The sequence below is a fragment of the Panthera pardus genome, unplaced genomic scaffold (assembly GCF_024362965.1).
Source record: "Panthera pardus isolate Hobbes unplaced genomic scaffold, ASM2436296v1 HiC_scaffold_11, whole genome shotgun sequence".
In the NCBI taxonomy this organism is placed as follows: Eukaryota; Metazoa; Chordata; class Mammalia; order Carnivora; family Felidae; genus Panthera; species Panthera pardus.
In genome coordinates this window covers 94,960,570-95,209,020 of record NW_026526666.1, presented here as the reverse complement: position 1 = coordinate 95,209,020, position 248,451 = coordinate 94,960,570, and the positions used below count along the sequence as shown (strand labels likewise).

General features: G+C 48.9%; 6 protein-coding genes and 1 non-coding gene across 11 annotated transcripts; 3 read left to right on the top strand and 4 right to left on the bottom strand.

The window, feature by feature from the left end:
- Positions 1-25,148: 25,148 nt before the first annotated feature.
- LOC128776001 (small nucleolar RNA SNORA70) lies at positions 25,149-25,280 on the bottom strand. The gene has a single exon (XR_008420977.1). It is a non-coding gene; the product is annotated as a small nucleolar RNA SNORA70 (small nucleolar RNA).
- Positions 25,281-44,248: 18,968 nt separating this feature from the next.
- Positions 44,249-134,523, top strand: SPEN (spen family transcriptional repressor). Of its 2 annotated transcripts, XM_019461495.2 has the most exons (15): positions 44,249-44,614; positions 72,438-72,758; positions 75,851-76,327; positions 106,311-106,471; positions 107,124-107,324; positions 111,186-111,337; positions 114,488-114,613; positions 114,936-115,049; positions 116,093-116,206; positions 117,511-117,611; positions 122,953-131,143; positions 131,538-132,047; positions 132,212-132,406; positions 132,736-132,894; positions 133,347-134,523. In XM_019461495.2, the coding sequence occupies exons 1-15, from the start codon at positions 44,532-44,534 to the stop codon at positions 133,476-133,478; spliced, it is 11,037 nt and encodes a 3,678-aa protein (XP_019317040.2). In that variant the 5' UTR covers positions 44,249-44,531; the 3' UTR covers positions 133,479-134,523. The 2 variants fall into 2 exon arrangements, with proteins under 2 accessions (XP_019317040.2, XP_019317041.2); XM_019461496.2 differs by lacking the exon at positions 75,851-76,327.
- A 1,177-nt stretch (positions 134,524-135,700) lies between these two features.
- ZBTB17 (zinc finger and BTB domain containing 17) lies at positions 135,701-168,585 on the bottom strand. 3 transcript variants are annotated; one of them, XM_053898922.1, is made up of 16 exons: positions 168,455-168,585; positions 166,291-166,373; positions 141,902-142,108; positions 140,700-140,888; positions 139,946-140,086; positions 139,521-139,646; positions 138,778-139,016; positions 138,536-138,678; positions 138,132-138,432; positions 137,725-137,812; positions 137,488-137,604; positions 137,263-137,383; positions 136,888-137,018; positions 136,363-136,572; positions 136,169-136,258; positions 135,701-136,085 (listed from the first exon to the last, which is right to left on the bottom strand). In XM_053898922.1, the coding sequence occupies exons 3-16, from the start codon at positions 142,104-142,106 to the stop codon at positions 135,802-135,804; spliced, it is 2,385 nt and encodes a 794-aa protein (XP_053754897.1). In that variant the 5' UTR covers positions 142,107-142,108; positions 166,291-166,373; positions 168,455-168,585; the 3' UTR covers positions 135,701-135,801. The 3 variants fall into 3 exon arrangements, with proteins under 3 accessions (XP_053754897.1, XP_053754896.1, XP_053754898.1); XM_053898921.1 differs by lacking the exons at positions 166,291-166,373; positions 168,455-168,585 and adding an exon at positions 142,558-143,185; XM_053898923.1 differs by lacking the exons at positions 166,291-166,373; positions 168,455-168,585 and having other exon boundaries at positions 141,906-142,016.
- A 9,820-nt stretch (positions 168,586-178,405) lies between these two features.
- SRARP (steroid receptor associated and regulated protein) lies at positions 178,406-181,517 on the top strand. The gene is made up of 2 exons (XM_053898920.1): positions 178,406-178,925; positions 180,673-181,517. The coding sequence occupies exons 1-2, from the start codon at positions 178,844-178,846 to the stop codon at positions 181,098-181,100; spliced, it is 510 nt and encodes a 169-aa protein (XP_053754895.1). The 5' UTR covers positions 178,406-178,843; the 3' UTR covers positions 181,101-181,517.
- A 7,721-nt stretch (positions 181,518-189,238) lies between these two features.
- HSPB7 (heat shock protein family B (small) member 7) lies at positions 189,239-192,725 on the bottom strand. The gene is made up of 3 exons (XM_019461499.2): positions 192,444-192,725; positions 191,741-191,874; positions 189,239-190,473 (listed from the first exon to the last, which is right to left on the bottom strand). Exons 1-3 carry the CDS (start codon positions 192,637-192,639, stop codon positions 190,294-190,296), a joined length of 510 nt encoding a protein of 169 aa, XP_019317044.1. The 5' UTR covers positions 192,640-192,725; the 3' UTR covers positions 189,239-190,293.
- A 4,480-nt stretch (positions 192,726-197,205) lies between these two features.
- On the top strand, positions 197,206-209,273 carry CLCNKA (chloride voltage-gated channel Ka). The gene is made up of 20 exons (XM_053898919.1): positions 197,206-197,276; positions 197,875-197,981; positions 198,698-198,826; positions 199,613-199,741; positions 200,342-200,481; positions 200,814-200,891; positions 200,992-201,070; positions 201,601-201,726; positions 202,044-202,128; positions 202,229-202,330; positions 202,909-202,993; positions 203,251-203,424; positions 203,875-203,944; positions 204,114-204,224; positions 204,567-204,780; positions 205,445-205,578; positions 207,326-207,414; positions 207,547-207,630; positions 208,398-208,484; positions 208,837-209,273. Exons 2-20 carry the CDS (start codon positions 197,882-197,884, stop codon positions 208,882-208,884), a joined length of 2,064 nt encoding a protein of 687 aa, XP_053754894.1. The 5' UTR covers positions 197,206-197,276; positions 197,875-197,881; the 3' UTR covers positions 208,885-209,273.
- Positions 209,274-209,790: 517 nt separating this feature from the next.
- FAM131C (family with sequence similarity 131 member C) lies at positions 209,791-228,728 on the bottom strand. 2 transcript variants are annotated; one of them, XM_019461504.2, is made up of 7 exons: positions 228,621-228,728; positions 215,552-215,667; positions 214,481-214,516; positions 214,128-214,221; positions 211,845-212,027; positions 211,461-211,571; positions 209,791-210,664 (listed from the first exon to the last, which is right to left on the bottom strand). In XM_019461504.2, the coding sequence occupies exons 2-7, from the start codon at positions 215,633-215,635 to the stop codon at positions 210,381-210,383; spliced, it is 792 nt and encodes a 263-aa protein (XP_019317049.1). In that variant the 5' UTR covers positions 215,636-215,667; positions 228,621-228,728; the 3' UTR covers positions 209,791-210,380. The 2 variants fall into 2 exon arrangements, with proteins under 2 accessions (XP_019317049.1, XP_019317047.1); XM_019461502.2 differs by lacking the exon at positions 228,621-228,728 and adding an exon at positions 228,023-228,347.
- Between the last annotated feature and the right edge of the window lie 19,723 nt (positions 228,729-248,451).

The following is a 248,451-nucleotide window of genomic DNA, read 5'->3' as shown; positions in this document are numbered from 1 at the left end:
TTGATTCATTTACATCCAGGAGGTGGCGCGACAGTCAGGGCTGGTAGGCAGGCGGCAGAGGCTCACAGCGGAGGGCGCTGGCCAGTTTTGCAGCGGGAGCCGCTGTGCTCAGGACATGACTACAGTGAGCAGGGGGACCGGAGGAGCGCAGCTCGGGCCAGCTGTGAGGGCCAGGCCGGCTCCCGTGTGCCAGGGGCCCCCTTGCTTTTTCAGTCACCAGGTTTGGTTCCGTTCAGGTTTTCCTATCATTAATATGTCACCTTGTGCTGTGATTCCTCGTGCTCCAGCTTATTTCTGGTTGGGTGTGTTTCCAGCAATGATATGTGGATGGAATTCTGGGGATGCTTTAGGCTTCCGGGCTGTACATCACTCCAGGAGGGGACACTTCTAGGGAGCTCTCTGCGGTGTGAAATTAGCCGGTCACAAAAAGGCAAATACTGTCTGATTCCACTTCTGTGAGGTACTTAGTGTAGCCCAATTCACAGAGACAGAAAGAAGGGTGGTCAGTTAGGGGCTGGAGGGAGGGGGAAGAGGGAGTTATTTAACGAATACAGACTTTCAGTTTGCAAGACAAAAAGTTCTGGAAATGATTGGAGGCCGTGCTTGGACAACAGTGTGAAGGTGCTTTAAAAAAGCCACTGAACTGTCTGTACATGCTTACAAATGGTTTTGATGATTCACGTAATGTTATATATATTTTGCAATTAAATATATGCGTGAATATATTTAATGCTCGGAGACGGGGAGAGGGGCTGATAAAATGATGTAGGAGTCTTGAGGGGCACCTGGGTGGCTCAGTCAGTTAAGCTTTGGACTCCTGGCTTCAGCTCAGGTCGTGATCTCCCGGTTCGTGAGTTTGAACCCCGCATCAGGCTCTGCTCTGACGATGTGGAGGCTGCTTGGGATTCTCTCTCTCCCTCTCTCTCTGCCCTTCCCCGTTCTCGCTCTCTCTCAAAATAAATAAACTTTTAAAAAATTGAAAAAAATAAAATAAGGTGACGTAGGGGTCCTGAGAGGTCATCCTCCCTATCGGGGTGCTCAGGAAGGCTGGCCATTGCTCTTTGCAAACCCAGGGAAATGCTAGGTGACCAAGACTTCTTGAAGGCAGGTGCTGGGCCCGGCCACCAGGGGGCAGCATGGGCTAGCAAACTGGGCATGGAGCACAGGGGCGCCGAGGTTCTCACGCCCCTGATGGGGTCCTCAGTTTCTCCAGAAGCAATAATCCCTGTCTGCCTCCTGCACGTGGCTGTAGTGAGGAGGAGAGAAGAAAATGACTTGGACAAGTAGAGAGTGAGCCATGTGGCTGTGAAATTACCACAACTGGAACACACCCTCTAGGAGGGAGACCCACGTCGGGAGACAATTCCTCATCTGCCCAAACTCCCACCTGCTAGGAGGGTCCCATCTGGGAACTCCCACGCTGCCAGCTCTCCACGTTGATGCCTGGGAGCCCGGACTCGGGAAGCACATAGGCGGGACAAAGGACAGCATGAGGTTGCTGGTAACACTGAGCCTTTCTGCTCGTCACCTCCTCTGCAGGGTTCTCCTTACTCAAAAGCCATACCTATGTGTCAAGAGGCACCAGCATGTGCCAGCCCCTCCACAGCAACCAAATGCTGTCCCCTACTCTGCTAGGGACACGAATGGTGGAAATAAGAGATTCATGGAGAGAAGGGGATCAGGATGAAGGGGGAGAGAAGGCTGGGCTGATAGGGAAGAACCCCAGTGTAACCACAGGATAGTTTCAAAGTAATGGTTTTATCCATTTAAAATACAGTTCCGGGGGTGCCTGGGTGGCTCAGTCAGTTAAGTGTCTGACTTAGGCTCAGGTCATGATCTCACGATTTGTGAGTTCGAGCCCCACATCGGGCTCTGTGCTGACAGCTCAGAGCCTGGAGCCTGCTTGGGATTCTGTGTCTCCCCCCCACCCCCACTCTGCCCCTCCTCTGCTCACACACTCTCTCTCTCTCTCTCTCTCATAAAAAAATAAACATTAAAAAAAATTTTAATACAGTTCTTCGGGCGCCTGGGTGGCACAGTCGGTTAAGCATCCGACTCTTGATCTCAGCTCATGTCATGATCTCACAGTTTGTGAGTTCGAGCCCCACATCGGACTCTGTGCTGATGACACAGAGCCTGCTTGGGATTCTGTCTCTCCTCTCTGCCCCTCTGCTTGTTCATACTCTCTCTCTTTCTCAAAATAAATAAATTAAAAAATTAAAAAGTAAATAAAATAAAATACAGTTCTCATAAGGTGAATGGCTACTCATTAAAAAAAATAATCTATGAAGTAGGCACTATTAATATCCCAGTTCAAAGACAAGGAAGCTGAACATCAGAGAGTTGGTGTAATTACCCAGGGCTGCACGGCAGAGTCAGTACCAAACCAGGTCGAGTGAAAACTACACATCACAAACACATTCTAGAATGTTCCAGAACCCATTGTGTAACACAGATGCCTAAATCCAGCTGAAAAAATGTGTGTCAACTATACTTAAAAAAAAAAAAAATATATCCAGGGGCACCTGGCTGGCTCAGTCAGTAGAGCACATCACTCTTGATCTCAGGGTCATGAGTTTGAGCCTCATGTTGAGCATGGAGCCTATTTAAAAAAAAACAAAAACAAAAACAAAAACAAAAAACCCAAAAAACTCCTGCTGAGAAAAACCCTTAAATGTCTTGGGCCCCTCATCTTTTAGGCTGTAGGCCTCTCACTTGCAAGTGAGAAGTAATTTCCCCAACTCTCTCAGAAAGGACCTTGCATCATTCATAGTGTGTGAATCATACTCATCTCGTGAACGATCACCAGATTAGAGACCACGGAGTGTACCTATTCATGGCCCTCCTTCTGCAGAAAACGTGTACTTCAGTGGAAAACTATGTCTGCACCCAGCACACCCTTCCGGGGTAAGATTCTAGCCTTTCATTACTGTTTTTTTTTATTTTTTTAAATAGGCTCCACGCCTGGTGTGGGGCTTGAACTCACGACCCTGACATTAAGGGTGGCATACGCTCCACCTACTGAGCCAGCCAGGCACCCCTAGCCTTTCATTATTATTTCACAACTGTAAATTGTGGGCGACAGATCAATTAATTGTCTTGTCTGGCATAGACCCCTTTGCCCCCTTGTGAATAACTAGTTTTGCCTCCATTTGCACATTTATTTCAATATTCCCGGCCTGTACATGTGAATGCTCTGTTGCCTCTTTGAGCCAGTTACATTATCTGATACATGTTCATTTTATATCTGCATAGGAGTCATGATTTTACCTTTTTTTGAAAATTGTCTGTAGCACTTCCTTCATCGGGTGTTTACAGATGGCACATTTAGGTGGGGGAGGGGGTGAGGTCGCTGGCAGGGCATCTCTGTTCCTCTGAGTTTAGATGCAGCAGGCATGGGGCCCCTGGGTGGCTCAGTCGGTTAAGCGGCTGACTTCAGCTCAGGTCATGCTCTCTCGGTCTGTGAGTTCGAGCCCCGCGTCGGGCTCTGTGCTGACAGCTCAGAGTCTGGAGCCTGCTTCGGATCCTATGTCTCCCTCTCCTTCTGCCCCACCCCTGCTCATGCTCTGTCTCTCTTCATCTTTCAAAATTGAATAAATGTTTAAAAAAAAAAAAAAAAAACAGATGCAGTAGGCATCTGCCCCCAGAGGAGTCTCCGAGTGAGTCAGGGAGCGGGAGGGTCATGCTCAGGTGGATGGGATAGGGTCTTAGCAAGGCCAACCAGTTACTTGACCTTGAGACACAACCTCTTTAGGCCTGAGGGTAAAGAGGGGCAGTGGAAGCTGACTTACATCCTGAGTGCTTGTTTGGGGTGAGGCTGGGGAGGTTAGGATGATTGATTATCCCTGACAGGAAGCTGGGTCTCAGCAGGGTTATGTAGCCTGCCTGGGAGGGCCGCACCTAGACAGAAGCCGACCTGAATGAGAACCAGGCCTGCCTGGCTGGGAGACCCAGCCTGTGACCTCCCTGCCCCTCACCCTTAGGGGCCAGAGGTCTACTCGAACTACCAGCTGCTGGGCACTGACCCACGGAGTCTCCCCAACATCTCTGCAATCCCCATCTTACAGATGAGGAAACTGAGGCTGAGGGGGGATGCCGTGAATTGCCCAAGGACCCGCAGCCAGTGGCCACAGTGGGACTACACCCTAGGATTTCTGTTCATCTTTAGCGCCGAGTCAAAGCAAAGTCTGTGAGGCCCGACTTATTCCCCAGTAAAGGTGCCCATAGGGTGAGTGGCAGGGGCTGGTCTAAACCTAATCCTTAACAAGGGGCGCCTGACTGGCTCCGTCAGGAAGAGCATGCGACTTGCTCTTGGGGTTGTACATTTGAGCCCCTTGTTGGGGGTAGAGATTACTTTAAAAAAGAAATCTTAAACATAATCCTTAGCAAAGAGCCTGGAGTCTTGAGGAGATCTGGGCCCCTTCATAATGATGGTGCTGAGGGTCATAATAACAGCAGCTCCCAACTTGTGGGCAGGAAGATGCCTGCAGACATGATCTCATTCTGTCCTCACTCCTGCCTTGAAGTTAACTACCTGTGATCCCATCCTCCAGATAAGTGGCCTACGGGGCCTGAGGCCGCACTACTGGTGACTTCTAGCTCTAAATGTCACATCCCAGGGCACCTGGATGGCTCAGTCACTTAAGCCTCTGACTCTTGATTTCAGTTCGGGTCATGATCTTGTGGTCTGTGAGTTCAAGCCCTGAGTCGGGCTCTGCACTGACGGCACAGAGCCTGCCTGGGATTCTCTCTCCCTCTCTCCCTGCCCCTCCCCTGCTGGCGCTCTCTGTCTCTCAAAATAAATAAATAAACATTTAAGTGCCGAGTCCTAATCCCTCTCTGCACTGCACTGGCCTCTGAGCGATGTCTATACCTTTGTCATCACCTTTAAGGGGGATTAAATAGCAGGTAACTAAAGGCAGTGTGTTTCCCTGGATGGGATCCCGGGATGGAAAAAGGACCTTTGTGGAAAAACTGGTGAGATATAATGAGGTCTGGAGTTGGGTGAATAGCACCAGGCCGGCATTGGTTTCCTCCTTTTAACAAATGCGCTGTGGTTTTGTAAGATGTTAACAAAAGGGTGAAGAGTGTAAGGAAACTCTGTGATCTTTGCAACATTTCTGCAAATCTGAACCTATTCCCAAATGAAAAGTTTCTTCCTGAAAAGGTAAGCGAACAAAGAGGGAAAGCCTGTGAGTTCTGGCGGGGTGGGGGGTGGGGGGCACTGCCTGTCATGGACAAGAGGACGCACAAAGGCCATCAGATACTTTTGCAAATGGGCATGTGCTGAGCTGGGGGAGGAAGGAGGTTCACTGATGGAGGCCCAGAAGGGGAAGTGGATTCACAATTGTTCTCAGGACTGGAGCAAGCCCCTCCCCTTCCCCCACCCCACCTCGTGGCCCCAGATGGCTTTGGCCGGGCAGACAATGTAAACAAGTGCTTTGGAGATGGCTTTCCCTAACCCGGATGGCCTGTGGAGCCTGGGGGTGCTGGGGTGGGGTGGGGAAAGTGCTGGGGCTCCCCTCCACCCCAGAAACCAGGAGACAGATGTCAAATGAGGGGTGGGGGGTGGTGAGGGGGTCACAGAAATTCACGGTGACCTTTAGCCAGCGTGTGTGACAGATATTGTCCTTTCTGTAAACAAAGCAAGGATTCCTCAGAAAACAATACAGCCAACGACTCTCCAGCTGGTCCTTTAAAGCCGGTGGGGATCAGAAGTTCATGGGGAGACACTGGGGAGAGCAGGAGAGAAGCCGAGAGATATTAGCCCTGAAGGCCTGATCAAAGGCCGGATCAGAAGGCAGATTCGAGAAGGGAAGGGTTGATGAGGGAGGGCTGAGAAAACTCTGGGGGCCGTGAGTCATGGGCCAGGCAGCTGGGGCTGTGGCGTGGCCAGAACCCAGATGGAGCCTCCCTTGAAAATCTGCCCCCCTCCGACCAGCACCCCATCCTGGGCTGGGCAGAGCTCTGGGGTGGCCGCACAGAGGCCCCATGTGGAGGGAGGAAACCACTTGGCCGGAGCTCCCGTTTCATTCATTTGTTCCTTCCTTCATTCATAAAACTTTCTTTGACCCTTCCGTATGCAGGTGCCTGCCCTCAGTTGAGAGCTCAGTTTAATGGGGAAGAGAGATAAGAGAACAGCCCCGCAGGAGGACACGCACGGCTGGCAGGCCTGGAGAGGAAGGCCGAAGAGTGTTCACCAAGCTGGGGCCCAATGGAGGAGTGGGCGTCAGCCAGTGAAGGTGCTGTACCGAGAGCATTCCAGGAGCTTGCTCTCTTAGCTAGGCCCAGCTGAATGTTGCTGGGGGTGTGTGGGAAGAGGGAGGATGAGATTCCCAGAGGCAGGACCAAATCAGCAAGGGCCTCTTGGGCTGGGCGGAGAGGGTGGGACTTTTTCCCTAAGGGCAGTGGCCAGCCGGAGAATTCCCAAGCCCTGGTAGAATTCCAGAGCCAAGGGACGGGTAGGACATGGAATCCAGCTTCCCGTTCTTGAAGAAGTGGAGACTAGAGCCCAGAGAGGCTGTGAGACCTGGTAGGCCCACCCAGCTGGTTAGTGGCACAGCCCCAGGTGTCCTAACTTGTAGAACAGGGTTTTCCCACCCCTCTGGCTGCCACTATTATCTGCTAAGACCTACTTTTAGACCCAGGCAGGCACCTGCAAACATCTCAACACCTCCACAGAGAGGTGGAGGACAAAGAAGACCGTGGGCGGATCGGGGTCAGTGTTATGAGTAGGCTGACCCAGCGGGATGATTCCCGGGGCGGGAGGCAAGCGGGCTTCCGGCAGGGGTGAGAGTTGACTCGCCCCAGATGGGTGAAGTGAGTCACTGAGGAGCCATGTTCACACTTCCTCCTTCCTCTGGGCCTTGATCCAGCTCCCTGGAGGGAGGCACAGCCCAGATTCCTGGGGCAGCCATCCTCCCCCTCTCTCCAGACTGGGGTGCCGGCTGTCTGCACCCCCAACTCCTCCACACACCCTTTCTGAGGCCCTGGTAAGTTTCCATTTTGGCCCTGGCCATCTGACTCAGGCTTGACCCACCCTGTGGGAGGTCGGCGGCAGGAAGTTGTAACCTTCCCTCTCCTACTGCTGAGCCCGGTCATGCATTTCACTGCCCTGAGCCACGTCCGCCCCTCTCACCGGGAGGATGATCAGACATGGCAAAGAACCCATGGCTTCCCAGCCAGTGGAACAAAACAAATGACCGCAGCGGGGGGGTCTCCCCAGAGACCAGGTTCCCAGGGAGCCCTGGACTGCAGGCCACAGATCCTAACCCCAGTGGCTGTCCCCGGTTGAGGGCCTACTATGTGCCAGGATCTAATGCAGCCAATAGCCCCGAGCAGAACTCTTACTGTCCCCATTTTACAGACAGGGTGTGCAACAGTCAGGGGGAGAAAATGACCATGGCGTCTGGCAACGCTAAGGGCCCAGTGGGGACGCATATCATGAATTCAGAGTGGGTTTTTTTCTCCTGCCCAGTACTGGACTTTTGTCAGGTGAGGCTGGTGTAAGGATGGAGAGGTGGAAGAGGTGGCTGGTGACCTGGTTGGGGGCGGGGGTGGCCAGTGAGCGGGGCTGGACTTCCTGGATGGGTAGAGCTTGGGTTACCAGAGGGAAAGGAAGGAGGTGAGGGTTCAGCGTCAGTGGTGGAAAGTCTGCAGCCGTGTAGGCACTGGTCATGGGGCTCTGGATATTGGGGTGACCATTGCTTATCGGAGGTGAGATTTGCTTCACATGGAGTCCTCAACCCACAGACTGCTCGGAACCGGCCCTCAGTGAGTATTTATGGTGTGAATGAGTAGCTACTTGGGGCAGGGTGACTTAAAGAGTATTTTATTTTCTTCTACCATTTTTTTTGTTTGTTTGTTTGTTTTAGAACAGCTTGATTGAGGTGTCAGTCACATACCATAAAATTCACCCTTTTAAGGGTTTCTTTCACATGTAGTTTTTGGTATATTCACAGAGTTGTACAGCCATGACCACTGCCTAATTTCAGAACATCTTGATCACCCCAAAAGGAAACCCTACACCCCCCGAAAAGGAAACCTCTACCCATGAGTAGTCAGTTAACCATTTCCCCACCCACCAGCCCCTGGCAACCACTAATCTACTTTCTGTTTCGTTGGGTTTGCCTAATCTGGATGTTTCTATAAACGGAATCATATGTGGTCTTTCAGGGCCGGCTTCTCTCCTAGCGTGTTTGCAAGGTATGCACCCATGTTGTAGCACGCATCGGTACATTGTCCTTTTGAATTATCAGATATTTCATTGCATGAATACCCCGTGTTGTTTGTCCATTTACCAGCTGATGGACACTTGGGTTATTCCCATTTTCGGCTATTGCAAATAGTGCTGCTGTCGACATTCGTGTACAGGTGTTGCATGTGACTTATGTTTTCCTTTCTCTTGAGTAGATAGATACCGAAGAGTGGAGGTGTCGGGGCAATTTTTACGTTGTTTGAATTCTTTCCAATAGGCACTTCATTCTTTTATAACAAACCAGTATTTTAAAAAATCACGTTTTCGAAAAAGAGGGGCCGAATCCATAGAAAAAAAGAGTGGACTAAACTTTGAGACCAGAAGGAAGGACTGGCTGGGAGCCGGGACTGAGGCCACCACTAGGTGGGTGTGTAACTGGGCAAATTACAGCCCTTCTCAGGGCCTCACCTGTGACGTGGGGGTGGGGCAGGGGTGGGCAGGGCAGCCGCTGAGCTGGAATGAAGACATCTCAGGCCCTTCCCAGCCCGGACAGCTCAAGATCTTAAGGCAGCCTAGATTCCCACACCTGGTTCGAGAAACAGATCAGGGAAGTGATCTGGTCTTGTAAAGTTCTCTCCCCAGGAGGATGAGTCCCCTGGTAGACCAGATTTAACCCGGAAGAATGTCTTAGGTCACAGCCTCTTCAATCTCTAATTGAGATGTGAAGAGATAGTTAACTCTATCTGCATTTAACCTTCTACTTTAAACCAGTGCCTCTCAGACTAACATGTGCGTGTGAAATCCTGGGCATCTTGTCAATATGCAAGTATTGAACCAATGGGTCTGAAGTGGGATGGCAATTCTGTCCTTCTGACAAGCTCCCAGGTGAAGTCAGGGCTGCTGGTCCCCAGATCACAATTTAAATAGCAAGGCTCTACCCCTCCTACGCACGGAAAGGAAATGGCACTTTACAAAATCTGCTCATTTGCTCACTAGGGAACTCCGTCCCTCTTGAATGTATTTTGACGGCTGTCTCAAAGCTGTTTGAGGAGTGGATGGATGTAAGAACAAAATGCTATGTCTGTTCCAGGAAGCACATGGGGAAAATTGATGTGTGATCCTTGCGATAACCCTGCGAGATTAGAGGGTTCCCCGTCTTGCAAATGGGGAGGTTCAGGGAGGGGAGGCAAATGGCAGAGCGGTGGTTTGTTCTCCAGTGTGACTCCGAACCCAGTGCTCGCTCCCTGCACTGCAGCTCCCCCTTCCCTCTGCCCCCCACGTCCTGATGTTCCCCAGAGCCCCCTTTCAGCTGTGGCTATGGCAACAGATGCCAGCCCTAGAAAGAAAAAGATCTGCTCCTCTAGACATGCAAATTTATGTCGCAAAGATGTTCCTTGCAGCATCACTGGTGACAGAAAGGCTGGAAACTCCACTGCACGCTGCAGAATCACCAAAAGATGACATAAAACCATACAAACTGCCTGCCTGTTGGCTTCTCTCACTCCTCATTTCTTTCTTGGGTTTCACCCCTCCTTGTTGTGTTTTTGTTTCTCATCCATGACTATCCCCTCCACTAGAATGCAAATTCTTTGAAGGCAAGGACATTGCTGGATCTCTAACTTCTGAGCACACAGTAGGGGCTCAATAAACATTTGTTGTCTGAATGAACCAAAACATTTTGAGAGCAGGTAAAACAAATTGCAGAACGGCATGCATGGAACAACTCCATTTTTGTTTACAATTTTTTTTTTGTTTTATTTTTTATTTTTGAGACAGAGAGAGACAGAGCATGAGTGGGGGAGGGGAAGAGAGAGAAAGAGACACAGAATCCGAAGCAGGCTCCAGGCTCTGAGCTGTCAACAGAGAGCCTGATGCGGGGCTCGAACTCACGGACGGTGAGATCATGACCTGGGCCAAAGTCGGACACCCAACTGACTGAGACACCCAGGCACTCCTGTTGCTTTGTAACTTTTTTTTTTAAACGTTTATTCATTTTTTGATAGAGACAGAGCGTGAGTGGGGGAGGGACAGAGAGAGAAGGAAACACAGAATCTGAAGCAGGCTCCAGGCTCTGAGCTGTCAGCACAGAGCCCGATGCGGGGCTCGAACCCACGAACCATGAGATCATGACCTGAGCCGAAGTTGGACACTTAACTGACTGAGCCACCCAGGCACTCCTGAACAACTCCATTTTTGTTTAAAAAATGTTTGAACGCAGGAACAGAAAAATCTGTAAGACCACATATTAATTATCTTGAGGATTGGGACTGGGACTTAAATGTACGTCATTTTCACTTTCCATTGTTTCCTTTTTGTTTTTGATAGGAGTATGGATTTCTTTAGTAATAATAAAAAAGTAAATATTTTTAAAAAGAATAATCGGGGCACCTGGGTGGCTCAGTCGGTTGGGCGGCCGACTTCAGCTCGGGTCATGATCTCGCAGTCCGTGGGTTCGAGCCCCGCGTCGGGCTCTGTGCTGACAGCTAAGAGCCTGGAGCCTGCTTCGGATTCTGTGTCTCCTTCTCTCTGACCCTCCCCCGTTCATGCTCTGTCTCTCTCTGTCTCAAAAGTGAATAAACGTTAAAAAAAAATTAAAAAAAATAAAAAATAAATAAATAAAAATAAATAAAAAGAATAATCATCCAAGGGGTACCTGGCTGGATCAATCTGTGGAATTTGTGACTCTTGATCTTGGGGTTGTGGGTTCAAGCCCCACATTGGAGGTAGAGATCGCTTAAAAATAAGATCTTTAAGGGGCGCCTGGGTGACTTAGCTCAGCGTCCAACTCTTGATTTCAGCTCAGGTCATGATCTCATGGTTTGTGGGATTGAGTTCTGTGTCAGGCTCTTTGCTGACAATGTGGAGACAGCTTGGGATTCTCCCTCTCTCTCTCCCCCGCCCACACTTTGCTCTCCCTCTTTCTCTCTCAGTCTCTCTCTTAAAATAAATAAATAAAGGGGCACCTGGGTGGCTCAGTCGGTTAAGCATCTGACTTTGGCTCAGGTCATGATCTCACAGTTCGTGAGTTCGAGCCCTGTGTCAGGCTCTGTACTGACAGATCGTAGTCTGGAGCCTGCTTCAGATTCTATGTCTCCCTCTCTCCCTGCCCTTCCCCTGGCCTTGCTCTGTCTCTCTTTCTCTCAAAAATAAATAAACATTTAAAATTTTAAATACATAAATAAAAAGGAAGAGGAAGAGTCCCCATAGAGATCCCTCACCCCTTCCTCCATGTGAAGATATAACAAAAAATTACGTGTCTGTGAACTAGAAAGCAAGTCCTCACCAGACTCTGAATCCGCTGGTCCCTTGGTCTTAGACTTCCCAGTGTCCAGACGGTGAGAAAATAAATTTCTTTTTTTGAATGTTTCTTTATTTATTTTGAGAGAGAGTGAGAGATCGAGCATGAGCGGGGCAAGGGCAGAGAGCGGGGGAGACAGAGGATCTGAAGCGGGCTCTGCGCCGACAGCAGAAAGCCTGATGAGGGGCTCGAACTCAAGAACAGCGAGATCGTGACCTGAACCGAAGCTCCCCAGGCGGCCCAGAAAATAAATTTCTGTTGCTTATAAGCTGTCCAGTCTATGGTATTTTGTTACAGCAACCCAGATGGACTAAGATAAACATGTATTTGTATAACTGAAAACAAAAAACAAATAAGGGCGATGTGTAGGCTAGCTGGCTTGTAACACCGAGCAGCCCGCCGCAGGCTCCCCTCTGGCCCACAAGGCAGGTGCCACTGCACCTGGCCAAGCCTATTTTTGTATTTTCCTCTCCCACACGCCACGTGAACAGTGGAAACAGCGTCTGACCGCTGGGACCGGCAGTGGAAAAGAGACAATCTGCTTCAGAGACCAGATGCCTCCAACTCTATGCTGTCTCCTTAGGGACAAGTGAGAAGCCCCTGCTGATCCCAGGGACTTGTCCCTGAGATCAGCCCGTCACCTCCCAACTTATGGACTTGTCCCTGGAGGCTGGGGTCTCTTCCCCTGGCTCAAACTTCCCGGGCTCCCCGTTCATTCTGACTGCACACTCAGGACAGAGTAAACAAAATCCCTGGAGGAGGACAGCTAGGTATGTTCTCTGAGCATTCTAGGGAGATAAGTCCCAGGTCGGGCTGTCTGTTGGGTGATTTATCTGCCTTATTTTCCCATGCAGGCTAGAGGGCACAGTGGTGAACTTCTCTTTGATAATGATCTCCCCAACAAATATAAATACAGCTGTGGGCAGAACCTTAGGACTTCTTCCTGCCTTCGAGGAGTTGACACGTACCTCGAAATTAGGGTCCCGTAGAGACTCAGAGGACTCTGGAACGCTTCCGTGGTTGGGGGCCGGGGGGACCGTGCTCCCAGTGCATTACCAAATGAAGAAATGCTAAAATAGCTTTACAAGAATTATAGTACATTTCATAATTTTTTTTAATGTTTTATTTATATTTGAGAAAGAGTGCAAGCAGGAGAGGGGCAAAGAGAGAGGGGTAGAGGATCCAAAGCAGGCTCTGTACTGACAGCAATGAGCCTAATGGGGGGCTCAAACTCATGAACCTTGAGATCATGACCTAAGCCGAAGTCAGACGTTCAACCAGCTGAGCCACCCAGTGCCCCCCCAAATTATAGTACATTTTAAATGTTTACATTAAACAAATTAACCCTTTTAAAGACACACAAATCACAATGTGGTTCTGCTAATCAGAAGATGATGGGAATTGTATAGGGTGCCTGGGTGGCTCAGTTGGTTGGGCGACAGACTTCAGCTCAGGTCATGATCTCACAGTTTGTGAGTTCGAGCCCTGCATTGGTCTCTGTGCTGACAGCTCAGAGCCTGGAGCCTACTTCAGATTCTGGGTCTCCCCCTCTCTCTACCCCCTCCCCTGCTCACGCTCTGTGTCTCTCTGTCTCTCAATAATAAATAAACGTTAAAAAAAATTAAAAAGAAAAAAAAGAAGATGATGGGGATTCTTTTTTAAAAAAAATTTTTTTTTAACGTTTATTTTTGAGACAGAGAGAGAGACAGAGCATGAACGGGGGAGGGTCACAGAGAGAGATAGACACAGAATCTGAAACAGGCTCCAGGCTCTGAGCGGTCAGCACAGAGCCCGACGCGGGGCTCGAACCCATGGACCGTGAGATCATGACCTGAGCCGAAGTCGGACGCTTAACCGACCGAGCCACCCAGGCGCCCCAAGATGATGGGGATTCTAAAAATACTCACGCGGGGCGCCTGGGTGTCTCAGTCGGTTAAGCGTCCGACTTCGGCTCAGGTCATGATCTCACGGTCCATGGGTTCGAGCCCCGCGTCGGGCTCTGTGCTGACCGCTCAGAGCCTGGAGCCTGTTTCTGATTCTGTGTCTCCCTCTCTCTGACCCTCCCCTGTTCATGCTCTGTCTCTCCCTGTCTCAAAAATAAATAAATAAAAAACAAAACAAAACAAAAAAAAACGTTAAAAAAAAATACGCACAACAGATCACAGGCTGCGTGGCCTGGTAAGGGGACACAAGTTTAAAGTTGTCTGCTGGGTGTCTTCTCTCACTCCTGTCTGGGGCGACAAGCCACAGCACATGATGGTTGGGTGCCTACCATTCTCTGTCCCATCACACACCTACTTTGTTTTCATCTCCACACTTCTGTGCTGTAAGACCGGAACCTTCTCTGTCCAGTTCACTGCTGTCTGACACGTGGTAGGCCCTCCATAAATTTTGGTTCAGTGAGTGGACATATGATACCCTCGTTTAGGTGAGATCAGGTGCATGTACCTACACAATGGGATTTCGTGATAAGAAACAGCGCGCGATGGGTCCCAGGGAAGCAACTTCTACGATGGATGCACAGAGCTCGGCACCAGGGCTCTACTCCCGGCTCAGCGGCTGTTTGGTAAACTTGGGCCAAATGCCAGTCTTTCCCAAGGCTCAGTTCCCCTGTTGGTAACATGGGGGAGGGGCAGACTGGCAGATCTCTGGGGTCTCCCTGACCCTGGCATCCTATGGATTCATGGAGGTGATACCTGGGCTGGATTTTCAGAGATGAGTGTGTCAGGCAGAAAGGGAAGGTGTTTTCCATTTCCACCTGCTCTTGTCTCTGAGAGGTGGCCTCGTGGAGGGAAAATCTGTTCAAGAGACCGTTGCTAGATGGAAAAGCAAGGTTCGGAAGGGTCTATCTAGAATAATCTCATTTCTGCGAAAATCAATAGTCCTGTTACTACGTTTAGAAAAGGTTGAGGAATACATACGTCGCTGTTGACAATGTTGACTTTAGGACAGAGCGTTTGGGGGAAGTTTTATTTCTTGTGCTGTGGATTTATATAGTGCTCACATTTTATGTGTTATGCATTTTATTTGTAACCGTTTTTTAAAAAAAAGATTAAAACATAACGTCGTTGCATTGGATTGTTTTAAAATTTATGACACGTGCTTCCTTTTCCCTTTCTTCATAGAAAGTTCTGTTTTGTTTTTTGGAGGAGCCAAGATAATCAGTTGCAGTAATTCTGCCGGGAGTATTTGAAATATCCAGGATTAAGTTGTCTTTAAGCTGAATGCCCCTAGATGACAGGACCCTGAGTGGATTTGAGGATGTCCAAAAGAATGTGTGTGACATATGTAAGTTAGAAGGCATAATAAACTGTGTGCTTTTGATGCCCACTTTAGGAATTATTGATTATGTGTCTTTCTCTGTCCCATCCCCTGGTCCACACCAGAGGAAACCACTACCCCAAATTTTGTGTTTAACAGTCCTTTCTTTTTGTTGCTATTTCTCTTTAAAAAATTTTTTTATGAGGGGCACCTGGCTGGCTCAGTCAGTAGAGCATGTGACTCTTTTTTTTTTTTAAGTTGATTTGTTTGAGACACACACACACAGAGAGAGAGAGAGAGAGAGAGAGCGAGCGCACAAGAGGGGGAGGGGCAGAGAGTGAGGGGAAAGGAAAGAATCCCAAGCAGGCTCCACACTGCCAGCACAGAGCCTGATGTGGGGCTTGAACTCACAAACCATGAGATCGTGACCTGAGCCGAAACCAACAGTCAGTTGCTTAACTGACTGAGCCGCTGAGGTACCCTGCATGTGACTCTTGATCTCAGGGTTGTGAGTTCGAGCCTCACGTTGAATATAGAGAGTACTTAAAAAAAATTCTCTGATATATTTATATATCCTTAATGGATATATTTATGAACATTCATCAAGCCATATGCCTATATAATTTGTGTACTTTTCTATGCATGTATCTATATGTATGAACATCGATGAAAGGTTGACAACAAAAAAGTACAGGTGTTCAGGCAGTTCTACCCTAAGACCAAGGTAGGAGGGACCCCTGCCCTGGGCTCTGCTTTATAAAACCCTGCTCAGTATCGAGTCCACACAGCCCGAGGGATGTGCCCGCCCCCCTCAACACCCTGCAAAACCCATGACCCCCTTCTACCTTGGTCCGGGCACCCAAATTGTTATGAAGGTTTATTTGTCAAGATGGGAAGATAGGAAAATATTTTATTTAGCAATTTGTTAGCTTGATTTGTAGCTGTTACATGTTTAGACCTCGTTATGTGAATCTCCACTGGTACTCTTTCTTTTTTTGTTTTTTTTTTAAGTAAATGCTACCCCCAACATGGGGATCGAACTGACAACCCCAAGATCAAGAGTCACATGCTCCACCGACTGAGCCAGCCAGGCGCCCCTCCACTGCTACTCTGGTTCTAGGCCCTGCAAGGGTTAGGGGTGAGGCTGTACCTAAGGCCTACCCCTGGAGGAGACGGGGTACTAGGATTTTTCAAAAGCTCCTCAGGTGATTCTCATGTGCAGCCAGAGTTGACAATCTCTGTCTTAAGATATCTTTTGCATCGATTCTTTCCTTTGTGGTCTGTGTTGCTTTTGTTTGTTGTTTTTTGTTTTGTTTTGTTTTAATTTTTTTAATACTTATTTATTTTTAAGAGAGAGAGAGAGAGAGAGAGAGAGAGCATGAGCTAGGAAGGGGCAGCAAGAGAGGGGGGGACAGAGGATCTGAAGCAGTCTCTCCCCTGACAGCACAGAGCCCGACGCGGGGCTCGAACTCATGAATGGTGAGATCGTGACATGAGCTGAAGTCAGATGCTTAATGAACTGAGCCACCCAGGCGTCCCTGTTGTTGTTTCTGCTTTTGCGTTTAATTTTAAGAAAGTCTTCCTTACCTTGAGCTCGTAACAATCATCCTATCTTTTTCTGTAAGTTGTAGGGTTTGGTTTTCACACTTAACATCTGGATTGATTTGTGTAGCACGTAGTGAGATTAGTTCCATTGCACGTCTCTCCAAATGGGCTGCAGATGATCCCAGGACCACTCACTCCCCAGCTCACCCTTTGCGCAGGTTGGCAGTGCTGTTCACATCGTGCTGCGGGTCTGCTCTGGGAGTCTTTCCTGCTGTGTCTAGTAGGCTTCCTTTTCCGTAATTAATATTCATGACTCGTGTGGTTTGTTTCATTTTCTCCGTGAAAGAAACCCCACTACTCTTAAGAAAGACTCTGAAACCCGTTCACCCAGATCTGTGATTGCTAATGGTGTTAAAATGACACCGCTCCCAAGGTGTCTCTGAATTTTACAGGGATCACACTTCAAGCAAAGGAGAGAAGTTCTAGCAGTGACATTTCAGCTGAGCTAGCCACTGAGTGGGGCGGGATGGGGGAGGAGGCCAGCAGCAGCGGCCAGGAGGCCCTGAAATCATGCCGCCTGGGAAGCAACCCCCGTTGGACATATAGGTCGATCCTGGCACACAGGTAAACATTTCACAGAACTGGGCAGGGGGAATCTGAGGAATTTGCTTACATCTCTAGTGGACAGAAGGGGAGACTGGAGGTGGGGGAAAGGCTAGAGAGGTATTTGGCCGGCCCCTGCCACTTATCCGGGATTCCTGGCATCGGAGGAATCTGTATCCATATGTAGTCATTGACCCTGAACCTTTCTCCAGGGCCAAATGCAGCCTTTGCAAGACAGAGTGAACTCTACTTAGAATGTCAGGGGTTTTTTTAGATGAATGACTGTCTCCCTTAGGGAAACAGAGCACTAGACTTTTTGGACATTGAACACCAGGGTTTAAGGAGCCTCTGTCACCCTCGGAACCAAATTCAAGTTTTAAAACATTTTTTTTTAATGTTTATTTATGTTTGGGAGACCGAGAGAGAGCATGAGCATGGGAGGGGCAGAGAGAGAGGGAGACACAGAATCCGAAGCAGGTTCCAGGCTCTGAGCTGTCAGCACAGAGCCCGACGCCGGGCTCAAACTCATGGACTGCCAGATCATGACCTGAGCTGAAGTCGGCCACTTAACCGACTGAGCCACCCAGGTGCCCCCAAATTCAAGTTTTAGTTTCTTCCTTTATAGATTTATGGTAATTCTGCTTCCATCAAAAAGTTCTAATGAGCTGAAGTCTTGGAAAGGGCTTTAGAAAGCGGCACAGCTCCTACCAAGTGTTAGCTGCATGGATGAAATGCCTGTCCAGCCCCTAGTTGAATGTCATCCCGAATGATTATGCTCCAAGCCTCTCCTAAGGGAGAAAAAAAGAGGTAATTGAGTTGATATTTTGTAATTCACTTACCCTAAATAACACTGGGCAAGAGCTGAATCACAACACGTGAATTATATAGCCTGGACATAAGATTGTTGGAAACATTCCCCAACACGTTTAGCCAAAATGTTGTTCGTTCCTCAATGTTCTCCTTCTTGTGTATCCCACTCCCAGCCAAGGACAGACTCAGCCTTAAGGGAGAAGTAGCTTGAATTCAACAACATTGTATTTAGCATCTTTATTTTTAAGCGGACTTATTTATTTTAAGTAGGCCCCACACCCAATGTGGGGCTTGAACTCATGACCCCGAGATCAAGAGTCCCACGCTCTTCTGACTGACACAGCCAGTCGCCCCATGTTTAGCGTCTTCTTATATTCCTACATTGAGCCAGACCTCTTCAGGTAAGGAGGGCCCCAGAACCAGAGGCCCGCAAGAGACCAAAGCAACAGTGGTCAGAGACGTCATAAAGTGGTTCGGGCATTAGACGAGAGGATGTAGTAAGGGAATAAACATCAAGATTCCTTCCAGCTCTAAAGTTGGCGTGGATGAGTTCCTGCCCTCTAGAAGCAGACAATCTGGTGAGGGCGATCAGGCATGAAACCACATGAGTATGTGTAGAAAAAAGGCCAAAATGAACGACAATAAAGAAACTGCTCTAAGACCTCGGAGTCCAGAGGGGACTGGAGAGGGATACATTCTTGGGGGTGACTCTTGAAGTGTGTGGGGTGGGGGTGGGCCTGAGAAGCGGAAAGGGAGGGGAGAAGACAGCTGTGGGAAGAGGCTGGAATCCAATCCATCACTGAGCACATCTCTGGGGCAGATGCAAACGTAAATCAGAATTTCAGTCCTGAAGAAATTCTGAAATACCACGTTGGTGTCGGTCATGTGACATCTTCTTCAAGCTGAAACTGGTTGGTTCTGTGGGCAACGGGGCAGGCTGTTCTTCGTTTCAGGGCAGCGATCCACCGGAGTCGGGTGGAAACCCCACCCAAGGATGGCCCATTAGCGTGGGTTTCTGGGGGGCACCTGGTTGGCTCAGCAGATGGAATGTGCAACTCTTGGTCTTGAGGTTATGAGTTCGAGCCCCATGTTGGTGTGGAACTTACTTAAAAAAAAAAAAAAAGTGGGCTTCTCGGGGGCACCTGGCTGGCTCAATGAATGGAGTGTGCAAGTCTTGGTCTTGAGGTTATGAGTTCGAGCCCCATGTTGGTGTGGAGCTTACTTAAAAAAAAAAAAAAAAGATAGTGGGCAGCAACATTACAGTTGAAGGGAAGGACTATAGCTTGCTAGTCAGTGGGAGGTGGCTAATCCAACGGGACAAATGCTCCTTACATTCTGGACATTGTTGGGGCATTGTAGAGCTCACAGGCACTCATACATATGCTCAGCTTTGCACGGTGCACAGCAGGGTCGTCATCCTCATACTGTAGATGAGGAAGCTGAAGGCAAATGATTTCCCTCTTACCTAGCAAGCCACAAGCTAGGCTGAGACCCAGTTTTCCTGACCCCTGATCAAGCGCTCATTCCTTAAAGAAGACTGGCACATGGACCCCGAGTGGGGGGTCAGAACTCTGCAAAGCTGAGGAGTGGGGAAAAGCCTGCTTCTTCCTTCTCTCAGCCCACCTTTGCATATATAGTTATAAATACACCATTTTACGTTTCCAGACACAATGTCTGGGCCTCCGCTCCTCTCCCAATCCACATTCAACTTTCTGTCACATCCTCGTTAAGATGTACTGACGATAAAGTTAAATGTATTTTTTCGGATGTAAGGATATCGCATTTGCATGAGGGATGAATCTTAAATCAATGCGGGGTGCCTGGCTCAAACTCAGTCGGTTGGGCCTCTGACATCTGAGTTTAGTTCAGGTCATGATCTTGAAATTCGTGGGACCAAGCCCCACGCTGGGCTCTGTGCTGACAGCGTGGAACCCGCTTGAGGTTCTCTGTCTCCCTCTCTCTCTCTGCCCCTCCACTGCTCAAGTGTACTCTCTTTCTCAAGATAAATAAGTATCTTTAAAAAAAGAAACAAGAAACAAGAACTGCTAGTGTGTAAAGCTGACCAGTGTGAAGTTGGCAGACATCTTTTTTGGGGGGGTCAATGTGTCTTCTAATGTCCTTTCTATCACACTGGAATGGCATGTGTCTTCCAAGAAAAAGAAACAAACAGGAACTATAGTTAAGTCGACTTTTAAACGTGTAGAAGATTCAACCGGAAGGGCTCTCTGAGATTATCTAGTCCAGAAGTTGGCAAACTTTAGCCCTGGGCCAGATCTGGCTCACTGCCTGTTTTTTCCTACAGCCTGAGCACTAAACATGTCTTTTGTGTTTTTTGTTTTGGTTTGTTTTTTACATTTTTAAATGGTTCAAAAATAATTGAAAGAAGAATAATGCGTCATGACATGGCAATATTACATGAAATTCAAAATTTCGTTTCCATAATGAAGTTTTATTGGAACATCTCCACACTCATTTGCTTACAGTTTGTGGATGCTTTTGAGCGATGGTGCCAGAGCTGAGTAGTTGCCATAGAGACAATATGGCTCATCAAGCCCCACATGGTATGATCTGGCCTTTTGCAGAACTTGGCTGACCCCTGGGCTAGACCAGCAGCTCCCATTCTGTTGGGGAATTGAGACACAGAGAGAAAAAAATGACCGGCCTGAGATCACACAGTCTGCCAATGGTCAATTGGGAACTCTTGGCTCCCTGTCAGGGCTCTTTTCACTACACTACCACATCAAAGCAGATAAGAAGCTTCTGGGTTTATCATGACAATGACCGCTTGGTCCTTAGCCCTTTTGTATGGCTTCTCTCTGCTCCTCACACACACAGGCCTGATCTAAGCTTTAGAATGAGTGAGAAGGTGCAGGGAGGGGCACCTAGGTGGCTCAATCGGTAAGCAACTGACTTCGGCTCAGGTCATGATCTCGCGGTCTGTGGGTTCGAGCCCCGCGTCGGGCTCTGGGCTGACGGCTTGGAGCCTGGAGCCTGCTTCAGATTCTGTGTCTCCCTCTCTCTCTGCCCCTCCCCCACCCACGCTCTGTCTCTTTCTCTCTCTCAAAAATAAATAAACATTAAAAAAAAAAAAAAAACTTAAGGGTGCCTGGGTGGCTCAGTCGGTTAAGTGTCTGACTTCAGCTCAGGTCATGATCTCATGGTTAGTGAGTTCAAGCCCCGCATTGGGCTCTGCACTGACAGCTCAGAGCCACTGACAGCTCAGAGCCTGGAGCCTGCTTCCAATCCTGTGTCCCCCTCCCCTGCTCACACTCTGTCTCTCTCTAAAAAAAAAAAAAATAATAATAATAAAAATAAATAAATATTAAAATATATGTATATATATTATTTAAAAAAAATACATTAAAAGAATGAGTGGCTGCATATGTAAACCTCAAGAGGGCAGCCCTGGCTAAGGTGACTCCAGAGTGCAACCTCTTATCCAAGAGAACCAAAATTGAATCACCATATGGTCCTGTCCCTAAAAAAAAAAGAAAGAAAAGAAAGGAAGGAAGGAAGGAAGGAAGGAAGGAAGGAAGGAAGAAAGAAAGGGAAAAAAGAAAATGGGCCAGAAGGGCCTGAATTGGTTTTGGTGATGATATACATACATGTGAGCGCAAATGTAAGACACCTTCATTTCCTTGTAAACAAATTGCCAAAGGTGAATTCAGCACACACAAAAAATCCCCACATCTAGCTTAGAAAAGCAGTCACAGGCTCCAAATCAGCTGCAAAAGAAAGATAGGCATTTCAGAGAGAAACACTCATACATTAAAACAAACCAAAACAGGGGCGCCTGGGTGGCTCAGTTGGTTAAGCTTCCGACTTCGGCTCAGGTCATGATCTCACGGTTCATGGCTTCAAGCCCCGCGTCGGGCTCTGTGCTGACAGCTCAGAGCCTGGAGCCTGCTTCAGGTTCTGTGTCTCCCTCTCTCCCTGCCCCTCCCTCATGTTCTGTCTCTCTCTGTCTCTCAAAAATGAATAAATGAATAAAAAAATTAAAACATAAAACAAAATAAAAACACTACTTTCTGGGTATTGGGGGAGCATGGGGAGAAAATTAGTTCTCCTACAGCCCTAGGGGCAGTTTTAAGTAGGCGAGGGGAGCTGTGCTCATGACCCAGATTTGTCCCTGTTCTGAGCGGGCTGAAGCAAAGGTTCCATCTCATTTGGGGAACCCTAATCATAAAACGGGGCTACTGGGGCTTGCAGCCTAGTATCAGTGAGGTATTTATGAAGCGTAATTAATGTTTGCAGCGGGTCTGGGGATCCTCCCGATTAAAAGGTGGCCGGTGCAAGGTGCAAGGTGGACGGGTGTCACTGTGAGGGCAGATCCATTCTGTGGATGTCAACACTGTTGTTCTTCACCGAGGCAGCGGGAGACAGAAGTAGGTTAAGACCAGGTGGCACAATCCTTCAACGTGACCCAGAACAGGAAACCTGTAGAGGGAGACTATCACATCAGATGGTGTAGGGAAATTTCACCGAGAATGCGTAAATCTCCAGAGGCAGAATGGTTGGCTCGAGGACACCCAATCATGCCTAGAAGAAATCTGGTGGGGCTGATTGGAAAAAACACATATGGCAGTTCCGGCTTTACAAGGAAGGGGACTGAGCTGCATTACTCAGCAAATATCTTTCCTCAGCCTGAGCGTGACTTCTGAGATTTTCTGAGAACTGAGTATTTTTTTTCCTAGGTAATCCTAAAAGGCCCGGTGCTGGGTAACAGCAGGAACTAGGCTGGAGGTCTAATTAAGCATCCCGTATTACAACACTTAAAAACACTTATGGGATCCTGGTGAGTTCCTAATGTCTGATTCCTAAATTTAATCCTAAACTGCTCTGCTGAATCCTCTTGTATGACCGTAGCTAATTATGTAATATCTAATCGCCAGTGATAATGACGAAAAATTGAAAATGATGGCATTGAGTTGATTTACTTCTCCTCGCAGATATTCTGTCAGAATCACAGATAAGAGCTTCTCCTAGGGAATAAAACCTTACTTAGCGTGGGGTGCCTGGCTGGCTCAAGTCGATAGAGAATGAGGCTCTTCATCTTGGGGTCATGAGTTCAAGCCCCATGTTGGGGGCAGAGTTTACTTAAAAATACATATATTAAAAACAAACAAACAAATCATAGCATATAGGAAATTGCTTTCAAACTCCAGGGCTCAAGTATATTACCTCCTGTAATCCTGGTAAGAAAATACACATGCACTGAATGGGATTTTTTTTTTCTTAGTTATTCTTATCAGCTAGAGCTTTGGTCCACATCAGTCCTACAATATGTGTGAAGATCATATAGATTTATCATGAAAATAGACTGGTGTACTTGGGTACCTTAAGAAATTCTCAGTAGTGGGGCGCCTGGGTGGCTCAGTCAGTTGAGCGTCTGACTTCAGCTCAGGTCATGATCTCACAGCTTGTGAGTTCGAGCCCTGCGTCGGGCTCTGTGCTGACAGCTCGGAGCCTGGAGCCTGCTTTGAATTCTGTGTCTTCCTCTCTCTGCCCCTAACCCACTCATGTTCTGTTTCTCTCTCAAAAATAAACATTAAAAAAAATCTTTTTAATAAAAAAAAAGAAATTCTCAGCAGAAACATCAACAAATTTGAAACTTTATTGTTACCTGGAAAAGTAAATCCACATCCCCAATTTGTATTTATTTTGGAAATTATAATCTACCAAAAAACAAGGCAAAACGAAGGAAGAAAAGGAAAGGTAATACAATACTTATGTGCTCAGTATTATAAATGTAACTTTGAACTTTATGACACTCGTATACAGCTGGCTGACTTAGATGGTTTTAGGTTTTTTGGCCTTTTTATACTTTGTCAATTCTGTGACATTACACGGGTTAAAAGGCCAAAGTTGACAAGCTAGTTCACAGACACTTTAGGTTTTGCTCTATTCCTCTAAGGGAAAGAAAAAGTCTATGGGGCGCCTGGATGGCTCAGTTGGTTAAGCGTCTGGCTCTTTTTTTCTTTTTTTCAATTTTTTAATGTTTATTTATTTTCAAGAGAGAGAGACAGAGAGCAACCAGGGGAGGGGCAGAGAGAGAGGGAGACACAAAACCCAAAGCAGGCTCCAGGCTCTGAACTGTCAGCACAGGGCCTGACACAAGGCTTGAACTCAAGAACCATGAGATCATGACCTGAGCCAAAGTTAGATGCTTAACCGACTGAGCCACCTAGGCTCCCTGAGCGTCCAGCTCTTGATCTTGGCTCAGATCATGATCTCACAGGTTTGTGAATTTGAGTCCCGCATCGGGCCACGCATTGTCAGTGCAGAGCCTGCTTGGGATTCTCTCTCGCTGTCTCCTGGCCCTCCCCTGCTCACGTGCCCTCTCTCTGAGAATAAATAAATAAACTTAAAAAATTGTTTTAAAACGAAAAAAAAAAAGTCTCAGTAACAATGACCATGTTTCCACATTTACATAATGTTTCTCATTTAAGGAGTCAAAAAAAACCCAGTGAACTTTATCCTGACTCTCCTGAACATAAACACCTTGGATTTGAATCGCATTTCTCAGACTACAAAGCACTTTTTTTTACATCCATTCTTTGTTTTACTGGATCTTCAAAACAACTCTGTTTTTGAAACTAACTCGGCGAATGTTTATTGAACAACTACTGTTTGCCAGACATTAGGTTAGTTTAGTGGCAAAGCCACACAAAGATCTTGCCAAAAACGTTTAAGAGACATGACCAAGAATATAGGAAGTAAATCGAAACCTTTTGACTGGTGTGCTGTATCATTATTCTCATATTCAGTCGGGGAAAATGAAGTGTAGATAACTTCCTGGTCCTGACTGTCTCTTAGTGTATCGTGGCATTTCTTGTATAGACTTGTTCAACCACATCTGTTTACCAGCACTTTATACCAATGTATTACAGCTTCTGGTCTCTCACTAGATGAACTATTTCTTTTTTAGATGAACTATTTTTTTTTTTGATGAACTATTTCTATCTATCTATCAATTTATTATTTTTTTTAGATGAACTATTTCTATCTATCTACCAATTTATTATTTTTGGACAGGAAGGGACTAAGATTTATTGATGGGGCTGCCTGAAGAGGGGGCATTGCCAAGGTTCTCCAGGGGGCAGGGCACACCATTTGTTGAGAGGGCCGCCACTGCGTCTGTATTTGACCCCACAGCCACCTGGGGGGCGGGGGGCTTTTCAGCCACGGTGTCTTTAAATCCGTCCACATTAAACTCAGTAAAACCCCACTCCTTGAAGATGTGGATCTGCCAGCCGCCAGGGAACTTGAACTTGGCCCTGCTTAGAGCTTGAATCATATGCTCCTTGTTCTGCAGCTTGGACATGATGACTGGGCCAGTGTGGACCCTGGTCACTGTGCCCTGAGGCTTTCCAAAGGTACCTGCATACGTCTGGAGTCTAGATTGGAGATAGCCTGAGATCAGACATGAATGTCCACTGTCTCCAAGGTCCCTTGAGGCAAATCATACAAGCAACACTCTGCCCACACTACCAAAGAGGCGACTGTTTGCAGCCTTGCACACTGGCCCCCATGGGGAAAGTGCATGTTCCGTTTAATTGGCTGAGACAGATGAACCATTTTATATTCCTATCCGAAGCCAGTTCCTTCCTGTATGCAGTCCTTCTCCCCTACTTAAGAATCTGCATCCGGTCAAACTCTCCTGCCCACATCAGTTATCTACCGTATAAGCAGTGGTATAAAAGAGTCTTGTAATTTCTTCCATCTTAAAAACAAGCAAACTTCCCTAGATCCCATTTTCCCCAGCCACTCATCCCTCACCAGCTACGTCTCCATTTTTCTGTTCTCCTTTTACAGCCAACTCCTCCCATTCTCTAATTTAAATGTCAATCAAGTATTTATTGAACAAATGTAAGCATGGTTCACACAAAGATAAGGAAATTCAAATATTCAGAAGACTTGTCACAAAAAACCCCAAAACTGGTTCTGTTTTTCTTCAAAAAAAAAATTTTTTTTTAACGTTTATTTATTTTTGAAACAGAGAGAGACACAGCATGAACAGGGGAGGGGCAGAGAGAGAGGGAAACACAGAATCGGAAGCAGGATCCAGGCTCTGAGCCATCAGCTTAGAGCCCGACGCGGGGCTTGAACTCGCGGACTGCGAGATCGTGACCTGAGCTGAAGTCGGGGTTCTGTTTTTCTTCAAAAGGCAGAACTATAATCAATGGTTAGAAACATCCAGCATGGGGCACCTGAGTGGCTTACTCCGATTAGCGTCTGACTCTTGATTTCGGCTCGGGTCCTGATCTCATGGTCCCTGAGTTTGAGCCCCACATCGGGCTCTGTGCTGACAGTGCGGATCCTGTCTGGGATTCTCTCCCTCTCTATTCCTCTCCAGCTTGTGCTCTCTTTCTCTCTCTCTCTCAAAATAAATAAATAAAGTTAAAAAAAAAATCCAGCATGATATTTGTACAAATAATTTCATTTTCTCCAATATAATAGATGCTATACTTTTTAAATTTATTTTTAGTTAAATTATTTTTTAATATGAAATTTATTGTCAAATTGGTTTCCATACAACACCCAGTGCTCATCCCAAAAGGTCCCCTCCTCAATACCCATCACCCACCCTCCCCTCCCTCCCACTCCCCATCAACCCTCAGTTTGTTCTCAGGTTTTTTTTTTTTTTATTTTTTTTTTTTTAAATTTTTTTTTTCAACGTTTTTTATTTATTTTTGGGACAGAGAGAGACAGAGCATGAACGGGGGAGGGGCAGAGAGAGAGGGAGACACAGAATCGGAAACAGGCTCCAGGCTCCGAGCCATCAGCCCAGAGCCTGACGCGGGGCTCGAACTCACGGACCGCGAGATCGTGACCTGGCTGAAGTCGGACGCTTAACCGACTGCGCCATCCAGGCGCCCCAATTTGTTCTCAGTTTTTAAGAGTCTCTTGTGCTTTGGCTCTTTCCCTCTCTAACCTCTTTTTTTGTTTTTCTTCCCCTCCCCCCATGGACTTCTGTTAAGTTTCTCAGGATCCACATAAGAGTGAAAACATATGGTATCTGTCTTTCTCTGTAGGACTTATTTCACTTAGGATAACACTCTCCAGTTCCATCCACATTGCTACAAAAGGCCATATTTCATTCTTTCTCATTGCCACATAGTATTCCACTGTGTATATGAACCACAATTTCTTTATCCATTCGTCAGTTGATGGACATTTAGGCTCTTTCCATAATTTGGCTATTGGTATACGTTTGTTAAAGTAAGAAAGTATATATGGGGCGCCTGGCTGCCTCAGTTAGTAGAGCATGCAACTCTTGATCTTGGGGTTGTGAGTTCAAGTCCCACATTGGGGCATAGAGCTTACTAAAATATAAATAAGTGAATAAATGAATAAATAAATAAATAAATAAATAAGAAGAAAGGAGATAGGTCTTTTGAAAAATGTAGTAGTCTTGGACCTCTCAAGGAAGTCAATTATTTATGACATATCCTCTGTGCCAGCAACTGATGCACTCATACCATTAGAAATAAATCTCAAGTCAACTAACTGGTTTGTAAAGGAAAAGACCATTTGTGCCTCAGCTATATTTAAGTTCTACATCAGTGATTTTCAGGAGGTGTGAAAAAGTCCCACAAGGCAGATGTATCAGACTGGCCTAGGATTCTGATATTCTGATATTCTGATATTCTGATATTCTATTGTAGGGAGACGGTCTTCCTTGGCCCCCAAATGGATCACTACAGGGCAAATCAGGGCAACTGATGCAAGCGTTGTGTGGGCCAGGACAAGGGAAAAATGGTTTAAGACTGCATAAGCTAGCCAGTGCAATGTTTCATGAGTATTAGAAAATATAAATTCAGGGGCGCCTGGGTGGCTCAGTCGGTTAAGCGGCCGACTTCGGCTCAGGTCATGATCTCATGGTCCGTGAGTTCGAGCCTCGTGTCGGGCTCTGTGCTGACAGCTCAGAGCCTGGAGCCTGTTTCAGATTCTGTCTCCCTCTCTCTGACCCTCCTCCATTCATGCTCTGTCTCCCTCTGTCTCAAAAATAAATAAACGTTAAAAGAAATTAAAAAAAAAAGAAAATATAAATTCAATCATATAATATTCTAGGCTTCATCCAAATTGATAAATGCTTCCAAATAAAGATGGTTTCAAAGGTGACTATTCAGCATAAATGTTTTAGGCTAATATATACATAATATTTTAGGGGCGCCTGGGTGGCTCAGTCGGTTAAGCGGCCGACTTCAGCTCAGGTCATGATCTCGCGGTCCGTGAGTTCAAGCCCCGCGTCGGGCTCTGTGCTGACAGCTCAGAGCGTGGAGCCTGTTTCAGATTCTGTGTCTCCCTCTCTCTGACCCTCCCCTGTTCATGCTCTGTCTCTCCTGTCTCAAAAATAAATAAAACGTTTAAAAAAAATTTTTTTTAATATTTTATATCTGTATTTTATCACATGCTCCTATAAGAAATGACCAGGTAATATAATTGAAAATAAAAATTTTAACTTAACTATATTAATCAGTATGCAGGATTCTAACGGTGGAGCTCAAGCCCAGGATGATAAATACGTTTTCATATAAAGCACACGGCCAATCTAGTTAACTGTCATCCACTGGCAATTGCTGTTAGTCAAGCAGTCTCCAATATGACAGGTACAGGAAACCTGTTGAAAGGGGCACTTAACTCTTAGGGCATTCCCATTCTTGTGATAGAGTCAGTTTGCCATCATTGGTCTAAGGCTTTTTTTTTTTTATTTTTTTTTATTTTTTTTTTTAAATTTTTTTTTTTTCAACGTTTTTTATTTATTTTTGGGACAGAGAGAGACAGAGCATGAACGGGGGAGGGGCAGAGAGAGAGGGAGACACAGAATCGGAAACAGGCTCCAGGCTCCGAGCCATCAGCCCAGAGCCCGACGCGGGGCTCGAACTCACGGACCGCGAGATCGTGACCTGGCTGAAGTCGGACGCTTAACCGACTGCGCCACCCAGGCGCCCCTGGTCTAAGGCTTTTTACAGGAAGTCCAACAAAAGCTGCAGAGTCCTCAGGGATTATTGAGGTACACGCTTGAGAAACCAGGGCAAAGTCTGCTTGGCTGTATCTCTAAGCACTCCAGACTGCTGGTGAGCATTGACGGTTATATAAATTCCAGGAAAAGCTCTCTGCTCGATTCCTTGTCCTACTGACCAAATTCTTCCAAGTGTTGACCAAACTCCAGGTTGAGAATTTGCAGGTTTTATAGGAAGTAGTTGTCTTTTCCAAAGAAAGTGTATACCGATCATGTCATTATGGGACAGAGGCACAGCTAAAAGATCCAGGAACTTTCTGCAACTGAAGGTATGTTCAACCATCACCACCCCTGGCATCTTCCCCTCCAAATCCACCGTAGGACTTTTCCCCAAGTGATTCCAGACTCGCTCATTTTTTTTTTCAATCTAGTCCAGGCAGGCTCTTGCCCCACTGCTCCACCAAAACTTCTCTTGTCAAGGTCGCCAAAGACCTCCACGGTGCTCCCAACAGTCAATCCTGCCTCACCTTCACCTCACCACAGCATCCCACAACAGCTCACTCTCTCCTCCTTCAGTTTCTTCCTCTGACTTCCTGGACACTACCCTCTCTTGGTTTTTCTCCTCCCTAACTGGTTTGCTCCTTCTCAGTTGCTTTGCAAGTTACTGACTTCTGAGATCTCTTTCTTAAGCGTCAAAATGCCCCAGGGCTTTTCTGGTTCTCTTCCATAACTACACTTACTCCCTTGGTGATCTCATCCAGTTTCAGACTTTAAATTCCATTCATATGTTGACAACTCCCAACTCTCTCTCTCCCTCTCCCCTCCCCTCCCCTCTTTCCCACTCTCTCTCTCACTCCGTCCCACGGACACAATATAGGTATGTATAATAGATCTCCTGAATAATATATAAATATATAGATCTTCAGAACTTCTTCCTGAACTCGAGACTCATATCCAGCCACCTACCTAATGTCTCCATCTAATAAATATCTCGAACTGAACAGATCTAAAACTGAGCTCTTCGTATTCCTCTATAAAACGGTTCTAGCCAGTGTTCCCTATTTCAGTTGATTGCAACTCAATCTTCCTAGTTGCTCGGGTCAAAAACCTCAGGCTCCTCTTGTTATCAACTCTATGTTCAATCCATCGGCAAGGCCTTCTGGGTTTACTTTCAAAATATATCCAGGATCCCTTCGCCACCGAAGCCACCCCCGTCTCTTAGATTACTGAAATAGCCCCCCGCATGGGGTCCTGCTTCTATCGTTAGCCTCTTCTTCTCAATAGCTCTCGGCAACACCTCCATGTGGATTCAAAGCTAAAGTCCTCCCCCGTGGCCTTCCAGGTTCTATGGACCTGCCCCTATTCCCCTAACCTCTGACCTCATCATCTCTTACGCTCTCTCCATTGTTCATTCTGTTCCAGCCACAGTGATTTCCTTGCTAGATTTATTTTTTAATTTTTTTTTTTAACGTTTTATTTTTGAGACAGGGAGAGACAGAGCATGAACAGGGGAGGGTCAGAGAGAGAGGGAGACACAGAATCGGAAACAGGCTCCAGGCTCTGAGCGGTCAGCACAGAGCCCGACGCGGGGCTCGAACTCACGGACCGCGCGATCATGACCTGAGCCCAAGTCGGCCGCTTAACCGACTGAGCCACCCAGGCGCCCCATCCTTGCTAGATTTAGATGTGCCAGTCATGCTCCTACCTGAGGACCTTTGCACTTCCTGGTCCATCTCTGTGGAATCACCTCCCTAAATAGCCAGTTTGGTCCCTTAGTTTCTTCCAGTCTTTACTCGAGTATCTTCTTTTGTTTTTTAAAATTTTATTTGAGAGAAAGAGAGAGCACGTGTGAGATGGGGAGGGGCCAGAAGGGGAGAGGGAGAGAGAGAGAGAGAATGAGAGAGAGATCTTAAGCAGGCTCTATACTCAGTGTGGAGCCGGACATGGAGCTCGATCCCACGACCCTGGTGTCACGACCTGAGCTGAAGTCAAGAGTCAGACACTCAGCCGAGCCACCCAGGCACCCTTCAAGTCCCTTCTTAATGAGGCCCACTCTGACCACCCCATCTCAATTGCAACACACACTTCATTTATTATGTGTCTCTATAGTTTCACCCTAGCACTTACTGTTCCTATTATTTTCCTGTAGATTAAATTTTTTTTTTAAGGTTTATTTATTTTTGAGGAAGAGAGAGAGACAGAGTGTGAGCAGGGAAGGGGCAGAGAGAGAGGGAGACACAGAATCTGAAGCAGGCTCCCGGCTCCAAACTGTCAGCACACAGCCCGATGCGAGGCTTGAACTCACGCACCGTGAGATCAGGACCTGAGCCAAAGTCGGAGGCCTAACCAACTGAGCAACCCAGGCGCCCCATTTTCCTGTGGATTATATTCATTGCCTCTTCTCCCCCTCCCGCCATCCCCCCTGCACCCCCTTCCCAAACCAGCTAAGCTTCATGAGAATAGCAATCTGATTGCTGTCTTCAGCAATATATCCTAAGTACTTGGAATAGGATGTGGCACAAGGTTGATGCTCAAAACTTGTTACATAAAGTAATAAAGAGCTTGACTTTCAGAAGACTTTTTTTTTTTTTTTTTTTTTTTTTTTTTTTTAGTGTTTATTTTTGAAAGAGACAGAGCATGAGCGGGGGAAGGGCAGAGAGAGAGGCAGACACAGAATCCCAAGCAGGCTTCTGTGCTGACAGCCCGGAGGCTGACGAGGGGCTCAAAGCCACAAACTGTGAGATCATGACCTGAGCTAAAGTCAGCCGTTTAACCGACTGAGCCACCCAGGCGCCCCCAGAAGTCTTTTTGATGTATTGTCTGTACAGGCCATCTAAACCATGATGCCAAAATGTTAAATCTACAGGTTTCATATAAACTGCACAATTACCAGGAATCTTGTACTCTGGCAAGACAAATGTGGGGTTGTTCCAGGGTCTTTTTTATTTTCATAGACGTGTTTCTATTTTCCTAAGAAACACTGTTGGCCGCAAAGATTTGTTCTTTGAACTCCAGTACTTCTGAAGTGCTGAATTTCTGAGTTTTGCCTCAAAGGGGAAGACTATTCCAGCACGTGGGAGTGCTTCACTGCTGCCAAAATATTTTGAAGAACTTCCCATATTACTAAAGTCTCTAGAAGAGCTTATTTATCCTTACCAGGAAAAGGTTATTACTGTTATTGTTTTAAATTCCCTCCGATGCTAGAATTTGGCATGAAAACTGCCCTTTCCTGTAACAATGGCTAGAGATCTTCAGTGTTTCTACGTTGTTTAGAAAAGCTGCAATCTTCACCAAACGTCAAAAAAAATAAGCCCAAGGGCCTAGCACATACCACTTTGATTCTGCCCTGGCTGTCTATAAATAAGAATCTTGGTTTAATTAAAGGTTCTGGTGAACATCCAATCTTTCTTCAGGGAACACAAAACAGTACAAATTAAGAAGCTCAGTTTAAAAAGAAAGAACTCTAGGGGCACCTGGGTGGCTCAGTCGGTTAAGCGGCCGACTTTGGCTCAGGTCACGATCTTGCGGTCTGTGAGTTCGAGCCCCGCGTCGGGCTCTGTGCTGACAGCTCAGAGCCTGGAGCCTGTTTCCGATTCTGTGTCTCCCTCTCTCTGACCCTCCCCTGTTCATGCTCTGTCTCTCCCTATCTCAAAAATAAATAAAACGTTAAAAAAAATTTTTTTTAAAAGAAAGAACTCTATAGGAACAATGGATTGGTGATCGTGGAATTCTCTAGTCCTGTGTGGTTTGACTAAATGAAACCAGTCCTAGGACTACATACAAAGCACTTTAACTCCAAGGGCAGGCAGATCATGAGATTGTTGTAATTCAGAATCTGCTTACTTGAACTTGGCTCTGCACATTTAAAGCCCACCTGTTTAATACTGTTTAGCTTTTTGGCATAGGAAGTTGGAACATGTTTTTGAGACCAACATTAGGATGGGAGAGAAGCTTCCTGAATTTCTGTTCAACTGTTTTGCAAATGTATGGCACTGGTCATAAGGGACAGGTGAACAGTGCTAAATAGCACCCACTCTAAAGAAAATACAAACTGCAAATATTTTGTGCAGAAAGGCGGTGTGCTTTTCGTGTTAAGTGTAAGAGTTAAAGGTGGGAAATAACATGTTTTATAAATAAAAACAAATTGTAGGAATCAGAATTGTTAAAACAGATCCTTCTACAGCTCTACAAAGTGAAAGGACTGTGTAATCACTCCATAAATTTCAACTGCCTAGCTCTTAAAGGCATGTTTTGTCTGCCTTATTTTGTCCTAATTCCCAATAAAGCTAATAGTTTCATACTACTTAATTTTGGTGGTACAAACAAAAAGTGACAGTGTTTTAAAAACAATATATTTCATAAGTTCTGAATACACAAAAAACACATTGTGCTTTGCAGAATATTGAGATAGAGTATACGAAATTAAAATTCCAGGCAGTGCTTTTAGTCATACTGAAATGGAGACAAAATTTGGGATCTAACAGCTACTCCTAAAATGTTTTTCATCTGGAAGCCATCAAATCCTGATCTGTTCCCTCAACGATAATATATTTTTTTAACTTTCCATCCTATCATTATGGGTTTAACTCCCCTGTTACTGAAACAGATAACCAGCCCCCTCCCCCCACCCCGTAATTATACATAGTAAGGGGAGGGGGAATCAATCCTACTGTGGCTGTTAACACCAAAAGACATGGGGACCTGAGCCAGAAAAGGCTGGCTCGCTTACGAATTCATGTTGCTGTGAAGAAAAACAAAACTGAAAAAACACAACAAAACAGCCAAACCCACTAAACAAAAATACCTTGCACAAAAAGCAAAGACGGGAAGACAAATATAGAAGCATTACTCTTGAATTTCCTGGCTTTGTTGATTCCAGCCGCAAAGTGAACATTAAAATGCCAAGATTCACATTTTAATATTCCCTTGAAATCAGAAAAACAATAGCTCTTTCAGGATTTCAAAGGACCCCGGAAGGCTCGTAATATTTTATTGAGTCAATTTGCTATTTACATACTCGTAAGGGGCTTAAAAAAGAAGCGAAACGGAAGATGTTCTCAACAGACAGAAATAAAATATTCCAATCTATTGTTCCAGTTTATGGCTCAGATCGAAATAATGGGCCACAAAACCTATCAGAAACTAGTTGCGCAGTGCGTGCCTCGCGGCCGGCCAATGAACAGCAACGTCTCGGCTCTCCTCCCGCCGACAGCACTTCAAAGACACTTTTCTTTCTTTAAAGAGCCCGACCCCTCGGTTACGCTAGCGCTCGGCACCTTTGTCAGGTCTCCCAGCTCGCGTAGCCCGGCCCTCTTCTATTTGCGGAGCGCCACTACGGTTCCAGGCAGTGGCATCCAAACCGATCGGCCACCCCCACCGCACGAGGCTCCCAAAGCGCCTCCATTCTCAGGGTGAACTACGGCTTCCCACGGTGGTGTTCGGGGCGCGGCCCAATAAAACGCACTCCCTTCACCGAGCGAGGGTAGGGGTGACGGGCCTCCCTGTGGAAGGGCTCAGAGGGCAGAGGGGACTTGGGACTGCGCGCACGCCCCTCCGCGGCTAGGCGGGGGGAGCGCACACGCCCTGCGCCCGCAGCGCTGCGGCACGGCGGCGGAGCCCCAGCCCAGAGGCGAAGAACAAAGGGGACGCGCTCGCCTTCGCTGCTGGGGGCTGCCCGGGCGCCGTCGCCAGCCCCGCCCCCCGCCGGCCGCGGCGGCGCGCGCCCCTCCCCCGTCCCGCTGCCCCCTCGGCCCCGCGAAATGGCGGCCGCGCCACAAAATGGCAGCCGCGCCGAGTCCCGAGCCGGCGCTGACGGAGAAATAAAAGGCGCCGCGGGCCTCTCCCCGCTCCCCCCCCCCCCTCCGCCTCCCCAAGCGCGACAATGCCCGCCCGGGCTTCCTTGTGGTGGCGGTCGGGGGCGATCCTCCCTGGGCACGGGTACGCCTTCGCGCCCCACACTCCGGCGAGCGCTTCTCGACTCCGCAAACCAGGCGGCGCCTTTGTGCGTGCGCCGCCTTTGCGCTTCCAAACTTGCCCCGCTGCCGGAGGCTCTCACTTAAGGGGCCAAAACCTGGAGAGAACCGAACGTCGCACAACAGCCAGGCGACCCCTGCCCGCCCAAGACGTTCCTCGGGCTGGCGCGGGCAGGGAGCACCCCTTTCTAGTGTCTGCACGCCCGCAGCTTTAGCTCTTGGCCATCAAAGTGAAGACAGGAAGAGGGACCAAATGACACCCCCCCCCCCCCCAAATGAGGGGGAGATTGAGGAAACAGGGGTTAAGGAGTTCCCGAACCAGCACTTCGGCCGCCGCGTAGAATCTCAATGCGGAGCCCACGCTCGAGACCCAGAGGAGAGCCACGGGCGGCCCACGAGTGCACGGGCAGCTCCAGAGGGCGGATGTCGGCTTGCGCTCCACGCAAACCTCCAGTGAGCGTCTTAGATTTTTCATCGCTCCCCCCCTTGCCCTCTCCCTTCTCCCCGTGGTCAGGAGTCTCGGGGCTGGGCACAGGCAGAGGAAGGAGCGGCTGCTGCAGTCCCCAAGCTTTCTCCCCCCCCCCCCCCCCCCCCCCCGCCCCGTGGCGTGAGGGTCTTGGTGGCCTTGGGCTTTGCCTCGGCCATGACGTGGTGGATGGAAGCTGGGCGGTGTCGGTGTGTTTTGGATGTTTCGCTTTCTTTCTCTCAAACGGTCGCTTCTCTGTGCTCCCCATCCCCCAGCTTCCCTTGGGCTCCGTCTTTCCAGAAACTTCTCAGGGAAACACCAAAAAGCCGCAGGCTCAGCCGCCGCCTCCCTCCCGGAGCATGCGCGCCGGATTGGGCGGCAAGTTCGGCGCGCGCGTGTGCAAGTGTGAGAGTGGGGCGTGCGCGCGCGCGTGCGGGGCGGGGCCGTTCGCTCTCACAATGAAGGGAACAGGTTTTCCTCCCCTCCCCCCCCCACGTTCCGTCGTTGCGCCAGCGCGTTGGGGCAACTCCCCTGGCCTTTGAGAGAAGACGGGGGGGAGGGGCAGGGCCCAAGCGCTCGCGTCGTTGCTCCGCGCGCCTGCGCAGCAGGTCGTCTCCGCCGAGCTGTGTTCTCCGCGCCGGTTGCGGTAGCGTCTTCGCTATGAAGTGCGTCTGAGCCACTCGGTTGCGTCCTACTCACTGTTTCCTCAGCTCCCACTCGGGGAAACTGTAGCGTCTTGAGGGGTTAAGCATTCTGTTCGCGGGTTTCCCGGAGCTGAGCCTTCCCTTTGTGCCGAAGGGATGAGCTCGGACTGTGTCTGGTTGGTTCCCTTCCACGCCTGCCTGCGCCATGTTTGGTCCGGCTCCTGACCGGATTCGGTGTCTGCAAGTGTGGTGGAGCCTTTTCCAAACGGGGAGGGGGCGGGGACAGCCCTGGCCCAGGGACAAGGCGGTGGCCGCGCCGGCTTCCCTCAGGCGCTGCCTGCAGTTCTTGCTCACTAAACCAAAATAAAGGTGTCCTTTATTTGGAACGCCTCCCTCGGTCGCAGACGTAAGCCTTTGGTGGGGCTGGCCGCTGGGTTTGTGCTTGGTGCGTGGATGCGGACAAAGGGCCCGGGCGTACTGCTCGGTCTCTCTGGGCAGAATTGAGCTCGCCGCGTGGTAACCATAGTAACAGCTTTTAGTGTTTCTCAAGGTGCCTTTGGTTTTAGTTTTCTTTTCCTCTCCCCTTAGAAGTGTGGTGGAAATTACTGCCAGGGTTGTGGGTTCTTAAAATCCGCCCCCCCCCCCCCCCAAGCTCTTTTATCTTGCCTTGTAATCCGCTCCCCATGCCAGCCCTGTTCTGAAATCCAGCAGGCTAAGTGAGGTTCCCTTGGCAGGGCATGGAGGTCTGCTGTCTCCAGTCCTGAGCTTTGTTTCCTTGCCCCCTGTTGGAGGACATTCGTTTCACTGGTGGAGTAATTGCCTTCCTATATTCGTTTAGCGTGTAACGTACCTTCAGATCCTGGTAGATGTAAGGTTTAAAAGAGGGAGCTTGTTCGCGAGGAAGGCACCTTGGGGGCTCCTAAAGACAGACATTTTATGGTCGAGAGCCGCATTTTGGCTCTGAAGTTGTTGGGAAGTGCTAACTTGCCCGCAGGTGCGGGTGCACCATTGACCACGCAAAGTCCGAGGTCAGGTCAGGTCAAGGCTCTGGGCGGAGCCACGCAGTGGGTCCTAAGGAAGGAAGATCTTTCTTCCCGGTGGGAATTTTGAGTTGGTGCCAGATTCCTAACAGAACTCTTAGTATCTGAAAAGCTATCCAGAGGCTGCGTTGAGGCACTAGCAAACAATAGAATTCTCCCCCTGCTAGCAAGGCTGTAATTTGAAGCTTGGAAATGACCAGATTAAGTGTCCTTTGAATTCGCAGAATTTCGGTTAGAGAGTCTATCCTAACAAATTATGGTTAGTGAGAGTCTTTGAAGTCAAAGTCCCTGAAGTAAGGGCAACACCTCTAAATAAGGGGAAGATTTTGTTTGTACGTTTTGTAATTAAACGATGTTTTTATTTTTTTTAAAGTAAACTCTATACCAACTTGGGCCTTGAACTCAAGACTCCAAGATCAAGGGTCGCATGCTCATGCTCTATCCACCGAACCAGCCAGGCACCCCCGATTTTTTTTAAAGCTTTTTTACATTTATTTATTTGTACCTTTTATAATTTTAAATAGGCATAAAAACAAAGTTCTTATTGGGGTCTAATTAGGATCTCTGGAAACTGATCCTGAGGGGAACGATATATATACATAAGTTGAAAATTGTGAAACACAAGAGTACCCCGTTTTGAAGCCACTTTCGAGTGAATTTAAGTGAAAGGTTTATGCTTGGGTGTGTGTTTATATCATCTTGTGTGGTGGGGAAAACCTAGACCCGTTTTAGTAGTTCATCCCACCCTGCCCCTTCTGCCAGCTAACTACAGTATACAGTGAAGTCTTTAGTTCTGACTCTTAATGATTCTGTTTTCTTAGAGAAACCATTTTAATGACCATTTTAATCAAGCATCCTTTAAGAGAGTTATCCTGAGGCATTCTCTTTTCAGCCAAAGTATTTACCAAAAGGAAGTGTAAGAAGTGGCTTCCATGACTCTCGTAGTATATGACGTGAAAAAAATTCAATGAGTGCCTCCATCAAAATACTGAAATTTAATTTTTTAAAGCCTGAAAAATAATTCCAGTATTTAATTCAGAAAGGCATCATGTCCTACCTCGTCTTTAAATAGTGTGGTTTTATCTTAAGCCAAAAGGTTTCTAATGTCGAATTATATAAAATTAGCAATCATTACCCTCCTGAAGAGTAATGCAAAATATTCCAGGCAGTGATGTGATTTAAAGAGGCATTATTATCAAACAATAATAATTGAATTGAAATGGAAACAGTTTTCAAAACATTTTGAATGAGTACATAAATAATTTTTTGTCTAAATTTTCTACTTCAAACTAGAGCAGGAAATCCCCTGAGTCTGCTGAAAATTTCAAAACCTATATAACAAGTTACTAAACACATTTTATTTGGTATTACTGTTTTTGAGATTCCATCAACTATACTTTGATAGTAGTCTTTGAATTAATCAGTAGCCTTGATTTGCATGATTTGTATTCTGCTGACTTCCTGATGTTTAAAAGTTACAATCTTCAATACATGAGGTGTTTTGGTTAAAGTATAGCACTTCTAGTGAAGAGGGTTAGTCTTTTCTCCCATGAGGATTAGCAGCAGGGGTTTAAAAGGTTGAATGAAATCTCAGAATTAACATAGTGAATAACATTTTGTTCACATGGGATCTGTTAAATATGTTAATTTAGTAGAGTCCAGCATCAACATTTCAGAGAAACCCTTAACTGAAGTAACCCAGATGCTGACTTCGAAAAGTCATTTTATTACAGCTTTTTCTAATTATAAAAGCAGTATATGTTAACTGAAGAAGGTGTAGAAGAAAATTTTAAGAAAATATAGATGAATAAAAACTTCTTAAAAATTTAAATTTCAGGTGAGGTGGGTGAGGGGATGGGTGAAATAGGTGAAGGGGATTAAGGGTACGCTTGTCATCACGAGCACTCCCTATAGAATTGCTGAATCACTATGTTATACACCTGAAACTAACACTGGCCGTTAACTTTAGTAGAATTAAAATTAAAAAAAAAATTCTACCACATAGGCACAGCTGTGATTAATATATTTGAAAATATCCTTCCAGTCCATTTTTTCCAATGCCATAAATGTTAATAAATCGTGTTCGTAATTGTAAATATTAGGTACATTAGCAGTATTTCCTCATAGAAGGAAAAAAGTTACTTTTAGCAACTTTCCTGGGAAATGGTAGAAACATAAGAATTGATTTTTTATAAGAAAATATCAGCCATTACATTCGTTTCTGGAAAACTAAAAACAACGTGGGATAAATTATTTAGCTTTCTTGGAGGGTTGAACAGGGAAATAGATGATGAAATGTTAGCCTGCTGAAAGAATGATTTAGAGAGCTAGCTGGCTAATGTTCAATTGATGGAAGTTCTGATAATTTATGTATATATAATTCCACCAGAGTGAGCCTGCTATATCAAAATAAGTTAATGGACAAGTCTGCCTTTCACCAGTTGACTCTCAGAACTAGCAATATGTCAAACACTCTTTGAGAATAATATAGCAGTGTTGTCTGTTTCATTTCTACTGTTTGGAAAACTGTTTCTAATAATAGAAGGAATTTGTATTGTCAAATAGGCTTTGATCATTTTAGGGCCCGTTAATGTATTTTTACATGATGCCTTTAGAAACAAGCGCTTGTATCTTAAGTATATGTGTTGTCATGAAATAGTTTAGTTTTAATTGCTTGGGACTAGATTTGTAACCAAAATCTTGTTAAATATCTGGTAACGATTCTGTCCTCCTGCTCAAATGTTGATTTTAATTTATCTGTTCTATTGGCTGGGGTAGCATTCAAAGCCCGAGTTTGAGGCTCAGATGCTTTCTCCAACTGGGCTTCCATTATGCATGACTGAACTCTTTGAGCACATCTAGCATGTTAAATGCGGGAGCTCCTCACAGTGTGAAAGTAAGACCTGATTAAAAACATCTATTTTAATTTCCCTTTGCAAATGGCTCTGCTTTAATGTTACCTTTCTGAATTATCTGTAATACTTAAATGAGGATATTCACTTCACTATCCACTTATCATAGATGAAAGGAGAGATCACAACCTCCTTTTGATCTTTTTCAGTGAGCATCAATTATTGTTAAAATAATTTAAAAACTAGAATAACAGAGTGGGTTGCCTTGCTATTGAAAACATACAAAGATAAATGCTTATGAAGAAATTCTGCTTTTGTAAATATTTTGTAACAAGGACAGAAACAGAGAAAAGCTTTCCCAGTGTTTCCTGATACATTGCCAATAAAAATGAAAGGCACTGAAAAAAAATCAAATACTTGATTTGGGGCTGTGCAAAGGGCATGCACTTACCAGTTTTGTTGTTATTAAGAGATTTGCAATAGAAAAAGTCAGCAAAAACCCACAAAACCCAGAAACTGCGCACTTAATATGCAATTAGTGCATTTTGATTTGACTATAGGACTTGGCTATAACTGTGAAAATTGGTAATAGTATGTTCTTTCAACTGATGCTTATTTTTTTTTATTAAAAATTTTTTTTCTTAATGTTTATTTATTTTTGAGAGAGACAGAGACAGAATGTGAGTGGGTTAGGAGCAGAGAGAGAGGGAGACACAGAAGCAGAAGCAGGCTCCAGGCTCTTGAGCTGTCAGCACAGAGCCTGACACGGGGCTCGAACTCACCAGCCGTGAGATCGTGACCTGAGCCGAAGTCGGACGCTCAACCGACTGAGCCACCCAGGCGCCCCAACTGATGCTTATTTTTGATGTAAATATGAAATTAGTGGTCAACTTATTAGTATTTGATATTTTGATGGTGTGTTTCTTCCAAATTCTTTTACATATGTTATCTTCTTTGATACTTCTAGCAACCATTTTTTTTTTTTAACTTTTTTTTTTAACGTTTATTTATTTTGGAGACAGAGAGAGACAGAGCATGAACGGGGGAGGGTCAGAGAGAGGGAGACACAATCTGAAACAGTCTCCAGGCTCTGAGCTGTCAGCACAGAGCCCGACGCGGGGCTTGAACTCACGGACCGCGAGATCAGGACCTGAGCTGAAGTCGGCCGCTTAACCGACTGAGCCACCCAGGTGCCCCTCTAACAACCATTTTTGGTAGAGAAAGCATATTTTTTATTTTCATTTTGCAGATACGGATATTGAGACTTTTGAGGATTTAATTGAATTGCCTAGGTCATATAGCCAGTGACAAAATTGGAACTGGAATTTTTAACTCTTAATCCAAGGGTTATTCCATTATACATTAAGGTCTCTCATTCATACCATCAATGTTTTTTTCTTCAGTGTTTTTCAATTCATGGTCAAGCAGTGTTATGCTGAAAGAATCAGTAAGGAATATGGGCAATATTTTTAACCTGCAACTATTAACTTTAACAAAGATGGACAGACTTCCTACCTAAATTGCTATATGTATGTATATACACTATATATGTAGTATATATATATATATATATACACATACATACACTATATGCATATATACTATATATATACTATGTATATATCCAATATATATAAATACTACATATATATACTATATATACACATATATGGTGTGTATATATATATATACATATATATATATATATAGGCATCAAAGGAGCACATTAAGAATTTGAACAGATAAGAATTGAAATTTGTTTTATTCATTAATCTATATATCTATTGATGTATGTTCACGTTTTATAAACTGAATTCTCTTTTTAGAAATACACATCAGATTTTTAAAAGCCCAGGAAACTCACATGAATACTTGGGTTGCTATTTTTGGTGCCCAACAGGTATTCTGACTAACACCTCAAGAGATCCTGAGTATAAGGTGGTATCAAATGACATTTGATGGGATTTTGCTATAGCCTTAATCTTGTTAGAGAGAGACTGTTTCTCAGTTTGGTAAATCTCTGGCAAAACGAGAACTGATACTCTCTTAATTTGACATTTGTTCCTAATCTTTTTGACACTCTGTGATCTGTAAAGGTCTTTGGGAGAATTTAATTCAATTTTGCTTAACAATTTGCGTTATGTTAAAAAAAATATTAGTTGGTAAACATGTTGCTTTAATTTTCACTTAATGTCCCCTAATTCTTGTGCCGTGCAGAAAGTAGTATAAAACATCTTAACTGGTTCTTATTTTGTTCTAGTTTATCCTTTTATTTTGTGGGAGTCCTAGATGGATACCGTATTTAATAATTACTCTAATTAGTCTCTCCTGATTTTGCATCTAAAAGCCCCCTTTTTTTTTTCAGCCCTTGAATTTTTCTTCAGCATGATTTTAACTGAAGTCTGCATTCAAGGTGAGATATCCCCTTCTCTAAGTGCAAGACCCTATTTTCTGAATCCTTGTCTTTGTTAGTTGCCCCTCTTAATGCAGTTGAGCTGAATCTCTTCTGTTCTTCATGATGACACTTTGGTCTTTCCCAAGAAGTTTCAGCTAATTCATAGCCTATCAGGATTTAAATAAATCATTTACATCATATTTTTAAAATGTGTTTCAAATTGTGGTTGCTTATATTGAAATTCATGCTTCATGGAAACATGCATTTTAGTTCAACGCTAACTGCATCTGTATATACAGGGCTATATAGTTCAGGGGTTTAGGTTAATAGTGTGCTGGCCTGACACTCCTTATGTGATAGTTGATGTGACAGAGAAATGGCCAAATGTAAATGACTTATCCTACATCTGAATGTGGTTTGATTTGCTTTTACTGAGAAATCAATTCCAGAATATTTTCAAGAACACACATTTCCATTTCATTTAATGACTGATTTGCATGAATACAAGATGAACTTCTGGGGTGGCACTAATACCTTAACTAAATTATGAATGAGTGCCACTATTAGGGTAGGGCTTTTCTGTTTCTAACTCTTTGCCACCACCTCTTTCTGTTTCTGACTTACTGAAGTTCCCAAACAGTAAAAAAAAAAAAAAAAAAGTTGAAATAGAAAACGTGTAAACATAAGCTAGGAAAATAGCATAAAAACCAGTTAAATTACCTTAGAATCTAGAAGTTTGAGAAGTAACTTGCCAAAATTCCAAAAATCATTTCAAATGGATGGTAAAGTTAGCTCCTGAGCTAGCACATCTTGTACTGTAATTGTTGCAACTGTTTAAAGTGGGGGCTTGCTTAGACTTTTGAATGTCCTAAAAAGAGGAGAGATTATCTCAATTCATCAGACCTGCTGAGATCAAGTTTATTTATTTAGTATAGACCATTATTAAACCAAATACAAGACAGTTGATGTGACTCTAAGTCTGACAATCATTAAGAAACTTACGTTAGACTATGTGGCAAACAACAACAAAACTACTTGGGAGCATTACTGTCTGTGGGAACGAAAGAAACTATGCACAGCTGATCCGGGTATTAGTGCCATTGATTATGGTGACCATATTTTTCGATTCAAAACAGCATAGTTTGGTGGTAAGTTGGCTCCTATTTAAGGAGACAGTGAATGAGACCAAATATTTACAATCTGGTATGTACTTGAAGCTCCACGCCTCTGATAACGTTATTTTTGTAGATAAAAAATGGAAAAGAAAATTTAAACAATTCCATTTTTCTGGACTCAGTACAATTGCCTTAATTTTGTGGGTTTTCTCCAGGGTTGCAAACTGGTCTTGATATAAAAGTTCTACTGTGGTCTTTAAAGGCCTTTAGGCCTGGAAAGGCCAGAGGTCTGATCCATTTCTATGCTTAAATGTTAAATTACAGTAAATCTCTATATGAATCCTTTATACAATATTAGATACGTAGCCTTCTCATTTCAGTTCTATTCCTGGTATCCTGTAACGACCAGCTAGGAGAGCTTGCAAAAGGTTTCGCAATCTTATATAAAATAAAGTTGCTTAACGTTACAAGCTAATGATTCTTGAGAGGAATGGGTTTTTGAAGCTGTCACTGCTTCGCTGGGCAGAGAGAAGGGCGGCCCTGTTCTGACACTTTCCCAAGCAGGCGGGGATCCAACTGCCCGGAAACCGCCAGCTCCTGGCCGAAGGGTGAGCAGGGGAAGAAGTCTTGGCTTCTCCTAGGAGGGGCACTGGCAGCCGCTTTGACACGCAGCCCTATCAAAACCAACCCCCTTTCTCTCTCTTCTTCCTCCAGACCGGCGCCTGGAACCCCTGCTCGAGGGGCCGGAGGCCGTCTCTGCCCCCGCACGCGCAGAGCCCCAAGCCTGACTGAGCGCCCGCCCCGCGGCCGGCTCCTCGCGCGACTGCGCGCCTGCGCACCGGGACCCGGCGCGCGAGCGTTCCTTCCCGACCCCGTGTCCCTCCCTCCCCCGCGCGCCTGCGCGCCGGCTGGGAGGAACTCGGCGCCTCGGCCTCGGCGGGAGGGCGGACGCGCGCGCGCCCGCGGCGAGGGAGGCGGGCCGCGCGCGCCGGTGGGAAGCGTCCGGCTGCCACAGCGCCAGCTTCGTCGTAGTCGCTGCCGCCCGGGTCCCGCTCGCCCCTCCTCCCCGCTCCCCCGCCCGCCGCCGCCGCCGCCGCCGCCGCCCGGGCGCATGCGCCGCCGGAGCGCGAGGGTCGGCTTCGGGTGTGTGGTGGCGGCAGAGCGGAGCTGCGAGGCCCGAGAGTCAGAACCTGGGGGAGAGGGATGGTCTCTGCACGGGGGGGAGCCGGAGGAGCCGCCGCCGCTGCCGACGCCACCGCCGCAGCCGCCGCCGCCGCCGCCCCGGCGCCCGCCTCCCGGCGCTGACGGGCTCGTACGAAGCCGGCGAGGGAGAACCCGCACCAGCGGTCGCCGGCACACCGCCCAGCATGGTCCGGGAAACCAGGCACCTCTGGGTGGGCAACTTACCGGAGAATGTGCGGGAAGAGAAGATCATCGAGCATTTCAAACGGTGAGTGACACGCGGCCCGGGGCCGCGCTTTCTCCTCAGGCGCCGCTTGCCCGTCCGGCCCGTTGCCGGCCCCTCCCCGTGCGCGGAACTGCTGAGGGGACCCGGGCCAGACCCACGGACGGGTGCGAGGAGCGCGCGGCTGTCTGGTCGCCGCTCGGCCCGCGTCGCGGCGTTGGGCCTGGGCCTCGGCGGCGCGGCCCCATTGCCGCCCTCTCCTTACCTAGCCGGGACGAGGCTGTCGCCCGGCCTCCCCGGAGCCGGCGCCGGGCGGCGGTGCGGTCGCATCCTTGCGCGCCGCCGCCCCGGACCCCTGCCTACTAGGGACCCCCACCCCGGCGCGGCCAACGCCGGAGTCCCGCAGCAGCTCCCGCTCCTCGCCTTGCGGGCTGACGGAGATGTCTGACCTACAGAGGGGTTGGTGTGAGAGCAGAGGTTCGACCCAGGCAGAAGTCTTGGTAGGTGGTGTAGGTGCATCTCAGAACTGGGGAGACACTACGAGGTTCCAGGCGCCTCTCACCACGGACTTCCAGATCTAGAAACTAAAGGGAAATAGCAAGCGCGCATTTTTTTCTTTTCTGTGGTTCCCCCCCCCCCCCCCCTTTTTTTTTTCTTTTTGCGGGGTTGGCTAGAGAGGATGGTGTCTGAAAATAAGTTGGTGCGCCTGTTTTGGCTCCTTCGCCTTCCTGGCCGCTCTCAGCCGTCTGGGGTCCCTGGGCGAGGAGGACGGTGGGGACCGAGGGCTTGCCGGGGAAGGCCCACCTCAGGTAGGACGGTACCCAGTTCGCGTCGGAGCCCGACAGCCTCAGGCTCTCTGCCTCCGGGGCCGCGCCGGGTTAGCGCGTAGGGGCCGCCTGTAAAAGAGACTCCCTCCCACCCAGAGTTCTTTCCTCGGTGCTTAGGAAAAAGCGAGTCTTTTAAGATTAGAACACGTAGCTGCTTTTTTAAACTTCCCAGAATACGTTTTGTGTGTGAAGTATAGGAATCCGTGTTGTTTTTTGATCCGTCTTTCTTCTACGGTAGTATTTAGGCGCTTGCTTTCTTTGTGAAATATACGTGTACCGTAACGGATAGAGTCCTCGGCATCAAATGCTGAAAGTGACGGTTTACTTAGGCTCGGTGCAAAATGAGAAGGACTGTAGCAAATCTGTGACTGCCTTTGAAAATTACTGTATTTTCCGATATTCACAATCCTCAAAGATTTTAAGTTTGGTTTCCTCTTAATTCCCCTTACTATCTAGTGAGTGAAGGAAATTGTGGAGCGCCCTTATTAGTGAGTCACCATGGGAAAAATAGATTGCGTCGCTTGCTCTTGAGCTGCTTGGATAAGGAAATGGAAGCAGAGGCAGCCGCGCTCCACTCTGTCTTTTAAATGGAGGATCATTGATTCTGTTGGTGGTTGCTGTTACTGGGGTATTAAATCTTCACCGCTGGAGCGCGCGTCTGCGCGTGTCCGCGTGTGAAAAGGAGCCGGCAATAGTGAGGCCATTCATAACCTGCTAGCGCTGTCCTAGGCAGGGCTGGGGGAGGCGCGCTTCCAGGGACTCTCCCGGTGTTTACTACGTTGTGCTGAGAAACCAGGCAGGGCGAGGCAGGGAGCAGAAACTCACCTCTGTCCATTGTGATAAAGGGGATCGAGACCTTGGGCTCAGTTGGGAGGCAGATGGGAACTTTCTCTGCCTGGCGCTGCTCCACCCATCACCCCCACCCGCAGCCCCAGTATCTTCGCTGCTTTAGTGGGAAAATCTTGGAGGTGCAGATTATTGGAGTGGAAGAACCACTTAGATGTGGTCACTTTTAACCCCTGGTGGACTTTGTCTGTGGGTCTCTGCCTGGGAAATTCGTCTGTGCCGACGTGCAGACACGTGCATTGCAGCATTCGCTTTGCTCCTCAGTGTTCTGTGGCCAGACGTGTCATTTCGCGTTATGCACATTCCAGAGACATTGCATGCCTCTTGCAGGGAGTTTGACCCCTCTCAAGATGAGGGGTTAGGGAAAGGAAAGAGGAAATCGTGCAGGGGAGTTTGGGGAGGTTTTTAAGTGGTTGGTGCTGCGGTCCGGCTTGTGTGAATGACTTTCTAAAATGGCGGCCAGGACCCACTTTATGTGGGAATCAGCCGAGCAGATCTCAGAATGCGCCGAGGGAGGAGGGGGCGGAGGATGCGAGCTGCCTTCGAAAGCCGAGGTCTGGAGGAACGTTACTGTATTCAAGAGGGCTTAGCCGGCACAGTGCTCGCGACTGCGTTTAAAGGAGTATCTCACCTATTGCAGAGCAAAAGCAGATGCTGCTGATAAAAGCAGATTATTTTAAAACTAAGCAGACCGTGTGTCCACCAAACTCCATTATTTTAAAAGCGATATTTAAAAACTTTAAACAAACGTTCTTCTTTAAATAGGCATTGCATTCTTATGGGTTTAAAGACTAAAAGATTTATAGAGAAAAATTTTCCCTTCACCCCTGACCTCGGGATTCCCAGTTCCCATTCTCCCACTTCCTACTGACAGGTAATCTCCATTTTTGGTTTCTTGTTTATTCTTAAACATGTGCAAGAAATGTTTTTGCTTCTCCAGCTGTGGAGCTAAATGGACCCTGTTTGGAGGAATTCAAAGCGTTTTATCCCTGTTGTAAAACATGTTTTGTAAAATATGTGATTGCTACCGGGAGGAAAATGAAATTTGAGTAATTTAAGTAAAAGGGATAAAAAGGTAGTTGTACCAGAATGACAGCTCTGCAAGGAAATTTAAGGATACTCACTTCTGGTGTTTTCTAGAAATCAAAATGCGAGAAACCCTACAATGCCTTTTACCAGCTTTTTCCCTTTCCCCAGCTAATTACATTAACTGATAAGTGTTTTACAGGATTAAGAGGTGTATACTGGGAATACATTATATAAAACGTTTTCAAAATGATTATTCTTGTAACACTGATTAGGCTTTTGTAGTAATTTTTTTTTTTTTTTTTTTTTTTTTTAAGATTAAGCCAGTTAGTTTAGGGAGCTGGCAGTTTAGAGGTACTTGGCGGGGGGGGGGGGGGGGGGGGGGGGGGGAGTGGGGGAAGGGTCAGAACCAAAAATTTTTTTTTATTATTTACATTTTGATCAGTGTTTTTGGTGAAAAATAGATTGAGAGAAGGATGCTGATCTGGCTTTTTTTCTTCCATACTAAAGAATGACTAAATCTTTAAAGTGTAATCAGGGCATTTTCAAAATTTGGCTTTACCCTCTTGCAATAAGAACACATTTGTTGTGTTCATTATCTTTACAGCTTTTAATATGCTGGTTGAAAAAAATTAAATGAGGACTATTTCTGAATCAGATTTTAGTTAACAAAGATCTATTGCAGGGACTGAATTTGCACAATAGAGAAAGTCCTTTCCTTTGTATGTTAGCTGGGTGGAAGGGGGGAAGGGAGGAGTTACACAACAATTGGTTGCTGTCTTTTAGTTGTAAGAGAGGTGTATGCAAAGATGATTCCCTGAATTAGAATGAACAAACGAATAGAGCCTTTTAAAGAATCTAAAATTCTTTATATCTTATTTGTAGATAATAAGTAAATTGCATATTCAGGTTCTTCCCATGTCCAGTTACTGAGAATACGTTAAAGATTGTGCAGATATAGAGCAGGGTAGCAGCTTATGTAAAAAATTTGTCCAAGAATGAGACCTATTTAAAAATGTATTTTGGTTTTGCTAATTTCAAAGGTCTTCTTTCAGTGGTTTTCTGAGCTTAAATCTCTGGAATGTATGTTATGTGTTACGTGTATCTGGATATCTTTACTTTTGGGACACAATAAAAATATAGTGGAAGAGTTTCCATTTCTTTAGTATTCTATAACTAGATATATTTTTAGACTTAAAACAGATTTGACTCACCCTAGCCTTACATCATTGCTACGTCGTTTCTTTTTTAGAGCCTAGCCAGTTTCTATGTAGAAACATCTCTGATTTTGAATGTTATAATTTTGATAATCTGTTTTCATGATGGGCTTTTGTACGTTTTAAAAATAAAAAAATCAGTTATCTTGAGAAATAGCATTAAAAAATCACATAGAATGCTTGAAATGTTGTTTTTTTACTTCCTGAGTAGAATGTCTCTGGCAGATTAGAGGAAAACAGGGCTCAGTGCCCGGAAGAATGGTGGTGTTTGACTTGTGTAGAGGGCACCTTTTTCCAACTACCTTTCTTGTAGACTGGTGATTGCTCAGGCATTGTACTGTTTGGTATGCTCATGAAGCGAATTCAGGCTTGATTTATGAGACACTTTTAATCCTGTGAGCACTCATGCTTTGGGAAAATTTATATACAAGTTATAAAGATAGTGGTAATGTGAAAGTTTTTCCAAATAGTCTTCTAAGTCTCACCTTCTCGTTTGAAATTTTGCTAAAATTTAAAAGTTTGCAGTAGTTCTTGAAAACTAGTATATCCAATTGGAGATGGTGTATTTCTCTGTTACTTTAAAAAAATCTAGTGTTTGAGCTGTAGTTAACTAGTCCACAGCATTTAGAGTAAGCATTGTAGTCTGCACATTCCTTCAGTGTATATATTTATTGAAATTGGGCTCCTGAATTTCCTTATTGGATGATTTGAAATAAATGTGCAAGCCCTTGAAACTGACATATATATTAGTCTGCTGAACAAGGAGACAAAACAAAGTAGTATTTTTCTGTAAATTTCTTACCTTCCTTACTTACTTTATTTTTACTTATTATTATTTGCCTTAGAGCTACTCATATTGTGAGTGAAAATAGCATACTCTGTTGTGGAAACCAGTTAGAATGTTTAAGTATTTTATTAGAAACCATATAATTTTTGTGTACTATCTAATTGGTTTTCAGTGTGTGGAAATACGCTTTGCCATAAAAAAATGATCTCGGTATAATTCTAGAGTATTATAATATTCAGGTTTTTCCCCCCTACATTATGTCTGTGTCTGCTAAATTGAAAATGGTAAACATCTAAAAAACCCACAAAGGAATATCTCTTTCCTGACTTAAATTTAGTGAATTTTTGTGTTTAAGGAGTTCATCTTGAGTATAGAGATGAATTGAAATTTAGCACAGTTAAAGATTTTTATTATAGGGGCACCTGGGTGGCTCAATCAGTTAAGCATCTGACTTCAGCTCAGGTCATGGTCTTATGCTCCATCAGTTCGAGCCCCACTTCATGTTCTGTGTTGACAACTCAGAGCCTGGAGCCTGTTTCAGATTCTGTGTCTCCCTCTGTGTTTCTGCCCCACCCCGGCTTGTGCTTGCTCGCTCGCTCTCTCTCTCTCTCTCTCTCAAAAATAAACATTAAAAAAAAAAAAAGATTTTTTATTATATAAAGAATTGCTCCGGTTCTTAGAGTTAAGGAATATTTGTGGGAACATTCAATGGGAAATACTTACATTGCTTATCACTTTCTTCAAGAAAATAGTATCATGGTATTATCAACATGGTAGTATGAATAGTACCTGTGGTTTCACCAACACAAATCAAGTGTTTTCATATTTCACCTTACATTTGTTGCACACATTCCTTTTCACTTCCCCATTTCTGTGTGAATCATTTATGCTTATCACGATTTGGAAACTAAAGTAGCAATTAGACCTGCTGCTAGGTACTTTAATGCATTAATAAAGATGCATATACATTACTAATTTATGTGTAAAAGTTATACTTTGGAGAAATTTGAACATATACAAAAATAGAAAAATAGTAAATGAATCCCACGTACTCCTCATTCAGCCCCAACAACCGTCAATCGTGGCTTGTCCTGCCTTATGAAGAAAAATAAAGCAAAGGAGGGGATGGAGGGCCATGTTGGTGGGGGGAGTAAGTAAGGTCTCTTTGAAAAGATGGCATTTGATACATCAGAATGAAGGCCTGTCCACACTTAGATCCAATTCTTTCCTACCAGTGTTATTTTTTTCCATTTATAATTTATTTTGAAATAGTTCATGAATGGTGCAAGGAATTCCCACACCCCTTTCACCCAAATTCCCCAATTGTTAGCATTTTGATACATTTACTCCATTAACTTCTCTTTCTTTTTTTTTAATGTTTGTTTATTTTTGAGACCAGACATGAGCAGGGGAGGGGCAGAGAGGGGGACAGAGGATCAGAGCCCCATGCCACTGAAATCATGACCTGAGCAGAAGTCAGATGCTTATCTGACTAAGCCACCTATGGACCCCAGTCTTACCCTAGTTTTCATGTGCCTGGTAGTCTTACGTAGCATGGATCTTTCATTCTGCAGAATGACCCTCCGCCTGAGTCTAGCCAGTATATCCTCCTGACCAGATCATGTCATGCATTTTTGGCAAGAATACCACAAATGATTCTGTGCCCTTCTCACAGTAACCTATAAGGAGACAGACGATATGGATCCATCCCACCACTGGTGATAGTTTAACTTTGCTCACCTAGTCAAGTTTTAGTTTTTACTATTTCCCCCTTTGTATTTGATTAGCATTTTATGGGGAGATATTGCACTATTATGCAGATAGTCTTTGTTCCATTATCAAGCCTATAGCCACTAGCCTTAGTATCTAATGATAAGTCTTGCCTTTATTATATACTGCTGTGATTGCTTCTATATTTAGTCTTCTGTAGACACAAACTTTACATGTGTATATAATACTCACGATTTGTTTCTTTCTTTTTTTTTTTTTTTTTCAGTTGAATTTTAGTCCAGGGTTTATTTGATACCCAAATTGTTCTAGATTTGGCCAGTGCAAGCTCCTTCAAACAGGCTACTGTGTCCTTTTGATATCTTCCCATTACTCTTTTGAGCATTTATTGTAGGTACAACAAAGACTTACCATGTACTTTCCTTGCCCCAATCCTGTAATCAACCATTTCCTCAAGAAGTCCTGGGTATTTTTTAGTGTAGGATGGTATTGAGAAACCAAGATCTGGATGCTCAGTTTACCCTTGGCTACAAAGCTAAGATGTGTGTTGTGTGTATATACCTCTGTGTGTGTGTGTACACACATTTTCATGTATGTGCCATATCTGTATCTCAGGGTCACATTGTTAAAAATATTCACGTGCTCCAATACACAAGGATTCTTTCTAACCTCCCATTTCCAAGTTTGTAAATTTTTAAACAATGTTTATTTATTTTTGAGAGAGACAGAGCATGAGCGGGGGAAGGGCAGAGAGAGAGGGAGACACAGAATCCAAAGCAGGCTCCGAGCTGTCAGCACAGAGCCCAACATGGGGGTCAAATTCACAAACCGCAAGATCATGACCTGAGCAGAAGTCGGATGGTTAACCCACTGAGCCACCCAGGCACTCCGTAAATTTTTTCTTAGACAGAAACCTGTCTCCAATTCCTCTCAGTATATTTACTTATTTGCCCAGTTATATTCTCAGTGTAGCACATATCCAGATGCCACCTCTAGGCACATTTCTTTGGAAAACCAACATTTGGGGATGAGGGACAAGGAAACAAAAGGAAGGTAGGACTGGAAATGACTTGAATGTTTTTGCCCTCAATTTTTTCTCTCATAGGAGACAACTTGTGGATGAGTAAATTTACCTGCCTCTCTGGTTAAAACCCATTTAGAACTATCCCACTCTTAAAATTTTAGTTTTGGTTCTAGTTCTACCACTGACTTTGTGAGATGAAGTTAATCACTGGATCAGTCTGGGCTTTATTATATGCTAGGTCACATAGAAGAGGGGATAGTGAGAAAGGAGCTTGTTGGGAATAATATTAGGAATTATCAGTGCTTCATTTATTTATTTTGTTGTTAGTTACTCACTTTGTGTGGTATCTCAGCAAAATTTGCCTTGGCCCTACCTTCCTCCAAACCTATGGACTTTAGCATTTTTTAAAAAATTGAATTATAATTGATGTATATTTGAAACTAATTATGTTATGTAACATAATGACTTGGTACTTGTATATACTTCAGTATGACCACCATATAAGTCTAGTTAACCCCTGTCACTATACATAATTACAAAAAAATTTTTTTCTTCTGATGAGGACTCTTTATTTTGAAGATTTTATTTTACTTTTCTTAAAGTGTTTAATTATTTTAGGGGGGAGAGAGAGAGTGAGACAGAATCCTAAGTATGCTCTGCATGGTCAGCGCAGAGCCTGGCGCAGGGTTCGAACTCAATAACTGTGAGATGATGACCTGAACCGAAATCAAGAGTTTCGTGCTTAACAGAGTCTTAATACAGCCCCACGACTATTTTCTAACTACAAGTTTGTACCTTTTGACCCCCTTTCAATTCACCCTTCTGCTCATTCCCCCCACCACTAATCTGTTCTCTGTATCTATGAGTTTGTGTTTTTTATTGTTGTTTTTAAGATTCTACATATAAATGAGATCACGTTATTTCTCTTTCTCTGACTTAGTTCATTTAGTGTAATGCCCTTAAGATCTATCCACATTGTTTCAAATAGCAAGATTTCCCTCTTTTTATGGCTGTATAGTACTCTATCGTGTATGTATGCACTACCTCTTCCGTATCTGTTCTTTAGTCCATGGATACTTAGGTTGTTTCCATGTGTTGGCTGTTGTAAATTATGCTGCAGTGAACATGGGGATGCACATATCTTTTCAAATTAGTGTTTTCATTTTCTCTGGATAAATACCCAGAAGTGGAATTGCTGGATCATATGGTAATTCTGTTTTTAATGTTTTGAGGAACCTTCATACTGTTGTCCATGGTGGCTGCACTCAGCTTTATTTTTCTTCTCCCTCTTGATACTCTTGGTCCCCATCCAAAGGGTTCCTTAATGAGTTAAGACCCTTATTCTTTGGCACAAGGGAATGGTGGAGTTTGTATTATTTTGAAGTAGATTCCAGACATCTTACTTTATCCAAAATATTTCAGTATTTATGTCTAGGAGATAAGGAATGTTTGAAGATCTGTATTCCTTTTTTTTTTTCTTTTTTTTTTTTTTAACGTTTATTTAGACGGATAGAGACAGAACATGAACAGGGGAGGGTCAGAGAGAGAGGGAGACACAGAATCTGAAACAGCTCCAGGCTCTGAGCTGTCAGCACAGAGCCCGACGTGGGGCTCGAACTCACAGACCGCGAGATCATGACCTGAGCTGAAGTCGGACGTTTAACCGACTGAGCCACCCAGGCGCCCCTCCTATTTCAAATACCCAGTCAGTATTCACGTTTGTAATTCTTTTAAGAATCTTTTTTTAAAAACTCAGTTGCTGGGGCACTTGGGTGGCTCAGTCGGTTGAGCATCCAACTTCAGCTCAGGTCATGATCTCTCGGTCCATGAGTTCAAGCCCCGTGTCGGGCTCTGTGCTGTCAGCTCAGAGCCTGGAGCCTGCTTTCAATTCTGTGTCTCCCTCTTTCTCTGCCCCTCCCCTGCTCATGCTCTGTCTCTCTCTCTGTCAAAAATAAATAAACATTAAAAAAAAATTAAAAAAAAAAACAAACAAAACTCAGTTTCTATATAAGGTACACAAATTATAATTGGCAATATGTAATTTTTAAAATTTTTATTTAAAAAATTTAAAAGGGGGGAAGGAGCACCTGGCTGGTTCAGTTGGTGGAGCATGTGACTCCTGATATCAGAGTTATAAGTTCAAGCCCTACATTGGACATAGAGAGTACTTTAATAAATAAACTTTAAAAAGTTGTATTGAGGGGGTGCCTAGGTGGCTCAATTGGTTGAGCATCTGACTCTTGATTTTGACTCAGGTTCATGATCCCATGGTCATGGGATCAAGCCTGTGTCCTGCTCCACACTGAGCATGGAGCCTGCTAGGAATTCTCCCTCTTCCTCTGCTGCTCTCCTCTGCTTGTGCTCTCTTTCTCTCCCTCTCTTTCAAATTAAACAAAAAATTTTTTATTAAAAATTTTTTTTCATAAAAATTTTTATGAAAAATTTTTATTTATTTTTGAGAGAGAGAGAGAGCACGAGCAGGGGAAGAGCAGAGAGAGAGGGAGACACAGAATCCGAAGCAGGATCCAGGCTCCGAGCTGTCAGCACAGAGCCTAACACAGGGCGCAAACCCATGAACTGTGAGATCATGACCTTAGCTGAAGTTGGATGCTCAACTGAGTGAGCTACCCAGGCACCTGCCCCGCCCCTACAATTTTTTTTTATTGAGGCTTAATTTACAGTACCTATTTTAAATGTAGAGCTTGTTGAATTTTGAGAAATGTAGGCTTGTTGTAACAACCACTACCATCGTAGTCATGATACCACAGTTTGTTTACTTATTTTTTTAAAGTTTATTTATTTTGAGAGAGAGTTGGGGGGGGGGTGCAGAGAGAGAGAGGGAGATAGAATCATAAGTAGTCTCCATACTGTCAGTGCAGACCCTGACGTGGGGCTCGAACCTACAAACCGTGGGAATATGACCTGAGCCAAAATCAAGAGTCTCATGCTTAACCGACTGAGCCACCTAGGCACCCCTGTTTATTTACTTATTAATGAACATTTTGATAATTGAAGTCTTTTAATCCATAGGTTTTTTAATGTTTAATTTTTAAATTTTATTTTAGAGAGAGAGAACATGAGTGGGGAGAGGGCCAGAGTAGGAGGGGGAGGGAGAGAGAGAATGAATCCCAAGCAGGCTCTGTGCTCAGAGCAGAGCCCAACTTGAGGCTCAGTCCCATGGCCCTGGGATCATGAGCCAAAATCAAGGGGCACCTGGGTGGCTCAGTTGGTTAGGCAGCTGACTCTTGATTTCGGCTCAGGTCATGATCTTGCGGTTTGTGGGTTTGAGCCCCACATCTGGCTCTGTGCTGACAGTGCAGAGCCTGCTTGGGATTCTGTCTCCCTTCCTCACTGCCCCCCTCTCCCCCCAAATAAATAAATAAATAAACAAACATTGAAAAAACGATTTAGAGAAATCAAAAAAGAAGTCAAATCAAGAGTCAGGTGATCAACCGAGTGAATCACCCAGGTGTCCCTAATCTGTAGGTTTATTATTTTTAATATTTATTTTTTGAGATAGCATGCGCACAAGCAGGGGAGAAGGCAGAGAGAGAGGGAGCGAGAATCCAAAGCAGTCTTCAAGCTGTCAGCACAGAGCTCAACTCAGGGCTCGAACTCACCAACTGTGAGATCGTGACCTGAGCAAAACCAAGAGCAGTTCAATTAACTGACTGAGCTACCCAGGTGCCCTGCTAATCTATAGGTTTTGTTTTTATTTTTATTTTTTGAGAGAGAGAGTGTGTGAGCAGAGGAGTGGCAGACAGGGAGACACAGAATCTGAAGCAGGCTCCGGTTTCTGGGCTGTCAGCACAGAGCCTGATGCAGAGCTCCAACTCATAGACCGTGAGATTGTGACTTGAGCTGAAGTCAGATGCTTAACCTACTGAGCCATTCAGGTGCCCCTAATAGGTTTTAATTTGGTTCTCTACTTACAACTTTATTTGTTGCTAACCAGGTTGATTGTTCTGTACAGTTTCTTGCTGTGTGAATTTTGCTGATAACGTTGTCTTTTGGTATATGTTAATATCACCTTTGTCCTCTGATTTTTTTTTTTATGAATAGAATTATATATATAAATATTTTAATAGGGGCACCTGGGTGGCTCATTTGGTTAAGTGTCCGAGTCTTTCAGCTCAGGTCATGATCTCAAGGTTTGTGAGATGGAGCCCCACGTCCTCTGCTAACAGTGCAGAGCCTGTTTGGGATTCTCTCTCTTTTCCTTGGGATTCTGTCCCTCCCCCGCTTGCCCTCAAAATAAACACTTAAGAAATAAAAATATTTTGATACTGTATTTCAATATAATCGGTTTTCTTTATTGTTCCGTGTATTTTAATTTCAATAATACTATTCTGAGAAAGGATTTATAGGTATCACCAGACCATCAAAGCATTCCAGGGCACAAAAAGGTTAAACATTGGTTTAATTTTTTTTTCTTTTTACGTTTTATTTTATTTTTTGAGGGAGACAGATTGTGAGCAGGGGAGGGGCAGAGAGAGAGGGAGACACAGAATCCAAAGCAGGCTCCAGACTCTAAGCTGTCAGCACAGAGTTTGATGGGGGGCTTGAACCCACAAAGTGTGAGATCATGACCTGAGCAGAAGTCGGATGCTCAACCTACTGAGCCACCCAGGTGCTCCAAGAATGATTTAACTGCTTTTTTTTTTTTTTTTTTTAAGTTTCTTCATTTTGTGAGAGAGTGTGCTTACACGTGAGAGAGAAAGGGCGGGGAGGGTCAGAGAGAGAATCCTAAGCAGGGTCCACACTGTCAGTGTGGAGCCTGACGCAGGGCTCAAACCCACAAACTGAGATCGAGAATCAAAATCAAGAATCTGACATTTAATCCACTGAGCCACCCAGGCTCCCCTTAAGTATTGATTTTAACTTTGACATAGAAAGGTTGAGCTGAGAAAGTTAAAATCTTCAAAAAACTTTGACTAGAAAGCAAAGGTTGTGTCCTGTGAATAGCTTGATTCCCACCCCTCCTTTTTTTTTTTTTTTTTTTTTTTTTTTTTTTTTGTGGTTGCATTCTTAGTGATTAGAACTGCTGTTTTTATCATGGGTTGTTTGTTTTGTTTTTCAGTTCTTACATTCCCTTCTTACCCCTGGTTTTAGCTTACGAATAATGGAATCTTTAGATTTCTAAGGTTGTTCTTTTAGTCAGGTTGAATTCTTTGAGTGATCTGAATTTCAGGCACATCCATAGTTAGAATTACATGCTGTAATAGGTACTGACTTCTTCTGGTGGGCCAGACTTTAGTCAGAGAAAACTAGGTTTGCAAAAATCTTAAGTTTATAGAGAGCACTTAAAATTCAGGTAGTATGTGATGCTGTATATAAAATAAGATGCTTTAAGTCTTCATTAACACATATATTAATCTAAAGTGGGTACATTTAATTTCTCCCAGAAACTCAGTGGGTGATTTTATAAGATTCCTAGGGTCTTTCCAGTTTAAGAAATCTTGTTATAGCTGTCATTCTTCCTTATGCATAAAGGTTACTGGAATGCTATAGTTTTTTTTTTTTTAATTTTTTAAATTTAATTTAACTTTTTAAAATCTTATTTCTTAAAATTTACATCCAAATTAGTTAGCATGTAGTGCAACAGTGATTTCAGGAGTAGATTCCTTAGTGCCCCTTACCCATTTAGCCCATCCTCCCTCCCACAACCCCTCCAGTAACCCTCAGTTTATTCTTCATATTTGAGTTTCTTCTGTTTTGTCCCCCTCCCTGTTTTTATATTATTTTTGTTTCCCTTCCCTTATGTTCATCTGTTTTGTCTCTTAAAGTCTTCATATGAGTGAAGTCATATGATTTTTGTCTTTCTCTGACTAATTTCACTTAGCGTAATACCCTCTAGTTCCATCCACGTAGTTGCAAATGGCAAGATGTCGTTCTTTTTGACTGCCAAGTAATACTCCATTGTATACGTGTGTACACACACACACACACACACACACACACACACACACACCACATCTTTATCCGTCCATCCATCGATGGACATTTGGGCTCCTTCCATACTTTGGCTATTGTTGATAGTGCTGCTATAAACATGGGGGTGTATGTGTCCCTTCGAAACAGCACACCTGTATCCTGTGGATAAATGCCTAGTAGTGCCATTGCTGGGTCATAGGGTAGTTCTATTTTTAGTTTTTTGAGGAACCTCCATACTGTTTTCCAGAGTGGCTGCACCAGCTTGCATTCCCAAAGAATGTTACAAAGTTTTAAAAAGCATATATTAAACTTCATTTGGATTATAAAAGAGTTTAACATCTACAAGTAGTGTTGTATCCATCATACAAAACATTGGTGTTATCAGTTACTTTGAAATGAATCATTCTAATGAGCTGTGCTCCTCAATCAAAAGTAGCCTTTCTGAGGCTCCATCAGTTGAGGTCCAACTTCGGCTCAGGTCATGATCTCGCAGTTAACGAGTTCAAGCCCCACGTTGGGCTCTGTGCTAACAACTGGGAGCCTGGGAGCTTGCTTCGGTTCTGTGTCTCCCTCTCTCTCTGCCCTTCCCTGTTCGAGCGCTGTCTCTCTCTCTCTCTCAAAAATAAAAACATTAAAAAAACCAAACAAACAACTTTTTGGGTCAAGACTTAAGTGGTATTTGTAAAGTTTTAAATAGTTTTAAATTATATTGCAGTGAATTTTTTAAATGGTGTATATGTTTTGTTACACCACTCTGAAGTATAGGGATATACTCTAGTTTTTCTTATCACCCACACCTCTCTATAAGTAGCGCTTTCCACAGTGGTTTTTGACACAGATCATCTTTTTCAGCATAGGTTTGCTTTGTCATTCTAAAAGTAGATGTATAAAAGGAACTTTCATCACAGCTTTGGGTCTCACGGGGTTATGACACTTGATTTCCCTTGTGTTGATCTTACTGGAAATTTTGTTTTAAAAATGTTTTTCTGGGGCGCCTGGGTGGCTCAGCCGGCTAAGTGTCCGTCTTCAGCTCAGGTCGTGATCTCACGGTCCGTGAGTTTGAGCCCCGCGTCAGGCTCTGTGCTGTTAGCTCAGAGCCTGGAGCCTGCTTCAGATTCTGTGTCTCCTTCTCTCTCTGCCCCTCCCCCCATCATGCTTTGTCCTTCTCTCTCTAAAAAATAAATAAACATGAAAAAAAATTAAAAACAAATGTTTTTTCTGAGTTTTTTTCCGAATGTTTTTATTCTTCCTAAAAGACTTCTTGTTTGTAGAAAAAGCTTTTTAGTTTTAGAGATTAACCAGATTAAAATGTTGACTGGGGAAGTTGGCACATTTAACAAAACGATTGGCATGGAGACTAAGGACTTATTTTTTTTTTAATTTGATGGGGTTAATTTCATGCCAAGGTTCTGTATTGGGAAGCATATTTACTTAAAAGTTTATAAAACAATGGAACTGAGCAAAAAAAAAAAAAAACAAAAAAAAAAACACCCAAAAACTATAGGCCTTTTAAGATGAAGGAGTGATACTGTGAGCTCATTTCCTAAATCTGAGAGTAGAGGTAGTCTTCAGAGTTTACAGAAATACTCATAATGGTGTATAAAAAAGAATATGGAATTTATGTATGTTAACAAAAGGTGGGATACGTTTTGTCTTGATTCTATTTTATCTTAGCAACCATGTAGTATGAAATAAGGATAAAAGTCACTAGTCAAGTGAAATATTGGAAGTATTCATAAATTTCCCAAAGTCGTTTTTTAAATTATCATTTTACTAAGAAGTTAGTCATAAGGTTAAAAATGAATTTCTTCTCAGCAGTTGTAAGTAATAGTCCTATTAAGTCAGGTAGGAAGCACGTTTTCAAAGAGCCCTTTGCGTTCTGACTAGGAATTCTTGATGTAGATTTTTGCTATTTTTTATTCTCTTGGCTTCTGCCACTTCAACTTTGTTCTCTCCAGCTTTCCCTTTTTTTCTTTTTCTTAAGTTTATTAAGGGAGGGAGGGAGAGGGAGAACCCAAGCAGGCTCTTTGCTGTCGGTGCAGAGCCCCACGCACGGCTCGATCCCAGGAACTGGGAGATCACAAACCAAGTTGAAATCGAGTCGGATGTTCAACCCACTGAGCTGCCCAGGCGCCTCAGCCTTCCCCCTCCCCTTTTTTTGTTAAACTTTTTAATGTTTTATTTATATGTGTATGTGTGTTAGAGCGAGCACGAGCGAGAGCGTGCATGAGCAGGAAAGGAGCAGAGAGAGATGGAGACCGAATCTGAAGCAGGCTCCAGGCTCTGAGCTGTCAGCACAGAGGACCCATGCGGGGCTCGAACCCATGAACCGCGAAATCATGACCTGAGCCAAAGTCGGACACTTAACCGAATGAGCCACCCAGGTGCCCCGGCCTTCCCTTTATTTTGATCAGCTTGCCTTGCTCCTTTTTCTTCACCTAACTGCTTTATTCATTGTCATTACTTTAAGAAATGGTTGATCATAAATAATCATTTGCTTCTATTTACAATTATACTTGAGCTTTCCCCAGAAAAGTCCTGTGTAAATCAGACACATTAATGAAGTTATTCATGAATTATTGTGAGAACAAATGTCCAGAAGTTAACTTGGTGGTCATCATATTCTTGCACTATATAATTTGATTCTTGCAGTACAGACTCCTTTCTCCTTTTCTCTAGAGAAAAACTTTATGAATTAGTTCTAAAATTGTCTAATAGATTCAGACTTCCTATTGATCTCACCAGTAGGATCTAAAGATTACAGAATCGGGGAGTCCGGCTGGCTCAGTTGGAGGAGTGTGTGACTCTTGATCTCGGCATCTTGAGTGTGAGCCCCATGTTGTATGTAGAGATTACTTAAATAAAAATGTAAAAAATAAAAATTTATAGAATCTTTGGAATTTTTTCTCATAATTGAATAATCTTTCAGAGGTGTACGTATTAGTTGAGCATTATCCTTTTGTTAAAAATTAAAAATTGTTAAAAGTTAAAATTTTGAATAAACTATGCCCACCGTGGGGCTTGAACTCAAGACCCTGAGATCGAGGTGCATGCTCTACTGACTGAGCCAGCCAGGCACTCCCTAAAATTAATTTTACTTAGTAAATAGTTTCTCATTAGATTGGTGTGAAATAATGCATTTTTTTCACTGACGTAATGATGCCTGTAATAGTTCTGAAGAATTTTGTCATTCAAGGCTTTACCTTGAAAACATTTTTCTCAAGAGTGAGTCATCAAATTTTCTTCTCTTTTTAAAAAAAATTTTTTTTTTTTCAACATTTATTTATTTTTGAGACAGCATGAACAGGGTGAGGGTCAGAGAAAGAGGGAGACACAGAATCTGAAACAGGCTCCAGGCTCTGAGCTGTCAGCACAGAGCCCGACGCGGGGCTCGAACCCACGGACCGCGAGATCATGACCTGAGCCGAAGTCGGACGCTTAACCGACTGAGCCACCCAGGCGCCCCAATCGAATTTTCATGTACAGCATTCTAGACACTCACCATGGATTAGGTTAACAAATGAGTATAGTTTTGTTGCTCGAATTAAGTTCTTCGGTTTTCAGGTTTTCTTAGACCCTCCTAAGTAGAACCAATAAATAGTTTTTCATATGTAAAAAGTAATCTGTGATCATAGCAGCATTATTCACAATAGCCAAAAGATGGAAGCAGCCATAGTGTTAATGACCCATGAATGGATAAACAGAAAACATACAATGCAATATCACTCAGCCTTAGAAAGGAAGGAAATTCTGACCCATGCTACAGATGGATGTACCTTGAAGAAGTTATGCTCAGTGAGGGAATCCCATGTCTGTGTGGATTTCCTGTATGTACACCTATTAAATTTGATTTTCACCTGTTTAAAAAAATTACGCTAAGTGAAATAAGGCAAATCTCAAACGGATAAATATTGTATTATTCTACTTATAGTAGGTACGTAAAGCAGTTAAATTCATACAAAGTGAAATGGTGGTTGCTTTGTTTTTTTTTACGGTTATAAGCAGTGTTGCAGTAAGCAATCTTGTATACTGTTTGCAGACACATGCAATTACATATACATGATCAATCCCTGTGAATGGAATTTCTGGGGATGTGTACTTAGTTCTAATCGATACTATAAAATTATCTTCCTAAGAGGTTTTCTAATTTATACTCCTGCAGAGAGTGGTATGAAATGGCTATTCTACTCAGGCTAGTACTTCGGTATTACTAATTTAGGTCTTTGTGTTATGTGGTACCTTTTTAAAAATTCAGATTTTTAAAATTCGTATTTTCAAAAGTTTGAGTGAAATTTAGCAACTTTTCTGAGTGTATTTCTTTTGTTTACTATTTGTGTGTATGTGCATATCTTATTTGTTTATTTTTATGTAATCTCCACACCCACTATGGGGCTTGAACCCCAAACCCCAAGATCAAGAGTCTCCTGCTCCACTGGCTGAACCAGCCAGGTGCCCCCATGTGTATGTGCGTATTTAAAAAGAACTTTATGTTAAAATATTTTGCCTGTTTTTTTTGTTGTTGGGGCCTCTGTCTCCCTTGATTTGTAAGAGCTGTTTGTATATTTAGGAAAACATTTTATTTCTCATGTGTTACAAGTATTTTCTCCCATTTTTTGACAGTATTTTGCTGTTAGGAACTGTAATTTTTATGTGGTTTATGTGGTATTTTTCTTTATGATTTAGAGGTTTTACCCCGGGGCACCTGGGTGGCTCAGTTGGTTAAGCATCCCACTCTTTTGGCTCAGGTCATGATCTCATGGTTTGTGAGTTCTAGCCTCCCTGCCTCTGTCAGGCTCTGTGCTCACAGCATAGAGCCTGCTTGGGATTCTCTTTCTCCCTCTTCTCTCTGCCCCTCCCCAGCTCTTTTTCTCTCTCAAAATAAATAAAGTTTAAAGAAAACAGAGAGGGGATCCTGGATGTCTCATTTTGTTGAGTGTCCGACTTCGGCTCACGTCATGATCTCCTGGTTCAGGTTTGAGCCCCACACTGGGCTCTGTGCTGTTGGTACAGAACCTTCTTCTGATCCTGTTTCCCTCTCTCTGCCCCAACCCTGCTCGAGTGCACGCACCCTCTTTCTCTCTCTAAAAAAAAAAAAAAAAAAAAAAGGTTTTACCCCATGTTGAAAGTCTTTCCCAGACCCAAGATTATACAACAAATTAATAGGTTTTTTTTGGTTTTTGTTTTTGTTTTTGTTTTTGTTTTTTTTTTTTTTGCTTTGCAGAGAGATAACACATATTGGCAAACTGTTACAAATCATTCTTCTCCTCCTCTTGTTTTTCTCCAGTCCTCCCCTCATCCCTCCAAGTAGAGAAGCATCTCTCAGGGTATTAGCTTTTTTTCTCTAGTGAGACTAGGGCTGTCTTTTGCTGGCTTTAGGGATTCTCAGTCTGTCTTTTGCCATCTTTAGTAATTATTTGTACTTAGGCAAAAGAAAGCGTGATTAAAACAAGAATATATTGTTTAAAAATAGCTTTAGATCTACTTTCTATATAAATTTATTTCACAGTAGATTTACTGAAGGAAATTCTGTGTCATTGTGACATGAAGGTGGCAGATAGTGGTTGTCATCAGTAGTGGGTTACTTATCTTCCCAGCCAGGCATACTTGAAATAGAAAATGTCTTCCGAGTGTGCCCAGTTATAGACAACACAGCATGCAGTTGATTTATGTTTACATAACAGATGCTCATGACTAAAGGAGATACAAAATCTTTTGTATTAAAGGACAGCGACAGGCACTATTTTATCATACATATATTTCTTATGACTGAGACAGCCAGGAGCTCCTATATTTTTTCTTTTATTTATTTTTTATTTTTATTTTAGAGAGAGGGGGAGAAGGGCACAGGGAGAGAGAAAATCTTAAGCAGGCTCCATGCTCAGTGCAGAGCCCAATGCCGGACTTAATCCCACGAGCCTGGGATCATGACTCAAGCCAAAATCGACACTCAGATGCTCGGGGCGCCTGGGTGGCTCAGTTGGGTAGAGTATCCAGCTTCAGCTCAGGTCATGAGCCCCACATCGAGTTTACTGCTGTCAAACTGTCAGCGTAGAGCCTGCTTCAGATCCTCTCTCCCTCTGTCTCTGCCGTTCCCCTGCTTATGCTCTCCCAAAAAACGTATATTAAAAAGAAAACAGAGAGATGCTCAACAGACTGGGCCATCCAGATGGCCCATCTTTTTCTTTTAGTAAGTTTTATTGAGATATAATCCACATTCCATAACACTCATCCTTTTTTTTTTTTTTTTTTAATTTTTTTTAACATTTATTTATTTTTGAGACAGAGAGAGACAGAGCATGAACAGGGGAGGGGCAGAGAGAGAGGGAGACACAGAATCTGAAACAGGCTCCAGGCTCTGAGCTGTCAGCACAGAGCCCGACGCGGGGCTCGAACTCACGGACTGTGAGATCATGACCTGAGCCGAAGTCGGACGCTTAACCGACCAAGCCACCCAGGCGCCCCCATCCTTTTAAAGTGTACAGTTCAGGAGTGCCTGGCTGGCTCATTCGGTAGAGCATGTGACTCTTGATCTCAGGGTAGTGAGTTTGAGCCCCTTGGTGGCTGTAGAATTTATGTACTATATATATATACATGTATATATGTGTACATATATGTACATATATGTGTATATATATAGGTATATGTATATATGTGTATATGTATCTTTAAAAAAAGGCATACAATCCAGTTGTCTTGAGTATAATCAGAGTTAGGCAACCATCACTACTAATTTCAAGAACATTTTCATTACAGCATAGTGAAACTCTACGTGCGTTAGCAGGCACTCCCCATTCTCCCTTCTCCTCGGGCCCTGGCAACCACTAATCTGCTTTATATTTCTATGAATTTGTCTGTTTTGGATGTTTCATATAATATATGGAATTATACAATACGTGACTGGTTTTTTTTCACTTAGCATAATGTCTTCGAGGCTCATCCCTTTCTGTGGCCAAACTGCATTCCATTGTATGGACATACGTATACATGCACATATACATACATCTATGTAAAAAAAATTTTTTTTTAATTTTTAACATTTATTAATTTTTCAGAGACAGAGAGAGACAGAGTGTGAGCAGGGGAGGGGCAGAGAGAGAGGGAGACATAGAATCCGAAGCAGGCTTCAGGCTCCGAGCTGTCAGCACAGAGCCTGATGCGGGGCTCGAACCCACAAACTGCGAGATCATGACCTGAGCCGAAGTCGGACGCTCAATGGACTGAGCCACCCAGGTGCCCCTATGTAAAAAATTTTTTTGTTCAAACCATTTATTGAGGGGTTTCAGGAGAAGGTGGAAAGGCTGGGAGGACAGTGAAATCCACACCATCATCCAGATGAGATCTGCCCAGCTTCATAGTCGCTGAGTGCCATATCATATATTTTTTTAGGTAATACATTTATTTATTTTTTAAAGTAAGCTCCATACCCAGCATGGGGCTTGATCTCACGGCCTCGAGATCAAGAGTTTCATGCTCCACTAGCTAAGCCAGCCAGGTGCCCCAACCTTTGCCCGTTCTTAAAAAAGATTTTTTTTAGGCTTTTTTTAATTTACTTTGAGAAAGTGAGCACACAAGCGGGGGGAGGGCAGAGAGAGAAGGAGAGAGAATCCAAGCAGGCTCTGCACTGTCAGCACGGAGCCCCTCTTGTGGGGCTAGAACTCCTGAACCGTGAGATCATGACCTGAGCTGAAATTAAGAGTCAGACGCTCAACCCACTGAGCCGCCCAGCCGCCCCTGTGTATTTTTAAACTGCATTCATTTTTAGGTTTAATTGTAAGAGCTCTTTACCAGATACATAGTTTGCAAGTATTATTTCCCTGTTTTTGTGGGTTTATATCAATTTTTGATATTTGTTTTTGGATAAAATAAGACCATTAACTTTTATCATTGTCATGCTAATAATGTAAATTTATTTTGTCATTCTAGGTCACTGTTAAAATTTAAGTTTTACTTTGGGCTTTAATTTAACTGTTATAACGAGACATGTTACAAATACCTTATTTGGCTATGTCCAAATTGTAGGCATTTTGGAATCTAAGTATGTGATTCTGAGTTATACACCACATTTAATGTGTTGAAATCTGGGGATATCAGTAATTGTGAATGAGGTAGCTTTAATATCTACCTCTGTTAAATTGATGACAAGCAATAGCTTTAATCTTAAAAGATTGGAATTGTACACTTAAAAATGGTTAAAATAACGACTGGCAGGCTCAGTCGGTAGAGCACATGACTCTTGATCTCAGAGTCGTGAATTCAAGCCCCATGTTGGGCATAGAGCTTACTTTTTAAAAAAATGGTTAACTTATATTGCATTTTATCACAATAAAAATGTTTTTTCACCCACAATTCTATAAGAAAAATGTGGCCAGCTCTAATTAGGTGCTCTTACAACATAACAAGTTGCTGAGGATTCTGTCTTAGGGATCGCCTGAAGTATTTCCAGTCACTGGTATAGGAAGTAAAAGTCTGACATAAGAGGGGAAACTAGCCTTTTGGTATAAATATAAGATCAAATGGGGGTTGATTTATAAATTAGCAATTCCTTTGTAAAAGTTACTGCTATGGAAAGATAATTAATGTGTTGATGTTACTGTGTTATTCCAGATAGTTTGGTAGTTGTAATGGATGTATTTATGACCCAACTGTCTGAGTTTGAAAGATGAATGATTTTGGATCTTTTTATAGTGTAAAAAACAAACACACGTTTTCTTGTCTCTGCTATTGATTGATTGATTGATTGATTGAGAGACAGCATGAGCAGGGTAGAGGGGGCAGAGGGAGAGAGAAAAATATGAAGCAGGCTCCATGCTCAGCACCCAGCCTGATGTGGGGCCTGATCCCAAGACCCTGGCGTCATGACCTTAGCTGAAATCAAGTCAGATGCCCAACCGACTAAGCCACCTGGTGTCCCTCTTTTCTCTGCTATTCTAGGTAGCCTAACCAAGCTTTAATATTTATCTTTTAGGCCTTTTTATACCTTATGACATGTTCATTTGATCTTTGCTTTGTTTCTGTCTGTGCCTATTGGCCATTTGCTTTTGAATAAGCAACATGTTGGCCATAATGGGATGGAAGGGTGGGAAAGTGGGAAATACACAAAGCTATTGGTAGTTTGATAAAATATATAATGTTTGGAAAATGATATTTTGCATTTTACATGAGTAGATGTGTAGGTTAATTGCATGCCTCATCAGAGAAGCTGATATTCTTGTATATAATTCTATAACTCTTCCTTAAAAAATTTTTTAGTGTTTTTTATTTATGAGAGAGAGAGAGAGACACAGAGTACGAGCAGGGGAAGGGCAGAGAGAGGGAGACACAGAATCAGAAGCAGGCTCCAGGCTCCCAGCTGTCAGCCCAGAGCCCAACGCGAACTGCGAGATCATGACTGAGCTGAAGTCAGAAGCTCAACAGACTGAGCTACCCAGGCACCCCATAATTCTATTAACTCTTACCTGGGATAGCAGGACAACATTGAAGCTTTAGAAGGGATCTCTTTACCTGAAAATGCAGAAGTAATGTTAATAATCATAAAAGACTCAGAGGGGATCTTTTAACTCTAGGAGTTAACTGGGCAAAGTAGATGTAGAATTTGATTGTATTTTCTAAGCGGAGTGGACCTGTTGTCTTGTTTCAAAAATGACTTGGGGAGGATTGTTTTCTGTAGTAGGAGGCTTTGTGTGAAAAGGAAGTACTGTATGTGGCTGTTCTTTACTATTGCTTATTGGTAGGGTCTGTTGCAAAAACTAGGATTAAAATTAATCATTGAATTTTAATGGTAACCCAGCCATTAATGGTTGAGTACAGTGCCTTCTTGGAAAGAAGAGGTATTGAGAGAATTCATTGGGTTTTAGCATACTAATGTCTTTAGCTTTATGTAATGGTGTTGCTTTGGAAATTATAGAGTAAGCTTCTTGTAGAGTTGATAAAAACAGTTTAGAATAGGAGGACTCTTCACCTATCAGGACTAAATTATAATTAAATTCCCTGAGACTGGGGATCTTTGTTTTGCTCCCTGATATGCATCAAGTGCCTAGAACAGTACTTATTAAAAAGCATATAATTAATTGAATTGGGTTCCTAGTCTCTTATACTCCCATGCTTTTCCTCAACTATGTCAATATTGCTTTCTAATGTGAGCTCTGAGGCCATTAATTCAGTGAAATTATATTCTTCAAGGAACTGCTAACGATGGTCAGTGCTTGTTACATAAATTGTCCATTGCTGAAAGGAGACCAAACATTTCACCAGACCCGGTTATTATTTTGGATAACTTTTTTTTTTTTTTTTTTTTTTTTTTTTAAATTCTAAGTAGGCTTCACACTCAACATGAGGCTTGAACTCATGACCCAGAGATCTTAATAAGAGTCTTATGCTCTACTGATGGAGCCAGCCAGGTGTTCCTCTTTTGGGTGATTTTTACATTGACTCTTAAAAATTCAGAAGAATACAGTGTGTGTTGATAAATTTAATATTTTTTAATTTTGAAGGTTTTTGACCAACCAGAAACCAATTTAGTATTGTTTTTTGACCGGTTTTGAAGACAGACCTATAAGATTGTTATATACTGCAGCTTATAACCATCAAACACAATTTATTAGCTTTATGTTCTCATTTATTTTAAACAGTTTCTCTTAATTCTTTAAAAATTATAAATGAGATAGTAACACAACCAGTGACCCTGTAATCTTAGAAAAAGTTATTTTGTATGTATTACTGGAAAATACTCCATAGGTTCTCTGAAAACCTGTATCTACTGCTTGATATAGTTCAGAAAGGAAACAGTGTCTAATTATGGTTTGATTCTTTTTTTTAATTAGTAAACGTCAGATAAATGTCGCATCTTGATACTTGAGGAATACTTGAAAACTGTAGGAAATGTGTTGTTTCAGAAAGCGTAGACAAAAGTCAGGATGTTGTATTTACCAGTTGAGTGTTCATGGTATGAAGAGTTGGCTTTTTTTTTTTTTTTTTTTAATTTGGAAATTTCCAGTCTTCACATTGTAGAAGAGTAATATAGAATTGTAATATCTGATTAAGTTCTCCTTTGTTAAATTGGAAGATAGATTTGTATGTGTTTTCTTTCCAAAATGTGCTTTCCTTAATATAAAAATGATAGAGGGGCACCTGGGTGGTTCAGTCAGTTGAGCTTTCCGCTCAGGTCATGATCTCCTGGTTGGGTTCAAGGGATCAAGCTCTGCATTGGGCTCTATGCTGACAGCACAGATTCTCTGTCTCTGTCTCTCCCTTCCTCCCTCTCTCCCTTCCTCCCTCTCTCCCTTCCTCCCTCTCTCCCTCCCTCCCTCTCTCCCTCCCTCCCTCTCTCCCTCCCTCCCTCTCTCCCTCCCTCTCTCCCTCCCTCTCTCCCTCCCCTGCTTGCACAATGCACACACACTCTAAATAAATAGATAGATAGACAGATATTTAGAAAAAGAATAGAGATGGTGAGCCCACCTTATCTGCATTATCTGTACATTATCTGGTCCCTCTTTCAGTATTGCATTTAGCTCTTTATTATTCAAGACATAAGCTTAAACATTTGTTTTCCTTGTATTATTCTTCGGCTAACTAACTTTTTTTAATGGGGAGTTGCTTCTCTCTGCTGCTTCCCTCTTTTTTCTTTTTTAGTAGAAAAGCCTATGTATGCATCCTTCTGTTTAGTGATAAACTTTGTGGGTGTGGTAAAATATACATACTATAAAATTATTTTAACCATTTTTAGGTATACAGTTCAGTGGCATTAAGTACATTCACAGTGTTGTATATAACCATCACCACCATCTATTTCTAGAATTTTTTCATCCCATATGGAAATTCCATACCCATTAAGCAATAACTCCCATTTCCCCCTTCTCCCAGCTCCTGGTAACCTCTATTCTACTTTCTGTTTTGATGAATTTGCCTATTCTAGATACCTCATACAAGTGGAATCATAAGGTAATATTTTCCCATTTTGTCCAACTTATTTCATTTAGTATGATGTTTCAAATTTTTATCCATGTTGTAGCATGTATCAGAACTTTGTTTCTTTTTACATCTCTCTTTTTTTTTTTTTTTTAAGTTTATTTTTAAGAGAGAGCGAGCAGGGGAGGGGCGGGGAGAGAGAAAATTCTAAGCAGGCTCCATGCTGTCAGCACATAGCCCAACACGGGGCTTGAACTCTCACAAACCATGAGATCATGACCTGAGCCGAAATCAAGAGTTGGATGCTTAACTGATTGGGCTACCCAGGTGCCCCATCTTTTTATGTCTTAATGTACTATTCCATTTATGTGTATTTCACATTTTATTAATTCATTGGTAGACACTTGGATTGTTTCCATCTTTTGACTGTTGTGAATAATGCTTCAGTGAACACTGCTGTCTGCATAATTATTTGAGCACCAGTTTCCATTTCTTAAAGGAGTGGAATTGCTGGGTCATATGGTAATTCTGTGCTTAGCTTTTTGGGAAAATGCCAAACTTTTCCACAGTTGCTGCACCATTTTACAGTTCTACCAGCTCTGCACTAGATTTCAAATTTCTCCTCATTCTTGTCAACACTCGTTCTTCCCCCCGCCCCCCCCCCCCCTTAAATAGTCATCCTGGTGGGTGTGAAGTGGTATCTCGTGGTGGTTTTGATTTGCATTTCCCTAATGACTAATAATTTCGAGCATATTTTACTGTTTATCTGCCATCTGTGTGTCTTCTTTGTTGAAGTGTTTTGCCTATTTAAAAAAAAATGGGTTGAGTTATAAGGTTTTTTGTATTCTGGATACAAGTCCTTTGTCAGATATAATGGAAGGTATTATTTAATGTTTGTATTTTGGAAAGAAAAGGACGATTTCAATTTCAAACAATTTTTTCCCAAATTAAAAAGATCCTTTCATTACTTCATTAACAAATAATTTTGTTACTTTTAGTTCAGTTGCCGGATGAAATTGAGTTTTAGGGTTATGCTTCCCTTGTGAGAGATAGTAACTTAAATCATACTACAGGATGTAAAGAGGAAAGTTCTGCTTTCTGATAATGTCAGCTTCTTCAAGGGAAGTGTAAAATTATGATTTTGGGTTGTCAGCAAATACGAATGCTATATTTAAAAGTGCTGTGCCTGCCTTTCTAAAATGCCAAATTACAAGTACATAAAACATAATTAACTCCTAATGAAATTTGTAGAAATTTCATGACTTTTAAAATTCCAAGTCCTTGTATTTCTTATATATATGCTTCAAAATATAAAAGGTGTCGTAAAATTTTTCTTTGCAAACAATGATTTTTTAATAAAATGGGAACATATGGTCTATCAAAAGATTTTGTCAAATGTATTAATTTGTATGAAAAACAATTCTAACTATGCCTAAATTATGTTTTAATAGTTTTAACCTCCTGAAGAAATTAAATAGCAGAAAACTGCATTAAAAAAATTTGACACTGGGGGCGCCTGGGTGGCGCAGTCGGTTAAGCGTCCGACTTCAGCCAGGTCACGATCTCGCGGTCCGTGAGTTCGAGCCCCGCGTCAGGCTCTGGGCTGATGGCTCGGAGCCTGGAGCCTGTTTCCGATTCTGTGTCTCCCTCTCTCTCTGCCCCTCCCCCGTTCATGCTCTGTCTCTCTCTGTCCCAAAAATAAATTAAAAAACGTTGAAAAAAAAAAAAAATTAAAAAAAAAAAAATTTGACACTGGAAAATAAGTAGACACACAAAATAATGGATTTATTTTACCTTTAAGATATGAAATCATCTCATTTTTTCATTAAGACCATTTTCACTTATTGAGTTAAAATGAAATCTAAAGTAGCTGTTATCAGTTTCAATTTTTACTTTAATAAACATCTTTAAAGATTTCTAAGTAACATTGAACAATCTTAGGTTTAATATCTTTTTTTAGGATGTGAAAATTCCTAAAACTTCTGAGAGATTCATTTCAGCTGTTTCTTGAAGGGGAAAAGTAATTTAGTAAATACTATGTTTAAGAAGTGAGAACAATAAAATGGTTAAAACATCCGTGAACTTTTGGGGTTCCTGTCTGGCTCAGTCAGTAGAGCTTTTATGACTCTAGATCTCAGGGGTCATGAGTTCAAAGTTCCGTGTTGGTATAGAGCTTACTTTAAAAAAAAAATTTGTAGGGACGCTTTACTGGTTCAGTTGGTTAAGTCTCCAACTCTTAAATTAGGCTCAGGTCATGATCTCGCCACACCAGGCTCTGTGCTGGGCTCTGTGCTAGACACGGAGCCTGCTTAAGATTCACTCTCCCTCTGCCCCTTCCCTGCTTGTGTGCATGCTCTTTTTCTCTCATTCAAAGAAGGAAAGATTTTTAAAAATGTGTACATTTTTGCCCCAGGAAAGAAAAATGTGAGTGTGAAAGCCGTTCCAAGTGTCACTTTGCAGTTCCTCCCATGTTCATAGACAATGTAAATTGTCTAAAAATATGAAACAAATTCTCAAAAACTGTTTTTGGAAAATTATTCCTATGCAACAATAATGTTGGTTTTATTTTTTCCAGATATGGCCGCGTGGAAAGTGTCAAAATTCTCCCCAAGAGGGGATCTGAAGGAGGAGTGGCTGCCTTTGTGGATTTTGTGGACATCAAAAGTGCACAGAAAGCTCACAACTCAGTCAACAAAATGGGAGATAGAGACCTACGCACGGATTATAATGAACCAGGCACCATTCCGAGTGCTGCTCGGGGATTGGATGATACAGTTTCCATAGCATCTCGTAGTAGAGAGGTTTCTGGGTTCAGAGGAGGTGGTGGAGGGCCTGCTTATGGCCCCCCACCATCACTTCATGCACGAGAAGGACGTTATGAGCGGAGACTTGATGGGTAAGTTCCAAGGTTTCTGTAGGCAGGTATTTTGTATTTGATATGGTGAGAAACAGAAACTCATATTTAGGGGCCCCAGATGGATTTAAAGTTTTGGGCATTCTCAATGTTTCCTATTTTGGGTTGGAAACGGAAGTGATTTCTTCCCAGTGGCTGGTATCTTGTGGAATCGTAGAGGATATTTCCTGCAGCTGGTTGGATATCTACTCCTGAGATGTAAAGTGGTGGAAGATTTTGTATGGCAGTATCATTTTTGGAGTTACCTGTCTTCTAGAGTTAACTATTCCTTCTCTTGGATAATGTGAAGGCCTTCCTTGGATATATCTCTGCTATCTGATGGAGCTATTTGGCTACAGATTTGTGGTTGTACTATATGGAATATATCTGGAATATTAGAGCCTACAGATTCTTTTAGAAGTTGATATCTGCTTCTCAATTTTCACTACATAAAGTGTACGAACGAATTGGATTGTCACAAAAAAACCTAGCAGACCATAATGATTCAACCGCTTGGATTCTACAAACAATACTTTAATCTGGAAATCTGTACTTGGATGAAGAAGAGTGAAGGCACTGTTTGATTTTTTTCCATTTTGGATCTACACAGTTTCCATGTTGGAATTATACTCCTTGATGGAATGGGGGAAAATTGAGATAATGAATGTTTCTAAATCTTGGAATATAGCCATGCTTTTCTGATTGCTGGAATGTATGGGATGTCATGCAGTCAAGATTCCATTAGCCCAGGGGAAGAGGATTACTGTTTTGTTTCTTAAACAAGTTGCTGTCCAATTAAAGGTACTTTAGCCTTGAACACATGGTGACGATCAGTTGTGGATACAGCAATCAAAATTGACTGTGCTGGATGGCTACAAAGGTGAACTATTGGCGAACAACTGTTACTTCCTCATTTGGTGGAATCCTAGAGATATTTCCTCTTCTGTCAGCTGCCTGATTCATACTTAGGGCTGGAAATTTTTATAAATGTGGATGAATTTATAATTGTCTGCTATCTCAAGAAAGAAGTCTGGGGGTTTGAGAGTTACAGTTTGTCTGGGACTACTTGCTTCCAGTGGAATTATTTTATCTGGTCACTAAGATTTTTTTCCTTGTGGTTCATCTAAATATCATTTGACACCCTTGCCCATTAAGAAGGTGGATTACCCCCATAAGAGGGGCCAAAATTGGGGAAGTTATGTTCACAATTCTCTCCCTAGATTTAATTGGGATTATAGGTCGTGTTTCCACACTTGGAAAAGGTTGGTATGTCCTGACCTGTGTATATTAGCCCCTCTCCTAACCCAAGTCAAACTCTCTCTTTTTTTTCCCCCCACTAACTCTAGAAGTATTTAGTACTAATAGATGAATCAAAGAATAGCTATTAGATTTCAGCTCTGCTAGCTCTTGTGCCTGCCTTCTGTATCTTCCTAATGGATAAGAACTTCGCATATTTATAAAATATCAGCTGTAGAAGTAATTCTCCTAGAACTATTGCTTATTGCTTCTGGTATATCATTAATAACAGCTTTTACCAATTAACATTTGATAGGGTGCTAATTGAATTATTTGTGAAATTTTCTCTTTAAATCTCAAAGGAAACCCTATTGTTTGTTAGGCATTGAAATATCTATCCAAATGCCAGCAATGTAGCAAATTTAGAAAGGAGAAAGTTATTTAATACATTTAAAAAGGAAAGATATTACTGAATTTTTTGCCATGCCAGTTGCTTTACATCGTAGCAGCAAATAGCAAAAACAGCCTGGGAAGGTATGGTTGCTACTAAGTGAAATGGTGGCTGTAAATGAAGATTAGTGGAGAGATAAGGATCTATGTATATATTGGGGGCATAGTATTAGTTTTAAGATTTTTTTTCAGATCCTAATTCTTCTGTTTCTTTCGTTATTCCTTAATGCTTTGATAGATTAATCCAAAGATAAGGTTGAGAAGAAACTCTCAAATTCAGATTCAAGTAATGAAATAAATGGTCTTTTAGGAACTCAGGAAATGAGTTCTGGTTTCCTACAAAAGTAGAAAATGTTAAGATTTCTTCATAGGATTAGAATTTGTTTTTAATATTAGCACAGAATTGCATGTGTGTAATGGAACATATGCAACAACAGTTTTTGTAACCGTAGGTTGGCAAATATTCTTGTCCGACAAAAAATACCTTTAAGTTAAACCATTGCTGATAGCAACCTTCGAATATCTTACAGTTCCCAAAATTGGCTAATTTCATCAGAGGCAATTTGAGTTTAGCTAAAACCTAAGAGAACATATTTCCTGTAACCATTAAGTACAAATATTAACACGTCGAATCATGGAATAGGCGTTTTAAAAATTCTGTAGAATTTGATAGCACCATGAGATAAAATAATGTTTATCCTTTAATTAAATTTGCCATAGAATAGCATGTGTCAACCCATCATTTTGATATCCTAAGTGGTTTTCTTTTTCTTTTAAGATTCCATTTCTGTTATTAAATGTGATTGCTTGGGCACAGCAATTTACATAATCTAGTAGTTTTTATAATTACCCAAGAAGTCAAAAGTGAGAAAAAGTCACACTTAAAATTTTTTTCTGGACTTTTTTGAAAATGCCCTCTTACTGCTGGGACATACATTGCAATAGGGCTTTCATGTCTGTGTTAAAATGTATCATGGAAATTTTGCCTAAAATAAATTTGCTAAGTAAGTAAAAGTTTGGTGTATATTATAATCAGATGGAAGTATTGAAAACGTTGATATTAAAATGGTAGTCTTTTCTTGTTCCATTTAACTACAAGTGAAAAGGAGATGGTATATGTATATTTCTGTATGTAAGCCAGAAAATCCCTAATAAAAAGAGCAGCTGACTTGCAGAACACTAGTCATGAAAGCCCGATATACACAATGATTGCTCAGCTGTGAAGGTAATATTTGGAGTCAAGTAAAATGTTAAGCTTGGTAGTATTTGCTTACTAAGTAGGTTAATGCTGTTTAGAAAATGACCAGTTGCAGACAGACAATGCTGAAGTGAATGTTTGCATGACTTGCTTTTAGTTTTGCTTGCCCTTTTCTGATTGATTAAATATTTTTCCCCCCTCCTAAATGCAGGGCTTCAGATAACAGGGAGCGTGCTTATGAACATAGTGCCTATGGACACCATGAACGGGGGACGGGAGGATTTGATCGGACAAGACATTACGATCAGGATTACTATAGAGATCCTCGCGAGCGGACTTTACAACATGGGCTCTATTATACTTCTCGGAGTCGAAGTCCAAACCGTTTTGATGCTCATGACCCCCGATACGAACCTAGGGCTCGGGAGCAGTTTACACTGCCCAGTGTGGTACACAGGGATATCTACAGGGATGATATTACCCGGGAGGTACGAGGCAGAAGGCCAGAGCGGAATTACCAGCACAGCAGGAGTCGGTCACCACATTCATCCCAGTCTAGAAATCAGTCTCCTCAGAGGCTGGCTAGCCAAGCGTCTAGACCCACAAGGTCCCCTAGCGGCAGCGGCTCTAGGAGTAGATCCTCCAGTAGTGATTCAATCAGCAGCAGCAGTAGTACCAGCAGTGACAGGTAGGTTAACAGCCTTTTGTTATAACAGACAAGCTGTTGAATAAATTGTCACAAATTCTCAACAATCAGTGGTAATGATTTGTAGCATAGTAATATTTTTAAAAGTAAGTAATCTTGGATCATGTACGAATGAAGAAGCTTTGATTAGCGGGTGGCCATTGAATTCATTCTGTCTGATAACTGAAATTAAGCGATTTGCAAATACTGTTTCATGTTTCAGATGCTCAATATTAAAATGGCCAAAAGAGGCAGAAAAATGGTAACTTTAGCTGAATGAAGTAAATCCTGTGCCATTGAAAATGTGGTATCTCTACAGTTTTTAATTGCTTGGGTATATAATGCTAACTTATTTCTATTATTTTGGTTGGAAATTCATAAAAGCTGTTTGGTTAAAGATGTATTGGTGAAATATATTGTTGACACATTTAATATCAGTGAATAAATGAACTTATGAATACCTTTTAACTAATTTTAACAACAAAGTGGTAGCCAATTATAAACTCAAGTAGAAAAGCTTTCTTTAAACGCAGGTTGTAACTTAGCTGTTCACTAAGGCTGAGGGAGCTAATTTCATTAGTTGGGAATTTTTTTACAAAGGAGTTTTACCCTAAAGATGAAAATAATAACTCGAAGGTAAACTTAACAGGAAAGAGCTTAGAAGTTTATCATAGATCTAGGTAGACAGTAGAGCTTATTACTCATTTTAATAATCTTGGACATGTTACTTGGACAAGTTGCTCTCTGTGCCTCAGCTTCCCATCTCTTATAAGAATCGTGCTTTAAAATTATGTGAGGATTAAAATGAAAGAATGTATTTCACATGCTGAGCTTGATGCCTCTATATATTTAATAAATGCTGCCTTTAATAATTGCTAGCTATTATTATTCAGTTGATAATCTTTAATCATTTCCCATTTCCAGTTACTGTTTTTCAATCTATTTGTCACAGATATCGTAGTTTTATATTTAGGTGGTATATATTTTAAATTTACAGGATACGAATTTTTTGACCTGATTAAAATGCCCAGATTAATTATTTCTCTTTTAGTATTGCCTGCTTAGAATTAATTTAAGAAAAGTAAATGATCATGTAATTGGGGAAAATTAGGTTCTGGCTCCACATTTGCAGCCTCTGTCAAGGATGAAAACCCTTATCTTTCAGCTCTCACATGGATGAAAACCCTTAACTGGGGTGCCTGGATGGCTCAGTCAGTTAAGCGTCTGACTATGGTGTCAGCTCAGGTCATGATCTCATGGTTTGTGAGTTGGAGCTCATTGTCTCTCTTTCTCTCTCACCATGCCCCTCCCCTGCTCTTGGTTGCGTTCTTGTTCTCTTGTTCTCTCTCAAATAAACATCAAAAAGAAAAAACCCTTAACTTCTCTTGAGTTTATGTTTGGTATATTGTTGAGTTAAATGATTGACTAGATTCATTTGAATTCTTTTTTTTTTTTTTTTTTTTACTGTTTATTTTTGAGAGAGTGCAAGCAGGAGAAGGGCAGAGAGAAGAGGACAGAGGATCTGAAATGGGCTCTGCTGACAGCAGCGAGCCCAGTGTGGGGCTCAAACTCATTAACTGTGAGTGAGGTCATGACCTGAGCTCAAGTCAGACACTCAGCCGACTGAGCCACCCAGGTGCCGTGAGATTCATTCAAGTTCTATAAGCTGATTATAAAGTCTTGTCATGTCCCACTTTCTCCTACATGGAATTAAAGTGTTTAGGTTTTAGTCATTTTCCATAAACCTATCTCATTAAAGGGATGCCATGGCATTTTATTGGGTCAAAACGAAACATCATTTAGTGCCTTCAGGATTGTACTTAGTGGGAGTGATAGTGGTTTGGTATCTAACCCTTAGCATTGTAGGCTCAAAAGCTTGAACCCAGAGGTCATCTGATCAATTTGGTGGAGTTAATTCTTGTTTATATAAGCAAAAGGAGCAGTTATATGCTTCTGAATGTTTACAGTCAGAAAGATAACTGCCACAAAGGCAGGATGAGCTTAGAAAATCTACAGGGGTACTAAATTACAATCAGTAGAAGATATTTCCTCCTCTGTCACCTGCCTGATTCATACTTGGGGCTGGAAGTTTTTATGATTTAGGGGTATGAGGGATGTGTAGGATTTTAACAAGAAGAGGTGAGTTTTAGGCTAGACAGGGAACATTGTGGGCTGAAGGAACAACCTGAAGAGGTACAAGTGGTGGAAGAATGTTTTACAAACAGCAAATAATTTAGAGTGACTTAGCCATGATAATGAATTTGGGTTTGATTCTTCATGCAGAGATGAGTGGTTGAAAGATTTTGAGAAGGGAGATAGTTTGTTGAGGTCTGTGCTTTAGAAGGGCATTTGGTGACTTAGAATAGGAAAGGCAGAGATTGCAGTTAGGAGCCTATTTCAGTAGTTTGGAAAAGGAAAACTTGGACTCTGAGAATGCCTAAGTTGGGAAAAGCAGGAGAGACACAGTAAGAATCAGATTATGTTGATTTGTGGAAAAACAGAATGAATTTTTTGGAGATGGGACTCAGTGATGGACCTTTTGATGCTATCCTGTGAGAACAGGACCAGGTCTTCCTTTGTGCACACCACAGAGCCTAGTATATTGTCTGTCTCAAAGTACATGTTCAATAAATAGTTGAAATACTTGGTTACAGTTCTTAGTTAACACAGGATAAAGCAAAATTGTTGTAAATAGCTAAAAGATTTGATGCTGTGATTGAAACAAGTGTGGGAAATTCTTTTGGTGTGCAGAGCATATCTCTTATCCCTGGGTTCAGCCTCCTTTTTATCAAATGCCTTCTTCTCCTTTACTATTATGTTGACTTCAGAGTGCAGTATTTTGAGATGTTATATAGATTCACAATGTTCAATTTCCTTTTGGAAGAAATAAGTTCTTTTTTCTAATCTTTAAAACTTTATGACTGTGAAACTATGACCTTCCAAGGTCTTTAAAAATGTTTAAGATTAACATTTTGTAGTAGATAAAATATAGTTCAGTTCTAGCTATAGAAACAAGCTTGTATTCTGTCTGCATGACATGGAAAGTTAATCACTCTCCATCCCCCTTAATTGTTAGAACTTTGGTGAACAGATTCCTAGCAGTGCATTTCAAATGAGTAAACATGGGATTAATAGCAGTTTGGTTGTGAAGTCTTTATGAATGACACACCTACAGTTTCTGCATAACTGTTATCAGTATTTAACTGGTGAGAACTGGGATTTAATGGTATAAAAACTTCCATGTGGGAACACCTGGGTGGTTCAGTCAGTGTGTCCAACTTTGGCTCAGGTCATGATCTCAGTTTGTGAGTTCAAGCCCCGCATTGGGCTCTGTGCTGACAGCTCAGAGCCTGGAGCCTGCTTTGGTTTTTGTGCCTCCCTCTCTCTGCCCCTACCCTGCTCGTTCGCTCACTCACTCTCTCTCTCTCTCAAAAAAAAAAAAAATTAAAAATTGAAAAAAAATTTTTTTTAATTAAAAAATAACTTCCCTATGTGCAGCCCTATGATGCTCTGTCTCTTTCTCTGTCATGGTTTAGGAAGTCACTGTTCCTTCCAGCAGAAAATTTTAAATATGTAAATTCCATAAAAGCATTTATTTTCAAAGTCCTGATTGAACTTGAACATACTTTATTTCTATAGTTTCTTTTTCCTATCATGTTAATGAATTTTCTTTAATAAAGGTTAAGGGAATTGAAGAAGAATTTATGGAACTTAAATTAGTTCATAAACTTTCCCAATAATCTTAAAGTTTTTTTTTTTTTATGTTTATTTATTTTTGAGAGAGAGAGAGAGAGAGCAAGCATGAGTTGGGGAGGGGCAGAGAGAGGGAGAGAGAGAATCCCAAGCAGGTTCAGCACTGTCAGCACAGAACCAGATGTGAGGCTTGATCTCATGAATTGTGAGATCATGACCGGAGCTGAAACCAAGAGACAGATGCTTAATTGACTGAACCACCCAGGTACCCCTTAAAGTAGGTTTTGATTGTGCTTTGTTTCCCAGTTGTTTACTTCAATCACAACCAAAGATGATTGGCCTAGCTTAGGGTCCCTGAACTTGGATCAGGAAAATAACATCTTTTCACTTACTAGTAACATATAACTGAAATTAAGTATTGCCTCCCATTATGAAAATAGGCATCAAAAACCAGTGGTACTAACAGTATGAGTTACTTTGTTACCAGTATAAATCCACAGGTAATTCTGCAGGTATCTCAGAATTGGGCTTCTAGTCATCATTACTGGGAAGCAGTTATTAAACTCAATGTTAAGTATTGTAATTTAATGTCAATGAAGACATTACTATACCACAAAATTTAAATCTTTTAATAACCATGTCAATATAATTGTTTTCCCTTTTATTCCTATTTACTTTACTTCATGTATTTAGAAACACTATTTGAAAACTGGTATATAGACTTCACCAGATTGCTGAAAGGGTATCCTGGCAGTTAGTTGTTGATTTTACACCTTACAGAAGTTTACTGAATGAATGAGGGGGAAATGGATGAAAAGGGTAAAAGGAGAGAGTTGAGATTTGGATAATCTGAAACATTTTCTTATTCCATTCCCTCCTATTCAATAGATTACTTCTCTAAATCTCTTTTTAGTATAAAGTTAACTTTTGAATTTACATTCAGCCATCTATTTAACAAATATTGTGTTGTGCACCAGATCTATAGAATAAGATGGTTTGTATGGAGCCCCAAGAATAAAACTAGTTTATTTTATTTATATATTATCAAAGCTTGCGTGCTAGCTTCTATCCATCCATCCATCCATCCATCCATCCATCCATCCATCCATCTATTTTTAGTAATCTCTGTACCCAGCATGGGGCTCAACTCTCGACCCTGAGATCAGAAGTTGCATGCTCTTCTGATTGAGCCAGCTAGGTGCCCCAAGAATAGAACTAGTTTAGATTAAGCATTTGCAATGGCTAATCCAAAACAAAAACTATGTATGTGTCTAATTAAGAGCTAACATGTGAAATTTTATTAATCTGGGTGTATGGCTAGGTGCATCTTTTCAACTTTCCAAAGGCAGCCCCATCCTCTCCCTTAAAAGCTTTTTGGGCTCTGGTCAACCTTTGCCTTTTTGTTCTTCTGAACTCTGTTGGTTTGTCTTTCTAAATATGTCCAGTAACTACAGATTTTAATTCTTTTTAGTCACAAAAATAGGTATTTAGGTGGAAAGAAAATGAATATAGTAGTAAGCAAAGAAAACTGCATGAAAATAACTAGCAGATAACATCTCATTGTCTCTTTTCTCTTTGTGGCTTTTGGTAAGCCATGTGGCGTTAAATTGTGCTTAGTTACCTGTTTGAATAAATCTGAATATACGGCAAGCTTTTTTACCTATATAGAGTTTTAAAATTAGAATAAGTTGATTTAGAAAATACCTGTGAAATTTCATGGTTTTTTTTTTTTTTTGGTATAGTTAGTACATTACTAGAATTTTTTTATGTTGTCATAGTTGGAAGATTTTTTTTTTTTTTAAGTAGGCTTCATGTCCACTGTGAGATTTGAACTCACAACCCTGAGATCAATGACTCTGAGATCATGAGTCACATGCTTTACTAACTGAGCCAGCCAGGTGCCCCCATAGTTGGAAGATTTAAGGAAGAAGCTTGGGGACAGCAAAGGGGAAGACAGAGAGAGATACTCTTTTTTTCTTACATTCTAGAGCAGGAAAACTGACATTTGTGGTGTTTATTTAAAGTAACGAGAAAAGCCTATAGAACTTAGAACAGCCATGGGTGGCTCAGTGGGTTAAGTGTCCAACTCTGGGTTTTGCCTCAGGTCATCATGTCACAGTCTTGAGACCTTGTCAGGCTCTGTGCTGACAGTGCGGAGCCTGCTTGGGATTCTTTCTCTCCCTCTCTGTCTATCCCTCCCCTACTCGTTCTCTCGTGTTCGCTCGCTCGCTCGCTCTCTCTCTCTCTCAAAATAAGTAAATAAACTTAAAAATAAAAGAACTTAGGGGAGGCTGGGTGGCTCAGTCAGTTAAGTATCTGGCTCTTGATTTTGGTTCAGGTCATGATCTCGCAGTTCATGAACTGGAGCCCCACGTCAGGCTCTATGCTGACAGTGCAGAGCCTGCTTGGGATTCTCTTTCCCTCTCTCTCTCTGCTTCTCTCTCTCTCTCTCTCTGCTTCTCTCTCTCTCTCTCTCTCTCTCTCTCTCAAAAATAAACATTTTTAAAAATTTTGGAACAATCAGACTCTTCAGCTGTGATGCTGTATTAAGATATGGTGTGATTTATGCTAAAGGCCCTATCTTGTCTAATGTCTTACCTTTGCAATTGAAATAATTTACTTCTTATTGAAAGGGAAATGAAACTTCTTCTTTGGCTAGTATTATTTGTAGACCTCACTTTTATATTTCTTTTACATATATATGTTTTAAAATTTTATTTATTTTAGAGAGAGTGTGCACGTGAGCTGGGGAGAGGGGCATGGGGGGAGGGGAGGGAGAGAGAGAGAGGGAGGGAGGGAGGGAGGGAGGGAGGGAATCAAGCAGGTTCCACTCTCAGCACAGAGCCTGATGTGGGGCTCAATCCCAAGACCCTGGGATCATGACCTGAACCGAAATCAAGAGTTATACACTCAACCAACTGAGCCACTCAGACGCTCCTCTTTTATATTTTTGAGTAAATTATATCAAAGTTGTCATAACCCTACTCATTTCTTTCTAATAGTAGACAATTTAAGATTATTTTTCCTGAAGTATATTTTAACAGTAATTAGAATATTGAACACATTCTGGATTTTTACAACAGATACAGTTAAAAGTGCTAAAGAGCTTTTTATTCTATAAAGACCAATTCTGCTAGTCATTTTGTGAACAGTCAAGACGTTCTAGATTACAGTTTACTAGAGGGGGAGTTTAAAAAAAATTTTCTTAATGTTTATTTATTTTTGAGAGAGATACAGAGAGACCGAGTGCAAGCGAGGGAGGGGCAGAGAGAGAGGGAGACACAGAATCTGAAGCGGGCTCCAGGCCCTGAGCTGTCAGCACAGAGCCCGATGTGGGCCTTGAACTCCCGAATAGTGAGATCATGACCTGAGCGGAAGTTGGATGGATGCTCAATAGACTGAGCCATCCAGGTGCCCCAAGGGGGAGTTTTATTCAAATACCCTTTTGTCTGTGATTTAATGAGGAGGCTAGTGGTTGTTAAGTAGGGAGAGAGAATTTTCTTTCAAGTTTATGTAGAAAAATTTCCAAAATTACTGTCATCTTGCAGGCTTGTGAAAGAATATGGACGAAACTGATTATGTGAGAGGGAAGCCATTGGGATTAATAGTGACCGTGTATTTTTCATTTCTCTTATTTTACAAGTATGTTTATTTGGAATGTTGATTTGGGGAAGGAACACTCATTTTATTACCTGGCTATACAATTTGCTATGATATATAATGTGCTGGAAATTGTCAGTTATGGCAGTGGTTTTAATATATATACACAAAGTAAAAGTCACTTTCGTTTTTTTTTAAGGTTTTATTTTTTTATGCTTTTTAAAAATTTTAATTTATTTTATTTAATTTATTTTTAATGCTTATTTTGGGAGGGGGAGAGATGAGAAAGAGAGTAGGGGAGGGGCAGAGAGAGAGGGGGACAGAGGACCCAAAGTGGGTTCTGCACTAACAGCAGCCAGCCTGCTGTGGGGCTGGAACTCATGAACTGTGAGATCATGAGCCACCCAGGCCAAGAGGGAGAGGGAATCCCAAGCAGGCTCTGTGCTTTCCGTGCAAAGCCTGACAGAGGGCTGGAACTCATGAACTGTGAGTTCATGACCTGAGCTGAAACCAAGAGTCTGACACTTAACCCACTAAGTCACCCAGGTGCCTCTAAAGAATTTATCTTTAAGTAATCTCTGCACCCAATTGTGGGACTTGAGCTCACCACCACAAGATCAACTGGGCTAGCCATGCACCCTAAAAACCAGTTTTTTTAAGTGCTAAAGGAATTAATAGTTTGTTGGTGATTGTTGTAATGTTTAATCTTAGAGACACATTTGTTGAATTTTTACCATCAAAAGTGATCTCTTATCTATAATAATGAATAGGCAGATAACTTCTGGATTTATTTGGAGATAAAATTTGGTTTTGTTGCGCTGATTCCTCATTCTCAGATGTATTTAGGAGGGCCAAAATAGTTTGTGTTAATCTCAGGAAAAAGTGACACAACAAATCAAACTGTATTTGGGAAACTGGTGTTTAGAAACCATGATATTTCCCTCCAACTCTTCTGTTTGTAGCTGTGTAGGATTGAAGTGAGAGCAGAAATGAAGTTGATTTTATTGCATAATACCAACCTTTCTCCTCTTTGCTGTTTGTACCTGTCAGTTTGAGATGAGTTGCTTAAATTGAAATGAGATTTTTGTTGTTGTTGTTCTTTGTGTAAAGAGAACATACCTGTGCACAGAAACCATTGAAACATAAATTATGCTAGCTAAAATGTGAAAATAGACAATTCAGATGTATATTGATTTGAGGATAACAAGTGAAGTGTATGTTTTGGGAGAATTCATAGGACTTTCAAGGAGGGACAGTAAAGGTTTAAGCCTTTATGAAGCCAAAGTCAAGGATAATAAATATTCTCAGGAGAGATCTTTATTTTTTGTCCCTTACTTTCATATAAAATGAAAATATTTATGCTTATTTTAAACGTAACACCATTGTAGCGCATTTCTTTAAAGTGTATTTGAGAGAGAGAGAGAGAGAGCATGTGGAGCAGGAGACGGCAGAGGGAGAGGGAACTCCAAGCAGGCTCCATGCTGTCCACACAGGACCTGACGTGGGACTCAATCTCATGAACCATGAGATCATGACCTAAGCTGAAACCAAGAATCAGATGCTTAACAGACTGAGCCACCCAGGCGCCCTCCATTTTAAGGCATTTTAAATAGCTGATTTATTTATGGATTTCACAACCATTCTTAGCCTGTTTATTTTGTACTTATGCCTCATTTTTACTGTTTTTTATTTAAAAAAATTTCTTCATTAATGTTTCTCTTTTTGAGAGAGAGATCGGGTGAGGGGCAGAGACACACACACTTTCTCTCTCTCTCCCTCTCCCCCCACCCCCTGCCGCCCAGACTCTCAGCTGTTAGCACAGAGCCCGACATGGGGCTCAAACTCAAGAACTGCGAGATCATGACCTGAGCTGAAGTCGGACACTTAACTGACTCAGCCACCCAGGTGCCCCCTTTACTTTTTTAGACAGCTGAAATTACTTTAGATTTCAAAAGGGAGAATGTTTTGCTGAAAGTCAGTATTGTAAATGAAACGTATTCGTTGCCTGTTTCCAATAATATAGTTTTTATCTTGAAATCTTCAACTCTAAAAAAAATTTTTTTTTTAACGCTTTTATTCATTTTTGAGAGACAGAGCGTGAGCAGGGGAGGGCAGAGAGAGAGGGAGACACAGAATCTGAAGTAGGCTCCAGGCTCTGAGCTGTCAGCCCAGAGCCTGATGCAGGGCTCGAACCCACGAACCCTGAGATCATGACCCGAGCTGACATCAGACGCTTAACTGACTGAGCCACCCAGGTGCCCCAAAATTTTGAATTCTTACTTGTGATGAAATTAAATAAAAGCCATCTAGTGGTTTCATTGACTTTATGATTAACTATTCTCCTTGAGATAACGGTATCTACGTTCTTTTTTTTTTTTCCATAGAAAAAATTGTTTCTTTATTACTAAAATAAAGAAGTATAGATAGATGACAGGTTTTTAAGTTCTTTAAAAAGTTACCAATTTTGGAGGGAGAAGGGTTGGGGGTGGGAAAGGACAGCAAGCATATTAGTGTGTCTGCAATCCTGGAGAAAATTACTAGATTTCAAATACACATAGGGGCCCCTGGGTGACTCAGTCGGTTAAGTGTCCAACTCTTGGTCATCTCATGATTTGTGAGATCGAGCCCCGAGTTGGGCTTTGTGCTGACAGTGCTGAATCTGCTTGGGATTCTCTTTTTCCCCTCTCTCTCTCTCTGTCTGCCCCTCCCTAACTCGAGCGCACTCACTTGCTCTCTCTCTCTCTCTCTCTCTCTCTCTCAAAATAAGTAAATATTAAAAAAAATACACATAAAGTCTCCCCATATTTTGAGTGGCTCCATTAAATACCATTACTGTCCAGAAGAACCAACATTTGGTCATTCCCTCTTTAATGCCATTTTGGGGCTATTGAGCAGCATGGAATAAATGTTTACCAGTGTGTGCATTGGAGAGTAAACCCCAGTGAATGAATGTGTATGTGTGTGTGTGTGTGTATTATTGTAGTATCTTTTTCCATTCCCAGCATCAGTTGAAGAGCCCACATTTTTGAAGCACATTCCTTTCTAAGCTGCAGTATAGTTTGTTTTTTGGGGAAATAAGCTACACACAATCTTCTGTCTTTTGGGGTCATATTAGCTAGCCAGGCCTTTTTTTTAATGTTATTGACTGATTGATCGGAGAGAAAGAGAGCGTGAGTGGGGGAGTGGCAGAGAGAGAGGGAAACCCAGAATCTGAAGCAGGCTCCAGGCTCTGAGCTGTCAGCACAGAGCCCGATGTTGGGCTCGAACTCGTGAACTGTGAGATCATGACCTGAGCCAAAGATGGCTGCTTAACAGACTGAGCCACCCAGGCGCCTACTAGCCAAGCCTTTTTAATGCATAATATGGAAAATGGAGGTGTTTGCTTCCTGATTGCTTTGATGGGCTTAACTTCCATTGTGGAGATCTATAAATAGATTGATTTCCTTTATGGCTTTTCCTCTTTTTGTCAAGTATAAAAATTTTAGAGGAGCTTTCCATAGGTAATAGATGTTGTCAGTGTTAGGGTTCTGTATGGAATAGGCAGTTTTGGAAACAAGTGCTAGGCTGATCCATATTTGCTCTGCACTGAGAATCTTGCTTTCACTTAAGATTCCCTGCTACTAGGAGATGAGAACCGGGTAGATTTAACCCTGAGAGCAAATGAGGAGAGCTCATTGTGTGCTGCCTGGGCAGTCAGTGTGCCTGAATGTTGTGAGGAAGGCTAAGAACTGCTTGTTTTTGAGTCAGACCAGCCTAAACTGGAATCATCCAGTTTGAGTTGGCTGCTTGCCACCTCCCAGAGGCTTCCTTATTTTGCCAGAGTTTCTGCCCAGCCCTCAGCCCAGGGGGTGGGGCGGGGACTGCGGAAGTTTCTGGGCTGTGACTGGGCAGGCAGTAGGGAGGAGCAAGCTGTGAAGTGGCTGCCAGTTAAGCCGGTTCATTCCTAGGGGGAGGCCTTTCAGATCCAGTAAGGAGCTTGAGACTAGAAGCTGGTGTGAATGCTGCTGTTTTCAGTGCTTTACCTTTTTTCTCCCTTGCTTTCACTGTAATTTTTTGTCTTCTGCCCTTTAAAAGCCAGGGCTTGACAAACAGCATCTGCCATACCACTGCTTGGGTAATAATGACGTGGTTTGCATTTGGTGATAAAAGCACAATATATTACCCAAAATTTATTTAATTTCCAGAGTTCCCCAGGAATTTGCATTTAGTTAAGTTAGTCTGTTTTAAGTGATGAACTGTCTCTCCCTTACACCTTTTCATTCTTTTCATTTGGGTTGTGCTTGGGGTTTATTTTGATTAATTTGATTGTTAGGTGGAAGAAATGAAAATAGGTTTGGGGGTAAACTTGTGACTCCATATCTTGTGAATTTTAATCTTGAAGTAAACTTTTTAAATGTTGCTTTAAAATTAGCAAAGAGTAATTCAGATTAAAATCCTAAACAACAAATTTTAAAATTAAAAATACTGTGCAGAATTTTGTTTGACTTGGAAGCAAACTCTTTAAAAAAATGTTACGTTTAAATTGCAAATTTTTAGTGTCATAGCTACTTTGCGCATATAAAGAACTTAGCTTTCCTCTTTGAGAAATAAGGGAATTAAGCGATTAAACATGGCCTAATTCCTCATCAGAGAACACCCAGAAGTCACTAAGCCACAAATTAAAGCCTCAAATAAAAGAGTAAGTTTATTTTTGTCTTTGTGGATGCCAAGGCTATATAGAAAATGGAAATTTCCATAACTTTGCTTATGTTTCAGACTTTTGGAATGATATTGAAACCTCTGTTAATCTTTTTTACTTATGGTAAAAGTTTACTTATGGTTGAGGAGTAGTTTTGGTGTTCTTCTCTTTTATCTTTTTTTGGGGTTGTTTACATTTAGAGGTCATTCTCAGAAACCCTGGTATAATTTCACCCTGCCCTGAATAAGGGATCATCCATCACAGATGTAAAGGAAAATGTGCTAATCTCATTTTAAAGTAAATTAAACATTACCATTTTCTGAAGCTCAGAATTTGCCAAGATTTTATTACAAGCACCTTCCCCTATTATATTTTTAAATCTGTGTCTTAGAGTATAAAGTGAAAGATTGCCTTTATAGAGGGTAGTTTTGTGATTACTTCTCTTGTGAGAAAGAGTACCCTCTGGTAATTTATTTACTTAAATTGTGTGATCATTTATTAAATTATATGCTACTAGAGTTTATGCTGCTAGAAATTGTATAAATTGACCTCTGTAGAAAATCTTCCTAAATCCACTTTGTACAGTAAATGAACTTTTTCTTCCAGATAAACAAAATAATGAGTGAAATATATTTTAAGATTAACTTTGCACAATAGAGTTAGTTTCTCTTAAAAATCTTAGTCATACTCTGAAAATTTTCCTTGGTGCAGAAGAGATTAGAAATATATGCTACCATGAGGGTAGTAAAATATATTCATAGAATCAGGTGGGAAAACATTATATATAGCTCAGTAAAATAGGGTTAGAAATTTTTATTTTTTATTTTTTATTATTTTTAAATGTTTGTTTATTTTTGAGAGACAGAGACAGGGCACAAGTGGGGGAGGGGCAGAGAGAGAGAGGGAGACACAGAATGCGAAGCAGGCTCCAGGCTCTGAGTTGTCAGCACAGAGCCCAGTGTGGGACTTGAACTCATGAGCTGTGAGATCAGGACCTGAGCTGAAGTCGGATGCTTAACCGACTGAGCCACCCAGGTGCCCTGGGTTACACATTTTTGTTTAAATTTGGTTTATTACTTAATAACCATTTGAGGTTTTCTTAATGTCATTAAATTAAAAACTTTTCAACTTGTGTAGAATTGTTGGTATAATCCTGAACAAGGGATGGTGGTTATTTTTGTTTGTTTTAAATCATCAACGAAGGTAGTTTTTTAAAGTGTAAGTGGTAGGTACCCTGGAACTAAGTTCCATTTTTTTCTGCTAATTATGTACTTTCACAAGTAGTTAATTTATGCCTTTAAGAATCACTTTGCCCATTTGTTGGAGCTATCTGGAATTATAATGAGAAATACTTGTGGCTTTATCAAATAACATCTTGGCATTAGTTTTTCATAATGGTTTTTATATATACTATAACAATTATTTTAAAATACTAATCTCTAACTTGTTGCCTATCATAAATGGCATTTCTCTTTAAGGATTCTCATGGCTTTAACATGGTCTCTTATTTAACAGGTGATATGCTTGTTTATTGAGGAGCTTTTTGGTTCTAGAACTAGTTTGCCCAGTGTTGTCCACTGGCCACATGTGGCCTTTGAGCACTTGAAATTTGGTTAGTCTTTGCACCAGTACTGAACTGTGCTATAACATGGACAGACTGCAAAAAACATGCTAAGTGAAAGAAGCCAATATAAAAGGCTGCATACTGTATGATTCTGTTGATATGAAACATCCAGAATAGGTGAACTTATACAGACACAAAGTAGATTAGTGATTACCTACGGCTGGGGGTGGAAGAGAATGGGGAGTAACTGCTAATAGTAATGAGGTGTCTTTTTGGGGTGATGCAAATGTACTAAAGTTACATCATCATGATGATTGCCTAACTCCATAAATATACTAAAAATCATTAGTAGTATTCTTTTAAATGGCTCACTTTTCTGGTGTGAAATTATATCTCAGTAGAACTATTAAAAAATATACACTGAATTTTGAAGATGTAGCCAAAAAAGTATTAGTAATTTTTACATTGACTGCATGTTGAAATAATATTTTGAGTATATATTACATTAAATAAAGAATACATTATTAAGATTCCCGTTTCTTTTTACTTTTTAAATTGTGACTACTTAAAAGTTAAAATTTTTGGTTCGTAGTAAATTTTATTGGACAGCACTGTTGTAGAAGCAGGCTCTATCCAGATTACAGTGTCACGAAGTAATCTGTGCATCCGTTTAGTGCTTTTTGTCATGTTTAAAGAAAAATAGAATACATTCTTTTTATTTTAATTCTAAGAGCCTCTGTGCTCTTTGAAATTATGGACTGATTGATGGAAAAGGTTCTTGGGACTCGCAAGCCTAAAATACAGACTGAACTACTTCCAGATTCCATCCTTAACAAATTTCATTTTGGTCGGGCAAAAATGCATGTTGATTTCCAGGGTGGCTAAGGGTATATTTTAGCTTTTGAAAAAGTTTAATATCTAGACCTCCAAATAGTTTAATCCCCCAAGAAGAAAATGAAATCATTTTAACCAGAGTAATTTTTTTTAATAATTAAAAAAACACCGTAAGCTTTTGAAAGTAATTTTTAAGTGATGTTTATATTTTTTGATACAGGTTTAAAATGTGTCTATTAACATACAGTGGAATTTGGGTGTTGGAATTAGAATAAGACTCTTTAATAGACACCCGTGTGCTTCTAGACATGATTTATATAACCAAAACTGGGGGAGTTGGTGCTTCTTTGAACATCATTTTCCATGGTGGAGGGGAGGGCAGACTGGCCTGATAGTGCTGTGTCATGGTTGTTGGAGCCATTTGGACTGTAGCTTTTGAGTTTGTTTCCACTGGAAGAAACTGCAGGAGTTGTTTAAGCAGAAAGACTTTAGGCTGGAGTTTCTTTGTAATTTGAAGTCATTAATAAATAAGTAAGTAAGTAAGTAAACCAAATAGTAGATGGCTTTAGGCTTCCTGCTGGGGAATTAGGTGCCCTTCTAACCTCTTGAGTCTGGAACTGCCTTAACAGAGAGTTCAGAAGTGAGAAATAGCACTTCTTTTTTATTCTGGATAGGATAGAGATGTAATTAGCACCAAAGTTCAGTTGGAGAGAGGCAAAACTCAAAGTTCAAATTTACTTGTGGGTTTGGTGAAGGGTACAGCAGTTGCACGTAACCATTTGGAATAAAAAATATTGCAGTTTCACTTAATCTGTGTGCTTTCTCGGTTTATGTGTTTTGAAACATTTTGGTTTTTCAAACAAGAAATACATCTGCTTTTATATACTGCCTATGAGAAAAATCCCCTTTGTTATAATTGACAGTTTGGATTTCTTCCAGTTTGTCCCTTGAATAAGTCATCCCATGGATGTACAAAGACTTTGCTGCCATATAGGATTTCTTGTTCCTTCGGCAGACATGTTATATCTCCTTATAACTTTCAGGGATAAGGCATGTTTTGTTGCTTTTTGCTTTAAGTTACTTGAGTAGCAGATTTTCTGACTCCTAAGGGTTTGCCAAGAACGTAATGACTCTGTGAGCCCAGGCTCTTAGGAATTTAAGCCAAAAGTAATTCCGAGGCAAGGTGTTTGGGACACAGTGACAGTACGTATAAAGATAAGGTTTTTACTTTACCCACTAGTAGCAGTATCTGTCTGTAGCACCAGAATCTAATCATATATTGGCCCCATACCTCCATCCCCTAAATCTGAACATAAAATTGTAGTCAGCACTTGTGACTAGGTATCTGCTAGTCCATCATCTTAAAAAAATTTTTTTTAATGTTCGTTTATTTTTGAGAGAGAGTGGGGAGGGGGGGGGGGCGCGGAGGGACAGAGAGCAAGGAAGACAGAGGATCCCAAGCAGGCTCCGTGCTGTCAGTGCAGAGCTCAATATGGGGCTCAAACTCACAAATGGTAAGACCATGACCTGAGCTGAAATCAAGTCAGACACTTAACTGAGCCGCCCAGGCACCCCCATTTTTTCCCCCAAGACAAGCTAGTCTTTTGTTTTTTAATGTTTGTTTATTTTTGAGAGAGAGACAAAGTGCAAGCAAGGGAGGGGCAGAGAAAGGGAAACACAGAATCCAAAACGGGCTCCAGGCTCCGAGCTGTCAGCACAGAGCCCGATGCAGGGCTCGAATTCACTAACCATGAGATCATGACCTGAGCTGAAGTCAGATGCTTAACCGACTGAGCCACCCAGGTGCCCCTGCACCCCCATCATCTAAAAATTTTTAATTAACTAGGGAATTTTAGGGCCTTGTAAAGTCACCTGATTTTTAGTAATAGTTTATTTTACTTACTTTTTTTTTAAGAATTTTATTTTTTATTTTATTTTAGAGAGCGAGAGGGGGCCAGAGGCAGAGAGAGAGAGAGAATCCCAAGCAAGCTTTGTGGTCAGCATGGAGCCCGACATGAGGCTCCATCCCACAATCCTGGGATCATGACTTGAGCTGAAATAAAGAGTTGGACGCTTAACTGACTGACCCACTCAGGCACCCCTACAATTCCATTTTTTTTTTTTAATTTTTTTTTTTTTTAACGTTTATTTATTTTTGAGACAGAGAGAGACCGAGCATGAGTGGGGGAGGGTCAGAGAGAGGGAGACACAGAATCTGAAACAGGCTCCGGGCTCTGAGCTGTCAGCACAGGGGCCCGATGCGGGGCTCGAACTCACGGACCGCGAGATCGTGACCTGAGCCGAAGTCGGCGCTCAACCGACTGAGCCACCCAGGCGCCCCTACAATTCCATTTTTTAATGTATCAATAGTTTTTCTCAGTAAGTATCCTATATTTAAATAATTTAGACAACTTTTCATTACCTTTGGTTCTAAAGAGCTTAATTTATCATTGATACAGTTGAGCGCATAGTGCTTTCCCCATGTCTTTTGCAGTAGTTGCAGAATCACCAGTTAGAGCTAACTTATCCCTCTGAAATGATTTCTGAGGAACTTTACCTGGATCAACCAGGTTGTGAGACCCTTTGATTTAGCAGAGCTTTATTGACAGCAAGCAGCAGGTATCCTGTTTCATTGACTGGTTTGGAACCTCTCATCTTTTTCTAAGGCATAAAGAGAACTGTTCACTTTGTATTTTACTTTTTAGGTCGTATGTGTATGTGGCAAAATAACATAATATTTACCATTTAACTTTTTTTTTTTTTTTTAAAGTAATTTCTATCTCTACACCCAGCCTGGGGCTTGAACTTGTGACCCCGAGATCAAGAGTTGTCATGCTCTACTGACTGAGACAGGCATGTCCCTCCCACCCATTTTAACCATTTTTAAGTGTGTAGTTTCAGCGTACATTTACATTGTTGTGCAACCATCACCACCATCCATCTCCATAACCTTTTTATCTTTCCAAACTGAAACTCCATATCCCTTCAGCAGTTTCTAATTCTCCCTCCCCCAGCCCCTGGTAGCCACCATTCTGCTTCCTGTCTCTATGAACGTGACTATGTTTGGTATCTTCTGGGAGTGGAATCATAAAAGATTTGTCCTTTTGTGACTGGCTAATTTCATTTAGCGTAATGTCCTCAGGGTTCATTCAGGTTAACTTTTTTTGAGTTATAGTTTCCGTCTAGTCTTTCTATGAGCATTCAAGTTCCTCCCTTTCAAAGGCTGAATAGTGTTCAGTTTTATGTTGATATTATCCTTTGTTTAACCAGTCCTCTTTTGATGGACACTTTGGTTGCTTCCTTCTACTTTTTGGCTGTTAAACATGCTATGGGGTGTGTGGGTGGCTGTCAGTTAAGCATTCAACTTGGGCTCAGGTCATGATGTCACGGTTCGTGGGTTCCAGCCCTTTGTCAGGCTCTGTGCTGGCAGCCTGGAGCCTGCTCCAATTCTCTGTCTCCCTCTCTCTCTGCCCCTCTTCTGCTTGTGTGCATGCAGTCTCTCTCTGAAAAATAAATAAATAAACGTTAAAAAAAAAAAAACAAAACATGCTCTGAATGTGTGTGTACAAGTATCTCTTGGAGTCCCTGTTTTCAGTCCTTTTTTAAGTCCGTTCTTATTTAAGGAATTTTACATGTAATTCCTTCCACTGCCAATCACCTTAGTTCCTCCAAAGTCAAAATCCTAATCTTCAAAACAGCCCTATTGCTTATTTATTTATTTATTTATTTATTTATTTATTGATTGATAAGATTTTATTTTTAAGTAATTTCTACACCCACCGTTGGGCTCCAACCCATGACCCCAAGATCAAGAGTTACATGCTCAGAACCAGCCAGGTGCCCTTGAAAGATTTTAAGTTTTAAAAAACTTTTTATATATATGTATATGTTTTATTTCAGAGAGAGAGCGCATGAGCAGGGGAGAGGGGGAGAGGGAGAGAGTCTTAAAGCAGACCCGATGCTCAGTGCAAAGCCTGACACAGGGCTCAATCCCACCCTGGGATCATGACCTGAGCCAAAATCAAGAGTCGTTCGCTAAACTGACTAAGCCACCCAGGCACCCCTGATTTCATTTTATTTTATTTTTTAACCCCTGATTTTATTTTTAAGTAATCTGTGCACCCATCGTGGGGCTCGAACTGACTGAGCCAGCCAAGCACCTCCAAAACAGCCCCTTTTTAAAAAGAACTTTGGTTCAGTCCCCAGTTGTCACTGTTACTCCACAGTTCTTTCAGTTGGGCTTCTTTGATCTCCAGTTGAATACGGTCATACTTCAAAAATACCCCACTTGTAACCTTTGGGATCTAATTTTTTTATACTTTAGGACCCTAGAAGTCAAAGTGTAGGAAGTAGTATATTAATTGATATTTTGGCAAATGACCTAAAATTACTATTCTTGGTTTCTAATATTGAAAAGTCTTGTTACTTCCACTCTCCTTCATGAGCCTCGCAGAAAATATTACAGGTCCCATTTCACCACTGCAGTAAACCTGCTTGTTTCCAGTTCTTTTGGCTATATACCCGGAAGTAGAATTGCTGAATCATATGCTAATTGCACTTTTGAGGAACTGCCATACTGTTTTTTTTTTTATGGTGTCTGTAACCATTTTGCCTTCCCATCAGCAGTGCATAAGGGTTCTGATTTCTTTTCATCCTTGTCAACATAGTTATATTGTTTTTTTTTTATAATAGTCATCCTAATGAGTGTGAAGTAGTATCTCATTGTGGTTTGATTTGAATGTCTCTAATGATTAGTCGTGTTGAGTATCTTTTCATGTGCTTTTTGGCCATTTGTGTATCTTCTTTGGAGAAATGTCTATTCAAGTTCAAAGGTGCCCTTTTTTGCATCTGATTTTTTTTTTTTTTTTTGCTGTTCTATTGTTTTTAAAGGCAAGTTTAAACTTTTTATTTTTTTAATGTTTATTTTTTCACATGTGTGCTTATTCAGCTTTATTGAGCTGTAAGTGACAAATAAAATTGTAGTATATTTGAAGTATATAAAGTGATTTGATATATGTGTACATTGTGAAAGGATTCCCACATTTGACTTGACTTAATTAACACATCCATCACCTCACATATTTACCTTCTCTCTCTCTCTCTCTCTCTCTCTCTCTCTCTTTTTTTCCTTTGGTGAGAACACTTACATTCTACTCTCGGCAAGTTTCAGTTACACAATACTATAGTGACCAGGTTATACTTCAGATCCTCAGAACTTATTCATCTTACAACTGAACGCTTGTGTTCTTTGCCAACCTCTCTCCACTTCCATCACCCTCCTGGCAACCACCATCTCTGTTTATGTGGGTTTTTTCCTTTAGTTCCACAAAAAGGGATACCATGCAGTATTTGTCTTTATCTGACTTATTTCACCCAACACAATGACCTCTAGGCCCACCAGTGTTATTACAAATGGCAGGATTTGCTTCTTTTTAAAGACTGAATAGTATTCCATTGTAGATTTAGAGATATACATACAGATATCTCCATAATGTTTTTGGTTTTGGTTGTTTTTTTTTTGTTTTTTTTTTTTTTTTTGACAGTGTGAGTGCGGAAGGACCAGAGAGAGAGGGAGACAGAATCTGAAGCAGGCTCCAGGCTCTGAGCTCAGCACAGAGCTTGATGTGGGGCTCAAGCTCACAAACTGTGAGATCATGACCTTAGTTGAAGTTAGATGTTTTAACTGACTGAGCCACCCAGGAGCCCCATAAAGGCAAATTTAACATGTCTTGGGCGCCTGGGTCGCTTACTAGTGTCCAACTCTTGGTTTCGGCTCAGGTCATGATCTCACGGTTCTTGAGCTCGAGCCCTGCTTGGGATTCTCTGTTTCCCTCTCTCTGCTCCTCCCCCACTTGCTCTCTCTCTCTAGCTCTCAAATAAATAAACTTGAAAAAAATAAAATGTCTTCAAGTTTATAAAACAAAATACCCCATTAAGCTCTTTATTCAAATAGAAGTTTTACCAATTCTTCTGAACATGGTACTTTGGTGGGGAAAAAATCTGATTGTGATACTAAACCACCACCCTGAATCCCTAGGTTGAGAGTAAAGAAAGCTATTGAACTAAGAAACCATTTTAATATGAATAGAATATTTTCCATTGATGTAAACCTTACTAGAATATGGGATGCAGTATTGTATATTTCACCCATTATTTACATGAAGAAAACAGTTTTTCTACAAGAATTGTGACTCTGTTATTGACATGATGCACATATTGTAAAAAGCTGTTAGCAGTTTCTCTTTTTATCATGTTTTCTAAAATTGAGTGACAGCTTCTTGAGTAGTCTAATTTTCAGAAATTGACCTTTTTTTCCTTCATTTTTTTTCTGTAAGTTTTGGAATTCAAATATTTTTATGAAGTAATAGTAATAAGAACAGTTCCTTTAAAGGGTCCCATGTTTGAATTGGAGCTTAAAATTAGCATGTTGGGTTTTCAAAAAAAGGGAAAGTAGTTAAAGAATGTAGGCAGGGGTTTTCAATGTTGGACTATTCACTGCTCATGGATAATCCTTTTTCGTGGGGCTCCCCTATGCACTGTAGAATGTTTAACAGCATCTTTGGCCTCTGTGCACGAGATGGAAGTAATAACCTCATCCCCATCCACAGTTATGACCACCAAAAATGTCCCACGGTCGAGGTAACAGGATGCATGAAATGCATGCAGTGTTTTTGTTTTTATAGATCTCTGTGATTTTTCAGTCAGGTTATTAGTGTTTACAGTTCTGGAACCTGGGGCGCCTGGGTGGCTCAGTCGGTTAAGCATCTGACTTCAGCTCAGGTATGATCTCATGGTTTGTGAGCTCAAGCCCCGTGTTGGGCTCTGTGCTGATCAGCTCAGAGCCTGGAGCCCGCTTCAGATTCTGTGTCTTCCTCTCTGTCTGTCCCTCCCCCGCTTGTACTGTCTGTCTCTCTCAAAAATAAACAGTCCAGACAGTGCACTCTGCTGAACAGTGCAGAGCCTGCTTGGGATTCTCTCTCTGCCCCTGCCCCACTCTTGCTCTCTCAAAATAAATACATAAATTAAAAAAAAAAAAAATTAAAGTTCTAGAAACTTAGAACAGCCATTATTTTTTTAATTTTTTTTTTTTTTTTTTTTTTTTACATTTATTTATTTTTGAGATACCGAGCACAAGTTGGGGAGGGGCAGAGAGAGAAGGAGACAGAGAATCCAAAGCAGGCTCCAGGCTCTGAGCTGACAGTGACACATTGAAGAAAAAAGAAATAACCTTGTAGAGTTTGCTCCAAAGTAATATTTTATCAGAAATTTCATTTTGGGGCACCTGGGTAGCTCAGTTAGGTTAGGCATCTGACTCATGGTCTCAGCTTAGGTCATGATCTCACAGTTTGTGAGTTTGAGCCCCATGTTGGGCTCTGCACTGATAGTGTGCAGCCTGATTGGGATTCATTTTCATTCATTTTCATTCATATTCATATTCCCCCCACCCCCCACACTTGTGCTCAGTCACTCTCAAAATAAACTGTAAAATATTTCACAAATTAAAAAAATAGAAATTTCATTTTACTCTTTGATACTGAGTTTAGTTAATACCTTCATTTTATGGAGCTTGGTGTGCTTTCCTAGGTATTAATTTCATTCATTTTCACAATTCCAATCTGTAATTTCTTACAGGCACATCCATTACGTATCGGGCACCATACTAGGTTCTGTGTTTGCAAAGATGAATTCATTATTGGTCTTTCAAAAATGAGTAGCTACAATATAGAGTGAAGTTTGAGGTAGACGTTATAGTAAAAGTAAGAAACCAGTGAATGTAGTGGGGTGGAGCGGGATGTCAGGAACAGCTACAGAGAAGACGGTTAACATTGGAGCTGATTCTTGAAGGCAGGGCAGGCAAGGAGGGACAGGAAGGTGTCTTCAAGGGGCGCCTGAGTGACTCAGTTGATTGAACATCCCACTGTTGATTTTGGGTCAGGTCACAATCGCAGGGTCGTGGGATCAAGCCCTGCCTTGGGCTTCAAGCTGAGCGTGGAGCCTTCTTAAGATTCTCTCTCCCCTGCTCACACTCTCTGTCTCTCCAAAAAACAAAAAAAAGAAAGAAAAAAAATTAAAAAATAAAAGTGCCTTCAACAGGAATGGTATGGGCAATAGCTCTTATGTGCTTGCTGTATGCTAGGCATAGTGCTTATGCCTTTTATAATCATTAACTTGTTAAACCCTTACCACAACCTTCACAAGTATCACCATTTACATTACAAGAAAATTAAGGAGTAGAGAGGAAGTAATCTAATCAATGACTTAATGTCTAATAAGAAAAAAAAGATACCCATGACTAGAAACTGATATATTGCTCTTTTTTTTTTTTTTAAGATTTTGTTTTTGAGTAATCTCTACACCCAGCTTGAGGCTCAAACTCACAACCCCAGAGAGTTGCATGCTCTACTGACTGAGCCATCCAGGTGTCCCCTAATACATTGCTCTTATATGGATAGATGATTAGTGGGTGGGGTAAGAGGGTCAACACAAGGGAGTGAGAAGGATCAGGCAGAAAATTAGTGTGGGTCCAAGTTGTAAAGGATCCTCTCTCCCTTGTTGAAGAGTGTGGACTTTATGCTATAGGTATTTGGGAGCTATCAGAGATGAGTGGCTGGAGGTAGGTGGTGTAGCATAGACCCCTAGAGTTAGCAGGACCTTTGAAGGCCATGAGATCCGGTAACTCACTAGCTGAATTAAAGCTGAGAGAGACAAAAAGAGGTATCTTACTCTAGACCACACAGTTGAGTATTTCTTTCCCCTTTCTTATAAAAAGCAGAGTTATAATACTGAGGTTAACTCAGGTACATTAGAAGTGGTAGAGTTGAAAAATGGAATTGGGATCACATCAGACTGCCTATTAAACTAGTGGCTTTTTTGTTTTTTGTTTTTGTTTTGTTTTACTTCCTGGGCTCAGGATCCTTCTATATTCTGAAAGTATTATCTTTTGTTTATTGTAGTATTTATTGACATTTGCCATATTCGAAATTAAGACTTTTAATTGGAAACTTTTGTTTTTTATTTCATTTGATATGACTTTCTCACTCTCTCTTTCTCTCAGTAATTTGAGCAAAAATCAGTTTAAATTGGTCAGTGCCAAACCAGAAGTGCTTAGGATTGCTCCACCAACAGGAGGTAGGGTAAGGCTTTTAATAGAGAAAAGGTGTGGAAGCAAAGCAAGGAAATCATTTGATCAGTTGTATCTTTGCATTTGCCTTATTTGGAAAAGCTTCCTTGTCTGTTTGTGATGGGCTTTCTATTTGATTTCTTAACCTTGAGGCATGTACAGGCTTAGGTTTTGGTTTGCTTACATAGCCTGTTTAAGGTATTAGAACCACCTCAGTCTAATGGCCTCCTTCTTTAATGAATTTAACAACTCCCCTCCCCACCCCCCACTTTTGGTCATCCTCTAATAAGTGACAGTGGAACTAAAAATTTAGTATTAATGCCACTCTCACTAAAACCCATAGGTTGTGAAGTCAAGTCCATGAAAGAATTGTTTTTGCTGTTCATTTTGGTGTTGCATCTCATTTCTGTTTCTCCAAGCATGGTGAGACCATCTGATGTGCTGCTGATGGCTATAAACATGAATTTAAGACCCTTGAGAGAATATATATAGCCCATTAGGGAGACAGCAATAATGACTGTCAGTTGTATAATGCCAAAGATTGAAATATGCTCCTTAGGACCCTATGAGCCAAACCGGTTGAAGTCAAATAAATTAAAAAATGTACCTGGAGGGGCATCAGCCTGTTTTAGCTAGGTGGCCTGTTTGTTAATTTCTGATAGGTGCTGTGATACCAGAGGTGTCGATCCAGGTACAAGCAAAAAGTACCTGTGTGGTACTTTGCTGTGGTACACTGTTCAGCCCATAAGTAATCTAAAGCAATTCTGTTATCTCAAACCACCTTAGGAAGAAATTCTAAGGACTTTTATTGTGCAGTTTTGTGGCCTTAGTGATAGATTTAGTGACAGTCGCCAGAGTTAAGGAACATTGTCTTCCTGTGCATTGACAGAGAAAAGGCAAGTAGGGTCAAAAGCAAAAGAAAAGCAAAAAGCAAGAAAAGGCAAAAGGAATAAAGGTTTCATGTTGGAGATGAAGATCTTCATCCCTGATCCTAGGGGAGCTGTTCACCTCAAGATGATGTCTGCTTCTGGGGAGGAACTTCCCTAGCCAATTTTAGAGCTTCAGCTGGTGTGATACAACTATTTTTTAAAACCAAAAATAGTGAGATGACTGGTGTTTTTTTATTTATCTTTGCTAATCTCTTTAAAGTCTGGTTTAAGTAGATAGATTCTCATAACTACTTCTGTATTCAGCCTGTTATTATAATTTGTGTGTGTGTGAAGTATATGAAGATCTGGCCTCACACAGATGTGTAATTGAAGTAAGGAGGACCTCACAGACCCCCTGAAAGGATACTGGGACCCCCATTGAAAGAACTGCTGCACTAAAAAACCATGATTATCTTGAACATTTGGACCTATGAGACATCGGATACAGAGGGGTTATTACCTGGTGTGGTAACACATCCCATTTAAGTAAGAAATTACATGATTTTCCCCTTCATTTCATGGAAGCATGAGGACAGTGGGCACGTTTTGAATTGCCAAAGCCTGATGAAAAAGCTGCATTTTGCATCTTTTTCCTTACTGATTCAAGCTTGTATATTATGTAGAGAGAAAATTATTAGCTATCTGATAGAAGAGAGGTGGTTGGAAAATTGTCACTTGAGATTATATCTGCATTTAACAAATAGACCCTCTTAACTGTTTTAATTGCAGAGTTTTCTAGTTGCTTTAATTGCTCCTTTTTCCATTTATGCCAGATTTTTGTTTCTTAACTTAATTTGGTTAAATGTTTTTTAATCTTTGAGCTTTCAAAAAGCCAACATAGGGGTGCCTGGGTGGCTTAGTAGGTTGAGTGTCCAACCCTTGATTTCGGCTTAGCTCGTGAGGTTGAGCCCCACCTCGAGCGTGGAGCCTGCATGAGATTCTGTCCCTCTGCCCTTCTTCCCTGTTTGCGTGTTCTCTCTCTCTCTCTCTCTCTCTCTCCCCCCCAAATTAAAAAAACAAAACCAACATAAGTAAATATTTATAATAATCAAGTGTTTACAAATACAGGGATACAGATGTTGATGTCTGTCATTAGATGCTACTCTTGTGTAAGAGCAAATTTAGCCCTGAGTCATTTTATAAATAGTATACCCAGTGCCTTGACATTTTCAGTGTTAAGAGTCAAGTGTTCACTGTACTTCTGTGTATAAAATGGCTGTAGGAATAGGGATAGTTGATTATTGGACACTGTAATTTGGGGTTAATGAATCCTGGCATCCCAGATTCTGTTCTCTTAATGTTATATCGAGGTCCTGAGCTACTGCCCTCGGCCAGAGGGCCTTGTCCCTTCCCTGGAAGCCTAGGCCCTGTAGACACAGCAAGGGGAGACCTGTGCGATGGGGATTCTAGAGCTGCAGGTGCCACTCCCCACACAGGGGCATGGTTCACTGATGTGGATACCTGCACTGGAGCAGAGCTGGTCCAGCTGGGTGAGGCAGTTGGAGGGAGGCAGCAGGGTTCCAGCAGGGCTCAGGGAGGTGGGCTTCTCCTCAAGCGGTGGCCTCCATGCAATGGATAGGGCACCCTGTCACAGGTTCTTACCTGGGCACTAACCAGTATCTTCCATATAGTTGTGTTGGTAGGCCACCTGCTTTCATGTACTCCTAATCATTGCTCGTACAACTGCATTGCCAGCTCAGGTGCCCTTTAGTACACCTTTATGTTCATTTCTTTTTATCTGTTTCCTAATAAATTGCCTTTTGTAATTTTTGCATTTTATTTTCCCTTTTATTGGTAAAACATGGTTCCTATAAAATAAAGATACTTACCATTAAAAAAAAAAAGAATTGTCAAGTAACTAGTTGTTTGTTGTATTTATTCATTGTGGAAATTTTTAGATCTACTTCTTAGTTTTCTTAGTAATCTTAGTGAAAAATTCTGTGCACATGTAAGAAGTAATTTAGCCTACTTAGATGTTTAAGAACAGTGTAACTAGATTTCTTTTAAACTGTGGGTTATTTTTTTTTCCCAGTTCTACCATTTAGATGTTGAATTGTAATATTAGTGTTGAGGGCACCTCGGTGGCTCAGCCGTTGAGCATCCGACTTCATGATCCACAGTTTGTGACTTTGACCTCCACATCAGGCTCACTACTGTCAGCATGGAGCCTGCTTTAACCCTCTGTCCCCCACTCCTCTCTCTGCCCCTTCCTTGCTCACAGTCTGTCAAAAATAAATAAACATTAAAAAATCTAATATTGATGTTGAAAATGTAATATTGATGTTGAAAATGTAATATTGATGTGGCTTTATGAATTTAAAATTCACTTCCTTAAAACTTAGCTGATAATATCACTACTACTTTAAGACAATTTAGATTGGAATAGATTCTGACTAACTACTTTTGGCTTTCAAGAAAGCTTTGGTGAACGTTGTGATTCTTCACTTTTGTTTTTTGTTTTTTGTTTTTTTAATGTCTATTTATTTATTTATTTATTTATTTTTGAGAGAGTGTGAGTGGGGGAGAGGCCGAGAGAGAGGAAGACAGAGAATCCGAAGCAGGCACCTTGCTGTCAGTGCAGAGCCCAACATGGGCCTCAAACCCACAAACTCTGAGATCATGACCTGAGCTGAAGTCAGATGCTTAACCGACTGAGCCCCCCAGGGCCCTGGTGATTCTTTAGTTTTAGCAAAATTATGAAAATAAGAATTTTCTAAAAATTAAAAACAACACAGCTTTGGGGCACCTGGGTGGCTCAGTTGGTTGAGCGTCCGACTTTGGCTCAGGTCATGATCTCACCATTCCCGAGTTCAGGCCCCATGTTGGGCCCCGCATCGGGCTCTGTGCTGACGGCTCGGAGCCTGGAGCCTGCTTCAGATTCTGTGTCTCCCTCTCTGTCTCTGTCTCGCCCCCTCTCGTGCTCTCTCTCTCTCTCTCAAAAATAAAATAAAACATTTAAAAAGAAAATTTAAAAAATGACACAGGCTTCTGGGCATTTGGGCCTTCTGTCAATTTAGTAGAACTGAAAAATATTCGGGGGTCTAAATTTGTGCCCCCATTTTGATTCCTGATCTTAAAATCCATCGTACATTTAACAGACCACACTGGAAATGCACATTGCAGATTAGGTTAGCATATTGAAATGTGAACTCAAAAGTTGAATCATTTTATCATTTTGTAAGGTTTTGTAAAGATTTAAAAACCTTTCCCTTTTGTAGTTACCACTTCAAATTGGTCAGCAGATAATTCTGCCAGTTAAATTCTACATCTTGTTTCAAAATTAGTGTGGTAGCAGGGAATTCACCAAAATTGCGATGGCATTTATGACAAATCTAATTTCTATCATTATTTTGTACTTTAAAGTCATTGTTCCCATTGGTCACCTTGTTTTCCATTTTTATAACACAGACTTATCTAGAACTTGGTTTTTGTTGCCTCATGATTGTTTCAATGGCAGAAATTCTACTCTTACCCATATTTGTTTACCCACTGTTGCTAAGGAATTTTTGGTGTTTATAATATCAGTAGAATTGTAATTATTTTCCTTAATGGTTTTTTTTGTGATTCATTGGAATTAAGTTGATAAGTCATAACATATTCTATACTGTAATCAAATGGTCGCCTAGTCAGTAATCTTGTATTACTTGGAGTACTTAATACATAAGACAAGCCTTTTTTTTCCCTTCTGTGCTAAAAATAGAAGATTACTTTTATTAACCCTTAATTTGAATGAACATCACTTGGTGCTAGTAGCCCTGCTTTTACTGAATGATCTAGGAAAAAAATTATTTTTATAGGGAAAACTGAAGCCTAGTCATGTATAGGAGGCCTGGCTGTGACAATCTGCGGTTCTGTCTTGAGACTTCTATCCCTAGTAGTTCGTATTTTGTAACTCAGATATGTCCTTTTGGATCTTACTGGCTTTGGTTTATTTCTGTTTCAAACTTACGGGTGCTCTGATAACCTAATCAAGCTTTCATTTTTGCCTTAGCACATGAGAGCTAAGTAAAAATGCTGTGTATGTTCTTAGTTATAGTACTCTGTTTTCTTACAGCATTTCTTAATTTTTAAAAAAGCAAAGGCAAATTTGCCTTAGTTCCTTGGTTGGATTTACTTATCTGGCTGGTTTAGAGATTGTATTGGCTGTGAGAGCTGCAGTTTTAGCCCAAATGACAAAAACTATCAGGTCTTCCCTCTAGTGTGTTCGAGGTGGATTAACCACCCCCCTCCCACCAGAGTTATTTGCTTAAAAGATAAGGCTTCCACAGTAGGGAGGGGGAGTGTGAAGCAAAATTTCAGAAACCTGTAAATAGCTTTTTTATTAATATATTTGAGATGTTAGAACAAAACCATGGCAGTCTTTGCTCGTCTGGTGCTAAAAAGAGACTTTCCTATTATTCATACAGATCTCAGACATAATAAATTTGTTTCGGTATATCTCTCTCTTGATCTGAATGTGGTAATGTTTTCTCCTTGTCTTTCAACTGTCTCCCCCTTTGAGGATTGTATCAAACTGAAGAGTAATAAATTCAATTTCATTGACTCATTTCTCACATTTCTTACAGAGAAAAGAGCTTAAACCAACAGGACTCAAGTAATTTACGTAGTATTTCATTAGTCCCTCAAATATTTAAAAATTAAAATACCTAGGAAATTATTTTGGATGTTTTTGTTTTCTTCAAAATTAATATGTCCCTGAGATGGCGGTGGTGGCAGTAGCAGCAGCGGTAGTAGTAACGACAGTAGTAGCAGCAAGGCCACTTTGTTTGTTGATTGCTGTCAGAGTAGAAACTCAGTAAACCTGTGGGTTATTTTACTTCATAACCCTGCAGGATAGGTACTTCTATTATTTCCATTTTGCAGATGTGGAAACTAAGGCTTAGCAAGAGGTGAAGTTACTTGTCCAAGGATATGTGCTCTACATCTAAGTCAGGATTTGAATTGCAGTCTCTGAATCCAAAACCCATATATTCACCATGGTTTTAAAAAAGAAAAAAAAAAAAGGAATTTTTTTCTCTCTTCCTCCTCCCTTCCTCCCTTCCTTCCTTTTGGAGAGAGCACTAAGGGGGGAGAGGGGTAAAGGGAAAGAGGGCGAGAGAGAGAATCTCAAGCAGGCTCCACATGGAGCCCAACACAGGGCTTCATCCCACAACCCTGGGATCATGACCTGAGCCCCTGTCCAAGAGTCAGACCCTCAACCACTAGGTGGACTGAGTCACCCAGGCATCCCAATTCACTGTTCTTTTATTACCACCTTTAAGTGAACTGCATTTACAGGCTTAACTTCATTTGGAAAACGTTGTTCACATTTTGCATAGAATACAACATTTGTCTTTTGGTGGACTGTGGTGGTAGAAGATTGTTACTTTTGCTTCCACAGTCTCAGGCCAGTGTTTGTTCTGCCTTCCCAGGGGGAGTGTGAAATAGAGTGTGGAGAGAGGGGAGGGTGTCCAGAAATCCCAGACCTAAAATGTAGATTGTTGCTTTTAATTATTGCCACTTGTTGATTTCTCAGAAATTTTATATGTATTCATTTTCTGTCTGTCTTTTTTTTTGCCCTTCTGCAGCACTGACTCCAGCAGTAGTTCAAGTGATGACTCTCCAGCCCGATCAGTTCAATCTGCAGCAGTCCCAGCACCCACTTCCCAGTTGCTTTCATCCCTGGAGAAAGAGGAGCCGCGTAAAAGTTTTGGAATCAAGGTTCAGAATCTCCCAGTACGCTCTACAGGTAAAGTTTTGGGTTACTGTACTTTCCTCTCGGCTGCTGTTGGGGAATATGAGGCTGGGCAACTTAAATTCTGTCTTGTAGTGACAGCAGGCTTTCTTTTTTGTGGTTCATTACTATTTAAATGCCACGTAAGGAAAAGCAAGGGATTATCATAACTGTATGTAGTTTCTAGGTTGTTACGTGTATGAAGCTTGCATGTTATTTGTATTTACTATATCACATATATATGTACATATATACATTATTGTGCCCATCGTATGTACATATACAAAGATTGTGTGGTGTGTGTTATATGAAGAAAACACGTTTAGTTTTTAGTAAATATACTTACTGGATTAAGTATTTTGATATTAGGGGAAATTTGATGTGAATTATAGAAATGCTATTTTCAGTTAATTTTATTATATTGGCCTGGAGTCCTGTGTTATCTGAAATAATTTTGGATATAAAACTATGATAGGAAACCCATTTCAAAATATTAACATTTTAAATGAGGAAAATTATGAATACCATTTTAGTTATTTTATTTAAAAGTTTCATATGCTAACAAAACTTAGGTCAAAAATCAAGCCAGAGATTTTGTAGCTGGTTTTAATTGAATTGTAACTGAACTAGAAAAATAAGCACCTTGTTTTTTTGGGGGGGGATTTAGATACAAGCCTTAAAGATGGCCTTTTCCATGAATTTAAGAAATTTGGAAAGGTGACGTCAGTGCAGATCCATGGAACTTCAGAAGAGAGGTATGGTTTGGTATTCTTTCGGCAGCAAGAGGACCAAGAAAAAGCATTGACTGCGTCAAAAGGAAAACTTTTCTTTGGCATGCAGATTGAAGTAACAGCATGGATAGGGCCAGGTAAGAGACAAGGAGGCTAATTTTTAGTAAGATTTATATTTCACCTTATGAAAAAGTCACATCTCACCCTGAATTGGGACACTATTCCAACTTTATTTGTTGACATACTTCCAATGTCTTCTGTTTTAAAGACTGGTTATATTTGTTTTTCAAGTTAATAAAATTATGTTGTTTTGCTTAGGGAGGGTGAAAATTGTTCTGTTTCTTTAAGGGAGAAATGCTGACTTCTAAGAGGCTGAAAGGCACAATTTGGCCCTTTGTTGAGTCCTGTCTTCCCAAAAGGATTGAATTGAATGAGATAAGGAGATAGTTCTTTGGAGAATGACATCAGAGTTACCCTGAATTAAGAAACAGACGACTTGCTACATTGATCGGAGGGACTAGTTAGACTGCTTTTATTTCTGTTATGCCCAGCACAAATTAGATCTGTTGTCCTAGTTTCCATGACCTTGAAAGCTAGTGACAAAGAAAAGCAGGACTAAATCTGAAGAGTGTGACCCATTGAGAGTTTCAGGGGGACATTTTATTAGTTTGAATCTACCTGTAAGACCTGTTGTAAGGCAGGAAGTCTTCTCAGGCATGGCTCGGGTCAGTGTTTATCCTGTTTCAGAACCACCTATAGTGCAGACCTTTCACCTTGTCCCAGCCTAATGGTTCAGAATTCACATATTCAAGTTTGGGAACCTTCCAGTTTAAGGCAGCTTGTAAGTAAATTTGTGGAGAAATGTTTAAATTAGGCAGTCACATTATGTAGCTGAGACCAACTTTAAGACTAAGACTTTGAGGGGTGCTGGCTCAGTTGGTAGAATATGTGACTCTTGATCTCAGGGTTGTGCGTTCAGGTCCCATACTGGCTGTAGAGCTTTATTTTATTTTATTTTTTTTAATTTTTTTTTTTTAAACGTTTATTTATTTTTGGGACAGAGAGAGACAGAGCATGAACTGGGGAGGGGCAGAGAGAGGGAGACACAGAATCGGAAGCAGGCTCCAGGCTCCGAGGCATCAGCCCAGAGCCTGACGCGGGGCTCGAACTCACGGACCGTGAGATCGTGACCTGAGCTGAAGTCGGACGCTCAACCGACTGAGCCACCCAGGCGCCCCTGTAGAGCTTTATTTTAAAACAAAACAAAAACACACACCTAAAACTTTGAATGGAATTTTAGGGCAAACGTAGCCTATTTTCTTATAATATTCATTGTTTTGACAGTTAAGAGGGAAAAAATAGAATTTCCCTGATAAGATTGTGTAAATGTTATTTGTATGTATTAAAACAGGCATGGGGGCGCCTGGGTGGCTCAGTTGGTTAGGCGACTGACTTCAGCTCAGGGCATGATCTCACAGTTCGCGAGTTCGAGCCCCGTGTCTGGCTCTGTGCTGATAGCTCGGAGCCCAGAGCCTACTTCAGATTCTGTGTCTTCCCCTCTCTCTACCCCTCCCCCGCTCACGCTCTGTGTCTGTCTCTCAATAATAAATAAATGTTTAAAAAAGAATTAAAAATAGGCACAGAGTTGCTAGAGGGAAGATTGTAAAATGTGCATAATTTTATGATAAACACAAGAATTCAAAGGGATTATAGGTAATGCCCTCATGTTTCCTCCTCTTCCAAGTTTGAGATGTACTCTCTTAAGTTATACTGAGCTAAGTACAACTCAGGAGTTCTTCTTTAACACATTCAGAACAGGTCACAATTGACCTAAGGAATAATATTTAGAATGTCATATAACGTATTGTAGGAAGTTGTTAGAGCCACATATAATTATTAAGTAGCGGGGATCTAATTCAGGGCCTTTAACAATAGATGGCCCTCACATCTCCCAAGTCGTGGGGCTGGCTTGTCATTTTCACTGTAAAAAATGCATTTTACCTAATTAGTTAGCACCTGGGCTTTAACCACACCTGCTAGTGAAGATTTTGAGAAGTTTGGTTGGTTGAGGCATAGGAAAGCTTGAACGTACTTTTTCCAGGTGGGACAGCATGAAACACTTGTTGAATGGGATATTTGAAAGCAGTTGAATGTGAGTATGGAGACTTGGTTGGAATTGTTGTTGGATGGTTAAGTCATAAAATGTTTTGTATTGAAATGTATGGAGCTGATTGCTTCCTTAGGTCAGGGACCTCTTGTTAGAAAGATCCAAATCCAAGAAGCCCAACTCTGCATATAGACCCCAGGTGGCTTCTAAGATTGTGCTTAGTTCTGTGCAGATAGATCATTACAATCCCTTAAACATGAAATTGCGAAGATAAAAAGAGTTTTTTTACATTGACATGCAGGCATTAAGACCTGAACTGGTCATGAAGGTTAAATAGATGACATGTGGAAAATACACTTTTTAAAAATCTTTGTTAAACTGAATTTCTGATTTTGAAATTTTTATTGAGCTGTTTATTTGGTGGAAATGAAGCCAGTACGTACGATTTTAATGGTTGCAAATTATGTTCTATCTTTCTGATTCTGCCTTTTGGAGTATAAACCTTAAGATGTGTCTGAATTATTTTTTCTTTTCTTTTTCATTTTTTCTCCCTTTTTAAATGAAATATTCCTAAATATGTGCCCTCTATTAGTTTCAAGAAGACCTAGTTGATCTTGAAATGAGATCTCCCCTGGGAGATATGATCAAAATACAGTATGGAGACAGGTACAGGAACCCTGGCAGTTTCTGGGTCCACTTGAGTCTCTGAAAGTACATATTCTTTGATGACACCAGTAAGATTAAGCTGAGCTGCCATTAGAGCAGTCAGACTGGAATCGGGAGTGAGGTGTGTTCTGTCTGAATTCACTCAGCAGCTCAGAAGTTGAGCAGCTCAGAAGTTGAATCTTTTCAGTATCAGTGTTGTTGGTGACATCAGTAATATTTAGTGCCTGTCTCTAAACAGTTTGTTTCAGTCAGTTAATTGTTAACTTTTTTGTGTGGCTTTGTTTTACATTAAAAAAAGAGAACATAATAGGCTGTGTATAAGTTATTATCAACAAAACATTGAATATTCTGCGCTGGACCGTGTTTAAAATGGAGCTTTAGAGAAAGGTTGTGCTTGAATTAGACACTAAACCAGGGCTTTAATCATAAGAAATAGAAACCTTAGTTAGGAGTGGTGTGTGGTCTCCCTGTGTGTGTCATTGGGGCCCATGTGGCAGCAGTTTCAGAAGTACTGCTTCAGTCAGTTTGCATACAATTACTATTCTTGTATCTAAAAATCGCTACATTTAGATGGTTGGGCTCTGTTAATTAACGGAGATGCAAAATGCTAAATATTTTATAAAATGCTGAAAAGCAAATTGAGTAATGAAGCTGGCCTGTTTTCAGTTGAGTTTTACGTGTGTTTCAGATTGTAGTTTTATACTTCCCATCGAGAGCCTGCTGCAGAATTTTTGGAACCTAAGATTAGGCTTAAGTAATTGCTGTTTTTGCTGGGGTTTAAAATCTATTTCTGTGTTAGTGATTATTTTTAAAACAAATGAACTTAGCGGACTGAAATTCAGTCCACTTTTCTATTTTGAAGATCAAAGAAAGAAAGTGTTACTTACCCCTAAGTTTTTTTGACAAGTTTCTTTAGCCTTTGGAGTTAAGCAAAAGGCAGCTATTTGTGAAGCTGTATATACCTTTTTCAGATTGTATGAGTATTCACACCCAATATTTCAGAGATTCTTAAGTGTAGATTTTCCTGTGATATCTAAATATACATTAAAACATTCTTCGGTTTTGGGGTGCCTGGCTGGCTCAGTCTGTAGGGCATGTGACTTTTGATCTTGGTGTTGTGAGTTTGAACCCTACATTGGGTATAGAGATTACTTAAAAAAGAAAAAGAAAAAAACAAACAAACAACCCTCTTCTCTTTTTACTCTGCCCCCAAAACACTTAACAGAAACGGAAAGTGAAAATGAATTTCGTCCTTTGGATGAAAGGATAGATGAATTTCACCCCAAAGCAACAAGAACCCTCTTTATTGGCAACCTTGAAAAAACCACTACTTATCATGACCTTCGCAACATCTTCCAGCGGTTCGGAGAAATTGTGGTATGTTGTTTTTTTACAGTAAAAAGTTTTAGATCTTTGTCGTAAAACATAAAGCATAGTACAAGATTATATTTGGAAAGATGATATTTAGATGGTGTAACAAATACTTTTCTCATTTGCCCTGTGTTTTTAACTCCTGCTAAAAGATGGTCTGGCAAAACTCCTTGGGGGACTGTTTTATGTGTGTATATAAAACTATATAATAGGTATTTGTTTTATTTATATATATGTATTTTTCTATCCATTTTTCTTATTTTCTTTGTCCATCGAGTACTGTTTAAAGCCATTTCTAGTCCTGTGGGTGGGAAGGAAAATAAAAGAAGTCTGTAAGAAAGAAGCAGCAACTTAGTATAGGAGTATTGTGTTATCACAATTCATGTCAGAAATACCTTGGGGATTACTGGAATGTGGATGTCATGCTGGAAGCTCAGTTCTGTTTTGAAATTTTAATTAGAATCACTTTTTATATTTTGCAAGTCATTATTAAATTTAGGAATTCGAAGGGTTTTTCTGTTCCTCGTGACTCAAAACTTGAGTCACTTTATAGTGAAAATAGTTTGGTTACAGCTTTATACCCTTGGGATATATATACTATTTTGTTTTGTGTTTGAAAAAAATAGGGAAATTACTTCTGTCTTTCCTAGACTTTGTATTAGTAACAGCAAGAAAATTGTTGTGTATATTTGGATTTTAGAGAGTAAAAAAACGTTCTGGGTTAAGAACAGTTACTGTTAATCTTTCAGGTGTGTGTGTGTATGTGTCCGTCCATCTATCCATCCTTATTTATACACTAATGTTGGAAGTAAAAATTCTTACTTTTTTTAAATGATACAATCTAGTGAATAAAATATTTGTGCTTGTAGTTGACCTAAACCTCAAAGGGACTAGGAGCAAGAGATAGAAATGGTTGGTACAAAGTAAGAAAAAACAAGCTATATATTTAGAGAAACAGCAAAACATTCATTTTCCTTTCTTGAATTTCAATTATTTTAAGTTCTTTTATCACACACCCTAATTCCAGCCGTACTGCCTACTTAGATGAGTTCACTTAACCTACCTGGGCTCCAGCCTTTTCGTGACAGAAAAGTTTTATTTATTTTGCTGCTTAGCATTTATGAGTCTATGAGTTGATAAAACTTTCAGATATACTTTTATTTGAATGTGGCTGCTACTTTGAATTTTGGAGGAGCGTAAGAAATTGTATTTGTGTACATAGATACATTTTCATCAGCAGGGTTGCTACACATGGAGTGATTATAGTGTTTAAGATCCATGCTTAATAAGTGGCCATGTCCTATTCTGTTTGAAAACCATTATTCCATGTTTGCAATTGCTCACGAGGGTAACTATTTTAATGACACACAAACTTAGGGGAAATGGTCTGCTGCTTATTGATAGATTATGCTGTAGCTAGAAGAACCCTTGTAGTGAGCCTACCCACCAATATTCTTTGGAGACCATTTCTCTTACATGGAGTTATTCTGGATTGTTGCGTACTACATTTTGGTGAAACTCAGCTCCTATTTACCATTACTTAGAACTGTTTTGAGTATAGGGGTGCCTGGGTGGCTTATGCCATTGAGCGTCCGACACTGAATCTCAGCTCAGGTCTTGATCTCAGGGTTGTGAGCTCAAGCCCTGCATTTGGCTTCTCGCTGGGGGTGAAGCCTATTTAAAAGAAAAAAAGAAGAACTATTTTAAGTATAAACTACTGCTTTTTTTAAGGATTCCTCAAACTGCTCTTCAAATGCATTATTCATTTTGCTCTGTTTCAGCTTTTGATTATTGGCTTATGACCCTTAAAAAGGCGTAAATATTGTGATTTACAGAATACTTTAGATAATCACCATATGGGTCATTATTGTTCAAGTGTAAGTTTTGCAATCCACGTATCTGGTTTCTCTGGACCATTTTCATGTGTAAGCCAGCTTTTTTACACCACCTTGTCTAAGTAGTGAAGTAGGCAGAACCAGAGTGTCATGCATGAGTACAGGTTTCAGTCTTTCTAAAGAATTAGAGTTAAGGGCGCCTGGCTGGCTCAGTTGAAAGAACACATGACTTTTGACCTCAGGGTCCTGAGTTTGAGACCCACGTTGGGTGTGGAGATTACTTAATAAATAAACTTAAAAAAAAAAAAAATAAAGAGATGGGGCTTTGCCTTTTATAGACTGTTTCTTTAATCAAGGGATGGTGTTCTGATACATCTTCACAAGGTAGTTCAGGTATTTATATATTTATTCATTCTGGATATGAGAGATTATTACTATATATATCAGTCACCAGGCTTGGTTCAGTTAGATACACTGATACATTAAATGAGTCTTCTAATTTAGGATTGCATATTTTAAATCACTTTTTTGAAAACCTGATTTCTTTCTCATTCTTATTCTTCTCAGATATTCTATTTTAAATGGCCAGCCAGCCACTAATAAAGGTTTTTAGATTATTGCAGAAGCGAATTACAGTTTACCCTCGAACAGCATGGGTTTTAACTGCATGGATCTGCTTGAATGTGGACTTTTCTTCTTATGATTTTCTTAATAACATTCTCTTTCTTCCAGCTTACTTAAGGATATAGTATAATAATTTTTACAGAATATGTGTTAATTAACCATGTTATCAGCAAGGCTTCTGGTCAGCAGTAGGGTATGAGTGGTTAAGTTTGGTGGGAGTCAAAAGTTATATGTGGATTTTCAACTGCCTTGGAGGTGGGTGCCCTAACTAACTCCCTTGCCCCCAGCCTCCTGTTGTTCAAGGGTCAACTGTATTTCTTAGGTTTTTATTAAATAGGCTGCCTTTATTAATCTCTGTACTGTTCCAATTTTAGTATATGTGCTGCTGAATCAAGCACAGCCTTTTTCTTCATAAATTTGTCTTAACACAGGTATTGTGAATTTTAAATTTTGAGTTTGCACTTTCTCTTCTGCAAAGAATTTCACAGAGGAAGGATTTCATGGTTGTGACTACAAATGCTGTGTTGTGTAGTCTTTCAGGCTATTTACAGTTGTATTACAATGTATGGTTTTAACTAAGAAAGTGATTTGGGGGAATATGACTGTTTTGAGAAATATGCACCTTGTTTGGGCTTAGTTTATTCTGATTTATTTTCCTGTTGGCCTGTCACTAATTGGTACTAATTGGCTTTTTCAGGATATTGATATTAAGAAAGTAAATGGAGTTCCTCAGTACGCGTTCTTGCAGTACTGTGATATTGCCAGCGTTTGTAAGGCTATTAAGAAGATGGATGGAGAGTACCTTGGAAATAATCGCCTCAAGGTAAAGGACTTTGCATAAGTTATTACACCGTTATGATTTGGAGTGTTTGTGTGTCTGTCTGTCTCATTATTTCAAATTGCAGTACAGTTAGATAACAGTAAAGGTGATATAATTCTGTGCACCCTCATCCTCTTGTACTGTAAGCTGAATTAATACTTAGCCTGGCAGGATCACGCTTGTGTACATTTCTTTTGATTTTAACCAGATGTTTCTCCCTTGGGATGATGGTTGATAAGATTCCTACAGAAGACAGATTTTTTCAGAATTCTGTAGTTGAATAATTGGTGACTTTACTAATAGAAATTTCACCTCTCCTATTCAGCTGGGTTTTGGAAAGAGCATGCCTACAAACTGCGTGTGGTTAGACGGGCTTTCTTCAAATGTGTCGGATCAGTATTTAACACGCCATTTCTGCCGATATGGGCCTGTGGTAAAGGTAGGTGGGAGGTTTTGGTGTTGGTGTCAGGTTACTTCTGACTCCCCATTCTTGGAATTCTGTCCTGTCAGCCCCAGTTCTTAATGTTGACGTTTTCTTTTCTTTAAAAATTACTAGTAATTTGTTGTAGAAGGGCTTTTGCATCTATTAGCTTATGATGTGAGGAAGTATTTTGAAAAACTGTTTTGAACTAGCCATGATGATTAATTTTGAAACTAATTTGCATGATACTGTTAAATAGAAGGTGTTTTAGAGGTTTTTATTATTTTATCTCACATGAAAATTAGTCTAATTATCTAATTATTTACAATCACACAAATATGTCATTAGACTTTATTTTTTAAAAAAGAAGATGACTTTAAAGGGATGATCATACAGTGTTCATCTAGTCAAAGTTTGTAAGGTAACATACCTACAAGCAACAGGAAAAGGGTCTGTGGGCCCCATTCCATTATGTGAAAGTAGAGCTTTGAACTCCCTTCTTGAGAGCAGAGTTACACTGTGGTGGGTGTGGTGTATAATTTCAGCATTTCTTTAAATGTAGCTTTTGTTGTTTGGACAAATACACATCATAAAGACTGCTAGTATAAATGTAAAAATCCAGTAGCTTAAAGTTAATAATGCTTGTTATTAACCAAAATTCACTGAAATTTATTGTTGATTCAGTGTTCTACATTTTTTTCTCTTTCAGGGGTGTTGATTTTTTTTTTTTTTTTTTTTTTTTTTTGAGCCCAAACTACAAGAATGCCTACTTAAGTACACAGTACAGAACTTAGTCAACATGGAAAATAAAGATGCAGAAAGACAAAATAAAGGCATAATGTACCTCAAGGCACAGCATCCGCAATTGTAAACAGTCCCTACACATTTTATTATCTTCACTGGGAAAAGCCCTGACATTTTTTCTAGAATTAGAGAAAATTTTTTTTTTTTTTTTTTTTTTTTTTTTTTTGGCAGTGTCCTTGTGACCTAAGATTTTCTTGGAACTGACAATGAGTCTAGTGGATGAGGCTCTTATTTGGTTTTTGTTTTGTTTTTTACAGGTGGTGTTTGACCGCTTAAAAGGCATGGCCCTGGTCCTCTACAATGAAATTGAATATGCGCAAGCAGCTGTAAAAGAGACCAAGGGGAGGAAAATCGGTGGGAATAAAATTAAGGTGTGCAGAATGACTAAACAGAAGTAAAACAAAATCGCATTGAGACCCCACCCTCTTAATAACTGGCATTTTGTGGGTGGCCAGCAAGGGACGTGGTTTACAGCGAGTGTGCTGTATGTCCCGTTCTTAAGGGGAACGTTACTATTTTGACATTTGGCTGCTTGAGGGCACAGGGTCATTAGCCACAGAACCTTCCCCAAAAATTGTGTCATTCAAGGAAATGTGCCTCTCCACATCCCACGTACCCAATGCTTACATGTAGACTCTTGGAGCAGGCTGGCCCGCATTCACCTGTGGGTGTATGCATCCCAGGAACTTGAAGTGTCAGTCATTCCAGTTTCCAGAATGATCCTCTCTTCCTCTTTCCTCCTCTTCTAGAGAGTGGGTAACCACTGAACATACAATCTTTTGTCTGGTGTTTTTGTTTAAAAAACTTTGGTTCAGGAGAACTTGAAGAAATGTATGCACTTAATACCTATGGTGGTTAGATTGAAATAAGATATTAATAGATAGCAGGTATCATAGTCTTTTAATAATGACTCTGAGGCCCAGCTGTGAGTGAAGTTTAAATGTTTTATATTTTCTGACTGATTCCAGCAAATATACATATAGATTGCTGGATTTCATTGATCTGATTACTTGGCAACCTAGAATCCTGATAGGTATCGTTTCAGTTTTCCATTTTGCCTTTTCCACTCCTTCAGTATTGGACTCTGGAGCTTAAAAAAAAATTTTTTTTTCAATTTAATTTTTGAGAGAGGAAGAGAGAGAATGTGTGAGTGAGGAAGGGGTAAAGAGGGAGAGAGAGAGGGAGAGAAAGAGAGAATCCCAAGCAGGCACTGTCAGCATCAGAGCCCAGTGTGGGGCTCGAACCCACAAACAGTGAGATCATGACCTGAACTGAAATCAGGAGTCTGATGCTTAACCATCTGAGCCACCTAGGTGCCCCTGGGTTCTAGAACTTTTAATTATACTTCTTTATTGGGGCACCTGGCTGGATCAGGTGGTAGAACATAGGACTCTTAATTTCAGGGTCATGAGTTCAAGCCTTACAGTGGGCATAGAGTTTACATTAAAAAATAATAAAGTATACCTCGTTGTCAAGATTTGTATTGAATTTGAAAGAGATTTTGAGTTAACAAAATACATTTCCAGTTAGGACTGTTTAACTTAGTTGAGATAGATTGCTCTTACTTGAACTTTATCTAGAGGGTTGTGTTGGGAAGGATTTTCAAATCTGATAACACTTTCCACTTTAAAAATCTGAAACTTGAATCAAACACCTGCTATTCTTTGTTTTTAAGGTGGATTTTGCAAATCGGGAAAGCCAGCTGGCATTTTATCACTGTATGGAAAAGTCTGGTCAAGATATCAGAGACTTTTATGAAATGTTAGCAGAAAGAAGGTATGTATTTTTTTTCCCCCAAGCAATAAGGTATGTATTTTAAACCTATCAGCATAACTTGAATTTTAAAATTTCAAATACATAAAATTTATATAGAATTAAATTTTATTTTTCACTCCTTATTTCTAAATTCATCCCCCAAAAACTCCTTTCCTTTTTTATTCACCCATACAGAAACACAGGTTTATTTTTATGAATTCAGTTTTCATGTGGCTCAGGGGATTTAGGTAACCTAAACACATTTCTCACTGAAAGCCCTATAATTTGAAAGAGTTACTATTTTGCTAAATTATAACTTTATGTACAAATATCCTGCCTTACAGTTTTAAATTAAATATGATAACATGTTAAAGGGCGTTACAAACTATTAAGTGCCCTGTATATTTATTTAGTAATGACAGCATCCAGATTATCACCATGCATGTGCCCATACAATTAAAAAAATTTTTTTAAAGATTACCAAGAACTTTGTTTTGAATTCAAATCTTTTAAATAATAATTTGTGAATCAGCCAAAGCATATATAAATTGGTAACTTTAGCAACATAAAAAGTAAACCTTATTTCCTGTTGTTGATTTTTTTCAGTCATGGTACTGTAGTACAGTATTTGATATTTTTTCTGCTATTTGTAGGAAACATTGCAGTTCAGAATCATTTTAAGTTCTCACAGTTTGAACCAGGCTATCTCTGTTAGCGTACAACTGCCCCCAAACTGATGATTGATTCTTTTTTAGACTGGATATGTTAAAAACATCCTAACATAGTGTCACCAAGTGCTTCAATAGCTGATCATATTTGAAAATGGAAACTATCAGGGTGTGTTGCGGGAGGGGTGGGGGCAGTGCTCAGTCAGTTGAGTGAGTGTCTGACTCTTGATTTTGGCTCAGGTCATAATTGAGGTCGTGGGATCAAGCCCCATGTTGGGCACTGTGCTGATCAGTGGAGCCTGCTTGGGATCTTCTCTTTCCCCCTTTGCCCCTTCCTTGCGCATGTGTGCTCTCTCAAAAAACTAAAAAGAAAATGGAAACTATTATCCACGTGGTCAGGCTGTTTGTCCAAACATGTCTCTGTGATTAAGTGTCCTGGAATGTTACCACTGGATCTCCACCCCTGTACATACGCATTAAACAAAAGGCTGCGTGTGAAAAATGCCTTTAGACACTCTAGTTCAAGTATAAAAGGGGTTCTACAAGTATGAGTCAGATCCTGATTGTGCTGCCAGAAACCTGTTGAATACATTGATTCCCTTTTTACTGCATGTTTTTGCCACTTTGTTTTTAAGTTACAGAAGAAGGTATATAGTTTTTGAGTCCTTTACTTGTGGAATATTGAACAACGTTCATTGAATGCCGGGAAAGTTTTTTATTTTTATTTTTTGTAAAGATTTTATTTTTAAGTAATCTCTATACCCAAAATGTGAGCTCAGACTTACAACCTCCAGATCAAGTGTCGCATGCTCTACCAACCAAGCCAGCCAGGCAGCCGTGAGGAGGTTTTGTTTTGCTTTAATGAAAAATGTACCCCGCAGCCAAATTCCCAAAAGCCTGAACTTATATAAAGATTTGATGGTTTTTCACTAGTAGACTGGAGTCCACAGCCCTCTAGCCAGAATGTCGGTTTCGATGTAAGGTTTTTCTGTGTCGTGTGTGTGTGTGTGTGTGTGTGTGTGTGTGTGTGAGAGAGAGAGAGAGAGAGAGAGAGAGAGAACGCACACGTGCGTGAGAGCATACATGTGCATATGCATGAGAATATATGTGTCTGTGGAGAGAGAAAAAAGGTCTCCACCCTGGCTCCCCAAGTAGCAGTTCAAAGTCATTTTTAACATTTTTAGTACTTACAGGAATTCTTACCCATATGCCAATACGAAGTGTGTTGGTGGCCTGGTGGCACCTAAGACAAAACATCCATTAAAATCCTCTATGCATACGTTAAATATTTTTCAAAGAATAGTGTCTTGTGAGGGTTGGATAATGCTGTGTGGGTGTTAATTTTTGTATATTACCACTCTTAAATTCACTCATTTTACTGACATTCTGGCTCTGGCTTTGTTCTTTGGTTTTTACCCGTGGTTATTTATCCCTTTTGAATGGAGTTTATCTCCTAAAGTAGGAAGCAGAAGGGTGTGACCCAGTTTTGCCCCATTTTTTTTAGATGGCAGTGCTTATGGAGTGCACTCTTTGCAGTAGAACTTGAGGATATCTGCCCTTCATATAGAGTGGAAGGAAGTCATCCCACTGAATGCGTAATAAATGAATGAATGAAAAAATGGTTTACCTCTAATGGTAGTTTCCCTCAGGAATGCAAACAGTGACCGATTTGCATAGGGTTCTGCAGTTTAAAAGTAGCATTTCATTTACTCCTTCTTATCTTGTGTTACTTTTAGTGGAACTGAAGATCAGATCGCCTTGCTGATAAGGTCACAGGCTAAGACATTAGTCTGGAGATAAACCCAGTGCTCCTTCCTGCTGGTGCATGGAGCTTTATACTTTACCAAAATGATTCTCAAGATAAATTTACAAGAGCCTATTATGCTTTAGATGAATTTCCCACCTACTTAGGGGAATTGGGATATTGTGCAGTCATGTGAACAGAGTTCTCAAAACCTGGCTTTTCCAGGTTCCTGAACACCCTTTTGTCCAAGGTTCAGTGTTGAGTTGTACTGTCTCTTACTTGAGTTCTTTGAGGACAGGAACACTCATTTCTTTTGGTTCATAAGGCCCAGCAAAATATGTGCAAAATCAGTATTTATTAAACTGAACAGTGCTCCAGCACTAACATTTACACATATAGCTTCAACTTCTGTAAATATTTTCATATTTTTGGGTATAGTTGTAGTCTGATTAAAACATCTCTCAAGCCTACTGTTAATGTGGGCGGTGAACTAGTGGCCATTCTAGGTGTCTTAATCATTTTATATTAGCATGAACGTGGGGTGCCTGGGTGGCGCAGGTGGTTAAGCGTCTGACTCTTGATCTCAGCTTAGGTCATGATCTCATGATTCATGAGATCGAGCCTTGTGTTGGGCTCTGTGCGCTGACAGCGTGGAACGGCTTGGGATTCTCTCTCTGCCCCTCCCCCACTCGTGTGCGTGTGCCTGCTCGCGCTCTCTCTCTCTCTCTCTCTCTCTCTCTCTCTCTCTCATATAAACATTTCTTTTAAAAAGAAAGCATACAGTATGTTTATGAAAATGGCGTTTCCTTGGAATTTATGGTGGCAATGAATTAGCCAAGTTCCATGCCTAGTAACATTTGCAAGATGGCTGGCCATTATTTAGGCAAAGACTCTGATTCCTGTGGAACTCTAAGAAAGACCATCTCGAAACCAATTAAATAACATAGGGGTGCCTAGGTGCTTCAGTTGGTTGAGTCCGACTTTGGCTCGGGTCACCATCTCGCGGTTTGTGAGTTCAAGCCCCATGTTGGACTCTGTGCTGACAGCTTGAAGCCTGGATCCTGCTTCGGATTCTGTGTCTCCCATCTCTCTCTGCCCCTCCCCCACTCACGCTCTGGTCTCTCTGTCAAAAATAAATAAACATTAAAAAAAAATAACCTAAATAATGTAAAAAAAAATACTCTTTTTGGACTGAGAAATGCCATACAAATATATATAATAATGTGTGATGCTTCTAGTGTTTGGATATTAAGTCTTTAGATACTTCATTTGCTGTGGAGAGTGTATTGGAACAACACCCAGTAGTAGCTTTGACATATTTTCCTCTCCTCTCCTCCCTTCCCTTTTTTTTTTTTTTTTTTTTGAGAAAGCATGTACACACGTATGTGTGAACAGGGGAGAGGCAGAAAGAGAGAATTCCAAGCAGCCCCCATACTGTTAGCATAGCGCCCAACACGGGGCTTGAACTCACAAACTGCGAGATCGTGACCTGAAAGAGACGCTTAACCAACTGAGCCCCCCAGGAACCCCACTGACATATTTTTCTAAGGTTCATTCTTTCAATAGATATTTCAGTCCTTCCTATGAGTCAAGCACTGTTACAAGAGCTAGAAAAAATTGTAGCCAAGGAGACAAAAAAAGCTCATGCCATTAGGGGCTTAAGTTCTAGATTTTTGTTTCAGTGAGCCACTAATGGCAGTACTTTGTAGAATGCATGACCTGCTTGAGAGAACAAAAATGGAGAGGGAACAAGAGTGAAAGAATTAGTCTCTGTTGTGGGTGAATTTCATTTTATCTATCATACATGTTCTTGTGTGTAAATTTAATCTTAAATGCCCCCTATAGGTCACTGTAAGAGAAAACCATGGTGAATTCCTTTACAATTGAGGAATCCTTTCACAAGCTTATAATCAGTTCATGGGTTGGGGAAAAGTAACAATATGACGGAAGGTCTTCACATTATGTTAGGAAAGTTCTTACAAATGTTATCTTATTTAATCTTAAGAACCTTCTGAGGAAAGGTTACCATCATTTTACAAGTGAGGAGACAGCCTAGGGAGACTGGCCCCCAGCATGCTTTTTTAAATTGTGAATTGAGCTAGATGTGTTATCAGTATCCTATGGGTCACATAGGTGGGAGGATTTCAATTAAAATATTTTTAAATATTTAATCAATATTTTAATTAAACTGTTTTTACCAGTAGTACGTTTTTTTCCCAGATTGTGGTAAGAATATTTTTGGCAGAAAAGTAATTATGAAAGACTCAGAAGTGTGGGGATGTGATACTGTGTAATATACTAGTGATCATTATGTCATACCACCTCCTACCAAAAAAAAGGGGGGGGGGGACTGAAGTGTCATCCAGTAGAAACATGTAGACTAAACTGTGGTTTTCAATTTTTTTTTTAAGCTTATTTATTTCATTTGAGAGAGAGCATGCACACATGTGAGGGGCAGAGAGGGAGAGAGAGAGAGAATCCCAAATAGGCTGTACACTGTCAGCGTGGACCCCATGTGGGGCTTGATCCCACAAACCATGAGATCATGACCTGAACTAAAATCAAGTTGCATTTTTAATCGACTGAACCAGTTTTAAATTTTCTGGTAGACATAAAAATGTGGGAAAAAAAGGTGACATTAATTTCATTTAACTCCTAGCTTTCAAATATTACCATTTCAACATGTAGTCAATCTAAACTATTTGAAGGGTTTCTTTTTTAAAAGATAAATGTACCAAGTCCAATGTGTATTTTATAGTCACATCTCAAATTTTAAGTTACTGATAGCCACATGTAAATTGTGGCTATGTACCATATTGGACCATCCAAGTCTAATGATTAAATAATGGCAAAGATTTTTAGAATAGGCCTTTTAATCTCATATGTGTGATTAAATGTGTAAATGACAAGGACACAAAAGAACTAATATATTCTTTTTTGAATTTGATAGAGAGGAACGAAGGGGATCTTATGACTATAGCCAAGATCGTACGTATTATGAGAATGTTCGTACTCCGGGCACATATCCTGAGGACTCCAGACGGGACTATCCAGCTCGAGGGAGAGAATTTTATTCAGAATGGGAAACTTACCAAGGAGACTACTATGAATCGCGATACTATGACGATCCTCGGGAATACAGGGATTACAGAAATGATCCTTACGAACAGGATATTCGGGAATACAGTTACAGGCAAAGGGAACGAGAAAGAGAACGCGAAAGATTTGAGTCTGACCGAGACAGAGACCACGAGAGGCGGCCAAGTGAGCGCAGTCAGAGCCCGGTGCACCTGCGGCGCCCCCAGAGCCCTGGCACCTCTCCCTCACAGTCCGAGCGGCTGCCGAGTGACTCAGAGAGGAGGATTTACAGCAGGTCCTCAGACCGGAGTGGAAGCTGTAGCTCACTTTCTCCTCCAAGATATGAAAAACTGGACAAATCTCGTTTGGAACGCTATACAAAAAATGAAAAGACAGATAAAGAAAGGACTTTTGATCCTGAGAGAGTAGAAAGAGAGAGACGCTTAATAAGGAAGGAGAAAGTGGAAAAGGACAAAACTGAAAAGCAGAAACGAAAAGGAAAAGTTCATTCTCCTAGTTCTCAGTCTTCAGAGACAGACCAAGAAAATGAGAGGGAACAGAGCCCCGAAAAATCAAGGAGTTCTAATAAACTGAGCAGAGAAAAAGCTGACAAAGAAGGGATAGCAAAAAACCGCCTCGAGCTCATGCCCTGTGTAGTCTTGACCCGCGTGAAAGAAAAAGAGGGGAAAGTTATTGACCATACTCCCTTGGAAAAGCTGAAAGCCAAGCTTGATAATGACACTGCCAAGTCTTCTGCCCTAGATCAGAAACTTCAGGTCTGTCAGACAGAGCCCGCAAAGTCTGACTTGTCTAAACTGGAACCGGTTCGAATGAAAGTGCCAAAGGAAAAGGGCCTGTCAAGCCACATAGAAGTGGTAGATAAGGAAGGCAGGCTTAAATCCAGGAAGCACCTAAAACCAGAGCAGACTGCTGATGGGGTCAGCGCTGCAGATTTGGAGAAGCTGGAAGCAAGGAAGCGGCGCTTTGCAGATTCCAATTTGAAAGTAGAAAAGCAAAAGTCAGAAGTCAAGAAAAGTAGTCCAGAGATGGAGGAAGCTCGGGTACTTTTAAAAAAGCAGCCTGACCTATCCTCTAGAGACATCCTTCTGCTGAGGGAAGGAGAGTCAGAAAGAAAGCCTGTGAGGAAAGAAATTCTTAAACGAGAATCTAAGAAAATAAAACTAGACAGACTTAATGCTGCTCCCAGCCCCAAAGAGTGTCAGGAGCTTGCCAGCGTTTCTGTTGGGACTGGCTCAAGGCCCAACTCAGACCTACAAGCAAGGCTGGGAGAACCAGTATGTGACTCTGTGGAAAATCAAGAAATCCAGTCAAAAAAACCTATTCCCTCAAAACCACAACTCAAACAGTTGCAATTATTAGATGATCAGGGACCAGAGAGAGAAGATATTAGGAAAAACTATTGCAGTCTTCGTGATGAAACACTTGAATGTAAACCAAGCCAAGAGAAACCACATTCAGTAAATACTGAAGAAAAAATTGGCATTGATATTGATCACACGCAGAGTTACCGAAAACAAATGGAGCAGAGTCGGAGAAAACAGCAGATGGAGATGGAAATAGCCAAGTCTGAGAAGTTTGGCAGTCCTAAAAAAGATGTAGATGAATATGAAAGACGTAGTTTGGTTCACGAGGTAGGCAAACCCCCCCAAGATGTCACTGACGACTCTCCTCCTAGCAAAAAGAAAAGGATGGACCACGTGGATTTTGATGTCTGCACCAAGAGAGAGAGGAATTACCGAAGTTCACGCCAGATCAGTGAAGATTCTGAAAGGGCTGGCGGTTCTCCCAGCATCCGACATGGCTCTTTCCACGAAGACGACGACCCTATAGGCTCCCCTAGGCTCATGTCAGTAAGAGGGTCTCCTAAAGTAGATGAAAAAGGTCTCCCCTATTCTAACATCACGGTCAGAGAAGAGTCTTTAAAATTTAATCCTTATGATTCTAGCAGGAGAGAACAGATGGCAGACATGGCCAAAATAAAGCTCTCGGTCTTGAATTCTGAAGATGAACTAAACCGGTGGGATTCTCAAATGAAACAAGATGCCAGCAGATTTGATGTGAGTTTCCCAAACAGCATAATTAAGAGAGACAGCCTTCGAAAGAGGTCTGTACGTGACTTGGAACCTGGGGAGGTGCCTTCTGATTCTGATGAAGACGGTGAACACAAATCCCACTCACCCAGAGCCTCTGCACTATATGAAAGTTCTCGGTTGTCTTTTTTATTGAGGGACAGAGAAGACAAGCTACGTGAGCGAGAGGAAAGACTCTCCAGTTCTTTAGAAAGGAACAAATTTTACTCTTTTGCACTGGATAAGACAATCACACCAGACACGAAGGCTTTGCTTGAAAGAGCTAAGTCCCTCTCTTCATCTCGAGAAGAAAACTGGTCTTTTCTTGATTGGGACTCCCGTTTTGCCAATTTTCGAAACAACAAAGATAAAGAGAAGGTTGACTCTGCTCCAAGACCTATCCCATCCTGGTACATGAAAAAGAAGAAAATTCGGACTGATTCCGAAGGAAAAATGGATGATAAAAAAGATGACCATAAAGAAGAAGAACAGGAAAGACAAGAATTATTTGCTTCTCGTTTTTTACACAGCTCAATCTTTGAACAAGATTCCAAGCGATTGCAGCATCTGGAGAGAAAAGACGAGGAATCAGACTTCGTTGCTGGCAGGTTGTATGGGAGGCAGACGTCTGATGGAGCAAACAGCACGGCTGACGTGATTCAAGAGCCAGTAGTTCTTTTCCATAGCAGATTTATGGAACTCACGCGAATGCAACAGAAAGAAAAGGAAAAAGACCAAAAACCCAAAGAGGCTGAAAAACAGGAAGATACAGAGGATCATCCTGAGACCCCAGAGTCTGCCTCTGAGAGTAAAGAGGTGGAACCGAAGACCCCCCTTCCCATTGGGCCTCCTGCTGTCACAGCTGTAACTCCAGAGTCAGCATCGTCATCACCGGAAAAGGCGACAGCAGGTGAAAAAGCAGGGGAGGTGCCTTTGGTGACAGAAGAGAAGCCCAGGGAGCCAGCCTCTGCCTCAGAAGAAGCAAAGCCTGTGTCTGAGCAGGCTCCCGCTGCCGTGCAGCAAACCGAGCAAGGCGACCTGCCCCCAGGAGCGGACGCCAATAAAGATGCTGCCAGGACTCCATCAGTTGTTGAAGAAAGTTCATCAGTTGACCAGCTGCCTTATCTGGACACCAAGCCTCCAACTCCTGGGGCCTCATTTTCTCAGGTTGAGGTCACTGTAGATCCAGAACCCGACAGTGCCCAACCGCTTTCAAAACCGACTCAGAAGCCTGAGGACGCTGATGAGCCCAAAGTGGAAAAGCCAAACTCAGCCGCTAATGTTGAGCCCAGTGCAAATCCAAAAGCTGAAGTTGTCCCTGAGGTTCAGCCTCAAGCTGCTGAAGACATTGAGGTCGATCCTCCGGTTGCCACGAAAGATAAAAAGCCAAACAAAAGTAAGCGTTCCAAGACCCCTGTTCAGGCCACCGCAGCAAGTACTGTGGAGAAGCCTGTCACCCGGAAGAGCGAGCGGATAGACCGGGAGAAACTCAAGCGGTCCAATTCTCCGCGGGGAGAAGCACAGAAGCTTTTAGAATTGAAGATGGAGGCAGAGAAGATTACAAGGACCGCCTCTAAAAATGCCACGGCAGACCCAGAACACCCAGAACCAAGCTTGCCCCTCAGCCGAACGAGGCGCCGGAACGTGAGGAGTGTCTATGCAACCATGGGAGACCACGAGAGCCGCTCTCCCGTCAAGGAGCCCACTGAGCAACCACGAGTGACCAGGAAGAGACTGGAGCGAGAGCTGCAGGAGGCCGCGGCGGTTCCCACGACCCCACGGAGGGGAAGGCCTCCGAAAACACGCCGTCGAGCTGAAGAAGATGAGGAGACCGAGGCCAAAGAACCAGTTGAGACGCTCAAACCAGCGGAGGGATGGAGGTCCCCACGAGCCCAAAAATCAGGAGCTGCTGGTGGCCCACAAGGGAAAAGGGGCAAAAACGAGCCAAAAGTTGACGCTGAACGTCTGGAGGCGGCCACTGAGGTGAGTCCCCAGGTCAGTGTGAAAGAAAATAATACAAAGTCCAAGGCTGATAAAGAAGAAGCAGGAAGCGAACAGAAACGTGACAAAAAAGAAATTGGCACAGACAGAAATGTACCGGAAGCCCCTGCAGTTGAAGTGGTAGAGAAAAAAGCAGCCCCTGAAAAAAACTCCAAGTCAAAGAGAGGGAGATCTCGAAACTCTAGGTCAGCAGCGGACAAATCTGCAAATCTGAAAACTGCGGATACCAGTGCGAGTCCCAGCGTGGCCGCGGGCCCTGCGGGGCCGGCAGCGGAAAAGGAAGCTGAGGTAGTGGCGGGTCCCCCTGAGAAGAGCGAGAGTCCCCAGAAGGAGGGGAGTTTATCTTCCCAGTTGAACAGCGATCCGGCCCGTCTGGAGAAGGAACCGGAGGAGAAGGAAGATGTGTCTGCCACTACGCCGTCCCCAGAACCAAATCAGTTAGCCAGGCAGATGGAGCTGGAGCAGGCCGTGGAGAACATCGCGAAGCTCACGGAGACCACCTCCGCGGCCTTCAAGGCGGCGGCCACAGATGCACCAGAGGGCCTCTCCACAGAGGATGGGGACAAGCCCGCACACCAAGCAAGTGAAACAGAACTGGCTGCGGCCATTGGCTCCATCATCAATGACATTTCTGGGGAGCCAGAAAACTTCCCAGCAGCCGCCCCTTACCCTGCAGAACCACAGGCAGATCTACAGCCCCGTCCTCAAGTGCTGCGGCCCCCTGGGGAGGGAATGGAGCCTGAGACCCATGAGGCTGTGTCCGGCATCTTGGAGACCGAGGCTGCCGCAGAATCTTCTGGGCCACCAGTCAGTGCCCCTGACCCCTCAGCAGGCCCAGCAGATACCAAGGAAGCTGGAGGGAACAGCAGCGAACCCTCCCAGCCAGTGCCAGAAGCCAAAGGATCAAAAGAAGCAGAAGTCCCTCTTGCTCGGAAAGAGAAAGGGCGCCAGAAGACAACTCGATCACGCCGCAAACGGAATACAAATAAGAAAACGGGGGTCAGTACAGAGACTCCCGTCTCTGAACCTGACCAAGGTCAAAGCAAGAGTCCTGCTACAAATGAGGGGAGGGTGGCGCCACCCCCAGAAGCGCCACAGGAAGAGAAGCAGAGAGAAAAGCCCCAGTCCGCCCCGCCTGAGTCCTGTTCTTCTGACCCAAGCAAGACCCCATCCCTGGAGAACTTGTCCCAAGACACCGGCGTGGAAGAAAAGACACCGACCAGAGCATCTGCACTCCCAGACCTTCCCCCGCCCTCCCAGCCAGCACCAGTGGAGGACGAGCCTCAGGCCAGATTCAAGGTGCATTCCATCATCGAAAGTGACCCAGTGACCCCACCCAGTGACTCCAGCACACCCACCCCCCCAATTCCTTCTGTAACTGCAGCAAAGCTCCCACCTCCTGTCGCCTCTGGGGGGGTCCCACACCAGAGCTCCTCTACGAAGGTCACAGAGTGGATCACGAGGCAGGAGGAGCCTCGGGCTCAGTCCACCCCATCTCCAGCTCTTCCCCCAGACACGAAAGCTTCTGACATCGACACCAGCTCCAGTACGCTGAGGAAGATCCTCATGGACCCCAAATACGTCTCCGCCACTGGCGTCACTTCCACGAGTGTCACGACTGCCATTCCAGAGCCCGTCAGTGCCGCCCCTTGCCTGCATGAGGCACCGCCCCCTCCTCCAGTTGAGTCTAAAAAGCCTCTTTTAGAAGAAAAACCAGCGGCTCCAGTAACCAACACCTCTGACACACAGGCCCCAGAGGCTCCAGTAGCCGCTGAAAAGGAAAAGGTGGCTCCGGTCATTGCTCCCAAAATTACTTCTGTTATTAGTCGGATGCCCGTGAGCATTGATTTGGAGAACTCGCAAAAGATCACTCTGGCAAAACCAGCTCCTCAAACCCTGACTGGCCTGGTGAGCGCTCTGACGGGCCTGGTGAATGTGTCCTTGGTCCCAGTGAATGCCCTTACCGGCCCGGTGAATGCCCTCAAAAGCTCTGTGAAGGGCCCGGTGACCACGCTGAAAGGTTTGGTGAACACTCCTGCCGGCCCCGTGAACGTCCTAAAGGGGCCCGTGAACGTTCTGACGGGGCCAGTGAACGTTCTCACCACCCCGGTGAATGCCACCGTGGGCGCGGTGAACGCCGCTGCGGGTGCGGTGAACGCCACCGTGGGCGCGGTGAACGCTGCTGCGGGCGCCATGAATGCAGGCGCGGTGACAGTCACGGCAGGTGCAGTAACCGCTGCCTCTGGCAGTGTGACTGCCACAACAGGTGCGGTGACTGTGGCAGGTGCAGTGATTACACCGTCAGCAAAGTGCAAACCCAGACCGAGCACTAATGAAAACAGTCGGTTCCACCCGGGGTCCATGTCGGTGATTGACGACCGTCCAGCAGACACGGGCTCTGGTGCCGGCCTGCGTGTGAACACGTCCGAAGGGGTCGTGCTCCTGAGCTATTCGGGGCAGAAGACCGAAGGCCCGCAGCGGATCAGCGCCAAGATTAGCCAGATCCCCCCCGCCAGTGCAATGGACATCGAATTTCAGCAGTCGGTGTCCAAGTCCCAGGTCAAACCGGATGCTGTCGCACCAGCGCAGCCTTCGCCCAAAGGCCCCCAGGCTCCTTCAGGCTATGCAAATGTGGCCACCCATTCTACTCTGGTACTGACTGCCCAGACGTACAACGCGTCTCCTGTGATTTCATCTGTTAAGGCTGACCGTCCATCCCTGGAGAAGCCCGAGCCCATTCACCTCTCTGTGTCCACCCCTGTCACCCAGGGTGGCACAGTGAAGGTTCTCACCCAGGGCATAAACACACCCCCAGTGCTGGTTCACAACCAGCTGGTCCTCACCCCAAGCATAGTCACCACGAATAAAAAGCTTGCTGACCCCGTCACCCTCAAAATAGAGACCAAGGTCCTTCAGCCGGCTAACCTGGGGTCTGCGCTCACTCCCCACCACCCTCCTGCTCTGCCCAGCAAACTGCCTACAGAAGTGAACCACGTCGCCTCGGGGCCCAGTACCCCGACAGATCGAACGGTCTCCCATTTGGCAGCCACGAAGCCAGATGCGCATTCTCCTCGCCCCAGCGGGCCCGCTCCGACCCCCTTCCCGAGAGCGTGTCACCCCAGCAGCACCACGTCCACCGCGCTCTCCACTAATGCCACGGTCATGCTGGCTGCGGGCATTCCTGTGCCTCAGTTCATCTCTAGCATACACCCGGAGCAGTCTGTCATTATGCCCCCGCACAGCATCACCCAGACCGTGTCCCTCAGCCACCTGTCCCAGGGCGAGGTAAGAATGAACACTCCCACGCTGCCCAGCATCACCTACAGCATCCGGCCAGAGACCCTTCACTCTCCGAGGGCCCCTCTGCAGCCCCAGCAGATAGAGGTCCGGGCCCCGCAGCGTGCAGGCACACCGCAGCCAGCCACAGCTGGCGTGCCGGCCTTGGCCCCCCAACACCCTGCAGAGGAAGAAGTGCATTATCACCTCCCTGTCGCTCGAGCTGCGGCCCCTGTGCAGTCAGAGGTGCTGGTCATGCAGTCCGAGTACCGACTGCACCCGTACACCGTGCCCCGGGACGTGAGGATCATGGTGCATCCGCACGTGACGGCAGTCAGCGAGCAGCCCCGGGCAGCCGACGGGGTAGTGAAGGTGCCACCAGCCAGCAAGGTCCCTCAGCAGCCCGGGAAAGACGCCACCAAGACCGCAGATGCCAAAGCCGCGCCAGCCCCCGCCCCCCACGGAGAGGCCCGCATCCTCACGGTCACCCCCAGCAGCCAGCTCCAGGGGCTGCCTCTCACCCCACCCGTGGTGGTGACCCATGGGGTGCAGATCGTGCACTCCAGCGGGGAGCTGTTTCAGGAGTACAGATACGGAGACATCCGCACCTACCACAGCCCCGCGCAGCTCACACACACGCAGTTTCCTGCTGCCGCCTCCATCGGTCTACCTCCTCGGACCAAGGCTCCCGCTCAGGTGAGTGCCACCGATCAGCCTTACTCCCTATAGCGGTTGAGACGCCAGTGAGGTCCCCAAAATGTGTCGCCGTTTTCGTGAGTTTAAAGAGGAGCTCCCTAAGTTGCAGGATGAGGGGATCAGGTCACAGTGCAGAGGGCGGAGACACGGGAAGGAGCTGTGGGAACCAGGAGGTGGCTACTGGCTGCAGGGGGGGAGGAGGGAGGAGCGAGCGGGTGACCTCCCACCAGAACCTTCAGTCCCGAGTGCCCAAGAGGATCGGCACCATGGGCCTGGCTCACCGGAGGTGCCTGAGGCTGACCCTGCCCAGAAACCCGTGGCCAGTTGGTGCGGGGCAGGGTGCTGGGCACAACGGGCTCTTTACTCTGTCCCCCTCTCTCCCGCCGAACTCCAGGGCCCGGCTCCTGAAGGTGAGCCCTTGCAGCCCACTCAGCCTGCGCAGTCTACACAGCCTGTCCAGCCTGTGCAGTCCACACAGCCCGCACAGCCCACGCAGCCCTGCCAGCCCTCCCAGCTCAGCCAGCCAGGCCAGCCACCAAGCAGCAAGATGCCTCAGGTCTCCCAGGAGGCGAAGGGGACCCAGACAGGAGTCGAACAGCCTCGTCTCCCAGCCGTCCCCACAAACAGGCCAGCCGAGCCTCATGCCCCGGTCCAGAGGGCACAGGCAGAAACAAGTCAGACCTCCTACCCGTCGCCTGTGTCTGTCTCCATGAAGCCTGACCTCCCGGCCCCTCTCCCAGCTCAGGCTGCCCCAAAGCAGCCGTCGTTTGTCCCCACGACCTCAAGCCCCAGCACCCCTCCGGGACTGGCCCTGACGCACACTGAAGCCCAGGCCACCCCCAAGCCAGATTCTTCTCCACACTTGACTTCCCAGAGGCCCGTGGACATGGTCCAGCTTCTGAAGGTAAGCCTGGCCGGGGCCCCTGCCCCGCTCCCCTCCGAGCCCTGCGCGGCGTTCAGTGCCCTGAAGCCCCCACTTAGACTAGCGAGCTGTTGCCCGGGGCCGCGTCCGGCGGGGCTCTGCTCCCCGGCCCTGCGCTCACTTCCTGTCTATCTCCCCGAGAGCAGAAGTACCCCATTGTGTGGCAGGGCCTACTGGCCCTCAAGAACGACACGGCTGCCGTGCAGCTCCACTTTGTCTCCGGCAACAACGTCCTGGCACATCGGTCTCTGCCGCTTTCTGAAGGAGGCCCCCCGCTGAGGATTGCCCAGAGGATGCGGCTGGAGACCTCCCAGCTGGAAGGGGTTGCCCGGAGGATGACGGTAAGTCTCAGGGCCCAGGCAAGGAACTGCCCTGCCCGCGAGGGAGGACGTGGGGCGCCCCCACCTGCCTGTCTCCCCGGCTGGCCGTGGTAGTGGCATTCCTGCTGTGTTTGGTCTCCGATGGGGGGGGGGGTGGTAAAATGCCTCTAGATTCAGAAACCCTTTTTTTTTTTTTTTTCAGTCAAAAAATAGGGTAGACTTGAAGGTCACCTCAGAAAGGGGGCCTTTTGTGGACGCAGGAGCTGAACCCCTGGGTTGGACAAGCCTCTACCTGGGCTGCTGTCTCCGGGGGAGGCCCCTGGTCACTGACGGCTACGCTTCTGCCACAGGTGGAGACAGATTACTGTCTGCTGCTGGCTCTGCCCTGTGGCCGTGACCAAGAGGATGTCGTGAGCCAAACTGAGTCCCTCAAGGCGGCCTTCATCACCTATCTGCAGGCCAAGCAGGCGGCAGGGATCATCAACGTTCCCAACCCCGGCTCCAATCAGGTCAGCCTGGTGTCCTCGCTCGGGGCACACGCGTGTGGGGCCGATCTAAGCTGGTGGCTTGGTTACCAGTGCCGACCAGAATAGTCCGGAGGCGGGCACAGGGCAATCTGGATAGAGGCAACAGGCAAGCAGAGTGTAGACGAGGGGCCGTCCTTGCCCCTCCCGGAGACGACCCAAGAACAGCTGAGACGGCGGAGGTTCTTAGCCTAATGCTGTGGAAGAGGTTCCCAGGAGGATAGTTTAGTTCGTGTTAGTTTTTCTGACACCTTGTAGGTTTCATCTGCTGGACAAAGTCACGGAGACGTTAGTTCCCCGGGAAACGGGACTCCCCCCAGCTCCGTGTTGGGCCCCATCGGGGCCCCCAGTCGGGAGTGGTTGGAAGAGCGGTAGTGGGGTGACCGATGCGGAGGCGGGGGATCCCACTTTTCTCCCTCTCTCGTCCTCTTCTCCAGCCCGCCTATGTGCTACAGATCTTCCCGCCCTGTGAGTTCTCGGAGAGCCACCTGTCCCGTCTGGCCCCTGACCTGCTCGCCAGCATCTCCAATATCTCTCCCCACCTCATGATTGTCATTGCCTCTGTGTGAGCCACTGAACAGCCACCGCTCGGTGTATTTCCCCGAGGCTCTGCAGCAAAAGAGTAAACACAGGACAACCCGGTCAAGTGGAGGAAGAAGCTGCCGCAGGGGACGTACTCCACTGCCAGATGCCAGCCTCGCCCTCGAGCCCGCCCACCCGGCTCAGTGGGACAGACCCCTCTGGGCAGTGGTGCTGCTACTTGTATGTTTACATGACATTTAGCCCAAGGACAGACCACCAACCGATGGACTCTGCAGGCACCTTGGGGCTGGGTTTCCCTCCTCCTCTTGGAGAAAAGGAACTGGGCAGTGGAATGAATTTTTTGTTGTTTTTGTTTTTAAGAAACAAAACAGAACTGCCTTTGCACTAAATTAGTGACTTGGACTTTTGCACAGTGAAGACGGGCTGTGACACTCCGGATGTCTGGGTGTCCCTGAACACGCATCGAGGACTCTAACGCGGGACTTCAGGCTTCTGCTGAAACGCCGGGGTCAAGGAACATTTCACTGGGTTGTTTGGTCCCCACCCCGCCCTTCCCCTTGCTCATTTGGATGTGTCACCTTTCTTAATTCTCCCGCTGCCACCATCTGTGATTCACCCGGATGTACAGTTTACAATCAAAAAAGAGCAAACAGAAGGATTTTCTTTCTCGGTGGGATATGCAGAACTTGGGATGTGTGTATATATAAATATATAATATATATAAATATATATAATACTGACTTAAAAAAAATCAAATTCCCCTGACATACATTTTTTTTAATCTGTGCCAAAAATGTGTTTTCAGAGAAAATCTTATTTTCATACTCAGACTTTGTATTGTCACTCATTTGTATAAGTGCGCTTCGTTACAGCACGGGCCCGGCCCCCGCGATTTGAAGTGTCACACACACAAAAAGACTGTACAAAAAGGACTGGCTTCCCCTCTTCCTGTTACCTTGACCTCTCCCCCCAACTTCCTAACACTTATTAATTTATGAAACTGGTTTTCTCAGCGCAGTTTTGTTTTGTGTGTCCATTGGATTACAAACTTTATTAAAAAATACAAAACACGTCCAGTGTGAATGTGATTGTCGCTTGGGTGGGAGGACCGAGGGTCCTTTGCTTATGGGAGCAGCTAGCCCTCGTCCCACTTGTTTCCCTCCCCAAGTCTATATGGGACCTGTCTCTTTTCTGCCACTTGATCCTCCCCAAGCATCGTTTTGTTTTATACAAAAGAGGTTTCTGTCACAGACCGAACTTCCTTGTTCTTGGGTAACGCGGAAGGCACTTCAAAGTTGGATACGGGAAAAACAAACTACCCCCCCCCCCCCCCCCCCCCCCCCGGCCCATGCAAACTCAGAAACCCCTCAAGCAAACTTTGGTGTCTGTCTCTCGCCCCTTCCTCCTCCAGGTCTGGAGCAGGCTGGCCCCGAGGCGGCACAGCCCGAAAGGAGGATGGGGCGACAGGAACACGGGGACCACAGACTCGGGGTCTCACGTGGGACAGTCGCGGGGCTCGTAACGGGCCTGTGCTTTTGCTGAGGGGGTGGTGCCGTCTCTGAGGGAGGGATCACGGCTGCCGGGAGCGAACTGTGGACGCGGGGCAGAGACGGCATCACGTCTCCCGCCGACGGCGGCGCTCGCGGTGCCCCCCACCCCCAACAAAGCCCCCGGCCCACGCGGCTCCGGGCCCAGAGCCTGGTCGTAGACTCCCGCCGATGCACGGCAAACGGATGTTCCCCAAAGATGGCACTTAGCTCGGCCCCGATCCTGTGAGGTGAGGGCGGGGCCCGCCTGCTTCCCCAAGCCCAACGAACTGTGGCCGCTGGGCCTGGCTCTCTGCCTACCTTGCTGCTCTGGCTCAGTGGGCTTCTGAGCGGGGCTCTGTGGGTTGCCCGGATCCTGGTTAAGCCAACCCAGCGGGGCACAGGGGGAGCAGGCTCACGGCTGTGCTCCGTGGCGGGGGCGGGGAGCTCGGGTCCCGAAGCCGAACGGGTGAGAAGCCCGAGCAGGAGACCGGCCGAGGGGGGACGGGGGGTGCGTGGAGCCACCGTCTGTCCGGCCCCGGGCGTGCCGCCCACACCCCAACTGAGGACCAGGAAGCCAGCTCTTCTCTCGACCGGTCCGGAGGCACCGGTCCCCTTCTGCACGAGGGACAGCCTGGCCTGGCCAAGAAGCTCCCCGGGTGGAGCATCGGCCCGGCTCTGGCAGCCCCCGCCCCCAACCCCACAGGGAGCTACAGGCAGCGTTAGAAAATAATCCAATTTATTCTCTAGGGAACGGGGCCACCCCTCTCAGATCTAGGGTGCCGTCCATCCTTAAATAAACAGTCAGAGGAGAGACGCCTGCTCACTCAGCAGGCGGTGGACATTCGGGGCCGGTGGGGGGCGTCTCCGCCAGAGCAGGCTGGCCGTCGGCCCCGTCCCGAGGGCGGAAGACCAGCTCCCCGGCCTGCAGCACCTGCCCGGCCGGCCACGTGCCGCCCGGCCCGTACTGCTGGTAGAAGTCCGCGTCCGTCTGGAACATGACCAGCGCCTGGGCCGTGTGGATCCGCACGTGCTGGGCGAGGCTGTTAGCGTCCAGGAACTTGTCCCCACAGGAGTCGCAGGCATAGAGGATGTGGGTGTTGGGGTCTGTGGGAGGCGGAGGGCTGCGGTCAGGATGGGGAGAACCCTCGGGGGTTCACAGGTGTTCACGCCCCGGGCGGCCCCCTCACCTTCCTCCTGGACTTGCTTCACAGCTTTGCTGATCTCGGCCTTGAGGACCTCCGTCTCGTCGGCGGTCACCGCGGCCCCCACTGGCACCACTGTGGGCAAAGTCCAAGGGGCCTAAGGCCAAAGGCACCTGCCCGTCGCCACCACCCCAGAGGCCGGCTGCCCGCGACCAGCCCCTGCTGCCCGCGGCCCGCACCTGTGAGCTGAGTGACAGCGGTTGCCGCCAGCGCTTCGGTGGCCAGCGTGACCATGTCATCCACGGTGACCACGCTGACCTCCCCGCCCTCCTCTGGCTCCAGGATTTTGATGCCCGCCTTGCCCTGGTGCACGGTCTTCACGTGGGAGCGCAGGTTGTCCACGCGGTTGAAGCCACGACCGCACTTGTCACACAGGTAGGGCTTCTCTCCTGAGGGGGGAGGCAAGGTTCTCGCCTGCCGTTGGGAGGGGGGGGCGGGGGGGGGAGGACCTCAGTGGCCTCCAGCTGCCCCAGAGCCCCGTCTTTTCCAGTAGCGAGTGCTCTGGGGCAGCCACCAGGGCTGCACAGAAGCGTCCAGTGGCCACTGCGCCTTCTAGAAACTCTAAACGGGGTCCTCCTTTGAACTGCAGCAAGGGCCAGTGCCCAAGGCTGGGATCTGGAGGGCCCTCCCTTCCCACCGCCCCCGCCCCCCCGCCCCCCCCGCCCCCCCCACAGGGACAGACAGGCAAGTGGGCACGGGCTCACCAGTGTGGATGATGATGTGCTTGGACAGGTCCCCCACGTTCACGAAGGCCTTGCTGCACACACTGCACTTGTGAGGGCGGATGTTGTCGTGGTGGCGGATGTGATTGGCCAACTGGCTGGACTGGACGAACCTGCGGGGCCGCAGAGGGAGGGGGCTTGCACGGAGCTGCACAAGCCAGGGCCCAGGGTGGCGGGGGAGCCGGGGGGGAGCCGGGCAGGCGTCTCGGGCGTGGCTGCGAGACCGGAGCCGAGGCCCGGGGCCGGGCAGCCGTCCACCCAGTTCCCAGCTGAGCTCTAGGTTCGCTTCCTGACCCCCTTCACCGTGCAGGGCGCCGGGCATGGGAGGGACGGACGGGCGGGCGGGCGGGGCAGGACCTCTTGCCGCAGCGCTCGCAGACGTAGGGCTTCTCGCCGGTGTGCTGGCGCACGTGCGCGATGAGGGAGCTGGCCTGGGTGAAGGCCTTGCCGCACATCACGCACTGGCACGGCTTCTCGCCTGGGGACGGGGGGGGAGGCGACGGGAGAAGGTGTCGGCGCCCGCTCCTCCCCGAGCGCCTTCCCCAGCCTCCAGGCGCCCGCCGCCCGGCCCGGCCCGGCCACCTGTGTGGATGCGGACGTGCCGCTGCAGAGCGCCGGGGTCCGCGAACTGCCGCTGGCAGTGGATGCACACGTAGGGCTTCTCCCCGCTGTGGATCCGGAGGTGCCGCTTGAGGTTCCCTGCGGCGGGATGCAGGAGGGCCCGCGTGAGCGCCGGCGGGGGGGGGGGGGGGGGGGGGGCAAGGAGCGGAGGGGCGTGACGCGAGGGCACGAGGGCAGCCGGGGCAGCCCCGGCCCTACCTGAGGTGGTGAACTGCTTCCCACACTCTCGGCACTTGAGGGGCCCGTCCGCGATGTGGATCTTCAGGTGGGCCTTCAGATTCCCCACCTGCGCCCGGGCAGGGGTCAGAGGGGGCCACCCCGCGCAACCGGCCTCGGCCACCCCTCCCGCCGGCGAACAAGGGATTCTCGGCCCTCTCCCGGGCCCGCGGACCACTCCGTCCTTCCTCAAGGCCCGTGGAACGTTCCAGGTCCCGGAGGCGAAAAGGGAAAACCACCCCCGCCCCCGCCCCGGGTCTTTGGGGCCCGAGCCACCACCTCCCGCCCCAGATTCCGCGGCAGAGCGGTCAGAGCTTCGCCGGGGCGGGGCCCCGTCTGCTTCGGTCCCCGGCGCGGCCGGCCCTCCTGGCCGCTCCGTCGGCACGCACCTGGTTGAACTTCTTGTCACAGTGCGGGCACTTGTGCTCCTTGTCGGTGTCGTGGGTCTCCAGGTGGCGCATCTTGGAGGTGGGGTCGGAGAAGGAGCGGCCGCAGTAGTCGCACTGGTAGGGCTTCTCGCCGCTGTGCACCAGCTGGTGGCGCTTCAGGTTGCCCGACGTGGTGAACAGCTTGCCGCAGTCCCCGCAGCGGTAGCGCGCCTCGCCCGAGTGCCGCTTCTTGTGCAGGTTCAGCAGGCTGATGAGCCGGTAGCTCTTGCCGCACTCCTCGCAGCCGTACGGCTTCAGCGGGCTGGGGGGCACGGGGCGACAGGGAGAGGGGACGGTCGCTGGGCGCCCAGAGGCCGGGGCCCTGCGGGGGGCAGGGGGGCGGGGGCCGGGGGGGGGCGGCGTACCTGTGCGTCTTCTCGTGGGCCTTGCAGGCGGCCGGGTCCGAGAAGGCCTTGCTGCACTCCCGGCACGAGAAGGGCTTCTCGCCCGTGTGGATGCGGATGTGCCGCTTGAAGTTGCCCGTGTGCGTGAACTCCTTCCCGCAGTCCTGCAGGGCGCAGCAGGGGGGCGGGCATCAGGGACTGCGGGGCCGCGAGGGGGGGGAGGGGAGGGGAGGGGAGGGGGGGGAGCGAGGGGAGGGCCGCACCTCGCACTTGTGGATGACCGAGCCGTAGGCCTTGGACTCGGTGCGGTCGCCGTAGGTGCCCGAGCGCGGGCCCCGGGCCTCGGTGCCCAGCTCCTGGCCCGAGTCCGTGCTGGCAGACTCCTCGCTCTCCTCGGGGGGCTCCCCCTTCTCCAGCGGCGGCCCCTCTTCCTTGACCTCGGCGGCCGCTGCGCCTTCGTCCTCCTGCTCTTCTCCTTTCCTGGCCGGCTCCACCTCCATTTCTGCCGGAGAAGGGTGGGCACTGAGGCGCTCAGGAGGGCCGGAAGGGACCTCGGAGCCAGCGAAGGCCGAGGGCTCGTCTCCGCAGCCCTCCCTGTGCGCGCGAGTCCCCTGCAGGGGCCAGCTCGGCGTGGCCACCACAGACAAGCGGCCCCGGTGCCGGCCGGGGAGAGGGCAGAGGACACTGCGGAGCAGGCCGCTCGCTGCCGGGAGGTGGGACCGGGCCTCCGCCCCCGGGGAAGCCGGGCTGGCGGCACGGCGGGTGCGGGGGGCGGCCGGGACGCCGCGGCCACGCCGAGGCTGCGTCAGGAACACGTCCGCGCCGAGAGAAGCCCGGCCGGGGTGCACGACCGAGACAGCGGTCAGGAGTTGACCGTGGCAAGACGGCCTCGGCCGAAGCTACAGCCTGAGTCAGAGAGGGATCAGCTTGGGGACTGGGGGGTCGGGGAAGGGGCCCGGGGGGACGCGTGAGCGACGGCCGCCCGGCCGGGCCGGTGGCAGGGCACCTTGCTCCGAGCCGTCCGACAAGGCGGCCTCGGCCTCCGCAGCGGCCATGCTGCTCGTGGGGTCGGGCTTGGGCTCCACGGAGGGCGGCTCCCGGGGGGCGTCGGCCTTCTCTGTCTGCTCGGCACCTGGGTGGGGTGTGGGAACACCGAGGCTGCGTGAGGACCCTCCCTCTGGCAGCCAGATGGCTCCCCGGGACCAGGCCCCCGGGGACCCCGGGGAGTGGCTGTGGCCCGGCGCTGGGCGGGGGGGGGGCCGCACGTCCAAACTCAGGCTACTTGTGCCCGTGCTCTCGCTGCAGCAGGTGCCTTGGAGTGAACGGCTCTCCCAGCCCCAGGAGGCCCCCCCCCACCCCCCGGGAGGCCGCTCACTGCCCCAGGGCCCAGGCTGCCGGGGGGGAGGTGACAGACTCGGCGTCACAACTCACCGCTGGCCGTGCTCTCGGCCTGGCCGCCCCGCTCCTCCTTGGGCTCCCTGTCTGGGCCCGTGGGTGGACCGCTTCCGGCCGGGTCCAGCTCGCTCAGCACGGCAGCAGCCGCCTTTTCCTCTTTGGCTCTCTTGTCTCCTCCTGGAGATGGAACGGGACAGTCTTGCCATTTCCCACCACGCGCCCACCGCCTGGAGGGGTGAGGTGGCCCGGAACTTGCCGGCTCTTCCAGATCCTCCCTGGGGAGACACCTACATATTGGCTGACCAGACTGCTCATCGGGCAGCCACTCCATGCCAGGCCACCGGCTGAGCACAGAATGAACAGTCCCGGCTGCTGCTTCCGCGGGGGCTCCCGCCCTGGTCAGGGAGCAGACCTCACACGCAAAGCAATACCGCCCATCAGAGCTCCGTGCTCAGGAGGGAGACGGGCTCTCCGCAAGGGGTACCACGAGAGCCTGGCCCACCCCTGGTGTCAGGGGGAAGGGCACGAGCAGGGAGAGCTGCTGGAGGAACGACCCCACGCGCAGGGGCCCGGGCCGAGCGCACCCCCAGCCCTCTGCAGCAGCAGAGCCCACGGGAAGTGGGTAAAGCGGGGGGAGGGGTAGGCAGACGACAAGCCCCTCGGGAGGCCTTCCTGAGACTAGCACCCCTTGACACAGGCAGGGCCGGGCGAGGACGCTGAGGCCCAGAGAGTCAGAGACAGCACCCCAGCCAAAGCCACGTGTTCAGGAACAGCCTGGCCATAACCTCACCTTCCGTGGCTGAGGCCACCGTATTCTCCCCGGGGCTGCCGGCGGGCTCGGCGAGGGACTTGAGGGCGTGGCAGGCTGTGACGATGTCCTGCATCTGCAGGAAGCTGGCCACAGCCAGCACATCGTCCACGTTCTCAGGGCTCAGACTCAGCTTGGCCGTGTACATAAACTCCAGCACCTGCCCGAGGCCTGCCAAGGACACAGCCAGCCATCACGGACCTCGCGGGGCCTGGCTTTTCCAGCCGGCTCTGCCACTCCACTCGGTCGCAGGATCCAGGGATTTGGGAAAAGTGGAGTGGCGGGCCGCCGTCCCCCCATCTCCCGTGCTGGCGGGTGGGCGGACAGCCTGGGGGTTCTCGGCCCAGACGACGGCCTCCGAGATGAAGCACACCCGCACAAGGCAGGGGGTACGACGGCCGCCCTGCACGGGGGACAGCGGGGTGAACGCCCACCCTGCACCAAGGACAGAGGGTGTGAACAGAGAACCGAGAGGAAAAACACCCGCCCTGCACGGAGGACCAGGGTGTAAACCTCTACCCTGCACAGAGGACGGCAGTGGGAACACCCCCCCCCGCCCCCCCGGGGTAAGCTCCGGCCAGCCGCCGCACCCTACCACTGGAGGGCGCCCCAACACGAGGGTCTCGGCACTGGCTTTCCTCAGGGCTCTGCCACAAAGTACCTGACCTCCAGGCCAGTCACCTGACCTCTTTGGGTCTCAGCTTCCGTACCGGTAAGATGGGGGCACGGCACTCTGCCCGGACCTTCCCATGGCGCGTCATGCGGTTCTGGGCCAGAGCCAAATCCAGGCCCCGTTCCTTCCTCAACTGCAAGGTTTCCCGACACCCCTCCCGTCTCCATCATAGTTAGCACTGGAGTAGGGGGTTCAGGACCGACTGAGCAATGGGAACGGGTCGGGGGCTGAGAGCCCACCTGTTCTCTGTCCCTCTTGACGAGCCTGTCCTATTTCACTCCGGCTGAGAGTGTATCGTGAGCCCTCCCTCGTCAGTTCTCCTCTTACCACCCGGCTCCCGGTCGACAATGCGGTAGGAACTTGGTGCCCAGACGCTCGTGGCAGCACCCGTGCGGGCGGCCTGGTGCACCCGACACCTCGGAGGGGCCGCTCCCGGGAGGGCCGTGCGCGGCACAGAGCCAGCCACGGCCCCCGACCCTCACGGAGCCTGGCCCTGGACCCAACGGGGTACCTGCCGCGTTACTGATGTCCAGGTGCACCACATCCTTCTGGTCCACGAAGAGCATCTTGAAGTACTCGCTGCAGGCCGCCAGCACTGCTTTGTGGGCCTTGAAGTCAACACCGTCCACCACAAAAGTGCAGTCACACAGAAGCCCCAGCTGCCGCTGCTGGTTCAGCTGCTCCAAGACGTGCTGGCTGTGCTGGGGAAAGTCCATGGCTGGGGAGAGCCAAAGGGCCTTTGCGTTAGCACAGAGACGGGGGGCCAGCCAGCCTGACGGTCGCCCCCCAAGTTCCCAGGTGAGAAATGAGGGGGAGATGGGGAGAATTCAAACAAATCCACAAGGGGTAAAATCACTCCAGACTTCCTCTGCAAGCCAAGGCTCCTAGAGCCCCGGGTTTACTGGCCAGCAAAGTTCCCAACCACAAGCATGGAGGGACCAACACAAAACGGCCACCTTTGTGTCCTGCCAGGTAACAAACATTAAAAAAAAAAAAAAATCAAAAAACAAACACAAAACACAGATTACGGTGAGCATTTAAGAAAAAGACATGGTCAGTTTAACATTTTTTTTATGAAAACAACGCATGACATAATTTTAGAAAAAAGGACAGATCTTTCAATTCGATACATTTGGCCTTATGAAAACCTTTCTACTTTGTTCTTACTTTTCCCATTCTGCCACGCACAGGTGACAGATGTCTCATCACCCGGCATTTCAGCAACGGACCCTCTCCCGCTGCACCCACAGGGCTCTGGCAAAGTCCAGGAGAGAGGGATCTCTCTCTCCCTCTCCCTCTCTCTCTCTCTCTCTGATTCACAGGCTCAGGAAACTACATAAAGTCCTCTGCCTCCAGAACCATCTCCAGGCTGTCCCCAGAGGAGGAATAGCTCTGGCCCTGACCCCAAGAGCTGCTGGGCTGGCTGCAGTTTCTCTGCCAGAGGCCTCACACAAAGGCCTGGAAATCCCGTAACAGTCTCAAGTGAAAATGCTCAGAAAAATTCCATGGCCCGGTGCCCAACAATCACAAACTACCACAGGCCGTGACTAAATAAGTATCTAAAGCAGCCCTCTCCTCCCCAGCAGCACCACACCAGAGTCAGTCTCAAGACCAGCATTTTATAGGGAATGCAGCGGGCCCTCCGTTCAAGAAAGACCCGACTTCAAAATAAAAGTCAACGCCCCACTCCTGGGACCGCATCACGTTGATCCACCAGGACCGGGCTGTCGGTGCCCTGGCCCGGCATCTGAGGTCCGGGTCTGCTCGGAGCTGCCCCCGGGCTGTTTCCGGGCAGGGGAGAAGGACACTTTGGGGCTCCCAGCCCCCAGGGTGCAGCAGCCCCTCACCGGCTCCTGCTGTTCAGTTAAATCAGCCTCCCGGGGGTGAGTCACCGGTGCTGCTGCAGCCGCAGTGACCATGTATGGCGGTCGGTCGTGGCGGAGGAGCCGCGAGGAAAGCCACGCCCCCACACGAGGGGCTTAGCCAGCGCAGACCAGCCCCGAAGGACCAAAAGCCCACCCACCCTGTGGTGTCTGGAAACCGTTCAGAAGCGGGGCCGCGTATTTGCGGAGCTGGGGGAAGTCACCGCGCGGCAGGCGGGGCTCCAAGGAGTAAGGGGGGATGTGGCAATGGCAACAGACTGTGCGCCCCACGTGCCAGCCTTCCTCCGAGCCACGAGTTCAGAGAAGCTGTTGCTGGGGACCCAGAAACACCCTTTCCCTCCCTCCGACGTCCCCAGGACGGTCCTTTGGTCCCAGCCTCCACACACAAGCTCCCGGACAGAGCCACGGCTTCTCGGTTCTCCGTTCCGTCGCGGTGCCAGTGGCTGGAGCTCGAGTCAGCAGGGAAGCGCCAGGAGCCAGCCCTGGAGTCCAGAGGGGAGGCCTTCGGCATCCGCTGAGCAACCCGCTCTGGAGCCAAGCCAGCCAGCAGCAGCAGCAGGGAGCCACCAAAGCAAAGGCCACGGCTGACACGCGACACCTGTGAAGGCATCCTTCTCTGTCTTTAATCTCTGGAAAAAGCGGGGAAGGAAGGTGTCTGCTTTCTCCAGAAACCTTTCTGTTTCTGGAGAACATGGACAAGAACCAACGTCCAGTCCGCGGGTTGAACACCTGGGCCAGGGCACTCAGGCCTAGCATCTGAAAGCAGTTCAGTCCAGGCCCGGCATACGTGGACCCAAAGGCAGGTGGCAAGGAGAGGCCTGGGCCAGCTCACCTGTACAGCTGTCCTCTCACGACAGAAAAAGGCACTTGAGCAGACGGGTGAGTGCGTGGGAGCACGGGCAGCCCCCGAGCCCCAGTCACCAGTCGCCGCCTGTGTCCTCTGAGGCCCAGGTGAAGCGGGTCTGGAGAGCAGAAGGGAGGACAACCAGAGGCCTAGGGGGCAGATGTTCCATCAGCTTCCGGGTAAGCCCATTCGGAGCTCCCTCACCTTCGCCAGCGGCCAACCCGAAAACTGAGCTGGGAGGAAGGGTCTCCCAGGTACACAAACAACCAGGGGGCATCAGCTGACACCCCACCCCCACCCCCCCCACCCACCCCCGAGGCACAGAGCTGGTCCCAGGGCCCTCGCCCTCCAGCTTGGAACGACCTAACTTGCTGCGAAAGTAAACCTGAGAAGAGACTCCCGGCCAACAGGGTGGAAGGGGCCGATCAGTCCGGGGTGGCAGGGCACCCAAAGCCACGAGGAGCCATCGTGCCGCCGTACGGCCTCAGCTTCCAGGGAAAGGGCACGAAGCAGGCTCTCCTGGGGCTGGACATGGGGGGTGGGCAGGGGCTTTTATCTCAGAGGCTGTGGGGGGGCCAGTAAAGGTCCTGGGAGAGGGTGGCTGGTGGCCCGGTACCTCCAGTGTCCCCCACCCCCAGGAGAGCAGCAGTGCCCACGGGGAATGCCTCCTCCCCAACGCTAACCACGCTCTTCCGCTGCCAGCTGCCGCCCAGAAGTGGGCTCCTCCCCAAACATGGGTGTGGGGGTCTCCAGAGTCCTCTGCAGCTGTCCCAAAGCTGTCCCAACAGAGAAACACTCCTAAAGGGCACCTGTTCTGACAAAATCAAAGAAAGAAAAGGAAGAGAGACAACGGGACAGGATAAGAGAGGAAGCAGCGAAAGAAACGGGGAGTGTGAGGGGGGAAGGACAAGGAAGGAAGAGAAAGAAGGCGGCGCCCACACGCCCGAGAAGCCAGGCTCACAAGCCCAGTCCTGCCATCAGCCCCAGGGAGGGCGAGCGCAGCCGTGGGGGCTCGGGCTCAGCGGGGGTGCCCACAGGCAGGCCACAACCCGCCCCCCCAGATGGGGGGCCCCCAGCTGCCTCCACCAGCTGGCCCAGCCTGCTAGAAAGCTCCACCAGCCCCTGTCTCCTCAAGGTGATGTGGCAAGCAGGTGAGGGGCCAGCTGGCCGGGCCCTTCCCTCAGAGGGGCTGAGCGAGAACAGGGGCACCAGAGGTGGCATGAAATGCTCTAGAATGATCACGGCAGTCCTCCCACTGGGTCCTGTTTCCTCTTTTACGCTCCACAGAGACAGGACCCCACCGCGATCCGGCCAGGTTTAGAGGCTCCAGGAAGAGGTGAGGGCGTGGAGACCCCGCACCTGCCTGGGCCGCACAGCCACATGCGTGGGTCCCGCGGGCCCGGGGGGCTGTCCACCCCCGTGCACACTCGGAGTCACCGTCTGAGGAGAGACCTGAAATGGTACAAGAGCAACAGCCCAGCCGCCCCTGGTCACCAGCGTCAGTGCTCGAGTGCGGTTCCCCCAGCCCCTGGCCGGCTCTGCGATGCCTTCGCTCAGGCCAAAGTGTGGGGGCCCCTGCTGCCTTCTTTCTCCTTGCTTTCGAGCGATAAAGGTGGGCCTTAGAGAAAACTACTAGAAGACCCTAAGAGCTTCGAGCTAGAGAAAATGCAAACAGAACAGAGCCCACAAAGTCCTCACGTTAGATGGAGAAGATGAAGCCCCAAACCGGCCCCCGACTGGCCCACTCAAGAAACTGGCCTGACCTTCCAAACACTCACTGCACTCGGGCACCTTCCCCAGGACGCCACCAGCTGCTCTGTGGTTATCCCTGCGGGACGGGGCCGACTTCCCAGGCTCTGGGGACAGCCACCAACCTGGCTGGACGTACAGCCCCGGCCCGCCCCACAAGGAATTCATTCGGGGATGAAAAGGGACCTGGAGAGCGCCTGCAGCATGATTCCAAACAGGCCCGACTAAGCGACCGGACACGGACGGACGGCATGGGCACCCTTCTCAGGATGGCCACCAACCGCTCCCCCTGTGCCAGAAGATTCCAACTGCATGTGGGGGCCCTGTGATGACTCTCACCAAGAGGCAGGGACTGTGCCTGCTGGAGAGACAAGACGCGTGGAGGGGCCTCCAGAGGCACACGATGAACTCGGAGGCCCTGGCTGACGGCAGTATGAGAGAACTTTCCTGGACCTTCCAGGCCAGCTATTAAACGGTCACATGCACGACCTCAACGCCTCATGGAACAAAAGAAACTGCCCAGTCAACCCCCAACATTGGGAGAAGTAACAAACTCCCAACAGTTGAAGTCACTGAGTTTCAAGGTGGTTGCTCCCAGCGAGGGAGAGCGGACCCAGCCGGCAAAACCGTGAAGGCAGTGAGTACCAGAACACCCAGGACGATGGCTCTGTCCGGATGGCAGGAGGGGCAAGCAGAGGTCTTCTGAGACACTGAGAGCATTCCGTCTCTTTACTTGGACACACCTAGATGTATCATCTAAATCACACACACACAATCCATATACTTCCGTACGGTACCATTTCTCCAGAGTTGACACAATTTTCAGTAAGAAAAGAGAGAGGGACAGGTGCTACACTCAAGCCCGCAGAGATGGGGTTATTTCCAAGCACGCTCCTGGCCTCTCTCACTGGGTGTCCGTCAGGTTTCAGCGGACTCGAGTGGGGTGCACGGGGGGCTGGCCACGGCAAACACGGTCCCTCCCGTTCCCCCAGTTCCCAAACATCCGGAAGCAGATGAGGACATAAGAAGGGCTTCTCCTTGGGTGGTGAAATGCAAGAAATTCAACAAAACCTGGATCCCAGGTCCCCCCGCCCCCGCCCCCGCCCCCACCCATGACGAAATGGCATTCACGACGTCTCTTCAACACGCGCACGGCACCACCCGACCACCTGAGAACTAAGAACACGGCCGCTCTGAGAGTCAAGTTCTGCACTGCGGCCTCCGGGACTCCAGGAGGCGAGAGGCAGTTCAGCACCGCGGCGACAGGGCCTCTGGGATCGGGCCAGGTGGGACCCGAGTCCAGCTTCTGCCACCCACCACACCAGCCGTGCGTCTCCAGCAAAGCTCCTCCCCTGGCAAAACGGGGCCAGTGGGACCACTTCGACGTGTGTTACAGGCTTACAGGAGATAAACGTAAGCACAGCACCTGTACAGTGCCTGACATACGGTAAACACTCAGCAAACGAACGCTACCAGGAAAGAAAGATGCAAACTATGGCTGTATTTTTAGGTCGAAGATCGTATCAGATGGTTTCTACATATCCTTTTATGCTGGGTACCTTGGGTGCACCTGGTAACTATTTAGTGACTTGACCTTGTTAGGAAGTTGTAATCATAACCCATTATTCTTTCTAAAAGCAATCTGGTGGGGCGCCTGGGTGGCTCCGTCGGTTGAGCGTCCGACTTCAGCTCAGGTCACGATCTCGCGGTCTGTGAGTTCGAGCCCCGCGTCGGGCTCTGGGCTGATGGCTCAGAGCCTGGAGCCTGCTTCCGATTCTGTCTCCCTCTCTCTCTGCCCCTCCCCCGTTCATGCTCTCTCTCTGTCTCAAAAATAAATAAATGTCAAAAAAAAAAAAATTTAAAAAAATAAAAAAATTAAAAAAAAATAAAAGCAATCTGGAAAAATCCCAGAGCCCAATTAACATTAAGAGAGGGAGGGCGTGAAGGGAGGAGCACTGGGCAAGAACCATCCAGAGCTACTTTCTCTGTGGGGGAAGCACTTTATATTGAACAACTGCTCTGTTAAGCCCCACGGGTGCTGCCGGGTGAAGGCTGGAGCACCTGCCCACAGCTCTAAGTGGGTCCACACAGCACCGCCCCATCTCAGAGTCAAAGGGGCACCTGTCAAACATGAAATATTACCCGGGTTATTAGCAAGCACCGAACTGCACGCAGAGGGAAGCCATCAAGCCAGGAAACAACTGGCCTACCGCGAGGAGACGCTGGTCTTGATAAACAGCAGTCCCCAGCTCCCAGAACACAACGTGCCCGGTTGCAGGCCCGGACGTGACACAGCCGTGTCCTGTCCGGGGGCAGGTAAGAGGGATCACCCTTCAGCTTCCAGTCGCTCGGCATTCCAGATCTTCTAGAAACACAGGTAGATCCTGTCTACCGCTGAGCGCACACAAACTCAGGCCAAAGACACGGAAGTTCACAGCAGGCCAGCCTTGTACCTGTGAGACCTGCCGGCCCAGCCCGCCCACCCACCCACCCAGTGTGACGAGCTGTCCCTTTCCAGCACAACATGGCAGAGGGGCAGCTGCCAACAAAACCAGCTCTTCCGGCACCTTCCTCTTTGCCCAGCAAGGACGGCTCTGATATTAAGCTTGTGTTTCTCAAACTTTTAAAAATCAATTTCCCCTTTAGGGTAAACACACAAACGGCCTCGGCCCTTCCCAGCAGGCCCAGATTCTGATACTTCATCTTCCACTGGGTAATGGCCCCACTCTGAAAATCAACTGCTGCCGTCTACACGTTCCTACCAGCCAAGATTCAGTAGCATTTTCTTTGAAGTCTGTGTTACAAGAAAACCACAGATTTTTAAAACCCTAAAAATAACACCTAAATATAAAGTTAAATTGTACAACTGCCTCTGCTTTTCAAATTCTACAACCCCCATTATCTCGAACGCTTAACCACGCTTCTGAAGAGGGAACAGGCATCCCCTTCCCTGACCCCCGATGGAGCCCACCGCTCCAGGAATGTGGCCCGGTGGGAAGGTTGGCCGGCCCTGAGGAAAGGGCTGTCCCAGATCCCGGCGTGCCCATGCCAGTTCAGAATCCATCATGCTAGGACCTGCTCTGGGCACTCTTAAGAGCTTGACAGAGGGTGAGTTAAGGGCCTTGCTTCCAAAAAAGACAAAATCAGAATATGTGGGACTTGGTGGCACTTTACCATTCTCCCAACACGCCCCCCCGGCCCCTCCACCCCAATACTCCCTGAGCACTGACATAGCCTGAAACAAGGCTGCTACTTTGCCTGGTCTCCCCTGGTTTCATAAACTCACTGCTGGGTGGGACAGACGGACTTCCTCCTCACAGCTGTTGACAGCACTGACCCCAGGACCTTGGCATCACACGATTACAAATCAAGTCGGGGAAGAGGCCTGTACAGAGAGGTAGGTGATTCCTGGCCTTTTTTTTTTTTTTTTAATGTTTATTGATTTTGAGAGAGCATGCACACACGCAAGTGGGGGATGGGGATGGACAGAGAGAGGGAGACAGAGAATAGCAAGCAGGCTCCACGCTGTAAATGCACAGCCCGAACCCACAAACCACGAGCTCATGATCTGAGCTGAAATCAAGAGTCAGAAGCCCAACTGACTGAGCTGCCCAGGCGCCCCTATTCCTGGACTTTTTGAGTGTGACTAACTCAAGGTCAAATATTCCGAGGACCCTCATGAGATGATAATCGTACTTCCGGTGCTCGTCAACGGAGAAAATAATAGACAAAAACCACTATGAAAAATAATTTCCCTCCTACTAATCGCAACAGCATCTCTGTGCATTTGAGAGGTCGTAAGAATGAGAAATCTCCTTCAATATACAGAGAATCGGGGAGGGGGGAGCAATACAGCTGCGTGGCTACCTAACTATCACCTTCCCCTCTAAGGGTCCTCAGCCCCTAAATCGGGAAACAGACCCAGAGACAACAGCCTTTCACAGACACTGGAGGAGGGTCTGCTCTGTGCCTGTACTACATCAGAGCTACCAGGCCTCGGGGGAGGGCGGGTAATAAATATGATATACAATCTCACGTGTTAAGTGTTGTGAAGAAGGCGCAAGAAGATGAGGAGACAAGAGGCAGAGGCTGTTTCATATTTAAGAAAACAGTCAAGGAAGGCCTCTATGAGGAGGTGACGTTTAAGCCAAGACCTGAATGAAGTGGAAGGGAAAGCCACGTTGTTGCCGTGAAAGCCCAGGGACTGTTGCAGAAACAAGGAAGAGTAAACGCAAAGGCCCTGAGACAGGCATGACCTTGACAAAGGGGCTGGGCGCCTGGAAAGGAGGAAGCTGGGGGGGGGGGGGGTGGCACGGGGTGGGCAGTGGCAGAGGCGGAGATCACTCAGGTTGATCAGAGGCAAGTCGGGCTTTGGAGTTTCTTCTAAGTGCACTGGGGGGCCCCAGGGGACTGGGTGCAGAGAGGCGTGAAGGAGGCCGGAGGGGACAGAGGAACAGCAGGGAGAGGCAAGCAATGGAGGCCCCGCACCCAGGCAGGAGAGGCGGTGGGATCAGGAAGCTGTTTGGTAGAGACAACAGTCAGCTGATGCAGACGTGCCTGCCAGGAAAGAAAGGAGTCAAGGAGGACTCTAAATTGTCCTCTGAGAAACTGGCCGAGTGCTGGGGCCATTCCCTGAGGCGACGAGTGAGGCTGGTGTACCGGCTGACAAGGCCACAGGAGGGCCGGTGGTGACAGACACAGGACCAGGGCGGACCGGGGTCCCCATGGGAGCACATACTGGACAAAGAAGAGGAGACACCAGCAGATTCAGATCAAAGGATGTGCAAATGAATCCTGGCTCCCGTCTTGCCAGGGTGGCCTCAGGCAAGCTTCTCCGGGTTCTAGGCTGCTCACCCATTGACCAGGAAAGCCACACACCACTGTGCGGGCTAAAGACACAACACAGGGGTGCCTGGATGGTTCGGTCAGTTAAGCGTCCAACTCTTGGTTTTGGCTCAGGTCAAGATCTCGTGGTTTGTGAGTTCGAGCCCCGCGTCGGGCTCCGCGCTGACAGTGCGGAACCTGCTTGGGACTCTCTCTCTCTCTCCCTCTCTCTCTCTCTGCCCCTCCCCTGCTGGGCACTCGTACTCTCTCTCAAAAATAAACTTTAAAAAAGAGAGACAGAGAAATAACAGGTCATACTGCACAAATACAGGCAAAGGTAGAATCAAATATTACATCTTTTTTTTTTTAAAGTTTATTTATTTTGAGAGACAGAGACAGCATGAGTGGGGGGGGGGCAGAGACGGGGGAGAGAGAGAGGGAGAGAGGGAGGCAGAGAGGGAGGGAGAGAGGGAGGGAGAGAGGGAGGGAGGGAGGGAGAGAGGGAGGGAGGGAGGGAGGGAGAGAGGGAGGGAGGGAGGGAGGGAGGGAGGGAGGGAGAGAGGGAGAGAGGGAGAGAGGGAGGGAGAGAGGGAGGGAGGGAGGGAGAGGGAGAGAGGGAGGGAGAGAGGGAGGGAGAGGGAGGGAGAGGGAGGGAGAGGGAGGGAGAGAGGGGGGCAGAGAGAGAGAGAGAGAGAGAGAGAGAGGGAGAGAGAGGGAGAATCCCAAGCAGGCTCTGCACTGCCCACGCAGGGCTCAAACCCACAAAAACAGGAGATCATGACCTGAGCTGAAACCGAGAGTCAGACGCTCGACTAAGCCACCCAAGCACCCCATTTCTCTTAACACAGGTCTGTGACTGATACACAGTTGAACAAAAAGGGGAAAAAATGAATTAAAACAAACCAAACCAGGTTATCCCAAGCGAACCCCCTTTGCCACTGAGGCACGCGGCTCCTCTCCACAGCAGGGGGACAGAGAGGAGGGAGCCACGGCCTGGTCCAACGTGACAAAAGGGCACTCAGATCTCGGGCGTTGTGTCCGTGGGGCTTCAAACTTCCGCTGTGAGGCCTCTGTTACTGTGTCTCTTCGGCAGAAAGCCTGAGGCGGGTCGCCCACTGAGGTTAACACGGTTGGATTCGGGGGTCTAACCTTCACATGTGGTGGCCGAGGGGACAGCGTAGCAGACTTACACTTGAAACCAACCGCACAGGACTCCCCAGTGCAGGTGACCTGATGGGAGCTGGCGGCACCCGCCCCCCCCCCCCCCCCCCGGGAGCAAGGTCAGGCCTAGGCGCCCACCTTCAAGGACCTTTCACCAAGGAGAAGGTTCCAGACCCCGTCGCCATCCTCTGCTGAGTTCTGAAGGGGTGCCACAGGAGGATACGGTACCTGGTCGCAGCCAACAAGACACACGAACAAAGGCAAGAAGGGCGTTCAGAGAAGAGGACAGCACACCCAACGGGGTGCGTTCAGGAGAAAAACTGCTGCGCGGGCTCGGGACCGGGTGGGGGAGGGACAGCACACCTCAGCATCCCAAGAGAAACGACCGAGTGCAAAACGCGGTGAGAAATGCAGCTGGAGGGACAGGCCGGGGCCATGCCCCCACCATGCCAGGACCTCGCGTTCATGCCTGGCCGTCGGGAGCCTTGCCGGGGGTTTGAGCAAGAGGGGGCCACGGTGAGGTTCACATTTCTGAAAGGTCACTCTGGCTGCATCAGTATGGAGAACAGACTCAAAGAGGAAAAAGCAGTTAGAAAGTCCCACAGTGCTGGACCCTTGGGATGGGAAAAATGAGGCAATGTCACCCCCAGCTGGCACCAGGAGGGTGCACACATTCACGCGGACCTTTCAGGGCAACCCGTGCAAATGGCCTGCCCATTAAACGTTGTAACATCCTTTGAAAAATGTTAAGTACCTCTTCTCAGAGCGGCTCAAAGTCCCTTAACACACTCGGAACCTGACCCTTCCTAGGGGAAACGGGGCCGTGCGGTCTGTGCAAAACCATCAGCCCAGGCTGTGACATCCTAGCTCATCTGTCACCGGAAGCACAAGACACAGGGGAGGGGCCCTCGGAGGAGCAGGGCAAGGGCAGGAAGGAGCTCTACTTGCCAGGGCACATCCTTTCTGCATTCTCTTTTACCACTTCTAAATGTTAGCCATTAACAAAGTCAAACCAAGTAAAAAAAAAAAAGGAAGAAGGAAGGAAGGAGAAAGAAAGTGTCCACAATGCCTGAGCGCCTTCATTTCTCTTTACTATAAAACCTCTAAGACATTTTCTACGAGACCTGGTGACTCAAAACTTCTCAACGGGAAAACGTTTCTCATAGGGGAAATGGAAAATTATGGTAATTTGCACAACGAATGTGTCACCCGAGAAATCTTTATGAGCAGATATTCCTTACGGGGACAAAAGTGAAAATCCCCTAGAAGGGCAGCCGGCGGCCTTTGCCAGGTGCGGCCGAGCCGCTCGGACGCCGTGATGACCTTCCAGAGAGGCTCACACGCAGCTCTGCGCGCGGCCTCAGGGACTTGCCGGACCCCTGGCCCCAGTCACCCCCTCCTGCCTCGGCATCAAACCAAAGCGGGCCGAGCACCTCGGGTTCCTTTCTTGAAATGGGGATGATGAGGATACAAGTTCCCGCTGCACAACGCGGCTGCCGGCGACCATCATTCCAGCTGCACGTGAACCCACGCTAGCGATACCGAAGGAAAAAGAGGAATCTGATGCCATCTTCTTCTAAAAGATGTGAAATCTCACCAGGCCCCCATGAAATGAAAGACGACCAGGAAAAGGCCCTGCAAATGGCAGTGCTTGTGCCGCTCAACAGTAACCGAAACACAGGCTGCAGTGCTCATCCTTGACGGCAAAAGTCACCTACCTGCTCTCTGCAAAGAACACGATGATTCCGGAGGAACACCGGGGCTTTCATTGAGAAAGCAGGTAGAACATGACAATTCCAAAGGAAGGATCAGTTGTCCCATGATACTCGTCAGGGTTGGGACCCAAGCCAAAAGGAAAAAGGAAGTTGGGAGTGGATGTATTCGGACTTCAACGCAGCACGTGCATTTCACGTGACTTTTCCTTGGCTTGTCATCGCCTCACTAGGATTCGTGACTGCTAAGATCCCTTCTAGTGTGAAGACTTAATAAATGTTGAATAAATGCTTTCACCAATAAGACTGCCAGATGACAAATGGCATGCAAAGTATAACAGATACCAAGCGAGCGACAAAAATGAGACAGTAACCCAGCACTGAGAAGACTTTCATTTAAAACTTTCCCTATACGGGGCGCCCGGGTGGCTCAGTCGGTTAAGCGTCCGACTTTGGCTCAGGTCACGATCTCGCGGTCCATGAGTTCAAGCCCCGCGTCGGGCTCTGTGCTGACTGCTCAGAGCCTGGAGCCTGTTTCAGATTCTGTGTCTCCCTCTCTCTCTGACCCTCCCCCGTTCATGCTCTGTCTCTCTGTCTCAAAAATAAATAAACGTTAAAAAGAAAAAATTAAAAAAAAAAAAAAAAAACTTTCCCTATATTGGAGGACGCCTGGGTGGCTCAGTCTGTTGAGCATCTGACTTTGGCTCAGGCCATGAGTTTGCAGTTCGTGGGTTCGAGCCCTTCATCGGGCTCTGTGCTGTCAGTGCAGAACCTGCTTTGGATCCTCTGTCTTCCTCCCTCTCTGCTCCTCCCCCACTCACACTCTCCCTCTCAAAATTAAACATTTAAAAAAACAAAAACCTTCCCTGTATTGGAAATCTTGAGATGGACAAGAGCTACACAGGACATATATATTCGGATACAGAACTATGCACAGCAGAAGCCAGCACCAAACTGTCTACTTACTATTCCAGATAGTTGGTTCGACTAAAAATATTTTGTAAAACTTGACTGAGGAAAACTAAATGAGTACAAGGATATTTTAGAGGGCTATTTTGGGTTATGTTAGGCCTGGATAACAAGTGGTCAAGAACTCAATGTCTCCATTTCCAATGATTTTAAAAAAAAATTTTTTTTAATGTTTTTATTTATTTTTGAGACAGAGAGAGACAGAGCATGAGCAGGGGAGGGGCAGAGAGAGAGGGAGACACAGAATCCAAAGCAGGCTCCAGGCTCCGAGCTGTCAGCACAGAGCCCGACGTGGGGCTCGAACTCACAGAGTGTAAGATCATGACCTGAGCTGAAGTCGGCCACTTAACCGACTGAGCCACCCAGGCGCCCCTCCAATGGTTTTTTAAAACTGCTGTGCTCCTCAACTCCAGCTGCTAAAGGGCAGCTCTAGAACAGTTTCTGGACAACAGCCCTGGGAGGATTCAGGAAGCTCAGGGCCCCAGCGCTTGCCCTTGAACAAACAGCGCTGGCTGACCTCCAGCCCCTCGAATCCCCTCCACCTGCAACAGCCGTGAGTCAGCAGAGCTGCTGGAAGCCTTTTAACGACTGATTGACTCTCAAACCCTGGCGGTTTTTCAGCCAGTCGCTTTGGAGTGTGAGCTTCCGAGAGAAACTTGGAAAGCACCCTAGTTGCTGCCTGGTTCCTGTTTCCCGGTCCTAAGGCCTGAGAGAGACACAAACAGGTACAGAAAGAGAGCTTGCAGCAGCCCTGTAAGGTATGCAGACCAGCCCCAAGGGGCCACTTACTGGGGCCACAGTGGGGGAAGTCGGCACATACACTTAATTCTTAGAAGTATGGAAGACTGGTCAGCATTCTAAATGTTCTGTTCCTTTTTTTTTTTTTTTTTTTTTAAGAGTTTATTTTTATGTAATCTCTACATCCAACACGGGGCTCAAACTCACAACCCTGAGATCAAGAGTCACACGCACCACTGACCCAGGCCAGCCAGGTGCCCCTAAATGTTCTGTTTCATCCATTTTACCCTTATCTTCTAACTTCCCAAATGTAAATATAAATTAGGGGTGAATATTGGCAGCCTATGTTGTAAATAAGAGTTAACACTCTTGTTATACAAAAGGCTCCTCATACAAACAACAATGAAAACGTTATGTCCCCATAAAAGCTTGTGCACAAATGTTCACGGCAACATTACTTGTAATAGTCAAAAGGTGGAAACAACCCAAATGTCCGTCAACTGATGGATAAATAAAACGTGGTGTGTCCAGGCAATCGAATACTGGACAATAAAAAAGTAATGATAAAGGGGTGCCTGGGTGGCTCAGTCTGTTAAGACTCTGACTCGTGAGCTCAGCTCAGGTCTTGATCGCAGGGTCATGAGTTCAAGCCCCACGTTGGGCTCCACACTGGGCGTCGAGGTTACTTAAACAAAACAAAAAAGTAAAAATATATGCTACAACATGAATGAACCTGGAAAATATCATGCTAAATGAAGGCAGCCAAAAGACCACAAGTTACAGGATTCCATTCACATGAAATGCCCAGAACAGGCCTATCCATAAGGATAGATAATGACTGCCTACTAGGGCTTGGGGAGACAGAGGGAAACAAAGAGTGACTGGTAATGGGTTTCTTTCGAGATAATACAAATGTTCTGAAAATAGAGAGAGGTGATAGTTGTGCAACTCTGGGAATATACTGCAAGCCATTTACTTGTACACTTTTTTTTAATGTTTATTTTTGAGAGAGAGAGAGAGAGAAAGAGAGACACAGTGTGAGTGAGGGAGGGACAGAGACAGGGAGACACAGAATCCAAAGCAGGCTCCAGGCTCTGAGCTGTCAGCACAGAGCCCGATGTGGGGCTCAAACCCACGAGACGTGAGATCATGACCTGAGCCGAAGTCAGCTGCTTCACCAACTGAGCCACCCAGGCACCCCAATTCTATGCTTTAAATGGGTGCTGCATGGGTATCTCAATAAAGCTATTAAAAATTAATCAACAAGAAAAAAAAATCTCCCAACAGAAAAATGAGTCAAGGAAATGACGAGGCAATTCACAAAAGAAACACAGGTGGTCAATGTATTCTACACAGAAAAAAAGACGTTCAGCCTAATAAAGAAATATAAAGAAGTACGAGATACCACTTCCAGAACAGGGCGAGCAAAAATCTAAAAGACTGACAGTTTCCACTGTGGGCCAGGGCGTGTTCTCAGGATCATGAAATGGTACACTTTGTCTAGATGGCGGCCTGCTGATACCGATGCGAATTTTTAATGCATTCGTTGGTTGGGTAAAAACTAATGCTTGGATGTGAGTAGCTGATCAGAGACCCAATCGGATGGGGATTTCGCCCAGCTGGGAAAAACTGTGAGTCCCGGTAAAGGACTGCGGGTGGGACCGTGTGCCTGTGCCCGGAGAAAACAGCCTTGCTAATATGTAATCAGCTCCACCACGTGAAACAACTGGGAGGTTACCAAGATCACAGGCTCGTCATTTCCCGAGGGCAGCAGCACGTGGAGAAAATGCCGTCAAAGGGAATAACTGATAGCTGCTGTAGCTGCCTGCCTGCCTGCAGCGTGTTCCAGAATACATGCTACGTCATCACTACCCGCAGTAATCCCCAGAGAAGGGTGTTAATCTGATCACCCCCACTGTGCAGATAAGCAAATCAAGGCTCAGAGAGGTTGTCAGCTGACCCAGCTCTCACTGACACGCCCAGATTCAAGGCCAAGTCCATCATACTCTAAAGATGTGCTCTTTCCACTTCAGAAAAGGACAAAACCTCTGCAGACATGGAGTGCCAGCCTCAAAAGACCCTTAGTCTGTCCCCAAAGGGCAAATTCTGTCATTAATTGGCACTTACCAACTCCCTTTCCTTGTACTAATGAGTGTTACAAAACATCTTATGAAAACCCTTAGCGCACATCACTAAGTCTTAGTTCTAATCTCCGGTGTTTCCTGCTGCCAGAGGAAACACAAGATTAAAACTCAGAAACATCCTGATTTCTGGAAGCGTGGCACACCAAGTAACCAGGCCAAGTCTCACAGCAAACAACTACAAATGCTGAAGGAAAACTGTGAGACATTTTTTTTTAAATGCATCAAAGAACCGGCAAGTCAGTGAGGAACACTGAGAGGTCAAACAAAAGTCAGCAAAGGCTGGAATCCAGAGAGCAAGTGGAGCTTTGAGGGTGGGTATCGAAGGCACCTGCAGAACTGAGCGGGCTCAAGTTCTCTCTCCCTCCTAAGGAGGGAGGTCTCGTGTGAGAATCCTCCAGAATAAAGCTGGAGCCACATAGGATGATAAGTCAATGGAAAAACGGACTGCACAGAAACTGCCTATACCAAAATCTTGGCAGGTAAAATCCACCCCCCCCCCGAACTGGTAAACACTAGAAAGCCCCCAAATAAATGACAGCCCAAACTCACACATTACAAAAGATATACTTCAGGGAGACAAAAAGTGATCCCAGAATGAAAATATTAAATGCAAGAAAGAATGAGGACCAACTAAAGTAGTCAATAATAAGTGAGTGAATCCAAACAATACTGAACTAATGGCATCTTCCAAAATTGTAAAAAAAGAACTAAAATGTGCACCAATAGAATAAAAGGAGGGAGTGATGGGAATTAAAGTGTGCTAAGGTCCTTGATTGTTTGACAGTAGGCTGTGAAGACAGTGACTAAAGTTAGACTTTGGTGATTTATGTAAATTAGAAGATATACCATGTTCATGAAAGACTTGAACATCATAAAAATGCCAACTCTATCCAAATTGATATGGAATAAATTCAAAAACAATTCTAATAAAAGATCCCAACAACGTTTTATGGAATTTGACAAGCACAATCTAAAATGAAGATGGGGGCACCTGGGTGGCTCAGCTGGTTAAGCATCTGACTCTTAATCTTGGCTTAGGGTATTTGGCTCATGCTCCATGAGCTCAAGCCCCACATCAGGCTCTGTGCTGACAGCATGGAGTCTGCTTGAGAGTCTCTCCCCCGCCTTCCCCATTTGCACGTGCTCTCTCTCAAGATAAACGTTAAAAAATGAAATGAAATTAAAATGGAAGAGCAAAGGGCCAAGGCCCTACTAGGTTCCAAGAACTATCACATAAAAATTCAGCCATTAAGGCAGAATGATATTGGCACAGAGACGGAGAAGAGTAAAGAGCTCAGAAACAGATCCACGTTATCTGTGGACGTTGACGTATTAAGACGGTCAGTGGTCACATTTACAGAACCACATGAAAGGGATTCCCGCCCCCCCCCCCCCAATAAATAGTACTAGGACAATTTAGTCCATTTATATATGTTTTTTTGTTTTTTTTTAAAGGAGGGGAGCCCAGATGGCTCCGTTAAGCATCCAACTCTTGATTTGGGCTCAGGTCATGATCTCATGGTTGGTGGGATGCAGTCCCACGCTGGGTTCTGTGCTGGTGGCACCTCACACGTGTGTGCTCTCTCTCTCTCTCAAAATAAATAAACTGGAAAAAAAATTTTTTTTTAAATAAAAATTTGTGGCAGGGGGGGGGTGGCGCCTGGGTGACTCAGTCGGTTGAGCATCCGACTTCGGCTCAGGTCATGATCTCGTGGTTTGTGAGTTCGAGCCCCGTGTCAGGCTCTGTGCTGACAGCTCAGAGCCTAGAGCCTCTTTCAGATTCTGTCTCTCTCTCTCTGCCCCTCACCCACTCACACTCTATCTCTCCTTCAAAAATAAATAAACATTAAAAAAAAATTGGGGGGGGGGAGCATGGCTCAGACGGTTAAGCGTCCAACTTCAGCGTCCAACTTCAGAGGTCATGATCTCACAGGTTTGAGCCCCGCATCAGGTTCTGGGCCGACAGTTCAGAGCCTGGAGCCTGCTTTGGACTGACTGTGTGTCTGTCTCTCTCTCTCTCTCTCTCCCTCTCCCCCCCCCGCCCCTCCCCCACTCATGCTGTCTCTCTCAAAAATAAACATTAGAAAAATTTTAGGTGTGCCTGGGTGACTCAGCTGAGTGTCCGACTTTAGCTCAGGTCATGATCATGCTGCTTCTTGGGTTCCAGCCCCGCATCAGGCTCTGTGCCAACAGCTCAGATCTATGCCTCCCTCCTTCTCTCTGCCCCTCCCCAGCTCATGCACTCTCTCAAAAATGAATAAACATTTAAAAAGCTTAAAAGTTGTTTTAAATAAAATTTTTGAAAAAGGAAAAAAGAAATCAGCCCCCCATCTCATAGCATACACAAAAATAATTTTAAATGGACTAAAGACCGTAACGTAAAAGGCAAAATCAAAAAATGTTTGGACGACAACATACAGGGGAATATTTTTATAAAGTAGGAAGGAAGTTCTTAAAAGGAACAGAAAGCGCAAACCATAAAAGAAAAAAAAATGATAAACATTAAAATTAAGAATTTGTTAAAAAAAAAAAACACACACGGTGAAAAGCAACAAACAGGAGGAAACGGACAGGTACAACACATATAACCGAAAAAGGGTCAGTCTACAAAACAAAAACCAAAAACAAACAAGAAATCCATATACAATAAAAAGACAGGGGAGCCCGGGTGACTCAGTCGGTTGAGCGTCTGACTTCGGCTCAGGTCATGATCTCGTGGTTTGTGAGTTTGAGCCCCGCATTGGGCTCTGTGCCGACAGCTCAGAGCCTGGAGCCTGCTTCGGATTCTGTGTCTCCCTCTGTCTGTCCCTCCACTGCTTGTACTCTGTCTCTCACATTGTCTCAAAAATAAATAAACATTAATAAATAAAATGAAATAAAATCGACAACCCAGTAGAGAAATAAGCAAAAGATTTAAGCAGCTTTTTCACAGCAGCTGAAACCTGAATAAGTATACGAGGGACACCTGGCTGGCTCAGTCAGGCGAGCGCGTGCCTCTTACTCTCAGGGTCGTGAGTTCAAGCCCCACATTGGGCGTGGAACCTCGTTAAACAAGAATTTTCATAAGTATATGAAAAGATGCTTAGCCCACTAATAATCATGAAAATGCAAATCAAAACCACACAAGACATCATTCCCATCAGATTACTAGAAATTAAAAAAAAAATTTTTTTTAACGTTTATTTATTTTTGAGAGACAGAATGAGCAGGGGAGGAACAGAGAGAGAGGGAGACACAGAATGCAAAGCAGGCTCCAGACTCTGAGCTGTCAGCACAGAGCCTGACACGGGGCTTGAACCCATGAACCGTGAGATCATGGCCTGAGCTAAAGTCAGTTGCTTAACCCACTGAGCCACCCAGGTGCCCCAGATTACGAAAAATTTTTAGAGCCTAATAAAACCAGAGTTGGGAGGATGTGAAACAAACAGAATTTTCAGTTGAACTGTAAACGGGGGAAGGCACTTTGGAAACGTTACGCATTATTTGGTTGGACTGAAGGTCACACACCCTGAGATTCAGCCACACTCCTGAGGGTGCGCCCTGCAGAAGCTAAACGTGGGGGCCAGGAATGCTCACAGCAACACCGTCTCAGCAAAATACTCAACAACCCAGAAGTCCGCTAGCAAGAGAAAGGATAAGTAAATTCTCCTGCAAGGGAACTTTATCCGTGAAAGTGAAATAACAACTACAGGCAACATGCATCACTCTCAAGAACCCATATTAAGCCAACAATTTAAGAAACTAAAGAAAACAACATGATTATATTGAGTTCAAAACATGCAAAATGAGGGGTGCCTGGGTGGCTCATTCGGTTGAGTGTCAGACTTCGGCTCAGGTCACGATCTCGCAGTTGGTGAGTTCGAGCCCCGCGTCGGGCTCGGTGCTGCAAGCTCGGACCTGGAGCCTGCTTCCGATTCGGCGTCTCCCTTTCTCTCTGCCCCTCCCCTGCTCACGCGTGCGCGCGCTCGCTCTCTCTCCCTCTCTCTCAAAAAAATAAATAATAAAAACAAAACAAAAACATGCAAAATGAGACAACACATTGTTTAGCAATACAAACACACGTGGTTGAAACTGTAAAGAGAATGGTAAAAGCAAAACTGTGATGAGCTGGGGGCGGGGGCAGGACAGGATAGGATCAGGGAGGGGTGTTCCTAAGGTAACAAACGGTAACATTCTTATTTGTAAATTGAGCCATGGGTACATGGGTTTCTTTGTATCTATTCTTTATGCTGTATATATTTCTTTGTATCTACTCAATATTTAACAAAAAACAACTTACAAAATTAAACAATGTTCTTTCTGACTTTAAACAATGTTTTTGTTTTTTAATTTTATTTATTTTGAGAGAGGGAAAGAGAGGGCGAGCAGGGGAAGGGCAGAGAGAGACAGGGGGAGAGAGAGAATCCCAAGCAGGCTCCACACTGCCAGCACAGAGCCCCACGCGAGGCTCAAACCCACAAACCGTGAGATCATGACCTGAACCGAAACCAAGAGTCAGACGCTTAACCAACTGAGACACCCAGGCGCCCCTAAACAATGTTTCGAGGCATGAACTTGGGCAGCTGAGTTACAGTAAACCAGGAAAGTCCCTGACGGGGCCCCCCACTGCCAAGACTACCGAAATGAGACGTGCTGCACACCAGGCTCAGAGCGCCTGGAGAAACAGCTTCCCGCTGGGCACCAGCGCCTCCCATTCGGGACAGGAAAGTGGCTGCTTTGATTAATAACAGTTCCAGCATAGGAAGTGGTGTGGGTGGGGTGGGGGGAACAGGTTCTACTGCCAGACCTCTTATGACAAAAAACTGAGTGCTTTTTCTTTTTTTGGGGGGTGGGGGGTTCCAGTTTTACTGAGAAATAATTGACATACATCACTGGGTAAGTTTAACGTGTACAGCTCGTCTGAGTTGCCATATATGGTGACGTGTGATCACAACAGGTGCAGCTGACATCCTCCTTCTCACAGAGATACAAGAAAAATAAAGAGGGGCACCTGGGTGGCTCAGTTGGCTAAGGGGCTGACTCTTGGTTTCGGCTCAGGTCATGATCTCCCAGTTCGTGAGTTCAAGCCCTGAGTTGGGCTCTGTGCCGACAGTGTGGAGCCTGCTTGGGATTCATTCATTCATTCATTCTCTCTCTCTCTCTCTCTCTCTCTCTCTCTCTCTCTCTCTCCCTCCCTCCCTCTCTCTGCCCCTCCCCTGCTCGTGCTCTCTCTCTCTCAAAATAAGTAAACTTAAAAAAAAAAAAAGAAGGAAAACAATTTTCTCCTGTGATGAGGGCTCACAGGATCTACTCTCAACGGCCCCCCTTTTGTCACATGGCAGTATCAGCTGCAGTCATCAAAATGTCAGAGGAGGCTTCTGATGTTACCAGGAACCCACTGCACCTGCTTTCGGGGTGGTCCCGCCCTCAGCAGGAACCGCCGCCTCCGGGCCTCCGCAGGCGGCTGTTTAGACAGGAGTGAGCAACTCCCACTTCTAACCAGGCCCTCTGCCTCTTTCCTTGGAAGTTCAAGGCTTACATCTCTCCAGTTCCTGACAAGCAGGCTTGACTCCCCGAGCCCAGAGCCCAAGCCCCGGTTTTCCGCACGAATCCGTGGCGATTACAGCCCGGAGGTCTACTTTCACTGGCCCTTGGATGGGTAGCTACTGGTGGCAGGGGGACCCACGAGAGGGCCGGGTACCTGTGCCGACAGCGCACACGTCCGCAGCAAGTGCGGAAACCGCTCAGCAAACGCTTATGCTTCGACCTCTGTTATTTCAGTCATTTAGAAACCGTGGCCAGCAAAGGAAGGAGGGAGTGGTCTCCAGGACAACATGCTTTGTGCACACAAACGTATCTGGAGTTTTTCATTTTCTCTCGGGCTGGGTCCCTCCCTTTTGTGACCACCCGCGCAAGCACCATCCTTCGAGGAATTTCAGGACGGTAAAGAGCGAGCCACCTGGTCTTTTATGTGGCAAACTAGTAAAACCCTGAAGCCCCGCCCTCAGAGGCTGCCCTTCTACACGCAGGAGCTCAGTGTCTGTAAACAGAATCAAACCACTTGACGCTTACAAAATGGTCCTCCCTAGATACACAGAGACATATACATGCAGGCAATAGCTCTGGAAGGATCCACAGATACCATTAACAGTTCTCTGGGAGGGGAAATGGGTCAGGTATGGAAGGGTGACTCGCCTCCCCACAAGGCATTCTTTGGAACCTTCTGACTTTTGTACCTTGTACGTATTCCTATACCATTTTTTTTCTTCCTCAACTGTGCACGCTCTGTTTTGACCCTCTCAAGGGTCCTCTTCTCCTAACACATAATAACACCAGTTACCAATTACGGAGTCAGGGACCCGACTAAGCATTTCACATTCATCACCTCATCAATAATTCCAGCCAATAAAGTTACGTGTGAGGTCATCAGTATCCCCATTTTACAACGGGAGAAACTGAGGCTTGGAGAGACCAAGTATTTTGCCCAGAGGCACATCTAGTGGGTATAAGAACAAGGAAGAGTCCACGTATGTCTGACTTCTGACCAGTACCCGACACTGCAGGCTTCTAGCGGGAGACCATCTGGCCCCAGGAGATGTTTGGCAACGTCCGGAGTCATGTTTCATCATCACAGCTGGTGAGGTAGGTGAGTATTACAGGCGTCTATGGGTGGAGACCAGGGATGCCATAACCATCCCGAAGTGCACAGGACAGCTCACAACAAAGATTCACGCAGCTCTGAATGTCGAGAACACCAACATTGAGAAGGGGCTGCCTGGGCGACTTCGTCGGTTAAACATCCGACTTCGGCTCAGGACGTGAATCTTGTGGTGAGTTTGAGCCCCATGTCAGGCTCTGTGCTGACAGCTGGGAGCCTAGAGCCCGCTTCAGGGAAACAATTCTGTGTTTCCCTTTCCCTCTGCCCCTCCCCCACTCGCACTCTGTCTCTCTCACTCTCAAAAATAAATGAACATTAAAAAATAGAAATTGAAAAAAAAAAATCGAAGTTGAGAAACCATGCTCTACTAGAAAAAGACAGAGGAACTATCTTCTGACCTCAACTGTCAAATCTCACAGGTCACCATTTTATTTCGCACCCCTACTCCAGCCGGATACCAAATAAACCGTCAGGTTTCTCCTGTCTTCAGTCAATAGCATGCCAGCCCCACATCACGTTGGGGTTCTCTCCAACCCGACTGCTGGTTCCTCCCTAGCCAGCCAAGGCTGATCATTCATCCACCCAAGTATGTCTACTGAGCACCAGCTATGTGCCGGGGACCAGAAGAAACAAGCCCCGTCCCCGCCTGCACGATGCCAATGGGCCAACGGGGAGACGGAGAAACCTGGGATTATCCCGTGAGGTAGGAATGCATTGAGACATCAGTGCAGGATGCTAAGAAATCAAGAGGAGGAGCTCTACCCTCAGCTGGGGTGGGTGACCGGGCAGGGCCCAGAGAAGGCTTCCCAGCAGCATTTGCGCTTATGGGAATTCAACAGGCAGAGGCAATCCTTCCCTTCCCAAAGGACCCCTCGCCAGACCATTCAGAGTACGGTCTCTGAGAATCCACAGATGGACCCCTTTAATCAGAGAGCTTGGCAGAACTCCCACAGTGGTCGCTGATCCCCTCTGGACAATCGGGATAATTCCTGCCTTGAGTGAGGACACAACCCGGCTTCCCCACCGGGAATTCTCAAAACAATTCTGTGATGTAGGTACTGTTATCCCTATCTGACAGAGGAGGAAACTGAGGCACAGCAGTGACGTAACTGGCCCTCAGGATACAGAGCCACTAAACAGAGATTCACACCTAACACCAGAGTCCTCACCGCCTACGAGGGGAGCTTCACAAATGTCAATCCAAACACGTTGTTCAGTCTGATCTCCCCCCCATCTCAGCAGAGCCTTCCACCATCAGTCATCCTTCCCCTGGATCGCCTCACACTCGGGAATAGACCCCCGTAGTGTTCCTTGTGTTGTATGGTGATTACCCACACGGCTAAGAGCTCCTTGCTCCCAGGATCTAGTCTTCCCTAGCTAGCACCTGCCATGGCGTCTGACCTGGGCACAGGAAGCGCTGAATGCATTAACAAGCCAGGACTCCCTGTGCCCAAGCATGTCAACCCACCTGAAGCCAGAGCAGTCTGCCTTGGGGAGAACGCCCAGCCCTCTGTCACCAATACAGGGGACGTTCCCTCAGGCTGGGCCCAAGCCCCAGGGTCAGCAATCCAGTCACACAGGGACCAAGCAGGCTCCCTTAGCCAGCTTTCCCTCCAGCTTTGGGACAGTCATGATTCGTTCTTTGGTTGTACACCAGATGCTTATGTTTGGGGACATGCTGTACAAGAATACAGATCTTTAAACATGAGAACCTTAAAAGGAATGAACATGTGCTCCCCACTCTGTCTGCCAGATGGGGTGCAGACAATAATGGCAGGGGCTGGAGCGGCCAGCTTGGACCAGGAGACGGAGATCTGGGTTTGAGCAAGGAGAGCCACATGATCACTAGAACCCCATTTCCGGATACTTCACAGAACAGAGCAAGATGCCCTACCAACTCTGGACTGCCTACTTCTAGATTATCAAGAGGAGAGGAGTAAATTTCGAGTTTGTTTCAGCCACTGTATTTTGGGATTGCTTGGCTGTTGCATGTTAGGTTGTACTTGATTAAAACAAGGTGTGAGCATTTGCCCAGTGATTAACCTAGTCTGGTCTTCATTGGTAAACCACGAATGACAGCAACAATCTCCCAACCACACTCAGATACTGTCCTCACTGTACAGCTTGAAAGAAAAAGCTGCCTTGAAAGGGTGATTTGAATCGCGCTGAGCCTAGAGAAGAAGAAGGACGAGCGAGCTGACCTTCTGGTCTGTTTCATCCTTGAGCATTACCGACATACCTCAGATTTCCAAGGAGCCCAGGCTACTCTTTTCTGACAGTTTGCGTAAACTCCAGCTTGGCTCTCCTCCTCCAGCTCATCACCTGAATCAAAGACACCCAAGCAGAAAATCGGATGAGAACCTGCAAGGCACCTGCTCCCTAAAAGCCGCCCTTTTTCACTCATCCATGAAACACAGGCAAATTCAGAGCCCGGCACAAAGTCAGTCCTCCGTACAAGTTCGTTTGGATCATTATCGGCCTGCTGCGTGCCGGACCCTGTGCCGGCCACCCGGGACACAAAGATGAGTAAACCCTCTCCCAGCCCTCACACACCCCTACTTACCAGAAAGACATAACACAATGCTGAAAAGCAAGAGCAACAAGGCTGTGCCCAAGTTACCGCATTGCTACAGCATTAGCATCCCTCCGGGGGGTCTCAGACACTCTTGCTTTCCCATGAAATATACTCTTGCCCCAGGTGAGCACACCCACTCCCACAACCTTAGTGACTTTTGATGGAGGACGACTTCTGGCTTGCCACTGTATAGTCCCACCTGACTGTTCCACAGGCACCTGCGTTCAACATGTTCAAAACTAAACGTATCTTCCCTTCTCACAGCTACTCCCCGGCCTGTTCCCTATCACACTGAGTGGCACCACCACCTGTGGGTCACAAGTGTGAGGTCAGTCCCGACACCTCTCTGCCCCTAGGAGCCACAGACATAAATACGTGATTCTGATACTGCCCTGAAGGACGAAAAGCATAAAAGTTCTCCTTGCTCATCTACGTAACCACCGAGTTTTGCCAGTTCTCCAAAACCTCTCTCCCCACCCTCTGCCTCTAACCTAACTCAAGACCACCCTCATTTCTCACCTGGATTCTTCTAGCAGCCTCTTAACGGGTCTCCAGGCCTGCTCCCTTTAACGCCCCCTCCACATAAACAGGTGATCTTTCTAGTCCACCCATCTGATTCTTACGTGGCTTTCCATTAACCTAAAACTTAAGAGCCCTTAACTAGGTTCACAAGGTCCCACAGGACCAGACCACAGCCTGCTTCTTTAGTCCTACCTCTTGTCTCTGTCTCTAGGGCAGAGAACTCAATTCAGTTATGCCAGTAGCCCCTAAACTTTCTCACAAACCCCCGTCTTCAGGTGAGAATCCTCCCCCTTTTCTTGCATCCGTTAAGTCTCAGCTTCCAGGGAGAGAGAGCCTCCCTGGATCCGCCTAGACTGAGTGAGGTGCCTCTACTCGGTTTCCCGAGCAAGGAGAACTTTTGTGCTTTTTCTTCCTTCAGGGCAGTTTCAGAATCACGTATTTATGTCCACGGCTCCCACATGAGTCTCTGAGCTCTGGGCGATGACCACGAAACGAACAGTCACAACAACAAACACACACAGCATTTACGTTATGCTAGCAAGGGTTCTCCACACCTTGCACCTATTACCTTATTTAATCTTTAGAACAGCCCTAGGAGGCAGGTTTCATTACCATCTCTGCTTTAAGGATGAGGAAACCGGGGCAGACAGCGAGAACCTCACGTGTTTCAGGACACAGCCGGCAAGCACCGAGTCCGGATCCAAACCCCGGCGGCCTGGCTCCACAGTTGACACTTTCAACCACCCCACCAGGATCAAGTCTGTCTGGTGCACTCGCTCTAGCCTCACACCCTATCAGGTGCCTAGCCGCCGCGGGTGGAAGGAAGGAATGAATGAAATAATCCTGTACAGGGGCAGTGTGGACCTCCCACTCTGCCAACACCTCCTGGTCCGGCAAGCCCGTGCCCTCCTGCCCCCGACGCGCCGACGCGAGCGGCCCCGACACCGCGCCACGCTGCGGCCGCAGAACGACCACCCGCCACGGCGCGCGAGGTCAAGGGACGGTGACAGCCGGGCGGCGGGGGCGGAGATGCTACGAGCCGGGGTGTCACCCAAGCCGGGAGGCGATTCGCGCTCCCTCGCGGGAACTGCCGGTCCGCTCGCCCCCTCAGCGCCCGCTCGCCTGGCGGCTGCCCCGCACCCCCTTGCCCCGCGGGGTCGTCACCCCCCAATCCCGGTTCCCTTCCCCTTCCACTTCCCTCCCCTCCCCCACACAACCGTCCCCGGCGTCCCGCTGCGCCCCATCCTTCACCGCCTCCGCCCGGCTCCCGGGACTCCCCGGGCCGCGGGCGTCTGCTGGCCCTCACCTGCCATGTCCCGGACCCCACCGTAGAGGGAGGTGCATCACGGCCGCGAGAAGGCCGGGGACGGCACTTCAGAGCAGACAAAGGGCGCCGCCATGTCAGAGTCGGGCGGAACCGACCTCGCTGGCTTCCCGGCTGCAACTTCCGGCGCATGCGCAGCGCCCGCGCCGGCCGAGGACCGCGGACAGGCGCATGCGCCTACCTGCCCAGAAGTTCTGTATTACACAGTACTTCGGCACTTAGAATTGTCCTCATTGTAACCCTTCCTTGGTTTTCTGTTCCAAACATAACAGTAACAGCTTCTCCGCGTTCAGCGCTTACTGTGTGCCAGGCACTGTTAAGCGCTTTACGCGCATGATCTCCTTAAGTCTTCTCACTAACCGTGGGGTTAGGCTTTTTTCTCCCCCTTTTGAAGAAGAGAAAACGGAGGCCCAGGAAGGTTGAACGAATTGCCCATTGTCACGTATCTTACAAGTGGTGGAGCAGAGATGTGAACCAGTTGTGTGGCTCCAAAGCAGCAGATCCCCATTTATGTTTTTTCTACTTTCTGAGCCAATCATTTCCCCGTTCTCTATTTAGGGCAGAGCCAGGATTAGCCCGGGTGTGAATGAGGGTGCTAGAAACAAAAAAAGTGTCTGCAGACGTGAACAGTCCTTCTCTGGCCTCTTTCCAACTTTAAAGCACCTCTAGGCCGTTGACTTCTCTATTTCCTCACAGTTCGCGGGCTCTCTCCTTTCTTCACTTCTGATCCTGTTGATTTCCCATGAATGTTAACCACACTCTTGTCACCATCCTGAACTCCTTTGCTCCCTTGTCTTTTTGTCGTATGGGTTTTGATGAGGTTTTGGGGTGATGGTGGGGTGGTCCGGAGCCAACAGCCAAGAAAGAATTCTTGAAGATATCTTTGGTGCAAAAAGGTGATTTTATTAAAACACGGGGACTGGACCCGTGGGCAGGAAGAGCTGCACCAGGGTCCTGACGGGTAACTCATTATATACCCTCAGGTTGGGGGGGGGGGGCGGGCGGTCAGGGATAGAGTGAGTCCCTAAGGTATTTTTGTAAGCAAGTTTTCCGGGACCTTGAGGGGCTAGCTGTTGCTAGGGAAATGCCATTTATTACCATTTAATAAAACCTTAGTCATGAGACCCTTCAGATGTATATCAGGGGGCCATAAGCTTGGAGTAGGATTGCCAGCATGTATCTTGGAGCAGTTGAGATAAAGGAAGTAGACTTACAGGATCCTCAAGGTTGGGATGATGTTAAGATTCTCTTTTGCCCCTAGCAAAGTGTCATCGAGGCAGCTGGGATCCTAGAGGGAGGTCACTGTGCTTGTTTCAAGGACTTGTCAGTGGACTATAGGCCTATTAAATTAGGAATTTGATTTTTCACTTGCCTTAGTTTCCCACATCACCATGGCAAGCACTTGAACTGCTTTCCTTTGTTTTGGGGTAGCCAGGAGTGTCCCAGAAACATCACACATGTTCAACCGGGGTGGGCGTGGGGGGTGCTGTTAGCCTGTACTTTGCCCTCAGCTTGCCCCACGCTCCCTCATCAGGTTTGGTGAGCTTTCCAACCCTCAGTAAATCCAGCTGCTCCTTTTCTCTTTGATTGCACCCACAGCCAAGCACAGTTGGAAGAAGTACCCAAAGGGACAGACTGTTACCTACAAATTCATGATGGCTAGCCTGAAAAGGAGCTTCAGCAAACATGGGTCAGCCAAGTCACCACTCCTCCCTTCGCAACAACTAGGAAAACTAAAAGGACTCAGTAGCAGGTTGACTTCACTCTTTCTTTTAAAGAAAATCATAGCAAATCTGATAGGACCCCTCTTGTGCTCCCAGTATGAAGGACACAGATCTACCTCTGTGTCCATCTGTGTTGGGTATCGTCCACCCACTCCTTCCAGAATCGAAAAAGTTCAAATACCATTTCCCACACTCAGTTGCAGTTAGAATTCCAGATACAGATGAGTTCTGCAAGTTGGTAAGAACTGTCCTACCGATGTTAGCTCATTGCGGCTGGCAAGCAAGGTCATGCACACGTGAGGGTCTTCAACAGTGCATGGTGGCCAGTCTCCAGCTCCGCTAGTGTTCAGAAGCCATCTGTGAGATGGTGACAGCCAAACTCAGCATTCCAGCGCCTGGGAACCAGCTTCTAGTCCCAAATCTAGATCCGTGGATTCCTGCTGGTGATCTGTTGAATGCAATAATCTCAGTGGTGGCTTCTTGATTCCTCATTTTCCTGACTGTGGCAGAAGTAAAAGCGTCTGACTGGTGAGTTCCATGGTGTTCTGAGAGCCATTATTAGGGGACCGGTCTAGAGACCATTCTTTCAGCCCCTCCAATAATGTTATAAACACTTAATTTTCTGTATTGAATCCCTTTTAGGTTAAAGGAAGACTAGAGACAGCATGAGGGATCCTTGTAGTGATGGAAATGTTGGGCACCTTGACTGTATCCATGTAAATATCCTGGTCGAGATAGTGTTCTATAGTTTTGCAAGATGTTAGCGTGGGGGTAACTAGGTAAAGGAGGAGGTGGTGGCATTGCTCTGTATTGTTTCTTAAGATTGCATGTGAGGGGCGCCTGAGTGGCTCAGTCGGTTGAGTGGCCGACTTTGGCTCAGGTCACGATCTCACACTCCGTGAGTTCAAGCCCCGCGTCGGGCTCTGTGCTGACAGCTCGGAGCCTGGAGCCTGTTTCAGATTCTGTGTCTCCCTCTCTCTGACCCTTCCCCGTTCATGCTCTGTCTCTTTCTGTCTCAAAAAAAAAAAAAAAAAAAAAAAAAAAAAAAAGATTGCATGTGAACCTACATTCTTTTTTTTTTTTTTTTTTTTTTTTTTCAAAATAAAAAGTTTAAAGAGAAAGCCCAGCAAGGTTTCTATTTCTGCAGGAAACTGACCCCCAAGGGGTCAGGGCATTAGATTTGAAGGTGATGCAGATCTAGCCTATTTTGTGCAGGGAAAAAAATAGTTACATAAGTTATCACTTATCACAATACGTATTGTTGCCTGGGGGAAAGTGCCTAATAAAGACACGCTTTGGTAGATGGAGTAGTTACTGCAATTGAACATTATGGGGAAAATGAGGATAATGAGGACTCGTGGGTAGGTTGGCTATTCATAATTTCACTGAAGACTTTCAAAAAAAAAATTAGGGTTTAAATTCTCAGCTCAAGACAGGACCAGAGAAGCAAGGGCCATTCGTGACTACTCTAAAAATTTGATCTCCTCTCTTGTAGCTACAGGGCTTATGCAACCAAAAATTCAAGCTGATCCTGTAGGTTGCTGAATTGTAACATAATTGCAATAAAGTTGTATTCACAGCCTGGCCAAGTGCGTTGAATGGGAACAAGTGGCAGTTAGGAGTCAAAATAGGGGTGTTTGGGTGGATACAGATGACTAAATGCCCCGCCTCTCCAAATTCGAAATTCAATGAAACTCTTTTGCAGAGAGATGCAGCCCCTTCCTCCCATTGAATGAGACTAACCCTGCTTTCCCTGGGAAGCACGTACTGACCTTATCTGAGGAAGTTATTTTACAAAGAGAGGCTGATTCCTCTCCGAGATCACCATCCTTTATTTGTCCTCAGATCTGAGTCCAGTCCAGAGTGCCCCAGGGAAGAAGCACATGGTCTGGCCAGAGAGGTGATGAAAGAGAGAAAGAAAGAAAGAAGGAAAGAGCAAACCTTAGCTAATAAATGAGCCGAAACCTAGAGACTGTCCATGAAATTTAGACATGCTAAGTCAGGGAGGAAGGAACATAGCATTAGATTTGGCCAAATTTATAAATATAAGTGCACATTGCAGACTTTTGAGTTTTACTGTCCCAGCCCTAACAGCTGAGAATGGTTCTAACGGCATCGTTGGTTGGTTGATTGAGATCTCGACCCAACCGTGGTCTTTATTAAGTGAAGCTGAGATGCCAGAAACTCCTTAGAATAATATCCAAGAAGGGATCGAAACATTTGGGCCACGGGGCTGAGAGCAGGAGCTAAGTATACATTTGTTGATGGAATGAGTGAAGGCTTGTGACTTGCCTGGTTCCTCATTAGGGATAATTGTTTAGTCTATTAATAACTAAGAGACTCCCTCCACCCGGGGCTTCCCCCTCCACTGTCCCCTCCCTTTAGCTATCCGAAGGACACACAGGGCTCTTCGCCATCTCTGGAGTCTCCAACCAAAACCCCATCCACTCCCTACCCTAATGTCCTCCCAAAGCTCAGTAATTGTTTACGTGTGGGCCATTTCCCCACGAGGAGAACCTCAGTGGTTGACCAACACTTGTGGCTGTAAACTCGAAGGGTTGTAGAGAAACTGACAAATGTCTGTTTATACAATTTAGTTGATCAGTTTGATTACATACAGGTTGAAAATCACAAGTTAGGGGCGCCTGGGTGGCGCAGTCGGTTAAGCGTCCGACTTCAGCCAGGTCACGATCTCGCGGTCCGTGAGTTCGAGCCCCGCGTCGGGCTCTGGGCTGATGGCTCAGAGCCTGGAGCCTGCTTCCGATTCTGTGTCTCCCTCTCTCTCTGCCCCTCCCCCGTTCATGCTCTCTCTCTGTCCCAAAAATAAATAAAAAACGTTGAAAAAAAAATTAAAAAAAAAAAAGAAAATCACAAGTTAAATAACCATATATTAATTTGTAAGCGCAATGAGTTTTTTTCTCTGCTTATTTGTCATGAAGCAGTTTTCTTAACACTTCACAGGCATCCTTGGCATACATCCTTGACACACACGTTTTAATTCATCTCCATTTTGGAAATATTACAAAGTACTAGATAAAATAAGGGTATCCAGCTGACTCAGTTGGTGGAGCGCGTGACCCTTAAGCTCAGCATCATGAGTTTGAGGCCCATGTTAGGTGTACAGCTTACTTTAAAAGGAAAAGAAAAGGGGCGCCAGGGTGGCTCAGTCGGTTGAGCGTCCGACTTCAGCTCAGGTCACGATCTCGCGGTCTGTGAGTTCGAGCCCCGCTTCGGGCTCTGGGTTGATGGCTCAGAGCCTGGAGCCTGCTTCCGATTCTGTGTCTCCCTCTCTCTCTGCCCCTCCCCCGTTCATGCTCTGTCTCTCTCTGTCTCAAAAATAAATAAACGTTAAAAAAATTTTTTTTTAAGTTTAAAAAAAAGAAAAGAAAGGAAAAAAACAATAAAGTACTAGGTAAAATAATAAAATAAAATAATAGATCTAGAAAAAATATTATTTTCTATATGCCCATCATCCAGATTCAACAGTTATTTTGCTACAGGTACCTAATATATCCTTCCTTTCCTTTTTCTTTCTTTTTTTAATCTCTGAAGTCTAATCTCTAGGGGTGCCTGGGTGGCTCAGTCGTTTAAATGTCCGACTCTTGATTTCAGCTCAAGTCATGATCTCATGGTTGGTGAGTTCAAGCCCCGTGACAGGCTCCACACTCAGAGCCTGCTTGGGATTCTCTCTCTCCCCGCCGCCTCTTGGCCCCTCTCTTCCTCTCTCTCTTTCTCTAAATAAATAAAATAAGATAAAGCAAACCCAGATATGTCATTCTATCCTTATATAGTTCAGTGTGCAACTTTTTTTTTTCAGTGCTTATTTATTTTTGAGAGAAAGAAAGAGAGAGAGAGAGAGAGAGAGAGACAGAGCACGAGCAGGGGAGGGGCAGAGAGAGAGGGAGACACAGAATCGGAAGCAGGCTCCAGGCCCCGAGCTGTCAGCACACAGCCCGACGCAGGACTCGAACTCATGAACCTCGAGATCATGACCTGAGTGGAAGTCAGACACTTAATGGACTGAGCCACCCAGGCGCCCCTCAGTGTGCAACTCTTAAAAAATCATCTTACATTTCCACAATGTAACATTAAAAGAGGAAGAGGAAGAAGGAGGTGGAGGAGGAGGAGGAGGGGGAGGAGGAGGAGGAGGGGGAGGAGGAGGAGGAGGAGGAGGAGGAGGAGGAGGAGGAGGAGGAGGAGGAGGAGAAGAAAATTCTTTGGAAGCATGTCCTGTAGAAAGTCCCACATTCTGGATTTCTCCGTTTGCTTCCTTGTGCTGTCATCTGACTACCTCTTCTCTCCTCCTATTTCCTGTAAATTAGCTACAGAGGCCTGAGTAGATTTGGATACATTTTTAGTAAGAACATGTCCCTAGGTGCTGCTGAGTGCTTCTCTTGAGTCCCATCAGAGACCCCTTCAGTGGTGCTAAGACCACTGGCAGGTTTCGATGACAGCAGCTGGATTCCTTCTTTGGAAAGTTCCCCATCGACCTCCCATGTAACAGTTTCTTCATTCGAGTCAATGATTTCATTAGAGGTCGTAAAATGATGCATTTCTGATGTTATCATTCTTTTCCACATTTACTAGCTGGATTGTTTTCAAGTTATTTATTTATTTAAGTAACTTCTACCCCCAATGTGGGGCTTAAACTCCTGAACTCAGGAACCGAGACCAAGAGTCACGTGCTCTTTCCTACTGAGCCACCCAGGTGCCCCAGCTGGAATTCTTGTGTAAACAAGAACTTTTCCCTCGAGGGCCAAAGTTACCTGGAAATATAGTTCATTCGGTGGGGTGCCTGGGTGGCTCAGTCGTTTAGGCGTCCAACTTTGGCTCAGGTCATGATCTTATGGTTCATGAGTTCGAGCCCTGCGTCGGGCTGACAGCTCAGAGCCTGGATCCTGCTTCGGATTCTGTCTCCTTCTCTCTCGTTTCCCACCTGCTTGCCCTCTGTCTCTCTCTCAAAAATAAAGAATAAAAAATATATATATAGTTCATTCAGAGAAGTAGGATAGAGCTCGTGTCCTTTTAAAAGAAATAATAACTTTATTGAGATTTAATTCATATACCATACAATTCACCTTCTGCAAGCGTATACTTCAGTGGTTTTTAGTATATTCACAGACTCATGCAACCATCACCACTAATTTCAGAACATTTTCATCACCCCAAAAAGAAACCCTTACACGCATTAGCAATCACTCTCCCCCGCCCCAGCTCCTTGGCAACCACTAATCTACTTTGTGTTGATGACCTTGCCTATTTAGAACATTTGATATAAATGGAATCAAACAACATGTAGTTTCTTTCAAGTACTTTTCAAGCTTCATCCCTGCGGTGGCAGGTATCATCACTTCACTCTTTTTTTATAGTCAAATGATACTGCGTTGGGGCACCTGGGGGGCTCTGTCGGTTAAGTGCCCAGCTCTTGGTTTCAGCTCAGGTCATGATCTTGCGGTCGGTCGGTAGTGGGTTTGAGGCCCTCATCAGGGCTCACTGGAATTCTCTCACCCTTTCTCTCTGCTCCTCCCTCTCCCTCCCTCTCTCAAAAGAAAGAAATAAACTTTAAAATAATGATAATAATAATAAATATTGTGTCGTATGAATATACCACACGTGGTTTATCCATTCATCAGTTGATGGACATTTGAGCTGTTTCCTTCTATTGTATATATTCTTACTTTTGCTGTTATAAATACTACTACTCTAAACATTTGCATACAAGTTTTTGTTTGGACATATGTTTTCACACTGCCAAATGGTTTTCTTTTTTTTTTTTTTTAATGTTTTTTTTTTCAATTTTTTTAACGTTTATTTACTTTTGAGACAGAGAGAGAGCATGAATAGGGGAGGGTCAGAGAGAGAGGGAGACACAGAATCTGAAACAGGCTCCAGGCTCTGAGCTGTCAGCACAGAGCCCGACGCGGGGCTCGAACTCACAGACCGCGAGATCATGACCTGAGCCGAAGTCAGACGCCTAGCCGACTGAGCCACCCAGGCGCCCCGACTGCCAAATGGTTTTCTAAAATGACTACACCATTGGGGCGCCTGGGTGGCTCATTTGGATAAACTGGAAATAGATTCCAGTCACTGTTCTGGTTCTTGGCCTTTGGAATTGCCCTTGTGAAAGAGAGCAAGAAAGGTGTCTTTTGTTATGTTAACAAAGTGACTTTTGGAAAGCCCCTAGGTCACTTAAGGGTGCGCCTGGTTGCCAGGGGAACCAACAAAGTGATTAGAGTTGGAACTTCCAGCCCCACCCAGTGATCTCAGGAAGGGGAGAGGGGCTAGAGGTTGAGTTCAGTCACTAATGGCCAATGATTTAACCAATGACACCACTGTAACAATGCTCAAAAAAAAAAAAAAAAACAAAAAAACAAAACCCAAAACCCAAAAAACCCAAAAGGACAGGGTTCATGAGCTTTGGGGCTGGTGAACCTATGGAGGAGATTCTGGGAAGAGTGGGGCACTCAGTTTTCCACGCCCCGTTTTCCATGCCCCGCCTGTGCATTTCCTCCAGCTGGCTTCACCTGAGTTGTATCTTTTTATAATAAACTGGTAATCTAGTAAATAAAATGTTTCTCTGACTTCTGTGTGCAGCTCTAGCAAATAAATCCAACCCAAGGAGGGGGTTGTGGGAACCTCTGATCTATAAATCAGGAGCACAGATGGCAACGTAGAATTGCAATTGGCTTGAGCAGTGGGGGAAATTGGCAGTCACGTGGGACTGAGCTCTTAACCTGGGGGATCTGACGCTCTTTCCAGCAAGGTGGCGTCAGAATTGAGTTAATTGGTGGCGTGGGGGAAAAACCCACATACATCAGAACTGATGTTAAAAGTGGAATACCCTTAATCACAAATGCAGAGTCCTTTTTGCTGTGCCAGCACACATGATCGCAGGTTCCGGGGACTAAGGCAAGGGACCATTATTCTTACACCATACAGAGTTACTTGTGATGTATAGAAGTGATACTGTTTCCATTTAATGTAGCAATACTAATTTTCTTTTTAAAGTAGATTTCCAGTAAATGAGTAAACAAACAGAAACAAACTCATAAATACAGAGAACAAACTGGTGCTTGTCAGAGGGGTGGATGTGGGGAATTAGCAAAATAGGTGAAGGGGATTAAGAGTTACAAACTACCAGTTATAAAACAGGGCTGCCTGGCTGGCTCAGTTGGTAGAGCCTGCTGCTCTTGATCTCAGGGTTGTGAATTTGAGCCCCGCATTGGGTGTAGAGATTACTTAAAAAGTCAATTTAAAAAAATTATTTATGGGGCGCCTGGGTGGCTCAGTCGGTTAGGCGTCGTCGGGCTCTGGGCTGACAGCTCGGAGCCTGGAGCCTGCTTCGGATTCTGTGTCTCCCTCTCTCTCTGACCCTCCCCCACTCACACTCTGTCTCTGTCTGTCTCTCTCTCTCAAGAATAAACATTAAAAAATTTTTTTTTAATTAATTTATTTAAGTAATCTCTACACCGAACATGGGGCTCGAACTCACGACCCTGAGATCAAGAATCACACATTCTTCGGACTGAGGCAGCCAGGCACCTCTAAAAAATAAAATCTTTAATTAAAAAAAAAAAAGGGAAGTACAAAAAACGATGAAAAGTATAGCATAGGGAACGTAGTTGATAATACAGTAATAGTTTTGTACGGTGACAGATGGACAGATGGTAAGTATACTTACTGTGGCGAGCATTTCTTCTTATCCGCAAATGTCAAATCACTGTGTCACAAATCTGAAACTAATATAATATTTTATGTCGGGGCGCCTGGGTGGCTCAGTCAGTTAAGTGTCCGAGTTCGGCTCAGGTCACGATCTCGCGGTTTGTGAGTTTGAGTCCCGCGTCGGGCTCTGTGCTGACAGCTCAGAGCCTGGAGCCTGCTTCAGATTCTGTGTCTCCCTCTCTGTCTGTCCCTCCCCAGCCTCAAAAATAAACAAACATTAAATATATATATCTTGTAGGTTAACTATGCTCCCCTCGAAAAATAATAAAGTATATATATATATATTTTTTTTTTCAGTAAAAACAGCTGATTTAAAGGATGCTGTGGACTGAATGTGTCCTCCCGAAATTCATATTTTGAAACCTAATCCCGGTGTGATGGTATTAGGAGGTGGAGCCTTTGGGAGGTGATTAGATCACGAGGAGGAAGCCCTCAGGGTAGGATTAGTGTCCTGATAAAAGAGACCCCAGAGCGTACTTGTGTCTTTTCAGCCACCTGAAGACACCGTGGGGAAGACAGCCATCTACGAACCAGTGCGTCCTCATCAAACAGAATCTGTGGACATCTTGATTTTGGGCTTCCCAGCCTCTAAGATCGAGAGAAATACATGTTTCTTGTTTAACGCCGGACAGGCTAAGACAAAGGACGTGTGGGAAGCGGCTGGAGTTGAAAGACATAAGTATCTGTTTGGTAGAAAAGGCCAGCCTCCCAGCGACCCAACAGCAGTTCTGTTGACATAACCCTGTTGATCAAAGCGATCCCCTAGCTGCCCCAGGCCAGTTCCTGTGGCTCTTGGTGGAACTCACTCTGCAGATCCGGATCCGGATCCGGTAAATATAAAAGCTCTGGTCCTTGGGTGGGGAGCCTCATCCTGGAAGAGGCCGCCGAGAAGTGCTCTTCCATCCAGGCCCTGTGGAAAGCGGCAATGACCCCCTCGGAAGACCCCAGCGACCCAAAGGCCAGCCCCAAGGTCACGGGCCTGGAGACGGACGTGGAGACCAGTTCAGGTAAGAGATGGCGGAGGGGCGTCAGCACTTCCCAAAGACCAGCCAAGGGGGCCTGGGGAGGGCAGATAGGCTCCCCAGAGCCGCCAGGATTCTCAAGCCATGGGTGGGCTTCATTTATTTCCTGTGTCAGCAAAGCTACCAGGACGTAAGCTTCCTTCTGAGCCTGTGTCGTGATGAAGGGCATACAGTTGAGAAAATGGATTTATTTGCTGTTTCGGTAGCTCCAAAGTTAATTGTTTAAGAGTACAGGCTTTAGGGGCGCCTGGGTGGCTCAGTCGGCAAAGTGTCCGACTCCGGCTCAGGTCATGATCTCGCGGTTTGTGGGTTCAAGCCCCACGTCGGGCTCTGTGCTGACAGCTCAGAGCCTGGAGCCCGCTTCGGATTCTGTCTCCCTCTCTCTCTCTCTCTCTCTCTGCCCCTCCCCCACTTGTGCTATGTCTCTGTCTCTCAAAAATAATTAATTGAAAAAATAATTAAAAAAAAAAAAAACAAGGAGTACAGGCTTTGGATTCACAGAGAGCTGCTCTGGTACTTTCTTCGTTGATAAGTGAGCAGATTGGCTCAGGGCTTATCCTGGACCTGGGTGGGAAGGGTACCAAAGAAAGATGGCAGGAATTCCTTCCCAGGCCCGACAGCACAGGTGCTCCTGGTGTGCTCTGAGGCTAAGGACAAGGTTGTGTTGGGAGGGGAGGACCAGCATTTGCACAAACTGGAGTCTCAGTTTTCCTCGTCTGCAAAAGGTGACAGGACCTTCCTCCTGTTTGAGGACCTCATTACTTGAACAGTGTGGTCTGTGGACCAGCAGCACCGGCATCCCCTGGGAGCCTGTTAAAAACTCAGAACCTGGGGGGCTGGGTGGCTCAGTCTGTTGAGCATTTCTGCTCAGGTCTTGATCTCATGGTTCATGAGTGAGTTCGAGTCCTACGTCAGGCTCTTCCCTGACAGCTTGGAGCCTGTTTGGGATTCTCTGTCTCCCTCTGGCTCTGCCCCGTCCCTGCTGTCTCTGTCTCTCTCTCTCTCTCAAAAATCTTCCCTGCTGTCTCTCTCTCTCTCTCTCCCTCAAAAATAACTAAATATAGGCACTTGGGTGGCTGAGTCGGTTAAGCGTCCAACATCAACTCAGGTCATGATCTTGCAGTTCGAGAGTTCGAGCCCCGCGTCAGGCTCCGCGCTGACAGCTCAGAGCCTGGAGCCTGCTTTGGATTCTGTGTCTCCTTCTCTCTCTGCCCCTCCCCTGCTCTCTCGCTCTCAAAATAAATAAATAAATAAATAAACATTGAAAAAATTTAAAAAAAAAGAAAAAGAAATGTTTTTTAATGCAGAACCTCACTCCTCCCCCTCCCCCAGTGTATCAGAGTCTGTTACCAGGAGCCCTGATGTAATGGACTCCTGCTCCAGCCACTCAGATGGCTGATATGGGGAAAGCCAGGATTTAAACTCAGGTCTCCCTGGGGGCAGGAATCCATGCTTTTAGACCCCATTCTCTTCCCCTCTTTGTGTGTCAGCCAACCTTTCGAGGGAAGGGTTGTTAAACCCTTTAAGGGAAGGGAAGGGAAGGGGAAGTTAAACCCTTTAAGGGAAGGGAAGGGAAGGGAAGGGAAGGGAAGGGAAGGGAAGGGAAGGGAAGGGAAGGGAAGGGGAAGTTAAACCCTTTAAGGGAGGGCACCAGGGAACGAAAACCAAACCATGAATGGAAACCACACTCCACTGTGCTAACACAGACCTTTGGTCTTTTCCCTCCTTCTAGGTGGGAAGCCAGGCTGCCATCAGAAGGCCATCCCCCCCGCTCACCTGACTTTTGTCATCGACTGTGCTCGTGGCAGACAGATCTCCCTGATAGCACCCCCAGTGCTGCCCCGAGCCCCTGGTCCTAATCTAGGAACCGTCACCCCACCAATGAAGACTTATATCTTGTTCTGTGGAGAAAACCAGCCCCACCTGACTCAGGAGGCCCCCCTGGGTAGGGGACGCCTTGCCCAGGCCAGGGGGGCCGTGCCACCCTGCAGAGGGACTGGGGCCCCAGATTCCTCCCCAGTCAGTCCACTGGTCCCGCAGGAGGCTCCTGAAGCCAAGGGAAACCCCTTGAAGTCTGTGCCCTCGAGGTCTTCAGCTTGGGGAACTGTCATAGGCTCCCTCAAAGCCCTCTCCTCCTGTGTCTGTGGGCAGGCAGATTAATTGGAAGAGCCTGGCCATGAAGGAGGGGGTTGGCACACCAGGCTCGAGCTCGGGGACTGCAATTCCCAGAACCCAACCCCCCTTCCCCAGCCAAGCAGAAGTCATTTGTGCCTGAGCCAAGGAAAGGCATTGGATCCGCAAAGGACATCTGAAACAGCCACCAAGTACACACTCAAGGGTATCCACCTTCCCCCTTCCTATCTTTGCGAGCCTTTCAGCGGAAGCAAGATCAGGCACCTGCACATGGAAAGAGACCAGACCATTCATACAGCAAATTCTAACGGAGCGGCTTCCACGTCAGGCTCTGCAAAGTACTGGGGAAGATGCCACAGCTTTCTTGGAGCTCCTCCTCCGGGTGGGGGAGAGGGAAAGGGCTAAATATGTAACCAAATAAAGATGATTTTGAATAGTGATGAACTAATGACTATGTAGGAAGGGAAATGGGGTGCTGGGATGGGAAGCCGTTGGGGCAAAAAAGCTTTTCTGACACCGTGAGTGGCAAAGTGTGATCTAAAAGATGAGAAGGGGGGCGCCTGGGTGGCGCAGTCGGTTAAGCGTCCGACTTCAACTCAGGTCACGATCTCGCGGTCCGTGAGTTCGAGCCCCGCGTCAGGCTCTGGGCTGATGGCTCGGAGCCTGGAGCCTGTTTCCGATTCTGTGTCTCCCTCTCTCTCTGCCCCTCCCCCGTTCATGCTCTGTCTCTCTCTGTCCCAAAAATAAATAAAAAACGTTGAAAAAAAAATTAAAAAAAAATAAAATAAAATAAAAGATGAGAAGGAGGGGCGCCTGGGTGGCTCAGTCAGTTAAGCTTTTGGCTTCGGCTCCGGTCGGGATCTCGCACTCTGCGAGTTCGAGCCCCGCGTCGGGCTCTGTGCTGACAGCTCAGAGCCTGCAGCCTGCTTCACATTCTGTGTCTCCCTCTCTCTATGCCCCTCCTCCACTCATGATCTGTCTCTACCTCTCAAAAATAATTTAAGTAAAAGATGAGAAAGCCAGCACTGTGAAAATCCACACTCCCCAGGGCCACCTGGCTGGCATCTGATCCCAGGGCCGGCCAGAGCGGGGTCAGGATGCCCCAGTGCGACAGGCAAGTCACTCTCGTGCAAGTCTGTAGGTCACCGGGAGGCATGGATACCAGGTGGGGGAAATTCCCAGGCAATCCACAATGGGAAATAAGGGAAACTGCTTCTCAAGAGGGGGCAGAAGGTGCTCAGAAAGGTGACGGGGTATCATGTCTGAACAGATACAAACAGGAGCGGTTACTTACTCAGCAGCTACTGCGACCAGCCTCATGTGCCCCTCGGGATACAAGGGACCAGGTGGTCCCCGCCTCCCAGGGCAGTCGTGTTACCCCGCAGGAAGTGGGGTCACTGGAGTGCGTGTGAGGGTGTAAGAGGCACAGCGTTGTGTGAAATGCTGAATCAACTCATCCGAGGAAGCGTGGCTCAAGGCTTTCTGAGATCGCTGAATGTCCATTTAGATATTCAATGGCTATTTTATCGGTTTTCTACAAACGTGTGTTGGCCATTTGCTCCAGGCCAGGGAAGCGGCCTCCTTGCAGGGCCCGTGTGAGGCAGCACAGATTAGGGAGGTGAGGTCCAAAGAGCTGAGGGGTGTAGTGAGGCCCCACAGACTGGTGTAGTTGGAATTAGCACCCAGGCAAGCCCGGGTTGCTCCTAACCAGAGGGCTGATGGCCTCTCGTCCCAGCAGAATCCCTCCTAGGCAGAGGGGATCCAGAGAGAACAGACATAACTCAGTCCTCCAGAAGCTCACAGCCTGGTGGGAAGCCAGGAAAGGAAGTGACTATTAATATTACTGTTAGCTTCTGATAAGTGCAACAGTAAGGGTATACAGGATAATGCTGGGGCTGGAGGAGGGTGACCAGTCGATTCTGGGGAGAGGAGATCAGGGAGGGCTTCCTGCAGGAAGTGATATCTAGACTAAGCTTTCTCAACGTTGTTTTTTTTTTTTTAATTTATTTTTGGGACAGAGAGAGACAGAGCATGAATGGGGGAGGGGCAGAGAGAGAGGGAGACACAGAATCGGAAACAGGCTCCAGGCTCCGAGCCATCAGCCCAGAGCCTGACGCGGGGCTCGAACTCACGGACCACGAGATCGTGACCTGGCTGAAGTCGGACGCTTAACCGACTGCGCCACCCAGGCGCCCCTAGACTAAGCTTTGACCAGTGGAGTGAACCACACAAAGGCAAGGGAGCCAGGATGGGGAGTGTTCCAGGAAAAGGGACCAGAGTCATTCAGTCTAGCTAGGGCATTCATTCATTCAGTGCCCGGCTCTGGGCTAGACCCCGCACTGGAGCAGTGATAGGACAGACAGGGCCCCCTCTAAAGGAGCTTCTTCTCCAGTCGGGACAGATGACGTGTGCATATGTACACAAAACAGTTGCCAGACAAGTGGCAGGGACCACATCGCGCGATGCCTTGTGGGCCACGATGAGGTCTTTAGATTTTATTCTGAGATAGGTTCCATTGGAAACTGTGAGCAGTGACAGGCCCAGACCCACCTTTAAAAAAAAAGGTTCCTCTAGGGCCAGTAGAGCATGCGACTGTTCTTTTTTTTTTTTTTTTTTAAGTTTATTTATGTAAGTAATTTCTACAACCATCCTGGGGCTTGAACTCAGGACCCTGGGATCAAGAGTCACACACTCTTCTGACTGAGCCACCTAGGTGCCCTGGGAATGCAACTCTGATCTCAGGGTCGTGAGTTCAAGCCCCGTGTTGGGTGTTGGGTGTTGCATTTACTTAAAAAAAAAAAAAAAAAAGTTTCTCTAGCTTTTGTGCTGGGACCAGAAGGTAGGGAAGCTTTGGAGGCTGTGCCCTAATCCAGGCAAAGGGAGGTGACGACTTAGACTAGAGAGGTGGTGACAGAGTAATATGGATGACATCTACCCTTCCTCTCTCCTCCCCTGGTTGAGAATCACTGAATTAGAAGAGCCCAAAGAAATGGCTGCAAAGGAGGAGTTTGAGGCCCTCAAGGGAGAGGGTGGGCCTGTGGCTGCACATCCTACTTTGGAACAGCAGGTGTCGCCCTATCACCAGACTCGAGGGCACCCCATAGGTTCCGGGCCAAGGACAGTTGGAACCTGTAGGGCATGGGGCACCTCGTGGGGCCCATGGTTTCAGAAGCCAAACCTTCATTCTAACCAACACCCGCTTGGTCTCGATGACTATATGGGTATACCTACTTTAAGTTTATTTATTTTTTAGTAATCTCTACACTCAACGTGGGGCTCGAACTCACAACCCTGAGATCAAGAGTCTCAAGTTCTTCTGACTGAGCCAGCCAGGAGCCCCGTGACTGTGTATATTTTTATACGTATCACACATCACCCCTGGGAGAGGTGAGTATGACTTTTATTGCCATTTTACAGATGCAGAAAGAGGCAGAGCCCAAATCCAAACCCCAGGGAGTGTGACTATAAGCCACACCATCATGACCTTGAGCCATGCGGCTAGGCACTGCGTTCACATCCGTTCCAGCAGCAAACGGTTTTACGAGGACCCAGCCTGGGGCCTGGCAGTGTGCAGGGAGTGTGTGGGGCTGAGCAGGTGAGCAGGGCCCTCACTGAGGTGGAACACACAGGTGGAGGAGAGCAGCTCAGTTAGTCTCGCCACCCACAATCCTGCGCGGCATTATCCCATTTTACAGATGAGGAAACTGAGGCTCAGGTAGGTTAAGCAACTGGCCTGAGGTCACACAGCTAGCAAGTGGCAGAGCCAGGGTTGAAATTAAGGTATTTGACCTCAGAGCTCTGCCTACCAATCACGCCGTAGGAGCTTAGCGAAATTCTGTTGAGGGAATGAATAAATGAAAGACTATTGAACCAGTGAGTGAGTTAAAGTGTGAGTAAATGCGTGTGTTTCCAGGTTGGTGGCCATGCTTAGGCACTGCGTCCCCAGTGCCTTCAAGTGTCAGTATATAACAGGGGGTGGTCAAGAACTGTGTGAGAAGGGGACGCCTGGGGGGCTCAATCGGTTGAGCGTCCAACTCTTGATGTCGTGGGTTCGAGCCCCGTATTGGGCTCCGTGCTGGTAGTGTAGAGCCTGCTTGTGGATTTTCTCTCTTTCCTTTTTTTTTTTTTAATTTTTTTTTAACGTTTATTTATTTTTGAGACAGAGAGAGACAGAGCATGAATGGGGGAGGGGCAGAGAGAGAGGGAGACACAGAATCGGAAGCAGGCTCCAGGCTCTGAGCCATCAGCCCAGAGCCCGATGCGGGGCTCGAACTCACGGACCGCGAGATCGTGACCTGAGCTGAAGTCGGACGCTCAACCGACTGAGCCACCCAGGCGCCCCGGATTTTCTCTCTTTCTATCTCTCTGCCCTTATCCCACTCATGCTTGGTCTCTCTCTCTCTCAAAATAAATAAAATAAACTTAAAAAAAAATGTGTGAGAAGGAGGGGACAGAGAATGGAAGGAAGATGCAGATTTGCAGTCCTGCCTCCCCCCTCTGGGGCTCCCTAGGGCCAGCAGCCCTGTCTAGTAGCCCCCAGACTTCCATGAAAGATTGTCTCTGGGTCTGGGCCTTGGAAGGCCTCAGAGCTGGGGACTGGCCCAGCTGGCTGGTGACAGTGAGCCTCAGGCCAGCTGTGGGGTAGCCCAGCTGTGTTGACTGTAAACAATTTGCCTCTCCTGCCCAGAGGCTCCTGCCTTGACCACCAGTCCTGCTGGTACTCAAATCACCACCCACTCAGGACCGTCTGTTATCTCAGGGCAAAGCCAGGTGGGCGGAGCCTTGGTTTTTGTTATTCGTCAAACAAGCACAATTTTAACAAGAGTTTACCATTTACTAAGCTTATACAAAAACATCATCTCTCTCTGGTACATCCTAGCAGCCCCTGGAAGGGTGGTGCCTGATCTTTGCTTATGGGATGAGGAAACTAAGGCTTCCAGAGGCTTCTCTCTGCCATCTCCACCCCCAGGACCCAGACAGGGAACATTTTAGCTCTGCCCTTACCTGCTTTTCATGGACAGAAGGCTGCAGCAATCCGGCAACTCCTCTGAACCCCCTGCCTGAGTCTCGATCTCCACGGAGCCACAGCGTGGGTGAAGCTGAGGAGGTCGGGATCCAAACCTAAACGCAATAACGGTAGCATTTTCAGTGTGTGGCACCCGTGAGCTACAGCCAGCCACCACACACGAGTCCCGGGTCCCTTACATGCATTACAAAACAACCTTAGCGGGGCGCCTGGGTGGCTCGGTTGGTTTCAACTCTTGGTTGCAGCTCAGGTCACGATCTCCTGGTTCTGAGATCGAGCCCCATGTGGCCTCTGCCGTTAGCTCTCAGCCTGCTTGGGATCCTCTCTCTCTCCCTCTCTGTCTGTCCCTCTCCCACTCATGTTCACTCTCTCTCTCTTTCTCTCTCTCTCTCAAAATAAATAGACTAAAAAAAAAAAATTAAAAGAAAAAAACCTCTAGCAAGTAGATTCTATGAGCACCATTTACAGATGGGGCAACTGAGGCACAGAGAGACTATGTGACTCCTCCAGGGTCACACAGGTCAGAAGCAGCAGAGTCAAGATTTGAACCCAGGTGAGGTAGCTCCAGAGTCTGTGACCGACCCTCCACTATTTACTGAGGCTCGTTAGCTTTTTCAAACACCCAACAAACGCGCGCTTAGCCCCTTTCCCATGCCAGGGTTGGGAGCAAGAGGGCAGAGTGAGACATCTTCTGCCTTTGCGGAACTAGGATCGCAGGCAGATTGGGGAGGGGGGAGGTGGGGGGGCGGGGTGTACAATGTGGGAGGTGGGAGTTGTCTCTGGGCCCAGGGGAAAGGTGGCCATGGCACGAAGGGCTTGGTCTGGAAGAGATGCCCTGGCCGGAGGGTCTGGAGGCCTGGGTCTTTATCTCACCTCGGCCACTGACTTGTGTGTGACCCTGGGGCGAGGCGCTGGGCCTCCCTGGGCCTGGGTTCCCCACCACACCAAGAGGACTGTGGAGTGACTCCCTAAGGGCACAGGGCTGGCCAAGCAAGTGGGTCTGCCTTCCCCCTTGGCCAGTTCCAACATGAAGTCTGGGCCTCAGGTTCTTTGGGTTCTGTCTGTGCCCCTCAACTGGTAGCTCTAGAAGGCTTTCTGGAGGAGGTGGCTTTGAGCCTAAAAGTGAGGGAAACTTCTAGGTCCTTGGCACCCTTGGGGGTCCCTGGCACCTGGGCTTCTCACAGGTCTCCGGCCCCAGGAGGCTGTATCTTTTCCACTCCCCCTGCCCTCCTGCACAGGCCCACTCCAAAAACTATAGATGTACAACTTTGCCTTTCCGGTGCAAGATGCCAGAATAGGGGCGGGGGAGCTGACTTGCCCCTCCCCCTCGGGTGTAGACGAGGATTCAAATCTCAGCCAAGTCACTTCCAAGCTGGCGACCTTGGGCCAGCTGCTTGACCTCTCCCAACCTCCTCGGTACCTACTTTGCAGGATCCTTGCAAGGATGAGCAGCATGCTGGGCACACACTAGGCACTCAGTGAATGGGGCTGCTAAAATTATCCCTCACGGGGTGGGGGTGGGGCGCAGGGCCCGCAGCCAGGCCTATATTTAGCCTGGAAAGGGTGGGGGGCGGAGGAGACAAAGCGCTGTGGCCAGCCCAGGCGCCCAGGGGGCGGAGCCCATGAAAGAGGGCCCCGCTGTCCCCATCTCCCCGCCCTCCTCTCCCACAGGGTCACCTTGGTCGGAGGGCTCTCTCAGACAGCCTCTGCTCTGTCCCCGGCAAAATCTTCAGCTCCGGAACCTCGGTCGGGGGCGGGGGGATGGTTCTGGGGCCCGGGTGGGGGGGGGATGGTATTCGGCCCCACTGGCCGCTTCTGGAGAAACTTCTCCTTTTCTCAGCCCGGGCTGCCAGCGGCCCAGCCCCCAGCCCCCACCCTCTTCGCGCGACCCTGGGAGGGGCATCGCTGGGGTCGGGAAGCCAAGGTGAGCGTGACCCTGGGTAGGGGTCGAGGGAGACTGGGAAGCTGGCCCGGCTCCACCCCCAACCCCCGCGCTGCTGAGTTTCGGGGCTGCAAATAGCCCAGTGGAATCAGTGAGTCACGGAGGCTGGAAATACCGCGCCCCCTCTCCTTCTCCCCTCCTCCGGCCCGCAGCCAGCCGGAGCTGCACCGGAGACTGCCTGGCACTCGGGTTTCAGTAGCGCCTGCTGGTGTTGGGGGTGGGGTGGGGTCCCTCCGGAGAGCACGCAGACTCCCCGAACCAGCCAGCCCTCCAGCCAGGTTCCAGCCCTGCTCTGCCCCTGGCTCTGCGTGACCCCGAGCCCAGTCACTCAGCCAGTCTGGTCCTCAGAGCCCATGTGACACCAGATGGGCTTCAAGAGGGCAGGTGACACAGTGCAGCTGGCCCACCCTCGGTGTCCCTGTGCCTGGGACAGTGCTCGGCATGTAGCAGCAGGGGCTGGCGGTTGGGAGAGAAAGCCCCGCAAGGTTTTTCAGGGCAATAATTCTGGGATTCCCGCTCAGGTGGGTCTGGGAGCTGAGGGAGGAGACCACAGGCCACCCACATTTCTGTGAGGTCCTGGAAGTTTACTTGAGGTGCCACCCCTGCCCCCAAACCTCAAGGAAGTCAGATCTGTCTATCCTGGGGTTTCTCCCCCTGGCTGCCTCCAGCCCCCACCCAAGTTTGAGAATTTCAGGCAGGTGATCTCCGGAAGTCTGTGATTCTGTGGTTTATTGTGTGTGCAGGGTACAATGCTGGGGTCCTCCCATGCCCCCTCCCACCCCCCAGCCATCCCTTAAGGGCCCCAGAATGGCAGGGTCACGTCAGAGGCCATCCTATAGAACACTGACCCAAGAGGTGCAGAAGTCAGAAGCTGGCCCCGCCTCTCGCCCCAGGGGGCCTCAACTACTGTGAACCACCCCCTTTCCCCCCACCCCTGCATCTGTAGGTTGGAGACTGAGCCAGTGTCACTGCAGGTGTCTGGGGCTCCTCAGCATGAAGGCTGATTGGGGGTCCCTGCCCTGGACTGGAGACTAGGAGGGAACTGGGCTGGGGGCTCTTCCCATGGTCTGGGCCCTCTCTCCCAACAGGAAGATGTGGGGCAGGGGGACATAGGCCATAAGGGACAAAATGAGGGGAACTACTCCCCAGTGCACAGAGGGGTTGGGGGTGGGGCCATTTGAGAGCAGCTTTCACAGCCTGGGTTCAAATCCAACCTTTAATGAGTAAGGTGGGCATTCAACCACTCGGAGACTCAGTTTCCCCATTGATAAAAATAGAGATTGAAAAATCTGATTTTAGAATGTTCTGCATTCAGCCTCAACCAATGGTCGTGCTCAGTATTTGAAGGACAGGACAATAGGCGTGTGTGTGGTATGTACACACACCAAGCCTTATAGATTCATTGATTGAAGAAGGGGCAGGGTTGTGGGGGAGGTGACTGGCCGCGGGGGAAGGTTGGCAAGAAGCCAGGGTCCAACCTTGAAGACCCAAGGCCCCATCCATGTTCTCTCTCTCACCTCATCTGGGGGACCTGTCTGCGGAAGCAGCCCCGGGAGCCCAGGTCTCCAGGTGGGAGGAGGGACCAGCCCCACCCCTCTGCCCGGCCTCGCCTGAGGGCACAGCAGGTAACGGAGGGCAGAAGTGTTGCAATTTCATCGTGAACCCTCTGTATCGGAAAAACCCCATCTATGTACAGACGTTGTGTGGCCCTGCCCTGGCACAGCTGGTGGGTGGGGACACCGGGGAGCAGGGAGCCTGGCAGCTGGTTTGGGGCTCGGGGAGTGGCAGAGAAGAGGGTTCCCGCCACGGCCGGGGATCAGCACCTCCGCTAATATCTGCCTCTTCCTCGCCCGCTCCCCTTGGCCAAGGGGGTCCCAGGTCCCTGTCCCCCCGCAGGGACTCCATAGATCAAAGGAGTTGTCCATCTGTCTGTCCTGCAGATTATTTGCCTAGTGCTCCTGCCTGTCCCAGACCCCTTCCCCAAAGTGGGTTCTTTGGGGTCTCCCTTTCCAATCTCAATCCCTTTATTCTGGATTAAGGGAAAGAGGCCACATCTGGAATCTGGAGGCCACAGGTGAGGCAGAAGGCCTCAGTTGCAGGGGGCGGGGTTGACCCACCCGGGGTCTGATGGTGTCAGGGCCTGGAACTTGAGCTGAGATGTTCTGCAAGCTGTCATGAGAGGTGAGGAAAATGTCTCTGGCAGGCCAGTGGGGGAGAAGGGGGGAGTGGGGGGGACAGGAAAGGGGAGGCCCTCAGATTTTTATCTCTGTCCGGAAGGTCTGCTGGACGTGCTCCGTGTGTGGGTGACGCCGGGCCCGGATGGTGAGGCTGCCGTCTTCCCTCAGGGCTGAGGTCACGGAAGTGGGGTCCACGTCCTCGGGCAGCTGGCACTTGTGAGCGAAGGTGTTCATGACTGTGCCGTCGGCTGCCAGCTAGGGGAGGGGTGATGGGTCAGGGCCGGATGCCCCCAGCCCCATCCTGCTCACATCAAGTCTTCCTCCTCTCACCCCAGCCAGGCCCCGACATGCCAAGGGGTTCTACCCTCGGGAGCAGAGGGGCTGGCCCGGGTGGCGGTGGCTGAGGGCTGTATGCAGGGCCAGCCTCAGAGCTGCTCGGAGGCCTTCCAGTGTTTCCCAGGGGGAGGCGAGGGGCTTGGCGGGGGGGGGCAGCTCAGAGAGGGAGCTCGGTGGCAGAATCCAGAGCCCCCGGGGGACAAAGAGAAGACGGCACACAGCAGGGCCGTGCCCTCTGGGATGCCCAGACGCACTGGGCGTCCGGGGCCTGGGCTGGGCCGGCAGCCCCGCCCCCACGACTCGGCCGGCACATCGTGTCCAGAGGAGGCTGGGGCGGCTGAGTCACTGGCGGGGGTTACAGGGCTGGCACGTGCTGCCCTCTGGTCCTGGTGCCCACAGTCCTCAGCTTCCCTGGCAGAGGTGCCAGGGCATGTAGCCTCCCCTGCTCGGGAGAGGAAGCTAGGCCGTGGGGGATCTGGAGGCAGCCTGGCAGGCCCTCTCTGATGGGCAGTCGTGACTGGGGCCCTGGGGGTGGGGGTGGGGAGGGTGCAGCGCTCCTGTGCAGGCCGGGCCACACCCTCCACCGGGGTCTCAGCCTCCTGGGAGCTGGGACTCAGAGACCCTAGTGACCCAGTGACCCTGAGGCCCATGGGTGGAAGGAGTGCGGGGTGGGTCCGGAGTGTGTCTGACCCTGAACTGCAGGGCCTCTGGCCAGCCTTGGGCCCAGGTCAAGGATCCCAGGAGGATGGGGGCTGAACCACTGGGTAGGGGAGGGAATGTCACGTGGGCGAGCTCCTCCCTGCCAGCTTCCCAGGTGAGCCCCCTACCTACCCATATGCCTGCCAGGAAAGCTGTCCCCACTCAGCCACTATGTCCATCCTCTGGGCCCCCCTCAACTCACCTCCTCAGGTGCCGCCTCCCTGCATCCCTCCACCCTCTCCCATTCCCCTGTGGCTCCCTCAGCTGCCCTTGGCTCCTAAAGAAAGGACCTCAGAGTCTTGGGGCAGGGAGAGGCAGAGGCTGGGGTCCGTCCCGTGGCCTACAAGTAATAAAAGCAAGGTCTCTAGTTTGTTCTGGGGGGGTTCGGGGGAGGGGCACTGGACAAGGTCTGGGGTCCCAGCATGGAGTATGGGGTACAGAGGGTACAGACGTGGAGCCGGGGTCCAGACAGGGTGGGCAGGCTCACCTTCTCAGCCCGCACCTCGATGTGGTTGTTGGAGGTGGTGACAATGATGTCTTCAGGTGAGAAGTCACTCACATCCACTGCAAACTCATAGGCGTCCCCGAGGGTCTTGATGTTGCCCGGCCCCCCGGAACGGGCTGTGGAGGAGGCTGCTGTGAGCTGAGCACCGGGCAGACCGGCGTCTAGAACCCGGGTCTCTGGCTCCTCTTGGGGAAAGGGGCAGGCCCCCAGGCCTCGCCTCCCGCTCAGCTGTTGTTTCCAACCCCCCAGCCCACCTGTCCTCACCTCTCGCAGCCCACCTTCTCCGTGGTGGGGCCAGGCCTCACCCAGCACAGGTGGGAGGACTATGTGTATGTGACCGTGTCTGTGGCAGCCCCCCCGCCCCCCCCACCCAGGCCTGAAGGCTGGGGGATGCCTCCCACCCCTCAACCCTGTCCTGCCCCCTACATCTCCAGCGAGGACCTGGCCACGGGCCATGTGTGGCCATCGGCATCATAGCTGACCCCTGGGGCCACAACTCTTCCTTGGAGACCAGCCTGTTCTCCTGGCCACATCTGTCCCTGGCCACATCTGTCCTGGTGGCCACACGTGGCTATGGTTGTACAGCACCTGTTCTTGGCAGCTCGGCAGCCGTCTCCAGAGGTGGCCAGGAGCAGGTGTCCCCTACCTGTGCATCGCCCCTCCCCTCAAAGCCCTGACAACTTGCCTGGGAAGGCCCGGGGCTCTGAGTGGGGCCTCATGAAGCTGCCAAAATCCTCAGAAAACATGCTCAAGGCTTTCTCCATGGGCGGGTCCTGGGCTGGGAGGGCACGGGAGGCTGAGGAGGATGAGGATGAGGAGGACGAGGAGGAGGAATGGAAGCTTCTCTCCGCTCTGAAGGTGGAGGAGGTCCTGTGGCTCATCCACGGCGGGCGGCCGGGCCCTGGCCAGGCGGGCAGGGGGACAGCAGAGGGTGTGGGCTCTGGGGGAGCGTGCTGGGCCCTGATTGCCGGCGCTTTATAAGGCCCGACCGTCCCTGGGCTTGGGGCCAGCCCCTTGTCTCCTAGCTAAATTTAGGCCTTGCCACGGCCCGGAGGGGGCTGGAAATCTTCTCCGGTGAGGCAGCACTGCTGACAGTCCGGCACACGCAGGCCCAGGCTGAGCTCACAGCCCAGCATTCCAGGCCGAGAACTCCAGCCCAGGGGCCTCCGCAGCCGCGGGCCGGGGGCAATCTGTCCCCTTGCCACTCGGACCCCCCGTCCCCACCCCAGGACCTTGTGGGTGTGGTGCTTCTGAGTCTCCGTGTGCCCCCATCGGCCTGGGGCTCTCTAAGGACTGTGCCTCCCCCATCAGACTGCAAGCTGCTTGAGGACAGGGTTTTCTATTTCCTGTCCCCCCTCCCCCAACATCCCAGTCTTTGGCAAGAGGGGATCTAGGTGGTGGGCAGTCAGGGCGGTGGGGCCCCGAGCCCCTGGCTCTGGGGACAGTAGGAGGTGCAAGGTGAGAAGGTAGGGGTAGGTGAAGGACCCCCACCTGTTGGACCCTTGTGTGAGGTGACTCTTTCCCTCAGGGCAGATAATGTTTACAGCCATCTCTTAGGAAAGACTGAGACAGCCCTTGATTGGGGGGGAGTAGAATGTGCAGCCGTCCCCCTGCCCGCTCCCATGGGGACCCAGATTCCATGCTTGCCCTCCCCCTACTCTCAGGACATTTTGGGGCCCCAAGAGGAGAAAGCTGGCGGTCCTTGGCTGGGGTGGGGTGTTGGGCTAGGACTCAGGGGAGGAGGGCGGATAATTTGGTAATTGTCCTTAAAGATTTAGAAGGTGGGGGTGCCTGCATGCCTCGGTCAGTTAAGCATCTTACTCTTGATCTCAGGGTCGTGAGTTCAAATCCTGTTTTGGGCTCCGTGCTGGGCATGAACCCTGCTTAAAAAAAAAAAAAAGTTCTATCATGTTGTATTCTGGGAACTGTTCACTTGACCTCCAGCTCAATGGAGATGCTGAGGACCGCAGTGGGAGGGGTTTCGGTTAGAGGTAAACGAGAATTCCCGAAGACATTATTCTAGCTCTGACTTCTGGAGTGCCTCCCTGTTGTGAGCTTTCCAGCATGGCCCCATATGGTTTCCCCACAGCTCAGGAAAGAGGTGCTGTTCCCATTTTATAGGCAGGGAAGCGGAGCCTCGCGGAGAGGGTGGGGCTTGCACGTGGGTAAGTGGCAGAGCTGGCCAGATGGGTCTGATTCAAAGCCTTCTAGGAGGCTGGGGTGACCTGACCGTATGTGTATGGAGACAGGCTAGCCCAGAAGCTCCAGAAACCCCTCTCTGGCCACCCACGGCTCAGCCGAGCCAGGACTGACATCATGCAGGGCCAGTAGGTGAAGCAGGAGAGGCCATTCTGGGGGGGTGGGCACTGCCCAGGCTACAGTGTGGGGTTTCTGTTCTTGTCTCCAGATCCTGCCTTTCCTGCCCAGACCGGCTCGGATTCCTCCTCCTCCGTGAAGGCCTCTGTGATTGCTGCAGCCACACTGGGGCCCTTGCCCAGATGCCCACCCCAGCGCCTGGCACTCTGATATGGTCTTCCTGGGGCTGTGACTTCTCTGCTGTGTTTTCACCCCCCCACCCCCCGCCCTCAGACTGGTGGTTCCCCTGGTGCAGGGGTCTGCCTCTCTCCCCACCAGATTGGGGGCTCCTGAAGGTGGCGACTGTTTTCCTTTGCTTTGGCTCCCACAGAACATCGTCCGTTTTGGGGGAGGGGCTCCATCTGGGGTGATTATTGCTGCTGGTGGGGTATGTGCAGCAGGGGCAACCTAGGGCTCAGGGTGTAGCCGGGAGCTGAGTGGCGGCTGGGGCGAGAGGGGTCTGTCACTGTGGTGGAGATCACTGCTGGGCCCGTGTCACCCATCCTGTCCGAGGGGTTCCACTAGGGCTGCCAGGAAGTTACCGGCACGAGGCAGAGATGGAAAGAGGGTAGGGGCGGGGGTGGGGGGCCCAGAAGCCTGCCGCCCGCCAGGGGAACAGGAGCCAGTGGCTAAATGCAGACATAAGGTCATGGTGCTGAGGGCCTGAGTCACTGCTCCTGGACCTCAGATCTCGTTACCCACCCCCGCCCACCGTTCCTCCTCCCCTTCCTCCTATCTCTGAGGCATCGCCCATGAATGTACTGGATCTACTGACTTCAGTGGCCAGGGGGGACCTCAAAAGGTCATCAAGGCTATTCCCCTGTCTCTGGCAATGCTCTCCCTCCAGATCACAGGGATAGAAGGAACTTCAGAGATGATCCAGAACCTCGAATCCCAAACCTACCAGGGCATCCCAACCATCCGGGGGGGGGGGGGAAACGTTTGACAAACACAGACTCTTCCCTCTGTGTGCCAAGATTCTGATTTGGGGTCTTGGGAAGGGACCAGGAATCTGTTCCCATCAGGTCCCCACACAGCCAGCCCTCAGGCCTGTGTTTGGAAACCACTCATCACTCAGCAGGAATTTATTGAACACCTACTATGTGGGGGGCACCGTTCTAGCTCTGGGGGACTCACGATGAATGAGGCAGAGAGAGCCCCCTGCGCCCATGACTCCTCCTGGGGCAGAAGAGGACACCGAGGCTCCGAGTGGTGAGGGACCAATGGGGGTGGCAGAGCTGTTCTGGCACCCCCCACCTGCTGCTGGGACATGACGCAGGAAAATGCCTTTTGGAGGGACTTTGCTGCCCTTTCCCCAGCTTCCTGGTGCTCCCAGGGCTGGGAGGTGAGGCTGGCCCGGCCGATGCCGGCTGTGGGATTGTAGCCTATTCAACAGTTTTCCTGTTACTGTACAGAGTCAGCAGGTTGTGGCAGCAAGGTGACAGCGGGCCCAGGCCCACCAGGTCCAGGCAGAACAACAAGCCCGCACCCCACCTCCCACCACCTCCCACGACAGGCACACGTGCTCCTACTTTGGATGGACTTGGCCAGGCATCCGGGGGCAGAGAGCAGCTCAGGGTGCCAGGATTTTAACACGTCGCGGAAGGGCCATGATGATTTTCACAGAGGAGCTTTGTCTGGCGGGGGGGCGGGGGGGGGGGGGGGGAGGGAGGGCAGTTACCCCAAATCTCTTGCCCAAATCTTTCCAAAAGCGGCATCAGACCCAAATCTATTGCTTTGTGCTCAAACCCTTGCCCTGGCTGATTAAAGCCACAGGGACTGAAGGAACTCCAGGGAGGGGGGAAGCCAGGCAGTCTAGGGCTGGGTTCAGCCTCTGCTGTGTGACTTTAGACACGTGCTGGCACCTCTCTGATCCTCGATCAGAGGCTGTGAAATGGTGATACCGCCCTTGATTCATAAGGCCGTGGGAGGATGAACAGTGTTGCAAACATGAAGGGCCTGGCATGTGGCAGGCACATAACCTTGTTCCCTCACCATGTCCCTCGTGCCCTCAGTCCTACCCTCTGCTGGGGTGGGACCGTCTGTGCCTTTCACTCAGCATTATAGTTTGAGAGGGCAGTTTTCTGAGACCAGAAGGGCCGGATGTGAGGATCGAGTTCAAGTTCCTCCCCAGGCCTCGGGGGTCTGTGGTGCCCCAAATCGCTGCCCCTGCTCCAGCTTGGAGGTCTGTCCCCAACCCCCGATCTCCGAGCAAGGTGGGCAGTGGAGAGTGTGTGGGCTGGAGTTTGACCAACCTGGTTGGGAATTCTGGCTCTGCCCTCAGTGTCTGTGACCTTGGAGTGGAAGCATCACCCCCCAGAGACTCCAATTTCTTTAAAATGGGATAATACCTCCCACCTCGCTGGGTTTCTGTGAGCGCTCACGGGTTTGGGGGAGGGTTGAGCACAGAGCCTGGCACAGCCAGGGGACAGCAGCAATGGGGCCCCTCGCCTTTGCCCAAGGTCTTCCTCCAGCTCCACTGGCTTTCTCCCCTCTCCCTTCTCTGCTGCTGCTGCTTCTTTGAGTTTATTTACTTATTTTGAGAGAGAGAGAGAAAGAGGAGAGCGAGTGGGGGAGGGGCAGAGGGAGAATCCCAAGCAGGTTCCATGCTGTCAGCCCCAAGCCTGACGCGGGGCTCAATCTCACCAACCGAACCATGAGATCATGACCTGAGCCCCAATCAGGAGTCGGATACTTAACCGACTGAGCCACCCAGGCACCCCTCTTCTCTGCTTTTTTAAACCCTTTCCATGCCCCGATCTGAGAATCCAGGGCCCTGACCCTCAGCCCCCCGCAGATGACCCCTCCCTGTCCTGCTGGTGTGCAGGAGTTTCTCTCTCCCGTGTCCCCCAGCCCACAGCAGGCACCTGCAGCGTGCTTGAGTGCCACCCTCCGTGTGGCTGTCCTGGGTTTTGGGAAGCTCCTGCTCCTGGTCCCCCTTGGCCGCTCTGGCCTGCACGGCTCAACCGGCCTGGGCAGTTCTGGTTGGTTTGTCAAGGACATTCTTAATGGCCACGGTAAACCCGGGCAGGGCGGGGAGGGAGGGGGGCCTAGGATGTTGATTGGTGGAACGCAGACCTGCTCAGGTGCATCTGGGCTGCAGGCAGAGGTGTCTCTGTTAGAGGAGGGCTGGCTGGGGCCGCAGCAGGGCCAACGGACAGAGGTGAGGGGCTGCTGGGTGTGGAGCCGGGGCCTGGGTTGGGTGGAAGCTGGGCCAGGGCAGGTCGGGCTGGGGCAGGAGGCTGGGGGGCAGGGGGCCAGCACCTCGTTTCAATCCTCACGGGCTTTCCTTCAGCACCTGCGGTTTACCTGCCTCTGTGGCCTGAGCAGAGGAGAGGGGGGCTCAGGGATGGGCAGGGGGAGTCAGAGCAGCCCCTGGGGACCCCACAGAGTGACTCCGCGGGGCAAGGAGATTGCTCTGAGCAGTGGAAGGAGCCAAGCAGGAGCTGTGTCCAAGCAGGGGAAGGGAGTTCTGAGGCTTGGGGTCCTGCCTTGATCAACATGCCACTGGACACAGAGGGCACAGTTAGGAACCCCGGTCCCCACCCCGCACCCTCGGTGGCACCCCCTTAGTGATGAGGGCACAGCAGACCTATGTCCCCTCCTGGTAACTTCACACACACACACACGCACATGCACACACATGCAAACAGGAAAACGCTTCTCCTTTTTATCTGGGAAGTAGGGGCATTGGAAGGGCCAAGCGGCAGGGCAAAGCCACTGGAGAAGCTTACCAAGGGTCTGTCTGTCTGTCTGCTCAGGGACCCGATGGAAGAGCTGGTAGGGCTGCGTGAGGGCTCCTCGGGGAGCCCTGTGACTCTTCAGGAGCTATGGGGCCCGTGTCCCCGCATCCGCAGAGGCATTCGAGGTGAGAGCTAGGTCCCTTCCTCTCCCTGTCGAAGACCCCTCAGGACATCACCCCTACCTACCCAGACCCCACCTCCCCCACCCACCTTGAAGTCCAAGAGCTGCCCTGCCTTGATGTGCCCACAATCACTGGGCGGCCGGGAGGGAAGGGATCTGTCTGCCTGTCCCTTTGCCTATGGGTCAGACGTGCTAGATGTCTGCTGTCTGCCTTTGGGGAGAGCAGGTCCCAAGGCCTGATGGCTATACTGGGGGCTTTGCTCCGGGCCCAGTGGGTGCTGCCTGGTCTGACACCGGTGCGGCCTGTAGGATGGCCCCACGGGTCTGGAGACATGGAGGGGTCCTGCTAGCCCCTTGTGTTCTGTAAGCTGTGGGCCCTGCGGAGACACTGGAGAAGGCTGTGGCTCTCAGCACACACTCCCCACCCCCTGCTGCTCCATCATTCTTCCATGAGTGTCCAGTGTGGGTGGGGGGTGGGTGGGGAGGGTGCCAGGCCTCTGTACCCCGCCAGGGCCCACCGTGCGGCCACCTTCACTTGTCCAAGTTCCTGCTCTGCCCCTCGTGTGCAGACCCCCTTCTGGGCTACCCTGGGCTTGACCACGTGGCCCCAGCCCCACACTGCCCCTGGCCTCCCTGCCCTGAGCCTGAGCAGGCCTCCAGGGAAGGGGCCGTGCTTGCCCCACCCCTGTCCCGGGCTATGACCCAGTGCCCCTGCCCCAGGGGGCCTGGAGTGGCTGAAGCAGAAGCTGTTCCGCGTCGGGGAGGACTGGTACTTCCTGATGACCCTCGGGGTGCTCATGGCCCTGATCAGCTACGCCATGAACTTCGCTATCGGGCGCGTGGTCAGAGGTAACCCCTCCCTGGCACGCACTCCTGCTCTGGACACAGGCTTCCACGCACGCTCTCGGGATGCCACATGGGCCGCCAGGTGCATCGCGGGTGGAGGAAGGCTCCGGGTAGGGAGGAGGCCTGGGTCTGTGCAGGCGCTGCTCTTGATGTGCTGTGCAACCCTGGGCAGGCTCCTGCCTCTCTATGGGCCTCAGTCTCCTCATCTGCACGATGAGCAAGAGAGGCCCGCATGTGCCCAAGAGCCCTTCGTCCTCCGAGCTTCTGCCCACCTGTTCTTGCTGCCCCTGTTTCTTCTCCTCCCTCCCTCCTTGCTCTCGGCTCAGTAGCTCCGGGCGAGGGCACTTGCTCAGGCTACCAGACCTTTCTTTTCCCACACCTCAGCAGGCTCTCTGCACCCTGAGATCTCCCAGGAACCGGGATAAGGGGGCAGGAAGGTTCTAACACCCCTCCGATGGACTTGCTCAGGGGCTCTCCTGAGCACCTGCTACGCACATGCCCCGGCCATCATCTGAGAGCTTTCTCACAATGACCCTGGGAGGGAAGTCCCACTGCTAGCCCATCTGACAGACGGGGAAGCAGAGGCTCACAGAGGTTAAGTCACTTGCCCAAGGTCACTCAGCTAGGGAGTGGCGACACTGGAATATAGACCCAGGGCCCTACGTCTCCCTCCATTTGGGGATCTGCTGCTCCCCGGGTGGCCCCGGGCCTCCCCTCTTTGAGCCTCCACTTCCTGGTCGGGGGACACCTGAGGGCTGTGATGGCTCCCTGACTCCCGGGTGTCCCCAGCACACAAGTGGCTCTACCGGGAGATTGGAGACAGCCACCTGCTCCGGTATCTCTCCTGGACTGTGTACCCTGTGGCCCTGGTCTCCTTCTCCTCTGGCTTCAGCCAGAGCATCACACCCTTCTCTGGAGGTGAGCCATTTGCCTGTGTGCTTTGTACCGCGGAGCCTCGTGCCAAAGCCTTTTCCTGTCCCTCGCGGCTTCTGATGGGGGGAGGCAAGAAGCAGTGACCCCATTTCACAGCCAGGGAGGCCAGGCTCAGGGGAGTCGTGTCACTGCCCCAGAGTCACACAGCGAGAAGGCCAGATCTGGACTCTTGGCTCACTGCTGGCTCTGCTTCCTTTCTTAGGGCTCTTCTGGGTGGTGACGGGGAGCCCTGGGGGCGGGTTCCCCAGGGAGGAGGGGCACAGCTCCCCCAGGGCCTCTCAGCTCTGCCTCCAGCTCCAGGCCAGCGCTGGGGAGCTCCAGGGGCACATCCGCGGGTGGCCTGAGCTTCTTGTCCTGGGTTCCCCCCACCTTGCCGGAGCTGTCTGCCAGGCTCAGCGGGAACGACACGGGCAGCTCACGTCCCCCTCTCTGACCCTCACCTCTGCAAATGAATTTGCACATCCCAACTCAGGGTTTTGGAGGACCCGACAGGTTCACGGCGTGGAACATTTTGCGCAGGGTGAAGTGTTGAGTCTAATCTGGAGACTGTGCCTCCTCTTGCCCCCCTGTCCATCCCCTGCCAAGGTTCTGGAATCCCAGAGCTGAAGACTATTCTGTCAGGCGTGGTGCTGGAGGACTACCTGGATATTAAGAACTTCGGGGCCAAGGTCGTGGGCCTTACCTGCACCCTGGCCACTGGCAGCACCCTTTTCCTGGGCAAAGTGGTATGGGCAGAGCATTCCCACCCCGCCCCGCCCCCTCTGCCTTTCTCCCCCGGGGCCCCACAGAAGCCGGGTCAGCGGGGACTCAGGCCGATGCCTGCCTTCAGGGGCTCAGTCTTGGGGAGGAGACGGGCTGGGTCCCCAGCGTGTGACAAAAGAACCGGGAAACGAAGAAGGGTGTGGACGGGTATCCATGCGGGCCTGGATGAGGCTCTCTCTGAGCCCCCCCTCCCCCTAACCCTGGGCCCGAGGGGGAGGGGCTAGGACTCTGACACGCCCCCTACCAGAGGCAAGCCCCGCCTCTGTGCCCACGGCGCCCCCCCGCCCCCCCCCAGGGCCCCTTTGTGCACCTGTCTGTGATGATCGCTGCCTACCTGGGCCGTGTGCACACCAAGGCCATTGGGGAGCCTGAGGTAAGGGAGTCAGGGAGGGCCGTCCTTGGAGGGACGAGAAGGAGGGGAGGGTGGGGGCTGACTCTGAGCCCCGGATCCCCCCGGATCCCCTCTCGCACAGAACAAGAGCAAGCAGAACGAGATGCTGGTGGCAGCGGCCGCGGTGGGTGTGGCCACAGTGTTTGCAGCGCCCTTCAGCGGTGAGACCCTCCCTCGCACCCCTCCCTGCACCCCGGGGCCCCCACACACCGCTCCTGTCCCCTACCGCTGCGGACTGATCCGTTCACTCCTGTGTCCAGCTGAGGGACCTGCAGGAGGGATGGGGGCCAGCTGAGATCTTGGTTCTTACAGCAGACTTTTGAGGGCACGGCCACCCCTGGGTGGGGTGGACGTGTTTATTGAGACACTTCAGGGTTACGCCAGGCAGACCCGGGTTTGAAATCCAGCTTCCCTGCGTGACCCTGGGCTGGTGGGGTCGGCCCTCTGAGACTCACCTCCTTGTCTATAAAATGGGGACCATAATGGCCCCACCCCCTAGGGCTATTGGAGGGATTGGGATGGCCCAGAGGGCCCACACAGGCGTCTTCCCTGGGCTCCTGCCTGCCCTTCCTCACTTCAGGTCAGGACCGAAGAGAGAGGGCAGGCCTGGAGGAGAGAGGAGAGCAGGACGGGCGGGCTCAGGGTGCTGGGATGGGTGGGGGTGGGGCTCTAAGCTCAGCATCACCTTCAGGCGTCCTGTTCAGCATCGAGGTCATGTCTTCCCACTTCTCTGTCTGGGATTACTGGAGGGGCTTCTTCGCTGCCACCTGCGGGGCCTTCATGTTCCGCCTCCTGGCAGTCTTCAACAGCGAGCAGGGTGAGTCCCCATCAGACCACCTGACCCCAGGCCCGGCTCCCTCCTCGTCCCTTCCCCCCCTTCCCCTCTTTCCCTCTTTTCTCCCTCTCCCCTCTCCTTCCTGACCTGTACTGGGCATGAAGGATGGGGGCCCTGAGAGTACAAGACGGCACAGTGAGCAAAGAGGCAAAGGCTGGTTGTTGGGGCCTTGAATGCCAGGAAAGGGTACTTCGTGGGGGGCAGGACTTGGCACGACCCCCATGCCTGTTTGTTGAGGCTGGGACTGGGGTTTGGCTGGGGTAGGAGCGTGGTCCCTGATCATTCCCCTCCTTCCCCAGAGACCATCACCTCCCTCTACAAGACCAATTTCAGGGTGGATGTCCCCTTCGACCTGCCAGAGATCTTCTTTTTTGTGGCCCTGGGGTGAGTGAGTGCCCCCCACTGGGGGCCTCCCCCCCCCCCCAGGCCTGAACTGCCACCCTGTTTCCGGGCTGGGGCTCCAGAACTCCCCTCCCCTCCCCAGGGCCATCTGCGGTATCCTGAGCTGCGCTTACCTCTTCTGTCAGCGAACATTCCTTGGTTTTGTCAAGACCAACCGGGTCACCTCCAAACTGCTGGCCACCAGGTAGGCTCTGGGCAGGGACTGGGGACCTCTCAGGGGGAACAACCCCCTGGCCCCTACTCTCAGCCTCCTGATCTGTTTTATAGAGAGCCCTACCCTCTGTACTGTCATCCTCCTACAGAGCCCCCCAAACCTTCCTAGCCCACACGCCACTTATGGAGCCCTGGTTCCCTCCTAACACCCCCTCTCCGGGTCCCCTCAGCCACCCCTCCACCACCCCCAGCTTGCTGGGCTACCAACCCCTCACTCTGTCACTGAGTTTGCACCCCCCACGGAAGGCCCACTTTCCCATGGAGCTGGAAGGGCTAACTGAGCCCCTGTCCTCCCCAAACCTTGCCCGCCCCCTGGCATTGGCATCTCAGAGTCGGCCTCCTCTGCCCCAGGCCTGCCACGCGTGGCCCCGTGGCCTGATGGGAGCTCCGTCTGGGCGGGGTGGGGCTGACCCCCACAGGGTTCCTCCCCTGGAGTGGATCCGGCCCCCAGGGTGGTGGTGGGTCCCGCTCTTGTCCTTTTCCCCTTCCGGGGGGGAAGATTGGGGCCAGCACTGGAGCTTACCCGCCCCCTCCACCCCCACCCCACAGCAAGCCTCTGTATTCCGCCCTGGCCGCCTTGGTTCTTGCTTCCATCACCTACCCCCCTGGCGTGGGCCGCTTCATCGCTTCTCGGGTAAGGGGTGCAGGGCTGGGAACCCCCCGCCATCCGTCACCCACTTTGTGCCCGTCATCTCGCATAATCCCCACCACACCCGTAAGGGGAAGCCTGTGGGTCATCCTCGAGTTCCAGACGAGGACACCGCAGCTCTGGGACGTCAGAGCCCTTCCCGAGGCGGGACAGGGCAGAGGAAGACTCGGGGCAGGGGCAGGGCAGGGGGGGTGGCAGGAAGGGGCCCCCCAGCCCCCTCACCGACCTGTCCCCCGCACCAGCTGTCCATGAAGCAGCATCTGGAGTCACTGTTCGACAACAACTCATGGGCGCTGATGACCCGGAACTCATCCCCACCGTGGCCTGAGGAGCTCGACCCCCAGAACCTGTGGTTCGAGTGGTACCACCCACGGTTCACCATCTTTGGGACCCTCGCCTTCTTCCTGGTTATGAAGGTGGGTGCCAGGGGGCCCCCAGGGGAGCGCACAGAGTGGAGACCAGCCTGGGAGGGGGATGCTTGTCCGTGGCCTGGGCCTCTTCCGCCCGGCCCGCCTGATCTGACTCCCGCCAGCTGTGCGGCCCTGGCCAAGTGGCTTCAGTTCTCTGAGCCTCGGTTGCCTCGTCTTTAAAATGGTTGCTGTGTCGGCCTCGGAGGGAAGGTTGAGAAGGAAGAGAGGAAAGCCCTCGGCACGGTGCCAGGCACACAGTAGGCACTTTGTCAGGACGGGTTTCCTGCCCTCGGTCAGCGCCTTCCTGGTCAACACCAGACACCGGCGATGGGCGCGTGCCCGCGCGACCCCCTTCCCCCCGGGACACTCCCCTGTGCCCCCATCCATTCCCTCTTCTCGCCCACTCCTGTCCGGTTGCCCCTGACCTCTGCCCTGCTGGGTTCCCACCGCCCACAGTTCTGGATGCTGATTCTGGCCACCACAATCCCCATGCCTGCCGGCTACTTCATGCCCATATTCATCTTCGGTGAGTCTGGGGTTCTGAGGGTCTGAGAGGTTCAGGGTTACTGGGGCAGGGCTGTGGCTCTTGGCCCCTCCCCTCCCTCCTCCGAGGGTACTGAGGTTGGTCCCCAGGAACAGAGGGCTGTGGGAGCCGGGTCAGCCTGGCTCCCCCTCCCCCTGCTTTCTGTGGCCAGGAGCTGCCATCGGGCGCCTCATCGGGGAGGCCCTGGCTGTTGCCTTCCCTGAGGGCATCGTAGCCGGAGGGGTCACCAACCCCATTATGCCTGGAGGGTACGCCCTGGCAGGTGAGTGCGCTGAGTCCGCCCTGGGCGGGGAGACATGACGGAGCTGGGCTGGACCTGGGGGGTCAGCCGGTGGTTCTGCGGGGCATGGGGCGGTCACTGCGCCTCCCCGTGAGCCCCCTCCCTGAGCCCCCGTGACTCTCTCTGGCTCCCGTCTTGTCCCTGGTGCCCCACACTCTCCCTTACCATGCTCCCCCTCACCGAGCCCAGCCACCGGGGCACCTCCAGCGTGTGGCCTCTGGACAGCTGCCGTCTAGCGCGTGGCCTTAGCCCCGGGTGGCTCTGCGCTCTGCACGAGGCTGGCCCCTGGCCTGAGCCGCCCCGCCCTGGGTCTGCCCCCTGCAGGGGCTGCGGCCTTCTCAGGGGCTGTGACCCACACCATCTCCACGGCGCTGCTGGCCTTCGAGCTGACCGGCCAGATAGTGCACGCGTTGCCGGTGTTGATGGCCGTGCTGGCAGCGAACGCCATCGCCCAGAGCTTCCAGCCCTCCTTCTATGACGGCACCATCATTGTCAAGAAGCTGCCATACCTTCCGTGGATCCGAGGTCGGAAAATCAGGTGAGAGGTGCCCACTTCGGGCTGGCTGATGGGGGTGATGGGTCTGGGTGGGCTGGGCTGAGGCCCCACCTCCAAAAAAAAAACCCACAAAACCCTCACTGTGGCTGACCTTGGACCTGGGTGGTATGGAAGAGTCTGCTGTCCTGACTGGGACACAGGGGGCTGGAATCAGGCTTTGAGGTCCTCACTTGGCAGCCTCTGTTCCCAGAGAAGCAGGACTGAGAGTCTCTGAGACCCAAGGCCCAGCTGCCAACATGTGCAAGCTGCCACCTTGCTCCGGACCTCAGTTTCCCCATCTGTAAAACGGGGGTGGCTACTCCAGTGATTTTCAAACTTTAAAGCCTTTTTTTCATTTTGCCACAAAACTTTCCTTCAAATGAAATTTTTCAGGGAAGGCTTCCGAGTAAAACAGACCGAAGCAGAGACAGTCTGGGCGGGGAGACAGGGGTTTGAGAGCTAGGAATCCAGAGTCAGGCCGTAGGTGAGCCGGTCCCCAAGTTCCTCCCCACCTTGGGGTTCTGCCAAGTTCCTCCCCACCCTAGTTGCTCATCCTAGGGATGTCTCAGCGCCTGCCCACAGCCAAGAACCAGGTACCCCTGCCTCGTCCTGGGGTCTGGATATCCTGCCACTCCGGGACCTGAAGGGAGCGCCCTTCTGCCTTCAGCTCTCACCGTGTGACTGTGGAGCACTTCATGAACACTACCATCACCACGGTGGCCAAGGACACACCGCTGGAGGAAGTGGTCAAGGTCGTGACCTCCACGGACATGGCCAAGTACCTCCTGGTGGAAAGCACAGGTGCCCGGCAAAAAGGGGGCAGCGCGGGTGGGGAGGGGACATTCCCTCGACCTTTCTCTTCATCCTTGGGGGCTCAGGTCCAGGAAAGGGAAAGCAGGGCATGGGACCTGTCAGGCACCTGAATCTGAATCTTCTCTCTACAACTGTGTGACCTCAGGTGGGTCACTGCACCTCTTTGAGCCTCGGTTTCCTCACTGGTAAAATGGAGATAGCAACCACCCTACTTGGGGTGGTTGACATGTTTAAATGAGAGACGAGAGGGGGCTTGTAAGGCACTCTGTGGATACCTTTAGGAACTTTAGAAACCAGTCCTCGTGTGCTTGGGAGTGGGGATAAAACGATGGGAACACTACCAGGGTCTCCCCTTCAAGCATTCCCTGGCTTAGTCACCTCTCTTGAAACCCCGTTGCCATGAGAAAGACATCTCTTTAGAGGAAAATGGATGGGCACCTTTGTTAAAAGACACACGAGCTGAATCTTGGGGAAGGATCTAGCTAGAGCATCATTTCCCACTGGGACAAGTACAGTAAGAGTGGGAAAGACATGCCGGGGGGAGGCAGCTATGTCCACTCGGGCCACCGCCAGCCCGTATGTGCAAACAAGGCAAGGTACACACTTGGCAAGCATAGCACAGCTGGATTTTGATGCCCACTCATCCTTGCAGCAGGTGCCTTGTTCAGGAAGCAACCTGCACAACTGCATGGGTCACCCCCATACCCACCCCAAGAGACCATGAAGTCATTTATGAGCAACAGAAGCCTGGGCAAACCCTTCAAGCTCTAAGAATTGCAGTTTCCCGACCTGGAAAATAGGGACCAATGCAATATGGAGTTGTCGGAGGTTCTCACCCCAAATGCCAGGCCCTCTCCCCACTCAAACTGGGATACTTTTAACATTATCCCACAGAATACACCAAATATCCCGTTTGAAAATACTTGCATATGTCTGACTCCCCGAAGAGGCTTCACCTCCTGGAACAAAGACAGAACTGGCCTCCAAGACAAACTCCACTTGTACCCTTAGAGCCACAGGCGCAGGTTGTGGGACCCTGGCGCTCACCTAAGACACAGCTTTAGTTGTTACTGTTGTTGCTATTTATTGTTGTTGTTGTTTAAAGGGAGAGTATTTACCTATTTAGTTGTAAAGGTGTTTTTTTTTTGTTTCTAGTTGTAAAGTTTTTTGTTTTTTGTTTTTCTGGTGGTAAAGTTTTTTTGTTTTTGTTTTTTCTAGCTGTAAAGTTTTAATTTTGCTTGGCAAGAAGGAAGACTACCAGGACTGCCCCCTCAAACCTGGGCCCGCTCCAGTCATGGCCTGGAGTGAGGCTTGCCAAGCCCTCAGCACACGGTGCATTTCCTGTGGGAAATGAGGGGCAAAGCCCGGCCGTGATGCACAGATATCTTCACGCTAGTTCTCCCAAACCTGCTCTTGCCTTGAGGCCCCGCCACAGGGGCGGTCAGGGTGGGCAGGTAACCTCCCGGCCCCCTGGCAGCCTCACCCAGCTGCCCTCAACTACCAGGCCTCCACATCAAAAGCTGAGTGACCTTGGGCAAGACAATCAGCCTCTCTGTTTCTCTGAGCCTCAGCTTCCTCTTCTGTAAGATGAGTGGTAATAGTTCCTGACCCATAGGCTGCTGTAGGTTCCTGAGAGACACGAGAACACCCAGTACAGTTCTTGGCACATAGTCGGTGCCCAGCAAATGTAAGTTTCTTCTTCCTGATGTGGCTCTCTCCCTCTCCACTTGTGCAGAGTCCCAGATACTGGTGGGCACCATGGAAAGGGCCCACCTGGTGCAGGCACTCCAGGCTGAGCCACCTTCCTGGGCCCCAGGACACCAGGTGGGTACAGGATGGGGAGTGGTCAGCAGGGTAGTGAGGGGAGGGGGCCTCTGGGAAAGGTGGTTCTAGGGGGCCGGCCTGGAGGAAGGGGTGGCTGGCCCAGGCCCCTCATGATTTTTCCACCATCCCCAGCAATGTCTCCAGGACATCTTGGCTGGGGGCTGTCCCGTGGAGCCAGTGACCCTGCAGCTGTCTCCGGAGACCTCCCTGCACCAGGTAGTGGGAGACAGTGGGGAGGGTTGGGGCATGCGGGCATGTGGGCATGCGGGCAGACAAGGACTGTGGGGTAGAGGGAAAGAGCCCAAGAGGGGAACTTAGGCTCCAGCTTTCTTGGCACGCTCCGTCTCCTTCTCTTGGGTCTGCTTCCTCATCTGCGGAATGGACACAGCAGTCCTTGTCCTCTCCAGCCTTTATTGCTAGGATTCTTGGGATGACACAAAGACTAAGGGAAGAGGGAGAGCTTGGGGGAACAGAAGCCTCTGGGTGGAGAGAGACAGTAGTTAAAAATGTGTCTTTGCATAAAGGTACACGTGGGTCTCAGTTTCGGCTCTACCATATTCTCCTCGTGTGATCTTGGGCACATTACTTAATCACTCTGAGTGCTGATCCCCTCCCACCCTGCAAAACAGAGCCTGGCACATGGGGCTGGGGGCCTGGGGGAGGCCTCAGTTCCTCTGTGCTGCTGGATGATCCTGGATCCCTTTAAATAAACCCGTCCTTGCCCTTGGTCCCTTATGCGGACTCTGGAGACCTCTGGTGGTCATGGTGGATATTGCAGGCCCAGGTCCTGTCTCCCACCCACCACTATGCACGCGGCCGCCCTACCCTCCCCAGGCTCAGAGACAGGCAGGTGGGCACCACTGGGACGGAGCCCTGGCCAGGGCTCCACCTCAGCTCACAGCCCCCAGGCCAGGGCGAGATTGAAGCTAGAGGGGTGGGCCGAGCACATGTCCTCCAATGTTTCCTAACAACCCCTCCTCCAGGCACACAACCTCTTCGAGCTGCTGCACCTTCAGTCCCTGCCTGTGACGTCCCGGGGCAGAGCTGTAGGCTCCGTGTCTTGGGTGGAGGTACGAGGGTCCCAGGGGCGGAGCAAGGCAGAGGAACCATGACCTAGCAGGCTGGGGAGGCAAGGGGGGGGGGCACCAGTATCCTCCCATCTAAATTTAGAGGGGTCTCACTGGATTCTGATGAGCCCCACTTCTTGGCCCAGAGTGGCTGGCCACTGTTTTGTGGCCAGTGGCCAGTCTTGCCATTCTCTGGACCTCAATGGTTCCATCTGTGCAGTGGCGGGGGGCGGGGGGCACTGGCTTCAACGTTCACCCCAGAATCAACCCCGAGCAGAGTCAGGTAATACTGGAACCCCCACTCTCAGCCTCTTCTACATCCTCCCTCCCCCCAACCCCTCTTTCTCTGTTCTAGTTGAAGAAAGCAATTTCCAGCCTGACAAACCCACCAGCCCCAAAGTGAGCCAGCCTGGCAAGACGAAACAGGGCGCCTCAGCTGCCCTGGTGAAGGAGGTTGGGCAGGGACCCTGCCTCTCTTCCCCCATCACGGCACACCTCAACTGCTCAGTGTAGCGGGCAGCTCTGACCTAGCACCAAAGAGGGCCCCACGGTCACCATGGTCCATCCTGGGTGACGCAAGCACTATATGCCTTAAGGGACAAGTTCCACCCTGGACAGAGCAGAAATGGAGACCGCAGAAAACCAGCGGACAGTGGGTGCTCATCGAAAAGTCACCAAATTTACAATGAAGACAGGGGTGTATGCGGTCACCAAGGGCAGGTACAGAGGCCCTCTGGGGGTTGTAGGACTCCCAACCAGAGGCTCCTGAGAAAAATAAAGCCGATTCCCAGAGCTGCAGACCCCCTCACCTCAGCTCCAAGGGCGTCGACGTACCTGTGCGGGCCCTGAGCGAGCTCTTGGGGGCCCCCTGGTGGCCACCTGTGGGCATCGCAGGCCTGGGTTCCTGGCCTCCCACTGCTGCTAAATAAGCAGGAGAGCAGGCCCCTCACCAGGTCTTATGACGCTTGTCCTCACGAATAAGAAGAACCCTGTGGTCCAGCTACCCTCACCCCAGCCCCAGCTTCCTCCTTGGCTGAGCCTGGGCTGATAAAGCAGCGTCCCTGGGTGTGGCTCCTGTGTGCTCCACAGAATCTTGGGCATCTCCCGTGGGGCCTCTCCGGGCCGGCTGGCAGTGGGTGAACCACCTGTTGGGGGCGGGGGGGGGGGGAGGGAGGGGCAGGGCATAGGGCCCCCCCACCCCCAAATCCCTCTAAAACCCCCTTATCCCAGGGGCCCAAGGACACACCTTCCCCCAGAGACCAGGCCAAGTTCATGGGTGAACCCACCGCTTTAATTGTCTGCAGAGAACCTTCCAGGGTGCAGGGAAGGGGTTCAGGGAGCAGGTTCCGAGAGTGAGGGATGAACAGACCCTCCAGAGACAGATTCTCAAGAAGGGAGCTGAGGAACAGACACTTAGCTACCAGAGAGGCTGTCCCACCTCTGAGGGAGGGGGGCACGAACACAGAGGGAGGGGGAAGGACCGAGCCCCGGGGTCAGGGCAGGGGCCCCAGGTCCCACTCCGAGTGGGTTTCCTAGGCCCTTCTGCGTCTGTCTGCCTGGGGGCCCAGCTGCAGGGTCCTCTGGGCAGCTTGCCCTGGTGTCTGCTGAGTGTCCTTGAGCCCACTGATGACAGAAACCCTGCGGGGGAAGGTGCCCACCTGAGCCAAGTAAAGAAGGGAGAAGGGGGATTATGGCTCCCACTGCTGGGGCAGGTCCACGGAGGCACAGAGTGGTCCACAAGGAGTGCTGACCCCCCCCCCATCCCTTCTGCACCCACCCTCTGCCTGCCCTGAGGGGTCAAGAGTCGCCCAGCCCAGACCCCGACGTCCTGATATGCCCGGGCTGCCTCCCCAGGCAAGGTCACAGTATGAGGAGGCTCTGAGCCATGTAGCCCCCACCTCAGTTGTAGAACACCTCGTCCTCCTCCTCCGAGAGGGAGATGCTGTCCACCGAGGGGAGGGAGCCCTGCAGGTGGGCCCCACCCTCAGGCCCCGGGCCCCTAGGCAGCCGCCTCCGATGCTGCTGTTCAGGGCTGGGGGGCTGGGGGTCGGCAGCTGTGATGGGGGGCTCATCGGGTGAGGGCCAGCCATCGGGGGAGAGGCCAGGGGAAGAGAAGGCCAGAAGACTGTCATCCTGGGAGGGGCCGCTCAGAAGACTGTCCTGAAGGTAGACGTTCTCTAGGTCTGGAAAACCAACAGGAGGGGGAGGAGGCATGAGGAATGGAGTCCCGGACCCCCTCCTCACCCTCTCCTGGTGTGTGAGGGAAGGTGAAGGCCAGTGTTTTGTCACTGCTGAGCTGTGCGACCCTGGGCAAGTCACTGAACCTCTCTGAGCCCCTGTTTCTCCCTGGGGGTTCCAGGGATGGTGGAATGAGCGGAGGAGGTAAAAGCAGGCCGTGCCGCCTGGACTCGAATCTGCATCCTGCGCTCTGAAAATTGGGACAGTGTTCTTCCCGGGCCTCCGTTCCCTTCCCTCCCCTCGCTGTCAGAGGAAGGATTAAATGAAGTAGCTGGTATGCAGGCTTCACCCAGGACCAAGCCCTGCTGAAGCAGTAACTGGGGTTCTAGAAGACTGGTTGGTTGTGCTAGGGATTAAGGTTCAGGTCCTGGCTCTGATGCCTCTAGCTGTGTAACCTAGGGCAAGTTTCCTGGTGCCTCGGTTTCCCTGAGATAATAACAGGACCTATTTCGTAGAGGTGTCGTGAGGATTAAGTGAGATAATACAATACGCACTTAACACAGTAATCACTTAATCCCCACGATGCATTATTACTATTATTCTTCTCTCCTTTACACTTAGAGCTCTCCTTGGGCAGTGGGCAGGGCAAGGATCCCCAGCCCCATTGGACAGACGCAGAAACCAAGGCTGAGGGGAGGGGGGCGGGGGGTTGTCCGAGGTCACAGTGCATTTGGTGGCAGGGCAGGCACCCAGGCCCTGCTCTGCTCCTCCCGCCCCGCCCAGCGCCGGCCCAGGAGGTACCCTGTAGCTGGACGACGTCCTGAGGGCTGTTCTCGGGGTGAAGCTCCTCATTGTCCAACGAGGACCAGGCGCTCAGTGTGGCCTCTGTGATGGCAAACTGTTCGGCGACCCCTGGGGGAGGCGGAGGACAGCGGGACTCAGCTCAGCAGGGACACGGCAGAAGATGGGGGCAGGGCCTCGGTGCCAGGCCACATTGGCACTCTGCAGTGAGCTGGCTGTCCATCCAGGCCCCGGTGATCAGAGCGTCCACCTGATGCCCCGTCCACCCCCTGGCATTTTTTTTTTTGCCCTGCCTAGACACTGCCCACGTGGTGACCCTCGGTCCCCTAAGGACCAGAGACCCGACGGTCCCTTCCCCATGCTCCCCCGCCCCCAACCTCTGACCTGCAGCAAAGCGGGCCTCCCGCAGCTCGTCTGGCAGGCAACAGTAATGCTCATCCTCAGCCGGGGATGGCTCCCAGCCCGACCGCTGGGCACGCCAGCCCTTCCACTCGATGAGGTGAGCCACGCGGCCACGCGCCATGGCCGTGGGCTTCGTGATGTGGTCCTTGATGCTCTGCACCACCCCTGGGGGCATGGAGGGCAGCTGGGTGACCGCTCTGACACAGAACCCAGCTCAGGGCCCTACCCCCGCTACCCCGGGCCCCCCAGTGCCTCAGGCCCACCCAATGACCTATGCCCTACAATCATTCATCGCTGTGTACTCATCCAGCGCCCCGCGTCCTCACAGCCTCATACCCACAAAGCCCTGTACCTATCTGTGCAAGTCCCCCTGCCCACTCTGTACCCCACGGGCCCCAAGCCCCAAGGCCCCCCACCTCACTTAGATGCTCCCCACTCATGTGGAGGTCTCATGCACCGCCCCCCCCCCCAGCATCCTGCTTTCAGGCAATATTCCCCTCCACTTGGTGCTTCCTCCCCAGACCTGCCACACCCTTCATTCCCTTTGACCAGGTTTAGACCCTTCTGCCCCAGAAGATCCACCCAAAGATTCACTCGAGATCCACCCGGCCCTCTCCCTTTATGCATTAATTAATAAGTGCTCAGAGAGCGTCCCCTGTGCCAAGCCCAGTGCCAGCTCTGCTGAAGGGGAGACCTGCGTGGGATGCCGTACACCAGGTAGGCTTCCTGGAAGAGGTGGACCGGGGTTTGAGCCTTACAGGTAGGTTGGTAGGTTTGTAGGTGCATTGGACAGAAGAAGGCAAGACTGGAGGCTATTTCAGAGATGAGATGGGAAGGAAGGCATGGAAGAATCTGGCATGATTCCAGGGTTACCAGGGGTGAGACGTGGGGCAACACTAAGACTGGAAGAGGCTGGAGAGCCCCTCAGGGGCTAGACTGAGGACTCTGACATTTTCCTTCTAGCAATGGGGAGCCACAGCAGGGTAATGAGCAGGAGAGTGACAGGTTAGATCTGCTGTTTAGGAAGAGCATCCTAGTTAGGGAAGGGGCCAAGGGTGGAGATGAGGCTCTGTCAGATACCACTGAAGGGAAGCAAGAGACAGGACAGTGTTGGGGGGGGGGGGATGCGGGTGGCCTGAGGGGTTCTCAGGAGGAGACTGGCTGGATGTGGAAGTTGACAGAAAGGGCTGTCAGGCATGATTCAGCATCTCTCTGAACCAAGGCTGAGCACACAGTCACCGGGGTCTCAGAGCCAAGACGCAAGGAACAGCAATATTTAAGCAAGACGGGGTATCCACCAAGGAAACCAGAGCCATAAGACTGAGAAAATGGGGAGGACGGAGGCGAGGAAGAAGGCAGAGCCCCCCCTCCCCAAGCTAGATGTGCGGCGAAGGTCTTTGCAGGAGGTGGTTTGACAGGCCCTCGCAGGGCCCCTGCAGAGGGAAGGGGTTTCAGGTGGCAAAGCGTCCAGGCAAATGGAGGGAGGGCCGTGAGGGCCGTGAGGGATTTAAGGAGACTGAGCCTGAGGTACGTGGGACAGACCTGTGAGCAAAGAGGCTGGCCCGCTGAGAACGGCCTGGATGGTGTGCTCTGGGCGACCTGAGGCAGACCCCGTGCTGGCCTGTGCGCCCACCTCCCCGCTGCCACTGCCTCCCGCCTGCAGCCCTCCCCAGAGCCTGCCCTTGGCTGAGGGGAGCGGCCTCACCCAGAGCCACCCTGGAGGCTGGAGAGCCTTCCCAGGGGCAACAAGGGACCAACGGGGGGCAGTGATATCCAAGCAGCCGCCAGCACCGGGAGCGGTTCGTCTGTGCTCCTGAGCTCCCCGGGGGGTATCAGGCCGAGAACGGTTTCTCGTGCAGCCCCCTCTTTGCTGGGCTCCCTCCCCTGGCCCTGCTGCCCTCACTCCTACACACTGCCCTGGAGAACTACCCCTCAATAAAGCACTCGCTTCTAGGGAACCCGACCCAAGGCGGGGGTGACGGGCAGACTGCATCTGCTGAAGAGATCTGAAGACTCGGGGCCCGCTCCTCAGGGCTTCGGGGAGACCCCAACAACTTAACCCGGCCGGGGGGTGGGGGGGTGGGTCGGGAGCACCAAGTCACCACCCCTGGCCGAACCCGGCCCGGAGCGTGGCATCTGGAAAATGGTGACTCGGGCGGGGCTGCGATCCTTCCCTCTGCGGCCCAGCCCTGCCCTCCCCACGGCTAGTGTCCAGGGGTGGGGGACATGCTAACTCCAAGGCAGGAGAGGGCAGTCGGGGCCTACCCACAAGGGACGAGGTGGCTAGAGCCGCCACATTGTAGTTGCTGGAGCAGGACCTGGAATCAGACAGGTAGCCGTTGGTGGTCTGGAAGCACCTCTGCGGGGAAGAGAGGTGCCAGATGACATCCCCCCTGCACCTGCCAGAGGGCACCCCCCTCCCCACTTCCATCCCCACGAGGCATCCTCCCTGAGCGATTGTGCCCACCCCCACAGGGCCATCCCACCCCGCTGTTCTCGTCAGGGCCCCCCTCCCCCAGGGCCGGCAGGACTGGGTGTTCAGGCTGGGCACTGCACAGTGAGGGGCAACGGTGTCAGCTGCGGCTGGCTGGACTGGGGGGAAGGGCAAACGCACTGACCTGCCAAGGATCCCAACAGAAATCCATCTGTTTGTCCTAAAACGAGAGGAGAAAGAGGGTCAGGCAGGGCCTGGCACACAGTGCCAGCAGAAGGCACAGGTCCTGGAGCCCGGGGCGGTGGTGTTGGTCAGCCTTCTGGTATTCCGAGGTCGGGGTCTGCCTACTCCTGGGTCGTGCCCTGGTTTCCCTTGCCGTGCGGGGAAAGACGGGGGGCGGGGGGCAGGCAATGGTGGCTCTGCCAGCAAGGCAGCGAGTGCAGGACCTAGATCTGACCGGGGTTCGAGTTTTGACTCTGTACTTTGCACCTGGGAACGCTTAGCCGAATGCCTTAACATCCCAGAACGTCAGTTTCTTCCTCTGTAAAGGGGTGATACTACCATTTACCTCACGGGTTGTCGTGAGGCAAATGACATGATGTAAAGTGCCCAGCATGACACTTAGCATGTGTATGTGCTAAAAATATATATATTATAATAATTATATCAACAGGTAGGTTCAAGCCACGACCTCTGGGGTGGGGGTGGAAACTATGCAGCAAGATTTGAGACCCCCAGCAAGCTCTTCCTAATGCATCCGGACTAAGAATGCCACTCCTTGGGGGTGCTTGGCTGGATCAGTCAACCAGCACCCAGCTCTTGATCTCAGGGTTATGAGTTCGAGCCCCACGTTGGATGCAGAGATTACTTAAATAAACTTAAAGAAAAAGAAAAAAAAAGAATGGCACTCTACCCTCCAGAGGGCAATGCAGGCTGCTAAGGGCTGGTGGGCTGGTGGTAGGGGGTGGGGGTGGGGGGTGGGGGGGCTTGTTATCTGCAAGACTGAGTTAATTTGGGTGGGAAAATCTCCAAGGCAGGACTCTCTTTTCTAAACAACCCAGGTCCAGGTCCTGGATGCCCAGGGTGACCCAGACCTTCATTCAACTGAGTACCAAACCTTGGGGGCTCTGATCCCACAGGAAGTAGCCAAGTGCGGCGGGAAGGGAAGATTGGAAAGATTTCAGCTCCCTGTGGGGAGCTGTAGGGGACACTCTGGGAACCAGGGCATAGGTGGGGATGAAGGGTGACCAGTTACCTTGCCAGTGACATGGTCTGGAGCGACAGCAGGGGGATGGCTGGAGGGCAAGTCTGGGTTCAGAGGACCCGTGCCCTGGGGCATGGGGCAGTCCTTGTGGGCACTTGTGAACAGATCTGGAAATACAATGGCAGGAAGAACTCAGAAAAACCGCACACTCTCCTCCTTATGGGGCCTGTTCAAGCCCCGAGAGATGGGCACTACGATATTATCATCCCTTGTCATCTTGTAGGAAACAGAGACCCAAGGCCGTGGCAGATGAGGAGACAATCTGCCTGTTCCTCCGTTTCCCCTAATTCCAGCACCCACACTCCAGAAGTTTTGACCTCATGGAGACCTCCAATCCATTTCCCCTCCTCTTTTCCACTAGCCCCTGGCGCCCTCACTCCCCTCCCGGCCCAGCCCTGGCCCAGCCTGCGAACTGAGCTCTCCTTCGCGGACGCCCTCAAGTCTCAACCGTGTTCAGTCTCCCCTCTGCCTGCTCCGTGCCTGGACCTGCATGTCGCTGGAGAAAGTCACAGGCCTCGCACAAGACACCGTCTGGGGACCCTTCTACCTGTCTCCCATCACCGCTAAGTTTGCTTCCTGCCAGGCGGACTCCCTCGGGCGTCTTTCCTTCTCCAACCGGCAACCCTGGCACCCCCGACCCCACGCCCTGCTTCTGGCTCTTCCCCGTCCCTCACTGAGATCCAGAAGCCTTCGGCAGGCTCCATCCTGGCCCCATTTTTCTACCTCAAATCATTACCCCGCCCGCATTTTGCCCACACCATCTGCTCTCCCTCCTATGACAGAGGAAGAACTATCCCTACCCCATCCGAGCCGAGCCCAGACCAGCCGTCCCAACCAGGGACTGGGACCTGGCCTTGCCCCCCACCCAGGAGCTCTGCTCTCTCTCTGCTCTTGTGATCGTCCGGTCTGTCTGTCTGCCTCTTGGCCGCCGGTGTGGTGGTCCCGACCCCAGCTCCCCCCAGCTCCGTGCCCACTCCTCCAACCCCTTCCAGGCCACGCTTAGAGTTGTGTTCGACCTCTACTTCCCGGGCTCCCATTTTCTCCTCCACCCTCTTCGGGTCGCCTCTCCGGAGAAAGCCCTTGACTACCTGGCCCAGCCCAGCGGTTCATTGGCTTTTCAGCCCCTCCCTCCCTCTCAAGCCACGCCCATCTCGGGCTTCCCTCCCACCTCCGTGGTCCCCCTTCCGCTCCCTCCCGGCCCCTCCTCATCTCCCTCCTCTCTCCCAGGGCATCTCATCGGAGAGCGAGCGGCTGCCGCCCACATTCGCACCCACGGCCCTGACTCTGCTTGAGCCCCACACTGAATTTCCAACTCCCTTCACGGATGCCCGGCAGGTGTCTCAAGGAAACTCGGGCCCATCTTCCTCCACTTCTCCGATTTTAGAAAATGATGCAAGGGTCCACCCAGCTGTACCAACCAAAAATCCAGTTTTCTCCGCGCTGCCTTCCCCCAACCCTCCCAACCAGCAAGCCCTACTGGCTCTCTCTCCAACCTCCCTTCCGGATTTACCCGTCTCCATCCCCGCCACTGCTGCCCACGAGGGGGCATCACCCTCTCTCACCTGGACCACAAGAGGGCCACAGCCTCCTGCTTCCTCTCCTGGCACGCAGCCCTCTCTCCACCCCGCCGCACAGGGATGCTACAGGTCGGACTGCACCTTTGCTGAAAACCTGCCGCTGGCTGCCTTCCATCGAACCTGACGGGAGAGCCAGCCCCTCACCCTGCACGCCAGCCTGGTCCCTGTTCCCGCCACTCTAGCCTCCCTGCTGCTCCCCAAATGGCCCACTTGTTCTTTGTCCTTGCTGTCCCCTCCACCTGGAACACCATCCCCAGATCTTCCTGAACCGTGTCACTCAGGTCTCGGCTCAAGGTCACCTCCTCAGGGGGCCCTCCCTGCCCCCGGGGCCAAGCTTCCTTTACAGCAGCCGGCACTCTTTGACGTTCTTGTGTTTTGAAGTGTCCGATCCCTCTGGGAATGCGAGACCATGAGAGCAGAGACCATAGCAAAGACCAGAGAACAGGGCCTGGCACCCAGAGGGTGTTCTGTCGACACTGTGGAATGACCTCTGCCTGTATCATAGCAGTTAGCACAGGCTGTCTGCTAAAAGCATGTGTGGGAGGGCAGGGACCAGTCCCATCGTGATGCATTCTCAGGGCCTACCACATAGTAGGCTTGCAGAAATTGCTGAAGGGATGACAGGCTGAAATGAAGAAGAAGCGGGATTTGCTGGACTGAATTCTTGGGCTGAACTGAAGAGGACTCCACCTCCAGAGGGTAACTGGGAGCACCCTTACATTCACTTGAGTAAGCATTTCTTTCTGACGCATTCCAAAGCATTAGCTGAGCACCTACTACGTGCCAGGCTCTGTTATGGGCACTAGGAACACTGACAAACAATGACAAGCAAGACGGAGATGGTTTCTGCCCTCATGGAGCTGATATTCTAGTTGGTTCATTCATTCATTCATTTATGCATCCATTCATTTCTTCTCCCACTAAGCATCCATTTAATACATGTCTGTACCATCCAAGCGCCTGGGCACAGAGGCGGGATTAAGACTTCATCCCCGCCCTCTGGGAGCTCCCAGTTGCATGGAAACCAGTCCCAAAGCCCCTCGTTCAAACACAAGGCTGACGGGCGGTGGGGGGGGGGGGCAGGAGCACCCACGAGTGCTCCCGTTCTTCACCCCCTCTCCTGGTATGATGGAACGGACTCCTCACGCGGATGGGGGAGCTAGCCAGGAGGGGGTGCCAGAAGGAAGGTGTTGTGGGCAGAGGGAGGGGTGTGCAGCTTGCACAAAACCCTGGAGTCTGGGAGACTGGAGGAGCAGGGGTGTCTGGGCCGTGGCAGGGAGGGGGATCTCTGCAGGACGCTGGTCCCAGCCTGCAGCATCCCTGTGCTGGACGCTGGCTCCCACCACCCTTCTCTGGCTTAGTCTGCAAGAGCAGACGGCGTGGAAGCAAGCAGGGCTTCCTGGAGGAAGCGGAGGTGGAAGGTATCAGGTGCTCCCAGAGGCAGGGCTGGGCCGTGGGCTGAAGTGTGACTAGGGGGCTTTCGGAGGTGTTGGCAGGGAGGGGAGGATGGGGAGCCGGAGGACAGCATGAGTGCTCCACTGGCCTCACTTGTGCCTTTGGATGGCTTTCTCCTCCTGTTTTTGCGCATTCACAGCCCCTGCCCCATGGGCTTGGCTCCCAACTGGCAGCAACCGTGTCTCCTTCGGGTGAGCCACTCTCTGGCAACCGGAGGCGAGTTTATGACCCTTTGTTTGGGGTTGAAAAGCTCAGAGTCCCCCCCGCGGGATGGGGCTGCAGCCACCCTCGCAGGGCGACAGACCCTTTGCGGCCCCTCTCCTCCGCCTTGCTCTCTCCATTCCTTTACTGGTTTCCTCTGCAAGATCTCCTTCATACACCAGTTGCACCCAAATCCTCATTCCAGGGTCTGCTCCTGAGGAGCTGGTCCAGAGACAACTGGGTGACACTCTGGTGCCAGATCGCCCAGTTCAAATCCCAACTCTGCCCTTTACTACCTGTGGGACCTTGACTTTGCCTCTTGGAGCCTCCATTTCTTCATCTGTAGAATGGACAGTTGACTGCTCTTGTTCTCTAGGTATTGCCTACCAGGATCCAAAGCAGAACAGACGTACCGGGTACCCCACTTGGAAGAAAGCCACTGTCAAGGGCAGGGGAAGCAAACACCCTCTTCAAGGTGGTTGAGACAGGCTGTTCTACCCCAGCCATGCACCACCCTTCTGACGCTGCTGACTTCACAAGTGAAGTGAGGGGGCTCTCAGAAATCTGGGATGCCTGCACAAGAGAGGCCGGCATCCTTACCCACCCGCCCCACCCCTGGCTGGGTGTCTGCACAGCTGGGGAGAGACAGCTGGGCCGGGAAGAGGAGTGGAGCAGCCTGCCTTATGAGTTTCTCAAGGGTCAACAGGACACTGAGGAAGGGACCGTGTTTGACTTCTGCTGGTGCCCCCTAAGAGGGCTGCATGAAGGACAAGGGGACCCCAGGCCTCAGAGGCTGGAAGGTGGGCAACTTTAGGGGTCGAGGGAGTTGGGCTGAGAATGGAAGAGGTCAAACCGGGTCAGACCTCCCTGCAGTGGGCAGGCCCCCCAGGTGGCCCCTGGCAGAACTCACACATGCTAATCTGGGACCTGTGGTCCCCCTGCCACCTCAACGTCCCTCTCTCTCCCTCTTGCACTCCAGCCACACTGATGGCTCAGACGCGCCCAGCACATTCCTGCCTCAGGGCCTTTGCACTGGCCGCTCAGTTCCTCCAGCTGGAACTCTCTCCTCCCACATAGCCGCAGGTTCACTCCCACACTGCATTCAGGTCTCTGCTCAAATGTTAGAACCTCAGCGAGGTCTCCAGCCATTTTGTTTAATGACACCTGTCCTTTCCTACCCCGTGATCTTATGGTGCCCATCACCACACATTATATGTCCCTTTCCTTATTCACAGTCTTTCAGTAGACCATCAGCCGTCTACAGGCTGGTCCTCGTCAGCTTTATTCACCACCACAGCCCCAGCACCTGCCACAGGGCCTGCACATTGCTCACTAAATTTTGCCTCAACAGGGGTGCCTGGGTGGCTCAGTTGATTAAGCGTCCAACTCTCGATTTCAGCTCAGGTCATGATCTGATGGTTCACGAGTTCAAGCCCCACATCAGGCTCCGCGCTGACAGTGCAGAGCCTGCTTGGGATTCCCTGTCTCCCTCTCTCCCTGCCCCTCTCCCCCTCTCTCTCTCTCTCAAAAGAAATTAACATTAAAAACAAATTTTTTTTTTTTTGGCCTCAACAGTGAGCCAGTTTGAGCCAACAGAGATCACTAGAACTCCAGATGGATAAAAATATCTTGGCCACTTTTCTACAAGTTCCTCATATGCCAGACCCCAACGTGTCAGAGGAGAATGGGACCCAGAGAGAGGAGGGAGGCCAGCAGAGGAAAAAGCAGGCTGTGGCCCTCAGGTGCGGCCAGTCCTGACTGGACGGCCAAAGGGAACACCAAGTAGGGTGTGAGGTAAAAGTCTCCATCCACGCTGGACGGGACTCAGGATCCCCTGAGACTGGCCCAGAGGCGGGTGCAGGCGGGCAGCTGAGGGAGGTCTGAATGAGCCTGTCTGAAGCAGGACTGGAGAAAAGGAAGGCAGAGTCAGGACTGACATTCCCACGCCCTGAACTCAGAGCTCAATCACCCAGGAGCCAAGAGCAGCGTGGGCCGAGCCATGTGCTTGCACACGGGAACATTCCACACATCCTGCCCTTTATCCCGAGTCCCGGCTGTGTGTCCCTGAGCTGGGACTGCCCCTCTCTGGGTTTCAGAGTCTCCATGTGTACAAAGACCGTGTTCCAAGGTGGCGTTCAAGCAGGGGCACATCCTTCAGTGGGTCATGCAAGCCACTTACTAGGTCATATTTTTAAAGAATAAAATAAAATAGGGGCACCTGGGTGGCTCAGTCAGTTAAGCATCCGACTTCAGTTCAGGTCATGACGTCACAGTTCATGGGTTCGAGCCCCACATCGGGCTCTGTGCTGACAGCTGGGAGCCTGGAGCCTGCTTCCGATTCTGTGTCTCCCTCTCTCTCTCTCTCTGCCCCCTCCTCTGCTTGTGTGTGCACTCTCTCTCTCTCTCTCTCAAAAACTAAACAAACATTTAAAAATAAAAAAAAATAAAATAAAATACAGGTGCCTGGGTGGCTTAGGCAGTTAAGCATCTGACTCTTGACTTCAGCTCAGGTCATGATCTCATGGTTTGTGAGATCGAGCCCCGTGTCTCACTCAGCACTGACAGCATGGAGCCTGCTTAGGATTCTCTCTCTCTCCCTCTCTCTCTGCCCCTCCCCTGCTCACACACACTCCCCACCCCCCCAAAAATAAATAAACTCAAAAAAAAGAGTCTGTTAAAAAAGTGATAAAATAAGACAGAAAATACCAGAACCTACGGAGGAGTCAGGTTAAGTATTGTTTCATGAAACTTCAGTTTATTATTTTTTTTTTAACGTTTATTTATTTTTGAAGGAGAGAGACAGAGTGTGAGCAGGGGAGGGGCAGAGAGAGAGGGAGACACAGAATCGGAAGCAGGCTCCAGGCTCTGAGCTGTCAGCACAGAGCCCGATGTGGGGCTCGAACTCACAAACCGTGATATCATGACCTGAGCTGAAGTCAGACGCTTAACCAAGTCACCTAGGCGCCCCATGAAACTTTAAATTGCACAGACACGCATGTGCCCACACAAGTGTGCCTACGCACCTGTGGTAAGAATTGTCTATGTGTGTGCTAGGTCGTGATGCAAAATATATTTATTGCTACGGGTTCCAGTCAAAAACGTCTGAGAGTGGCCATTCCTAAGATTCCAGAGTGCATAAGCAGGGGCCTGCCGGGGTGCAGGCAGAGTTGTGCTGGCTGCAGGCTGTCCCGGGGAACTTTGAGAGGTGCCAGAATATTTCTAGGGGTCCCTGGTCGTCCCTGAAGCTGTTTTAAAACTGTGTGGTCTGCAGGCTGGAGAGTAAGAGGAGCTGAGCACTGAGGAAGCTGCTAGGCCGTGTCAAAGGCCTGGAGCAGACATGGCTTGAGCAAGGTCATTGGCCAAGGTGGACTTGGAGGGCTGCTGGCTCTCAGCCCCTCTCCGGCTCTCCTGCCCCCTGCCTCAGTTGGCGTCTGGGAGCCTCCTCCAAAGCTGCCTTCTCCCCCTGAGGACTTTGGCCCCGTGATGTCACAGGCTGGTTGCCATGGAGACGTCAGGTAATGGAGCAGCCCAGGGTGAAGTCACAGGCTGCTCTTCGCCCAGCTGGGACCGGCAGCCTCGTCACCACCAGCAACTGGAAAAACACAGTGTTTCATGTGGGGTGGGGGCTGGGGACAGCCTGGGGGGACCCCTGGCCACTGCTCCTGTGGGCGTCTCCTTCTCCGAGGCAGTGGTGGGGCCCTCCTTCCCCTCCGGGTCCACACCCTACTCCTTTGACCTCAAGGCCTGAGGCCCCTTTGGAGACCTGCCCCCTCCCCCACCTCCCCTGGCCACAGCAGCGACAAGCCTCTGGTTGCCCTAGCAACTTGGAAGGGGCCATCTTGATCCTGCAAGGAGAGGGGTGTCATCCAGACGTGTCCTCTGTCCCTGTGCCTTCAGCCAGCGCTCTCTCCTGCCTACCAAGGATGCTTCCTGCCTTCTCACACCAGCTCCTCAATCTTCTGCAGACAGTTCCTCCTGATGTCTAACCTAAGCCCCTCTTGCTGCAAAGCTCCCACCCTGGTTGTCTCTACTTGCTCCTTGGGTGCGTCTGCAGCTCAGCTCCCTCTCACACGTGCCTCGGAACCATCTAGCCCCTTTAGCTGTTCTTTGGTGCTCTCGTCCCAGCCCATTAGTCATTGTGGCTGCCATCTGCCCCTGGAGTGTCTCCCAGGGCTCTGCACCCCAGGAGGGCAGGGAGGGCCCAAGGTAACCCCGTTCTTTCCCAGCAGCCCAGAGAGGGTAAACTTCCTCTTGAAAGCACACAGGAGGGGCACCTGGGTGGGTCAGTCTGTTAAGGGCCCAACTCGGTTTCGGCTCAGGTCATGATCTCACGATTCGTGGGTTCGAGCCCCGCATCGGGCTCTGCACTGACAGCATGGAGCCTGCTTGGGATTCTGTCTCCCTCTCTGTCTGCCCCAGCCCCACTTGCTCTCTCTCTCAAAATAAATAAAAATAAACTTTAAAAGCAAGCAAGCAAGCACACAGTAATTGATATGCAGCCGGGGTGCAAAGGTCCTCACCGTGCCCCCCCCCCCACCCACCCACCCATAGCCGCCAAGCTTGGGCTCTAAGCTCCTCAGGACCCCTGTGGCTGAGCGCACAGTGCAGTCCTCCAGCCAGGGGCTCCCCGGGTGCGTGCTGCTGGCCGGCTGAGGTCCAGGCCCTGTCCTAGTCTCTGAGGAGAACACTTTTACAGTCCCTGCCCCGGGTCCAATCCCAGATGCGTCACAGCCCCTGTGAGCTGTGGGCTCTCACCTGTGAGCTGAGAGTCCCCACATCCTCAGGGAAGGGTTGCCGAGGATGAGGCACCCATCACATCAAACACTCCGGAAACGGTGGCTGCTCTGTCCCTCTCCCCTCTCAGACCTGAGATCCTCTTTCCGGAGCGGGTGGACAGATCGCGGTCACCACCGGTGACCTCTGCTCCTGCCCCTAGGGCTGGAGCTTACCGTGGGGACTGTGCAGAGGGAGGCCACCGGGAGTGAGCCCTTGGCCTCTCTGCCTGGTGAGTCACTGCCATGACAGCAGGCTGTCGCTCTGAGCTTGGCAGAGGCCTGGCCTCGAGTGGACAAAGTGCCCTTCTGCTCCCCAGGACATTTGTTTATAGGTCACCAGGACCACAGCGGTAACTTCATCAGTGAGTTGATGCAGAGCAAGGGGGTCCGTTTCCATTCCCCAACCAAGGATGGGAGGGAGACAACGGGCCCTTCTCTAGGACCTCCCACACACCTCAACTCCTTTCCATTTCCTCAGCCATCCTGTGGCTCAGTCTCTTTGATGAGCTATCCTAGAGCTCATTTTGTGCTAGCCTCACCTCCTCCAGGCAGCCTGCCTAGATTGGCCTCGGCTGTATTAGCCCTAATGAGCAAAGTCTGGCCTGCAGTAATTTGCTGCCATTATTTATTGAACACCTACTATTTTTCAGGGCCTAGGCCTTGACTGTCCTAGGCCTTTTCATCCATTATCTCTTGTTTAACCCTCACTAAAATCCTGCAAAGTAGATACTATTATGTCCACTTTACAGACAGGGAAACTGAGGCTCAGAGAAGTTAAATCACTTCTGCAAAGTCACCAGCTAATAAGAACAGAGATGGGGGTTCAAACCTAGATCAGTCTGAAATTCCAGAGACTGTGCTCAAACCACTAACCAGTGGTGATCTCCTCAAGCAGTTTTTCTGCATGTGTGTGTGTGTATGTGTGTGTGTCCATGCCCTGCCTCCCCACTTAGACTACTCCACGGGCAAGGTTGTGTTTCTTTCCTCAGACAGTGAGCTCCTAACAAGGCCCGATCTACTCCTTCCTCAGTCTCCCCCAGTGCCCATGTCGGACTGCTCACTGGCTCTGCAAGGGCCAGGGTGAGAAAGAGCTGAGGGGCTGGGACGGGGGCGTGGTCAGTGGGCCCTGGGCGCCGTGGGTGGCTCTGGCCGGCCCCTTCAGAGCTGGAGCCTTCTCCCAGGCATAATAGATGTCTGACCTTCCAGAAGAAAGGCTTCAGTCTCCAATTTCTGCCCTCACCCCAGGGCCCAGGGCACTGAGAGCCCCAGGGTGAGGCCAGGAGGCTGATGGGCTGGTTGGAGGACACGGCTGGGGCAGGAGGGGCAGGCGGAGGGGCGCCAGGGGCATGGGGCGGCCCTGAGAGAACCTGCAGCCGGGAGAGAGGGAGGCAGATATTAACCCCTCTGCTCCATACACTTTGTCACCAGTGGTGGCAGCAAAGCCCCAACCACGTGAGTTATTCGAGAGTTGTGTTTTTTTTAAGCACTGGCCATGCACTGGGTACCTCTCTCACGTAGGGCACATCAGAAAGCAAAGGGCAAGGGGTCCCTCCTCAGGTGCTCAGCTACCACGGACCTGGATTCAAATCCTGCCTCTCAGTGTCCTGGCTGTGTGACCTCAGGTAAGACTTCCTGTCTCTGAGCCCCGTGTCTCCCCTCCCGGGGTTGAATGAGGACAAACTAGGTCAGAGGAGTAAAGGCTCAGCCGGGGTGAGGCTAAGCCCTTGATAAATGGTAGCTTAGTAGATGATGAATACAAAGTAGCTCCTGGAAATAGCATTTGTTGCCTTACTCTGGTCCCCATGACTTTCCCCAAGTCCTCAGTACCTCAAATGCCTGCCACAGGGCAGTCATGAGGGCAGGACGGGGCTGGAAGCCTCCGAGGCCTCCCCTTTCCCAGACAAGAGGGTCTCTTTGTTATCTCGGTGATAACAAAACATTTCAAATGAAACAAACAGTAACACTTATGAGTGCTTGCTTCCTGCCAGGCACTGGGTCTGAGTGCTCTACAGGAATTAAGTCATTTGATCCCCGCCCAGCAACCCTAGGACATCAATACTGGTATTAGTCCCATTTTAGAGATGAGAGCACTGAGACACACATCCAAGGTGAAGTAACTTGCTGAGGTCACAGAGCTAGTGAATGGTGTGGATGGGAACCTAGGCTGGCCAGCTCCACAGTCTGCAGTCCTGACCTCTCAGGCCTGGCACAGAGAAGGGACGTGCTGCCCCATGCTGCTATGGGGAGGCTCTGCCAGGTGTGGCCTGTACCCGGGGCTCGGGTTTGGCTAGGGCGGCCCCACCTGGGTGCAGGCTCTGGGCTGAGCATGGGCATAGCACGAGGCTCGCGATCCCTGGCCTGGCTTCAGGGCTACGCAGCAGGCACAGCGAAGTGCTTGGAGACAGTGGTTGTTATTGGCGCTGGGTGCAGGTGTAGAGAACAACACTCGGAAGCTCATGGAAGCCTGTAGCTGGAGAGGAGCAGGCCAGGCCCCCCCGGGCTACGGGTTGGGGGTGTGGTGCAGGGGGCAAAGGGCACAGGGTCAGCTATTTTCAGGTCACGCAACTCCCCCTCTGAGCAGTTTCCCCATTTGCAAAATGGGTTCTGCGATAGTACCCACCCCAAATTAGCTACTTGTGCCTAAAATGCTCCAACCAATACCTGGTAAGCTGTAATGACAATTAGAGGCTGGGTGGCCTCCACTTAGTGCTTCGGTCCCTGGGACCACAGTTGTCCTCTGCTCAAGTGGTCTCGGACCTTCATCCAACTGGCCCCATGCATGTTGGGGCTGTAAGCCCCAGGAAGCAGACAAGGTTAGAACACACAGCTAGATCTGGCGGGGGCACTGGGGAGCCCAAGCCGCAGAAGGAAGGGTGCCTGTGTGACCTCAGACAGGCACGGCAGAGGATGCCAGCCCCTGGTTGGGGGGGTCAGAGGACCTTGGCAGGAATCTCTTCCTCTCTGGCCCCTGTGCTGTGTTCAGTGGGTCTGCAGCCTTCCAGCTCACAGACAGGTCCACTCGGGTCCCTGGCGCGGGATGGCCAAGTGATGTGCAAAGGACACAGTCACCAAGGAAACACTAGATCCCAGCTGCCCCACACCCAGAGCCTTCCCAGAGCCTTCTGGTTTCTGGAAACGCACTGAGAGGCTATCAGTCCTCAAGGATCTTAAATACTCTCCCGGAACCCTTGAAGCTACCTTCCCCTCTGGCCAGCTTTAGGCCTCACAAGGGCAGACGCTGTACCGGACCCATCTCCGCTAGATGCCCACCCAGCACGCACAGTAGGTGTCGCGCTGACATCAGCGTAATGAATGAATAAGTTTGTGAACCTCGCACAACCTCAGTCCCACCCACGATCCCAGCCCTGACACCCTCCTGAGACACCCCAAGCTACTAACCTGAACGTCCCACTTGGACTGATGAGCTCCTTAGAGGCTGGAGGATGGGGGAGGGGTGCTGCGCTCCTTCCTCAGCACCCCCCCCCCCCAGGACAAGACCCCCTCCAGGGCCTGTGCGGCCCCTCCCCAGTGCATGTTCATCCCTCAACCCCTGAAAGTAAGCTATTGGCTGTGTGGTTGGGGTCAGTGGGTTTGGCCTCAGTCTGCAGAGCTGGGGCCAAGGCCTCAGTCACTTCCACCCCCCTAAGCCCCCCTCCCCCATCTCCAGCCCCCCTGCTCTGTGCAGGACTCCACCGCCACCCCCTCCGGGCAGTTCACTCCCCACTCCTGGGGTACCACCTTGGGAAGTGCAGGAGAGCAGAGGGGGCCAGGGCAGGGCCGAAAGCTCAGAGGCAGAAAGAAAGGCCCAGGGGTTCCTGGGAACATCAGCTGTCTCTGTCCCTTCCAGTCCCCTGACCACGAATGGGGGTGGGGACGAGGCGTAGGGATGAGGGTGGGGGGAGGGATACCTTCTTCATAACCTGTGCATGTCCGTTAACCCATTGCTGTCCGTGGGGTTCCGGGACCCTGAAGACAGGGGCCTGGGGTGAGGGGACAGAAGTGCCCGCGTCGGGCAAGTAAGGCCTGTGCCTTGGGGGAGTGTGGGAAGGAGAGTCGGCCTGCTCCCCTGGTGTCCCCACCGCCTCTCCAGAGAAGCCAGGAGCAACCAGGAGCCTCCCTCCCCTCAGAGCACACGGCAGGGGGTGTGTGGCTGCCGGCTGGGAAGCGACCCCGCTCCGAGCCACCTGCCTGGGTGTGGTTCCAAGCCGGGCTGGGGATGCGGTGACCTCCCCGTGCTCTCCCCGCGCTGCCCCCCTCCCCCGTCCTCCCGGGGCACCGCGTCCCCTGGGGCTCGGTGGGGTGGCGTGGGGTGGTACCGGTCGCGAAGGCCGGGTCGCCCCCCAGCCCCCGCTCCCACCCCCCAGGTTCCCGGGAGCCGGCGAGCGGACGTGCGAGCGTCCTCGGCTTGGGGCCCCGGGCCCCCGACCCCCCACCCGGGCCGGCAGCCCCCTCACCTCGCGACACGCAGGAGCCCATCACGGGGCCGCGGGGCCGGGCCGCTGCGCCTCGGGTGCGTCGGGCCGCCGGGCGCTCATCTCTCCGCGGGCCCGGGGCTCACGCGCGGCGCCGGCGCAGCGGGCGGGAAGGGGCTGGGGCTCCGCTCGGCTCCCCGTCGCTCCCGCCGGGTCGTGCCCGCCGCCGCCTCCCGCGCCGCGCCCGCTCCTGCCAGCCGCGGGCAGCACGGCGGGCGGGGGGACCCGGGGGACCGCGCGCCCCGAGCCCGCGAGCGCAGAGCCGCGCGCAGGGCGCCCCGCCCCTTCCCCAGCGCCCGGCGCCGCCCGCCGCGCGCACCTGTGGCCGCAGCCCCGGCTGGGGGGCGGGGTCGGCGGGACGGGGGCGGGGCGGGGCGGGGCGGGGCGTGGCGGCGGGGGTGCGGGGTGACCCGGGCTGGAGGGAGGGAGGGAGCCACGGCGAGCGGCGGGGAGCCGGGGAGAGGGGATGGAACCTCTGACCCTCACCCGTCGCCACCTGGTGACCGGGGCTGAAGGTCAGGGAAGGGGACCGGCAGCGGGGACGCGGAGATTCCAGGATTTGGGGCACAAAGCACGCAACCTTAACTTAATCGGGACCAGACGCCTGGCGCAGCGCAGTAACACCAGTTCCACTCCGCCCATTGAACAGGGGAAGAAACTGAGGCTCACCGAAGGCTTGCCTGAGGTCCCTTAGGCTGGGAGGCGACTTTGAGGGTCAGCTCCTCCTCCGGGCCCACTGGCGGCACAGAGGCTGGGCGGGGCTTCTTCTCAGCCCTGGGTCCCTTCTCATGGGGCAACCGCGGCTCACTCACGCGCACACGCTCACGCGTGTCCCACGCGTCCGTACCCCCTCATAGACACGAGCTCGCATGCACTAGCACACACATGCAGCCATCCGCGTTTGCACACGTCTTACACACTCACACACCCAGCTCCTGAGCGAACCTTCCCTTGCACCAGCACTGCAGTGTCTGAAGCGCTGACTTGCACTCGTATCTCACCCCATCTTTACGCCTACACCTACCTGGGCACCTTTTTCAGGTGAGGAAGCCAGCTTCGCTGGCTCCCTTCCAACACCTGGCGATGGCCGTGCAGGGTTGTGGGGCGTGAATAAGGTTTGAGGCATGAGCGTGGGCTGGAGCTGGAGGCCTCTGGCAGGGCAGGGTCTGGGCCTGGCGGGACTGCCAGGGGGGTGGGGGAGGGCGCTGACCTTTTTGTCTCCCCCCCGCCCCCCCAGCCCCAGGCCAGGCGCCCTGTCTGAAGTAGGGTGTGGATGGAGAGTGGCTCTAACCATGGGCGTCAGCAGACCCGGTGTGAATGCTGGCTCAGTTCACACGAAGTTGTGTGACCTGGGGCAAGCTGCCTCACCTCCCTGAGCCTCAGTTTTCTTATCTGTTAAGTGGGGGGTAAAAAAAAAAAAAATCTCACCTCACAGGATTGCTGTAAGGATGAATGAGAAATATAGGCAGAATGACCGGCACATAGTAGGTACTCAGGGCTAAAAATGAGTAACAGTGACGGTGAACACAGGTGTGATGCGTTCTTGCCTCACCAAGTTTCTCTACGCCCACGGGAAGCCTGAGGAATCTTCATTCAATGAATGTGCGTGAAGTGCCTACTATGTGCTGGTGTGAACAAGAGAGATGTGCCAGCCTTAGAGTCAGTGCTATGTTCAGCCACGTGTGCTCAGAGCCCCCCCATGTGCCGCCCCTGTCAGAGCAGCCCCCGCCCCCCAACTCTGGCCTGAGGGAGGATAGCTCTGAAGGGACAGTCTGTCCAGGTCACCCCGGGTGCCTCCGGGCTGTGCACAGTGCCAGGTGTGGGCCTGCCCCGGTGCGGAAAAGGAAAGAAGAGAGGAACCCTTCCTGTGTGGCCTGGGGCTGGGGGGCAAGGTGTCCTTTCTCTTCTTCTTGTCGTGGGGTGACTGGGCTTGGCTTGGAGGGATGGCTCTGACTCACCATGACGCAGGACGCTGGTCACAGCTCCTGATGTTCCCAGCCGGCAGCCTAGCAGCTCTGGGGGCGGGAGGGACGGGGGGGGGGACCCCAGCCGAGAACGGGGCAGTTCGCAGGGGAGAGGACGCCTGGGGAGCCCACTGTGCCCCTTCAGCCTAAGACAGGGACAGGTGGATGAGGCTGGGCAGTGGCCCCACGCAGAGTCCCCCGCTCACCGTCTCAGAGATATGGCCAGGGTGCGGTGGGGTGGCCCTGGCTATCCCAGCCTCTGGCATTCATGCTGCTCAGCTCCACACTGACTCAATCCTGTCCGTGTGCAGACTGGTGCTCAGAGAGGGGCACGGGCTTGCCCAAGGTCACACAGCAAACTGATAGAGAGTCGAACCGGGGTCGCCTGCCTGTCGGCCCAGCTTGGCACTCACTGCAAACAGGGCCTCGCAGGGGTGGGCCGCTCCCCCTTGTGCGCCCACATTCACCTTCCTAGTCCTTGGGATTTTGCTGAAGCTGACGATTCCCAGATTCCCAGACAGCTCTAAGATGTGTGGTTGTCCTTCCCCGGGGGCAAGCTGTCCTTTCCCAGAGCAGCCTACAGTCCATCTGCCCTGTGACCTTCTGTTACCCTCCCCCCAGTCCCCTCCTTGCTTCACCATCTGTGGGAGAGCAGGGAGAGAAAGAGGCCCTCATGAGTGAGGGGACCAGGGGAGAGAGTGCCCAGGCGGTGCCCTGAATCCCATTCTCCCATCCGGACTTTGGGGATCCATCCAGAGCCCCTGCTTCTATGGCCTGCCGCTGCTGTTCTTAGCAACAGACATTCACTAGCCAGCGCTGAGTGCCTGGCCCTGGGCTGGGCGCTGGAGCGTGGAGAGCAGAGGCTGCAGGGGCTGACCAGAGAAAGATCAATCAACCGGAGGCTTACAGCGATGAATCACACTCAGTCTAAGCCCAGGTGCTTCTGGGATCGGGGGTGGCATGGCCGGGGGGGGGGGGGGGGGCGGGGGGGAGCCATGTGCATAAAGAGCTTGGGTCAGTGTGGACAATGGTGTATCCCCATGCCAGTCGAGTGTTGTAAGAGCAGAACTGCTTCTGCCAAGGATCGTGGGGCTGCCTTCAAGGTGGTGGTGACCCTGCCGTGGGAATTTGAAGGTTGAGCGGGACCTCGGCAGGCAAAGATAGGGGAGTGCTCTGTGTGCACAAAGGTATCGAGGCAGGGATACTGTGGGGCGTACAGGGGACTGGCTTTTCTGATGTCTCGGGGGGGGGGGGCAGTGGGAGCGGACAAGACTTCCGGGTTGCCCATCTCCAGGCCTCGCACATCTCAGTACTGGTTTCTCAGGAAAGCAGTTGGAAGCCCAGCAGATCTGCGTTTGACGGGTATGCCCAGAACAGTGCCTAGTGGGTGCTTGGTAAGTATTCGTTAACTGAATGACAGAAAGTGAGACTTGTCCAAGGTCACACATCTAGAAACTGATTAGGGCCAGGACTGACTCAAGCAACCTTTCCTTCATCCAGCTGATGTTTACTGAGCACCTAGTATGTGCCCAGCCCTGCGTAGCACTGATTAAGCATAAATGAGACAGATGAGGTTCCTCTTCACTGGGGGAGGGAGAAGAGCTGGAGGGAGGGAGGCATTAATCCGGTAATGACCCAGGTAAGTGGAGAATCACAACCCTGAGAAGTGCTAGGAAAGAGCTGTTGACAGCGTGGAAGAGAGGGGCCTTATCCGGCTTTAGGCGCCTCAGGAGGCATCTGGGGGAAGAGATGGTGACCGAGTCCACAGCCGAAGGGGGAGTGGGACTCGGCCTGGCCGCCTGAGTGGTGTGGGCAACAGTCTGAAGGGTCGGGAGGTGGGAGGAGGGACAGACTCCCAGGAGGACGAGAGGGCTGTGGTGGTGGCTGGGGCACAGAGCGGGAGGAGCGGGTTAAAGGAGCCGGTTTCCACAGGGTTTCACATGGAAATCTGCCCTTTATGCAAAGGGCAACAGGAAGCCCCATCCTGTTTCCTCCTCTGCACACCGAGCTTCCTTCCAGTCTCCCAGTCTCAGGTGCTGTTGAGACCTGGACCAGCCTCCCCAGTCCTGTTTCGCTGGAGGCCCAGCCCTGCCTGGGGCCTTTCCGGGAAGCCTGAGAAAGAAAGCAGCTCTCAGCTCCAGCCTCAGGCCTGGGGGCTTCTAGCTGGAGTGAGGTGACAGGTCCGAGCCCTCCCCCTGTAACCCTCTAGGCAACAAGCTGAACTGGATGAGATAGGGAGGGAGAGAGAGAGAGAGGACAGTGAGCCCCCCATCTGATTGGGGAGGCAAAGTCCTCAGGGAGCTCTAAGTCTGACGGAGGAGACACGGCCACTGTGCCAGGCACTAGGGACACTGGAGACGCTCCCAGCCTGGTGAGGAAACAGGTGCGCTAAATTTATCTCTAACGTGCCCGTCCCGGGCCTGGTCCGCAGTGGCTGCTTCATGACAGGATCCCTTTCTCAGGGTTCAGAAGTTGAGGTTCTGACTCCCTGGGCATTGGATCTCTGCAGGCAGGGAGGAGGCTCCCCTGCTCCGACCAAGAGAGACAGGCGAGACACCGGAGCTGGCTTTCCTGGGTTGTGAGTGTCATGCAGGAGGTGGCCACCAGGGGGCAGCCCAAGACAGCATCTTTATTGCCTTCATCATCTTCCCTTGGCCAACTGACCCAGAAAGTACCATGCTGGCGACTCAGACCCAGCCACAGTTCAAGGCTGTGCATCGTGCGACCTGCACGAGGGTGCCCAGCTGAGGGGGAGGGCACTAGAACCCTTCCCATCCTCTGGTCAGAAAGCCCTGAGCTCTGGCACGGGCTGTGCCCGCCTCCATACGGGGTGCCTTTTTCTTAACACAAAGGTGTCGCCTATTTGTTAAGGAGCGCTGTCTCCACCCAGATCTGCACAAAGTCTCCTATAGGCTAGCAATGCTCCTGAGCTCGGACCTCACCTGGTCCTGACCCCCACTGTGCAGAGTGGCGACTGAGACCCAGGAAAGATGGAACCGAGGCTGGTTAGGAGCAGAGCCAGGACTGGAACCCCATAGCCAGTGGGACTCCAGCCTCCACCCGGAGGGTTCAGATGCTGGGTGCTACCTCTGGAGACCAGGCTGAGCTCAGACTATGTGCATTCCCAGCACAGGCTTGGGACTGAGGGCTTCTAGCTGGAGTGGGGTGACAGGTCAGAGTCACCCCCCACCCTCCACCCCACTTCCCCCTAGGCAACAAGCTGGACTAGGTGGGATGAGGAGAGAGAAAGGCAAGCCTCCAGTCTGACGGAGGAGACACGGCCACTGTGCTGGGCGTGGGGGAGACTGGGGCAAGACCAAACCCTGCCCTGGAGAAGCTTCCGGTCTGTGAGCAAGCAGGTGGTGTGTGTCCTTAGCACTTGGACAGACATCCCCCAGTTGTTCCACGGACAGGCTTTCTCGTGCTCATCACATCCTCCATGGGGGAGAGTCCCGCTGACCCAAGTGGGGCCACTGGTGAGGACTTGAGGGCAGTTTCGGGTGCTTGGGTTAATAACGGTGACAACATAATCATGTGCCAGCTGCTGTGCCGAGACCCTTTCTGGTCCCGTCCTGTTAATCCTCCCAGTAACCCTAGGGGTGGGTCCGAGTCCTGGCCACACTGCAGCAGCCCTTAGACCCCTCACTTTCCCCTCTACCTTGACCTCTGGGGGGATTCTGAGCCTGGTAACTCCTGGGGACGGACAGCATCCCCTCCAACCCTGCTTCGTGATGTTTGCACAAGCTCTGCTCCCCCCTTGATCAGTCCACATCACACGTGTCCCTCGGTGTCACCACATAGGTCTTCCTGTTTCTCTCCCTCATTCATCCAATATTTATCAAACCTGTGCCTGCCCTGTGTTGTCTGCCCAAACAATGGGATACACTTGGGAGGAATCAGGCAAGTCTCAGCTGTCTTGGGGATTAGAGAAGTTGTCGGCACACTATAATCCTTGGGCCAAATCCAGCCCTTGGCCTGTTTTTGTAAATAAAGTTTTATTGAAACATACCCACGCTCACTTGTTTACCTACTGTCTATGGCTGCTTCACCTTACAACAGCCTGAAATGGGGGGCGCCTGGGTGGCTCAGTCGGTTGAGCATCCAACTTCGGTTCAGGTCATTATCTTGCGGTTCGTGAGTTCGAGCCCCACATTGGGCTCTGTGCTGACGGCTCAGAGCCTGGAGACTGCTTTAGATTCTGTCTCTCTCTGTCTCTGTCTCTCTCTCTCTTTCTGCCCCTCCCCCACTCATACTGTCTCTCTCTCCTTCAAAAATAAATAAACATTTAAAAAAATTAAAAAAAAAAACAAACCAACAACAGCCTGAAATGGTATGGCCCTCAAAGCAAGAACGATTTCCTATCTGGCCCTTTGCAGAAAAAGCTTGCCAATGTCTGACTTAAGAGTCTGGCAGCGAAGAGATATTAACAAGTCACTAAGATAAATACAGATATTGACGGATTGTGAGAAGAGCCAGGAGGGGTGTAACAGGGGGGCAGGAATTGAGATGTGGGGTTAGACTGGCCACCACTGCTTTTCACCTTCCACCTCTGATACCCCGACCAGGTCATCCAGGGAAGGACGTGCATGGGCATCATACACAACGTGCCAGCCCACCGGAAGGTCAAGTTTTGGAGAGGAGTGGCCTCCTGGATTGTGTTTATGCCAGACAGGGGTGAGGGTCCTGCTGATGTCTGCGGCTTGGATCACGGCCCTCATTCTCCCATTACCCAGCCTCGCCTGGCCTCACGCCTCACAGCTTCTGTGTTCTCCATCCCCCCCCGGGGGGGGGGGGCGGACAGAACAGAGCAGGAAGTTCTGTTCCTTTTACAAATGGGACAACAGAGACTCCTCATGTTTAATGACGTGGCCACCCCTTGCTGAGCTGCAGAGATCTCGATGTCGCGGGGGAGAGCCCCAGACGGTATTTAGGACACCAGGTTCTTTCCCAGGACTCATGTGAGCAAGTCCGTTCCCCTCTGGGCCTCAGTCTGTTCACCTGTAACCGAGAGGGCTGGAGAAACAAACTTACAAGCTCTTTTCTGGATCTGCCAGCAGCACGCCGGGGCTCGCCCTCTCCAGGCCTCGGTTTGCTTCTGTAAAGTGGGGAGAGAAATGCTGCAGCTGGTCCCAAGCCAGGGAGATCACAGATGGGAAAGTGCTTTGAGCTCAGAGGAAGAAAGGAGCTTTTTAAACCCAGGGGGTTATTAGGGTGATGGGGATCAGTTGCGCGCTGATGTTTGGAAGGCCCCAGGGCAGTGTTTGGTCTGACCAGCAGAGGGCACTGTGGGGGAGGCTCTGGCCAGATTCTGAGCTGGAAAGCCTTTGTTCCTTCTAGAACAGGGACTCAGGCCCTACTGTGTGCCAAGCTTGCCGAGGTGAGTGTGGGGACATGGCCGTGACTGAAGGGGACCTGAGATGCTCCCAGTCTAGGTTTAGCGGGAGACCTGGAACAAACAATTCTTGACACCGAGATGGGAGCTATGGTAGGAGCCAGACAGGCTTGGTGACCCCCTTGCTGGCGGCTCAAGAGAAACTGGGAGGAGTGGTCCAGCCTGAAGCCAGGGTGGGAGGTCTGGGCTGGAAGTCAGAGGGGTGACAAGGGGAAGGGAAGTATGGGAGATTCCTGGGTTTGAACCCTGGCTCTGCCCCCTACAGAAAATTACTTCACCTCTCTGGGCCTCGTGTTCCTCGTGTAACAGCATCTACTCACTGCGCTGTGGTGAGGTTCAACCAGCTGGCTGATACCTCAGGAACACCTCTAAGGCAGGGCCTGACCCACGCAAGTTCCTTAAATGTTGCTGTTGTGACCTAAGGTTGATGCTTTGGATCTTGGCAGCTGAAGCCATGAGGGGCTTGTGTCCACTTTGGGGGAGGGTGATGAGGACAGGGCTGAGGATGGGGCCGCCTGGGGAAGAAGGAGGAGAGGACACACAGCCTGAGAAATTGGGGGGAGGGGTGCAGAGTTGGGGGAGGGTACAGTGAAGCAAGGGAGGGAGTTTGGAGGAGGAAAGAGCAGCCAAGCCCCTGTGCAGCCCCAAATTAAACTCCCTTGCTGAGTCACCTCTCTGGCCCCCTCCTCAGCTGTGTGGCCTTGAGCACACCCCTGGGCCCTGATGAGCCTCAGACCCCTGCTCTGTAAAATGGGGGAATAACTCCTGCATGAAGGGGACTTTAAAGATTTTTCAAGCCCTGGCCTGGCTCTGGGAGGAGCGTAAATGCAGCCCGCACCCCCATCATCTCCTATTGTGCCCCACGAGGGCCCCATGAGGGGCTGCATCAGGCTCTGTCCCCATAGTCACCCAGGCATTCTGCTTAGGAACCAGCCGAAGAGGAAAACCCCTAAAAACGAGCACAACGCCGCTGGTCTCCCTTGCCCAGCCCTGCCCAGCCCGGCCCTGCCCACTCCTGCTTTCCCAGTCCTAGAAGCGGGTGGGGAAGAAATCACGCTTTGGGAAAGGTTGTTTTTTGTTTTTTTTTTTTCCCCCCAGTGGGTGGGGGCAGCAACCAGGTCACGATGTTGCCGACAGAGGGGCTCCCAGGACTCCACAAGGTGTCGGATGTTCCTGCTCCAGCAGGTAGGATAGAGGGCATCAGAATCCACTGGGAAGCTGGTTAAACATGTAGATTCTGGAGCTGCCACCCCCCACCCCCTCAGGCCCTGACTCCCTAGTCGGCTGAGGAGCTGGGGTTGGGGGCGTCTGAGGAGGCCCAGCGGTCGGGCTTTGAGACCTGCCAGGAGGGCCAAAGCCTGTCTGGGGAGGAGTCCCGGGTGGGCTGGGGAGGAGGTGGGCTTCTGGGCTCTTTGTGACAATGGGGGACACTTCCAGCGGGCTTGGGGGCCTCGAAGGTGGCAAGAAGGAAATAAGGGAGTCAGAAGTGCGGGAGAGGAAAAATAGCGACTGGCTCAGTCGGTGGAGCACGTGACTCTTGATCTCGGGGTTGTGAGTTCAAGCCCCATCTGGAGTGTAGAGACTTAAAAATAAAATCTTTAAAAACAAACAAACAAAAAAAGAGGTGTGGGAGAGAAGGTGGGGCAAAGACACGCAGTGATGGCAAGCACATCCAGTTAAAAATAAAAATTCTTGGGGCGCCCGGGTGGCCCAGTGAGTTAAGCATTCGACTTTGGCTCAGGTCATGGGCTCACAGTTCGTGAATTTGAGCCCGTGTGTTTGGCTCTGGGCTGACAGCTCAGAGCCTGGAGTCTGCTTCGGATTCTGTGTCTCCCCCTCTCTCTCCCCCTCCCCTGCTCATTCTCTCTCTCTCTCTCTCTCTCTCTCAAAAATAAATAAACATTAAAAAAATAATAAAAATTTTAGGATTTCCATCTCACTGGGTGACGGTCCTTATGCACACTGTTGCTTTTGGTCCTCGACCAGCCTAGGAAGTGGGGATTATTCGAGGACCATTGTGCTGATGAGGAAACAGGCTCAGAGAGGCAAGGCTAGGATTCCACACCCCATGGGCCAAAGCGGGGGGGGGGGGGGGGGATATGTGTCAGCTGGGACTTTGTCTAGGGCTGGTTCCTTTGGGGACCCTGAGCTTCAGAGTAGAGTCACTGTGATGCCTCCGTGGCCTGGGGACTCAGGCAGGATGAAAGTCATGGCTGCACAGGAGCAAAGTCACACCTTCTGATCCTGGAGGTCTGGGGGAGGGGGTCAGTCATCAAGAGTGTTTGCCAGGCCTCGGACACTGAAGTCGGGGCTGGGGGGGGGGGGGCGGACTGGGAGACAGGGCGTCAGTGACAGTAGCCACTTGTTCCCACTAGGGGAACCACAGGGTCTTGCTGCAGGTACCCAGGCCCTGCTGTCTCCCTGATTCTCGCTTGGAAACCCATACGGTACCCTAACCCATGATGGAGTCAGGCAGGGAGGCTAGGGCTGCTCATCTGTGTGTCCTGAGGAAGTGCCATCATGGGACTGTGGCCACTTCCCCTTTGCCCACCACTCAGAGGATCTCGTTCAGAGTCAGGCCCTGGAATGGAGAGCCCGGTCCAAACTTGGAGATGAAGAAGAGATTATCGAGGCTGGTGGTGGTACTGTGCCAGAGGTGGGGACAGGTGGGGAGGCGGGAGCCAAACTCTGTAGGACCTCAGGCTCCCAGCCTCCGAAACCCTCTGGTGGGCGGCTTGTTGGGTAATTCTTGGTCCCCAACTGGCTAGCTCCTTCCCAGGCCAGCCTGCAGGCCATTTCCACCCCTCAGCCCTCTCCCCGCTGTCTCTTCTCCTCCTCCCATTGTCAGCCCCCTCCCCATATCTCCCTAAGCCTCCCCCCACTGTCAGCCAGGGAGCAGGCCTGGAGCACTTGGTGCAGGTGATGCTTTCGACCTTCTAACACTTCCTCTCCTTTCTCCAAGGGTGCCTGCTGGGGAGGAGGAGGAGGAGGAAGGAGACACAGGGGTTGGGGGGGTTGGTGCGGGGGGGCAGAGATGGGGAGAGCAGATCTCCAAGCAGGAGAGGGGAAGCAACTCTGGGAGGTTGGACAGAAAAGGGACATTCCACTGTGGACAAGTGAATTAACCCGGCCCTGACCCGGCCGGGCTTACAGGTGGCCGCGAGGATGCGGGGGTGCTGCACCTGGCTTGTACTTAGTGCCCAAGGAAAGTTCGCTGTTATCAGCATTGGAGATGATGGCCTCTCGTGACCTTGTCTCACCCCCTCACTTCTCACCAGGAACACCACGACTCAGAGAGGGTGTGGGTTCTGTCCCGGGTCACACAGCACTCAGAGCCAGCTGGGCTGGCGCCTCCCCAGGGTGGGTCCCTCAGGGGCGGGTTCCATTGTGCTCTCCCCAGCAGGAAACCGCTGTGCTCAGCAGCCTGGGCAGCGGGAGAGGAGGAACAAGTTTGGCTACGTGACTGGCAGGCCCCGGGGGCTGAGCCAGGCCCAGCACCAAGAAAACAACCTGCTGGGGGCCGCCTGGGCAGGGCCAGAGGTGGGGGGGCACTAGGATGGAGACCGCCCTGCCTGGGGAGGGAGGCTGTCCTGGGACGAGGCCTGTGCCCCAAACCCACCAGCAGGGAGGCAGCAGGATGCTGACCAGAGGCTGCCCAGGCGGGGAGCAGGCATGTGGGCAGCAGGTCCAAGGGGTACACAGAGCACGTGGGGGTGATCTGCACAGGCTGATTTGCACCCAGCTTACAGGAAACTGGGTGGCCATGCCGGAGGGGAGGAGGGCTCAGCCCTGGCCATGGGCCGCTGACTCCCAAGGGGCCCATGCCCACGGAAGCAAAGGTCCAGGAGAGAGGAGCTCCCCTCTGCCAGAAAGCCTGGCTGTAGGACTTGGAAAAGGCAGAGTCCTTCTCTGGGCCTCAGTTCCCCCAGGGGACTCATGGAACCATTGTCTCCCTCGATGCTAGAAGAGGCTCACGGCTGGCTGACTCAGGGCCCGAAGCCAGTGGTGAGGAGAAGGCCCCACGGGCCCAGGTGGCCCCTGGCATGGCCGGTCACCACGGGGAGAGCACTGAACGCCAGACCCAGCAGTCAGGATTTGTCCGGAAGCAGAGTGGGGCCGCTGAAGGATTCAGCACAGGGGAGGGGAGTGATCAGCTAAGGCTGCTGGGAGGGACCAGACTGGAGGCCAGGAGGACAGAGAGGAGGCCCCAGCTTGGGCAGCAGCAGGGGCCTGGAAAGGGAGTGGGGAGCCAGGTTTAATGCAGGTCAAGTGGATGAAATTAGGAGTACAGGCACAAGTGGGCCGCCTGGGGTCATTCCCAGCTCCTCCTTCCAGCCTGACGAGCTACCGACATATCCACGGTGTGTTAAACTCCTTGTATCTTCTTTGAACATAAAACAAAGCAAGCTTGGAACTGGCAAGGAAGCAGGTGTCACAGGGTGACCCTGGGAGCTGGGGGTGGCAGGTGGTGGGCGGAACCTCAAGCCAGAGGGGGGAGACCTGGGTCCTGGATGCCAATCAGTGTCATTAGAGCTGCTTCCGCAGCCCTGACCATTGCTTAAGGGAAGGGAACTGGAAGAGAAGACCCTGCCTAGAAGAGAAGTCCCCTGTGTCTGGGATGAGCCGTGACCTTAAACTTGGCCACAGTCCGTGACTGCCTCACTCCGCTCTCTGAGAGAGGGGGTCCCTGCCCATGGCAGATCCATCCCAGCTTATCACCAGTCTCCTCGGACTCTCATCTGTAAAATGGGACTATACTGGTGCTTGCCTCAGAGGGCTGATGGGAGGGAAAAATTAAACCATGTGCAGGGAGGTGTGGCATGTACAAAGCACCTCACACATCTGGCTGCTGGTGTAGCAGGCTGTGGTCTCACCTGGGTCCTGAGAGGCAGATACAATCTACCCATCATGCAGAAGAGGAACACTGAGGCTCAGAGGGGTGACGGGGATTTGCCCACGATCACCCTGCAATTCTCACTGTACAGCTCCCAAGCCTGGCTTCTCTGTATGGAGATGGCTGGGGGTGTGTGAGGGGATGGGTGGGGGCGGTAGGCTGGGGGTAGGATCCTCATGCCCTTCACGTGGTATGAAGGAGTGAGGACCCGGCCCTCCCATCCCCGCCCCAGCCCTCTTCTCCACCTCCCCTGGCCTGGCTCCCCTCCCCTGCCAAAGGCAGGCCCTGAGACACATCAGTCCAGCAGCCTCATAAGCATCCCTTTCTGACTCCGCTATCCCTCCTTGGGGCTGCAGAGGCTCTCTTGGCTGTAACCGAATCCTTTCTACCTTAGCAACAGCCTCTTTCTTCCCCCACTGCCTTCTGGGCTGGCAAATGGCAGGCATTCTTACTGACACGCACGGCAGCCCACTGATGTGGAAGAGAAGCCACGAACCCCTTCTCCAGGCATCATCTTTTCTGGCCCAGGGGCGCCCGAAGCTCTACCAGCCTCCCCCTCGAGAGGAGCTACAACCCAGAGGAGTTGCTGCGGACCCAAGAGAGAAATCAGGCAGAGAGGGCAATCAGACATCTGGTTCTAAGCAAGGGTCCAGGATCATTCTCCCCCAGCTTCCTTTCTTGTGCCCAAATCCAGCAGGACCAGAGCATTGAATGCCGACCGGAGCCAGGCAGGAGCCAGGCGGCTTCTCCTGGCACACCTGGCCAGGTGAGAAGGCAGTGAAGCCAAGAGCCAGCTCATCGCTTGGGTGCAAACAGCAGCCAGTGGGGAGTTGGCAGGCATCTCCTCTGCCCTTTCCCCAGCCCCCTCCCCTTGAGCCCCGCCCAGGGGAAAGAGGGTGTCCTAACTTGTTGGAGGAGTTTCCATCCCACACCTGTGCCCATACCGGGTGGGTGTGTGGGGTTGATTGAAGGGGGCCCACAGAGGATCTTTGTCCTCCGGGCTGCCCCCCCACCAACTTCTCTTTCCTGGTGCTGGGAAGGCGCCAGGGTTCTTGGAATGCCGAGGCCCCCACCTCATCCAACCCATCCCAGATGCCTTTGCCACTCATTCCCAGGGCCCACGCCAGCAGAGCAGAGCAAGGGCAGTCTGGGAGCTGGATCGTGCCCTGAAGGAGGGCCCCCTTGGCTCCTGTTCCCACCAGCTGAGAGCTGTGTCCTTTAGGAGAAGGGTGCAGCTCCAAGGCTTCCAGAAGCCGGAAGAAAACAAATCTCCACCGAGCATGGAGACCCTATGCCCTGAAGTTCACAGATATCGTCTGGGAGGTGGATATAGCTGCCTCCACTTTAAAGATGGGTAAAGTAGGGGCCCCTGGGTGGCTCAGTCAGTTAAGCGTCCGACTCCTGGTCTCCGCTAGGGTCATGATCCCAAGGTTCGTGGGTTTGAGCCCCATGTTGGGATCTGCGCTGACAGCACAGAGCCTGCTTGGGATTCTCTCAGTCCTTCTCTCTCTCGGCCCTTCCCCCACTCATGCTCTCTCTCTCTCTCTCTCTCTCTCTCTCTCAAAATAAATAAATACACTTAAGAAAAAGATGGGAAAAGTAAAGGGCACCTGTTGGCTCTGTTCCCGATCTCAGGGATCTAAGTTCAAGCCCCACTTTGGGTATAGAGATTACTTAAACAAATAAAACTTAAAAAAAAAAAAAGTTAAGGATGGGGAAAGTAAGGCTGGTTGCATGAGAGTTTGGGCTCTACCTTATGTGCCCCTGTCTGCCCAATCCCCGGCACACAAGAGCTCAAGGTGTACTTGTGGAGCAGATGAATGGAACTCGCAGCAGGTAAGTGACCTGGTCAAGTTCACACAGCCAGAAAGTCCCTCAAGTGGGGATTAACCCAGGCTAGTCTGAATCCTAAACTTGGGTTGTTTTCAAGACCTTAGGCGCCAACGTGGGGGCATCACCCACGCACACGTGAATGTGTGCCCCATCCTGCTGTCAGATCCTGCTCACGCACATACATGCACCTCCACGCACAGCCCTGGGCCGAGAGCCCCCACCTGCCATACCACTCAGGCCCATGTAATGGGCCCTCCCCCCGACACCGCCAATGGGCACACAAACTTCCTTCTGCGCTGGCCTCTCACACCCTCCTGCCGCCACCCCCTCCTTCACGCCTGGAGAAGGCAGGACGGAGCATGCCTTCTTCCACCCCCACAGCCTTGGCACCCTCGCTGCCTCCCCAGGCCCCAGGAGCCACATTGGCATCGCTGCTCTGGAAAAGGCCAGGCAACTACAGAGCACCCCTGTTGGGAGGGCACCCCCAATAGACCTGCTTGGGGACCAGCTGGAGTCTTGGGCAGGGTGGGCAGGGGACTCGCTCTCCAAAGCAGGCTGTACATGGAATGGGCCCCTCCTGCTTCCCCACTAGTGAAGGCCCCCCAGGCAGGGGTGGCCAGGGAGGCAGGGACCCCGGGAAGTGCAGACGGCTTGTGCCAAACTGTCCTTTAGACTCCACGCAGTTTTTCATCGAACCCGACAGTAACCCTGGGAGATAGGCACTCATTTATCAGGTACCGGTACGATTCCCATTTTCTGGAGGGGTAAACCGAATCCCAGAGAATTAAGTGCACTTGCCCAAGGTCCCCAGTCCCCGGCACGCAACAGGTATTTGCTCAATATTTGTCTAGTGGATGAAGTTGCAAGAGGGGAAGTGACTTGTCCAAGAGCCTGAAAGAAGGTAGGATTTGAACCCGGGTCTGACTCTGGAGCCTCGTGGCTTCCTCTGTAGCTTTGGGACAGATCGACAAGGCGTGGCTGACATTGGCTCCTCACAGGCACCCCATGTGACGTGGCTAGCTCTCCAGGGCCCCATGCTGTTTCCCCTCATGTGGAGAAAGAAAAGCAGCCCCTGACAGCTGAGCCCTCCCTGTCAGGCTATGCTGTGCTCCTGGGAACAAGTGCAGTTTCACGGATCGCCAACATCAGACGAGGCTGCTCAACGACCTTGATGGATCAAGACAAAAGCAAAACCTCCGGGAGCCTGGGTGGCTCAGTTGGTTAAGCTTCTGATTCTTGGTTTCAGCTCAGGTCACCATCTCACCGATCTCACCGTTTGTGAGTTTGAGCCCTGCATCAGGCTCTGTGCTGAGCTCTCAGAGCCTGCTTGGGATTCCCTCTCTCTCTCTCTCTCTCAAAATAAATAAATAAACGTAAAAAAAAAAAAAAAAAAAAAGACAAAGGCAAGACCACTCCGTAATCATGTCTGAACACAGACAAAAGTAACCATGGCCCAAACCACGAAAATGACCAGATGTCCCTCTATCTGGCTAAATGAATGACAGCTGCCTCTTTGCCAAACACAGCTTTCGCTTCAATTCATTCCTCTTCCTTCTAGATTAAAATGATCAAGATACCCAGTCACAGCATTACCCCTGCTCCCTGCGAGCGGCCAATCCAGAGCGAGGATCCACCCCCCTGGAATCCTCCCCAGGAGCACCCACCTCCAGACCCCACCAGCTCCCTCTCACCAGCGCCTTCTGAGGGGTGTGTTCTCCCTCCTCCCGGAGAGCAGGAAGCCCAGCGTTGTTGGGGGCGTGGTTCTGGCGGTCTCTGGCCGGAAAGCATCCGCAGAGTCTTAGAACAACTGAGCAAGATGTGTTTGCTCAGCCCATTTTGTTGATGCCTCTGGAGCCACGGGCCAGGAAAACGTCAGCCTCTGATGAGGCGTGACCCCGGAGGGAGAGGAGCCTGTAAGCTCCCTCTGTCCCCAGGAGGCCGAGGTTCAGGCTCTCGGGGCTGGGGAACGGTGAACTCTTGCAGCACCTGTCGGCCCCATCCACCACAGCCCAGGTGTGGGCCTTGAAACCCCCTTCCACCACCACAACCACCAGAAATGGGCATCAGGCATGCGTGTGGGAGGAGCAGAGGAGGAAGTGAGCGCTGAGCCAGGAGTCAGAAGACCTGGGTTCAGGCCTTGCCTCCGCTTCTCATTAGTCACGTGACCTGAGCCTCAATTTCTACATCTGGATGATAGGGTGCGGTGGGGTGGGGCTCAGTGGATTAAATAATGAGGGGGGAACCCCTCCCCAGCCAGGATCACTCACCCAACTCTGTGTTATAAACTTTTCAGTGGTCAGGACAGAAATCTAGTCTCCCCTCAACTCCTGGCTCCCTTGGGTCAATCAGCCTTCACCTCCCAGGCTTGATGTTGCGGTGACCCGGGGAGCAGGTGAGGGGCTGGGGTCCCATCTGTCCCCCGTCACTAGAATCCTGGCTGTGCAGAGGACAGTATTCGTTGGAACCATTCCTCAAAGCTTGGGGCTCAGGGCTCAGCGCCCCCACACCCTATCCGTCCTCTCTGTCAGGGACCCCGTCCAAGTCAAACAAGATGGTGCCCGAGGCGCCACAGGAAGGGCCCCAGGGCCTGTACAGAGGACGCTCTGGCAGAGGCCGTTGAGGAAGAGAGTCTCTGTGGCTTCGTTCAGCTCCACATCCTGCTTCTCCTGTGACAAGAGGATGTGGCCTCCCTCCATTCGGCCCGGGGCAGGAGGAGAGGAAGGGGGCCAAAGCTGAGGGATTGGAATGAGCCAAGGACTCGGACCTTTCCTGAAAGGAATTGTTCAGCACAGAAGGTCAAGGAAGTTTTGCTTTCCCTCAAGTGTAGCCCCGTCTTTGTCCAGGAAGCCGGATGGGGTGCCAGACCCACCTCCCAGCCTCACCCATTGGCCCCCTCCTCCCTCACGCCCTCTCCTGATTCCCCAGCACCTCTCGGTGAAGACATCTCTTCATCTCTGTGAAGACACGTCTTCATTCTGCCTGGAATGCCCTTCCCTCCCCCCTCATTTGCTGGGTAATTGCTCCACATCCTTCAAGCCTCAGCTTAAATATTATTTCCTCCTGGAAGCCTCCCCTGGTTGGATCTCCTTGCAATGCACTCCACGGCTCCCTCTGCTTCCCCTTCCCAACCTTGATGTCCCTCAGTTGCAACCAGCTATCTATCACCCTCCTCAAGGGTAAGGGACAGCTTCTGTGTTGTTAGGGCAGAATCCCCAGTGCCTGGGATGGGCCTGGCATACTATGGGTGCCACATAAATGTTTGATGATGACTAAATGCAGCAACAGAGACGGAATCGCAGGACCAGGGACCTTGAGTTGCGAGAGCTTCTGATGGCAAAGCTCTGTGCAGGGCCTTGAGATTAAGAGAGCCTGAGATGAATAGAGAGAGGGTGTATTCTGGTCACAGCCTGGGCAAAGGGAAGGAGATGCCAGTGGGAAATTATGGCTTTTGTAGGGGCTTCCGTCTCCGGGAATGGGGGGATAGATATTTTGAACGAAACTTCCACTGAAAACAATTGAAGTCTCCAGAGCCAATTCAAAAAGATCATCTTCTTAAAACCATCAACCAATTAACTAGGTGGCAAAAAAATTCCCTAGTGAGAATCTAGGAGAAGGCAAAAATCCAGGGGGGAAAGCCCAGGGTAGAAGACCACATTTGCCTTGGGGGCATTTACCAATCTGGAAGAAATGGCCTTGAAACTGAGTTGTGGTTTTGGCAGCCTTATGGGAGGCCAGGGAGGAGACAGGACAAAAGGTAAGCCCAGCTTTTTGTCCAAGATGGGGAGCCTGATACCTGGCATCTTCTTTAAACTGAGACATCCTCAGAATAAGGGTGAACCAGGAGAAAACCAAGCCTTGGGGTGCCTGGGTATCTTAGTCGGTTGAGCATCAGACTCTTGGTTTCAGCTCAGGTCATGATCTCACGGTTCGTGGGCTAGAGCCCCACACTGGGCTCTGAGCTGACTGCATGGAGCCTGCTTGGCATTCATTCTCTCTCTCTCTCTCTCTCTCTCTCTCTCTCTCTCTCTCTCTCTCTCTCTCTCCCCGGCTTACTCATGCACATGCATGCACACACACACACTCTCTCTCTCAAAGTAAATAAACTTTAAAAAACAAACAAATAAAAAACATGCCTTGAGTGAGCCCAAGCACCTGGGTGACTCTAATTTTGAACTTGAATTAAAGTGGCCTTGGATTAAAGTGTCTCCGGGTGCTTGGTAGAAGCAAACAAAAACTCACCTGCAAGGAGGTAGCATCATCTTAGGCCTCAGGTTATTTTCACAAATCATTTTCAAACACTGAGCAGAAGATAGTCAAAGATAACCAGACACACAAGGAAATAAGACACGACGAGCAAAAATCAGCACAATCAAAAGATGACAGAGATAAGAAGCATGTAGCATGGGAGAGGTGTTAGCTATAATGGTAATCATATTGCTATATATAAATGTATCAAATCAACATGTCCTACACCTTAAACTTATACAATATTATCTGTCAATTATATTTCAATTAAAGAAGACAATAGAAATAGACCACAATGACTTTAGTTATTGGAATTATAAAGAAATTATGGCCTTAGAATCACAGGTTCAAAGATCCTGATGGACAAGCTCCTCTTAAAATTCATATGGAAATGAAAGGGACCAGGGTGCCTGGCTGACTCAGTCAGTAGAGCCTGTAACTCTTGATCTCAGGGTTATGAGTTTGAGCCCAAGGTGGGGTGTCGAGATTATTTAAAAAGATAAAATCTTGGGCACCTGGGTGGCTCAGTCATTAAGCATCTGACTTTGGCTCAGGTCATTATCGCATGGTTTTTGAGTTCAAGTTCCACATGGAGGGAGCTCGAGCCCCACCTCAGGTGAGCTCATGTCCCACTTCATATGAGCCCCACTTCCCTCTCTCTTTTTCTCTCTCTCTCCACCCCTCGCTCGCTTACACCCTCTCTCTCTCTATGGGATAGAATTGAGAGTCCAAAAACCCATACGTTATGGTCGATTGACTTTTTTAAGTTTGTTTATTTATTTATTTATTTATTTATTTATTTAGTAATCTCTATGCCCAACATTGGGCTCAAACTCATGACCCTGAGATCAAGAGTCACATCCTCTTCCAACTGAACCAGCAGCCAGGCACCCCTGGTCAATTGATTTTTTTGTTTTAAGTTTCTTTATTTAGAGAAGGAGAGGGTGGGGGAGGGGCAGGGAGATAGGGAGAGTGAGAGAATCCCAAGGAGGCTCTGTGCTACAAGCATAGAACTAGATGCAGGGCTCAATCTCACAAACCATGAGATCATGAGTTGAGCCAAAATCAAGAGTCAGACAGTTAAATGCCTGAGCCACCCAGGTGCCCCATCAATTGAGTTTCGACCAGGGTGCCAAGAAAATCCAATGGGGAAATAGTCTTTTCAAGAAATAATGCTGAGACAACTCGATTTTCACGTGCAAAAGAACGAAGCTGGACCCCTCTACTTCACGCCCTTTATACCACATGCATCATTAGCTCAAAATGGATCAGAGTCCTAACTCTAAGAGCTAAAATGATACAATTGTTAGACAAAAACAGGCATGCCCTTGGATTAGGCGACTGTTTCTTAGATATGACATATAAGTAGAAGCCAAGAAAAAGGCAGAAAATTGGACTTCATCAAAAATAAAAACTTCTGTGCTTCCAAGGACCATCAAGAATTGAAAAGACACCCCATAGAACAGGGAAAATATTTGCGCCTCAAGTATCTCATAAGGGCCTAGTGTCTAGAATACATAAAGGATACTTAGAGCTCAATGATAAAGTGACAGATAACCCGATTTAAATACGGACAAAGGAATGGACATTTCGCCCAAGAAGATGTGTGAATGACCAATAAGCACACGTAAAGACACTTGACATCATCAGTTATGGGGAAAATGTAAATCAAAACCACAGCGAGATGCCTCTGCCCACCCACTAAGATGGTTACAATACAAAAGAAGACATTAGCCACTGTTGGCAAGGGTGTGGAGCAGTTGTGCAGCAGGGGCACACGCCTGGCTCAGTCGGGAAAGCGTGTGACTCTTTTTCTTTTTAGAGTTTCAAAAAAATGTTTAATGTTTATTTTTGAGAGAGAGAGAGACAGAAACAGAGACAGAGCACCAGCAGGGAAGGGGCAGAGAGAGAGGAAGATACAGCATCCGAAGCAAGCTCCAGGCTCCGAGCCGTCCGCACAGAGCCCGACGCGGGGCTCGAACCCACCAACGGCGAGATCGTGACCTGAGCCAATTACACTGGGGGCACCACCTGGCTCAGTTGATAGACCACGAGACTCTTAATCTCAGGGTTGTGAGTTCGA

Excerpts from the sequence above, each read along its gene's own strand:
- ZBTB17 (XM_053898921.1), bottom strand. The coding sequence starts at position 142,606 with ATGCCGGGTGATGAGACATCTGTCACCTGTGCGTGGCAGAATGGGAAA. Across the intron at positions 142,109-142,557 it reads TGCGTGGCAGAATGGGAAAA|CCATGGACTTTCCCCAGCAC; the intron begins GTAAGAACAAAG and ends GGCTCTCCCCAG. Across the intron at positions 137,384-137,487 it reads GCACGTCCGCATCCACACAG|GCGAGAAGCCGTGCCAGTGC; the intron begins GTGGCCGGGCCG and ends CCCCGTCCCCAG.
- SPEN (XM_019461495.2), top strand. The coding sequence starts at position 44,532 with ATGGTCCGGGAAACCAGGCACCTCTGGGTGGGCAACTTACCGGAGAAT. Across the intron at positions 111,338-114,487 it reads AGCGGTTCGGAGAAATTGTG|GATATTGATATTAAGAAAGT; the intron begins GTATGTTGTTTT and ends TGGCTTTTTCAG. Across the intron at positions 114,614-114,935 it reads TTGGAAATAATCGCCTCAAG|CTGGGTTTTGGAAAGAGCAT; the intron begins GTAAAGGACTTT and ends TCTCCTATTCAG.
- CLCNKA (XM_053898919.1), top strand. The coding sequence starts at position 197,882 with ATGGAAGAGCTGGTAGGGCTGCGTGAGGGCTCCTCGGGGAGCCCTGTG. Across the intron at positions 199,742-200,341 it reads CATCACACCCTTCTCTGGAG|GTTCTGGAATCCCAGAGCTG; the intron begins GTGAGCCATTTG and ends TCCCCTGCCAAG. Across the intron at positions 200,482-200,813 it reads CCCTTTTCCTGGGCAAAGTG|GGCCCCTTTGTGCACCTGTC; the intron begins GTATGGGCAGAG and ends GCCCCCCCCCAG.
- HSPB7 (XM_019461499.2), bottom strand. The coding sequence starts at position 192,639 with ATGAGCCACAGGACCTCCTCCACCTTCAGAGCGGAGAGAAGCTTCCAT. Across the intron at positions 191,875-192,443 it reads AGAGCCCCGGGCCTTCCCAG|CCCGTTCCGGGGGGCCGGGC; the intron begins GCAAGTTGTCAG and ends CCTCCTCCACAG. Across the intron at positions 190,474-191,740 it reads TCGAGGTGCGGGCTGAGAAG|CTGGCAGCCGACGGCACAGT; the intron begins GTGAGCCTGCCC and ends CCCCTCCCCTAG.
- SRARP (XM_053898920.1), top strand. The coding sequence starts at position 178,844 with ATGACCCCCTCGGAAGACCCCAGCGACCCAAAGGCCAGCCCCAAGGTC. Across the intron at positions 178,926-180,672 it reads GGACGTGGAGACCAGTTCAG|GTGGGAAGCCAGGCTGCCAT; the intron begins GTAAGAGATGGC and ends CCCTCCTTCTAG.
- FAM131C (XM_019461502.2), bottom strand. The coding sequence starts at position 228,044 with ATGGGCTCCTGCGTGTCGCGAG. Across the intron at positions 214,517-215,551 it reads CAGACCATGTCACTGGCAAG|GACAAACAGATGGATTTCTG; the intron begins GTAACTGGTCAC and ends CTCTCGTTTTAG. Across the intron at positions 211,572-211,844 it reads GGAGGCCCGCTTTGCTGCAG|GGGTCGCCGAACAGTTTGCC; the intron begins GTCAGAGGTTGG and ends CGCCTCCCCCAG.